Raw genomic sequence first — 211693 nt, 5'->3', positions numbered from 1 at the left:
TCTTTAGAATTTCTCATGTATGGATGTACTTGTAAACAATGTATTGTCTAGTTTTGCATGCTTTTGAATCATACTGTATACAATCTGTGGACTTGCTTTTTAATGCAATATTATTTTTACAGGATTCACCCATGTCAGTGTAGTGCAGGCAATTTCATAATATTCAGTTGTGTAAATGTATCAATATTCATTTGCCCACTATCCCTACTGATGGACACTTGAGATGTTCACAGTTGTTTTTGTCTTTGTTTTTTGTGTTTTGCTATTACAAAGAGTGCTGATATCCTTGTACACCTCTCCTGCTATCCATGTACAAAAGTTTCTCTGGGCTACATACCTTAGAGTGAAATTCATATGTGTACCTGTGTATCTTTACCAAAGGATGCCAAACTATTTCCAATGTTAGTATCATCAACAATGAGTAAGAGTTTCTGTTGCTGTGCATCCTTACAACATTTGGTATGTGCTGTGGTCTAAATGTTGTGTCTCCCCAGAATTCATATGTTGACATCCTAACATTTCTAAAGGTGAAGGTATTAGTTGGAGGATGCCTTTAGGAAGTGGTACCCTCATAAAGGGATTAGTGCCTTATAAAAGAGGCTCCAGAGAGCTCCCTAGTACCTCCTACCATGTGAGGACACAGCAAGAAGGTGCTGATTATGAACTAGGAAACGGCCTTTCTGAATGCGACCACGCTGGCACCTTAATCTTGGACATCCTAGACCCCAAACTGTTAGCAATAAATTTCTGTTGTTTATAAGCTGCCCAGTTAGTGATATTTTGTTTTGGCTGCCCAAACATACTAAGACAAAATGAAAATTAAAAAAAATTTTTTTTTGCCACCCAGGCAGATGTAAGATGGTTCTCACTGGGGTTTTATTTTGCATTTTTCTGGTTTTTGGTGAGACGGAAGCATTTTATTTATTTATTGTCTATTTATATTTTCTCTCATGAGAAATGGCTATCTGTATTTTTGCTCATTTTTCCACTGGGTTCTCTTTTTCTAACTGTCTATAGGAGTTATTTATATATTCTGGATGTGAATCCTTTGTCAGTCATATGTATGACAAATGTTTTCAGTTTATGGCTTATCTTTTCATACTTTATTATCTACTGATGTATAAGAGTTCTTAATTTTATTGTAACTGCATGAATCAATCTTTCCCTCTGTGGTCTGTATTTTTTCATGTTTGCATAAGGAATCCTCCCCTATTCTAAAGTCTGAAATAGTAAAAGCCAGCACTTACTGAGTTCTTTCTACATTTCAGTATTCATTATCTCCCTTTTACAGATGATGATGAGGCACAGAGAAATTAGGCAACTTGATCAAGGTCACACAGCAGAGAAGTAGCAGAGTCAGGATTTGGACCCAGTCAGTCTGCCTTTTAGCATCGGCACTTTCACAACGGCTCAGATTGCCAGTGTAGAGATCATCTCGTTAGTCTAAAAGATTTAAAGTTTTGCCTTTCTCATTAAAGTGCCTAATCTGAAGTTGGCTCTTGTATATAAAGTGAAATACTTGAATTAATCTGTATCCTAATAACTACCTTAGCCTCTTAGACACTCATCATTAGTGAAACTAGTGTTGACTGATTCATGCTAAAGATTAACTAAAAAAAAAAAAAAAGTTTTTTGTGGATGCTGTGAGTGAGAGAGCCCAAGCAAGGTGGGCAAAATGTAACCCTGCTCTCTAAATTCACAGTGAAGTACAGCTTCAATGATGTAGCAGCAAAATAGAATTTCTTGAATTAACTGAGGAAGAATTCCTTGAGTTAACAGACCTCCACCATTTCAGTGCTGAGGACAGGAGGTTGATCAAAGGCTTTTGGCATCCTGTCAAGTGAACAGGGTATCTCCTGACGAAACCCCGCAAGTGGCAGAGGCCATTACAAAGCCCTGAACAGCCCCCAGCAACTCCTACACTGCTGGGACCGAGATAGCTCACACAGCATTCCTGCCGCCTTCGTGTGAACTGTGTGGAAAAGAACCCTGGTCATGAATTCTTTGTTTCAGCCGCCCCCACCTGCTAGAACAGCCACAGGAACTGCGGTGGCATCTTGGAATCCGGAGAAGAGCACATCACAGCCTGTGCATCATATCTATTCTGCACCAAGTGCCATGTTCCTCCAAAATTAGAGGCTTTTAAACAAATGCAAAGAAATGGAAAATGATTTTTTTTAATTAAAAAATAAAATGGGAATGATTTGAGTGTAGCAGAATATAGGGACCAATGCATAAAGGGTCTCATGAGCCTAGCTTAAGAAGTGTGAACTTTATTGTGTTCATGGGGGAAGTTTGGAAGAATTTTAAACAGGAAAGTAACATGATCCATTTATTATTTTGCTTTTTAGAGACTGTATGACTAGGTACAATCTGGCTAATAGAAAACAATATACTTAAGAGTGGTTGCGCCAGGCTCTGCAGGTGCCCTCCCACCCAATCCCAGCTCTTCCTTTCTGAAAAAATGTGCCCCCCTCTCTGAAGGCTGGAAATGCCCAAGAATCACTTTCCCAGCCTCCCTTTCAGGTAGAACATGGACATGTGACCCAGTCCTAGATAACAGGACCTGGGGGGGGAAGGCTGCTGGGGAGATCCTGGAAAAGGTTTTTCTCTTTAATGAGAGGATGCATAAGAAGAAATACCTTCCTTTTTTTCCAAATGTGGTCATGTTTTCATGTAATGCCTGGTGTCACTATCATGAAAACAGACAAGACCAATAATACATCAGGGACAGCAGAGCAGAAAGATGGAAGTGATAACATCATAGAACCATGGGGAGCCACATTCCCTCCAGAAATAACAGATGCTTATTGTTTAATCCACTTTTATTTGGAATCCTGTTACTTGTACTCTAAAGCATCTCAACTGAAAGAAGCATTAATAAAGTCATGAATACAAAATAATCTGATGTTATAGAAAATATGTAAAATAGCCACTTTTTCCTCCAGATATTTATTTGAAATAAATGATCCTTTTCAAATTGAGAATAGTTACAATATTAACAGTTCACTGAACATACTGGGAGCTCAAGCAAGAATATACAACTTCCGCAATGATGTCTTGTCATTTCTCTACCTGAAATGATTTTTTTCTCATTTCTTTCATTTGCATATTTTCCCTAAGAAACAATGAAACCTTTCTCCCTGTTCGCCACCAGGCAGGAATTCTCTTTTCTTAAAGGTCTCCCTTTCATGAAGTACTGGCAGTCAAAGCATATTATATAAGAGGAATCTCAGCACTATGTAAACAAAAGAATTACAAGTTCTGGTGCCTCAGGCAACAATATAGAATCATAGAATTCTCAAGGTGAGAGATACATTACAGCTCATTTGTAGTAACATAGTAGAAATTGAATACAGATAAAAACCAGAACATTTGGTTAGAGTACATTAAGCCCTTTAACAACAATTATCTCCTTTCTAAATTTTTATATCCAGTAGTTGGCAACTTTTCAGCAATTCCTTCTGGTTACATCTGAAGGAAACTCCATCCAGTCCCAAATACACATTGGGGTCCTCCAGCTACTACTGCCTTCCTTCATTCCAGGAATATTCTTAAGGGTCTATCAAGCGTTGACATGTTGACACTGACACTTAATTATCTAATTCTTATTCTCACTTTCCTCACAAGATTTTCGGGAACTCGTGGCTTTTCCAAATGCAAACAATCTAAAAAATATAGTGAGAAACACTACATATGATAGCTGTAATTGCCAGCAACAGATGGGATGAAAGTAGATGCTTTGGTTTAGCCAGTGTCTCCTTTCTCTCCCATTCACTTCCACAAATATTGACTAAACACCCTCTGGGGCTGGAAGGGTCCTCGGAGACATCTCGTTCTAGCCCTAACAGGTGCGGACACCCGCGCACCGACTGGCGCGGTGACCTGCGCGGGGGCAGCCTGGTCGGTGAGGACGCGGTGCACCGAGGCCCAGGGAGGCGGGGCGAGCGGGACAGCCGCGGGAGGCCGCGGGCCGGCGGCTCCACGCGGGCACCTGGCGCTGGAGGAGGGGGCGGCGCCGCGCGGGGCAGGGCGGGGAGGCGGGCGCGCACCTGCCGCCGCGCGGGGGCGGGAGCCAGGTGGCCTCGGTGCCCGCCTCGTCGGGCACCCTGCAGGAAGTGGCTCCGGCGCGGCCCAGGCGCGGCCTCGGCGGGGCGCGCCTCCTCCCGGGGCGTCGCGGGCCAGCCGGAGCCGGAGCCCGAGCGCCGGGAACGGACCTCATGGCCGCGCGGGCGCCCGAGGGTCCGGGGGACACCGATTCTGCCGCCCTGGACGAGCTGTCGCGGAACTTCACGTACGGGGCGCTTGGCGTCGGCAACGGCTCCCTGTCGGGCGCGTGGTACCGCAGGAACCAGGTAAGGGCGGCCGCACCTCCGCCCGGCGGCGGGCACGGCGGGCCCGCGGCGCCTCCCGCTCCTCGGCCGCCCCCCTGCCCACTGCCCGGGTGGGAATTGCTGACCAGTCTGCACACTTTGACTTAACTACCCCTGATTTGGGAGAGCTGGAGAACCCCAGGTTTTCCTCCCCTGGGCGGCAGTGCCGGCCTCTCCTGGGCCTGGGTGGCACCCGTCTGCGGTTCTGATCCCTGCGAGGTCGTTCTTGGGCCTCTTGGTCCCAACAATTCCGACTCTGCAGCCTGAATCCACCTTGTCCCGGAAGGATTCTGGGAGTGTGGGGTTATCGCCTCTCCCTATACTCCCTCCCCGCGGATAATTTTACAGTTAAAAAAAAAAAAGGGACACCGAGATCTCAGAAGCAGGGAACTCAGTAAGAGCAACTAAATGTCACTCGACCCAGACGCTCCGCCCACGCACGTGTGTGCCCCCCAAAGCCTCCTCTCAGCTCTTCGTTCCCGCACACTGGTCTTCTCAGGCTGCAGCTGCAGCAGCCCCTCCTTGGGAAGACATAGCCTGACCTCAGTGACAGTTATGCTGGAAATACACATTCAGCAAGAATGATAAAAGGGGCCTGGAGCTGCCCATTTATTTTTGGCTTCATTTTGAGATCAGAAAAAGGGCTCTGGCTAGCCCTTCCTCTATCCACGTTTATATTCTTTCAAGTGGGGTCAAGTGATCTTGATATGGTGAATTTCAGGCTTCTTCCTTTTTTCATAAGTGTGTTTTACTCTGCTCTTGTTCTTTAAGAAATCCATGGGTCTTATTTTATGACAATATAATTATAAAATATTTGTTGCAGTTGATCTAAATCTTGGCTTCTAACCGATAAAGGCCTAGAATCCGTTTATGCCTGAAAAATGTTTTGAATGTTAATTTCTAAAATGTTAAAATTTTGCTTTAAAAATTTTAACATAAGATCGTTCATTTATATAAAGACAAAATAAGCATGTTCACCATAGTTTTCAGCAGAGGATATTGTTTTAAGTCTATTTTAGCGCAAAACATATTAAAACAGGAAAAATGAGGGTACTCAGAACTTCTTGATCACTGTGTGTAACTTACTCCATTTATCCTTCCTCTTACCCACAGGAGTTACAAAGAAAAGAATTGCTTTTCATGATGGAAAGTTCTTTGAGTGTATCTGTTGTACTATGCTGCTGATGCTAGTCTATGCTATAAGCCTGTTATGATATGTTTGTTTCAGAAGCACTCCTGATAAATGTTTAAAAATGAATTTTTCTCTTTTGGTAAAGAAATTAGAGAGTTAGTAGATGTGACCTACCATGGTCCAAAAACGGTGAAAACATTGTTTTCACAGTAGAAACTTATGAAGTCATTAGTTTTCTTTAATGTTTCCTGGAATTCAAGATTGTCTTGGCTCTCTGACACCGAATCACATGACATAAATGTGAGGACTTTGTTTGCAAGGCTCAAGTTGCCTTTGACAGTATATATTTGTACAGGTTAGAAAGGGTGTATCCACAATATGCTAATTTAAATTACTCAGCTGACATGTAAACTATAGCTGATTTGAGGGAAGACTGTAACTACTTTTCCCATTATTTTGCAAATGTAGGCCATCTTATAAGACCATAGTGTTTTATCCTTTCAGTAATTACATTTGTTTCAAGCAAAAGTAAAAAGTAATATTTTAAATTCATTGAGCAAACATTTCATTGAGTGCTCCTAGCACCAGCCAGGCCAGTAAAAATAATGGAGTCTAATTTTTCTTTTCTTTTTTGACACTAACTGAAAATAGCTGACTGAAAATATGGGTGGCTCTAGAAAAACAAAGTGTGATGTGTAAGTTTAGGACTCCCACACTCAAAATTAGCTTTGGTTGCTAGATAGCCAGGGTTTAATAATTTATCACAGCTGAAATATTTGGCTTGTGACTGTTCACTTATGGCCCAGCTCTCTGTATCTTTCCAAGTGATAACCATCAGATCTGATAAACTAAGCTTACTCATAGAAAAAGACCAACGCCCCTGAAACACTTTGATGTAGTAGATGAATATTTCACAGTGACCTCTTAGAATCAATATTATCTAAGGCAAAGATGTGAGTGCTTCTGGAGGAGGAGACCTCAAAGCAAGTAGAAAGTAGTAGTAGTTCAGTGGGGAAAGTGAAGCCATTGCCCCTTTAGGGTCACTCAGAAATCTGCCTATAAAAGTATAAATGCAATGGTGTTCTGCAAAGGTCTTTATGTTCGATCCACAAGTTTTCAGTGTAAAAGGATAATGTTTCTAAGATGGTTATTGAGCTCCCTGCTTTGTACAAAGCACTGTGATAATATTCAACATAGTCTTCAGACCCAGACTCTCCCTCCAGGAGTTACTAGGTGCTTGGGGAACTGAGCCATGCAGGTAACTCCAAAACAAGGCAGAAGGTTTTAAGTGTCATGTGAGAGATACAGTCTTGTGGAAGTTCAGAGCAAGGTGACTTTTAGCAGGGGCCATCAGGAGGTTTGTGGAGAGGTTGTACTTGAGCTGGACCCTTAAAAATGGACAGTTTCACTGATGGGAGTACACAGGTGAAAGGCATCCCAAGAAAGTGAAGTCTGGAGACTGAGGATGGCCCACAACACCTGGGCAGGTGCCCTTCTGAATTTTGTACCTAGAGTTGAAGTCAGTGGCCATTCTGGGTGTGATGGAAGATGGAGAGTGTAAGGTGGAAATACACTTTGGATCTTAAATACAGTCATGAATTGCCTTGAAGGATTGGTTCGGAAGTTTGGAGTTTATCTTGGAGACAATGGGAGCCATTGAAGGTTTTTCCAGCAGGGAGTATGAGCATCAAAGCAAACTAAATAAAAGAAATTTAAACTGGGGTTAGCAGGATGCAGAGTCCTCAAACTAGCCAGCCATGGATGAAATCCAGCCCACAGATGTGTCTTGCTTGACCTGCAGAGAGGTTTAAAAAATATTTAATACATTGTCAACATTTAAAAGCAAGCAGATCATGTATAAAGTTTCAAGTTGTCCTGATCTCCAGAAATGTTAGAAATTCTAGCAACACGCTGCCTTCTTTCTCACATGATAACTGTGAACTAGAGTTCACTGTTTAGAACAGCTGTGCTCCCCATTTAAGGCCCTCTCTTTGCTCACTTCTCTTTTACCTACTGGCTCCTGTAGGTTCTTAATTTGCAACCAGTGTTAGAGGCTGTTGTCTAGTCCCTGCTGTTAACTAGCTGAACGTACTCAAATAAATCACCCTGAGCATTACCCTTACTGGTAAAATCAGAGTTGGAACCGATCTTCAGGCTCCCTCTTGCTATCTGTTTGAACAAATAAATGCCAAACCAGCAAGGTTGTAGAGGGAATGGACAGGAAAGGATGAATGTGGGAAATATTCTGAAAGAGAAGTTTAGTTGCTGGTCCTTTAAATTTATATATTTTGCCAAATATCCAAATTCACATGGATATTGTCAAAAAGGTTTATTCTACATAAGGTGAAATGAAAATTCTGAACTTTTTATGCCCTTTCTTTGAACTTTTGATTCTCAATGGCTTGAATTTTTAAAGTCAACATATTTAAAGGAAAATTGATACAACTTGGCGGGAGAAGAGACAAAGCAAAGAGACTGACATTTGTTATGCATTTACTATGTGACACTTTATAGCTATTATCTCATTGGAGTTCCCCAACAACCTCGTAAGGTACATATTATCCTCACTGTTCATGGAAGGAAACGTATTAAATAACTTGCCCCAAGAGTTTACAGCAAGCAGGTTTAATGAAAAAGCTATTTTTATTCCATGCCTATTGCTTAGAAACTAAGGCTTGAAAAGCATGTGATGGTAAAAGTAAATGTGAAGGGGGAAATGAATATGACTTGTCTCATTGTATTAAAGAAATAGCACATTGAATATTACATTGCCCTTTTATTGATTTTGCTTTGCAGCTACCTGTGTCTTTTCTGCTGGTAGCTGCATCTGACTGTCTTTTTTTTTTTTTTTTTTTCTGACTGTCTTTTAAAGAAAGAAAAGTGCCAAAGCTTACAAATAACCAAAGGGGCAGGTAGAGGTGGCTGTCCTTTCCAAGAAAAATTCCTTTTTTGTTTTGTTTATACTTCTTATTGTTTTTTCTGCCTTCCTTACATATCCAACTTGGCATTTCCCTTTATAAGATTTTCTGTGAGGTATATGAATAAGGCAGCAAGAAGGAAGGAAGAAAACAGGAGTCTTAGTGCTCCTGTGAATTTGGTAGACCAAATGCATTTAAATGTACCTGATAGCCTCTTCATGGCTTGATTCATACTAACTAGTTGCAAAATTTTATTGATGCAATCTACAAAATTCAGACTATGGGAAATTTTGCCATTTACTGTCCAGACATATTCACATTCCAGAACACTTCCTAACTGCAGTAATTTTCTAATTGGAACCCTTGTATCTTGAAATACTAAGGCAAGGATTCTTCCCATGTCTTCTGCCACTTTCCGGACTTTTGAGTTGAGGAGATGGGTGTGTAACACTGGGAATAGCTGAGAGAAGTATTTGGTGGCAGTAGTGGAATCACATCTCCAGACCCTGACTGTAGTTTAACCAGCCGGCAGGATCAGCACTCCAGCCTGGGAAGCCTCATGCACTGTTAATGTTAAGACTTCCATATCATTTATTTTAGCTTGGGTTTGTTTGTTTGTTTTTTATTTTTGTTTTTGGTTTTTGCTGAAGTTCCAATATTCCTGTATTCAGTTTATACCTTTTATAACCCTCCCCCACCACCGTGACATATTTTACATAAAGCCAAAGCTCTTCACCCAGTTTATCCTGGGCCACCAGAGTGTCCTGATTGCCTAGGAGCTGGCAGACAACACTTTACTTTACCTCCATAAAGCTCTCAGCATGTGCAGACTGTACATTGGCCTCACCTTGACACTTCCCCTTGGTCATTCCCAATATGGTGTCCTGTTATCTTTGGCACATGTCAGGTGGTGTGAACTGATCCCGTATGTAAATACAGGCTAACATATATTTAGTCATGAGCTCCACACATCACCAAAGCTTGTGTTTGTCCTGTTGTGACCCCTTTAGAGACCCACCTTGACTTTGTCAAGTCCCATGAGATCTGCCTAAAATGAACATCATGCTGCCTGCCTGGAGCCTCAGCACTGCTTTCCTGAATCACACACCTCACCTTCTTTGCCCCTCTCAAATTGTTTCCTTCTTTTAGTATCTTGGACCACTGGCCTTTAGGTTGCAGTAAGAGTCTGTCTGTCTTGCTTTTGAACTTGACTTCCCTACCAAGAATGCTTTGTAAGTTAAGAGGCTTTAGTTTGCAAGTTGCACATAAACCTAGTATTAATTGGTTTAAGTAATAAAGGATATTAATCATTTGGATGACATAAAAGGCCATAAGAACCCTGGGCTCACCGAAGCCTGGACCAAGAGGCTCCGACAACACGGTAAACACTGTGTCTGGCTCTTCTCTACAGCTTTTGTTCTTCAGGGTCGTTGGTTCCACTTGTAGCAAGCTCACCCCGTACCCCCTCTAGTTTACATTCTCCCTTTCTCTTCCAGAAGGAAAAGCTGGAATTTCTCAACCAATGAAAAAAATGCACATTTGTCTGACTGGATGAAGTTAGTCCATGTCCTTCCCCCTACTGGTCACCAAGTCACTGAACTTGGTGCCCTGAAGAGCATGGGCACCCTTGGGGAGGCTAGATGAAAGAGGGGTTCTGTAGCCCCAAACGGGGGATACTGGGTGGCCCTGCTAGCAGTGCCCACCCGGAGGGCCTGAGTCCTCCTCCTGTGGGTTATTGTCTTCTTGGGCAGCTCTCGAGCTAACGCCCCTCCCAGCTCACCTAGGACCTTCTCTGCTTGTGTTCTGCCTCAGTTGATCAACATCTGAAAAGTAGCCTCCTATTTAGCCTGCCTGGTGATTGTGGGTAGAACCTGATCTGTAATCTCCTTAAAAACTTAGATTATAGGATCAATTTCTGAAATATTTTTTATCATCTCTAAGCAGTGACTTATTTCTAAATTCTAGACTTATCCTCCACCCCCCAAAAAAGAAATTCTAGAGAGGCCTCTTGTCTTTTCCTACTGATGGACGAGCCGAAGGCAATCAGCTGGCAAAGGCAGTGTCCCTCGCTTCATCTCTGTCTTGCCTCTGCCTGCGTAGCGATTTCTATTAATAACCACCTCCCCAGTAGGTAGGAATCTCCTAAAAGTTCAGTGGATTTAGGTGAAATAGGTGTGTGTGAGTGCGATGCCGCATGGAGTTGTGGAAGCCATGTCACCCTTGCCAATATCCCATTAAAGTCTGAGGTGGATCCTGTGAGTTCTGGGGGATCTTTATTTCTCCCTCAGCCTCTGGACTTGAAGAGCGCTCATTGTTCCAGGCTGTCTGGGAGGTCGCCGCACAGTGTTCCCTGCTGTCACAGCCCACATTAAGCTCGGTCAGTAATCAACAGTGGGGGCCCGAAATGCAGGCAATGTTTCACTCAGTTAAAGCCACATACAGCTCTTCTCAACAGGGCAGTGTTATCAAAGCAATCAGAAGCATGAACTGGGTCCTCCTAAAGAAGCTATGTGTATGTGTTATACATTGTGTGTGTGGAGCCGGGAGACGGGCATGTGGAGAAAGAGACAGAATGCCTTAGAAGTACTTGAAAAGCAGCATTTAAAGGACTGGTGTGAAGTCACCTCTGCTTCTACTATCTGATGGACTGTTTACATTAAGCTTCCCCGACTAACATAGTACAGTTACATAATTGTAAATAGGAGAGCCAAAGCAGAAGAGGAAATACTGTATCTTTGGATATGGCTGCCTGAGTCACAGCAGTGGGGAAATGTGTGGTTCTTTGTTAGCAAGGTATAAGCAGACCTCATGTCATAGGCAGCTGTCACAGCCATAAAGCAGAGAATAATTGTGAGTTACATGTTGAGTGTTTTACAGTCTTTTGAGCTACACTTGCAGACCCACATCACAATCACCATCGATGTGACCTGTGGGTGCCATATGTTGGTTGGCCATGAGGTATGTTGGGACCTGGCTTTTGGACCAGTGGGATGTGAGAATTTTCTCAGGAATGGGGGGCGTGACAATAGAGGAAATTACCTTAGCCATAAGCACTGCCCTTTAGAGACAATGAAGAGTGCAAGTCACAGTGCCCAAGAGGTATAGTAAATTTGGACTTGGTTCCTGCTTTAATGTCAGGAAGATCTGGTGGGTGGCAAGGGCCACAGGGGTCTCTGGCAGAGGTCTATCAGTACATGGCAATGTCATTATCCCTCCCCCATATTGAGGCAGTGGCTGGGGCCTGACATAAACTTCAGCCTCCAGGGGTATGGAGCTGGTAGAATACAGCAGGAGGAGTTCAAGGTAGATGTTCCTCTCAAAAGGGACGTGTCCTCCAGAAACCCAGGCAGGCATAGGAGAGAGTTGTAACTAAGAGAGCTCACAATGTTCCAGCTTTTGGGTAGGAAGCCCCTTCTAAACCCTGGGCTGGTCCCAGAAAAGGCAGACTATAGTCCTGCTTCTTTGGAAACAAGGATTACAGATATTTTTAAATTATTATTATGAATATGTTCTTGCAAAATTTGATAGTTTATAGAGCCTATATTGGTGTGGGTGTATACATCAGTATTCTTGGTGTGCAGCATGTCTGTCCTTGTTTCAGAGATTCGCTTTCCAGTATTATATGGAGTTGATTTGTTTGTAAAGGAACCAAGTTTAAGACTTCTTAACTGATAGCTCACCTTTCTTGACTAGTGTTGCTCTCCTTTTAACAAAGTATTAAAAGCCCCGAAGGATGTGTTATTCACATATTATTTTCCCCATAAACCTCTTCTGCCAAAACTTATCTCAAAAGCAAAAAAGATGGTAGCTTCTTAGCAAGATTAGTAAGGCTTATCCTTGATGGAGTTCAGTTTTTAAAAGTAACGAATGTACAATTATATAAGTAAATGTGTCCCTGAGTAAAAGACAAAATGTAATAGTTCTCAATTGTATGGGAAGACAGTATGTTGGGTTTTTCAGCCCAGGTTTTAAGGTTGATTAAAAATGGGCATGGAACAGCTTGTAGACTAACAGCGATACACTGTGCTGTGTAACCCTGATCTTTTTCTGTTGGCTTTAAATCACCAGAGTTGGATCCAGTGTCACGGGATTTTCTCAGTATAGACAGGCAATCACTTTAGAGCATACAGTAACCAAGGCAATACATTAATAATCTGTTTCCTACTGAAAAATTTTCTTTTTTACATATAGGGTTATAGTTTTAACAGTTTGAGTTAGTATTGCAGACAACTCAATTATCTACAAGAGCAAAGGAGTTTAGTGTGATAAGAATAGTTCAACCCATTCAGTAACCTAAAAGCACTGCATATTACAGGCTGTCTCCAACATTTGCTGCTGTGAAGATGAATATTGTTTCTTTATGGCTCTGTTATAATTAACTGTCATTGTTGCCCTTTCTACTTTCTGACTGCTGAGGAAGTCTCCTACTAGGTTTTCCTGTTCCCTGTTCATGCTTCCTGCCAGTCCACCCTTCACACCACAGCCAGGACAAATCTTTGGAAAGTCAAGTCCAGACCTATTCCTCCCTAGTCCAGAATCTGTTGTGTCCTAGCACTGCACACAGACCCTGCCTGCCTCTCCAGCCCAGCTGTACTGGCACATCCTGTTCAGGGCCCTTCAGGGCATCCTGTTTACTGCAGCTGTGATTACATCTTGAGATCAGGAGATTATCTTGGCGTATCTGAATGGATCCTAAATGTCATCGCATGTGTCTTTATATAAAAGGGAGGTACAGGGAGGTTTCACACAAGAGGAGCAAATGGTATGGCCCCAAAGACAGAGATTAGAATGATGTAGCCAAAAACCAAAGGATATGCCAGCAGCCACCAGGAACTGGGAGAGGCTAGGAACGGATTGTCCACTTGAGCCTCCAGAGGGAGTGAGGCCCTAGCATCTTGATTTCAGCCCAGTGAAATTGCTTTAGGGCTTCTGGCCTCCAGAACTGTGAGAGAGTAAATTTTTGTTGCTTAAAGCTGCTCAGTTTGTGGTAATTTGTTACAGCACCCACAGGACGCTAACATACTCTCCAAACTGGGCAGATTTGCACTCTGTCCCTTCTGTTCCATGGGTTCTATAGAATATACTTCTATTACAGATTTGGTAGCTAGTGGTCTTTCTGCTGTTGGTTGCTTTTTCTACTTCTGAGCTTCTAGATGGTACCTTGCCTCCTCAGTTCCTGACATAGGACTGCATGTTGCTGAATAGATACCAAATGGATGCATGGTTGAATGAATAGAATCAGATGGGAGCATCCTCAAATTGTCTATCTTCCGTATCCACCACCTTCTCTACAGTCACTTTCATTTCATTTCCTTTTCTTCCACGCTGTTTTTCCCAAGCTGTGTCTGCATGTGGTTTTAAGTTGTGCAATGGTTTTGTTTTTCTCCTTAATGTCTTTTCTTGGTTCATCCACCTTCTTTTTTATTTCTTGTTTTTATTTCTTTTCTTGTTATCACCTCCTCTTTTAACTCTTTTTCAATGAACCCATATTCTTTAATTTCATTGAGTCTCTAAAGTATTTTTTTAACTTCTTTGTTTGAGAGTTTCCCTCTAGAAAATTAAGAAACCTAGTATAATAAACACCGTATGTCCTTCACCTGGAGATTCAGTGATTGTTAACATTGTGAAACATTTGTTCTCTCTCTCTCACTCTCTGCTTTTTATTTTACCTTGTAATATACCTTTGAAAATAGATTGCACAAATTAGGAGTCTTCACCCCTCAATATTTAAGATTGTATCACTAAGAACTGGGAAGTCTTCCTGTTCCTTCTTAATGTTCAGAAGGTGAGATATATGTCTACCTGTTTACTAGGGGCAAATGCAAAACAACCCCTGTTCAGTCCTAAGAGTTTCCTGTGGGATGGAGTGACCTGATTGCCTGTTGCTCATCAGACATATGATCTCCTTGCATATCCAGGCTCTTGAGGTCATTCCTGCAGTGATTAGTTGACCTTAATTACTCAATCGGTGGCATTTCTGATACTAGAAACCAAATCTCACATTTCCATGTTCAGGCCTATTTTATGCCTAGAAAATGAGATAGTATTATTCTGATTTTGAGTTGAATGTGACTATTACAGTTCAAAACTAGCTCTGAATCCTTGGTTCTTTTGAACTATGTACTAGCTCCACTGGGGTCTGATTCTGAATTTATGTTTGAAGGAAGAGCCAGGAATATGTTTGAGTTTAAAGCCAGACTACAACAGATTATTACCAATTCCACACACTCCTGTTACCGTATCCCATCTTCATCTGGCCAAAGAGTCCCACCCATGGATTATAGGTCAGTAACTTTATGAGAAATATCTAAAGACCATTCTGGCACAAAAAGTAGGATTCAAAGATTGTTATTCCAAATATAACAAAAACATCCTTAGTACTTATAAGTGCTGATACTTTGAGCCTTATTCTAGATAAATTGTTTGTGGTGCCTCCACAATCTATTTGCCAATACATCCTGGAAAAGCCAGAAATTAAGCTATGGAGGTGACAAGACTGAGCATTACAAAAATTAAGGGCATCTTTTTATGTTCTGGCCTGTACTTTTAACTGCATTATTAAGCTGTGGATCAACTTTCCTCGTAATTATTATCTTTATTTTATTTGCACTGAGAAGAAGAAACAGATTCTGCTCATTTTAAAATTGTGGTAAATTGACATTGACTAGCCAAAAGGCTACCTATTGCAGCCTAAGAAGAAATAGTGATTCGGACATGAGCTGGGTGCCTTGGGGCCAAAATGTGCCTGTTTGTAGCTGTGTGCCAAAATGTGTACAAAATGTGCTAAAATGTAGTTGTGTGACGCTGTACAAGTCATTTTCCTTCTCTGCCCTCTGTTCTTTTTCCTGACAGTCTCCACATCAGCAGAGAGGGCAGCAAAAAAGGGTGGGGAGAGAAGAGGTGCTCTAAACTTCCACTAATTCTAAAATGCTAGAAAGCAGAGAACACTCTGAATGAAGTAGTGATGTAAACAAGACATCTTTAATTTAAATGGCAAGTTTATAAGGGCCTGCTTACTGTATGCAATGATACTTTTGATTGCAGATGAGGATTTTTGTAGTCATTAAAGCACATTTACCACATGTAAATGCTTTGTGTTTAAAATTTTTTTTAACAGTTTCATTGAAATATAATGTACATGCCAATTAGTTCACTTACTTAAAGTGTACAGTTCACTGGTTTTTATTTTATTCACAGTTAGACAACTATCACCACAATCAATTTTAGAACATTTTCATCACCTCCAAAAGAAGACCCCAATCCCAAACCTCTCCTTCTTCCTAGCCCTAAACAGCTACTAATATGCTTTCTGTCTCTATAGATTTGCCTATTCTGGACCTTTCATATAAATGGAATCATATGATATATTGTCTTTTGGGACTAAATTCTTTTACTCAACATAAACTTTTCAAGGCTCATCTAGGTTATAGCATATCAGTGCTTCACTCCATTTTATTGCTGAGTAATATTCCTTTGTATGAATATACTACATTTCATTTATTCATTACTTGATGGACATTTGAGTCATTTCTACTTTTGGATATTACGAATAATACTGCGATAGACACTTGTTTACAAGCTTTTGTGTGGACTAGATTTTCATCTGTCTTGGATGTATACCTAGGAGTGAAATTGCTGAGTCAAATGGAAATCCCATGCTTAACTTTTTGCAGAACTGCCAGGTTGTTTTCCAAAGTGATTGCACCACTTTATATTTCCATCAGCAGTATATAAAGGTTCTGATTTACCTACATCCTTGCTAACATTTGTTATTATCTGAATTTTTGATTATAGCCATATGGTGTGAAGTAGGATCTCACTGTGGTTTTGATTTGCATTCCCTGATGACTAATGATGTTGAATATGTCTTCATGTGCTTATTAACCTTTTGTCTTCTTTGGAGAAATATCTATTCAAATTCTTTGCCCATTATTAATTGGGTTTTTTGTCTTTTTATTACTGAGTTATAGGTGATCTCTATATATCCTAGATACAAGTCCCTTATCAGATAAATGATTTCCAAATCTTTTCTCCCATTTTATGGTTGTCTTTTTCACTTTCTTGATAGTGTCCTTTGAAACTCAAAAGTTTTTATATTGATGAGTGAAGCTTTTTTTCTTTTGTTGCTTATGCTTTTGGTGTTTTATCTGTAAGAATCCATGGCCAAATCCAAGATCTCAAAGATTTACCCCTATGTTTTCTTCTGAGAACTTAGTTTGGCTCTTAAATTTAGGTCTTTGATTTTGAGTTGTCATGTGAGGTCAGCAGCTGTGCCATTTTATATCCTTACCAGCAATGCATAAGCGTTCCAATTTCTTCCACATCTTTACCAACACTTGTTTTCTGTAATTTTAATTATAGCCAGTAATCTAATGGGTGTGAAGTGGTAGCTCATTGTGGTGTTGCTTTGCATTTCCCCAAAGATTAGTGCTGTTGAGTATCTTTTCATATGCCTATTGACCATTGGAGAAATGTCTTTTTAAGTCCTTGGCCCATTCTTTTAATTGGGTTTATTTTGTTGTTGTCGAGTTGTAGGAGTTCTTTATATATTCTGGATATCAATCTTCATCAGATCTATGATTTGCAAATATTTTGTCCCATTGTGTGGGTTGCCTTTTTACTCTGTTAGGAGTATCCTTTGATGCACAAGAGATTTTGATCTTGATGAAGTACAGTTTTTCTATTTTTTTCTTTGGTTGCCTGTGCTTTGGTGTCATATCCAATAAATCATTTCCAAATCCTACTTACCAATTTCTAAACACTCAGCCTGGTGGAATTTAAACTACTCAGCAAATGATTTAAGGAATTTTGAAGTAACTTATTTCTATTCAACAATGTACTTTTACAATTATGGAATATCTCCATAATTATCCATTCAATCCCAAAGTTCTTCTGAATCTTTATTTTCCTGATTACTTGCAAATGCTCTCGATTGTAAATTGAAGGCATGGAAATAACACATTGTATTATGATACAATTGTTCCTCATGAGGAAGAGTGATCAAAATTACTGCCAAGTGCCTTTATTAGGAAAAGAAAATTCTTAACTGATTAAAGACTATGGATATTATGTATCAACTTAAATGGGTTTTCAACTTTTCTGCTTCATTTTTAAAAAATACTGAATTTCACTTCAGCTCATAAAATAAAGTTCTGAAACTTCAAAGACATTTTGCATTCTGGAATGGGTTCCTTGTGGTTGTAACGTTCATTTGAAATTCAAATAACTCCTTGGAATTTGAAGCTAGCTAGAAGTTCGTGTACTGTGGAGGAAGAGAGGGAAAGATCCCTTATATCATTGCTAATTTTTTACTGCTAGAAGCTGTTACACCTTTATACCTAGATAGATAGAAACACCAAGTGCATCTTTTGAAGTCATCAAATAATGCATGCGCTATCTATAGTAAACATCTTGGGCAATGTGTAAAGACATATTTTTTAACCTCAGTAGTTCTTACTTTAAGCCATTATGTATTTTTTCAAGCAAATATTTTTCAAACCCTTAATTTTGCATAGTAGCTATGTAGAAGACCCAATAGAAGCCTAAGACATGGCTCTCTTCCCTCAGAGAATTTGCCATCTATTTATAGCTTGATAATACATATGACAATATAAGAGAAGAAATAAGGGATGTTCGCCATTTAGAGTCTGAGAAAGTAGAGAGAGGCTACGGTGGTCTGAGAAGCCTCAAGGAGGTGGACTCAACAGGCCAGGAGAGTGAGGTATCATTGGAATGGGCTGAGGAAAGGAGCGGCTATGCCTTGATGAGAGGAATGGCGTGAGCGAAGTATGGCATCTGGCTGGAGAATGTCCTGTGCCAGGTACGGGAAGTACAGTAAGTGTGCCATGGACAACTGGATGGTCAGGATGAGGACAGATTAGGGGGAGTTTCGTATTTGATGTAGTTGACTGCAGAGAGAGATAGTGGGTTCTTGACCATGGGATGGTGGGAAAATCTAGTCTGTCTCCAATGGAGATATAGAAGTTTGAAGTAAAGGAATTTCCAGAAATACCGTATCTAACATGCCCTTGCCTACTGAGGCCAGGGAACTGAAATAACTTGTTCAAGGTCACCCATTAGGAAATAGTAGATCTGAATCTCAGATTCATCCTTCAACTCCAAGGCCAATGATCTTTCTTTCAAACCACAGCCCTCCAAAGTATATTAACAGAAAGGAAAGAAGGACAACACATGGAAAAAAATTATATAGTCTATACTTGAGGCATTGAACACCCCAGTTAAAGGTTTTGCTGAGGAAAATGATAGAAAAAATAAATAAGAAATGTCTTAATGGGGAAAAGTCAGAAACTAATAACTATTTTCTTTATTTTAGCAAATAGGTAAATATCTAGAGAATTCAGTACAGGGACTAGTTCTAAAAAATAATATTTCACTAAAGTGAAAAACTAATCTTAATTCCGAAAGTCATATTCAAAATGACCCTGGTGCTAAGTAAGTATTTGCCAAATGAATGAATGTATTAACTTAAATTTTTTGGCTGTTTTTTTCCCCAATAAATTTCAAGTGCTATTTAAAGGACCATTTAAAGATAAGATTTTATTTTATAGATTCACCTTTTTGGAGTTTTGCTGGCCATTTTAGGAAACTTGGTAATCAGCATTTCCCTAAATATTCAGGTAAGAAGAAGCTTATTTTTCTGACTCTAATCTGAGCCAGGGACATATTACAACTTTAATGGACCTCAAACACTTTTGCCTTCTTGTGCTCCTTCCTCCATAAAAAATTCTATTTTATAACTTCATTGATATAAAGACAAATATAATCCAGGCTGGATTACATTCATTTTTTTCTTCTTCTCATTTTAAAAGAAATTAAATGTTTTTGTGGTATTGTATACCCTAGGCAAGGTGCTTAGATGACATATGAAATTGTACCATACTTAGAAAGATGTTCATAATCCTGGCATAAGCCAAGTCTTTTTGTTAATATTTTGGTTTCTTCTAGTACTTTTATTATTTTCTTTACAATTTTTTTTAAGGTAATCTAGAATTGTACGTACTTCTTATAAGGAAATAAGTTCAGTTATCATAAAATCAGTTGGGAGATGGGGCTTTACTTAATAATGGCCACTTTTCAGAAATTCTGTTTCAAATACAAAGAAATACTCAACCCAGATATAAGGAAGAATCCTCCCACCCCAAAGCCTCTGCATTCTGCCCTGCTGTATTTATTGTGGTAGCCATTTGACTCATACACTTGAATCCCTTCTCAAAAGGTTTTTCCTTAGCAATTTATTATCTTTATTTCATGAATATTTATTTTGGCATCTGGACTTTTTTGACATTGTGAAAGAAGTGTTTTTACATAGTGAACTGAAAAGTCACTCAACCCCTTAACATACACCTCATCTTTAGACAGAAATAATGATACTTATTTTACAGAGTTGTTATGAGAATCAAGCAACATTCATATGTGAGAAGGCCCTTTAAACTATAAAATGCTGGTTTATACTGTACTGTATACTATAAAATATCAGTGTGAGTCACTTCTGCTGTTAAGTTTGGAACAAACAGAAAACCATAATAATTGCTGTGTAATAATCTGCAAATAAATTTAAAGGCCATGATGTAAATTTATAGGACCCCAAAATTTCAAGGCAAGTTTTAATTGGGTGGAAATGTTTCCTTATTTATATTCTCATTTACTTCCAGAAATATTCTCATCTGCGTCTCGTCCACCAAGAGCACCAGAGGCCATTCTTCAGGAGTGTGTTGTGGTGGGGTGGGATCCTACTGATGGCTGTAGGAGAGACTGGAAACTTTGCAGCCTATGGATTTGCCCCCATTACTCTCATCGCTCCATTAAGCTGTATGTCTGTTACAGGTAAGCCATTTTTCTGTGTTTTCACAAACAGAAATGTTAAGAGAGGAGACTAATTGGTGGAAAACATACAACTTAAACAGCATATTCACAAAAGAAGAAAGTCTATTTGCTGTTTTCTTAGCGTGTTAGCATGGAACAACCATACGACTAATTTCAGTTGTATCCACATCAGACTGCCATATTAACCATGAAAAGATTTGCATTTTTAGCTGTAACATTTATGTTTAAAAGTCTGATTCTTAATAAATTAACAGTAACAGCAATATTATCCCATATTTTTAAATCATTAATGAATTATCTAAAAGCATTGGTAACACAATGTTATATTTTATTTATATGTTAAACTGACTTTACATGTAGTTAGAATCTTTGATGCCTGATCTTAACTTCATAGTTTAGCTTCTCTTTTACATTAAGTTAAATTTTGGTGATTCTACATTACTATAAGCATATGTAATTTTATAGTAATGTCACAATTATCCTACTCTCAAAATTTATATGATTTACTAAATACGTTTAGAGAAAAGAATACCAGATGTTGCTAAACACTAAAAAAAAGAAAGATCACTGCTGAAAAGGAGAACAAGTTCTCTAAGCCTTGTTAAAAATCAATAAAATCTTTTTAGTTTTACTCTTTATCTGCTGCTATGGAAACAGCATGTCTCTAAATTTCTGTGAATTTGAAACCTTCACTGAAGTAGAAACAAGTTGATGATTATTGTCTAATAACAACTAGATCAAGCATAACGTGCTCACATATTCCAATTTTAATATTTTTCCTAAAATATTGTATGATGTTCTAAAAAAATAGTTTAAACTAAAATAATATATATTCAAAGAAATTTTCATTTTATTTTGAAAGTAGTTTCCCCATCTTAATCATTTAAAATATTTTATTTAAAATACTTTTATGATGTATGATACTAGAATATTTAGCAAAGAACACTTTTTTAGCTTTCTTAAAAATTGTCCATTAAAATCACCAGGCTGTTACTACCCTGAGTAGGCACACAATTAGTGTAATCATTTACCATTTTTAACATTCTAATAAAATAAGCAATTTGAGTATATCTTATCTTGTATTTACTATACATACCACATATATGGACATTCTGGATTTTTTTTCTCTCAAAATCTGAACAGATAAAAGATTCAGTTAGATTGTCAAGTTGGGATCTCTGTAGGCCCCAGTTGTTCTGAAAATATTGTATTTTTCTTCATAATGACTGTATATTTAGAGCTGATCTTTAGTTCTATTTCTTACTCTATTTTATGCTCAGTTTTCATGAAATAGTCAAAGGAAAAAGTGTGCAGGCCTATTGAACAGTCCCTGGGAAGGTTGAGTGCCCCACATCACACTGAAATTCTCCGTTTATCTTGAGTCACCCAGTCCTGGGAAACCTTTTTTGGGGGGGAACAAGAAAAAGAGAGCAACTCTAGCTCAAAGAAAGGGGGTTAATGGCTGAATTTATCGTAAAGATCAGAGCTTTCACAGAAATGAAGTACAGCCAGGCCCCCATGGGACCTGACATGAGAATTTGAGAGCTGCCAGAGATGAAGGGCAGCCGCGGTTCCCTCTGGCCCTTCAGCGCAGCTGACTGTGAAGCTGCTCATCTTAGCATGACTTTCCTGAAGCACTCATTAATAATGGGGGACTTAAGCTTTCCCACCTTGCCCTCAGACAGAATCCTGTCCTCCCAAGTGCCCTGTGGGACCAGTCCACCCACCTTCGAATTCTGAGCCCCCTGCCTTGACAGATGGGCCTTTCTTAATGCTGTAGGTCATTTTTCTTTGTGTGCTCTTTGCCCCAATTAATGTTTCAACTTCAGAACATTTTTAGCAGCCTCCCTCTCTGCCCATTTAAAGTGATTCCAAGAAGTAAACTTATAGCCTCAAGTGCAAACTGTTTCCTACTTTACAACCTTTGCAAACAGAAATATATGCTTATAAATAATATTCCCACAGCACTCCTGAGCTGAATGTACCTAAAATGTTGCATAGGTTACTGCAAAGTGTGGTGGGTACAGGACCACTGGTGATTGAGGGTTTTCCCCAAAACAAACCCCTGTCACCCTGAGATTCTTTGTAACGATTCTAGAAACTCTAGACAACTTGAAGCAAAATAGAAAGTATTTTTAAAACAGCTTTATCATAAGGCAGAAGAGTGCCCACCAGTTTCTATGCTAGAACATTTTCCCTCCTATTATTAATTGGGAGCCTCAAGAAAGAAATCAAACCTCCCTTTGAATTAAAAAAAAAAGATAATGTGTGTTGCAGTGTGTGGGAGATTGCATATTTTTCTCTGATTTTTCATCTGTCTTTTGCTGCTTTCAAAATTAAAAAAGAGAGATAAAGAAAAATTAAAATCCCTAACAGTTTTTTAAAAAGTTGGAGCTCTTAAGTCCAAATGAAGGGTGCTTTCTTCCATCTTCCCCCCTCTCTGAGGTGGTCTGGTTTATACCAACACACTGTGTACCTTTTTCCCTTTCTGGAAGTAAGGAGATACTGTGTGGGTGCTCATGTGTTCTAGCCCCACTACCATGACTGCTAATATGTCAGACCTGTTCTGTTTTGTCTTAAATAATCAAAATTCCTTCTTCCTTTGTAACCTCAATTGAAGAGATTTTTTTTAGAACTGGTATATAAGAAACTCTATGGCAAGTATTATGGATATCTCAGTTTACACTCTACGCACACTCCTGCCTCGAACCATCTTCCTGTCTATCCTTTGTTTGCCTATCTCTCTGTGTCCTGCTGCTGCTCACTGACATGCTCACCTAGATGCAGGGTTTCTCAAATGCTGGTTTTACTGGTGGTTTCAAAGGTGTTCTAAGAATAATCTCTAATCAAACAAGTTTCTGAACTCTTGGATTTAAAATGTTACATAGGTGTCATTAGTGTAGGACTTCCCGGGGCCCTGGCCTGGGCACACTGCACACTGTTAATCTTCCAGAGGCAAATGTAGTAGGCCAGGTTTCCTAAACCTACTGACTACAAAGTGTTTTTATATGAAGCATCTCAAGGGACAACAGTTCTGCAGAAAACCCTCTAGGGAATTCTTAAGACAATGTTTACAAGCATCTTAGAAACACAGACACGATAGAAAACTCACCCTAGGATATGATGATAGGATGGTGGGGAATGCTTGGTGCATAGGTGAATCTGAATGCCCAGGCCTGGGTCCAGCTTTTGGAGAGAGCATGTCAGAGCCCTTGTATCCTGTGTCACCTTGTACTTTTACCCTACTTCTCTCACTGAAGGTCTTTCTCACTGAGGAATAGGTCCAAAAGCTAATTCTGACTAATATGGTAGTGATACTGGCAGTGTGGTTAATTCTAAATGTTGACTTGTGTTTGTTTCCATTAATTAAGAAATTTCATCTAGATCCTAGGCTGGATACCATCCCAATTATATGGGGTAGTAGAAAGGTCACAGCGAAAGCTCTAGGCCCACACTGCCAGGGTTCAAATCTCAGTTCTGGCACTGGAAAACTGTGACCTCAGGCAAGTTGTTTAAATGGGTTTATGCCCAGATCCCTAATCTGCAACGTGGGGATAAAAATAGTTCTTACCCAGAAGTTGTCCTGGGAAGAACAGAGCAAACAGGAATACCTAAGAACAGTGCTGGACACACAGCATGGCGTTTGACACAGTAACCACTCTAGCCGTTGTCACTGTGATTTATTATTATTGCATAGAAACAGTGTACATTATTCTTATTGAAGAGTTTACTCCCATGCCCCAAAAGATGGCTGGTGCTTAAATTCTTTAAAATGGATGAACCAATTCAAGAAATGCTTTCTATTCTTGCCGTGAGGTGGTTAATTTTCAGGGAGCCGAAAAGTAGGATCCTCACAGCTCCTTTGTTCAGCCACTAAGCAGCAGTTACCCCTTGACTCCTCCACACATTCCCTACCAAAACATGTTGAAAAAAATCAGAATTTCCAAATAACCCACCAAGATGAAATACTTTTAAAACACAGACATGGAAGTTTGTCAGAGGAAAAGTACAGCAATCTACACAAAAGATATGTGTGCAGCTTTCTGTCTTCTTGCTCTGGCTCCATAGCACTTTTGTTCACTTGTTCATTAACTTTGGAGGGGCTGAAGAGCAGATTTCTCTTAGGTCTAACTGCAGTTTGAGAATGTGCTTTCTGAGAAACTCATTATTATACCAGAAATGTAGTTAAGAGTAAGTTGGATACTCTGTGGAATTTGTAATAAAATTTTACAAATTTTTCTACTCCTTCCTGTCCCACGTAAACCTCTTAAGCAACCTATGTGGGCCCTCCTCGTGTCTATGTGATGCTTTTTTGTGAATTAGAAAAAGGCTGCCTTTCGCATGATACGTTATTTCTGTTTGTCTGCAAATTATTGTAATACAATGATTTTATTAGTGCAGGACCCTCTGGTGCCATCTGTCAGAAGGTTGTCCTGAGAAATATACAAACTGACAAGATCTGAGATGTAGGCTGTGCTGCCTCAGATGTATCTTTGTGCCTTGCACAACCTGCTAGGTATGCACAGCAGCCCTGACCCAACATTTCCCCTTCAGCAACTTGCCTCAACTGAGATCCCAGAGGCTAGTGGCTGTGTGTCTGGTTGCTTTCTGTCTTCTCTCTCCAGGAGACTGTGGTATAGGGAAATCACACAGTACAACCGTATAGAATTGGTTTGCATTTGAATTTTGGTAAAACAAGGATAGGATGTTCTAGGATGTTCTGTTCCAGAGTGTTGGAAGAGAACCTTGCTTGAAAGATTTCAATTCCGGATGAAGCACAATGGTTAAACATTCTATATTTCCTTGCAAGGAACTCATGAATATTCAGTCAAATAAATACTTGAAGGTTTATAAGCCTGTCCTTTAAGGGTTGAGTCAGATCATTTATGTATCTACAAAATGTGACTTTACATTTAATATTTTCCTTTTTCTGTTCACCCCCATGACTGTGGTCTATGCTACACCTAAGCAGTGAGAGAGAATTAAAAAATAATGAGTTATTGCAATCCAAGGAGGTGAAGCCACATAAGAATTATGGAGATTCATGGTAGACCTTTTCAATGTAAAATTAACTTGCCTAAGGGATGGCAAGGGAGTGGGATATGAAGGGAGATTGTTTCAGGGGCAGGGAGTGGGGGAGAAATAGAACAGGATGGAAGCACATTTTTCAGTTCTGTGCCTCTGAGTATGTTGATTAAAAGTAATTGGAAAGCATTCAGAGAATATATCACCTTTTTCCATAGTTAAATTCAGGAGTACTTTAGAAATAGTTAAAGATGAGAAACTAATATTAAATGAGCATCTTCTCTCCCAGTACTATATGAGACACATAAATTTACTATTTTACTTAATTATTGCCCAGATGAATAAAAGTGAATAATAAGTAAATTAAACTTGAGATGAATTCTGAGATCAAAGACTTGGAATTTTATATGGAATGATGAAATTAATAGCAACAAGGTCTCTTGGCCCTGGAGTACTTTCCTAAGAGAAGAAGTCACCCCATTACTGAACTAGTTTGGATTAAGGTTGGAGAACTAATTGCACTGAGACAATGAGAAGAGAATGAGACATCTGACTGATAAGTCTTTTCCATTTCTAATTTTTCCCAACATGCTGGCTTTTGCTCAAATTGAAATTCATGATGTGAAATATATGTTGTTTCATGTATTCCTATTGTGCTGTTATGAAGCTGTAAGCCGAAATGTGTCTGTAATCCATTAGACGATGGTCATAGTGTAGCCAGAAAGCTTTGATGAGGCCTTTTGGAATTTCCAAGAAGTCATCTCAAGCAGAAACTTTGGTCTCCAAAATTTTTATTAGAAACAAATGAAAGGACACCTAAACAGACCAATGAGCAAGTGACCTGTAGTGTCACACAAACCTGGATGCCGCAGATTCTCAGTACCTTAGAGCCCTGTGCTTAGTGCCAGCCTGCAGGAAATCACTGGCGCTCAGAACCTCCGGGGCTGCCTGTAATAGTGGTGCTCCACACAGGCATTTATTTTAATGCTGTAAATATGCAGAAAATATCCCTTTTCTCGGTGGCTTGCTGAGTTGTCTGGTGAGCACATTTTTGCCCTGAAACCAGCCTAAATAAGTTCTCATTTTCTGTCTGCTCATGCACTCTCAGCTGAAAGCATTCCTAAGGCCTAGAAACTTTATTTGAAACATCTTTCCTATCCATCCTTATATTTTGAGAATACTACTAAGTGTTCCTGGAGAATGGTAATGATGAAGTAATGTGCTATTAAATTTATAATACAGAATTAACCTTGTCAGTGATAGTATTTTTACTTCTTGGGAGCCTTTTAAAGTTTAATCACTAATGTGTGTCAAGAAAAATGTAGGAAAGAAAGAATTATTGTTCTGAATCCAGGTAAATTTCCTCATTTGAAATTATAAAAATGACCTATTAACAGTTTCTTCATTATCTTCAGTAAATCACAACAGCAATTTTTTTTATTAACCTGAATTACTTGGCACTTTCATTCCTGCCAATATGGATAGTAGGACAACTTTTCTCTTTATAAAGGTACATTTTTCAAACTGTTACATCCTCAGATTCTCAAATCCTTACTCCATGGAGCACATTGTAACTGACATATTTTTTCCTCACAATTCTGTAACTAAAGGAAAATGATAATTATGGAGGCATCGGGCCCTCTGTACAGTTAGCATTGATTGAGCCTGTGAGCATGCTCAGTGTTTCATGTGTCTGAAGCTTGCTTGTGACTGACATGAAAGTGCTTTTGTGGTTTGCTTTTAAATAGTGCAATAAAGTTGCCATTATAAGTGGTCAGAACCCACAAGCCAGATGTTTACCTGTGAGGACCTGTTTGTGGCAGTATTATTTAAATATGTTCTTTTCATGTCATGGGTTATTCTTTATAAAAGAGTTCCTTTACTACTTTGTCTTCTACTTTCCTATATTATAAACAGATAGCCTACCTTTTCTTCAAATCATAAAAGTCAAAAATTAAATTGGGAAAAAAAATACACTGAATGTCCAGGAAATGAAAATTGATGAAATTTTCATTTGTAGACTAGATTAGAGTTCACAAACAGGTGTCCTATAGACCAGATCTGGCCGTTTGCTCTGTTTTGTTTGGCTCAAACAATATTTTTAAAGAATGTAAATTAACTTCCCATGTTTAAAAATTGTAGCATGACACACAAAACCTGGATTTTTGTCTTAAAGAGTGAGATTTGGTAGCACTGGACTTGCACTTGGATTATGGGTGCCATTTTTCACTGATCTGTGTATTCCAATCACCACAGTCCCACTGCCCCTCATAGTTATAGCCCTCCGCCCTCATCACAGCAGCCCAACACCCTCACCACCACAGCCCATCACCTCTTATTGCCCAGCCCACATCCTCACTTTTTTTTCATCTTTAGAGGCTCTTTAGGCATTTGAATTTGTGACCTGTGGATCAGAGTTTCTTTTCTTTGACTTAGATAAGAATATTACATCCAAAATCACATTTGAGTGAAGTGTAAATTAATTATTTTAACTTTGGGGTAAATTTGTCTTTTAAGAAATTCTCACAATTATATGAAAAAGAATAAGTACCTAGGAGTAAATTTAACCAAGGGAGTAGAAGACCTGTACAATGGAAACCATAATACACTGATGAAAGAAATTGAAGGAGATACAAATAAATGGAAAGATATTCCATGCTTATGAATTGGAAGAATTAATACTGTTATAATATTCTTACCAAGCAATCTACAGGTTCAGTGCATATTCTTACCAAGCAATCTACAGGTTCAGTGCAATTCCTATCAAAATTCCAATGGCATTTTTCAAATAAATAGAACAATTAATAGTAAAATTTGTATAGAATCACAAAAAACCCTAAACAGCTAAAGCAATCTTGAGAAAAAACAGAGCCAGAGGCATCATGCTCCCATCATTTCAAGCCATGTTATAAAGCTATAATAATTAAAACATTGTGGTGTTGACATAAGAACAGATACATAGATGAATAGATCAGAATAGTGAACCCAGAAATAAACCCATGCATATATGGTCAATTGATTTATGACAAAGGAGCCAAGAATACATGATGAGGAAAGATAGTCTCTTCAATAAATGATGTTGGAAAAACTGGACAGCAACATGCAAACTAATGAAATTTGACCACTTACACCATACACAAACATTAACTCAAAATGTGTTCATACTTGAATGAAAGACCTGAAACCCTAGAAGAAACAAGCTTCTTCACATAGGTCTTGACTATTATTCTTTGGATTTGGCATCAAAAGCAAAGTAAACAAAAGCAAAAATAAACATGTGGGACTATGTCAAACTAAAGAACTTCTGCACAGCAAAAGAAACAATCTGAAAGATGGAAACAAAATGAAAAGGCAACCTATTGAATATGAGAAAATATTTGCACACATGGATCTGATAAGGGGTTAATATACAAGGTAATTAAAGAACTCATACAACTCAGTAGCAAAAAAACAGTAATAATAAAATAAAATAACAATCCACATTACAAAATAGGCAGAGGATCTGAATAGACATTTTTCCGAAGAAGACATACAGGTGGCCAGCAGTTACACGACTAGATGCTCAACATCACTAATCATTAAAACTACAATGAGATATCACCTCACACCTAGAATGGCTATTATTAAGAAGACAAAAGATAACAAGTATTAGTGAAGATGTGGCAAAAATGGAGGGAACCCTTGTGCATTATTGGTGGGAGTGTAAATTGGTACAGCCTATATAGAAACCACTATAGTGGTTCCTCAAAAGGAATAGAACTACCATATGATCCAGCAATTCTACTTCTGGGTATTTATCCAAAGAAAATAAATATACTTACGCCAAAAGATACGTGCTATCCCATATTCATTGCAGCATTATTTACAATGACCAGGACACAGAAACAACCTCAGTGTGCATCGATGGATGAATGGATATATTGTTATTCAACCATAGAAAAGAATGAAGTCATGCCATTTGTGACAATATGAATGGCCCTTGAAGACATCATGCCAAATGAAATAAGTCAGACAAAGACAAACACTGTATGATCTCACTTATATGTGGAGTCTAAAAAACAAGCAAACAAAAGACCAAACTCATAGATGCAGAAAAGAGGTGGGAGGTAGGGGATGGATGAATTGGGTAAATAGGGCCAAAAGGTACAAATTTCCAGTTATAGAATAAATAAGTCATGGAGATGTAACATACAGCATGGTGACTATAGTTAATAATACTATATTGCATATTTGAAAGTTAATAAGAAAGTAAATCTTAAAAGTTCTCATCACAAGAAAAACATACAGTGACAGATGTGATTATTTTGCAATATAAACAAATATCACATTACTTGTACACCTGAAATTAATATAATGTATGTCAACTTATACCTCAATTTAAAAAAAAAGAAATGGTTATAAAAAGGTTAAAAAAAGGGGTAATTGTGAACAATATCATTTTAAAATAGCCATACTACAACATATTTAAATAGCTATTGAACTCAACTGTGCTATTAAACCTTCGGTAAAAAAATCATTATTTGGGAGGAAAGAGAGTTTAAGTAAAAAGTGTACATACATTTTAATGTTCCAAAATAAAAAAGAATTTTCATTTACCTATCATTCTTCAAACACAAAAATCTAAACTCACATGTAAACATCTACCCTTGAGTTTGATTGTTAACATATAGAAATTTGATGCTTAACTTTTTATTTACTAATCCCCATTAGTAGCTATTATAGAAGAAAATCCAAATCAAGTTGTGTAATCTTTCTGAATTCTCATGTACTAGATTAATCTGTAGTTGATTTTTTCTTTAACTTGTGACCTGCTATGGATCTTAGAGCATAAACTCGACCGCATGACTAAGAGGCTCTTCCGTAATGACAGCCAGGCCTTGACCCAGTCTGAGTAATATCAGAGAGGAGGCGACTGGAGGACAAACTTGAAGTTTATTTCTAAGAAAATCAGGGAATATTCAGAAGCTCAATACCGGGTCACATACCTACCCATAGGACTGGGACCCTCCATCACTTCTGAACTCGGTTCAGCTACAGCCACCAGACCCGTGCTGGACAGTAGTCTATTTGCATCTGGAGATCCAGGTCAGAACGACCATGTGTAAGTTTCCTTAGGTCAGCCTCGGAAATCTCCATCCTGGTTGCTAACCTGAGTGACACTCAGTGGCCAGAAAGAGAATAGATGACTCACTCAGCAGTCCGTAATAATTGTTGCTGAGAGTCTGCCTGGCCATAAAGCAGTAGAACTTCAAGGCCAAGGGAATATATTGATGAACTGCCCCATGGGGACACTATTTTGTACCAGAGCAGACAGTAGAATATTTTTTTGTCCCTTCCCCTTACAGATACTATTCCTGCTTTGTTTTATTTTTGACTCCTATATAACCTCTGTTTGGCATACTTCATATGTTATCTTTCACCCATTTTTTTTTAAAAAAGCATTATGGCCATTGTAGTCCAGTGTCTGGCTCTGGAGCCACTGTGTGACACTGTGTAATGAGTGGTATCCCCATTTCTGGGAGCACTCTTTGTGTAGAGCAGTGCTGGGGAACACTGTGTAGGCTCCCATGAAGGCCAGAATGGAAAAGCATGCATGAACCTCTGCCTGAATATGCCCCAAGTCAAAAATGTGCACTAAGCTAACATGAGTGCTGATATAAATGCTCAGTAGTGACTATAGTCTAATCATACCTTGTACAAATCTGCTAATTTACCAAGTGTATTTTGTTTCAATGCTTTTAAAACTATTGATTTTAAATATTGAAATGCTGTGTTTTTGAATATTAGATTTTACTACTGGAATAAAAGTGTAATCATTTTTCCCTTTTTGAAAGTGTTCATTAGGCAATGGTGGTTGCTATAGCAACAACTAGACAGGGTTGAGTTTGACAGATCTCTGATTACAAATATGTATGGGAGCACTTCAGCTTATTTATTTTTTTCTCATTTAAAAAATTTACTACTTACTCAGAAGTCATATTATTAGCTGTTGCTCGGATACTGTCTTTTTGCTCAGCACAACTCTCCTTTTAACCATGTTTTGCAAGATAAATGAGTCACAAGTAAATGTTTCTTAATAGAATGTTCTTTTTTATTACTTTCTATGCAGATAAATAAAACCAAAAATCTTCATATTTTATCTAAAAATGTAGAAAATCTCATGTTCTCGTAAAACAAAAAAATCAGTATGAAAGTGCATTAGACAAATTCTTTCAGAAAGTAAAAGTATATTTATGTTTTGTAAAACTCTGATAACTATTTAATAGCATTGATATAATTTGATATATCATGTAGTATATTTTATGTTTATTGTTAACAGTTGTATCCTTTTTTGCTTTCAGCAATGAAATTATTCCTACATAACATTTTTCCCTCTTCTGAAAGTGAAATTATTTATGAAACTCTGGATTAGTAACAAGAAGAGAAGGAAAATGATGCCTTTCTGCCTTCAAGGGAAGCAGTGGAGTGTGTGTATTAGAAAGAGCTCTGGACTGGGGATAAGGAAGTGTGGGTGCTGTTTCCAACTCTGCTGAAATGTAAATGTTTATTAGATGAATAAGCAACCTCTTTTTATTTCAGTTTCTCAAATATTAAGTTTAGGACCTGCAGTAGATTATCTTTAGTCTCTTACTAGCTGTAAAGTTCCTCATTCCATGTAAGCAATGTCTCCTTTCTTACTGGAATCCTTGACTACCAAATGGCCAACTCAAGGGTCCTAATGGAATGCATTTGGTAAGTGTTAGTATAGTGATATTTTACCTACTTTTTATTGCTAATCTATCTCCCTCAGCTTGGAAACATTCCTTACCTAATTACACAGGAAGTCAGTGTTGGGGTAGGAGTGGAGGTCTGAGTTTTTATACCTTTTCTAATGCTCTAACATGTGAAATTAGTTTCCCTGTGTTATTTTGGTCCAAATATGAAAGATAAATTTTTCATATATTTTTATATTTCTCCTCAACTCAGTTCTTAATGTAATGAGCTATGTATTTATACATTAGTTTATCTACAGAAAATATTGCTTAAATGTTTTAAAATCATGCCACCCAATTAAACTCATGCTTGGTGGACATTTAGCACGCTTCGTTTATTCTGTGTGAAACCTCCATTCCTATAAATAACCTGCCCAGAAAAAGTTTGCAAGAACATAGCTCAATTTGAATGAGAGAGAGCTAGGCTGAGAAAAAGATGGAGAAAACAGAGGAGGACATCAGCTTATCTTGAATAAGGGTTTCTGGCATGGATTTGTCATTTTGTTTATATCAATTGCCAGAACACCAGATATAGCTATATTCAAGTTTAATTGATTTAATGGGATATTATATGGACTCATTAAAATAATATCTATGAAGAATTTTTAATGACATGGCAAATTGTACTCTGGTAACCGAGCAAACTAAAAGAAGAAATTTTTCATTAGCGTTTGATTTCAACTAAAGGGAAATAAACACAGGAACATATTAACTGAGGTTTTGCTAGATGTGAAGATTATTTTTATGAAGCTTTTTCTTTCCTGGATATTTACTTTAAAAAACAAACGTAAAAACCCAGCTAATAATTTTGGTTAAAAATTTAAAGTACACATTATGTTGTGTTTTGTTTTTGTTTTTTGTATTATTGCAAGCTGGGATTTCCCCATGCCTGTAGCCATAGAGGAATGGCTCTGTAAGATTACAATGCACAGATTCAGAGATTCAACATTCCCTGCACTTCTGAGGCCATAGCAGCAGGCCAAAGCTCATTTGTGAGGTTGAGAGTTCAGTAGCATCAGTAGTGGGAAAGGGGGTCTGAAACATCACGAGAGGCAGCAAATGCAGGGCAGAGATCCCACAACATTCTTTTATTTGTGTGCTACGTACACACTGGAGATCTTAATAGACATATCTCAGAGTAAAACGAACTGACGGTCTTTTGGGGAGGACACGCAAATACATCTTAAGCTGAATGAAAAAGATATATTGGGGGTAATCACACATCACAAATAAAAGGGGGAAATCATGCAAAGGGTGAAGTGGTCAGCTTGGTCTGGGGGAATCCGGAAGTGCTGTGTGAGTGCTCGTGCTTGGCAGGATAGAGGCAGAATTACAGAGGGAAGAGCACGCATGATAGTGCTTGAGCATGAAACGCGGTGGTGTTCTGGGAATTACATCATTTTAGTAACTTGGGCACTGAATATAAAAGGGATCAAGTACAAACGTAGTGAGCAGAGTGGCAGGAGGGAAGTCATGGCTTTTTGAGTATCTTGCTCAGTAGCTTGACCTTTGTCCTGTAATGACAGAAGCCATTAAGTGGTTTTAAAGCTGTGAATTTACATTAGATTTGCATTTTTAAAACATGACTCTGGTAATGGTTTAGGGAAGGGAGAGAGAAACAGGAGGTCTGACGGAAGTGAAGCTGTCCCGAGCTGGGGCAGGGACTAGGAATGAAGAGGAGAGCGGGGGACTGGAGAGTCACACCAAGACATGGCAAACCCAGGACCCTGCTGGGTGGGTGGTGGGAGGGAGGGGGCCTGGGAGGAGTCCTGGGGTCCCAGCGCTCGGCCGCGGGGTCCTGGGAGTTGGGATTATAGGAGGGGAAGATGGGAAATGATGACTTCCAGTTTGGCATATACTTAAAGTTAAGGCTTCTTTCTTTCCATCTCTCCTTTCCTCTTCCTTCCCTTCTGTCTCTTTCTGCCTTTCCAGCCATTACTGCTCTTCCTTCCTTCCTCCCTTCTTTCCTTCCTTTCTTTTCATTCATTTAGCCATGTACAAACGTAGTGAGCTTTAATAAACCCTCACTGTACACAGGCACACTGTATCCCAGTCACTATTCTAGGTCCATTGTAAACCAGGCCAATTTCTAGGTATCCTTAACTATGATGGGGAAAAAAGTTGTTTTTACTGCTACAACTGCTAGATGTCTCTGGCTAGGACACAGCTAGTTAGGCATAGTACCAAAACTGCTTAACTCTTTCAAATGGCATTGCATAGTGTGTTTTTACATTGGAAACACCACTAATGGTCATTTTCTTTCTAGGTAGTGCCATTATTTCTGTTGTGTTTCTGAAAGAAAATTTGAGAGCCTCAGATTTGCTAGGTAAGTCATTATTTAATTCATGCAAGTGTAGCACTGATGGATCAGGAAATAAATAATAATATCCATTAAAAATATGTGCTTTAAAAACTGGGAACAAATTTCCACAATGGATATAATCTCACTAAGAGGTGAATGTTATTCTGTCTTGGAGTTGCCATTTACTCTTTCACATGAAATACCTCCGTTTTCATTGTGCCCACTACCCATGCTATTGACCAAATTGCTGTTTTACAGAATATTATTACCATAAAATAATAGTAATACATAACTAAGTGTTAAGAAATGTCTATGAGAATAATAAAATCCGAGAAAACATCTGTTACCTAAGAGACTATTCCACTTCAAAGGAGGTGTTTGTTGATTGTTACATGAAAGTACTCCATAAAACTGAAAACCACGCAAAAAAATTAGATGTACCAATTAGCTACCTATTTTGTATTTAGCTCTTTCCAAAAGTAACATAGAACATTGTTCTTCAAAATTTTATTTAGAAACATAGCTGTTAGTGGGAAATAACAGTAGTCTTCCTGGCTGTAAGAAAGATTTCTGCTCTATAGCAAAGCCATCATATATTATCTTCTGCCTCTTGTTGGAAGTATCACTGGTGGAAAGAATTATAGATATTCATATTTTCTTCCTTGAAAAAATCCTGTCTGAATTGCTGCTGACATATGATAATGAATATGATACTTTGGGCACTTTAAGTAATGTCGACTTACTTCCAAGGAGCTCACATGTATTTAAAAAATGTGAGCTTTAAATGTGACACCAGCTTTGGTATGTTGAGCATTTGTTTTCCCTGATGGCGTTTCCCTTGAGCCTCATGTCTTAAAAGTGTTTTCACTTTTTTGTTTTCCTCCTTAGTTTGATTCTACTAATGGAGTTTTTAGTCAACTTTGTCAAATTTTTCATGCTTAAAATGTTTTTACAAATACATTCATATGTGAATTTTGCTTTTCAAATACATTATTTTTCTATACTCTCTTTTAATATATTATGGCTTATGGACTTATTTGGGAGAGTTGTATGGAATCAGAAGTAAGAAACAGCAATGCCTGAGTTTTATTAATTAAAAAAAGTAGGCCCTATGTTATTTTCCTCATTTATTAAATGTCTCAAAGAAAAATTTTATTTAATATATGTCATCTTTTGTAGTTAATTGTTGATTAATGCTTAAATTAACCTAAGGCACTTAATGACATAATACAGATGGCTATAAAGGGAGACTTACTAATTATCGTGAACGTAAGTGGTAAAATGATGATTAAATTCTATTTAAGAATTCTTGCCCTTAAATAATAAGCTGGTGATAAAATGTACACATAAACAAGTTTTTTAAAAAGCAGAATATAGTATCATAATGCCTTGAGCCTTTAGTTTAGAACAGGGTTTCTCAACCTCAGCTCTGCTGACATTTGAGGCCGGATAATTCATCATCAAGGGGCTGTCCTGAGCTATAGGGTGACTGGCAGCCTCCCTCTGGGCCTATACCCCTTGGATGCCAGTAGCACCCTCTGCCCCAGTCATGAGAACCAAAAGTAACTTTGAACATTGCCAAATGGCCTTTGGAGGACAAAATTGCCCCCAGTTGAGAACCACTAGTTTAAAATAAAGAAAGATTACTCCAGCTAGGAAGCTCAGAAAGAATTTTTTCCAACAGAGATAACATTTGAATCAGTCCTGATGACTGGATGGCCCAGGTAGGGGCCACATCCAAGCACTTGGAGCAGGGCACTCAGAGGGAGTAACACGAGAAGCGTTAACAAAGGTGCCAAAGGGAAGATAAGTTTGTATTTAATACTGTACTACAACTGCTGCCAATAAGGAAAAAAATAATTGAAAGTCGTAACTATGGAAAGGGAAGAAATAGAAGTATTAGTACGTGAAGATGATTTAATTATATACTTAGAAAACCCAAGATCAACTAAACATTGCTAAAGGCAATAAACTAACTCAACATCAAAGGATATACATTAAACTCAGGCTTATGAGTTCTAATATTGATTCAGTGTCTGCTATCAGTTGTGTGGCCACATAATATTACTTAACTTCTCTAAGCCTCAGTTTGCTGACAAATAAAGGAGACTGTTGTTAAGATCAAATTGGATAATTCATATAAGCACTTTGAGAACTGTAAAGCCCTGTTAATATACTATGTCATCATTTCTATGATCATCTTCACTCCTGAGAGGAAACACTAAAAATGTAACATAAGGAGTAGAAACCACACACACATACACACATACCAAAAAAGCAAATAGAATAAACCCTCTCTTAATTTTTGATTCTTTACTAACTTCTCTTATTTTAATAACCAGCTACCATTTATTAAATATTTACTATTTCCAGGCACTATGTTTTACATGAACTATCTCCTTTAAATGTAGGAGCAGTCCATGTACAGAACTGGTACATAGAGAGGTGCCAAAGGAAAGATAAGTTTGTATTTAATACTGGCAATATCTTGCCCAAGGCCATATAACTAGTAAGTGATGACCCAGTTTTCTAATAGTGGCAGCCTGATATAACTAGTGTAATGGCTGAGGGTGTCTCTAGTGTCAGAGATGGTGTGCAAAGTTCCTTAATCTCTTTAAGCCTCAATTTCCTCATTTTTAAACTGAAGAGAGTATTATCTACCTCATAGGATTAAATGAGTTCATGGATGTAAAACTCTTAGAACAGTACCTAGCACATAATAAGCTCTCAGGAATGTTAGCAATCATTACAGCTACTACTACAGCACTCACCTCTGCTGGTTCATCAGAGGAAACCTTGATGCAGATATATTTGTGAATTACGTTCATCTAGGTAACGTTTCCCATAATTCTGTTCAGGTATTTTTGCCTTCCTATCTTCATGCTTTCAGAGTAGGCTATATAACTCTTGTCACATTTGTTTAAAACTGTAGTTAAAAGTGATCAATTCATTTTAATCCAGTATTGCAGGAATAAGAAAGGATTTAGTTGCCTATTCTATACCCATGCCTCCAACAGCAATATTACATGATTATCATTATCTGAGATGTAACAACCCACTTCGCACATACAGAAGGACATTTTCCCAACCTCACTCAAAATAATATGTTAAGTTACATGTATTTTCTTTGGGCCTGTATGCTATTGCTTTGAGAAATTTGACTCTTTCTGTTGAAAACTAAAAATGCATTCTTTTTTCCTTCACGGGGACTAAAACAAAACAGGGACAAGAGTAGTTAGTGGTGTTTTTAAAAAAAGATTAATATACAGGCATGGTAAAAATTAAATTGTCAAAATTTGCAAAAGAAAATCATTTATTTTTCCTTCCTTCAAGCAAATGAAAGTTTGTTTTTCATGATGGAACAAATGAAGATTTTGGGGCCATGTGGAAACAAGCTGAACTAATTTATTACCAAATGTTGCTCTGTGGCTATGAAGCTTTTCACCACTAGCCGCAAAAAATGACCTCACAAAAGCTATGTCTGAAAGAAATCGCCAACTATTATTAACTCAATGACAGGTTTTGGACTGTGCTCTGATTCTTAGTGGATTAATAACTTTAAATTATTTTAATGATTATTTTTTCCTTTAAAAAAAAGCACCAGATTTCTCTCCCCTTCAATCAGCCAAAAACTATAGTATTTTCCTCTCTCTACTCCCTTAGTCATCAAAAGTACTGAATCCAATAGTCTGTGAGATCCTGGTTGATTTAAGCCCAGCTAGTGTTATCATAAAAATAAAAATTACAGTCAATTAATCAAAACTCTCCAGATACCAGTAACTTGGTTACTTCAAGACACTTATAAATGGATTCCCCAGATAGAGTCAAGGGATTACTAGTGAGATGAAGACCATCTCCTTCCTTCCTTCTCCCACACCAGAGGTCAGCCTAGTCTCAGACCGGTACCCAGAATACTAACCTAACCCAACAAACCATCAGGTCCCATTGTGGGGGTAGACTGGCTATTTTGGTTTCAAAGCTGCGTCAAGAATGGAAGACTTTCTGAGAGTAGGTCTAGGACTATTTGGATTAACTACCTTATTGAGACTTTCCAATTTAGGGCTCCTTCAGGATTTAGCTGCTGTTAAACCTGAGGAATCTGGAGAGACTGTACAGGGGAAGGCATCCCAAATGGTTTGGTGTTAAGAAGTCCAGTTAGTTATGTGACTCCTGATATCCCACAAAAGCAATAGCTGAACCCCCACTGATCAGGAGACATGCTGCAGGGACCAAGAGAATCAGACAGCAATCTTGGTTGGAGTAGGTTAGCTGAGTATTAAAAACTCTGAAGGCCACAAGAAGTCAGGTCAGGCCAGATTCTAGAAGTTAGACAACAGGCAGTTGACACTAGGCAGCATCTGCGGAGAGTGGGGATAAAGTTAAAGGAGATTTCATGCTTTACTTAAAGGGAAGGGTGGGCTGGGAAACAGGATGTCATTTGAGGAAAAATTATACAGGCAGATGTTAGAATCCAAGGCTTGCATAGGTAGGGAGCACAGCAGGTTAGAGATGGCAGTGAACAGAAGCATCAGGAATCTGATTCTAGGTTCTCTCCCTCTGGCCACTTTTATACTTCACTGTCAGTCCACAAGATCAATAGGAGACTTTTGCAACAGAATCACCTGTAGCCTCCTGACAGGCTGCAGTCTCACAGATGGATCCAGTTAAATGTCAGGCATTTACTAAAGTATAAAATATTCCTCAAAATACTTCTTTGGGATGATATGAATGGTCAAATATGTTCAGAAAAAATTGCAACCAGATCCTCCTCTAGGAGATTCACAGTGGGCACTAACACAATGAGGATCTGACGGATCTTCCGGTAAAAGGCCTTTTAAGTTTGTTTAACTCACCTCTTCCCAAATAGATTTGACAAAGCCATTTTTGATGGCAGCTGTCTTATGAAACTGGTTCCAGAGAACACCAGTTTGGAGACATTCTTCTAAAGGAACCTCAGGGCCAGTTGGGAACCCCAGAGACCACTGCCAAAAAGATTTAGTTCCTTCCATTCTGGTAGGGAGGCTGCACCCAGCCTCATGTTGTGTTCTCTATAGCTCCTGGGGTGCCACTCTCTAAGGCTACACTGTGAATGACAGCCCTGAGTTGTCCATTTATCAGTCCTGGTCCTTTATGCATTCAAGAGGTGGGAGAGTGTAATGATTAAGAATATAGACTACCTAGGTTCCAATCCAAGCTCCCCACTTAGTTGGAAAATCCCAGACAGTTTTTCCCTCTGTGACTCAATTTCCTCACATGCCAAATGTGGACAGTAGTAGTTTAATAGTATACAATATTATATGTTATGCATATTATATACTATTATAATATACATGATAGTATAGTTATTTTTCACAGGTTTGTTGTAAGGATTAAGTTATATATAAAATATTTAGAATTGTGCTTATAAGGATTAGCTATGACTCTTAACAGCTATCATCATCACATTGGAATATGATGGTGATCATAGTGTAACTCATGTAATCCATACTTGTTTATGAAATCAGTAGTTTTATGAACATAACTTTAAAAGAAATGCTTACTCTCCCTTGGCTTATGCCCTCATAGTATCCCTAGTCCGACAACTATAAAGAGCAGGGATGAGCTTGTTTACCTGTTTTGCACACAGGACAAGTGTATAGGAAAGGATTTTATTGCTATTTATGTATTGTATGAAGCTAAATCTCCAGCTCCCACCAGAGCATTGTGGATTTCTAAGTGACTTGACTTGTATTTGATGAGAAGTGTCTTTGCTGCAAGTCTGGGTGTGAGGGTGGTGAATAGAACCACCTCCCTGCATTGTGGGTGGTGTCCAGCAGTCAGTCACTGCCCCCCACCTGCAGCTTGCCCACAGCTGCCTGACTGCTCCACCACTGGTCTCTTCTAATAACCAGGTCTTGGTGCTTTTGCCCCAGGTGCCTGAGATTAGTGGTAGGAAGCAACGTGAAAGCAACATGATCCTGCTTGTGTTTTCTTCTCTGTTTTCTGTTAGTCGTTTCCTTTCTCCTGCCTTCTTTTAAGACCAGTGGGGAAAAGTTTTCACTGGTCTTAATCGGAAGATGCCTGCCAATTCTTTCCTGATCAGCCCCTCCATGCTCAAATTGGATTATTATTCCCTTAGGGACAGTCCCAGTGACAGTTCCTGATCATCCCTGGACTATAATAGTAAAGATACAATTTTGAATTCTTTCTTAAGCTTGTCTCAGACAGCCGCTGACTCTCAGCAGTCAGCACCTGTGGTGGGTCCTCTGTCACATCAGGCCTCTGGTGAGCTTTTCAACATGCACGGCTCACCAGACTGGCCTCCCGCAGAGCCCGGCTCCTGCAGTCTAGCAGGTAGGTAAGATAACTTATAACCAGAGATGAAGACTACGTCACAGAGGGATAAGTTACTTGCCTGAGCTCTTCCAGCTGGCAAGTAGCAGTGACGTCTGAGTTCCATGGGGGCTGCTGCAGCTTGGCTTAGACTTCCAGGACCCAAGTCTTGATCTGAAATTCAGTCATTTCCACAGGCAGAGAGCAACTCAGATGTCGCTTCCCCTCCTCTACTGCCTTACACTTCCAGATTCCTCCTTTGGGCAAATGGGCCCACAGAAGGTAAACCAGCAAGGTTTCTAATGCAGAAACTCTGTCTTTCAAAAGGAGTATTTGTGGTTTAACTGAACTAAAACAGCCAGAAGTGACATCTCATGCCACTTTTAGAAAAAGGTGGGATATAAATAAATTTTAAGGAAACTTATTTAAGGAACTGCTAATGACTATCTTCAGCACTCTTAAACACTTATTAAAAAGGTGCACACTTTATAAAGGAGAGAGTAAATCATAGAGAAATATAAAGGACACCAATAAACAAGCATATCTCAGGTAGCAGCCATCTAGAACTGCCTTGGTGATGGTTGGAGGTAGCTAAAATTAAGATTACTAAGGAGAAATAATGTGTGACCTACTGAGCTGCTGCGGGGCTACCTATTAACTCATAGTGATGTAAGGCTTGGATGAAATGACACATGTGATAAACTACTTGGGAAGTATAATTGCAAAAATATCAGTCGTTTTATTCATTTTTAAGGAGTTTTGAAATGCAGTGAAGATCTCCATTGGTAGAAATGGGCACAGTATGCAAATGTGTCAGCAGATAGGGAACAGGGACTATAATGGAAAGTTCAGTTAAATAACACCACCTCCATATAATGGAAATCAAGGCAGACTTAAAAAGAATGATGCTGCATTTCTGTACTGGTGTGAAGTGTTCTTCAAGATGTTCTGCTAAGTAGGAAAAAAAGCACAGTACAGAAGTGTGTATAATATGCTATCATTTATGTAAAACCAAAACTCATATACTCTCATAGACACACACATATGTGAAACATCTCTAAGAAACACAAGAACTAACAGCAGTGGTTCACTTTGAAGAGGGGGACTAGTAGGCCATAATGGTGTGAGAGAGATTTAACTTTTCCCTGATTACCCTTGTGCATCTTTTGAATTTTTTACCATTTACCTGTGTTACACATTCAATACTAAACTTAAAAAAAGATATTTAATTGACACTAGATACAGCTAGATAAAATAAATTACTGGCAGAGGTACTCAATATAAAAAGTAATTTGGATTTTCACAAAAGAAAGTTTGAACTATCTGAGACTTTTAAGTTGTATTTAAAACATTTATCTACTTTACCAAGTTTAGAAAACTTTTATTTTTAAACCCCTTTCTCCTAGGAATCTAATATTGAACAATTAACATACAACATTTTTTTTTTTTTGCAAAGGAAGGACAAGGCTGACTGATAATTTTCCCCAAGTTGTTATATACAGTTTTCATTATTTTTCTTGTATTACAATGCTTAATAAAGTATAGTGTTTTTCATTTTAAAAATTCTCATTAGAAATAACTTTTAAAATTGTATATATAATTTCTGCCTTCATAAGGTAATACAGAATAAATTGGTACATTAGAGAAAGCTCATGTTATAGCTTTTACAATACCTTGAATACTCAGCTATTGTCTAGCATGTGAAAAACCAAATGTTGTTTGTTCTCAGAAACTAGAGTTTAAAACTCTAAATCATTTGGTTAAGAAGAACAGGAAATTGGTGTCTGCAGATTGTGATATTTTATAGACAGCAAATCGGCTCAGGTTGGAGTCAGTGCTCACTGTAAGTTATATCACAGCAATGCTGACCTCAGTTGAATTATGTTTTCTAGTATGCTATCTGGAAAATGCTACATGTATCAGTTTTTCTCAGGCTGCTAATTATTAGTAAATAAGCAGTTTTTAGTGTTATTTGGAAGGGCAAGGCCTCCCTTCTCCCCTCCTTCTGTGGCTACTCCTCCCATACACATTGCTTTCCTTCATTATTTTAAGTGATGTTAAAGTGATGGCAGTCACATGTTCCCTACATAGGTTTATTATATGGTATTTTACTAAACTATCTCTGAAATTCAAGATTCTAAATTGCATTAAATAAATCTTACAGCAAAGTCAGTGTTCACTTTCATTATTTCTGCTAAAGGGACTCCATTAAATCGTAATAATTAAGATTCTCCTTTACCAAGGTTCAAAGTGTAAAATCACCCAGGTGTGTGTGTAAAGGCTCCAAAGATGAGTAAGTGCAGAAGAGATCATCAGACGACGGACCTCCCCACTCTGATGGATCTAGATCCATCTTGCACTTCCTGGTCCACGTGGAAACAAACAGCCAGCTTGGATGTGTTTTCATGTCTCCTTACGCATTTATTCTGATCTTCCCCATCTTTGGGGAGAGCTTCTCCTAAGGGTTTGGAATTCATCTGGAACAGCTGACAAAAATTAGAAGTTACGTCCTCCCCATCCATTCTGTAGCCCGTATCACCCTTTAAAGGCAGTGCTATCAAGGGACTGCATGATGCTATCTAGGGATGGTTTGATGAATTGTATTTTAATAGGGAGGGACTCTTGGCACTTTTACAAGTAATGTTCAATCTGTAGATAATGTTTGCATCAACAAAAAAGACTTAAATGTCCGTTTTCAACTTGGCTTGTCTTTCCAATTTCATTTTAAGGCATGACATTGGCATTTGCAGGAACATATTTATTGGTGAACTTTGCTCCAAATATAACTCAGTCTATCTCTGCAAGAACAGTACAGTATTACTTTGTTGGCTGGCAGTTCCTCATCTATGTGGTAAGAATTCTAAAAATTTCACTATTTCAAGAAGTATATTTTCTATATGACTGGCACATGTAGATGTTAGCGAACTAATATAATATCTTCCTCTGAGCATTAATATCTCACTAAAATATAAGTATATTTAACTAATACCAAAGTATTTGAAACACTAAATCAGCAAAAGAAGCTCTCCCATTTCCCAGGTATCCTGTCTTTGGTGGTGACCTGTCACTGGAACAATTTCTACACATTTAATCTGACAAATTCCAAAACATGTTTTATGGACAACTCAAAGTAAAAATAAACAAAACAAAAAACAAGTAAGTCCCCCAAAGCCCCTCTCTTCCCTGGTCAAAAGGAAATGCCTGCTATTAAAACAGGTAAGTTAGTGTGATCCTACTTTATACAACTGTCATTTAAAGTGTGGCAATGGCATGTGCAGGGACATGTTTATTGGTGAACTGTGCTCTAAGTGTAACTCAGGATATTAGAGCAGGAACTTCACAGTATTACATTACTGTCTGGCAGTCCCTAGACTATGTGACATATAACTCTGGCCACAGGAACACAGATGTTTGCAGTTTCCTCTATAGTCTTCCACTCTCTTCCTTTCTCTTACTCAACAAAGAAACTTTGGATTCTCTGTTAGAAAAACAGCTTTTTATATATTACACACCCTTTAATAAACTATCCTGTTTCTTTTTTACACACCACCAAAAAGTTATTCTCTTCCAATTTCTCAGCTCCTATACTCCTATCATTCATTATACTTGGGTAGCTCCCTCTCCATGAACTGCCAAATGGAATTACATTTTTTGGTTCTACTGCTGCTTAAACTTTGTGCTTATGTATTTTTTTTTTTTTTACATTTTGGCAATTTATTTATTTATTTATATTTATTTTGGTATCATTAATCTACAATTATATGAGGAACATTATGTTTACTAGACTCCCCCATCATCAAGTTCCGCCTCACATACCCCATTACAGTCACTGTCAGCGTAGTAAGATGCTATAGAATCACTACTTGTCTTCTCTGTATTGCATAGCCCTCCCCGTGTCCCTACCTACATTATGTCTACTAATAGTAATGCCCCTTTTTTTCCCCTTATCCCTCCCTTCCCACCCATCCTCCCCAGTCTCTTTCCCTTTGGTAACTGTTAGTCCGTTCTTGGGTTCTGTGTCTGCTGCTGTTTTGTTCCTTCAGTTTTTTTCTTTGTTCTTATACTCCACAGATGAGTGAAATCATTTGATACTTGTCTTTCTCCACATGGCTTATTTCACTGAGCATAATACCCTCTAGCTCCATCCATGTTGTTGCAAATGATAGAATTTGTTTTCTTCTTATGGCTGAATAATATTCCGTTGTGTATATGTACCACATCTTCTTTATCCATTCATCTACCGATGGACACTTAGGTTGCTTCCATTTCTTGACTATTGTAAATAGTGCTGCGATATACATAGGGGTGCACATGTCTTTTTCAAACTGGTCTGCTGCATTCTTAGGGTAAATTTCTAGGAGTGGAATTCCTGGGTCAAATGGTATTTCTATATTGAGTTTTTTGAGGCACTTCCATACTGCCTTCCACAATGGTTGAACTAATTTACATTCCCAGCAGCAGTGTAGAAGGGTTCCCCTTTCTCCACAACCTCGCCAACATTTGCTGTTGTTTGTCTTTTGGATGGTGGCCATCCTTACTGGTGTGAGGTGATATGTCATTGTGGTTTTAATTTGCATTTCTCTGATGATTAGCAATGTGGAGTATCTTTTTATGTGTCTTTTGGCCATCTGAATTTCTTCTTTGAAGAAGTGTCTGTTCAGATCCTGTGCCCATTTTTGAATTGGATTATTTGCTTTTTGTTTGTTGAGGTGTGTGAGCTCTTTATATATTTTGGATGTCAACCCTTTATCGGATCTGTCATTTATGAATATATTCTCCCATACTGTAGGATGCCTATTTGTTCTATTGATGGTGTCCTTTGCTGTATAGATGCTTTTTAGCTTGATATGTCCCACTTGTGCATTTTTGCTTTTGTTTCCCTTGCCCGAGGAGATATTTTCATGAAGAACTCGCTCATGTTTATGTCCAGGAGATTTTTGCCTATGTTTTTTTCTATGAGTTTTCTGTTTTCATGACTTACATTCAGGTCTTTGATCCATTTTGAATTTATTTTTGTGTATGTGATTAGACAGTGATCCAGTTTCATTTTCTTACATGTAGCTGTCCAGTTTTGCCAACACCAGCTGTTGAAGAGGCTGTCATTTCCCCATTGTATGTCCATGACTCCTTTAATGTATATTAATTGACCATATATGTTTGGGTTAGTATCTGGGGTCTCTATTCTGTTCCACTGGTCTGTGGGTCTGTTCTTGTGCCAGTACCAAATTGTCTTGATTACTATGGCTTTGTAGTAGAGCTTGAAGTTGGGAAGCGAGATCCTCCCTGCTTTATTCTTGCTTCTCAGGATTGCTTTGGCTATTCAGGGTCTTCTGTGGTTCCATATGAATTTTTGATCTATTTGTTCCACTTCATTGAAGAATGCTGTTAGTATTTTGATAGGGATAACATTGAATCTGTAGATTGCTTTAGGCAAGATGGCCATTTTGACAAAATTAATTCTTCCTAGCCAAGAGCATGGGATGAGTTTCCATTTGTTCCTGTCCTCTTTAATTTCTCTTAAGTGTGTCTTGTAGTTTTTAGGGTATAGGTCTTTCACTTCCTTGGTTATGTTTATTCCTAGGTATTTTATTCTTTTTGATACAACCATGAATAGAATTGTTTTCCTGATTTCTCTTTCTGCTAGTTCATCGTTAGTGTATAGGAAAGCAACATATTTCTGTGTATTAATTTTGTGTCCTGCAACTTTGCTGAATTCAGATACTAGTTGTAGTAATTTTGGAGTGGAGTCTTTAGGGTTTTTTATTTACAATATCATGTCATCTGCAAATAGTGACAGTTTGATTTCTTCTTTACCAATCTGGATGCCTTGTATTTCTTTGTTTTGTCTGATTGTTGTGACTAGGACCTCCAGTACTATGTTGAGTAACAGTGGGGAGAGTGCGCATCCCTGTCTTGTTCCCCAACTTAGAGGAAAAGCTTTCAGCTTCTCGCTGTTAGGTATGATGTTGTCTGTGGGTTTGTCATATATGGCCTTTATTATGTTGAGATACTTGCCCTCTATACCCATTTTGTTGAGAGTTTTTATCATGAATGGATGTTGAATTTTGTCAAATGTCTTTTCAGCATCTATGGAGATGATCATGTGATTTTTGTCCTTTTTGTTGATGTAGTGGATGATGTTGATGGATTTTCAAATGTTATACCATCCTTGCATCTCTGAGATGAATCTCACTTGATCATGGTGTATGATCCTCTTGATGTATTTTTGAATTTGATTTGCTAATATTTTGTTGAGTATTTTTGCATCTATGTTCATCAGGGGTATTGGCTGCAATTTTCTTTTTTGGTGGGGTCTTTGCCTGGTTTTGGTATTAGGGTGATGTGGACTTCATAGAATGAGTTTGGAAGTATTCCTTCCTCTTCTATTTTTTGGAAAACTTTAAGGAGAATGGGTGTCCTCTATATGTCTGGTAAAATTAAGCGGTGAATCCATATGGCTGGGGGTTTTGTTCTTGGGTAGTTTTTTGATTACTGATTCAATTTTGTTGCTGGTAATTGGTCTGTTTAGATTTTCTGTTTCTTCCTTGGTCAGTCTTGGAAGGTTGTATTTTTCTACAAGTTGTCCATTTCTTCTAGGTTTTATAGCTTGTTAGCATACAGATTTTCATAGTATTCTCTAGTAAATCATTGTATTTCTGTGCTGTCCGTTGTGATTTTTCCTTTCTCATTTCTGATTCTGTTAATGTGTGTAGATTCTCTTTTTCTCTTAATAAGTCTGGCTAGGGGCTTTACTATTTTGTTTAATTTCTCAAAGAACCAGTTCTCGGTTTCATTGATTTTTTCTATTGTTTTATTCTTCTCAATTTTATTTATTTCTTCTCTGATCTTTATTATGTCCCTCCTTCTGCTGACCTTGGGCCTCTTTTGTTCTTCTTTTTCCAGTTTCAATAATTGTGACTTTAGACTATTCATTTGGGATTGTTCTTCCTTCTTTAAATATGCCTGGATTTTTTATTCTTTTTTTGCTATATAGTTTCCTCTTAGAACTGCCTTTGCTGCATCCCACAGAAGTTGCGGCTTTGTGCTGTTGTTGTCATTTGTCTCCATATATTGCTTGATCTCTGTTTTAATTTGGTCATTGATCCATTGATTATTTAGGAGCATGTTGTTAAGCCTCCATGTGTTTGTGAGCCTTTTTGCTTTATTTGTACAATTCATTTCTAGTTTTATACCTTTGTGGTCTGAGAAGTTGGTTGGTAGAATTTCAATCTTTTTGAATTTACTGAGGCTCTGTTTGTGGCCTGGTATGTAGTCTATTCTGGAAAATGTTCCATGTGCACTTGCAAAGAATGTGTATCCTGCTGATTTTGGGTGTAAAGTTCTGTAGATGTCTGTTAGGTCCATCTGTTCTAGTGTGTTGTTCAGTGCCTCTGTGTCCTTACTTATTTTCTGTCTGGTGGATCTGTCCTTTGGAGTGAGTAGTGTGTTGAAGTCTCCTAGAACAAATGCATTGCATTCTATTTCCTCCTTTAATTCTATTAGTATTTGTTTCACATATGTCGGTGCTCCTGTATTAGGTGCATATATGTTTATAATGGTTATATCCTCTTGTTGGACTGAGCCCTTTATCATTATGTAATGTCCTTCTTTATCTTTTGTTACTTTATTTTGAAGTCTGTTTTGTCTGATACTAGTATTGCAACACCTGCTTTTTTCTCTCTGTTGTTTGCATGAAATATCTTTTTCCATCCCTTCACTTTTAGTCTGTGTATGTCTTTGGATTTGAAGTGAGTCTCTTGTAGGCTGCCTATAGATGGGTGTATCCATTCTATTACTCTATGTCTTTTGATTGGTGCATTCATTCCATTTACATTTAGAGTGATTATCAAAAGATATGTACTTATTGCCATTGTAGGTTTTGAATTCTTAGTTACCAAAGGTTCAAGGGAGCTTCTTGACTATCTATCCGTCCAACTTAATTCTCTTATTAAGCTATTATAAACACAATGTGGTGATTCTTTATTTCTCTCCCTTCTTATTCTACCTCTACCATTCTTTATATGTTAGGTGTATTATTCTGTACTCTTTTGTGTTTCGTTTGACTGCTTTTGTGAGTAGTTGATTTTATTTTTGGCCTTTAGTTAGTATTTGGTTGTTCTGCTTTCTTTGGTGTGATTTTATTTTCTCTGGTGACATTTAGCCTTAGGAGTGCTTCCATCTAGAGCATTCCTTTTAAAATATCCTGTAGAGGTGGTTTGTGGGAGGCAAATTTCCTCAACTTTTGCTTCTTTGGGAATTGTTTAGTCCCTCCTTCATATTTAAATGATAATCATGCTGGATACAGTATTCTTGGTTCAAGGCCCTTCTGTTTCATTGCATTAAATATATCATGCCATTCTCCCCTGGCCTGTAAGGTTTCTGTTGAGAAGTTTGATGATAGCCTGATGAGTTTTCGTTTTTAGGTGATCTTTTTTCTCTTTCTGGCTGCCTTTAATACTCTGTCTTTGTCTTTGATCTTTGACATTTTAATTATTATATGTCTTGATATTGTCCTCCTTGGGTGCCTTGTGTTGGGAGATCTGTGGGCTTCCATGGTCTGAGGGACTACTTCCTCTCCCAGTTTGGGGACGTTTTTAGCAATTATTTCTTCAAAGACACTTTCTAACCCTTTTTCTCTCTCTTTTTCTTCTGGTACCCCTATAATGCGTATATTGTTCCATTTGGATGGTCACACAGTTCTCTTAATATTATTTCATTCCTGGAGATCCTTTTATCTCTCTCTGCATCCGCTTCTCTGCGTTCCTGTTCTCTGATTTCTATTCCATTAACAGTCTCTTGCTCCTCATCCAGTCTGCTCTTAAGTCCTTTCAGAGATTGTTTCATTTCTGTAATCTCCCTCCTGAGTTCATCCCTTTAGCTCTTGCATATTTCTCTGCAGGTCCATCAGCATGGTTATGACCTTTATTTTGAATTATTTTTCAGGAAGATTGATTATATCTGTCTCTCCAGGCCCTTTCTCTGGGGTTGTCTGAGTGATTCTTGACTGGACCAGATTCTTCTGCCTTTTCGTGGCGATAGAGGTGGTCGTAGGCAGGTAGTGTGTGTGTCAGCTGGGAGAACAATGTCCCTTCTTGCTTGTTGCCTTGCCCTTCTCCGCTGCCTGTGTCGGTTACCCACATGCCGGGAGCAGCCTCTGGGTTATTCCCCTGAGCTGCTGTGGGCGGGCCAGACCTCGTGGTAGCCCAGAGCCCTGAGGGGAGTGGCAGACGTGCCGTGTGTGTTCTCCTGTGAGAATGGCGCCCCTTTGTGCCTTGCCCTGGCTTCCTCTGTCTGTGCTGGGCAGCTGTGCACCGGCAGCAGCCTCTGGGTCTACCCCAGATAGCTGCATGCTGGGAGGAGACTCTGGGCAGTTGCTGTGGGCGGGGCTGCTGTCCAGCTGCTCCGCTGCTGTGGCAGGGCAGTGCCGGCCGGTGGGGGGAAACAAATGGCAAACTCCTTATCACCTGGAGGGGCTTCAAAGCTGCATTTGCCACCCAGGGGATTAGGGTGCCTGAACGTCCTTAGGAATCCCAGCCTGCTGGGCTGAGTGTGCCAGGACGATTCCATCCAGCTGTGAAGCCCCTGTCCCTTTAAGACTTTCAAAAAGCATCTGCTTTTCTTTTGTCCCAGGGGAGCTGGCTGTGGGGACCCGCTCGCAGTCTCTGTTTCGGATTTTACTTTTCCATTTCTCTAATATTCAGTACACCATGCAATGTGTGTCTGTGCCCCTAGTGCAGATTACTAGGGCTGGATATTTAGCAGTCATGTGCTTCTACTCCCCCCCCCAACTCTGATTCTTTTCCTCCCACCAGTGAGCTGGGGTGGGGTGAGTGCTTGGGTCCCACTGGGTTGCGGCTTTGTATCTTACCTTTTTCATGAGATGCTGAGTTCTTGCAGATGTAGATGTAGCCTGGCTGTTATACTGTATCTTCTGCTCTCTCTGTTAGGTGTAGTTCTATTTGTTGTATTTTCAAAAATATATATGGTTTTGGGAGGAGATTTCTGCCGCCCTACTCATACTGCCATCTTGAGCCTCCTTGTGCTTATGTTTTTTATGTGGAGCATTTTCTCCAGGTCCATCTTCTCCTGGAACCTCCCACTTCCGTGGCTTTCCCAGTTTGTTTTCCTTTTCCCCTCTTTGTCTCTGATTAGTGCACCCCAGGCTCTCAGAGTGTACCTCCTCCTCTCTGCCAGCCACCCTGATCTATCCATGCTGCACACGCTTCCAGGGCTTCTCGGATGATCTCATTGCCCACCTACACCATCATCCTTTAGAAAGAATTCCAAATCCAGGCCTACATCTGCTTCCCATGCCTCTTGTGAGCTACAGATCTATGTTCTCATCTGTCTACTTATTACTCACCCCTGCCTGGGTGTCCCATACGTTCCTCAAATGTAATATTTCAAAACTGAACTCAGTATTTTCTCCCCCGTCTGTTTAGAGGCTCCCCTTGCCCCTGCCCTCTGTCACCTTTTAGGACTGGGCCTCCCGACTCAGATTAGCCTTCCTCAAGTTGGCCACACTTCATGTCTCCCCACTGCCCTGTTGCATCTTCCTACTTGTCCACTCAGCCCAGTCCTTTGCTTGCCGCAGCTTCCACCAATCGAGTCTAAGCACTAAAAGGGCTTGTTGAGTATTTTGTGGAAGTCTACACTTGAAGTCTTACCACCATGTTATTATTCTTTGTCTATAGGCAGAACGAATTCTTCATCTAGTAAGAGAAGGGTCACAGAGTCTGTGACCAAAAAATAAATAGTCTGAGTTGGAACCTTTCTGGGTTAAAGATGCACCAAGGCTTATTTCATGGAGTAAACAGCATTGTTTGATGATGACATTGTAACACCAAAGAAAACATTTTAAAAGGCCAAACTGCTTTTTATTAAACCCTGTATTTCCACAAAAAAATAACTGACATTGTTTGCATTTTGCATTTTTCCAATTCAACTCTTAATTCATTCATTCATTTATTCATGAATTCATTCAACCTATAAGACACTCAGGGTATAAAGAAGAATTCCTGGAGCAGGAATTTTATAGTTGTGGGAGAAATTCATATTTCTGTAAAATAATGAAAATATATTTAAAAGTAAATGTCACTAGAAACTATAAATAATTCCAGGTATTTAAAGCATAAAATAAACCTTTAATAAAATCACATTTGAATAACACTACTGGCAGTAGACTCAAAGGGGAATAGATCCATATTATTTTAGTTTGGAATTTAATCCATTACATGTTGATTAAAGACTCTAAAGACTCTAAAGACTCTAGAAGTTATCAATTATATACTAAGATCTTGAGCTGAAGTTTAGTTTAAGTGGGTTAAACATCTAAGTAATATTTAATTCTTGGATGTGGCAGATTCTGTACTTTTTCTACAAACCATAACTACGATGATCATTATTTCACTAATTAAGATTATTCTTTGAAGTATCATTCACCTAACTCTTTTTGTATTATACCAGGGATAAATGCAGCTAAGAATTACCTTTCAGGAAAGATCAAATAATTAATGAAATGAATAAAAATATTTTAACTCAATGTCTTACATTTCTCAAAAGGTGATTGTAAAATTTTATTACAGACTGTGTCATGCCTTTACCTGTACCAGGTGGATGTCCATTCTACCTTTAAGCTTACATGAAGTGGAAGCCTCAGAAGCAGGGCCAAGAGCCTATCCTCTGAGCTGGTTTTCTTTGGCTTGATGAGGATTTGAGAAGCCTGGTGTCATCCAGCTAGTGAAGAATGAAGTGTCCTCTGCTTACCCACTAAAACAGCCTTTCCAAACCTGTATTTACAGCTGGGTAGTCCCACCTGGTACTTGCCAAAAGGCAAAAAACGAGTGCGTTTTCACCAAGTCCAACTAGCCTGGAGAGATGCTGCATAACACGGTCCCCTCTGAGTAATTCATCATCTCTGTTAGCATGTTCAAAGCTAGAAGCCCTTTAGGAAAGAGGCAGCCTTAATTTTGTTAATCCTGCATGCCCCAGGCTTACTGCCCGTGGGGCCCTCTTCTCGAGGGCCCCCTTGTTGAGTAACTCTTAACACGGTCTGCAGAGCCCACAAGAGGAAATACGGCCTTAAGCCTCAATTACTTCATGTTCTTTGGTAGGCTTGACTGGCCGTTGTACCCACCCAGATTTTCCAACAGACTATTCAGATTGAAACCTCTTTTGTGAACATGGAACCTGCCACAAAATAACCTGCCTGGTGCTCATTTTCTCTCCCCCAGACAAAAAAATTAAATGAGCAGAAGCAGAGGCTGAACCTGTCATTTGATGCAATCCTATACCCAAAGCTGATTATTAAGTCAGCCTTTCTGCAAAGCTGCTTTACAACCCACCACCACGTGTTAAAAACCTGAAGCAAGAAGTCTGTTTTTATAGGACCTCAGTATCCATTGTATGAGGTTCATTTGCTCTGTTGTCTGCATGCAGGTCCGCAGCACTTGCAGTCCTGTATAGGGCAGTATATCTGGAGAGTGTGCAGCGTAGCAGCGTAGGGCACACTTCTGCTGTGGCAGCAGCGGTGCTCACTGAGGAGGCTGAGCCCTGGGTGTGCATGAGCCCTGGCTCCAGTCTGGCCTTTACCAGCACCTCTTCCCTGTACTTTGGCAGATGGTGAAACTAAGGCATTGAAGGTGCAGTACCTTGTCCAGGGTCACATAAAGACTAAGTGGCAGAGCCAGAATTCAAGACCCGTCAGTCCATCTCTGGGCTGCACACTCCAGTTCATTTCACTGCACATCTCTCTATACAGAACTAATAAAAGCTGACCACCAAGGATCAACCTGGCTGGCCTCAGAGAGAAACTTTGCAGAGCTTGTTTCTTTCAGACAAAAAGGTCACATCAGAGACTATCCTTTCAAGAAAGAGTGTGATGAGAGAAGATGAGGTGAACGTGGGCTCAGATTTTAGTCCTGAAAGTGGGGAATCCAGTGGTGAAATTTTATGCCTCTCTTTTTGTCACATCATCCCTGGAACTGCCAATGTACTCACTGAAAACAGGATCATGAGTGCCTTTAAATTTAATCATATTGGAGAACAGAATCAGAAAACCCTGAATTTTCTCAGAATACTCATCCTGAAGACTCTGTTCTTTTGGAAGGACCTGAGGTGCCAGAGCCTGAATTAGTTACCTATGCTTCTATAACAAGTTGTCACAAACTTAGTGGCTTAAAACAATAAAAATTTATATTGTCTTGCAGGTGTGAAGGTCAGAAGTCCAACACAGGTCTCATGGACTAAAACAAGGGATTGGCAGGCCTGTATTCCTGCTAGTGCCTCTGAGGGAGAATCTGTCTCTTTGCCTTTTTCCAGCTTCTAGAGACTGCCAGTGTTCCTTGACTTGGGGCTTTCTCACATTACATCTCTTTCTGACCACAGCTAGGAAGGGTTTCTGCTTTCAGGTCTCATGTGATTATATCACACTTGACTAGTGCAAGAAAATCTCCCCATCTGAAGGTCCATAGCCATAGTCACATCTGCCAGGCTCCTTTGTCATGTAAGTAACGTACGCACAAGCTCCAGAGATTAGAACGCGGACATCTTTGGGGAACCATTATTCTGCCCACCAGAGCTGCGTCACTTAACCCCTCTGACCTTGATCCCCTCATCTGTAAAATGGGGTAGTAATAGTGCCTACCTCCTAGAGGATCAGTGAATTAGTGCAAGTGAAGCGTGCAGGGAGTGCACTATAAGAGCTGTTGTTCTTTCTAATCTCTGAGATGGCAGTCAGCAGAGTGGCCTCTTGCTGGGTCACAGCAAATGGCAGAAATCTTGATACTCTTTAATACTGATATTTTCAGGGAGGGAGAAAAATGTTGCTAGAAGAAAATGAGCATTAATTCATGCTACCTGAATATTTTATTCCTGAGAGCTCCGTGATCTCTTGCTATGGTAACTATAGTCATTCTATGAATGACATGGGAATACATGTTTTATTTATCTGAAGTCACAGAGATGGAATTTGCAGAAAAGCCATATGTGATTTTTAGAACTGATAACTACCCCCATTTTCCCAAAATTAATAATCAGTGTGCTTAATAGATTTAGCTAACATGCCCTGCACACAGTGCAGGAAGAGTTTTCTCTCCAGCAGTGAATACCATGGTCCCAAACACTGCTGTGAGCTGGTTGTTATTTTATCACATGAGAAATAGAAGCCTGTGGTTGAGGGGAGAGAAGCCAAGAGGGATATTTCTGTTAACAATTGATGAGCTGTGTAGAGGTTGGGAAACCCAGTGTTTGGATGGCCCCTTTCCAGGAAACAAAGAGATGGAAGTTCAATAGCTTTTGTAGCATAACGTGATTAAATTAAAGTCCTGGCAAATAAGTCCAAAAGGAAAAGTTAAAACAATTGGTTTAATTTACCAGGGAAAAGAAGAGACTAAGGGATGAGTTACTCTTCTATATTTAATGAGAAAGTTTTTAAGTAAGGAAGATAATGGGTCTCCTGCTTGCTGTGACCACAGAGAGGACTAAAGGAAGAAAAAAACTGACCAGCAAAACCTTGAACTAAAATAATAGAGATTTATGTTGATTTAGAGAGGGCTTGTAAGTAAAATGCAGCCCTGAAAGTAGTGAAGTCCCAAACTCTGGTAATTTTTTTTTATTAAGGTGTCATTGATATACAATCTTATATTCAGGTTTCACATGAGAACATTGTGGTTACTATAGTCCCCCTATTATCAAGTCCCCACAACATACCCCATTACAGTCACTGTCCATCAGCATAGTAAGATGCTATAAAATCACTACTTGTCTTCTCTGTGCTATACTGCCTTCCCCGTGCCACCCCCTATGTTATGTGTGCTAATCATATTGCCCCTTATTCTCCTTCTTCCTCCCTTCCCAACCACCCTCCCCAGTCCCTTTCTCTTTGGTAACTGTTAATCGATTCTTGGGTTCTGTGAGTCAGCTGCTGTTTTGTTCCTTCAGTTTTTGCTTTGTTCTTATGCTCCATAGATGAGGAAAATAATTTAGTGCTTGTCTTTCTCCGCCTGGCTTATTTCACTGAGCATAATACCCTCTAGCTCCATCCATGTTGTTGCAAATGGTAGGATTTGTTTTCTTCTTGTGGCTGAATTATATTCCATTGTGTATATGTACCACTTCTTCTTTATCCATTCATCTACTGATGGACACTTACGTTGCTTCCATTTCTTGGCTATTATAAATAGTGCTGTGATAAACATAGGGGTGCATATGTCTTTTTGAATCAGGTATCTTGTTTTCTTTGGGTAAAGTCCAAGGAGTGGAATTTCTGGGTCAAATGGTATTTCTATTTTTAGTTTTTTGAGGAACCTCCGTACTGCTTTTCACAATGGTTGAACTAATTTACATTCCCACCAGCAGTGTAGGTGGGCTCCCCTTTCTCCACATCCTCGCCAACATTTGTTGTTGTTTGTCTTTTGAATGGTGGCCATCCTAACTGGTGTGAGGTGATATTTCATTGCGGTTTTAATTTGCATTTCTCTGATGATCAGCAATGTGAAATATTTTTTCATTTGCCTATTGACCATTTGAATTTCTTCTTTGGAGAAGTGTCTGTTCAGATCCTCTGCCCGTTTTTTAATCGGGTTATTTGCTTTTTGGTTGTTGAGGCGTGTGAGCTCTTTATATATTTTGGATGTCAACTCCTTATTGGATGTCATTTATGAATATATTCTCCCATTCTGTAGGATGCCTTTTTGTTCTACTAATGGTGTCCTTTGCTGTACAGAAGCTTTTTAGTTTGATATAGTCCCACTTGTTCATTTTTGCTTTTGTTTCCCTTGCCTGAGGAGATATGCCAAACTCTGGTAATTTTTAAGAACAATTAGTGGTGGTATTTTTGCTTGTTTGATGTCAGAAAGGTAAACATTCATATTTATGGTTTCAGTCCAGGGATACCATCTCTTTGAAAGAAGAAATTGCTTTGCTTCAGGTTGTCTTAAGGATTTCAAAAAAGAAAAATATTTTAAAACAAAAAAAAATTTGAGAACTCAATATTAAACTATAGTTTTCTTAAGGGGTAGGAAAATTTTAGGCATTCAGTCAGTATTTATTGAGCATTCAGTTTATTAGACATTAGGTCTGTTTTTTGGCAAGTTGTTCATAATAAATTTGAGATGTAATTTACTCGTTAATTCCATAAATACTTTTTGAATGACTGTGTGCCATACACTAGAGGTAGAATAGGGAATAGGACAGATAAGGTCCCTGTTCCTATAGAAGTGATGTGCTAGTGGAGAAGATAGACAAGAAACACATAAATACATGAACAGGAAATATGCCAGATGATGATAAAATGCTGTACAGTAGGTGATGGAGTGGCTCTGTTATATCATAGTGGTCGGAAAGACCTCTTAGAGGAGGTGACATTTATGTTGAGAGGTGAATGACTAGAAGAAGACATTGTGGAAAGATCAAGGAAAAAACATTCCAGGCAGTGTGAACAATTAGTGCAAAGGCCCAAAGGCAGAAGCAATTTGAGGGCTGGAAAGAACTGTGGGAATGAAAAGGCCGTTTATGGCTAGCACAGGTTGGACGGTCTATGAGGTAGCTGTACAAGATGAGGTCTGAGAAGCTGGCTGAGACTTTGTAATCCAGGAGGGAGTTTGGATTTTATTCTTAATGTAATAGAAAACCATAGGAGGTTTAAGCAAAGGAATGACTGGATCTAATTTATATTTGTAGTATATGTATCATCCTGGATGAATCTCATAGACATAATGCAGTGGGGAAAAAGCAAGTGAAAGCAAGTATGAGTCCACTTATATCAAGTCCAAACATATGCAAAAGTGAATGGCATCATTTGGGGACACATAGAAATGTGATAAACTGTAAAGAAAGTGAATGGTAAACAGAATTCAGTGTAGCGGTTCCTGGGGAGGTTGTAGCAGGAGGGGAGCATACTTGAGGAGGGGAACACAAGAGACTCCAGAAGGAACTGCAGGTTCTTTCTCAGCTTGGGTAACGTGCACATGAGTACTTCTCATATTACTGTAAATTCCTTATATGTATATCTTAGATATTCTCTATGAGTGTAATATTTCTTTACCCAAATTGTGTTTTTACATAAATTCTCTGGCTGCTGAAAGGCTGGATCATAGAGGCAAGAGCGGAATCTGAGATGAATTAGAAGCTATTTTCAGTAGTCAGTGGGAAGTGGCGGGAGGGAGGGAAACAGGGGAAGGGCAGAGACTTTGGCTTGGGCAGCAGGGCACGTGGTGACATAATTTCCGGAGGGGGTGAGGCCCAGGAAGAACAGGTGGAAAAGGTAGGCAATCAGGAGTTAAATGTTGCCCACTCTCACATGATATGGCTATTAAACATGCATGTGGAAATATCTAGGAGATAGTTTGAAAAATGAGACTAGAGTTGCAGAGAGGTTAGGACTGGATATCTAGATGTGGGTGTCACTGGCATGTAGGGGGTGTTAGGGCTCCGCGGTGGGATTGCAGAGGCTCCTAATGCTGCTCTCATATACTTATATCCTTAGGGACTCCATCAACTCTCACACAAGAATTATTGCAAAATCAGAAAGAGAAGTGTGGCATTCTAAAGATTTCGTGTAGAATAATTTAGGCCTTTTTTCATCTTTTTCATTTTTAGATTTTAGAAATACTAGCTTTCTGCATTCTCCTGTATTTTCACAAAAGAAAAGGAATGAAGCACATTGTGATTCTGCTAACCCTGGTGGCACTTCTAGGTAAGGTTGTCCTTTGTTCCCTTAGTCTCTGATCTAGCAGTGGTGAGAAAGGAGGTCTGAAGGAAGTTACTTGAGCATTCTATTCCTTTCTCATTGCTTGTACTTTCAACTGTGATCTATAGAAAGAAACTGAGTCTCAGTTATGCAAATTATACTTTGCATGTCCATCACTCTTATCGACATATGTTTAATTCTTTTAAGAATATTTTAAGGATTTTTACTTCATAATTTTATTTGCTCTGACAATTTGAGGATTTTTTTTAGTAAGTAATTGAAAAAAATATTAAAAGAGGAACAAATGAATGACCAACTGAAACTTTCATAATAGGAATTAGTTATTAAAACCTGTCCTGTTTGCATTGTTTTAAAAAACTTTAAAAAATAGCTACTAAGAAACATAAATGTATGCAGTATGATTTTCTGAAATACAACATTTCTTTCATTCATTGTTTACCCACCTATTTCCTTTTTTCCAGAGGCACCTTATAAGATCCAAAAACTGATGCTTAGATAAGCCTACCTCATATTTTTTCATCTCTCCTACGTCCTCACTTCCTCTCTCTCACACACACATACACACACAACATGCACACACACACTTGTATATTTCTGTACTAGGAGATCTCACTGATCATTTGGGAAATTCCCTTTATAAAAATCTATTTATAATTCTCCCTTTGCCTCTTCTTTGCCTGTAAGATGACCCACACATTGTATGTTATTTGCTATGACTTTGTAGATTATACTTATGCCATTGAAGTGCACTGCAGCCCCTAGATTAATGAGATGCTGGAACTTTCATTTTTTGCATCTCATCAACTAATTATCTCCTATGAATTGGAAGATTTGTATTTGTGATAGGTAACTTACAGAAACAAATGTATACCATATTCAGGCATGCTGTTGATCTAAAGAAGAGAAAAACAGCTTTATATTTGTTTCCTTCTAAGTTACCAGATAAGAAGAACAAAAGCAAACAACTAAGAGAGAAAATGAACATTATATAGGAAAATATTGACAATAAAGAAATTTTAAATAGCAAAGTAAAATAATGGAATTAAGATCATGCATATCAGTTATGGTCATAAATGCAAATGAGGTAAGTTTACCTAGTGAAAAAAAGATTTCCAAATTGAATTTCAGGAAACTTCCCAGTCTGGTTTTGAAAAGATTCTGAAATTGGATTCAGTCAATTTGCTCCAGTTCAGCTCTGTAAGAGTTACTAATATAGCACTATTTTGATTGCCATTGTTGGTTGTGAAATATTTTGACTTCACAATAAATTTTGTGTAAAACAAGGTAACTCAGATTGAAAGTAAAAGAAACCAAGTTCAAATCAAAGCAGAAGCATTAAAAGCAACAAAGAATACTGGATTCCCCTCACCCTTTAGTGTTTAGTTGCTGATCCTGGGAAGACTGAGGGTCGGGAGGAGGAGGCACCGAGGCTTGGAGACACTCAGGAGACTTGGGCAGCAGCTGTATTGAGAACTATGTTAACAGAAATATGAGAGGAGCAGGAGACTGCTCTTAGCCCACAAAAGATAAGTAGACAGAAATATATGTAAAGATAGAGGAACTGAATACTTAATTTTGATCCAGCTGCTCTAATATTGAACTCTAAATCCTGAGAAGAGAGAATAACATCTTCTTTCAAGTGCTTATGTAGCATTTACAAAAGTTGTTCATGTAAATGGCCACAAAAAAATCCTTGATAAATACCAGGAAGCTGAAGAGTACAGACCACATTTTCATATCACAGTGAAATAAAAACAGAAAATAATAACAAAATAGAAACCAGTGAATCCTGAGGTTCTGAGGCTAATAGAACAGTGTGTTCAACTACCAGTCTGTTACGATCCCTTTGGGAAACCTGGCTGTTCAGACCACAAGACCGTAACCACATTGTGTTCTAATTTCATTCAAAGTTTAGGAGGGAATCAAGGTCCCTCAAGAGCTAACTTTACAAACGTAAACCATCAAGTAACACACATCTCTGTAGATACTTAAAATTCCTAGATTAGCTAAAATGTCACCATCATTGTAATCTGAAGAAAATATGTCAAAGGACCAGGTCGAGAGACATTTTATGATGAAGAGAAGCCCAGCTGTAAGGGCCTCGGTTCACACTGGGGGTTGTATTTAGAACTTACCACCTGGTCTCCTCTGTTAATTAGGACTTTTAATGGAAAGAAAATGCCTACTTTGGAAGTGTGTCCTGTTACTCTTTGAGTTAAAATATATTTTCAGTTTTTGGAAAATGGAAGGCCTTTTCTGGTTGCCATCACCTATTTTTTAAAACATACTCTTTATATATATAAAATACTTTCTTAAAAGCTACAAAGACTAAAGCTCAGATATATTATGATGAGGTAGATCAACAGCAATAAAGGTAGTATTTCTCTATCATATTGTATTTGACTTACAAGTATTTTGTTTCTTGTAAAAATTATTTTTCAACTTTCTGTAGGGTTCAGCTGAGTTATGGAATTATATGCATCACCAATTTCAAGGGACATAATATGAAAAGAAAACACTATTTTCTCCCTGTAGAAAATGTTTCCAGAAAATGCTTCATTGCTTTCATATTGACATAACTTTATCAAGTCACTTTTTCTTCATTGCTCCTTGGAACCTATGAAAAATTTGTTCTCATAAGAATAGGTTCTTATTTAGCATAAAAAATAAATAGACATTGCTTATGAAAATCTCAGATTTATGGCTGGCTCTGAGAAATAAATACTCAGCTCTGATCCTGCTTCCTATTAGCATCTTTGTCAAAAAATATTTTTAATGAATCTCCTAGGCATTTACTAAGAAAAGGGCTCATACATAGAGTTAGTACAACTCTTAGTAAACTCACGGAGTGGCTTGCTTTCCACTTTCCAGTCTTCTCATCTATTTGGCTTTAAAATTTTTCAGTATACTTTAATAGTTATTTTACCATTAATGTTACATAGACAATCTGACTTTTCTTATCTCCTTCCTTCATTGTTTCCTCCTTTCCCATCTACTTGTAATTGTACCCTCTGCAGTCTATTTTTTCCTTTCAACATAGAAAATAAGCATCTTGCTCCAAAGATAAAAAGCACACAGGCATACAGCAGCTCTTTAGCTGATTTAAGCAGATTGGAAGTTCAGTACAACCTGAGCAACAGGACTGCCGCTTGGCTAGTATCAAATCCTATCCTGCACCTCTCACAATAGTCCTCCTCCTTAACCCATAATTGGGGCATATACTACTCTACCGTGTAAACTTAAGGTATTTATTTGTAATTCTATCTCAAGTATGTATTTTCTTTGTGTTTTTGTTTTCTTTTTCAGCCTCATTGACTGTTATTTCAGGAAAAGCCGTCTCAGGCATGATCACGTTTTCTGTGACGGATAAAATGCAACTAACTTATCCCATCTTCTATATCATGTTTATCGTCATGATAGCATCTTGTGTTTTCCAAGTCAAGTAAGTTAGCTTCTGCATAATCACTAATCTTTCAACATTCCTGTGCTTCTCTGAGCATTAATCTTTATTGCCTTCAGATGATAATTAAAATTAGATGTAACTGATTTCTAAGGGCGAAGGGTCTACAGCTTATCCTCAGCTAGCATGCCTAGCTTTATCTTTTGCATCCAATTTTTCTAAGCATTTCCCTCACATCTTGTGAGTTCTAAAGTGCGGCCATAATCCAGCTAAGTGCACTTTGATACTTTCCTGATGCTCTTCTGCTTGTAATTAATATCCATCATACGCAGGTTGTCATTAGCAATAAATCAAAGGGGCAGGTCTACATTCAGGATTTCTAAATATAGGAAATACGTGAACCCTTCACCTTCATTTCTTAGCTCATACTCATTAATTGCCCGGGGATGGACAAAACCAGACGTTTGGCCGGGAGGGAAATCCTTTCCCCAGAACTTTGCATCTTAGCCAGAATTTTCTTTGAACCCATGGGATTGCAGAATGATTGTTTTATGTTTCTCTTGGGGCCTCATAGTGGTGACATGGAACATATTTAATTTCTGGTCTTCTCTCCCCCCACTTCCATCTGCTCCAATCACTTCCCCTTCATTCCACACCATGGTTATGCCTTTTCTTCCTAGGCTCTCTTGAGTCAACCAGAAAGTTTTCTGTTTACCCCAAATGCTATAAAAAAGCACCATCTGAGTGCCAGCTAGGAAATCAAAGCCCAAACTCAGGAAGAGAGTAGTTCCTTCCATACGTGCTAGAAGTAAAGGCTAATTGTTACAGGCTGGACACAGGCTGTGTTACCAGAGTATAGAGAATTACTGGAGAAACCCAATGTTTGTCCCTGTTTCATTTATCATTTCCTTGTATGACTGAGTGTGTTTCTGATACCTGAATCTTGCTGTTGTATTTCATCTCTCTTTCTCCTTCTGCACTGATTAGTACTGCTGTAATATCTTCTGGAAGTTAGTGATTAGCATCATCATTTTTAAACCATTCTTTAATGAATTTAAAAGGCAGATACAATTGAAGGTAAACCGCATTCCTATCACCCTTCAGTCCCTGTGTCTTTCACCCTAGAGCTGTGTGAACACACTGCAACTAAAGAACTGGCTGCCCATTAAAACTACCTGAGGAGGTTTATTTGTCCATGTGTACGGACATATATGTATACATGCACATATCTATGCACCTGCATATACACACAAAGGTGCACCTGGGCTCTACTCACAAGAAACCATATTTTGCAGCTGCCTAGAATTTTTTTCAATTGTTTAGAATAGGACCTAAGCATTAGTGCTTTTTTAAAGTGCCCAGGTGATGTCAGTGGAATGCCCTGTTTTAGAAAAAGGTTCTGTGTCTGGCTGGGCAGCACAGTACAGTTGTGTGGCTCTGAATCATGTTGGTGGCCAAAGTAAGAAGCTGAGCTCCCACATGTGCTCTGCAGCTGGTGTACTGAGCATTGTTTTTGAAACGTTAAACATTCCTTTATGTCTCCATCTTCTTTCTTGGCACGTGGCATGTCAATGGATAGCTATACTATTCCCCAGATATGATATTTAACAGATTCTGGGGTCTATCCTAATGAATCAGCCCCAGTGTGATACTGGTCCAGCAGCTTGAATTGCTTCCAACTCAAACTATTGTGGCCTCAGAATATGATTAATTGCTTTTCATTGTTACTGCTGTTGGTTTAAACAGACCATAAAACCTGACATCTGATCTCATACATCAGATGCATATAAGCTATGATGGCTGATTGGAAATGCCCTTTTACCGCACTTCCTTTCCCTTTGTAGTTGTAGCTAAAGAACATGCATTTCTTGATGTTATTGGTAACTTATTGCTGAGCGTCCCAAAAGCCAGAGCTTCAGTAGTGCCTTCTGCTCTAGGTTCCTGAATCAAGCCACGAAACTCTACAATACAACGACGGTGGTGCCAGTGAACCACATATTCTTTACAACCAGTGCCATTATTGCAGGTGAGTTTTGGCTTTCTAAACTTAGGTGATTCTACCTCACACAAAAGCATTCTCTCAGAGTAAATGAGAAAATCAAGGAAACTTTAGGTTATAAGGAACTGTGTAGCCTCCAGCCAGTGTCTGAATTTCTCCCATAACATCCGCTAGGACAAGTATTCTACTCTGTGTGAAGCTCCCCAGTGCTCTCTCTCTCCCGAGACAACTGAGTCCCACTTTGGGTCATGCTGAGTATTTGGAGCACTAGATTTATTAGGAAGTATTTCCTCATATTGGGGCTGAAATTAGCTTCCTATGAATTCAAGACACTCACCTTCATTCTGCTTTCCAGCCTGTTCTCCTTGCCAGCCCTTTTGACGATCAAAGCAGCTAACAGGTCCTCTTGGTCTTGTCTCTGGACAAACACCCACAGTTCCACTAACTTCTCCCTCCCTGCCCTTTGCCACCTTCATCAGAAAGCAGGATCTAAAATTGAAACCAGTGTTCCAGGGAAAGCCAGACACCATTACCTTTGCTATTCTGACCTCTTTTTACTATTGCAGTTCTTTCATATTTACAGACAATTTTTTTTATATATTAGATACAATAGTTTTTAAAAAGAAGTATGAATTTGAAACCTGGTCTAAAACAAAATATAGTAGATTCAGGTATTTCCTTCCCAAGCTTGATATGGTATTCCCTTGTATTGGCTCAAGGATGTATTTTCTACCTTCTTGTATTGGGAGTTTATTTCCCATTGCAAAGTTTATGTATTTTGGAGGTAATTAGGGATTTATCTGTTTCCTAACTGGCACATCTTTTTTATTTCATGGCAAACATTGTGACTGCCAGTGAGCAATTTTTAAAAGTAACTATTGCATTTTCTGTTTTCTGAAATTGAAACTTTTAAAGAGAAAGATTATATCCCAAAGCATGTTTTTTTTTTTTTTAGCACTTTAAGCTTGTTGCCAAAAGAAAGTAAGGAAAGATTGAACATTTGTGTGCCCTAGAATTACTGGAAAGGAAAAAGAACAAGGCCATATAAGAGCTGTAGGCATTGCATACAGCCTAATAGTTAATATTAATGTGCTAAGGACAGGGAGAGTGAGTAGTTCCCCTGAAAAGAAGGTTTTGCAGGAGGACCAACAGGGCTGGATCACAGTGCTCAGCACTGAGTAGTTGATGGTCAGGGAGGCCTGAACTTCCTGAGGATGATAACAGTTCATCTAATGTTACTGAAGTGTGGAACAGAGCTGAAGCTTCTTGACTTACTTCTCTTTGCCTCTATTAAAAAGTATAGCTTAAAATGTGATACCATATTTTGCCTACTAAATTAGTAAAGGTTTTGTTTTGTTCTTTTTATTGCAATAACCATTGTTGACAAGCTGCAGTCCTGCAGGCACTCTCAGGAGTCGGGTGGCATGGTACCACCCTCCCAGAACTGAGTTTCATAGTTTTTATCAAGAACCTCAAAAATGTTTCTACTCTTTGATCCTAGAACTCCATGACAAAAAAGCAAACAACACAATTTTAAAAATGGGCAAAGGACTTGAGTAGACATTTTTCCAAAGATGACATACAAACAGCCAATAAACACATGAAAATCACTTATCATCACTAATCATTACGAAAATGCAAATCAAATCACAAAAGATACCACCTTACACCCATTAGGCTGGCTACATCACTAGGAAACAAACAGAAAATTACAAGTGTTGGTGAAAACATGGAAAAATTGGAACCCTGTGCACTGTTGGTGGGACTGTAAAATGGGATAGCCACTGTGAAAAACATGGTATCAGTTCCTCAAAAAATCAACCATAAATCTGTATGATCTGGCAATTCCACCTCTGGGTCTATGTCCAGAAAACTGAAAGCAGGGACTCAAACTGATGTTTATATGTCTCAGTTCATAGCAGCATTATTCACTATTGCCAAAAGGTAGAAGCAACCCAAATGTCCATTGACAGATGAATAGATAAAGAAAATGTGGTATATCATACAATTAAGTATTATTCAGCCTTAAAAAGGAAGGAAATTCAGACACATGGTACAACATGGGTAAGCCTGGGACATTATGCTAAGGGAAATAAGCCCGTCACAAAGAGATAGCTACTGTATGATTCCACTTACATAAGGTATCTGCAGTAGTCAAACCAAAAGAAAGGGAAGGCAAATGGTGATTTCCTGGGGCTGAGGGTGGAGGAAATGGGGAGTTGTTGTTTAATGGGTATATTTGCAAGATGAGAAGTTCATGAGATTGGTTGCACAACAATGTAACTATACTTACTATAACCGAACTATAAGCTTAAAAATGGTTAGGTTGGTAAATTTTATGTTATATGTATTTTATTACAATTCTAAAGCAAGAAAATGTTTCCATCCTTTAAAACAAATTCCTCTTAAAATGACAACAAAAAATTCTGAAATACTGGGGAAAAAAATGTACAAAAAAGTTTATTACTACTTTACTAAAGCAAAAAAAATTCAGAGTAACTTAAAATGCTCTTAAAAATGCACATTATGGTACATTAGCTTAGAATAACATTAAAACATTAAAATTATTATGAGGAAGTGTGTAATAACATGCAAAAATGCTTCAGAGATGTTCATTCAACAAAGATTCAATAGCATCAGATGTGGCTCCTTTCTATAAGTTTACTCTCCAGGAAAGGAGATGGGCTTCAGACTGAGAAAACCTCCTGAGAAGAGACTGTCTTGTCTATCATGGTATCTGTAGCACAAAAGCTAACATACAGAACTCTCAGCGAATGTTTGTCAACCAGCTAGCAAAGCTACCACCACCCACACAAAAATGTAATTCTAAGTGATGTATAAAAACTCTATGAAGGCTTTGGGACCTCAGACCAAGAAGAAATCATTGAGACCAAGAAATGGAGAAGACAGTCTCCTCAGAGTAAAGGATGTATCCATGTTTTCCTTCACCCAAAAAAGAACAACAGAAGAAAGAAATGGGAGAGGAGACTGGCAATGAGAATGGAGCTGAGGTAGCACATCACTGCTACAGTGTCCTCCAGCGCCTGAGGGAGCGTGTGGCCACACCAGCAGACCACAGGGCCTTGCCAAGAGTAACAGCACGGACAACAGCTGGCCTGAAGTGCACATGCTATGTCAGAAGCCCCAGGGTCCGCCCAGCCTCTCAGGTCAGGCTTACTGACCCCTGGCCTAAAACCGTAGGTGGGACATGTCATGAAAGTTTTGTTTCCTTGCATGTTCCAGTTGGACAAATCCTGGGCTGGATAAGACATTTCTGTTTGTAAAAGTGATGTCAGTTGTGTTGATTTTATAATAATGATACTCCTTTGGGAATCATGTTCTTTTTGGAAATCTATGTTCTTTTTGAAATCATTGAAAATGTAAATATGGCATGCAACTAACATTTTAAACTAAGCTACTGAAGTGCATTTTAAGGGTAACCATACTTAGAAAAAATAATGTATTAACAGAATTTGAAAAACAAGGTGTACCTATTATAAATATTCTTATGCTACAATTAATTTGTCTTCTATTCCTGTTATAGGTATCATATTTTATCAGGAATTCCTTGGAGCAGCTTTTCTCACTGTATTTATCTATCTTTTTGGGTGAGTAACTGTTTCAGAGGTGAAGTATATGAAATCCTGTTACTTTTATGTAGGGCCTTTTGACACTGTACCTGAGGAATAGAAAATTGGAAAATAATATAAGAAACATAAGTTCCCTGAGCTCCTACAATAAATCTATTTTTCAATTTAACACCATACGTGGAACTCAGTGTCTTTGACCTTGTGATTTAGGTATCTCTCTGCAGGTTCTGAACACTGGGGATTTTCAGTTCCAGCCAAAGTCAAGATAAATCCACTGGCCTCTGTAGCTTCTCCACAGCCCTTTCATACTGGATTAGACCCACCCACCTTGCATTAGGGAACCCTTGCATTAGATCTCAGTCAGGGAGCCACAGATGCCTTTGGGATCACCTAGAATAAAAGGCCAAGATCTATTAGCTTTGGGCCTAATAACATCAGATTGGTAGCATCCCTTTTTTATATCTGGGTACCTAGCTTTTTTAACCCTTCCGGAAGATTTGGTGAGCATCATTGCATTTTTGCAAACAGAGAGCAGACCTTTGACAGAATATCTCCAATGTACAGGATCGTCTGTTGGTTCCTAACTGGCTCAGCTGCTGCTTAAGCTGGTGTTCCCCATGCTGATTGTTACGTGAACTTGAGCCTGAGCTGTTTTCGATGTAGAAAAACATCTGTCTTGAAAATTCAATTTCATAAGATAGTTGGGTGAGGCTGAACTTCTGGGGTCTGGAAATTATGACTATTCTTATGGCCAAGGACAACTAAATTTCTTAGAAAAGTAAAGAATAAGTTACTGTTTTGGTTGTGTTGTATGCCAATAATGGACCTGGACATGCGTGGATAGCAAATGAGACCTAGCTTCTACCCAAAGGGTTTAGAGCCTAAATTAGCCTCCAGATGGTAAAAACTTGGGGCAGAGATTTGTTGGAAGCTGCCTAGGTCTTGGTTCTGGGGACAAATATTATTTGCTGCAGCAATTAAGACAAGTTCTAGGCAACTGACCATGAGAAACAGGAAGAACAAAACCAATGAGATTTATGTCATCATGTAGAATATGGAGCTCAGTTATTTAATGCCATGAGCTGTTTCAGTGTTCTTGTGTTCCTTATTAATATTACTCTTACAGGTGTTTTCTGTCATTCCTTGGTGTGTTTTTGGTCACAAGAAGTCGAGAAAAGAAACATCTGCCACAGTCGTACATTGATTTTGGAAATATTCCTGGTAAAACTGTAAATTCTTTAATTTATAATAGAAAATTTGATCCTTAAAAATTAGTAAGGGCTGGTATCCTTTGGGGTATGAAATTAATATACAACATAGTTCTCATCCTTAAAAAATATACATTTAATGAAACCAACGGTGATGTTTTAACTGTAAATGTTAATAATCATTTATTGAATGTCAGTTTTGCACAGAATACTGGGGATATAAGAAAACTGGCCTTGTTTTCTTCATTTGGGTGATGTTGCAAGTTTCCTTTTTGAGCTTCCTTAAGCTGGGAAAGGAGCAGGCAATGCAGACTGCGGGGAGAGCCGGGAGGGAAGCACCTGAGGCCGGCGGGCTAGGCCGCAGGGGCACACGGGTCCTGGGGAGGCCGAGGTGCCCATGCTCTGTGGGCCGGGCGGGACATTCTCCACGGCCACCTGAGCATGAGGAATGTCTTCCCTTCCCACTTCCCTCATTCATCCTGATCTGCTGAACATGCTTTGTCTGTCCAGTTCCCCACTCGCACTGAGAAATAACTCACTTTAGTCATGCAGACATCAGAAGACAACGATATCCAGAACACAGGAAACAGTCTGCCATGTCCTCACCTCCTCTCCTGCCCACCCATGCCCAACAGTCTCAGCTGTGCTAGGGACTTGGCGTGGCCTCTGGGTTTCTAGACAAAACTAGTGGTGTTCTCAAAGATCCCTCCACCATTCTGTTAAGACCGACCCTTTGAAGCAAGACCATTACAACCTTGTCCCCGCAACTGAGTATATGGCCCTCAGAATTCTGTGTTCTCTGTCCCATTTGAACTATCTTACCAGCTAAGAGCGTTCAATTGGCGTTCATGGCAGAGATGTGCATCGTAGGTGACTTGTGTGGTTAGAAGTTCTTTGGTAGGAAATAAAGTTTACTTTTACCTTTAACTCTACTTTTTACCTCACAAAGCCCCATACATAGGATCAATACCAGCTTTAGAAGCCACTGTGAAAGACTATTTTCCTATGTTGTTATATGCAGTAGACTAAGCGTGGAGAAGACAGAGCACTAGGGAGACAGGTCTGTTTGTGGCAGCCTGCCCCGTGCTCATCTCCTAGCTGCTCCTCCCTGGTTTCCATGCCGGCATCATGGGTCCTGGGGGTAGGCAGGTAGTGCTCTCACGTGGACGGCGCACGCTCATGTATGAAGGGCATGGGGTTCCATGGGTCTTTTCTTCCGTGACATTTATCTCTTTTGTTTAGAGGGAGACTGCATAGTATGAGAAAAGGGGAAAAAAACGTGGCCTAGATAGGGGATGAATTATGGAAGAGTTATTCTTGTGCAAGACCTCAAAAGACTTTTTTGTGATTATTATCTACACAGGGAAACAAATGTTGGACAAAATACAACCAGATTCAGATGGCTTATCCTATGGAACTTTGCCTAATGGGAGTGACTCAACAAAGAACCAAAGTGGAGAGAAGAAAGAGGTCTAGAATGCCAGAGGGATGGCTGTTGGCCTGCTACTCGGACCACCTTTGTAAAAGATTGCACGTGTTCAGTTTGTGTCAGCAGCTATTTTACACTGACATGTGCTAGCATTAGTCAGTCCTTTACCCCAACCCCCTTCCTGTGGACAATCAGAGCCTTCTTAGGCTTTGACAGACTAATATTTTTGTGGAATGTAATGTGAAGTGTTCCCTGCACCCTGGACCTCTCCCCAGTGATCGTCTAACCATCTAGGTCTTCATTAGAGCCTGGCAAGCCAAGCAGGAATGTCACACAAAAATGTGCATTCACGATTTGGCTGCAGAACACATAGGCTGCTTTCCCCACACAGCTTATAGTGTCAGTTGCTTTGATTTAAAGAAACACTTCACCCTACAACCCCACTCCTGAACCAAGGGTTTGAGAACATTCATTTTTCCTAAGACATCTTTTATGAGCCTCCCATAAAGATCTCACGTTTCTGTTCCTGAATTAGAATGGTGAATCACCTTTTCTGAGAACTAGCCCTCTAACAACCATATTTTGAAAATTGAGGGTGTCTTTAAAATTAGTACTTGTAAGTGGCAGTCTGTGATGGCGCATACCAAAACTAAAGGCCCTTGGCTAGTGAACTTTGTAAGACTGAGAAAGGAAAAAATTAAGAAGTAGGACCAGTTTTTTAAAATAAAAATATAGAATGATGACATCTTATTCAGCTGTATGGTCCTATTATACATAACTTGAAATTGGAAACTGCATATCCTACTGCCTGGATTTGTTTAGCGCTTATAATTTATCAAGTGGGTTTATATGTTTTAACTCTCAACACAAGTCTCAAAAATTGTGTTTATATTCTTAGTGACATTTTCACTAACACACTATTTCTTCTCCAAGTCATTATCTCAAGCTTTATAAATTCTTTTAAGTAAAAGGATAGTTATAATTAAGAAACTGGATTTCAGCCATTTTCAGTCTATAGACACAGCACCTAGCCAGGTGGTCTCTAGGTCTAGAGGGGAAGGCAGTTGCTCCTGTATCCTGGCTTTTCTGGTGCTATTAGTCACATATGTCTACTAAGACCCATTTGCAGGTAGAGTCCATAATCGTATCTGTTGTTTATGATCTACCTAATATTTCAATGAGAAGAAAAGAACTAACCTTCATTGTAACCAACATCAAATAATAGGTCCTATCCTTAATGACAGTTCAAAACCTTGAGGTCACTTCTGACATGCCAGTCCCATACTGTTACAGCAGCTGTCTTGCATTTGTGTAAGTTGTTTAACTCAGAGGTACTGAGACCAAAGCTGAGCTGCTTCAAGTCTTTCAGCTTCATTCTTTGTCATAATTGCACTTCTGACCGGCCAAACGTGGCCACAAAGGCGAGATTTGAATCCATCACCAATGTATGAATAATAACCTCGAGCCCATGTCTGGTTTTTGAACTCCTGGTAACAATTCTTGCCATTGTGGAAAGTGTCCCCTTAATTCAAATAAAAGTCTTATAATTTATGGCATGTTTTATTGAATTGGTCCAACATGTTGGCACTGGAAGGATCATCTAAGAAATGTGTCTGGTGACTTTTTAAAACTGGTTTCAAAGATTGGGGGCATAATTAGACCAAAGAGTTAATTACTAGAAGTAGGACTACATTTAACAGCACGTGGTTTTGAGCATTGTAGAATTTTGCACAGACACAAGCATAATCCCAATACTTGAGTGGTTGCCAACATTTGCATCTTTTAAAAGTTTTGAGAAATGACACGGACTTATGCATATTTAAGCAATCCAGCAGTGCTTTATAAGTCCATGTAAAATATATTCAGACCTAATTTTACTTTCCAGACTGCTTCTCCAAAGAAAGGTGAACAGGCGGTGTCGTCGTACTGGCTCGTCAGGTTTTCTGAATCACACGGTGCATGAGCACAGCCAAAGCCAGCCCAGTCCTTGACATTATGAGCTGGGGACCCTTAGCCACCACTTGGCTCAGCTGACCATTTGTCTAGACCAGGGATCTGCAGTTTTCCTGTGAAGAAGCAGAGAGTAGATGTTTGGAGTTTGTTGAGCATGCAACATCTGTCCCAACTACCCAGCTCTGTCACTGTGGCATCAGAGCAGCGTAGACAATGTGTAATGGGTGAGCGTGGCTGGGTGTTATTACAGCTTGATTTACAAAAATGGGGCCAGTCTTCTGGCTGTAACTTGCCAAACCCTGATCTAGACTCCTCTGCCCTTCCTGTGCAGTTTCTTTCTTGCTCCTTGGGCATTAGAGAGTTTAAAAAAATGACACTTCATGATTCATGACAAACTAGATACTCCGAGATTGTGGAACCAAGTCTTGATGTTGACATTAGCATCTTGCTGCTTATGTAAGATACAAATGGAAGCAATGAGATCATTTGTGCCCAAGTTTCTCTCTTGTAAAGGCAGTGGTTCTTTTATGAGCATTGTACCAGTTGATAATAGCTTCTGAAATGAGTAGTAGTTAGCTCTCAGGTAGTAGATTAAAGCAGAGGACTTTGCCATCTGGTGGTTTCCAGTTTAAGTGTTTGCTCGCTCTATAATACTTTCATTACCAGAATCATTTGAAAAATAAAATAAACTTCTCAAGCAGTGACTCAGAATGTATTTTTTAACCCCCCATCCCTTTCCCACAAGCCCCTGGAGACTCTCTTGTGTGACAGAGAAGGACAGACTTCATAGATCAGTGAGATTTCAGCACTGTTGAGTGCTGGTGATAATGTGCAAGCGTGGCTCCACAAGCACCGGTGCAGTGGTGGACGTGACTCAAAGAGCAAAGACACCGGGCCAAGCTCCTGAAGCCAAGAGCCCTCTTCAGGCTCCTTATCTCCTGGTGTGCAGCTCAGCCACGAATGGTGACTGGACCTGCTCAGTCACACCAAAGGCTGCCTCATGCTTGCTAATTTAATAGGGATATTATGGACACAAATATAGCAGTTACTAACATGAACCTTCCCAACATCATTCCAGACTTCACTGGAATTCTGTGGCTGGTGATAGAGGCGATCCTAAAACTGGGCAATGCAAACCTAATGCATGTGTCTGGCACCAGTGACTAAGAGTGCTTTAGTGAGGTTGCTAGATAAACACCACACATTTTGAACTTTTAGAACCAGATCTCAGGATTGAACCCCACATGATTGTGGGGAATTGAGAAGCTGCTTCTAATCATCAGACTCATCAACAGTCTGGCTCTAATTATGGCCATCTTGAAGTAAAAAAATAAAATTCTACACATGCACAGTTTCCATGCAAATATGGGCTATTAAGCATAGTGTTTTAGCAGTTGTGGTAAACGCAGGGAAGAGCCTTCCCACCCAGGAATTCTTGAGTCTGTCCCCTTTCTCACCAGCCTCAGGGTACCACACAACATGCTATCCTGTGCCAGGAGAGCAGATCAGTTACAGGAGCTGTGTCCCATCCAAGGAAACATTTTTGGCTAGAACGGGAGGAAACTCCTTCCATGTCAGTCTTTATTGAGAGTCCCAACCGCAATGTAAAAGAGGAATATCAACCCCAATATCAAATAAGTGTGGTGTTGCCGGGTGGACCCAGCTGGGCCAGATGCTGCCAACAGTTGCACAGAGTTCCAGGCAAGATGCAAGGTGGTCTCCATGTTCCAGAAAAGAATCTTCTTCCCAGGGAGCTGGCAAGTGCATAACCGAGGAGCACCAGCCCATCCATTCCTGATGGGACCAGCACACAGGGACCAAAGCCACTTTGCACATTGGAGCTGCTGCTCTCCAGATGCAAGCTAACCCTTCCAGCATGCATGCACCCCACTTTGGGAGCCTTTTCCTTCATGGTTCTAATTTGAAAAACAACCTCAGCAATTTTCTGAGGCTTGAGCTCTAGTCCTTCTGTTCAAAGCACCTCAACTAAACCTGAACACTAAACACGAACAAGGAAATGAATCAGCTCAAGAACTCTTGATCCAGGGACTTGAAGCTTGAGTTGTTTGCCCAATTACTGCTAACCCAATTACCAAGTGCCTCAAACTTGGCAAATATTAATTCACTCAAACATAATTGATCACATACTATTTTTCAGTGTTTAAAGTTATTAGGAAGATAAAAATGAATTAGACATGAAGACCAGCTCTTCAGGAATTTACTTTCTAGTCAGATAAACAACAGCTTTCATTTCTTGAGCGATTTCTTCATGTGTGCCAGGCACTGTGCTAAACCTTTTATTTGTGCTACTCATTTAATCCTTATAATTTCTCTATCAAGAGGTCATTATCCCTATTTTACAGATTGAAAAACCAGGGCAAGAGTTAGGCGAGGATGGGGGCTGAGGCAAGAGAGGGACATGGGGCATGAAATTGAGGGAAGTTCCTGAAATCTCACTCACAGGGAGGCGAGAGGGCCTCCCCCACACTTGCAGGGCTCCAAGAATAAGTGGCTTCTTAAATGGTGTGCCCTACACATGCCACTGCATCCTGGCCCTGACAAAAAGAGTAAAGTGATTAGACCAGTGCAATTCAGCTGGCAAGTGGCAGAGCCAAGATCTGAACCCAGGACATCTGACTCTGCAACCCACACTCTCACCACTCATACCAAACTGTCCACCTTATACAAAAGGACATGAAAAGTGCCTTAAGAGGCTTGAATAAAGGACATGGGTGCCCAGAGGGCAGAGAGGTCACTTTTGGCAAGGGGACAGTCTTCAAGGGAATTGGAGATTATAATGGTTTAAATAATGCCCCCTCAAGAAGATATGTCTACCTCGTAACCCCAGAAACTATTGACTGTGGCCTTACCTAGACACAGGGTCTTTGCAGATATAATTAAGCATCTTGGGAGGATATCCTGGATTACCCTATCCAATAACAAGCATCCTCATAAGAAATAGAAGAAGAAAAGACACACACAGAGGAGAAAGCCACCCGAAGCTGGAGACAGAGACTGGAGCCATGAAGCCCCAAGCCCAGGAGAGCCTGCAGTCGCCAGACTGGGAGAGACCCAGTGAGGTTCTCCCCAGAGCCCGCAGAGGGAGCGCAACCCTGCTGGTCCCCGTTTCAGACTTCTGGCCTCTAGTACTGAGAGGGAATAAACTTTTTGTTGTTTTAAGTCACCACATTGGTGGTACTCTGTGGCAGCAGCCCAAGAACTAGACTAATACAGGTATTGAGATGGTCTCTGCAGCACATGTAGAATCTGGACATCAAAGGAGGTCCAAGAACAAGAGAAGCTGAGTAGCTCAGAGGAAACTTGGTAAACATCTGTAATGTGGGGTCACATGAAGAGGAAGCCAGCTGATAGGACGGGAAAGGTAGGTTAGAAGGCACAGAGGGGACAGCTCTGATACAGACACAAGGCTTTGGGCTTGGCTTGAGAGATAGCTGATGGCATTAACTTCACTTCTGGGGGTGTAGGGTGGGCCTAAGGACATAATCAATAACTCACCTGTCAAAATTTAATGACAGCCCCCCTGTACCTTTCTTAGTCATTCACTACCGATATTAGATGGCATAATAAACATTCAAGAAATAATGATTGAATTCCAGTTTTGCATTTGTGGCACATCACATCCTACCAGAGGTGACTGAATGCAGCCAGACCATAGGCTGGACAGTGTCCTCAGAGGCAGCGGCCAGAAAAGCTGTGCCCAGAGGAGCATGTGCTGGGACAGCCAGAGCCTCTATCTCCAGAACCTTCCGGGAGACATGGAGAGAATCAAGGTGCCGGGAATGGAAGCTGAAGCAGGAAGCCTTCCTGGAGAGACCTGAAGGTAAGAGGGTCAGCTAAGAACCAGGAGCAAGCCACAGTCAGCACTGAATTGAAGTTATAGGGAAGAAGGAACCATGAGTGTAGAAGAGCTAAGAGCCAGATCTGTTGGCAGAGGAAGGGGAAGTAAGCAGATAAGCAGAGACTCGCAGGGCTGGGCAGCAGAGCTGAGGCCTGGGCCTGCCTCGGGGAGGCCAGGCGTGGGAAGCTCGCCGCCCTGAGGGCCATGCTTCCATTAGTAGCCCTGCTCCTGCAGCTGGCTGGAGGGACTGTCATTCCTGGGCACCGAAAGAGCTCTCTGAGTTTCCAGAAGGCATCAGTCAGACGGGGCCACTAGCACATAAGGGGAAAGGATGACCATCTGAGAAATGCTTCATGAAAGCCAGGAGGATGTCTCACCACTAGTCAGATTCTAGTGCAGAACTAGAGGCCGTGACTGATGGGATAGTCTTCAGGTAGGAGGCGGAAGAAGGGGACCAAGAAAATGACCACAAGTCCTTGGTAGATCCTAGGCTTGATCTTAATGACCATCAGAACCCTGTTCTTGTTAAAGGCTTCATACCTGATATGCGGTCATTTAAGGACAGCAGTGGCATCTCCTGAGTGAGGGGTGGGGAGATGGGTGCCTCAGGGAGCAGCATGGTGTGATGCCACCTTAATGTGGACAGAAACATCAGCCACCCCCGTTACACAGACGAGAAAACACCGTGGAGCTCAACAGCAAGCAAACATCTGATTTTCTACACTTAAAACACCTTATTCCTTGACTCTGTCCACCACAGAGGCAGATCTGAGCAGGTAGGCCTTACGGTAGCACCAGAGAAATGAGCGGGGTTGGGGTGGAAGAAGGCTTCTCCACCCCACCCCAAGCTCCAGCCGCACCCCTAGGCCATGCTAGGAATTGCTAGTGCCGGGTTTGCTCTGCCTCCGGGAGCAGTTTGAGCATCTTTAGGGACCTTGTATGCTCAGCCACCTTCCCCCTCTGGCTTGGAGGGCACCTGGGAGACTGATGTGGGGTCCTGAGCGGGAGGCCCCCCGGTCAGCTGCTGACGGGAAAGCAGGCTCCTGTGGAGAGGACAGAAATCCATCACCTGAGGCACAGGCACTCTTCTCACTTGCCGTCCCACGGGCTTCTCTCTAAAGCAAACCACCTGCTTCCTGCCCGGTGAGACCCGAGCCTTCCAAGGTCTCTTCAAAGAAGAAATGTGTCCAAACCACCACTGAAGAAAGACCGCCTTGGCACTGCCTCCACTTATGTTTGTTGTTCACTAAGGAGTTTTGTGGAATCCAGACTCATTTTCCACTGAAACAAGGGAAAGTAAAGACAGCACCAAATAAAAATAGATTCCTGGCATTTCCTGTTTACTCAGCACTGCAGCTGTCTGCCCGGGCCAGGGGCTTCTCTGGACATCTGAACAGCAAGCCCCTCCGGAGACCCAGAGGAGGGTGTGGTTTTTTTCTTCCATGTTTTGTTTCCTTTTCTTTTGCTGCAGGTAGGTTTCTTTTAAAGGTCTGCTGCGCTAATCCCCATGTCTCCTTTCTCTAGTCCTGTTTAGAGGGAGATAGATTGCTTGGTGCTTATCTGCTCCTGGTCACCCTGTTTTCCCATTTGTAAATCAGAGCTTGTTATTTCCAGTCTGCTGGGCCTTAGAGGGAAGATGTAGGAGGGAAGGGTAGGTGACACAACATAAAAAGACTGTGGAAAGAGGGGGCCTGAGGCCTGGCACACCATATTCTCCTTCAGAATAAAGCTCAGGAAAGAGCAGAGTCAGTAACAGTGGCAGAAGGTGGCGAGACAGGAAAATCTTACCTACACGGACTGAGCAGGCCTGACAGCACGTTTGTGACTCAGGTCCTTTCTTAAAAATCACGAGGATGTCAAACATGTGGGGAAAAGGTCTGCCTGGTGAGCCAGCTGTTCCTGGGTGGGCTGGGGGGTGACAGGTCCTCGCTACAAATTGGTATTTGGCCCCTTCATGCAGACCCACGAGCTGCACGTGTGTTTTCCATCCAAAAGCAATGAGAACAGCCTCACTTTCTTGACTGACTTTTGCACCACAACACTAAAGTTAATAATGGAAAAAAACATTCATCCCAGGGCCAGGGACACTTCCCTCAAGCAGAGCACTGAATCTACAATCTATTAACAGAAATTGCTGAGAACCAACCAAAGCCTGTTAACTGGTTTTTATGAATGATTGAAACTGCAAAGCAGATTTATTTAATTTCCATAATTTAAAAATTGACAGTTACATAAATATCTACCTAAAACCATCAGGATGAAAACCATCCTGTTCTTGAGAGGAAAAGTGAAATGAAGTTATAAAGCCAAACCATCATGCTACTATCGCGGACTGCTAGGGGCTGAATTGAGTCCCCCCCAGAATATGTGTTGAAATCCTAATCCTACTCCCTCAGAATGTGACTTTATTTGTCAATGAGGTCTTTACAGAGGTAATCAAGTTAAAAGTGAGGTCATTTGGGTGGGCCCTCATCCAGTATGCCCGGTGTCCTCATGCAGACAGGAAATTGCCACACACAGACGCACAGAGGGAAGACAGCCATGAGCAGGCCGAGGAGAACCCGAGGCCACCAAACGCGAGGTGCGGGCAGGAACAGTTTCTCCTTACTGCCCTCTGCCAGCACCGTGATCTTGGACTTCTAGACTCCGGAACTGTGTGGCAACGCAGTTCTGTTTTTATGCTGCCCAGTTGTGGTACTTGGTTATAGGAGAGCTAGAGAACTAACACAGGGACTTCTGTCTCCTTGGGCCCCCAGCCAGTGACACCCATGCTGTCTGGGAACCTCCATGGCATGAGCCTTGCTGGGAAGCATAACACCCCAGATTTCCACTCAGCTAGAAAGGCAGCCCTCCCTGTCCCCAACCCCTGGAAGTTGATGCCTGCTCCCTGACACTGCGTCTGGAGTATGGGGCAGTTTGAAATTTATCCTTTGCCACCAGCAGTGGTGGCATCCAACACCCAGTTATAACGGCGACAGCAACACCACCCAGCCTTTGCCAGAAGCCTGATCCCAGTCATAGGTCCGGCCACATGGCTTCACTTGGTTCCTGCCCCTTTTCTAAGCCTAACATTACATACAGTCCTCCCACTGATCCTGTGAGCCTCTCAGCAAACAACAAGTCCACGGGAGCTGAGCATGGCCTTGACACCTGACTGGCATCCCCAAACCCAGTGGACCACTGCCCGCCCCCACTCCCCGGACATCTTACTCTTGCTGTGCCCAAAGGCAGCCATTGCCTTCCTCCTCTCCTCTGTTCTCCACCCCTGACATCAAAGGACTTCTTTTGGTGGCACCCCTGTTCTCTGCTGCCCACCATGGGCCTCAGGGCCATCTCCAACTCCCCTCTTTGGCTGATGGCCAGTCAGGTCACATACAACCCTGTTCCCCAGCATCCCACCCACACTTCCACCTTTTCCCAGACCACCAGTACTGCCCTCGTTTCAGACAGTCCATTAGAGGTCTTCCATTCATCCCATATGGAATACCACCCCAGCTTCCCCACTAGTTTGCCCGCTGTCTCTGCTCCTCAGACTCCCATGCATGCTACGGGCCGAGGCTGCACAGTGCAAATGGGTAGAGCAAGGCCTGTTCTGTCCTACCTTCCCCACCTCCATGTTTCTCACAGGCTGCAGCTCCTGCCCTAATCGCCCTCCCAGCCCTGCTCCTGATTCGTATATATCCATTCTTCGAAGCCCATCTCTAACACTTGAAGATTTTTATAATTTATCAGCCAGATGTGTTCCTTCCCTCCGTAGAATTCTTTCTACATTGTTTTGGGTGCAACTCAGGTTATTCCACTTGGAGTTACAGTCATCTATGTTCTCATCTGATTCCGGTATTCCTGTTTGTGAAATAGGATTTACCCTGGACTAGTCTCCTCCTGACTGCCACCACCTTCATCTCCCACTGTATTATCGCTACAGCCATCTAAGTGGTCAGAATAGAAAAGCCCAAGTCCAAAGACTTTATGTGATGTGAGGTCCACACCCCCTCTGCCTTTAAGTCCCTCCCCTATCACCAGCTCTCACCCCCCTCCAGACTGCCTCCTCCCTGTTCCTCGAGCACACCATGCACTTGTCTCAGGGCCTTTGTACATGCAGTTCTCTCTGCCATTCTAATTCCTGAACTTCTCTAAGTCTTTGCTCAAAGGTGATCTTCTCAAAGGTGCCTACTCTGACCACCTTATTTAATATCATAACACCTCACCTCCACTTAGCAGTCTTAGTTCCTGTTAACACTTTCTCTCTTCCTCTTTCTTCCCATAGAATGGCTCAACTCCTAAAATACTGCAACATTTTTATATGTATTATGTTTATTGCCCATTTCTGCCTCTCCACCCCCACCTGCCACATGTGGGCTCCCCAAGAACAGGGATCTTTGTCTATTATGTTCACTCATGTATCCTACATGTGTGGTATGTGGTAGGTGCTCAGTTAGTATTTGTTATGTAAATGAATCTCTGTATTCTGCATTCACACAGCTATGACAGTCACTAGGTTCCCAAATAATGCTACTTTTCTTTCAAGCCTAACTGCCTGGTTGCTTGGCTGCTCTTCCCAGTGCTGCCATGGAAACCAACAGCCCAGGGACAGGTTGCTTCTCATCAAGTCAGGCAACATGTATCACCTCCCACTGATCACACAGTGTGTGCCCATGCCCTCCACATCCTGGGGACAGGATGCCATGGCCAGTCAGCTGGAAGTATCCAGGATGCAAATGGCTCTAGGACGAGCACCCCTTCCCGCTCAGGCTGCCTCAGGATTTCCCCAGAAGGCTCCCAGGAGGATTCGCCCTGACTGACGTATGCCCACGCGCACCACACATTCTGTTCTCAGGAGGTTCTCAAATCCAAAAGTTACCATTGCCTCCCCAGGCATCATTTCTTTTCTACCCCCAATAAAAGCCGGTCTTTACGGAGCACTTACTATGGATGAGGCACTTGACATGTATTATCTCCCACCACCCCAGCACTGCCAAGTAACTGGTCTTATTCCCTGTCACATGCATGGTGCTCCATGTCCCTTCCCTAAGCTGTTTTCAAGCTAGGCTCTTGCCTAATCAGTGAGAGGAGCTGAGGCTCAGGAGACTAATCAGTGTGCCTTAAGTCACAGAGCAAGTCTGTGGCAGGAGGACTGGAATTCAGGCACCAAAGTGTGCCACCTTTGTGCATGCTGCCTGCTCTCACCCCCGCCGTTCTCTGCACTCCTCTGCTGCGACTGTCTGAGACCCTGTGGCTGCACAAGTGGGGCCAAGGACAAGTGATGGGGGACAGAAATCATTGCAGAAGCCTGGGAGTGTGTACATCGCACACACATGCACATGCACAGCTGGACAATGTGGCCCAGGGAATGTTGTATCATCACAGAAGATTTCTGAAGGTGGCTGAGCTCTCTCTGGAGGTCTTTAAAAAAAAAAAAACAAATAAAAGATAATTCCTTCTCCCTGGAATGACGTAGGTGTGGTCATGCCTAAAAGCAGAGATTAGATGACCCCTAAATGGTCCTGTTTAGCTTTATGACTACGATGAGCCATTACTGGACAGGCGACTCACTGCTGGGAGCATTATTAAATCTGTTTTTAATAACGTCACCAGCCCAGAACCAAACCCTGACTCGCTGCTGCAATAAAGGTTCATCCTTGCTGGAGAGAGAGTGCCGGGACACAGGGCGGAGGTGGGAGCTGGACGGTCTGTTTGTTCTCCAGGATGGGGCTTTGTGAGTCATAGACCCACTCGGGGAGAAGAGGGATCAAAGATTATCTCAGATGAGGCCTAAGGCAGGAAAGAAGGAAACGATAGCGAGGAGACCATGTCAGAGCAGCAAGGGTAAGAGCCTAGCTTGAAAACAGCTTAGGGAAGGGACATGGAGCACCATGCACGTGCATGTATGATGTGCACGCCACAAGCACACAAAGAGACTGAGATCACCAGACAGAATTTGTCTTCGGCTACATGCAGAAGTGACCAAGTGCCTATGATGTGACCCAGATAGTAAATATTAATGAAAGTCCACATGGGCAAGACTCTGGTAGGTGCTGCAGAAATGATAAGGGCCTCCAGAGAACAGACCCAGTAGCCCGCTTCCAAGAGCTGCAAACCAGCCATGGGGCCACAAGATATACTGAGAGGAGGAAGGAATGGACAGGATCTCAGAGGCAGTAATGCCAGTGGTCGAGTGTAAGCATCCCAGAGCACTTGTGTCCATCCAGCTGGTGCAGGCCCCTCAATACCACTGGTGGTGTCGGCACAGCACTCCGTCAACTCTCACCCCTGCCAGAATCCAGATCTTTTGTATCAAAACAGTAGGATGGAGTTCATGTTGGTCAAGAGAGTGACAAGACAGAGTAGGGGGAGGTGGTGGTTTCTGGGTGTGAGGGCTCAGACAGCTGAGAGCCACACCCCAGGGGGGCTGCTTGGTGGAGAGCATAAGTTGCATGGGGCCCATGGCATGTGACTTGTGCATGAGTTGCCAAAGGTGTCTGAGGCCAGGGGACATGGCCTCCTTCCTGGCCCAGCACCGACCCTGAACTCCACCTCCTGCTGGGGAGCTGGAGTGGCTGTCTTGTTGCTCCCATGAGGGGCTCCCCCAAGGGCATGTCCGGGTTTGGAGCAGGGGAGTACCTGTGCACCTGCGCCCTGTACTGATACACCCGGGCCCCTTGGGGGAATGGCTGAAGGCCCTGTGTGAGCAGATGGGGGCTCAGACTTTAGATTCTTGCCTCCGTCTTTGGGGAATGCCTTGGGGAAAGGAGACAGGAGGAAACGCAGGCAGCATGTGTTCTTCAATAAAAGGCTCTGGTGCTCAGGACCCCACCAGGGCTCCCCAGCTCACTGAGAGTAAAAGCCAGGGTGCTCAGTGTGACCCCTTTCTTAGTGATCTCTGCCCCCACACACTGCTCCAGCCACATGGGCTTCTTGCTGCCCCTTAATATCCGGGTGCCCCCACCTCAGGGCCTCTGCGCTGACAGCCCCCCGCCTTTGCCTCCTCCAGGCCTTAGCTGTCACCAGCTCAGAAGGCCTTCCTGACTCACTGACACTGCAGCCACCTCCCAACACTTGTTCTGCCCCGGCTTTTGTTTTCTTCACAGCACTTCCTGCTCTCAAATATTCAACTGAATACATTTTATTATTTTGCTTATCATCTACCTCCCCAACCAAAACGTAAGCTCCCTGAGGGCAGGGGTTCTTGTGTGGCTTGCTCCTGTGTTTACCATAGCACCCAGCAGCTGGTGCTTACATGTTTGCTGCTGAATGGTTGAGGAGTGAACGAGCCAGCGGGAGAAAGGGAGAAAAGGCACCCAGTGCCTGTTCCCAAGGTCCTTGCTGTCTGGTTGAGTAGCTCCTTTTGCTTAGAACTTAGGAGCAACATGAGCCATTTCTCTTATATGGTGTTTTAAAATGTCTTAGCATGTGCAGTGGTCCCCCCGATCCCAAGCAGAAATCCTCTCTCAGCCCTTTTTGCCAAAACAGACACGGCCCATGGCTGACACTCTGAAGGGACTCAGAGGAAAATCATCTGTTGCTCTGTGGGCCTCACCCAAACCTGCCGCCCTGGGGGCGGAGGCAGATGCTGAAAGCAAGCAGAGGTGGTGAACTGGCAGCACTGAGCCCAGGGGCAGGCACTGAGGAATGCTGGTGACACCGAGGCGTGGGCAGTGCTGAGCAACCCCAAGGCTGCGGAAGGTGAGGGGCAGGCAGGGGAGCAGCAGCATGGAGTGCGTGTGGCAGCAAGATGGTTTAAAAGTGCCCCTAGAGCATGCTGCGCCGGCCTTACTCCAGGAGTAAGCAGTTAAATTCTAGGAAGGGTCTTAATGTCTAAAATTCTTCCAGTTGGGTCCTGTCTGCATTAGTTAGCTAGTGCTGCATAACAAATCACCCCAAAACTTAGAGGCTTAAACACCCAAAACCACTGATAATCTCATCATTTTGGTGGGTCAGGAATTCTGGAGCAGTTTGGCTGGGCATTTCTGGCTTAGGGTCTGTAATGAGGCTGCAGGTGGATACCAAATAAGTCTGCAGTCGTTTGAAGACTTGGCTGGGCTAGAGGATGTGCTTCCAATGTAACTCATATGCTTGACTGGCAAGTTGGTGCTGTCTCTCGACCTGGGGCCTCTGCGCCTGCCCGTGTGAGCCTCTCCGTAGGACTGCTTGAGTCTCTTGGGGCAGAGCAGCTGGTTGCCTCCAGAGCAAATGATCCAAGGACCAAGGCAGAAGTCACAACGCCTATTTGATCTAGTCTTGGAAGTCACCTCCCATCACTTCTACCATAGTCTGCTCATCGCACAGGCCAGGCCTGCCTCAGCGTGAGGGGGCTGCACAGGGTGTGAATACACAGAGGCAAAATTCACCAGAGCTCTCTTGAAAGCCAGTTACCACATTGCCTTTTGTGACATCAAGTCATTGCCCACAGTCGGGGTGCAAGGGCCTCTGGGAATAGCAGCAACAAAACCTTGCGAACCTAATTCTTACCTTACTGGAATGGACTTCATTTGATCCCTTCCAACCAGGTTTATTTTCCCCCAGGCATGAGAGAAAGCTTAAGAGGAGGCTAAGAGACATGCCAGAGAATGGGGGAGGGGAAGGAGGCAGGAAGGGAAGCGAGACCCAAGGGGAGCAGGGAGAAGCTGAGCAAGGGTCTTCTCCCTCCATGCCCAAGGCTCCACGGCTCACCATTCACGTCTGGAACAGTGGTTCCAACAACGTGCTAGGGGCCCAGCAGTGACCTCCCATCCCAAGTTTACAATTTCATGTGGTCTACACTCCCAGGGGGAAGTTTCCTTGGTCCACAGGAACAGAGAGGAAGAAATGCTGGGGAGGCCAGGCGGGCTTCACAGAGGAGCCACCGCTCCACACACCGATGGGGTGAGCTTCCCTAGTCCTTGTGCAGTGGGACAAACAGGCAGAAAGGGGCTGAGCACCTCATTCAGGGTCACTGCATGTGAGGGTGCAGCCAGGTCTTCTGACCCCCAGCGCCCAGACAGCACAGCCACAGACTGCCGTGTGCCACAGCTGCCTGGCTGTCACCAAGGAGGGGAGGCCGGGACGGTGGGGCCGGCAGATGGCTGGGAGCACAAGGAACCCCCCCTGCCATTCACCAGCATGAAGCCCAGGAGCAACCACAGGCTGGTGGCTTTCTATCTTGTCACCTCCTTAACCAGGGAGAGAAACCTCAGTGGTGTCCTCACCAGCTCCATGCAGGCAAGCAGCCCTCTCTGGGAACAGCCTCCCAATGGCCAGCACCGGCCTCTTGGCCTGACGTTTCCGCTCGTTCCTCTTACCATGAGAGTTGTTAGCAGTGACTGCACCGTACTTGCCCGTTTGTGACTGGTTTCTTTCACTTACATAATGCCTTTGAGGTTCATCCATGGCGCCGCTGGTATCAGAATATCTTTTATAAAGCTGAATAATGACCCATTCGTTGTTTGTCTATACCACGTTTTGGTAACCCACTCATCCACAGATGGACACGTGGGTTGCTTCCACCTTTCAGTTATTGTGAATAATGCTGCTATGAACATGGATGTACAAATACCGGTTCACATTGCTGTTTTCAGTTCTTTTGCATATATACCAGAGGTGGAATCACTGGATCAAATGGTAATGTTATTTTTACTTTTTTGAGGAACCATCATACTATTCTCTGTTATAGTTACTCTGTAGCGGCTATTAACAATATATTACTCAGTGAAGAGAAGCCATCCTGGGAAGCTCCATCGCACATTTCAGGGTGCTCTCACACTGCCTCCGTGTCTGGGCCGAACCCCGACAGACAGCCTTCACCTGCTCATACTCAGTGTTGCTGGCACACATAACCTTTCCAAACTGTTCTCATTTCACAGGAGAAAATCCTCAGTTGAACTGAAGAAGGGGACTCGCCAAGGGCAGTAGAGTAAAGTGTCAGGCCCCGGAGACCTGAGCCCCAGCTACAGGCTTCTCACCTGCCCCTGCGCGGCATGGGTCCAAGCCTGGGTTCAGACTGGGGCTGTGCTGCTGTGTCAGCCAGATCGTGTTACTTAAACTCCCTTTGTAGAGAATGGGTCTAATGAGACTGACCTGGGGAATTAAGGTTTAGGTTAGGTGACTGATTTAGTCTGCCCTGGCTGCCCTAACAAAATACCACAGGCTGCATGGCTTCAACAACACAAATCTATTTCTCATAGTTCTGGAGGTGGAGGTCCAAGATCAGGATGTCAGTACAGCAGGTTTCATTCTGAGGTCTGTTCTCTTGGCTTGTAGCAGGCTGTCATCTCACGATGTACCCACATAAGCTTTTCCTTGTGCAAGCATGGAGAAAGACTGCACTCTTCTGCTGTGTCTTCCGAGGAGGGCACTGACCTCCTCACACAGGCCCCACCTCTGCACCATCACACCTGGGGCTAGGGCTGCAGCAGGAATTTGCAGGACCCCACATACATTCAGTGCATGATGGCAGCTCACACCAAGCAGTCTCATGTGCCAGGTACAACACTAATGGCTTTACTGTTCTCGCCCTCTCTCAGCACACACGGGGCTGGAGGGCTCTGTGGCTGACAGCACAGGCTCAGAAACCAACTGCCTGACATATGGTGGACACCCAGCCAATACTTGCCATTGTCTGTTCCACTTCACAAATAAGGAAACTGAGCCTAAAGAAGTCAAGAAACTTGCCAGAGGGTGACCTGGGAAGTAGCCCCGGGCTCCCTGACTCCCAGCTCCACACAGAAGGCTCCTGGTGTCTCTCTTGGCACAAGGCAAACACTCAGGGAGCAGCCATGATGGCTGCTGGTGACGATCACGTTTCCTTCCAGTTCAGGCAGCTTCCCAGGGTGCTGAAGGCACACCCCACAGGGACGAGCCCCTGCCCCTGAGACCATGCCCACCTCTCCAAGCTGTTGTCTTGGTCTCCAGTCCTTCTCCATTCTTGTCAGCTATAGCCCAGCTGCAAGATGCAACTTCCTAAACCATCCAGGTGCTGCCGCGGGGGCTGCTGATGGCCAAGGGAAGTCAAGGCGGCAGCACTCGGAGTGGCCAGGCACGGCTCCAGCCCCCCTTCCCAGCCTCCCGGTGGGCCTTTGCTTTGCAGCACCTCGCAGTGCTAGGAAGACCTCCTGTGTGCCCTTCTAGGTCAGAGCGCTAAGGCATACCCACGTTCCAGGCCTGGTCTGAAGACCGCTCCCCAACACACATGCATGGGTGAGCACACCCTCCACAGGACCTCCCACCTTCCTTGTTGTCTTAGTTACTAAGGCTGTGTGTTATCTCTCTTGCCAAACTGCAAGCTCCCTGCAGGCAGAAACCAAGAGAACATCGTGTTCTAAGCCCCCAGAGAAGTGCCAAGGCCCAGCAGTCACTCCGGGAATGTTTATCAAGCTAGACTGAGTTGTTGGAGTGAAATCCAAAGCTCCCAGGGAATCTCATTTTCGCCAGAAAAGCCCAAGTGAAAGAATGTCTTTGTTTCCCAGGCATCATTACAGGCCTCCCCTGAGGGGAGAAGGAGATCAGTCAACACTGAGAGCTTAAAACCTTTTCTTTTTCCTTTTAAGGCATGTTTATTGTTATAATTGGCCCAAATATTTTAATTCCACAAAGACATGTCACCTACAGTCTCTGTAATGTCAAAATGTCATCGGGTAACCTCCCTGAAGTTGGTCTAACTTCCGCGTCAGCCATCAACACCCACATGGAGGGCGCAGCACAAAGCTGCCTGAGGCGGTACTGTAGTCACTCCCTTCCTGCCTCTCCTGTTTCTATATATATGCAAAATATAAGAAATACAACAATTGTCCTTGGTGCTCAAGATAAATCTTGCAAAGACTATGTCTTGCTGCTCCCACTGTAAACAGCCCTAGAACGGCTTGTCTCCAGAACTATTATCCTTAAAAATAGAGAACATTATCATCTTTCTGTGTCATCATTGCTTCTGCCTGCTGCTCTTCAGGTTTTTTCCCAAAACACTTTTTTTTTCAGTCCTAAGCATAATGCTTTACTAAATAATGGTGGGGAAAAAACTACATTAAGAAATGCAGCCCTTTTAACTTTTCAACATACAGATTATCTTACACATGCACTTTCTTTTCCTTGTATGTTTTGGACACATGCTGTTCTGCCGGCTCCCTGTGTCTATATAGGTTGTTTCATATTTAGTGTGTGTGTTGGAGCATGCGTAGGTGTGTTTACTCATGTATATGCATCTGAACGTGGACATGTGTGTATGTAAGTGTGCATGTGGTTTTGTGGCAGGGTTCAATAGTGCTCACCAAATATGCATGTGCTCCTAAGGTGTTTCAGCAGCCCCCTTGCCTTCATATTGGGGCAACATGGATAGTTTGGGCCAATGAATTGAGCAAAGTGACTTCTGGGCAGGGCCACCCATGTGCCCATGTAGTGGCAGCTGTAGGGACTGAATATTTGAGTCCCCACAAAATTTGTATGTTGAGGCCTTACCCCTCAATGTGATGGTATTTGGAGGTGGAGACTTTGGGAGGTGATCAGGCTTAGATGAGGTCATGAGGGTGAGTTTCCATGCTGGGATTAGTGTCCTTAAAAGAAGAGAAAGAGACCAGCAGGCTCTCCCTCTTTGTCTCTTTCTCTCTGCCATGTGAGGACATCGTGAGAAGGTAGCACTCTGCATACTGGGAAGAGGGCCCTCACCTGGAACTGGATCTGTTGACACTTAATCTTGCTTTTCCTATCTTCCAGAACTGTGAGAAATAAATGTCTATGGTATAAGCCAGCCAGGCTGTGGCACTTTGTCACAGCAGCCTGAGCAGACAAAAATAGAGGTCTTGGAGAGATGTACTCTAGGTAAAGTGGCTTCATTGTGGATGAAGTCTGTCCAACTCATATCAGACTGTGATGTGAGACTAACTGCTTAGTGCATTAAACTGTTAAGATTTCAGGGTTTATCTGTTGCTGCAAATAGCATTGTCTTATCTATCAAACAGTGCTGACAGTACCAGGTGCACAGGGATGTTTCCATTGAATTAGGTAGTAAGTGTTTAAAAATCTGGTGCATTCTCTCTCAAGCAACTCAGTTAATTGAATAAGTGCCTAACGAGCATGTTCCACTTGCTGAGCCCTGTACCGGGTGCTGGCGATCCTAGCCCAGGGACCCTGCCCTCAGGGGTATTTCAGTTTAGCAGCGTAGGCACATGAATAGATTACTACTGGACATGGTAAATGCCCAATTACAGGAGGCACACAACACAGGAGGGAGCAGCTATTCTGGAGGATTCAGAAAAAGCGATGCTGAGGGAGACTGAGCCGCATTTTGAGGAGGAGCTAGAGCGTGCAGGTCAGAGAGGCTAGCGTCTGCCTTGCAGGAGGCGATAGATGCGGGATGCCTGGTTACAAGTGATGGGTTGTGCAAGTGCGGAGGGCCTTTACTGATCTTTAGAGCATTCATCTAAGCCCTGGGATCTCAGATAACACTTTCTATTGGGGATGTCGCACTCCCAGTGAGCAGCCAGGGATGAGTGAGGGTCTGGAAAAGCACTAAGTTTCCATTTGGTTGTGGTAAAGAAAATACAAGTTTTAGCATTTTTTTAAGAAAACGAAAAATTGTCCTGCTTTCTTCCTATTCATTGTGAAGAGTGCGATGGTGTCCACATCTGCCTCCCTAGGTGGACTGTGAGCTCCCAGGGGCCAGCGCGGTCCTGCAGGCCCCTGGGTTCGCCAAGCATAGCCTGCTCTGCCGCGAGAGCTCCGGAAACGCCTGTTGAATCGGAAGGAACGTAAAGCCCGCCCAATTCCCGGCGGCACTGAACACCAAAACTGAGTGCCCCTCCAGGGGTGGCTTTCCTGAGCCTCCGCAAAAGGCCAAGCACAGCAGTCCCGGGACTAACTGAGGCCCCTCTCGCGGCGACTCCGGCAGCGCCTGTGGCGGTCCATGGCGCCACCCCGCGGCCATTCCTGGGAACTGCACCTTCTCAGACGGCGCGGGGAGCCGCCTCTCTCCTGTCTTGATCATCCTCTCATGCCCACAGTTTGGAGGAAAACAGAGATCCAGAGCTGGTCATCCTCATTCCGCCTCCTTCCCCTTATGAATCCTCTGAGATTGGACAGGCACTGCCTTGACCAGGGTTATTTTGGCCATGATACCTTAAACCCCTGTTTGCCAAGGGACCGTTAATGGGAGGTCACTGTGAGAACCCAGAAGGCATGTAAGAGACAAGGGGGCAGAGATGGGGCGTGCAGACCCTTACCAAAAAGCATGCTGATTAAGGACATTGACAGATACAGGTTGGATCCTGTCTTGCCAGTGGGTTTCAGCCATGGGCAAGTTTACTCTTGATTTGGTGAGACTGAAATATGACAATGCAATGTTCTTGGGGTGAAAGGGTTTATAACCCAACTTTATTCCCATGGTGGCAGGTCAAGCACTAGAATCCCATCCACCTCAGAGCGAGTTTGCGTGCATCAAGCAGGTCTCTATGCCGGTGCTGCCACCACTCCAGCCTCTGCTCTCCTGCAGCCATGCAGCCCAGAACACTGGGTGGAGCTCTTTATATAGTCAATAACAACGTATTGCCCACACATGTGCAGTGAGCAAGCCAACCAGGGTCAGGTGAGAATTCGGGCCACAGGAACTTCCATTTTCTCTACAGATCCCAGCTAGCTCTGGGACCCTTGCCTCACTGAACAGATTTCCCTCTCTACAAAATGACTACAACAGATAACTCATAGAACTGCCATGATGATTAAAGAACATAATCCATATAAAGTAAGCTAAGGCTCTGTGAGTGGTATGAATCAAGTGCTCAACAAATAAAAATACAAACCATTTGTGGTTCTATTGCTCCCTTTGAGTCTCACTTCAAGATAGAGAGGTAGACATTATTTCCATTTTATTGACAAGAACACCGAGGGTCAGATCACTTCAGTGGCTAGCATTAGGTCTTCCAGCCAGGAAGGGGCAGGACTTGAAGGAAGCCTTTGACTTGCCAGCATTCCTGGCAGCTCCTTGAAAGCACATGCAGAGGGGAGAACTGCTGAAGAAAAGCTGGAAAGACCAAAAGAGAGGAAGAGGAGAAGCAGAATTCCAACTCAGCAGACCAATCAGCTCTCTCCCTTTGCAGTTTTAGACTGTCTAAAAAATGTTTTGTACAGTTAGTCCTGAGAAGCACCTGGCCCTGTGGGGAGACCTGGGTTCTGGTCCCAGCTCTGCTACAAAGCAGCTGTGTGACGGAGTGGGCTTGCACATGTGACTTTCCCTCTCTGGGGCTGTTTTCCACTGGCAGGCAAAATGAGGGAAGGGGTCGGACAAAACGCCTGTCTGCTCAGAGCCTTGCAGCTCCCACCCAATCAATCCCTTAACATTCTGTGCCTTCCAGATGCTTGTGGAGAAGCTGCTCCCACTCTCCCTGTGGTGTCCACGGACAGGGTGTCACCATTTGCCCTCAGAGACCTCCGGGTGGGAGGAAGAAAGGACAACACAACTCTGGCCTGGGGGTGACAGATGGAAAGAATAACTCTTGATTCAATCATAGGAACAGGAGATTAACATTAATCCTTGTTGGGACTGAATAACTATGCCCAAAGAGGCCCACGCGAGCGGCCGGGAGCAGAGGGCTGAGCAATGCCGGCTGGGGAGCAAGGCCCACTGATTTATTGGCAAGATTAAAAGAATTAAATGAACAGAGTCTCCAAAGACCAAAGCGGGCAGAGCAGGAGAGGCAACTGCTTCCCGACGACCTCTTCAGGCTCAGAAAGAGGATGCTAGCGGCATACCCACTCCTTTCTGGGTGGAGGGGTGGCTGTGTGTGTATTTTATTGTTTTTCTTTTGGCTGATGTTTTAAACATGAGCAGGCCAATTGGGAGACATAATCAGACGCCTTTCAGAAACGCCTAACGATGGCAAGATGAATGGTTTGGGTGGTGCTTGGTGCTTGAGTCGTAAATAATAGCAACATATCAGAACAAAATTAAAGAGAGAAAAAAACAAATGAAATAAATCTACTGGGATCCCAGGGCCATCTTAGGAAAACATCAGATGAGAAAGACTTGATTCCCACGCCAGAGGAAGAGCCAAATCCTCTTCACATGGCATCAAGGCAACACCCTGTTGACTCTGAACTGCTTAAGGACAAGTCCATGCCTGATTCGGGATTCTATCTGGCCCTTCTGGAGCCCAGCACAGAGCACCAGCCCCATGTCTAACGGCCCGGATGGCTGAGGACGGGAGGGAGTCCAGCGTGGCATGCTGTTATGAACTCAGACTTGAAGTCAGCTGACTGGGGCCCAAACCCCAATCTGTGTCTTTCTAGCAAATTACTGAACCTCTCTAAACTTCAATTTCCTCATCTGTAAAATGGAGAGAAAAATTAAAAAGTGGTTATAAATATTAAATGAAATACTGCACATAAATCTTTATGTATAGTGAGTGTTCAGTATTCCCTCTTTACTAATGACTGAATGAAGTAACTAAAAACCCATTCCACAGTCCAAACTAGTTAGAAATTTCTGCCATGCCTCAGGGTGATACAGACTGAGCACCACTGGTGACTGTGATAAAGAAGGTGTCATGCTGGGGTTTGGGGGCCCCTAACCATCCCTGCTCCTGGCTTGCCTCTGGGGTCACTTCGCTCCCTCTTCCCACTCTGCATCCCCCTTCAGACTTGTGCCCACAGATTCAGACTGGGAGCATGGCAAACACCCAGCCCACAGCCACCCTCACCTATGACCTCTGGGGAGGGTCAGAGCCCTCAGTTTGTGTTAATGTTAGCCCAGGAAAAACAAAACCCCAAATCCCAACTCTCATTGACCCCACGCTGAAGGCCAGCTTCCCCTTGGCCCCCACTCCCATCCTTGTGGAGGTACCGCCACAACACCATCCCCAGTTTGATCACCTGAATGAATGACATGCTTTCTGGGGAGCCAAGCTCTGCTCTTGGTAAGAAGCAATTCCTACCTTCTCTCCATTCTTTGCCAAAGGGAGAACTCTACAGGCCACAGACAGGCAGAAAACTATTAATGACACATAAAGGAATTTATGGGACGAGCTATTTCGGCTTCAAACGAGAGCCCAAGCAAGCTCCAGAAGGTTGTTCTAAGGCCATTGGTCTCTGGTTTGGAGACTCCAGCTGCCTGGCAGCCTCAGCCCGGCGGGGGTGCCCTGGGGACTTCGGCCTTCATCCCCTCAGCTTGCAATGCTCTGAGCTCCTGGAGCCAGTTAGCTCAAACCTGCTCAGCTCTTCTCCTCTCATGGAGGGGGGGTGGGGGGGTGGCGGTGGATGCTGCCACAGACACCCCAGGCAAGGCTCCCAGGCCAAAGGATTGGAGTTGCTTTCTCAAGGGCCCCTCCGCCTTGTGTGGGCTTGATGTAGGTGGACAGGAACGGCTAGGGGCTATCCGAGATGCCTGAGGAGACCAAATGCCGAGGGCACTTTGACCCCTGAGGTCAGAGCTTCGGGCTCCATCTCTCAACAGCTGTTCCAGGGAGTCAGGCCCTGACATCTCAGACACATGCATCCAGTGCTGAATAGCTGAGGGGCTGTGACAAAACACAACCCCAGGCGCCACCACAGCATCCCCAGCGCAGGAGGCTGTGGGAGCCTGCAGAGCCCAGGAGAGTCCCACAGTTACTTAAAGGGACATCTATTAGATGTTGGAAGAAAAACAACTTCCTGATCAGAATATTCAACAACCAGAAAGTAGGCCTTACTATTAAACAAACCAACCAACCTTAGGCCCCCCTAATTCATACCACTCAAAAAGGGTGACATTCACATTTGTGAAAAGTCAGTGGCAAAAATATCAGAATCTTAGAAGTGGAAAAACACAAAAGATGCCTACCCCAGTGATTCTCAAGCATGATCCCCAAAAATGACCTGTTGGAATTACACATGGAGCGATGTAAAAACAATATATTTCAGGGCCACACTCAGATGCACAGAACTTTGTTTTTAGCAACCCCTCCAAATGCTTCCCATGATAAGCAGGTTCAGAAACCACTGACAACCCACTGCTCCCACAACTTCCCTGTGGGTATGAATCCCCTAGTGCCTGTGTTCAAGGGCAGACCTGTTTCACGTCTGGGATGTGGCCTGAGATGCTGCATTTCTAATGCTGATGCTGCTGGTCTCAGGACCACGTTTTACATAGTGACCAATCCCCACCCCCCAACCTTTTACTAAGGAAACAGATAAACTGGACTACAGGCATGGGGGAGGCCGAGAGAGGAACTGCTAAAATGGGAGAGGAAAAATCATGTGGTGGTGAGCAGAAGGGAAGCTGGAAGCCAGCTGGGCAAGGTTGGCAGGAAAGCCAGCCCAGAGCCAGCAGATCACTGGGTTCTTTTCTTACCAGACAATAGTCTTGGGATTTATTTCCTAATGACTGTTGCAGGCATAGAATGGGAAATAATTCAGAACTGCGCCAGGCAGTGCTGGCAAAAGGGAGAAAGGCTCTTGGCACAGATCCCCTGTGTGATTTGCAGTGGCTGGACCATAACTGCTCCCCACTTTGGCAAGTTCAATTTCAGAGTCTACATGCCAACTGCTGGTACTTATTCCAGAGTGTCAGCAAGCACCCTTGACACTTCCTGCCATGCACCCCCACCCCACCCTGACATATATACCCCTTGGTTCTTCAAAAGTTGCAATTGCAAGTAGTCACCCTGTCTCCTGAGGGCTCAGTGCTAGACATCTTTTACCCTGGCCCACATTCCCTCAGCATACTTTTTTGTTCAGCCTTTGCTGCAGCAACCTACTGGGAACAGGTATAGCCCAGCAATACCTTGCCATAGCTACACCTCTTGTTTCTACCTTTGGGGCTTTTTGCTGGCCTTCCATGGGATGCCCACGGAACAGACTCAGCCATTCTGGCACCTGTGCAAACCAGGAGGTACAAGGGAATGAACACTCCCCAGGGCAACCTTTGACCAATAGGACTGAGAGCTGGTAAATAAAGTCCTTCTTCGGGGTCTCATGTGGATAATTCAGAGGTGCACCCCCTATACAGGTAACCAGCTGAAAAATGCAAGCTTGGATCAGCTTCCACTCTTTCCTCAGTTGACTCTGCTGTCTCCACAGTCCTGTTCCCCTTAGGTCACTCCCTAAAATAAACTACCTGCAGGTAAGCCATCCCAGGCTCAGCTTTGAGGAAAACCAAGCTCACACATGGCTCAAGCAGTAGCGGCTAAATCCTGAAGAGCAAGGGAGGAGGAGGCTGGAGGCTTCAGACAGGGCACACGGCGACCCAGAACCCCTGAGACGCCCAGGAGAGCCAGCAGCCCTGCCTGAGGCTCACGCAGCCGTGCAGGATGATTCTGAGAACAAACTGTCCTGCCCTAAAACATAATTTAAGGTCCTCTGTGAAATGTGGGAAACAAGAGAAGGAAAGCTAAAGAAAGACATGAGACTTGTTTAGATTGGGGAAGAAAAAACAAAAAGGTTAGTAACTGTCTTCTGAAAATGAAAGGCCTGGTTCTCAATGTTAGCTGAGTTAAGTAAGGAGCCAGGGAAGATGGGCTTTAGCTGGGGCTGATGGGGAAGTTTGCCCGTCAGTATTACCATGGGAGATGGCATCTGCTTATAAAGTAATGAGCTCCCCATCATTTGGGGCATTCAGCTCATGATGGGGGGCAAGTCTATTGTGGATGAGATTCATTTTTAGATAGGAATATTGAAAGTTGTTTCTTCTCTAGGTTCCTCTTTAAAAACTCATGGAGCCTCTTTACACTAGGATTTTAACAGTATGGGCCAGCCCCAAAGAGAATATTAATTGATCTGTAGCCTCATAAACTCCCCTCTTCCAAAGACACACTACATGACTGAACTGTATTTTGGTTCTGATGTTCCTGAGCAGGCTGTTTTCTCATGAGGTCTTGGCACCATCTAGTGGCTCATGAATCCATTACAATATATGCACATGATAAGATAGTTACTATACATTTTAATTCACCGTTGCATATCAACATCAATTCAGCAAAAACATAAACACAAGGTATGAGTTTAGGATTGGGCTAGAAACTGGGGTGCAACAGTAATCAAATAAGGCATGGTTTCCCCTTCGTGAGGCTCATACCTAATGAAGTGGACAATAAACAAGTAGGTAACAAAAGAATTACTATATACATTGTGATATCATTGAGAAATAAACCCCTTGTGTGATAGAAAATAATGTAGGCAGGAGGAGACCTCTCTGAGAAACATAAACTCAAGCTCAGAAGGATAGGATGAGAAGGGACAGGGGTGCAGAAAGTGTGGGGAAGGAGGGGCGAGAACATTCCATGAAGGCAGAGCACGCGCCTAGTCACTCGAGTCATGGAGGAGCCAAGAACTTGGCTCTTCAAGGAACCAAAAGACCAGCGTGCTCAATGCAGAGTGAGGCTGAAACTGGAGAGAAGGAACTAGGAGAGTTCCATGTTTGTAAACAATTCCTTAAGTGAAAGCACACAGATGGGCAGGGTAAGTTCTTACTTTGTGTTACCCAGGATGGCACATGGGTCAATTTTACTTTTATGAAAGGTGGGGAGGGAAAATGTCATTACATGAACTTGGCTATTTGTTCAGATCCAGCAGGACCCTAACCAGGGGCATCAATGACAGCCATGTGCCCTGCTCAAGACAGCCTACATCCACTCACACCCTGCATGGCTCCCCACTACGGGTAAGTTTCTGTGTCCTTGCCCAGCTATGTTGGAACCTCATATTAAGTCTGGAAAAGTGGTTCTCTACCCTGGCTGCAAGTCACTTCTGGGAGCTCTTAAGAATCCCAATGTCCAGGCCAAACTCCTCACCAGTTAAATCCGTACCGCTGGGGGTGGGAGCTGGGCACCCAGGTTTGGAAACCTCCTCAGGTACATCCAACCTGCAGCCAAGGCCGAGAGCAGCTGATCTGAAAGGAAACTCACGGGGAGAAAACAAAACAGTAGAAGACCTCATTTTGGACTCCAAGGTAGTGGTGATTATGTAATAATGAGCCAGGCTGTTTTCTTTTATAAGAACAGGCCTTTTCCCCAGGTAGATGCCCCCTCTCAGGGCCACCCAGCTCTCACCACTGTGTTGTCATTAAGTCCCCATGTGGCTGCTTCACAATGCAGTCAACAGACCTTGGGAGTTGGGCCTGCTAAAGGCACAGGAGTTTAAGGTTTCCAAAGCCTCGTTACCAACACATTTTCCTGAAGTGCAGGGGATTCAAGTAGCCCGATCTCCTAAAGCTGCAGTCCTCAGCCCAAGTCACAGATGAGAATGGCTTGGGAGCCTTTAAGAAAATACTGATGCTAGGGCCCAGTCCCAGATTCCTTTCTGGGAGGAGATTAGGGTTATCAGGTAATTCTAACGTGCAGCCAGGATTGAAAGCCACTGCTGTCAACAAGCCAGCAACTGTGGTCCTCCTGTTCCGGGAAAGCCTGTAGTGACCAGAACCGCTGAGCGGCTGGGGTTGCTGCTCCGAGGGACCTGCAATTGCTAGTCTTTCTTATCTTCTATTATTTACCAAGCAGCTCTGTCCTGACCATGGTTCAGACTACTGTGGAGTCCCTGCAGCCATCAACTGCCCACCTCACTTCCACTGTCTGTATAAAAGAACTCACCCTAGGGCTGTAGCTGCCAAGACAGCAGCATTACTTCGAGCACATGATGGGACAGTTACCTACTAGCTGCCTATTTCCAGTAAAAGGAGTAGGAACATTGGGGTTCCTGCTAATCAAGCTCCATTAGAAACTGACAAATGCACTTTAGCTGCAAATGTACTACAGGGTTTTTATATGAGCAATTAACTAACACTATTCACATCTCAAAGCTAGGAGGGTACAAGCCAGAAAGGTAACAGCAGTTATGCTGGGTGGTAAAAATGCAGGTGATACAAATTTTGTTGTTGTTGTTCTCATCTGCATTTGCTAAGTTTTCTACAGTGAATATGAATTATTAATATAAGTATGATTTGAGTCATATAAAAAAGAGCATAATTACATAGAAAGAAACAATTCTGTTTCATACACAACTCAGGTGTGAAGCTGGCTCCCAGGTGTGAAGTTCACAACTCTCCTTTTTAGAACACTTCCTGACTTGGTGAACTCTGAAGGCCTGCACCTAGACAAAAGGGCAGGGGCCCTAACATACTTATTTAGGAACTCTGCAGCTGTGGTCAAGGGCAGGCACCTTGTAGGATCAAAATAAACAGCTTCATTCATTCATTGCTATAGAGAATAAGACCATTTCTATCAGTCCTGTTCATAACGGAAATGGATTATTTACTGCATGTGTGCAGACTCTGGTACAGTGTTTTGCCAAGTGTATTCCATGAAACTAGTGTTCTCCAGACAATAGGTATGGAACAAAACAAAAGTGGGGGAGGGGTCATAAAAGAGATTTCCATCCCGCAGGTATGTGCAGAGCCTTGACTACACTCATTCACTATGAATCTGCATAGAAGGATAGAGTATATGGCTTTCCCCAAATCTATTTAGGCATGGGACACTTCTCTCAAAAATAAACGGTGCTCCAGGAATACAGTTTGGGAAGTCAAGTCTATCCTTTCCCCACATACTTCTTTGACCTCCTTCCACAAAGCAGAGCAATCATGCCCTAGCCCCTGTAATGAGGAGGGGCAGTGGGCCCCAGGCAGGGTGCTGAACAGAGAAAGGTCAGGTGACTCACAGCACACTCAGACTTCTGTCATCAAGCGAGCAGAGCCACAGAGGAAGTGTCTTAGAGCCCAGAAAACAAATGAGGAGTGGTCCAATAAATACTCGTAATTGAACATCAGGTGACATTTTAATTTATTCTGAGTACAGACACCATTAAGTTACACTATTTGTTGCAGTCTCATTTGGGTTGGACACAAATGCGTTCCAAGGCATGGTGAGAGAAGAAACATCAGGGGTTTCATTGGCTGCTGTATTGTAACATGTGCTCTATCCCACCTCAAAGCATCATCTCCAAAGGCATTTACCACCCAAGGAGAGAAAAGTCAGTGCATCTACAAGGAATAACACCTAACTGTACATTTACATTTTTTCTGAAAATCCCACTCAAGCTCTGCTACAAGTTTATGGTGGGAAAATAAGGGACTGAGTGAGATATACACAGCAACTCAAAGGTAATGAGCACCTCTTCCTCTGTGAGTGAAAAAAGGCAATGATGATGCCACCCTTTCTATGGAGAGGATGAGACCTCTTTCACACCCCCGACGAGCCGGCCTTCATGTTTAAAAGCAGCTGGTCATTCACATCATCACCTTGCAGAGGTAAGCAATGCACTGTGCAGCTGCATCCCCCAAAGCATGTTCTTAAAACACTGGCCCTACAGAGTGCTCCTTGAAATAGAGCTTTGGAATCAAAAAGATTTAGGAAATACTGTAGGGTATTATCCACTTCCTGGGGATTAACAATGCACATTATCACGTGGAAGGTTCTAGAAGTCCTTTAAAAAGAAACGCTTCAATGTCTAACCCACAGTATCCCAAATCAATCTGACCTCAGAATCTTGTTTTTTTTTTTTTTTTGATAACACGTTTCATGAAACATCTTTTGAGAAATGCTCCTCTACGGCTTTGAGAAATTCTTTACAGAAACAAAAAGCAGAGAAAAATTAACTCCTAGGATCACATATTGGTCAACAGCAAAGAGGATAAGGGGTCAGTACAAATCAGGCCCCCTTCCTAATTCTATCCCAACATTCTTGCCATAAACCAAGCCTGCCTGGAAACAGGCAGCAATAAATTTTCCATGATTTTCTTCTTTATGCTGTAAAGTGTTAGGCATGCTGATTACAGTACAGAATTGAACGTGGCCCAGACAGGGGCCCATATTTCATGTACAGAGGCCAGATGTTTGTAGTCTTCCTCTTGTGTAACAAATCATTAAACAACCATTGTTGCTTGTCACATGACTACAAGGTTTTTCAAATATACTCGACAGCTCTTTGTTACTAATAAAAAAGGGGATGAGCAAATGTAGGGCTTTGAGTTATTTTCAGAAAGACTTATAAAGATCAAGGAAAGAGATCAAAATATAAAAGCTTTTGGCAATATATGCCAAATAATTTTGAAGCATTACAGCAAGGACAGGGAAAGATAGAATATTACTGGAATGATATAAAAATTTCATCATTTGCATAATACATAATGCTTTTTTATTCCTGTTTCCAAGGAATTTCACATGATATTTCGAAACAGAAGGCAGCAAAAAAACAAAAACCCCCAATGGTGGGGATCGGCAAACAGTTATTACCTCTACTCTGCAAGAGTGTAAAGTGGCTTTTATACCTCCACAGTAATCCTTGCAAACCGATATTGCAGAGAGGCAGGAGGCCGCAGCAATACCAGGCCTCTCTCTGTGGCTGGCTGGCTGGACAGCATATCCAGCAAACCTGTCAAACTAACAAACCCCAGGGCTTCTCCACAGCCAACAGCCATGGAAAAATCTCCCTGTGTGACAAAGCCAAGGAGAGCTCTGGAGCAGTGAGAAGTCACAACGGGGAGAGGGCCTGCCCATAAGCCGAGGGTCAGAGCGCAGTGCCTGGCTGCAGAATCCCCCCTTGCCAGGCCCTCAGATGCAGCATGTCCTCGCATCTGCCTCTTCTCTATTTTCTTCTTTTCTTTCTCTTTCTGTATCTTGCTTCTGAATGGGTCACTGTGCTTGGCTTCCTTAGGTCCACAATAGAGCCGATCCTGACTGAGCTGGAGGAAGTCCTCCTTGGCTGGGACACAGATCATGGTGTGTGGCTCAGGGCTGCCCTTCCTGAGCAGGGACAAGCTGACCCATACCAGGGCCCTGGGAAAGCAGTTCAAAATGGACAGACAGGCCTCTCTGGTCAGTTCTTGCTGCCTTCTAGCTGGAGCTCGCCGGGCTGCCCAGCTGTCCCCAGCACTGGGCCCACACCAGGCTGACAGTTGTTTCAGTGATTTTCTACTCCTACATGAGGTTGAAACACTTTTAAGGATATTTTGTTCAAGGAGAAAATATGTAGTTAGAAGAATGGGCATCACTAGAGCTAATCTGATTTTTTTATACTCTGTAGCAAAGGACCAAACCTGTGATTTTTAAGAAATTAGAAATATATATTAAGACATTTTCATAATGACATATTTCTTTTTATGTATCTACTATTCTGAGACTGAAGGAATAAAGGCTTAAGAAGTTGAAATCAGAGAAAAATAAGACAGTGGAATAGAATCTAAGGCTGTCCTCACAGTGAGAGGATTAAAAAGGAGCTGATATTTCGATGAGAAAAGAAACTCTAAGGGACAGAAATGTGAAAAGGAAAATAGAAGGATATGAAATGATGAGGTTACTGTAAAGAAAACAAGTATAAGGCAAGGGGATGAGCACTTTTTATAAATCAGAGCACAGAATAAAGGGTAGCTGATAAGCAAAATCTAATAGTCTGCTGCAGCATTGAGAGAAGAACACATTTGACACAGCGCCTCTATGACATGATGACATCACAAAGAATGAGTACCTGATCAGCCACAAATTCAGATCATTCGAAAGGAACTATAAGAAATCTGATTCAGTGACTTAAAAGCGAAGACTAATAGTTTGCAGAGTTATTCCCTCAGATCACACTGGAGAGGGCATTGCTCTGTGAGCAGGCAAAAGGCAACACTCATAGAAGACAACTGCCTTAGTTTATGTCTACTGATGACAATATTTTAAATAATTTTCATCAATATCATGCCCCAAATCAAATGTGATTTAGCCACTTCCCTGGGCCCTCTATGATATACTGAGATTTTTCCTTTCAGAAAGTCCATAAATTCACTTGGGCTTTTGCATGATGGAATGATGACGTTTACATCCTGTAGCCTGGGCAAGATTAAACAGCAATCCAAAATGTACCCAAAATGGTGTGTACTTACCTAAGAACGCAGAGGAGCCTCCCAGCAGTATCCTGGCCCGTTATCCACTCTGCAGCCTGGGCTGGACACCCTGTGTCCATCATTACTCCTTCGGGCTCACTGGAGTCACTTAGGGACGTACCCACTTCATCAGACCACCGATGAGTGTTTTCAGGCGTGGACGCACAGGGCACCTCAACTCGCTTCAAGTCACCCTCCTCACCACTCGGAGAGGAAGCTACAGATGATTCCTCTTGGGCCCGAACTCTCGATTCCCAGTCTCGAGTTAACTGCTCCCAGGGAGAGCAGAAAGGGGCCAGAGTGCCAAACTTAACATAGTTGGGCCGTTTTGCAGGAGGGCGTCTAATGAAAATCAAAGAGGAGAACGAATTTTGAACAATTAGTATTGGACAATTAAAATTATGGCCATTGTACAACATTTCTAGTTAAAAAACAAACATACAAAAAAATTACCCAAGAACTAACTCTATGGGCCAAGCTTTTCTATTTTCCTTAGTTTTTATTTTAATAGATAACGCATCCAATAAAGTAGCCCCATGGAGCCACAGCACAGCCCCAGGAGTGTCCTTTCTGAAAGACTGCAAGTAAATGGTGCCCCTGGAGTTGTATGAAGATGTGTCTGAGCCTTTACAACATTTAAGTTCAAAAGGTGCAAAAAGAATGACAAAATTTCCCTCTCACTCTTCACCTGTGGTGACTCAGCTGCCATCCAGAGAGACAGTACATTACCAGTTTCTTAATAGATCCTTCCAGAGACATTTTATGTACATATACCAGCATATATGGACTTCTTTCTTTCCTTTTTTGCCCATTTTACATAAATGGTGGCACACCAGATCCAGTACTTTCTGCGTAACTTAATTTTTTTCACTTAACAAAGTATCTTGAAGATCTTTTTATATTAACATATCAAGAGATCCCTCTTTCTTTTGTAAAAGGCTGTATATCTTATTCCACTGTATGATTATACCGTCCTTTATTTAAATAGTCTTCTATTGCTGGACATTTTGGTTATTTTCAAGCTTTGGTGCTATAAACAAAGCTACAGCAAATGATCTTAAACATGCTGCACAAGCCCAAGTGTATCCACAGGATGAATTCCTGGGTGTGGACCTGCTAAGCAGAGTATCAGCATTTTGCAATTTTATGAGAGATTTCCAAACTGCCTCCCACAAGGGTAATACTAACTGACCTTTCCAGCAATGTGTGTATGAATGAGGGAGAACCTTTGACAACTATCATTAGAACTACGACAAGCTAGTGAGAACTAGGGCCTGCTCTGGTATTTCTTGACCCCAAAAGTTAGGGAGCAGCCTGGCTGTTGGCCATCCCAGACTGGAGGAGTCTCAGGGAACCCCAGACCGTGTCATCACACATGTCTCCTCTGGCACGTGCCCAGGCAGTCCTTCCCCCATTTGCTTCTTACTGTGTGTGGTGCCCTAGACCCCAAATGGAAATGACCCTTTACACTCATTCAGGGGTTCAATTTCAGCCTATATTCTGGAGACTGAACAAATGTGATCTGATCTCCTATGAGGGGCAGCTGGTAGAAAACACTTCCAGGGTACCTGCCTCATCCAGACACCTTCAAGAGGAAATAAAGGAGCAATTTATGAAAAAGAACAACAAAATGGTAAAAAACAAAGAAAACAGCAAAACTTAAGAATATCCCATCTCACTAGTAAACAAACAAACAAAAATTTTAAACCATCAGATGCCATTTTTTCATCTCTCAGTTTTGTCAATATTAAGAGACTGGCAGTATCCTGTGTTACTGAGAGTGAGGGAATACAGACCTCTCATATCTCCTGGTGAAATACTAAATTAGTACAAACAGCCATCTGCCAACAGTACATCAAATCCTGGAAGTGTGCTTCTTCTTTTTTTTAAGCAGAAATCTTATGGGATTAAGTCTATACTTTCTCCTACAGCTGCTCTCAAGTGGTGGCTGTTTCTGTTCACAAAGCATGGACCTCGGGGTGTGCACGTGTCCCCCCAGTGCCCCCAGATCATTTTTCTTCTCCTTCCTCTTCCCAGACCCAGCTCCCTTGAAGCACACACCACCAGTAAACCATGGCTTCTCCCTCCTCGGCCAAGTCCTCTAGCCACTTCCCACACACCCCAGTTCACCCGCCACACTGCCTTCCCCTCCATTCTAACCCTTGTCATCATTCTCAGTGGCTTCAGCACCTACATATAGCATCCTTCTAATACCCTGGGCTGCCTCATTTCACATCTCTCATGTTTCAACCCACCCCAACAACCCACTCTCCGGGTCACAGCTTAGTTTGGTGTTACACCTGCTCCAGCTTAAAAATATCAATTTCAAATATCCTACACTCAGAGTGATGCCTCCTATTTTCTGAGCTCATTACATCTCCCCTGCAACAATTCCTCAACCACTGGTACTTACTATTCATTTGCTCTACCACATCCTCACTGCTCCCACTGTTCTTACATCTCTCCCCTAGAAGCTTCGATTCTAAGGTTCTTAATGAGAGTCACTCCTGCCACCTGGCAAAGAGAATCACATATACTGCCAACTCCTTCTACCTGGCAAAGCCCATTCTGGTTACATTCAACCCTCCACCTACCCTATGCCAGCACCTGATTGGCAGAACATAGCTGGGCAAGCACACACAACAGTCCTGATTAAGGACTTACTATAAACCAAAAGTTCAGGGGACACTTAGATTTCTGACAAATCTCTCACATTCTCCCATCAATTCTACCTTCCACTCTCTCCGAAAACTGTTTACACTGACTCCTCTCTCCTCAAATCTCCACAGCCTCTCTCCCCTTCTTATTCCTAGCTGATAACCTTGCCTCTTTTTTCCCTAAGACAGTCACAATCAGGAGGGTACTACCTAATCTCTCTGCCAGAGTCTATCCTGCCTAAATCTATGTTCGCATTTCAGGGGCAGCTTTCCAGCCTATTAAAATGAGAGGACTGAGCCTAATCCTACTGGATGACAACCCCTCCCCTTGTGCCCTGGATGCCATCCCCTCTTCCAGACTCAAGGGCTTTGCTCTTGGCATTTTAGCCTCCCTCCCTTCTCCTACATCCTTCCCACCAGCCTGCAAACCTGTGCTTCCATCAAGAATATAAGCTCCATGAAGGCAGGAACAGACTGCCTGCCTTCACCTGCTCCAGCCCATGCCTTGAGAAGGTGTTTGACACATACAAGGTTCTAAACAAACATGTTAAATGAATGAACAAATCAGACAAATATGTAAAGATGTGGAAATCTGTTCAAAGAAGCATAGAGCAAAAAAATCACAAATAACCTAAGGAATCACTGATAAATATATAGCACAGCCATACTGCAGTCTTATGCCACTTAGTCAGTTCTATTTTGAACAAGGGTTGGCAAACTATAAATGAGCCAAGCCTGGACTCGCTGTCTGTTTTCATATGACCCATGAGCTGTTTTTTTTATATTTTTCATGTCTCTTTTTACATTAAAATGGTTTTTTACATTTTTAAGTGGTTAGAAAAAAAATATTTTGTGGCACATGAAAAATACATGATATTCAAATTTGAGTGTCTATAAATAGAGACTGGAACACAGCCATGCTCATTCATTTATGTATCATCTGCGGCTGCTTTGAATTATTACAGGGGAGAGGTAATGAGCTCAGAAAATAGGAGGCATCACTCTGTGTAGCATGTTTCACAATGACAGAGCTGAATAGTTACCATGAAAACCAAAGGGCCTACAAAGCCAAAAATATTTATCATCTAGCCCTTTACAGAAAACATTCACCAGGAGGACCTGAATAGACGTTTTCCTAAAGAAAACACACAGATGAAAAGATGTTCATGACACATGAGCTACAGACACATCAAAAGTTGCTCAACATCACTAACCAGAGAAATGCAAATCCAAACCACAGTGAGATCTCACCTCACAGTCAGAATAGTTAGTATCAAAAAGACAAGAAATAGCAAGTGTTGGCAAGGACATGGAGAAATCGGAACCCTCCTACACTGTTGGTGGGAATGTAAATTGGTGCAGTCACTATGGAAAACAGTGTGGAGGTTCCTCAAAAAATTAAAAATAGAAATACCATACAACCCAGTAATTCCATTTCTTGCAATTTACCTGAAGAAAACAAAATCACTAATTCAAAAAGACATATGCACCCCTATAGGTACCACAGCATTATTTATAATAACCAAGATATGGAAGCAATCCAAGCATCCACAGACAGATGAATGGATAAACAAGATGTAATACATTTATATAATGGAATATTACTCAGCCATAAATAAGAATGAAATCTTGCCATTTGCAACAGCATGGATGGACCTAGAGGGTCAGACACAGTAAAACAAATATCACATGATTTCACTTATATGTGGAATCTAAGAAAATAATAATAATAAACAAACCAAAAAAAGGCTCATAAACATGGAGAACAAACTGGTAGTTGCCATGGGAGAGGGGAACGGGGGAGATGGATAGAATAGGTGAAGGGAATAAAGAGGGACAAACTTCCATTTATAAAATAAATAAGTCACAAGGATGAAAAGTATAGCATAAGAAATACAATCAATAATACTGTAATATCTTTGTATGGTGACAGATGGTGACTACATTTCCTGTGAAGAGTATATTGTAATGTATATAATTGTCAAATCACTTTGCTGTATACCTGAAACCAATAGAATATTGTATATCAACTATACTTCAATTAAAAAAATAAAGTTTGCCAAACTTGGTTTATAGTCACAGTATTGATATGGGAAAAGAATTCATAACATAGTGTTAAATGAAAGGCAGATTTCAAAATAGTACATAAAATTTAATCATTTTTTGAGAAAAATTTTGTCTATGAAAAATATGTATGCATAACAAAGTCTCACAGGTGAGATTAAATATTATGGTCTGTTATTTTTTAATGAGCCCATAGAAGACCCTCAGCTATGTGGTATGGGAAGCACAAGAAGACACAACACAAGGCCACTGCCCTTGAAGAGCTTGAAGCCAATGATCCGGAAATGTACCCCATTCACTCTCTCCCTCATTCATCCATCATTCAACAGTGTAAAAGCCAGACACTACCTGTCTTTGTGGTGCCACAGTGAACAGGAAAGCACAATGGTGGAGCCCACAGTCAAGTAACTATAACATTCAATTATCCATTCACTCAACAAATAAAGTCATTATGGCTCACTGTGTGCCAGGCATTGGCTAGATATTGCAGATGCCACAATGAACAAGACAGTGTCTTTGCTCCAGGGAGCCTACAGTTTAGTAGGAAATGCAGGCCCCCAGTGTGAGCACATACTTCACAGTATTAAGGAAGTAGTGCTTCTCACTGGCCACTTGTCCAATGAAACAAGAGAAGAAAAAAAGTCTAGATAGATAGCAAAATGTAAAAACAATGCTTATCTCTCTGGATAGAAGGAATAGAGTTTTTTATACATTACTATAGTTTCATGAAAATTTCATAAGTATATATTACCTCTATAACCAGTTATAAAAAATCAGAATTTCCATTTTGAGGGGCAGGGATTAATAGTGGAATTCTCTTAACAAACATCTGAAACTCATGACCACAGCTGAGGTGTATACCATTAGCAATGTAAGCAAATAACCAAGACAAGGGTTTTTAACTTGGATGAGCTATAAAAGCCAGATATAGGACAATAATATAAGTCTCCTGATTTAATTATGTCTCAGTAATTCTGAACTCAGGAACAGTCTATGACAACTCCACATTACAACATAAGAGTTACCAGAGCTGAGGGGGTGGAGCCAAGATGGCGGCGTGAGTAGAGCAGTGGATGGAAATCTCCTCCCAAAAACACATAGAGCTATGAAAATATAACAAAGAAAAATCTTCCTAAAATAGAGACCACAGGACACAGGACAACATCCAGACCACATCCACACCTGCAAGAACCCAGCGCCTTGCGAAGGGGGTAAGATACAAGCCCCGGCCCGGCGGGACCCGAGCGCCCCTCCCCCGGCTCCCGGCGGGTGGAAAGAAACTGGAGCGATTTTTTTTTTTTTTTGGCGAGTGCTTTTTGGAAGACTTAAAGGGACAGGGACCCCATTGCTAGGGAGGCAGGGTGGCGGGACCGGTGAGCGGGTGCCTGGGACCGGCGCCTGAGGACAAAGAATATCCCGCGTTTTTCCCTGCGGGACCAGTGGGCAGTTGCCTGAGACCAGCACTTGAGGACGGAGGAAATCGAGCGTTTTTCCCCTTTTTTTTCTCTTTTTGGCGAGTGCTTTTCGGAAGCCTTAAAGGGACAGGGACCCCAGTGCTAGGGAGGCAGGGCGGCAGGACTGGTGAGCAGGTGCCTGGGACCGGCGCCTGAGGACAAAGAATATCCCGCATTTTTCCCTGCGGGACCGGTGGGCGGGTGCCTGACACCGGCACCTGAGGACGGAGGAAATCGCACGTTTCCTCCCGCCGTTTTTTTTTTTTTTTTCTCTTTTTGGCGAGTGCTTCTTGGAAGCCTTAAAGGGACAGGGACCCTGGTGCTAGGGAGGCAGAGCAGCAGGACCAGTGAGCGGGTGCCTGAGACCGGCGCCTGAGGACAAAGAATATCGCGCGTTTTTCCCTGTGGGACCGGTGGGCGGGTGCCTGAGACCGGCACCTGAGGACGGAGGAAATCGTGCGTTTTTCCCCTTTTTTTTCCTCTTTTTGGCAAGTGCTTTTTGGAAGCCTTAAAGGGATAGGGACCTCAGTGCTAGGGAGGCAGGGCGGCGGGACTGGTGAGGGGGTGCCTGGGACCAGCGCCTGAGGACAAAGAATATCGCGCATTTTTCCATGCGGGACCGGTGGGTGGGTGCTTTTTGGAAGCCTTGAAGGGACAGGGACCCTGGTGCTAGGGAGGCAGGGCAGGAGGACCAGTGAGCGGGTGCCTGGGACCGGTGCCTGAGGACAAAAAAAAAATCGTGTGTTTTTTCCTTTTTTTTTTTTTTCTTGTTCCCTCTCTCATTGTTGCTGTTGTTGTTTTGGTTTGGAGAGTGCTTTCTGGAAGTCTTAAAGGGGCAGGTCACTTAGACCAGAGGCAGGGAATCTGGGGATCTCTGGGCACTCTAACCCCCTGGGCAGCAGGGAGCACAGAGGCCCCTTACGGAGATAAATAGCCTCCCGGCCACTCCCCCTCCAACAGAGCTCCACCATTTTGGAGGAGCAGCCCCAGCCAGGCAACCCCCACAGCAACAGCGGAGATAAACCCCATAGCAACCGGGCAGGAAGCAGAAGCCCTGTCTGCACACAGCTGCCCAGCACAAGCCACTAGAGGTCGATATTCTCCCAGGAGAGGAAGGCCACAAACCAACAAGAAGGGAAGCTCTTCTAGCAGTCACTTGTACCAGCTCTGCAAACTATCTCTATCACCATGAAAAGACAAAACTACAGGCAGACAAAGATCACAGAGACAACACCTGAGAAGGAGATAGACCTAACCAGTCCTCCTGAAAAAGAATTCAAAATAAAAATCATGAACATGCTGACAGAGATGCAGAGAAAAATGCAAGAGCAATGGGAAGAAGTCTGGAGGGAGATCACAGGTGTCAGGAAGGAGATCAGAGAAGTGAAACAATCCCTGGAAGGATTTATAAGCAGAATGGATAAGATGCAAGAGGCCATTGAAGGAATAGAAGCCAGAGAACAGGAACGTATAGAAGCTGACATAGAGAGAGATAAAAGGATCTCAAGGAATGAAACAACACTAAGAGAAATATGTGACCAAGCCAAAAGGAATAATATTCGTATTATAGGGATACCAGAAGAAGAAGAAAGAGGAAAAGGGATAGAAAGTCTCTTTGAAGAAATAATTGCTGAAAACTTCCCCAAACTGGGGGAGGAAATAATCGAACAGACCATGGAATTACACAGAACCCCCAACAGAAAGGATCCAAAGAGGACAACACCAAGACACATAGTAATTAAAATGGCAAGGATCAAGGACAAGGAAAGAGTTTTAAAGGCAGCTACAGAGAAAAAGGTCACCTATAAAGGAAAACCCATCAGGCTAACATGAGACTTCTCGACACAAACCCTACAGGCCAGAAGAGAATGGCATGATATACTTAATGCAATAAAACAGAAGGGCCTTGAACCAAGGATACTATATCCAGCACGACTATCATTTAAATATGATGGCAGAATTAAACAATTCCCAGACAAGCAAAAGCTGAGGGAATTTGCTTCCCACAAACCACCTCTACAGGGCATCCTACAGGGACTGCTCTAGATGGGAGCACCCCTAAAAAGAGCACAGAACAAAACACACAACATATGAAGAATGGAGGAGGAGGAATAAGAAGGGAGAGGAGAAAAGAATCTCCAGACAGTGTATATAACAGCTCAATAAGCGAGCTAAGTTAGGCAGTAAGATACTAAAGAAGCTAACCTTGAACCTTTGGTAACCACGAATCTAAAGCCTGCAATGACAATAAGTACATACCTCTCAATAGTCACCCTAAATGTAAATGGACTTAATGCACCAATCAAAAGACACAGAGTAATAGAATGGATAAAAAAGCAAGACCCATCTATATGCTGCTTACAAGAAACTCACCTTAAACCCAAAGATAAGCATAGACTAAAAGTCAAGGGATGGAAAAACATATTTCAGGCAAACAACAGTGAGAAGAAAGCAGGGGTTGCAGTACTAATATCAGACAAAATAGACTTCAAAACAAAGAAAGTAACAAGAGATAAAGAAGGATACTACATAATGATAAAGGGCTCAGTCCAGCAAGAGGATATAACCATTCTAAATATATATGCACCCAATACAGGAGCACCAGCATATGTGAAGCAAATACTAACAGAACTAAAGAGGGAAATAGACTGCAATGCATTCATTTTAGGAGACTTCAACACACCACTCACCCGAAGGATAGATCCACCAGGCAGAAAATAAGTAAGGACACACAGGCACTGAACAACACACTAGAACAGATGGACCTAATAGACATCTATAGAACTCTACATCCAAAAGCAACAGGATATACATTCTTCTCAAGTGCACATGGAACATTCTCCAGAATAGACCACATACTAGCTCACAAAAAGAGCCTCAGTAAACTCCAAAATATTGAAATTCTACCAACCAATTTTTCAGACAACAAAGGTATAAAAGTAGAAATAAATTGTACAAAGAAAACAAAAAGGCTCACAAACACATGGAGGCTTAACAACATGCTACTAAATAATCAATGGATCAATGAACAAATCAAAATAGAGATCAAGGAATATATAGAAACAAATGACAACAACAACACTAAGCCCCAACTTCTGTGGGATGCAGCGAAAGCAGTCTTAAGAGGAAAGTATATAGCAATCCAGGCACACTTGAAGAAGGAAGAACAATCCCAAATGAATAGTCTAACATCACAATTATTGAAACTGGAAAAAAGAAGAACAAATGAGGCCTAAAGTCAGCAGAAGGAGGGACATAATAAAGATCAGAGAAGAAATAAACAAAATCGAGAAGAATAAAACAATAGCAAAAATCAACGAAACCAAGAGCTGGTTCTTTGAGACAATAAACAAAATAGATAAGCCTCTAGCCCAACTTATTAAGAGAAAAAGAGAATCAACACAAATCAACATAATCAGAAATGAGAATGGAAAAATCACGACAGACTCCACAGAAATACAAAGAATTATTAAAGACTACTATGAAAACCTATATGCCAACAAGCTGGAAAACCTAGAAGAAATGGACAACTTCCTAGAAAAATACAACCTCCCAAGACTGACCAAGGAAGAAACACAAAAGTTAAACAAACCAATTACGAGCAAAGAAATTGAAACGGTAATCAAAAAACTACCCAAGAACAAAACCCCGGGGCCGGACGGATTTACCTCGGAATTTTATCAGACACACAGAGAAGACATAATACCCATTCTCCTTAAAGTGTTCCAAAAAATAGAAGAAGAGGGAATACTCCCAAACTCATTCTATGAAGCCAACATCACCCTAATACCAAAACCAGGCAAAGACCCCACCAAAAAAGAAAATTACAGACCAATATCCCTGATGAATGTAGATGCAAAAATACTCAATAAAATATTAGCAAACAGAATTCAACAGTATATCAAAAGGATCATACACCATGACCAAGTGGGGTTTATCCCAGGGATGCAAGGATGGTACAACATTCGAAAATCCATCAACATCATCCACCACATCAACAAAAAGAAAGACAAAAACCACATGATCATCTCCATAGATGCTGAAAAAGCATTTGACAAAATTCAACATCCATTCATGATAAAAACTCTCAGCAAAATGGGAATAGAGGGCAAGTACCTCAACATAATAAAGGCCATATATGATAAACCCACAGCCAGCATTATACTGAACAGTGAGAAGCTGAAAGCATTTCCTCTGAGATCGGGAACCAGACAGGGATGCCCACTCTCCCCACTGTTACTTAACATAGTACTGGAGGTCCTAGCCACGGCAATCAGACAAAACAAAGAAATACAAGGAATCCAGATTGGTAAAGAAGAAGTTAAACTGTCACTATTTGCAGATGATATGACACTGTACATAAAAAACCCTAAAGACTCCACTCCAAAACTACTAGAACTGATATCGAATACAGCAAAGTTGCAGGATACAAAATTAACACACAGAAATATGTAGCTTTCCTATACACTAACAATGAATCAATAGAAAGAGAAATCAGGAAAACAATTCCATTCACCATTGCATCAAAAAGAATAAAATACCTAGGAATAAACCTAACCAAAGAAGTGAAAGACTTATACTCTGAAAACTACAAGTCACTCTTAAGAGAAATTAAAGGGGACACTAATAAATGGAAGCTCATCCCATGCTCATGGCTAGGAAGAATTAATATTGTCAAAATGGCCATCCTGCCCAAAGCAATACACATATTTGATGCAATCCCTCTCAAATTACCAGCAACATTCTTCAATGAATTGGAACAAATAATTCAAAAATTCATATGGAAACACCAAAGACCCTGAATAGCCAAAGCAATCCTGAAAAAGAAGAATAAAGTAGGGGGGATCTCACTCCCCAACTTCAAGCTCTACTACAAAGCCATAGTAATCAAGACAATTTGGTAGTGGCACAAGAACAGAGCCACAGACCAGTGGAACAGATTAGAGACCCCAGAAATTAACCCAAACATATATGGTCAATTAATATTTGATAAAGGAGCCATGGACATACAATGGCAAAATGACAGTCTCTTCAACAGATGGTGCTGGCAAAACTGGACAGCTACATGTAGGAGAATGAAACTGGACCATTGTCTAACCCCATATACAAAGGTAAACTCAAAATGGATCAAAGACCTGAATGTAAGTCATGAAACCATTAAACTCTTGGAAAAAAACATAGGCAAAAACCTCTTAGACATAAACATGAGTGACCTCTTCTTGGACATATCTCCCCAGGCAAGGAAAACAACAGCAAAAATGAGCAAGTGGGACTACATTAAGCTGAAAAGCTTCTGTACAGCGAAAGACACCATCAATAGAACAGAAAGGAACCCTACAGTATGGGAGAATATATTTGAAAATGACAGATCCGATAAAGGCTTGACGTCCAGAATATATAAAGAGCTCACATGCCTCAACAAACAAAAAACAAATAACCCAATTAAAAAATGGGCAGAGGAACTGAACAGACAGTTCTCTAAAAAAGAAATACAGATGGCCAACAGACACATGAAAAGATGCTCCACATCGCTAATTACAGAGAAATGCAAATTAAAACTACAATGAGGTATCACCTCACACCAGTAAAGATAGCTGCCATCCAAAAGACAAACAACAACAAATGTTGGCGAGGCTGTGGAGAAAGGGGAACCCTCCTACACTGCTGGTGGGAATGTAAATTAGTTCAACTATTGTGGAAAGCAGTATGGAGGTTCGTCAAAATGCTCAAAACAGACCTACCATTTGACCCAGGAATTCCACTCCTAGGAATTTACCCTAAGAACGCAGCAATCAAGTTTGAGAAAGACAGATGCACCCCTATGTTTATCGCAGCACTATTTACAATAGCCAAGAATTGGAAGCAACCTAAATGTCCATGGGTAGATGAATGGATAAAGAAGATGTGGTACATATACACAATGGAATACTACTCAGCCATAAGAAGTGGAAAAATCCAACCATTTGCAGCAACATGGATGGAGCTGGAGAGTATTATGCTCAGTGAAATAAGCCAAGCGGAGAAAGAGAAATACCAAATGATTTCACTCATCTGAGGAGTATAGGAACAAAGGAAAAACTGAAGGAACAAAACAGCAGCAGAATTACAGAACCCAAAAATGGACTAACAGGTACCAAAGGGAAAGGAACTGGGGAGGATGGGTGGGCAGGGAGGGATAAGAGCGGGGGAAGAAGAAGGGGGGTATTAAGATTAGCATGCATCGGGGGGAGGGAGAAAGGGGAGGGTGGGCTGCACAACACAGAGAGGACAAGTAGTGACTCTACAACATTTTGCTAAGCTGATGGACAGTAACTGTAATGTGGTTGTTAGGGGGGACCTGATATAGGGGAGAGCATAGTAAACGTAGTATTCTTCATGTAAGTGTAGATTAAAAATTAAAAAAAAAAAAAAAAGAAAGAAAGAAAGAAAGAAAAGGGGGATTACTCCTTGATAGGATAAAACTATTGGTAAATCAAAGATCAACGCATGCTTTAAATATCCTTAATGTTGATCACTTAAAGGGTGTCAGATGATCAGCTATGGAGGTACTCTTTTCTGATAATATTCCTTTCTCTTAATTTAAAAAAAAAAAAAAAAAAAAAAGCAGTTACTGTGTGCTGACCTCCAATGAGTTCTGCACAGTGGTATAGAGGGCATGTCAAAGTGTGGGCAAAGGGTCTGTTTGTTTCTATGCAGAAGATCAAGGCCTAGCTTGGATACCCAGAAAATGAACTAAGATACGATATGAGGAGGAGCTTCCGGCATCAGCACTCTCTGGAGGACTCGTGCCGGGGGATGATCATCAAAAAGCGTCCACAGGGATCCAGACGATGCTGCGGTTGTGGCTGCATCCAGCCCACCATCTCCTGGACTTGCCATAGGAATGAGGAGGGAGATGTCTAGGCTGGCATGTGCATACAGTGAGACAACGAATTTGACCGGATCTGTACTGTTGGAATTCAACCAGGAGTTGGGAGGGGTGCAAGTTGTAGCACTCCAAAATCTTATGACTATAGACTATCTACAGTTAAAAGAACATATAGGATGTGAACAGATCCCAGAAATGGGCTGCTTTAATTTGTCTGATTTCTCTGAGACTGTTCAAGTACATTTGGACAATATCCATCATATCATAGACAAATTTTCACAAATGCCTAGGGTGCCTAAATGGTTTTCTTGGCTTCACTGGAGATGGATGGTAATTATAGATTTGCTTTGTTTATGTCACCGTATTCCTATTATGTTAATATGTGTGTGCAAATTAGTTAGTAGTTTAAAACCTATACATACTTAAGGTACTCTACAAGAAGATATGTCAATGAAATAATCAATCCTCCCATGTTTCCTTCCATATGCTACATCTGTAGCTTTTCTTCTTTCTTCCTAATTACAACCCTTAAATAGAATTCGTGCCTCATATCGAATTTACCGAGTATCATAATTCCTCCAGGTGGTAAAGATACCTCGAGACAAGTGCTGGGCATAGAAGCCACAGGGCATAAATCTGCAAAGAAGTAAAAAGCTAACCTTTGCAAACAATATGGCTTCTCTCTCACTTACCAACTTTACATTTCCCTGTATGGCCCCGGAAGATGACTGGTTAGCCAGAGACAGGTAAGATTCCTCAAGGGAGGAACAACCTAAGACAGGCACAGTCGCAGGGGGGCCATCAGGTGAGAATTTGGGGATCAATAGAGGTGAGGCTCAGAACCTCACCCCCCTGCTTTGAGAGAAATCTTCTGCATCCATGGATGTCTTGCTGCCCTTGTCTAGCCTGGATTAATACTTAGTCCATAGGCACACACCTGATCATCTGATCATCTACATTTGCCCTCTTACAGCACTAAACTATGTTTTCTACCTTTATCTTGCATCTACCTACCACTTCAGCATTTTATTAAAAATAAAAATAATAATAATAATAATAGGAGAAATGTGGGATCAACATATAAATCAAGTACAAAAATCAAATGAATATTCATATTTGACCTGATTGTTTATAGGTCATAATGCGTGATCAAAACCAAAAGTTTCTGTGATGAATGCCCTTGTACTGTTCACCATGTAAGAATTTATTCACTATGTAAGAATTCGTTCACCATGTAAGAACTTGTTCGTTATGCTTCAGAAGATTGGAGACTGACGAGAATTAGACTTGAGATGGATTAATGATTGTACATTGAGCATTGACCCCCTATACTGAATTTTATTGTTGTTAACAACCATTTGATCAATAAATATGAGATGCCCTCTCAAAAAAAAAAAAAAAAAAAAAAGAGTTACCAGAGCCACTGCAAACATCAGCAGCCAATGTGAACAGGCACTTTTCTTGCTCCCAAGACATTATCAAATTAGAGGAGCCAGTTTCTTACCTTTTGTACTTTTCAAGAAGATCCTTAGCTTGCTCTTCAGCAAACAATATCCCAGCTTGGCAGTCTGGGAAATCACCTGGGATATAAGGTGACCTTTTATACTGAGAATGCAATATAGCCTCTTTCAATCCTCCAACTCTTGCACCTCGATAAATCTAAAAGACATGTCAAAAAGATCCTGTCAATACAAATGAAACTCCTTAACTGCTTGCATGGGGAAAATGGGAAACAACCTATATGCCCATCAAAAAGAGAATGGATAAACACATTGTGTGATAATCCTACAATGAGTTTATACAATAGTAAAAATGAATGAATTAGAGTTTTATCAATCAATGTGGGAAAATCTCAATGGTCAGTGAACACAGTAAGTTGCAAAAGCACATATACACTGAGCTATAGAAAGTTTAAAAAAGTCAAATAGTTATTTTATTTGGAGATATAAGCATACTTTATAAAGCTATAATAATATGCATGGTTGGTAAACACCAAAAACAAAAATAGTGATTCTTTTAGAAGGAGGAAGGGAAATGGAATTAGAGAGGGATACATGGAGTGCTTCCAATAAATCTGTTGAGTTTATTTCTTAAGGGAATAATGGATGAAGAGTACACAGGCATTCATTGTATCAGTATCTACACATTCCATATGCTTGAAACATTTCATAATTTAAAACTTAGAATTATTTAAAAAATATTCCCACTCCTAAATGATGACCTGAATGTCCCTTGCCCTAGGCATATTTGCCACAATGAAAACCTGCATGAATCTAATAGTTTCACATGTCCTTTATACTCTCTAGCTCAAAGCAATATTTAAACTAATCAACCTCCCCTACACACACACGTAATAGATTTTAATAGAAATTTTAACTGCAGTTAATAAGAATATATGATCAGCACTTAAAAAGCAAAATATGTATTCTAGATTTCTAAAAACTAGAAAATTATAAAAATCGCATTGAAACTAACAAATTTCTTCAAGTTAATAAAAAACCAACATGTTGTTGTTATAACTATTCAAAAATCAGGCCACTTTTAAAACCTCAAAATTTCATAATATGTCAACACAGCTCATTAATGAAAACCTGGCTACAGGGAGTTTATGAAATATCATGTATCAGGATTACAGCTCTGAGAGCAGAAAAACAGCATTCAATTTCTAAGTTACACAAAGTCTAGAACATTTTTAGCACTTGGTATTTATTAGGAATGTATTTTAGGTGTTGCAACTCTTAGAATCAAAAAGTAACTTACAAATGGAATCCAGAAAGCCATGCCCCAGCCCTTTGGAAGCAGGACATCCCAGCCACTTCCCCAGCCTTGTCGGTCATCACCAGTCACTTTTCCTGGCTGTTGAATCAAAAGTATAGGTATCTTGGACTCATGGGGACCTAAAACAAGTTGTGACCCAGGCACCAGCAATTCACTTCTCTTCCAGTTTAAATCCTAAAGTGGAAGAAAATAATTCAAGACAAATAACCTAGTCTTCTGGGAAATTCTACTGGGACTCATTATAAGCAGCTTTAGAAAATTAAATGACATTTTAAAAAGCAAGGAAAACAGTGTTCTCAATAAATATACGTGAGCCATTTTTAAGAACATGGTATTCTTCCTACGATGATTTTCCTCAATACAGATGCTTTGGTAGAAAACACCAAATTATCTTGAATTGGGCTAGAATATCCTAGATGATTCAGTTATCAAATAATATACATTCATTCTGTTAATCTCTTACATTTTAATGTATGCCCCTACATTTATTTTGGTTAAGATGTATTGTCATGAAGTAAAAAAGGTACAAACAATTAAGAACTCAAGGAAGGCCAAGTGGGAAAATATTCTGGCTCTTGAGAAAATTTCTTACCAGTCTTAAGGATTGAAAATAGAAGATACTATAAATTATTTGTTAAGTGGACCATAGGAGGTGCACAATAACATCCTTTCAGATTTCCTTGCTAGCTGTAGAGGGGTAAATGAGTAGAAGGCAGGCCTCACACTCAACTGAGAAAACTGTGAGATGCTGTTTCCAGGCCACGAAGTCCAACTACGGCCTCGTGGTGCTCCTGCACCCATGACCAAGTCCTGGGTCTCCTATTACCTTTGGTCAAGTTTCCACTGCCATCCACATGCTGGTAATTCCAAAGTATCCATCTCTTTAGCCCTGACTTTTCTCCCTGGGTTGGAAGCCTATGGCTGGGACATCTGCTCCTGGGATGTCCTAAGGCCCCTCAAACTCAGTTTACCTGAGACTGAGCTCACAATCCCCTGTACTCACTCTCCCCCTCATTCCCCATGGGGCTGAATGATGCAACAACTCTCACAGTTTGTTATTCATTCACTCAAATATTTACAGTTCACTGATTGACTCATTCACTCAAATATTTGCTGAGCACCTGTTACATGCCAAATACTTTTCTAGAATCTCAGAATACAGCAGTGAGAAGTCAGGCCTGGTTCTGACTCTCTTTTAGCTGTGCCCCTAAGCCCAAACTAGACCATTAGGAGCTAATCTTCAAATTTCCTCCTTTCTCACTTACCGTCTTCCAATCAACCACTCAGTCTTGTCAGTTTTGTATTCCAGGAATATGTTTTCAACCTAGCCCTCCTCCCCCATTCCAGGCACACTGCCACAGCTCAGGCCCCCGTCACAACCTGAATAATGGACTATTTCCGGGGTCTCTTTTAAGGCTATCCAACCGCAAGTCATCTTTCCAGCTCTTCTGCCCCATCCCCATCCCCATCTAACCTCCACCCCGCTCTCAGAGCGTGTGTCTGCTCACGTCACGGCTCTGCTTAAAACAAATGTCACCCAACATCTTCAGTCCAGATCCTTAAAATGCTTCAAGGTCATTTATGTTCTGTCCCCTTTTCATCTCTTCAGTTTCATCTCCTGCCCTGCCCTTGACTCCAAGCTGCTGATCCACTTGGAGGCTCCTGAGCACATAACCCTGGCTTTGGCCTAGCCTCTGAAACAGGCTGTTCTCACTTTCAGCAATCCTTCCTCCACTGCAGCCTTGGCTCCTGGCTGGTGGCCCCAAGAAGTCTGCTTAATTCTAACCAGTCAGCTCAAATACCAGCTCCTCCATCTAGGAAGCTTTCCCCAGTTTCCCTAGTCTAGGCTCTGTACCCTGTTTTGAGACCACTAAAAGTACCCTGTACTTTTTTGGCCATATCCTAGTCATCCACCCCATCATCTAATACAATACCTGGCCCTGGAAGGAGCTGGATCATTGTGAAATTAAAGACAAAGAACATTTAAGGGGGAAAAAAACAATAAAAGAAAAGCATGTATTTAAATCATGATTATCACTTCAAGAAAAAGTCTTTGTATTAACTTTTTCTAGAGATTATTCTTCTCTAGGAACAGAAAATCATAGTATGTATTGTAAGTAAGAGAACAGTAAATTGTTTGAAAATAAAAAGAAGTCTGTGATATCCTATCAATTATGTGAAATAACTTTTGTGGTCTCTACAGGGATGAATTTCCATGGTTCTTCATGACTTTACCAATAATCCTCACATCATTAGTTACCTGATCTGAGATTTTATTCTCTGTGACACTCTTACAGATAGCCCGGTTCCAAATAAAGCTATGTGTACACTCCGCAGGCACGCCCTCCAGAAGCAGCTGTCTAACTTTCTCAGTATCTAAGAGGGAAAAGAAATAGCCTTCAAACCACATACTTTAGATCAATGAAGTCAAACTCAAAATGTTGCTAGTTGATCTTCTGTTACAAGGAAATACTTCATAGGCACTTACTTAACTTCTCTAGAAAAACTTACTTGGTTAGAAATAAGTTATTCTTATAGTTGGTTACCTAATCTGTGAAATAGCAAAGGATCCTCAACTCATTTCTTGACATTTGTTTTTAGTGTAGAAGATGTAAACACCACATTAAATTGCCTCTAAATAACTGCCTAATTCCACAATTAAGATAATTAAATTCCAGGAATCATCACACAGGCAAAAATTTCTTGGTAACATGCAATGATAGCACCAGCCATGTTTTCACTATCAGCTTCAGAGTTGTTTATACAATTCCTGGTCCAGTGGTGGTGAGCCAGCAGATATCATCCTTTTATTTCAAGCCCTATTATTTCAAGTCTCTAAGAACTCTTCTTTTATTGGCTTCAATATTTACTCCTTTCTGTAAAACATATTTTTGTATTCCTTTAAAATGAGCATATTCTCCATGAAATATATTGTTTCATCCCTTTAAATAAGCCACACCATGACAAAAAGGACTCTGGTGGGAAAAGAGGAACTTTATCAGTTATAAACATAAATTGATAGAAAAGACTACCTACATACAGTCATGTAAACACTAGGGGGAAAAAATCTTCCAAATCTTATTTTGTTGGACTAAAGAATTAAACTTTTTAAAAAGTCAGACTAATTTCTGAGTTTTGGCTAAGGTTGTCAAAGTGCCAACAGAGAAAGGTCACTCAAAAGCACATACCTGCATGGATCTGATGACCGGAAAAAAAATTTAAGTTGGAAGCGACTGGGTCAAAATGTGACAGATTTCAAGGGAGAACAAAGACAGAGAATATTAAATTGATAAAAAGATCTGAGATAAAACTACTGAAAGTAGCAACTGCTTCCAGTACATTGCTCTTCCTCAGGGAGAAAATAACCACCAGCCCCTCACGTAACAGTGCTGTGTGCTTCCGAAGTTCACATAGCCTGTCTAGAAGCAAACAAGCTCCAGTTCAAACAGCCTCTGCCTACTCAGAATACTTTCTTGTGGAGTGCTGCCAGAGATCTGAGTGACAGAATTGGGACTGTACTCAGACTTGGCTGCAGACAAAAGAGATGGCTGACACTTAGGATGCAGAGCTACAGGAAAGTGGACCTCATCTTCAAATATTCTAAAAAATAATAAGAAATAAATAGATGAAAGAAAGTAAATGGTACATCCAGACAATGGAATACTATGAAGGACCTAAAAAAATAGAGTTTTCAAGCTATGAAAAGACATAAGAAAACATAAATGTGTATTACTAAATGAAAGAAGCTAATCTGAAGAATCTACAGACTATATGACTTCAACTGTGTGACAATGCAGAAAAGGCAAATTCAGAGAGAGATGAGTAGCATCTTTTCAGGGTATGAAAAGTATTCTTACTTTTGAATTATGATACTATAATGGTGGATACATGTTGTTATAAATTTGTCAAAACCCATAGAATGTGCAACATAAAGAGTGAACCCTAATGTAAACTGTGGTCTTTGGGTGATAATGACGTGTCAAGGTAGGCTCTTGGATGGTGATAAATGTACCACTCTAGTGCAGGCTGTTGACAGCGGAGGAGACTGAGAATACTTGGGGGCAGGGGTACATGGGAGCTTTCTGTACTTTCCATTCAATTTTGCTGTGAACCTAAAACTGTTCTTAAATGTGAATCTATTTAAAACAAAGCACAGTATGTCTGAAGGCAAAGGAGAAGGCCCTTTTAGGTCAATATTTGTCAGTAGTGAGAGAAAAAGAATATTACCAGTTGAGTCAGCATGCACTTCAGTGTGCCCAGCATGACTATCAATTCTGAATATAATTCTAGTCTTTCCTCCAGGACTCATATAAAGCAGATTCTTTCATACCCACACAAAAGCCTTCTAACTGACGAAATAATTCCAGAATTGTGGCTTAAAGGTTGAAGGAAATAGCTTGTCTTCTCCTTTCTTGAATGTATTTGAAGAGGACCAGCTTTTAAACTAAAACTTTAAGTTTTCCTTGGAGAAGCAAAGGAAATGAATAAAAGGCTTTCTCATTTGGTGATCAAATAAGTCAGTTACAGTGTCCAAATTCACTCTATTTTAAGTTAAAGCAGCCCAGATGAAGTTTCGAGGCTTTTTCTCTCCCAAGAGCAGAAAGAGAGCAGCCGTGGCTAAATGACTGGTAACTGGACATTTCTGAAAGTTGGCTGCAGACCAGTGCCCTCAAAGTACTTGCAAAAGCTGTGAAAAGTTAAGAGATAATTTCTCACCTCTCATTCTAAAGGCAACAAGACTTTTTCTGTGTTTTGGGTACACACTACCAAGGTATGAAAAGAGAAAGATTAAAACGAGCCCATGAGCACAATGTAAGTGCAGTATTTTCTAAAGCAAATTCATCTCTGGAAGACAAAGACTAGTTAGAGTATCCTGTCAAATCAGCAGACACTAAGGAGAACAAATACAAAAGTAACAGTGCAACAGAAATTATATTTCAAAATCTCACCCAGTAAACCAATTACTTACATAGTGAAATGCTATTAATGAAGTTGAAAAGATTTGCAAAAACACATTATTAATGTTTAATTCAAATTCAAGGACCAAAGATCAAGCAAACTTTTCCAAAGCCCCTGAAAACATGCATCATCCTTTCAGGTTCTCCCTTGAAAAAAAAAAAAGTTTCTTTCTCTGTGCCGTGTTGCTGTCAATACTTCCAACACTCAAATGTGTAACTGTTTTCCCCAGAGTGAGCAATTCTTTGACCCCAGCTGGGTGTCCTACAATTTAACTCAATTCTGACACTATCTACCTGAAGACAGCATCAGATCCCACACGTAAGGATTCAGTCCTGCAAGGCTGCTCACACTTTAGATGTCAAATCAAAGTCTCAGACTCCCTTATTCTGACCAGCTGGCTGTACATTGGTTTCACATACAACCCCCTCCTCCAGGTTGATACTTTGCTAGAATGGCTCTCAGTACTCAGGAAAATAGTTTACTCTCTACATTACTGTGTTGTGTTTTTTTTTTTAATAACCAGATGGAAGAGATGCACAGGAAAAGGTGTGGGGAAAGGGATCTGGAACTTCCCTGCCCTCTCTGGGCACTCCACCCTCCCAGTGCTTCCATGCACTGAGCAAGACTCTCTGGAATCCATTGTTGAAGGCTTTTATGGAGGCTACAACAAAGTATGGGTGATTGAGTAAATCACTGGCCATCCACAATTAGACTTGTCCTCCAGCTTCTCTCCCTTTCCCAGAAGTTGGGGGGAAGGTGGAGGGCTGAAAGTTCCACCCTCTGACCACATGGTTGGTTCCCTGGCACTCAGCCCACCCTACTTAGAGACTTTCCAAGAATCGCCTCATTAATATAAACTAAGGTGTGGTTCAGAGGGGCCTGTTATGAACAGCAAAAGATGCTTCTTTCATCTTTAAGGCTCTTACCACTTAGGAAATTATGAGGGTTTTAGGAGCCAAGAGCCAAGAAAGGTACATTTGGACAAATATCAGCATATATATTCCTTATTGTATCATAGTATCACAGTCATATACCTTCTCTTTTCAGAGCCAATTCCCAGTACACATAAAAAGATGAAGCTTTTGTTATCCAAATCAGTCAAACCTTTCTTTACGGTTTAAGTAACACCAGGGACGTTCTGCTTTGTCAAGGTCAAAACAGGTAGAGAATGCCTTCAGATATAGTACTTCAGAAAATTAAGTTTTAGATCATCATGACAGAGATTCTTTCAAAGATTAACCATCTATTAACTAATCCAGCTAATCAAGTCCATTATGAACTTTAGTTCTGAATTGTCATTGTCACCATGATTGTATGTTAACTTTGTTAGTAATGCTGATATAATACTAACTCCTTGAAAAGTTACTTCTTTATGTAATTCACATGCCAATACTTCTTCAAAGAAATTACTCAGAACAGGTTTAAATGTAATACCACAGTAACTAACAAGGAGGTAAGCTTTTATAGAAATTAAATCAAGTTCTTCAAAATAGACTTTAATTTTCCTTAAACTGATTCATGTTAAGATAAAAGCTTTAGAGAGGACTTAAATACACAATGGCTTCATTCCAAAAAAGGATCTGAGGCCTCCAGAGAAGCAGAGTTCAACTATAGCTTTAGGACAATTAAGATAGTCAGCACTGAATGGTGTAGCAGACACTGCAACTTTTATGGCTGCATCAAACCATACTGCCATTATAAAAAGAAAAGAGGCAACAACTCACTGATTAAAGTTTCAGGCTCCATAATTAACTTGCCTATATACCTTCAAACTCCTCTCTCATCCAGTCTATCTTTCATGTGAAGTTCTGACAGAGTAATTCATTGCCCCCTTAATAAGTGATCTAACCACTTGTGGAGGTAAAAAAACAATTCTGAAGTTGTTACTACATACACCTTTATTTTTCCTCCAAAAATTCAAAAGCTACTTTTAATGATTCTTCAAATTAATCATGTTTAAATAACTCATAAATACAATGAGATATTACCACAATTGTTGTAAATCCCAGATTAGACTAAAATTTTAGCTAGCCCCTACCCTCCTTCCTAACGACAAGGAGGACAAATAACTCCCATAGGCCACTCTACTAAGTCTAAGCCAACACATCTTACCCTTCAGCACTTGGGATGGCCTTGCCAGGATTCGAACCTGGATCATCTGTATGGTAAGACAGAGGCTTCCAATGAGCACAAGACCAGCTGTGGGTGCCGATCCCTTCCTCACAATTAGAATTCTAAAATGCCAGGCATTTTCAGAGAACCCAGTTTGCAGAGAGACATGTTCTACTACATAATAAAGAACTCAGGGGAAAAAATGATCATAAGGATCAGGCTACATGTTTCACAGGTAAAACATACTTCCACATACATCATCTAATTCCACATCCTTTGATCCTAATCACCTTGAAAGGTAGCAGGTAAAGGCTGCCCTAATTTTTTTTTTTTTTTTGAGAGGGCATCTCTCATATTTATTGATCATATGGTTGTTAACAACAATAAAATTCTGTATAGAGGACTCAATGCACAATCATTAATCAACCCAAGCCTAATTCTCAACAGTCTCCAATCTTCTGAAGCATAATGAACAAGTTCTTAGATGGTGAACAAGTTCTTACATAGTGAATAAGTTCTTACATGGTGAACAGTGCAAGGGCAGTCATCACAGAAACTGTCGGTTTTGATCACACATCATGAACTATGAACAATCAGTTCAATTATGATTATTCATTTGATTTTTATACTTGATTTATATGTGAATCCCACATTTCTCCCTTATTTTTATTGTTATTATTATTATTATTATTTTTAATAAAATGCTGAAGTGGTAGGTAGATGCAAGATAAAGGTAGAAAACATAGTTTAGTGCTGTAAGAGGGCAAATGTAGATGATCAGGTCTGTGCTTATAGACTAAGTATTGATCCAAGCTAGATAAGGGCAACAAAACATCCACGGATGCAGAAGATTTCTCTCAAAACAGGGGGGGTGATGTTCTAAGTCTCACCTGGTTGATCCCCAATTTCTCACCTGATGGCCCCCCTGTGACTGTGCCTGTCTTAGGTTGTTCCTCCCTTGAGGAATCTTAACCATCTCTGGCTAACCAGTCATCTTCTGGGGCCATACAGGGAAATGTAAAGTTGAAGGCTGCCCTAATTTTTACAGATGAGGTGTCACAGTCTCTGCTCAATACAGTAAGGAAACCCAGGAGTGTTTCAACAACTTTACCTTGCCATTTTTCTGGATTGGGCAAAACTCTGGACCTCTTTTGAGGCAAATTTATTCGAGGATCCCCAACTGTCAGTCCCAGAATAGTACCTGCTGGAATTTCTGCTGGAGACGTTATTCCTTTAACAAAACAAAACAAAACAAAACACCCAGGATTAAAGAAAGTCATTCATGATATATACACATTTTCTTGTATTTTCAAATTTTCCTAATGGAGCTTTCTGCTTGGGCTAATTATTTAAAAACATGTGTTCCCCTTTTTTTACAAAAAACATTAAATTAACATAACAGGTAAGTTTACAATATAAACATGCATGTTTCTATCAATGGTAACCACAGTAGGTTTATGCCCAAATGCAATCATGTGAAGCTAAGAACAGATTTTAGTTTAGTACCTGGTATGTGCACTACTGATCTATAATATCAGAAAGCCAGTTATTTGTAATACTAAAGTCTCATTTGTTTGTTGTTTCATAAACAAAGTCAAATATGTTCCCTTTATTCATGGGTTCAGGCTCCTCTCTCATTTGCTTTCGGCTGTAGTCTAAGTTACAAGGTGATACCACACATAGGTAGCCCAACTGCAAAGTGCTCTTTAACCCCCTTCCCCCTCTCCCTTCTTCCCGCGCACAACCCCGTGTTCCATCTGTATACCTCCCAACAGTTCAAAAATGGCTTCTTGTCTGTGATGAAGAGAAACACTCCCAGGATTTTTACAGGTTTCAATCCACCAATGGTGAGGTGTCTTATCTGTGTCCTCTCCCTCCTGAAAAATAACAACTCCTGTTCACCAGACAAATAATTAGTCAGACATAATGATTCTGCTATGGCTGTGACAGCGTCCCCCACCCTGACATTTTCGGTATGTGGGAATGAACATTTTACGGGGGGAGCCAAGGAAATTGTCACTATATTTAACACAGTAAATTACTACTCTTGTTATTAGAAGCAAGGACACAATATCACACTTCTCTTGAGATTTCACATACTAAGAAAACCACCTGTAGTTCTCTAGCAGACTACCTCCCTAAGCTGCCTCACACACCTTGGGGGATCAGAAAAGGAGAGAAAAATGATAAAAATGTGGAAACCTAAAGGATAAGGAAGATTTAGCAAGCAAGTAGGAGTGGAGGCAGAATGTTCACGGTGGAAAAAAAAGCAGATGCAAAGGCTCTAAAAGCAATGAGATCTGACATATTCTAGAACCTGAAAGAAGGCCAGCGGGTCTGAAGTGCAGAGAGGGAGGCAAGCGGAGACCAGAGAGGCAGGAAAGTACACAGGGCTTTGGAGTTTATCTTAAATACAATAAGGAGCTATTTAAAAAAAGCTTTTCATCAGGAAGCAACATGATGTAAATAAATTGTTACAAGATAACTGTTTCCTGCATGGAGAATGGAGTGCAAGGCGGGAACAACAGAGGAAAGTTAAGAAGCTGCTTCAGTATTCAGGCTAGAGACGACTGAGATTCAGGCTGGTGTGGAAGCAACACAGAGAGGCAGACTTTGTTTTTTAAAATCTCTCTCTTATTCTAAAAGCTCGGAATCTTTTCAGATCTATCATCGTATTTAACCATGTCAATCTATGAGAGGCACAAGCAACTGCACAGTTAATTGCACTAATACAGGAAAACAAATTGACTTTGAACCTGGTGTATCTGACTCCTAATCTAGTTTCCACTCTCTAGACCTGCATTGCCAATGTGGTAGCTGTAGCCACGGAGAGCTACCTAAATTTATTTTTAGCTAATTAAAGTGTAGCCACGGAGAGCTACCTAAATTTATTTTTAGCTAATTAAAGTTAAAAGGTACAGATTCAGTGCCTCAGTCACACTAACCATATTTCAAGTGCTCAATAGCTACATGTGGCTGGCTAGTAGCTACCACCTGGACGGCACAAAGGAACATCATCCTCGCAGAAAGTTGTGTTGATCAAGGCTGCACTAGACACTCTGCCCTCACCGTTTTAGGGATCACAGACCCTTGAAACTAGCCCCTGCATCACACAAGTACAAACAAAAAAACTGGCCTATACTTTCAGGGATTTTTTGGGTCTCTCTGTTACCCACTTATGGAGCAGAACTTAAGACCCATTCACAAAAATCACAAACTGCAAAGGTAGTCTTGTTTAAGCAGAAACAAGTCAACCTACTTATCACATTCACTTATATCTATTCTTTAGAAGTGAAACATAACAAAGTCTTTGATAATAAGCATAAGGAGAGAAATAAACATTCATAGGCCAAGGCCCAAAACGGTAACAAATTATATGTTAGTCTTCACAAATTGGATAAGAAGGACATAACTAAATAAAACATGACAGTCACATTTACTCTTACGGTATGGACACAAGCAGCTTTGAGCGCCTCAGTGAGGATGGAGTGGGAAAGTGGACCTATCAGCCGGAACCTGTTCATCTCCATTGTCAAATCACTGAAAGAGAGACAGGGTCTCAAAATGGAAATTTCCATCATATACAATTTCTGTGCCTTGTAAAAATAGAGCCAATTCTTCACAGAAAAGATTCAGTGGGTTCAGAGCAAATTCAACTAATACCTGACTATTATGCCTGTGGTTGCAGAGATCCAATTATATGGTTGATGTGAATCTCTAGTTCCATCACCTATAACTTTTTTGATTGGTTTAGTATTTTCTCCATCAGCTTCCCATTTTCTTTTCTTGCCCATTTTCTCATCAGGCAGTTCAGTTTGGCTTTTTTCTTGGGATGGTATCAGAAGGGGGTCAGGGATGCAGACAGTTGATTTGATGGGTTCCATACACTGGCACACTGTTTTTATTTCCTCTAAAATATCCTAAGGATATATTTAAACATTTTACTTTAGCATTTTGAAATTTAAATACATTACAAAGTTTAAGATGGTTTAATTTTTGTTTTTTTCTCTCTTTAAAAATTTACATTTTTACCCCTTCACAAATTAAACTAAATTGATCATCATCAAAGAGCTTTTTTGACTCTTCTGAGCATACTAGATGGCACTTGGAACAAAAAAAATAACTCCTAAATGCTAAAGATTAATGAAAACAACATGACTACTCTGAACAAATTTTTAAAAAAAGTTTAAAGAGAAAATTTACAGTCGAGAACAGTGAATATACTGAGAAGCTAAGTAAAGGCAATATTAAAAATCATAAGAATTACTCAAACAGCTTCTCATTATCAAATAGGCTCTAACAAACACCTAGACATCAATGAACCAATTCAAATATGGTAGAAGCATATTCTAACAAATGCCACACTTAAAGCCATTTGCATAATGAGACTGGTTTTCATATCTACTTCTACTCATGGCTTACTGAAAAATGAGGTCAAGGTTTGCTTTATTTAATATTCACATAACTTGCCTCCCTATATTCAGATACCTAGCTTTCAGCCAAACATCAATACTATTTGAATTTCCCTAGCATTGATTTCCAACAGTAGTGAAGGATGCAGTAACAGAGTGATGGGGAAATACTCTCAAGGATTATACCCATTTAAGAGTTGGATGAAGCCAGATCCACAGCTGCCTGCTCTTGGAAGTGTTGCCAGGGGTCCTCTCAGCCTTCCAAATAAATGTAACAGGCCCCAGCATTTCTCTGGGATACTTATTTGCCCGGTAAAGAACGAGACTGCCTTGGCGCTTTCCAGACAAGCAGTGCACTGCTGCGAAAGTCAGTCCTGACATAAACAAAAACAGATTTCCATGATTTCAAGTGTAGAGACTGCAGTACCATTTCCTGAGAGCCCTACTGTCATCTCCTGTCCATTTCCAAATGGGATGGGGTTTTGGTTCTGATCACTGCCTAGATCAAAGCTCAGCACAATAAGTTCTCAAGAAACATTTATTGAACAAATGTTCTAATAAGTTTAGAGTTTCTTCCTGACTAAATTTACTCCACCAGAATGTTTGTCTCACTTTACACTTGACAAAGTTAGAAATGATTTAAAACCACCCCACCTTTCCTTATATTAACATACTCACATGAATTGTCTCGCACATTTTTATATATGTTTAAATTCCAAAATGCTTACAGCAAACACTTGCTCATTAAATGAATAGATATTCAAAGGCTGAAACAGGACTCGGTTGTGAAACAAGTTTACCTGTGTCTATGCTACACATTGGAGAAAGTGCCTTTAGTATTTCTTCCTCTTTGCCTTTCAACTCCAAACAACAGTAGTAGGAAAAATCCTGTGCAAAGAGGGAGACACAGATACTTAAGAATTTACAAGGGGAACTATTTCAAGAAGCCAAAAGCCACATGAGAAAAACTTCTAGAAGTCCAAGACACACAACAAATCTACTCTCAGCTGTCAGAGGCCAGATGAACCCCACACAAATTTGTACAACTGGGTGACAACAGAGAGTAATGGTTAACAGCCTGGAACTCTGGAGTCAGACTACCTGGGTTCAAATTTACTCACTGGTTGTATGACCGTGGATAAATCACCTAATGTCTTTGTACCTCAGTTTCCCCATCTGTAAAATGGAAATAATGATAACTACTTACTTTGTAGTGTTGCTGCAAGGATTAAATGTATAAAAATTGGACCTGGCATAAAATATCCAAAAATATTTGTTATTTTTAGTACTTAAGGCTGATTAAATGTAAAGAAAGTATCTGATAACCTTGGCAAAAATTCTGCCCCATGCCCCAAATAAGAAGTAACTCCTATGTCTGTCTTAAAGTTTGAGAGATGGTGGGGTACAGTGGAAAAAGCACGGGCCAGGGGAATTAGCTGCCCAGTGCAACACAGACCACCAACAAGCTGTGTGACCCTGGGCAAGTCACTTTACTATCTGTATCCCAGTTTCTTCAGTGTAAAAATAATTTTACTAGAATCTGTGATTTTTGCTGCTGAGTCTTCAAATCAAAAGCTCTCATCCATTAGGATGGTTACTATCAAAGAAACTGAAAATAACAAGTGTTGGTGAGAATGTGGAGAAATTGGAACCCATGCACACTGCTGATGGGAATGTAAAACAGTGTAGCCTCTATGGAAAACAGTATGGGTGATCCTACTAAATGAATCAAAGCTGAATGAATCTTGAACATACTAACAAGACCCTGTATGATCTAGTTCCTACTTATTTCTCCATAACTAATCTCACCCTAAGGTTAGCCTTCCCAACTCTTCCATTTTCTCATCTCTTACAGCTCAGCTCAAGCATCACTTCTGTGAGAAAGCGTTCCTGTTCCTCTGTTCTGAATGGTCATAGTACTGTATACTATTCCCTTCCGATCGTATATTTGGGTAATTATTTGATTAAATATCAGTCTTCCCCAGTACCTTTAGGCAGCTTCATTTCCAGCATCTAACAAAGTATCTCATGCTCAGCAGTCATTTTTAAAATGAATCATCTCAAAGGTAGGGCTGCGGCATACCACGAACTATTCTAAATGTCTATATCAGGAAGGGTTTAAACAAGAATAAACAGAAGACCAGTCAGAAAAGCACACCTGGAGGAGGCAATGGTTTGTCATGGCTCGGTAGCAGGCTCTGTGGCTCTTGACTGTCGGCCTCTCCCCAAGGCAGTAGCCCCACTTCTTGACCATGTGAAATCGTTTGGCATGCCAGATGTGAGTTTCTAACCAGATGTTCTTCTTTTGTCTACGGTTAAATTCTAGCATCCGGTTTATGTGACATCTTCGAGCTTTGTGGCATTTATTTTTTGAATGTTCTTTTTTCTGATGTACTGCTTTCTCTGCCTGTAGTTTCAAGAGAGGCAGATCTTAGTTTGCAACCATCTCAAAACAAAGTTAAATGTTAGGAATTCAAACAATTAACCTCAGATTAAGTGGAGTGTACCTTATAAAAACCAATAATTTGCTTAACTTGGTGATTTCTCAATGAAAATAGAGAAGGGAAGCAATAAAAATAATGAAGATTTTAGAGATAAGCAAACCTAAGGAGCACAGTTCTACCACTGACTAGCTGGGCAAGCTTCCTGGACTTGAAGATTACTATATTTATAAAATGTTCAACACAGTAACACAAACTTAGTACAGCTATTAATATTATAGAGCAAAATAGAATAAATCAAATGCTAGCTTTTTGTTGTTTATACTGTTTTTTAACCTTTAAGATTGTAACTAAAACACAAAACTTAGGCCCAAAAGTATAAAAGTGAGGAAAGCCTACACATTTCATATTAGTTAGATACTAACAGACAAATGCTAAATGCTATTACTGGGAAATAGACTTCACATTAAATCTGGAAAGTACAAAATTCCTCTTCAGTTTACCGTCTTACTCTCTTCCTTAGCCCAACACGTTTTATGGAAAAAACTCTTTTCCATTAGTTTGGGGCACCTTAAGGATAAGGACTTTATCTTGATGAACTCTAGCCCCACCACCTGTATAATAAAGGGACACATAAGGCACTCAATAAAGAAATTTTGAATCAATTAGTAAAGACATGGGTAGCTTAGATTATCTTAGAATGTCCAAGCCAAGAATTGTGGTAAAGCCCAAAACTGTAGGCTTGAGCAAAAATTAAATCCAAGTTCAGAGTTTCAACATTGAAAATGTCAAAAGACAAATACTAGGCATTGATGTTGCCTTTTTTTTTTTAAACTTCCAAACTTAAGCTGGCAAACCCACAAGATGCAGAGCTCACACTGCTTATCAGATAAGGTCAGAAGGTTACTTCAAATCTGCAGGGGAACATCAACTACATACCACTGTTAAAGAAAGGGGCTCCAAATGCTGTATTTAAAAGCTATAATAGCCAATTGCCTGCTAGTCGGCAGGGGCTGGGGGTAGTGACAATGATAAATATAAAAAACATGCAAAAGGATCGTCCCTATGTTTTGGTTTTCATTTAATAAATTCTATTAGGTTAATACTTCCCAATTTCTTTTAGGAACTACTTACTTAAACATCTTACACTAAATGAAACTCCTACCTCTTTCTGGGCCATCTCCTGTAACCGCCTAGGAAGGCGTTTGACATTGTGGCTCATGGCTCTTCGCCTCATGTGCCGTGGCAGAGTCTGGAAAACCAGTGAGTTAGAAGACTTCTGGGTCACCGCTTTCAACATAGCACTGATTTCAGCAGCTCGGGCTTGAGCAAAAGTGGAAGCTGTCAAAGGAAACAGCACCATCATTAAAAGCAAGTCTTAAATTAATATTTCTTCCAGCAGATATCAAAAGGAAGACAGATTTAAGGTATAAGAGTTAACAAATTCACCTACAACACCAACCCCCTATTAGATCAATACTCACAATGGTTATTCTGTGTTATAAGACTGTGAAACTATTCCAATTTTTTTAGAATTCCAAACTATTCCAAAACTTTTACTTTTCCAATTTTTCTACAAGGATTCAGTGTTACTTTTCTAATCAGAAAAAAGTCTAAAAACAAGTTTACAAAGAATTTTTTAAAACAGAGGGCTACATGCAATACATATACATGCAATATAATTGCAACCATTTTTAAATTCAATAATCACATGTGAAAACAAAGAAAAGGCAAAATTTTAACAAAGCTTTTTAAAAAAAATCCAAGGATTTTTTTTCCTTAATATTTTCTTTTTCCAAATATGTGACCATAACTACTATTAATTTTCTCTATTGAAAAACAGACCATTCTGGGAGAAGAGTAAAAAAAGTGCTAAGGAAATTTAAGTAAATTGTTTCAAGAAGGCATAGAGACCAAAAAGCACACCTAAGGTGAGTACTGGAATACAGGGTTCTGTGATTGGGGGTGAAGGGAGTGGCGGGAGATGAGGCCTGACAAGCGCCTGGAGACAGGTAGTTAAAGGTGTTGTTTGCCCTCAGAATGTGTTATATTTGGTTTCATCTTTGGAGAATACCATGCTGAGGAGCGAAAATGACATTTTATATTTTAAAAAGGGGAACAGGGAGGGCAAAGATTTTAAGACAAAGAGGAACAGTTCACAAATAAGAAGTTATAAGAAGACAGGTGAAAGAAGGGGAGAGAAACTGAAGAGATAGCAGTCAGGCCCAAGCAATCTCTTGCCAATGTTCAGGCTCGAGAGGAGAAGGGCCCAGAGTGGAAGGAGGGAGGAGAGAGACAGGAGGCAGGGCTCAGAGCGTTACAAATCTGGCTGAGTTAGAAACAAAGAGATCATGGTATAATCACAGTTCACTTCTGTACAAATACCTACCAGTTAAATATTTGGGAATCTCCTGAGAAGTGCCTTCGGCACCTGCTTTCCATCCCCCCCTTTTTTTAAACATTACTTTGGAGGAAGACTGCTCATTCACATTGGGTTCAGGTGGTGAATGGTGGGTCAATTTGCTTTGCCATTGTCGTGAAGTTCCAGAAAGACGCTCTAGTATATTTTCAAAAAGAAAACAAAATGAAAAGTGTCACTCTTATCAGGGTTAAGGATTACAGTGGAGAACAACATTTGTTGGGTGGTAACACTGATCATATTTTCAATCCTACACCCACCCCTAATATGACTATTACCATCGCCCCTTGAAAGAGGAGGGATCTCGGGCAGGCAGGTGAATTAACTTGCCCAGAGTGATAGAGCAAGTAGGCAGCATGCTAGTAATCATGTCAGTATGATACATAAAAGATATCTGGGTATAATTGACTGAACTTTTCTCCACATAAATAGTGCAACAAGATTTTTAAATATAAGCTCCCTTAAGTACTATAATCCACAGGATTTTATACATTCAGTCTTTTATCATGTCTCTGGCAAACTTAAGCTGGGAATGTATGCTCAACTGAAGAAAGAAATAAAAGCAAAGTCTCTATACAAATGTCTGGGCATTCAGACCATTCTAAGACAATACCAAATCCCTGACTATGACTGTAGGGTGAGATCGGTAGAGAATTTTATGGTGTTCCAGCTTATTGCCACTATAGTGTTAATTATTAAGCCCCTATAGTCATGAAACATGTTAATGAAGTTTGTCGTTGTGAGGTTTTAATAAGATAATATGTGTTAAGGCTTATCACATGGTATGGTAGGTATCAATTGGTGGGTCTGAATCTAGACCTTATGAATATGAATCTAAAACTTACTTAATCAGACCTAATGCACACTATTCTTTACAGTGTTCCCAAAAAGTTCTTGGTCACCTGAATGCTGTCTTTCCAAATTGACATTTTCCTATTCTGCCCAATTATCTCCATCATACCACTTTATAAGGTTCTAAAATCAGCAACCCAGTAAAATGCAGATAAGATAAATGCACTGTATTTCCTTCATGAAATACAGAAATGTAAATAGTAATAGCTGTTAAGATAGAGATAGAACAAATCAGCTCTAAATACATACAGCCAATTCTCGATATTCCCTGTGTTTGTATTCAGTAAGTTACAGTAAACACTGAATTAGCAAATAGTGAACGACTGAATTCATACACATATATACACGTTTCACATATATGAAATACATATACGTAAGTCATATATATATATATATATATATATATATATATATATATATATATATATATAGTCACACCTCACTCAGATTATAATCTGAAATTGTAAAAGCAACTCATCCTGGTAGATTCTGTTTCCTTTACTTTACCAAGAGAAAATGAGGTTCAGAGTGTTCAGCGATCTGCCTGCACTGTGCAGCTGGCCCACAACTGGAATCCCCAGTCAGAGCGGGGGCTTTTTGCGCTGTGCTGTACCACCTACTAAGTCTCCACCCTCTGGTCATCTCCACACGAAAGCTGAAACCAGAAGGCAGCTGGGAGCCTCGGCTAAGAACAACCACATGAGGCAACTATTTTTTCCCCATTCTTCACGTGTTCATGAATGACCACCAAGTGCCATGAGTATTAATTTTGGGGTTACAAATAAACTTGAGCAACTAGGTGAATTTACAAATACAAAATGTGTGAATATTAAGGTCAACTGTATTAGTTTTTAATTCAGGTTATCCACTATTTAATTAATGACTCCCAAAAAGAAATGACAAAAACAATTTGATCCAAATGGGAGTACAGAAAGTACTTACCTTGCTTTTGAGCTTGGAAAGGTTTTCTCCCTTCATTATGGTGCTTTATGCCTCTATCAGCCACAAAGCCAGAGGATAAAGTCACATTGGTGGGTTGGTTTCTCATTTTCTTAGCATGTTTTCTTTCTTTTGCATTAGACATTTCTGGAAAGAAAGTAATAAATTCAGTACAAGGAAAGGGAACTTCCATTCAAAAATAAAAATTAATGCAATAAATAAATACTCATGTGACTCAAAATTTGATTCTTCAATATAATGAATTTTCATTTATAAAAGGTAGGTTGATATCAAAGTATTATCATGATATTGATCGTCAGCAGGGATTCCTAACCAGGGGTGTCTAGGGGAGCTATGAATGATACTGACACCAAAAAAACATGATTTAATAGAAAAAGTTATTCTACTGTTGGAAGCGTCCATATTAGCACATTCTAGCTTGCACCATCAAATAATTAAATCACATTCCAATGCTGACACTGCAGAAAGTCTGTTTAAAGAATGAAAATGAGGTATAAGATCCTTATGCCATGAGAAAAAAATAAATCAGCTAAATCATTTAATCTAAATTTAAAGTGAAAGAAGAGGCCACCTGAAGCAATGAAATACAGAACACACTACTCCAAAATAACCTCTACAGAAACAGAATATAAATCACTGATGTTTTCATTTTTCCTGTTGAGATGAGACCAGCTGTGCCTTTAATTTGTAACAGCAAAAAGATTTCAATGTGAAGTAAGAAGGATGAAGGATAAAAACCTGGTAGAGCCTAATGGATTTACTCAGGAGAGTTCAACTTTCAAACTCAACATCTGCCTTTTTTTTTCCTGAATAGTTTGAAATGTCTGTTTTCTGTTTTGAAGTGAAATTCATTAATAACCTAACCTACTAGACACATCACTTTTACCAATACATGCCCTGTAATATGTGACCTAACTGTAAGGTAAAGGAGAACTAAAAATTAATTTTAATAAAGTAACAATATATTTCCCATATGTAAATATTTCACCACAACTGTACTAGATGACATTATGGAATAGATATTTTGAACAAGGAGATAATCACAACACACAGGCATTAGCACAATCCATAAAGCTGGAGAAAGCTTCCATGCGATATCATTAACTCTTTCCTTGCTGACTGTAGGGAAATCAGGTATATCCTGCATGAAGGAGGGGACATTAAGAGGTAAGGAAGCTCAAAGTAGCAGAACCAAGCTGTTCTCAAAGCATTTCAAGAGTTTAATACTAGTCTTTATCTGTACCTATACACAGAATTACCACGAATGCAACAGCTACAAAGACAAGGTGATATAGGTGTTTTACACTAATGCCTCAAGGCAAGGTAGCAATACTACTGTGACATAATTTTCCAAATGAGTAAACACTCCTTGTAAACTACCAAAAAAAAAAAAGTACAATTTTGACTTAATTTATTGCACTCCTGGAAAATTCAGTGTACTTTAAAACCATGCAAGCAATACTTTGTGCTTTTATGTAGAACAGCTAAGTACTAGGCTACTCTGGGATTTTTGCAGCTACAGAATGCCTAACATCCCCGGTCCCTGCCCAATAAATGCCAGTGGTGTTACAACAATCATTATGCCAACCAAAAACAAACTTCCAAGCTGCCCATCAGGATTTACACCACTCCCCCTTAATGCCACCAAGTTAACTACCATTCGTTCACTTACCTCCTATCCAAAGCAAGACTTAACACAAAGTTAAGAGTAACCCATGTGGTGTAGTGTTTAAGAGTTAGAAAGACCTAGATCCAACTACTCTTCCTTAACACTTTTTAGTGGTATAAGCTTAGGAAAATTACTTTCCTTCTTGGAGTCTCTCTCCTCCTCCATAAATGGGAATAATCGCAAGGTTGCTGTGAGAATTAAGTAAGATAATGTACATAACATACAGCATGGGGCTGTGCATAAATGAATAGCTTAGTTAATGCAGGTATTACTCTTAAGTAATGAAACAACAGAGATTTATGTCATTTCATTTTCTCACTCCATTCTGCTTTCACCTAAGTGAAAGACAACCATACCTATACCCAAAACATTTTTCACATTAAAAAATACGGAGAAGTAAATGGAGTTCTGCAGAACCAGTTGGATAGTGAAGAACATGGATCAGATCAGTCTGCATTAAGAACTGCTCAAAGCTATTTTACTAAACAATGTGGTCCACCTCCTATTACCTGCTTGAATCAGAACTTACCCAGCAAGACAGAACACTACCTGGGAACTCTGGCTCTGCTCAGGACTATAGTGGGCCAGGAGGGCTGGGACTCAAGACTGGGATAACCTTTGGAAGCCCCACCTGAGCGTAGGTTCCAAACTAAAAAAGTAGCAGATTGATCTAGCAGTGGTCCTCAAACAATTCAAACAGCAGAAAAGAATAAATATAGAACACATGCTTATGACACCTAAGGATTTAGTCTAAAATAGCTGCCAGAAAGAATCTTAACTCTTGACATTCAAGTGAATTTTACAACTATTTCTAGTATTCATAGTTTGTGTTGGTTTTCATATTCATTCAGTCAAAATTTGAATGAGCACTAAATATGTGCTAGGCCTTATAAAAGTGTTTTCCTTCAAATCTCCAAATAAATTGGACATGTCATGTTTTCTCATAGAACTTAGTATCCCTGGTTGACCAGAAGCACCCCTTGGTATAGCCAACTCCAGTTTGAAAACCTGGTAATTAATTAATCAGATGATCTCAGATTCCTTCCAGATCTAAAAAGTTGGGGATTCAAACTTGAAATGAAATCTGTCCTAATACAAGTATCATTTCAAAGGGAAATATTTTCTTTTTAATTTTTTATTAAGGCATGATTGATATACTCTTATAAAGGTTTCACATGAAAAAACAATGTGGTTACTACATTTATCCATATTATCAAGTCCCCACCCATACCCCAATGCAGTCACTGTCCATCAGTGAAGCAAGATGCCACAGAGTCACTATGTGCCTTCTCTGTGCTGCACTGTTTTCCCCGTGATCCCCCACACCATATGTACTAAACATAATACCCCTCAGTCCCCCTTCTCCCTCCCTCCTCACACGCCCTCCCATACCCCTCCCCTTTGGTAACCACTAGTTTATTCTTGGAGTCTCTGAGTCTGCTGCGTTTTGTTCCTTAGGTTTGGCTTCATTGTTATACTCCACATATGAGTGAAATCATTTGGCACTTGTCTTTCTCCACCTGGCTTATTTCACTGAGCATAATCCATGTTGCTGCAAATGGTAGGATTTGTTTCTTTCTTATGGCTGAATAATATTCCATTATGTACATGGACCACCTCTTCTTTATCCATTCACCTACTGATGGACACTTAGGTTGCTTCCATATCTTGGCTACTGTAAAAAGTGCTGCGATAAACATAGGGGTGCATATGTCTTTTTGAATCTGAGAAACTGTATTCTTTGGGTAAATTCCAAGGAGTGGGATTCCCAGGTCAAATGATATTTCTATTTTTAGTTTTTTGAGGAACCTCCATATTGCTTTCCACAATGGTTGAACTAGCTTACATTGCCACCAGTAGTGTATCAAAGGGAAATATTTTATACAGTTAAATGATTTGTAATGCTCTGAGAGCTCCTTATTTAAATAATCATTTGGTGAATTATTTTATAAATAAAAAGCATCTTCTAATCATCATGTTTAATAAAATTTAACAAGCATTTGGGTACCTACTATGTGCATAATAAGTTTCAGGCTGTGTGTATACATACCAAAGTAGTAAAAGGGTTCCTTAAAGAATTTGGTAGTCCTCGGCAGCTAATGATTACTGAGAACTGTGTGCCAGGTACTATTCTACCTGCCCTACTAATTTAATTCTCACAATTCTATGAGAGAGGTACTAGTGCTATCCTCATTGTATAAATGAAGAGACTGAAGCACAGAGAAGGAACATGAGCAGCCCAAGGCCACTAACCTTGTGATTATGTTGGGATTCAAACCAGGCAGTCTGGTTCTATTCACTATTTTTAAAACACAAAACAATTAGAGACTAAAACCACATATAATGAAGACTAAGTTTTCCACTATAACACAATAGGAAACTGGAAAAGGGAAAGAAAAAGTGTGAATTGGCAGGAAAAGTCAAGGGAAAAATAGGATTTCAGTTAGTTGGAATTTGGATGGGGAAGAAAGAGTATTCAGGAATCTACTGTGTAAATTCAGGAATGACAATTCTGGACGAGAATAGGAAGAGAGAGCAGAAGAGGACAAAACTGAGTAGGCAAGGGGAAAGAGGCACTGAGAGGTCTTTTATTCCAAGCTAAAGCCTAAACCAGTGAAAAGGTTCTGAAGGTTCTTCAGCAGGAAACAGGAAAGCCAAACCTTAGGAAAGCAGTATGTGGTACAAAATGAGGGAAAATAAAGAGGAATTTCTTATATCACGTTTTAGAAGCAGGATAGGACAGTGATCTTACCTATCTTTTTCACTGTTGCATCTCCACACCTAGCAGAGTGCCCTGCTCAAAGCAGGGGTTCACATATTTGCTAAATGTAAACGTGCACGAGTAAATGAAGGAGTGAAGCGTGCCTGTAACGTATTTATTAACAGAATAAGAAATATACAGCTAAGTACCAACCCTTCTGACACAGCATGACTGAATATTCACCTAGAGACCAGCCCTGGGACCCTTGTCGGACCAGGATCTTATCTTCCTTTCTGAAATTAGATCCCAGCCATTAGGCTCCGTTCAGATCAAAGGGGAACTCATAGAGACCTTGTTAAGCTGGAAGAGCACTTAAGAAAGAGAACAAGAGAGAAGCGGGAAGGTGGGCAAGGCTCAGATCTCAGGGTGGTCACCTGAATGACTCATCTGATTCCTTTACGGTGTCACGAGAGGTGGTGCAAAGCGCAGTCCCAGGGCCGCCTCCGCCCCGCAGGGCAAAGAGGAGAAATAATAGGCGTAGGGGGCTCGAGCACAGGGCCCGGAGGAGGTGCAGGGTCTGGAGAGGGCCCCGGGCGCAGAGAGCAAGGAAGAGGTCAGTGAGGTCTGAGAGACAGAGGACGTGACGGGGAGCCGGACCAGCACGCGGGCACCGGGAGGGGGCCACCACACACACTCCCCCACAGACTTGTGGACCCTGGAGGACACCAGTCCCTACCGACCTACCTGCCAGGCGCTCTGGGGGAGGAACCCAGGGTTCCCTGGATCAGAATGACAAGGCTCTGTGACAGACCCCTGCGAGGCGACGGGCGCTGCGAGAGAGCTGGAAGGCGCATGCGCCAATGGGGCCGCGGCCTCCACGTGGCCCGGAGCCGCGCAGAGACCACAACTCCCAGAATGCCGAGCGAATTCGCCCCGGCCCGCACTTGAACGCAGGGACTCGCCGCCAGGCTGGTTTAGTCGGGTGGGAGACCAGCACGGTCAGTGTACGGGGCTCTTTTCTAGGAGCGGCAGTAGAAAAAAAGGGTTTGCCATGTCGTCTCTGATCAGAAAGGTGATCAGCACTGCGAAAGCCCCAGCTGCTATTGGTCCCTACAGGTAAAAGGGAATGTGGGTGCGCAGACAGGACTCCGGAGGTGTGTGAGTTCGGGAGTTCGGTCCCTGGAGGCCAGACGGGTCAGAGCTGGGGCGATCCTCGAGGTTCCTCCTGTCCAACCTCGTGAGCATGCTGAACCGGGCAAAAGGGTCAACGCGCCCGCAGATCCTCAGCAAGCTCCCGGCTGGGAACCGGAGACCTGGAGCTGCCTCGCTTGGCCACCAGCCAAACAGGAAAGCTCCTCCGGTTAGAATTCTGTGTTTTGTTTCTGTATTTTTTTTTTTTTTTTTGGTAACTGGCTTATCGAGATGTAATTCACATACTCATAAAGTTCACCCTTTAACATGTACCCTTAAGTGATTTCTTTTTGCTACACTCACAAAATAGTGCAACCATCACTATATATAATTTAAGACATACATTTTAACCACCTCAAAAAGAAACCCTATACCTGCCAGCAGTCCCTCCCCATTTTCTTTCCCCAGCCCTTGGCAACCACTAATCTACTTTCGGTTTCTATGGATCTGCCTGTTCTGGACATTTCCTATAAATGTAATCCTTTGTGACTGACTTCTTTCACATAGCATAATGTTGTTTAACCCTCCTTTAAATCAAAAGAGTAAAACCTATCAACAGATGTGTGTGTCCTTCTCGCAAAAGCTGAGTTCTTTTTGCAGAAATGCTTAGCAAATCTAAGATTGCCCCTGACATGCTCTAGCTAAATATATGTATACTGGCTAGAAAGTCTACACTGTTTACATTTATTTCCTCTTGTCAAAGGACTGTTAATATAAATAGGTTAATTCCTTTTTTACAAAGGTTTATTTTCTTAACACATCACAACTTTAAAATGACCTGATCTTATCCTGTGCATTCTTGTAGACTTTTTTTCCTAATAAAATTTTTGTTATTTTTAATTTTTCACTAAAGTATCTCCTGTAACCCTTTTTCCGTTTTTCCTCTTTAAAATATAGTTTTATAGTATCTGTTTACTGTTAGAAGAATGACAGCTGGAAAACTTATGCAACTGAAACATTTGAAGTAAAACAGACATGTATTACCTATTATGCCAAGCACTGCAGGGGATACAAAAATGTACAAGAAGCAATGTGTGATAGATATTCACACATCTAAGGGAAAGAGCATTTTAATTTAGTGCATGCTCTATGGCAGACACAATGAGACAACTCCTTCTCTAAGTCCCATCCCCATTTTGCAAGAACACTGAAGCCCAAAGTGAACTTGTCCAAGGTCAGACGGTCTGTAAGTGACAGAACTTGATGTGCACAAGTCCTAGCTCCTTCCTCAATACCACACTGCCATGAGAAGTAGCACTCTTATGTGGCAGAACAGTAGTTGTTATAGTAGGGCTAGAAATAAAATGGAATGGGAGTGAGGCGGCATGTGGGGCGGACAAAAGAGGGGAAAGAAAGTTGAAGTGAACTTGGGACAGAGGAAGAAAAAGGTTTAGGAAGTCTCCTTGTGAGAGGTAGTCCTGGAGTTGGATCTTGAAGGTTGGGTTGGCCATTTATAGTACTATTGTAAGGTTTGATTTTTAGGATAGCTGTTAAGGACTCAAAAAGAAGTCATGGGGTAAAGCACATTCCAGATAGAGGGAATGACTTGAGTCACTGAGGTCAAAGAATACATAGAATAAAGATTTTTGGAGGAAGTTTTAGTAATCCCAGTACTTCTGCCCTATTTTTTTCATTGCCAAATCTGTGTACCAGCTATATTATTATTTACTAGCCACTATTCTTTGAGATGGCCCACTTTATTTAACAAACTTCAAAAGGAAAGTTTACAACAGTACTCTTAAACAGAAAGCAAGCCAATAGAAAGTAACAGTAAAAAAAAACTCAGTTAAATAAAAAATGTTATTAAATTCTACCTAGATCCTGCAGTTGGCTCAGAACCCAAGGCCTGCTCTGTGTTAAAAGTGATGTTTAACTTGTTTTCTAAAAATGATATTCTCCTTTTGTACTCAGACGATTCAAGTCATAACTGCTAACATGTATGGATGCTTACTGAGCACTGGGCACTGTTCTTCCTAAGTGGTTTATATTGCAGAGTTCCTGTTTTTCAGATGAAAAAACTGATGTGCACATGGTTAAATAATTTACCCACTAAGTAGTGGTGCAACAGAATTTGAATGTAGGCAGCAAACTCCGGAGCTCAGTCGCAATCATTTCATTTGCTGCCCCTGCCCAGAAGAATTGAAAGAGAACTGAAAGGGAAATCATTTCCTTACTGTGATTCATGTTTGTGTATGACCCACACTTTGGGAAACATTCGTTAGGAGTTGGACTTTGAATTTGTTTTACCTCTTGGTAAAAATTAGCTTTTACCAAGGTCCAGATTGTGATGGTTTCCAGTGCTAAGAGCCATCAAATGTTTTTGAAGAGGAAGTGACTTGATCAGCTCTCTTTAAGAAGAGAATTCCATACTAATTTGGAGAAAGAGACGTTAAGAATAATTAAGAGGATATTACAATAAAAGTAAAACCAGTGATTTTTTTCCTCCTGATTCCTCTCCCCTAATCACAGAGTGGTTTTACTTCAGAACCAAAGCAAATCTTACAGAAACAAAAACAAAGTAATTATAGAGCCTGGTGCAACACCTTCCTTGAGTGTGTACTTTGTTCAAGAAAGAAGGTATGACAGTAATACCCCTGGTTGTCTTGGAAGAGAGGGTCAACTATCTGTATAAAGCTGCAAGCAAAAAAAAGGAGGATCATATGAATATGCCAGTATGACAAAAGAAAAGCCATCAGCCGGCATCATTGTGTGCATTCTCCAGGACATTCTGCCTCTAGTGCTTTTCTGTACCGAAGGAACCTTGAGAGATGTCCGCAGCGCATTGCTATCACATTGCTTTTGGTTTTGCTAGCACACCAGCCAAAGAGTCCTAACATTTTGAAGTGATAGTCCATGTGGCATAGATTATGATAGCATTATCACTAGGATGCTTTTGAAAGTGTTATTACCCTTTGTCATGGAAGTAGAACACTTTTATGTTTTTGGAGTCTAATAACTTGTCTATGGATAGTAGGGTTCTTATGCTCAGGGAGGATCCAGTTATTTTTGTGAACAGTCTCTTTACTAATGTGTGAGAGAGCCCTCATAGCTAGAATAGTTTCAGAGGTCCAGGGCTTAGTTTTGATTTTCTAAGAATTAAGGAGTTTTTTTTTATTGCCATGAAGGTTTTGACTAGTGATAATGCATATGAGCTTTAACTATGTTTCACATATGGGGAGAGTTAAAGGTACTTTGCAAGGGACCTAGGGTAACCTAATTCTACACAGGACAGTTAAAAGAAATGTTAGACTGTAATGGAGTATTGGGGGGGACTTGATGGGGGAAGCAACATAATGTTGCTCGTGTAATTGTAGATTAATGATATCAAAAAAAGGTAAAAATAGGAAAAAAAAATTAGGAACAGCATTAGCTGGTGATACTATTCAAGCTGAGAAAAGCTTACACTTTAACAATCTCAGTAGTGATCTTTGTGGGCCAGAGAGCCAGGTAGTTGACAAGAATTCCCAGACTTTCTAAATCCTGTTACCCAGTTTAAATCTACCTCTTCAGCTCTCCAAAGCCCCCACTATAAGCCAGTAGGTCTTGCAAAAATGATCCTCGGTTGACAGCCAGAGCTGTTTAAGCTACTAAGTGGTTAGTGAGCAGGATGTCAACAGAAGCTACCTGTGCCCCTTGAATGCGATGGATCCCCAGGCCCCGCACAGCTAGGAACACAGTTAGGCAGTGCCCCACCCTTCCAGAAGTTCACAGTTTGGCATACCCCAGGTGATAAGATCAGAGCATTACCAGCTACAATATGAGGTAAGAGTCCGTGCATTGTGTAAGAAAAGTTCCACTGGAAGAACTCGGGGGTTCAGAAGGAAAAAAGTTTCAATCACTTGTTCAGGGTAAATGAGTGTGTGTGTGTGTGTGTGTGTGTGTGTGTGATGGTTTTCAGTGTAGTTTTGTTTACAATAGCAAAGTATTAGAATCAGTGATGACTACTAGTTAAAGTATACCCAACAATGAAATACTCTTCAACTGTTTAAAGAATGAGGAAGCAGTCTACATAGAGTTAGGTACAAACTGTGATACACTGTGTGTGTGAAAAAAAGTGCAGAGGAGTGGTTAATATACCATATGTGGTGTGAAGGTGGGGGAGCGGGAGGGAACATATACCCATTTTTCTTCATGTATGCATGAAACAACTTTGGAAGACTGTATAAAGAAGAGCACTGGTTATCTGTAGGGGCTGGGAACTGAGCAGGTGGAAGTTAAGGACAGAGGGGAGGCCTTTCACTGTTAAGAGGGCTCTTGACATTGCAATTTTTTGTTTTACAGCTTCATCGAGTGTAAGTTACATATGAAATTCACCAATTTTTAAATGAGAGTTCCATGAGTTTTGGTAAATGTATAGCATCATGCATCTACTACCACAATCAAGTTTCAGAACATTTCCATCATCCCCCAAATTCCCTCATACCTATCTGTGGTCATTCCCTACATCTACCCCTCACCCCAGGCACCCACTAACCTACTTTCTGCTGCTATTCTTTTGTCTTTTCTAGAATTTTATATAAGTGGCATCAAATAATTTGTAGTCTTTAGTTGGATCTATCAATGGGTGTTCTTTTAAATTTATTTTTTTTTGCTGTCATAAATAATGCTGTTCTGAACATTCATGTAAAGTGTTTAGACATGTGTTTTCATTTCTTTTGCATAGTTCTCTAGGAAAGAAATCACCGACTTGTAGGTTAAGTATATGTTTAAATTTTTAAGAAACTGTTGAACTATTTTCCAAAGTTTCTACTATTTTGAATTCCCACCAGTGATGTGTAAGGGTTCCAGTTGCTCCATATTCCTCACCAGTACTTGTTATTATCAGTGATGTCTTATTGACAGTAGTGGTATCTAATTATGGTTTTAGTTTGCATTTCTCTAATGACTAATAACGTTAACGTTCAGCATCTTTCTTATACTCTTCGCATGTCTACTGTTATGAAGTATCTCTTCAAATCACTTGCCCATTTTTTATTGGGTTGTTTGTCCTCCTATTATTGAGTTATAAGCATTCTATATATATTCTGGGTACAAGTCCATTTTTAGATACTTGTTTTGCAAATATTTTCTCCCAACCTATGACTTGTGCTTTTATTTTCTTAATAAAATTTTAACTTTTAATGAAATCATTAAAATTAAAAAATTACCAATTTTTTAATTTTACATTTTGTTCTTTGTGTCCTAGCAAAGAAATCTTTTAGCATTGAATTTTTTATTTTATATTTTTATTTTATATATAACTGGATTTCTGTTCATTGCAGTCAAGCTGTATTAGTCGACAGGACCGTTTACATTTCAGGACAGCTAGGCATGGACCCCTCAAATGGACAGCTTGTGCCTGGAGGGGTGGCAGAAGAAGCTAAACAAGTAAGTCATTTTCCAATTTAAAGCTCCCTTTTCTACTGCTTTTTAATATTAGGAAATATTAAGAATCCACATGCCTGATTTGTTTTATAGAGATTACCAGGTAACTGCTTTTTAAGTTCCTCACTGATTTAAGGCAGTTTTATATCAGTAGAAAGTTGAGAATTTGCTGAATCATTTAACAACCAAAAAAAAAATTCCTCCTTCCAAGGTGACTTTAAACCTGAATTATTGCATATTAGCTAAATTTGCTGTGCTGTCATTTCACAATATATACATATATCAAATTATCATGTTAAATAACTAGAACAAATTTAATATTATATGTCAGTTGTATCTCAGTAAAACCAGGGTTGGGGAAACCCCTAAACTACTGAAATCAGATGACATCTTGCCATTTCCACATGGATTGAGAAATTTTCTTAGTTTTTTAAAATAAGAATGGGAAATAACAATTCTAACCTAATAAATAGAATCAAATTATAATTTAATGCATTCAGTGAGTCATTTTTAATATCTAAAATTAGGAAAATATTAATCCATGAAGAGCTAGTTAAATTAACTAGGCCAGAGCCATACAACTAAATTAGTTTGGTAAGATCTCCACGGTAAATTGAGACATGATAAAAAGCCAAGGTGCAGAGCAGCATGCACAGTCTGCTGCCCTTTCTGTGTGTGGAAGGGCATTTGTGCCTGTAGAAGCACTGACTGTCTCTGGAAGGAGATACAGGCAACTGGAAACAGTGATCACCTCTGATGAAGGGAACTGGGGAGATAGGAAGAGTGGGAGACATCTTTTCACTGCAGATGCTTTAAGCTTTTGAGTTTCTTGCCATATCCATGTAGTACCTATTTAGAAGATTGTTTTTGAAAAAACAAAGATATCTCCAAATATTACAGTGTGACCAGTAGAGAGGAAGAAAGAACTGAAAAAACAGTAAGTCAAGGATGAAAGGGTGAACAACTTGTTCTTCCAAAGGCCAAAGTTCTAAATTTAGACATGATTTACTAAATTGTAATTTTTTGAGAGAAGGAAAGAAGAACTATTTAAAATCAAATATTGCTTTAAAAGAAAACATGTTTTAAGGCTTACTAGCATTGTTACCCTCAAAGTGATGCAGAGTTAGGAATGCCAGAAATGATTTCTGTTTCAGCTTAGTGATGTCAGCTGAGAACGTCACACGTTTTAAAGGCCCTGAGGAAAAGACTTCAATATTTTAACTCACAAAAGGAGACATCTTCTTAATTGTATTTCAGAAAGATTCATTCCTTTAGAAGAAAGCCAAGAAGCAGTTCACTTGTGTACAGGTGGTCTAGAAAGAGAATTTCTAAGACAGGGAAAAATTTTCTGCAACATAAGCTATATAAGGAGGTATTAATAAAAGATGATTAATCGAACTGAATTAAAGGTTTACTGGAACATCAATGCCTTATGCCTTTCTTGCCTCGGTTCATAGGCTCTTACAAACATGGGTGAAATTCTGAAAGCTGCAGGCTGTGACTTCACTAGTGGTGAGCAACTTCATATTACCTCACATTTCTATTTGGTAGTGTTTTGGTCATTTTGAAGAACACGGCATCCAGCAATATGACATGCCATATCTTTGTTGCTTTTTAAAGTAATTGTAATTTCAGTCCCATTTTAATCAAGATAGTCACAGAACCATATGCTGTTTTCTAAGTAATGCTTTGGATCAGACCAAATAGCTAAACCTAATGGCAGTGTGTGTATCTTCTAGTGGTAAAAACAACTGTTTTGCTGGCTGACATAAATGACTTCAATACAGTCAATGAAATCTACAAACACTGTAAGTGATTTGGCTTTATTCCTATTTTCTGTTTTAAAGAGAAGTGAATTTGTTGACCTTAATGAGTCTCCATTATGACCTAAAAGTAATAGGAGGTGCTAAAGAATTGGTTATAGATCCTGTCCTAAAAGAAGTAATAGTCTGTTTGGAAATATACAGTATGCCTCATGGGAAAAAAAAAAAAAAGCCCTTCTAATTATTTCTTTAAACACGTATTTATTATTGTTACCATATAGTCTAGTGACTGGCTCTCTCAGGATCATTAGCTGGTTCATTACTTAATTTTACTTTTTCACTTAATACAGTTTTATGCCTTGGTTTCCTCATATGCAAATGAGGATAAAACCTTACAGGGTTGTTGGACTGTTTAGATGAGTTAATACAACCTGTAAACACATTAGAACAAATGCTGGCATGTCGTAAGTGCTCAGTAAAAGTTGTCTGTTATTAACATTGTTGTCCAATGGGGAAAACGAGTGGTGAGATGAGACAAAGGTATAATAACATGGAAAAGCTTCATAACCTATTCTGTCCTGAAGAAATGCCTAGAGTGCACCAAAGTTAGCAGTGAAAGTACTTGCCAGAAATGGCTGGAGATGGGCAGCTGTTTCCTATTAACAAGATTATTTTGTAAGTATTCCTTTACAAACAAAACCCCATTCATGTCAAACGAGAGCAACATGTCAGAGTATGTGTGTAACTATTTTCATTTTTTCCCAGAAAGCTAAGATGCTTTAAAAAGTTTTAAATATCAGGAATCATATGGCAAAATATTTTATCAAACAAATATGCATGGGAGCTTTTTTTCAGTGTTGCTTATATATAAGAACAAATCTATGACAAATCTGTGAAGGACGTACCAGATTACTGATTATGCAGTGCTGAGTAGCAATATGGTATCTGAAAATTAAACAAAATTCTTTTAAATTTAGATTTCAAGAGTAGTTTTCCTGCAAGAGCTGCTTACCAGGTTGCTTCTTTGCCCAAAGTAAGTACCGTTTAAACTGACTGTCTTGCCAGAAGGTTTCAGCCCAAGGCAAATTCACCCTTGATTTGGGAGACTGAAAAATGACAATTGAACGTCCTTGGGGTGAAAGGGTTTATACCCAACTTTATTCCCACAGTGGCAGGTCAAGTGCAAGAATCCCGTCTGCCTCAGAGCAAGTCTGCATGTAGCAAGCAGGTCTCTGCATCTGGGCCTCTCCGTCCCTGCAGCCATCTCAGTCTCTGTCCTCAGTGCTGCCACCACTCCAGCCTCTGCTCTCCTGCAGCCATGCAGTCCAGAGTCCTGGGCGGTGCTCTTTATATAGAGTCAATAATAATGTATTGCCCACACGTGTGCAGTGAGCAAGCTGACCAGGGTCAGGTGAGAATCCTGGCCATAGGAACTTCCATTTTCTCTGCAATGACCAATGTATCAAAATTTTTAACTTCTCTGTTGTTTTCTGAATACAACAAACTAACACTGTAGCGGGAAATTTTTTAAAGGAAAATAGTCAGTGCTACTAAGTTCTAGGAACTTAAAGTCTAAAAGGAAACAACCAATATTACATGCATGGGGAAAAAATTAAGGAATTTTTCAAATATTTGTCTTAAAAATTAAGGAAACTAAAAATTAAGGCTACACATGAACATGAACACAACAGAAACAGAGCACTTCAATTGTAAGAAAAAGTGAAATAGCTGCTGTATTGTTTTGATGTTACTTAACTATAAACTGAGCCAGGTTTGTGAGTTCTGCAGTAAAAATTTCACTTGGTTAGTGTATAATACCAAATCTAGACTTTTCATTGGAAAAAATAATCTCAAAACCAGTGGCTCACATATTTTTCACCATTCTTATTTTGGTCTTCTAACCTAACTACAAGCTCTTTCTGTGCCCCTTAGCAACACAACTTTCCTATTTTGACTTCCACTTGTAATTTTCCTCTAAAGTATCTTATGTGACTGGCATTTTTATTGCTTTAATTGGTTGTTACTTGGAATGGCCAATATCATCAAACTTATTAAGGTATTGGGTATAGTAGAAGCAGTCCTGAACTTGAAGTCACAAGATGTGGGCTTGAACCTCTGCTATTGAGCTTTGTGTCCTGGGCAGGTTAAATAACCTCTCTGACTTCAGCATATCATTCTCTGAATTGAGAGATCACCTGTCTAATAGAGCCACTGGGAGAGTCACATGAGCTAATGTGTATGAACGTGTTTCTCATGGTAACCTGGTCTGTCACAGGTTCTTAGTGACTATTTTTCCCCTCCTTTCCTTCTTTGTAAAACAATGCTAAAAGCTCTGTAGTTCTGTTAGGTGGATGTGCTTTGAGTAGGTATTATGGCTCACTCTTAATTTGTAAAAAATAATCTAAACATTGCTTCATTATTTGCCTTACAGGGAGGCCGTGTGGAGATTGAAGCTGTGGCCATCCAAGGACCTCTCACAACAGCATCACTATAAGTGTTATTTATATAACACATAATTATAATACTTATTTCTGGAATTTTAATAATGTTTTTAAGTTAACATCTGATCTTTACAATTGATTTTGAAAAGTGTAAGATTGACTAAAGTACCTGAAGCTATTATGGAAATACCATATATTAAGGGGAATTGAACATGAATTGAGGATTAGATGATGAATCCAGTTACTGATGTTATGTGCACTCATATTCCTGGATGTGGGAAAAGAAATGTGCATTACAGTTTCCCAAATAAATAAATGGAAACGGAAATAACATGTAGGAAAGATGAGTCAGTATTGCTGAGAAATAATAAAGCACACATTTAATTCATTAAATCCTATTAATTGAATGATGTGAAATATTTAGTTCTCATGTCAGATATATGATTCTGCTTCTACTTAAGTAAAGTTAAAGTATTTAACTTTGAGTAGTAAAGGGAATTAAAGGAGAAAATGGACCAAAATTTTATATAGATAATATTTTTCTAATGGAAATAAACATGCAGATTTTCCTTGGTGTGATTCTGTTCACTTATTTTTAGCAGCTTAATTTACACATTAAAGCATATTACTTAATTAAAGGCAGGAAGAACCAGGGTGTTAAAACTCCCAACTGTTTTTTTTTCTCAGAGCTTATTTCTGACTTTGTACATTTTACATTATTGTATTCAGGGTGTGTATAACCATTTTGTGTTTGTTCTTTAAAGTCTTCTAATGTTTTTAGACCATTACTAAGTGAATACCTGGTTGTTATAGAACAAATCCCAGCACAGAATTACACAGATGAAACAGTAGAAGTCCTTTCATTCACTCTGCAGTCCACTTACCTCCCCAAAGGGAACTGCTGCTAAAAGTTTTGAGCAGATAGTTTTCTGTTCATTACAAACGTATCATCTGGTTTGGTTTTGGCTTGTTTACATACATGGAACATTACTGCGTATATTATTCTACAGATTGCTTTCTTCTGTCTTGAGGATCCTCTGTATAAATACATCAAAATTTACCTCATCTTTAAAACTGTTGCAGAGTGTTCCTATGTGCGCATATGCCTTCAGTGGTTTAACCATTCCTGCCCACAATTCTATGTTTTCAAAATTATCAAAGCAATGCTGCCATAACCATCTTACATCCATGTATTTGTTTCAAGCTATTTTAGGAATGTTTTGCTAACTTGAACAGCTCAGTCAACCAAGTGGTAGTCTTAGAGGCAGTTAAGAACAGCAGCTATAAACCACAAAAGACCCTGAATAGCCAAAGCAATCCTGAGAAGGAAGAATAAAGCAGTGAGGAGGATCACACTTCCCAACTTCAAGATGTACTACAAAGCCACAGTAATCAAGACAATTTGGTACTGGCACAAGAACAGACCCACAGACCAGTGGAACAGAATAGAGAGTCCAGATATTAATCCAAATATATATGGTCAACTAATAAACGATAAAGGAGCCATGGACAGCCAATGGAGAAAAGACAGCCTCTTCAGCATCTGGTGTTGGCAAAACTGGACAGCTACATGTAAGAGAATGAAACTGGATGATTGTCTAACACCATACACAAAAGTAAATTGAAATGGATCAATGACCTCAATGTAAGTTATGAAACCATAAAACTCTTAGAAAAAAACATTGGCAAAAATCTCTTGGACATAAACATGAGCAACTTCTTCATGAACATATCTCCCCGTGCAAGGAAAACAAAAGCAAAAATGAACAAGTGGGACTATATCAAGCTGAAAAGCTTCTGTACAGCAAAGGACATCATCAATAGAACAAAAAGGCATCCTACACTATTGGAGAATATATTGATAAATGACAGATCCGATAAAGGATTGACATCCAAAATATATAAAGAGCTCACACCTCAACAAACAAAAAGCAAGTAATCCAATTAAAAACTCGGCACAGGATCTGAACAGACACTTCTCCAACAAAGAAATTCAGATGGCCAACAGACACATGAAAAGATGCTCCACATCGCTAGTTATCAGAGAAATGCAAATTAAAACCACAATGAGATCACCTCACACCAGTTAGGATGGCCACCATCCAAAAGACAAACAACAACAAATGTTGGCGAGGTTGTGGAGAAAGGGGAACCCTCCTACACTGCTGGCGGGAATGTAAATTAGTTCAACCATTGTGGAAAGCAGTATGGAGGTTCCTCAAAATGCTCAAAATAGACATGCCATTTGACCCAGGAATTCCACTTCTAGGAATTTACCCTAAGAATGTAGCAGCCCAGTTTGAAAAAGACAGATGCACCCCTATGTTTATCGCAGTACTATTTACAATAGCCAAGATATTGAAGCAACCTAAGTGTCCATCAGTAGATGAATGGATAAAGAAGATGTGGTACATATACACAATGGAATATTATTCAGCCATAAGAAGTAAACAAATCCTACAATTTGCAACAACATGGATGGAGCTAGAGGGTATTATGCTCAGTGAAATAAGCCAGGCGGAGAAAGACAAGTACCAAATGATTTCACTCATATGTGGAGTATAAGAACAAAGGAAAACTGAAGAAACAAAACAGCAGCAGAATCACAGAACCCAAGAATGGACTAACAGTTACCACAGGGAAAGTCACTGGGGAGGATGAGTGGGAAGGGAGGGATAAGGGCAGGGAAAAAGAAAAAGGGCATTACAATTAGCATGTATAGTGTGGGGTGCGGTTACAGGGAGGGCTGTGCAACACAGAGAATACAGGTGGTGATTATACAGCATCTTGCTACGCTCATGGACAGTGACTGTAGTGGGTATGTGGGGGGAACTTGGTGATGGGGAAAGCGTGGTAAACATAGTGTTCTTTATGTAATTGTAGATTAATGATATCAAGAAAAAAAAGAAAAATTGGTGTGAATAAAAAATAAAAAACTGAAGAAACAAGACAGCAATAGACTCACAGAACCCAAGAATGGACTAACAGTTACTAAAGGGAAAGGAACTGGGGAGGATGGGTGGGAAGGGAGGGATAAGGGGGAAAAGGGGAGGGGGCATTACTATTAGCAGACATAATGTATGGGGTGAGGCATGGGGAGGGCTGTACAACACAGAGAAGACAAGTAGTGATTCTATAGTATCTTACTATGCTGATGGACAGTGACTGCAATGGGGTATGTGGGCAGGACTTGGTGATGGGGGAAGTCTTGTAAACAATGTTGCTCATGCAATTGTAGATTAATGATACCAAAAAAAAAAAGAATAACAAAAAAATGTTACACTCTTAGATAGTAAGGAAGTTAACTTTGAACTTTGGTAACCATGAATCTAAAGTCTGCAATGGCAATAAGTATACACACCTATCGATAATCACTCTAAATGTAAATGGACTGAATGCACCAATCAAAAGACATAGTCACTGAATGAATAAAAAAAACAAGACCCGTCTATATGCTGCCTACAAGAGACTCACTTTAAACCCAAAGACATAAACAGACTAAAAGTGAAGGGATGGAAAAAGATATTTCATGCAACTAATATAAAAAAGGAGGAGTTGCAGTACTTGTATCAGACAAAATAGACTTCAAAACAAAGTCACAAGAGACAAAGAAGGACACTACATAATTATAAAGGGGTCAATCCAACAAGAAGATATAACCATTATAAATATCTATGCCCCCAACAGAGGAGCACCTACATATGTGAAAAAAATACTAACAGTAAAAGGGGAAATAGAATGCAATGCATTCATTCTATGAGACCTCAGCACTCCACTCACTCTGAAGGACAGATCAACCAGACAGAAAATAAGTAAGGACACAGAGGCACTAAACAACACATTGGAACAGATGGACCTAACAGACACATCTACAGAACTCTACCCCCAAAAGCAGCAGAATACACATTCTTCTCAAGTGCACATGGAACATGTTCAATAGATTATATATTATGCCACAAAAAGAGCCTCAGTAAACTTAAAAAGATTGAAATTCTACCAACCAGCTTCTCAGAACACAAAGGTATGAAAGTAGAAATAAATTAACGCAAATAAAATGAAAAATCCCACAAACACATGAAGGCTTCACAACATGCTCCTAAATAACCAGTAGATCAATGACCAACTAAAAACATATCAAGCACTATATGCAGACAAATGACAACAATAATTCAACACCGCAAAATCTGTGGGACACAGCCAAAGCTGTGCTAAGAGAAAAGTATATTGCAATACAGGCCTACCTCAGGAAAGAAGAACAATCAAATATAAGCAGTCTAAACTCACAATTAATGAAACTAGAAAAAGAAGAACAAATTAGGCCCAAAGTCAGTAGAAGGAGGGACATAATAAAGATTAAAGCAGAAATAAATAAAATTGAAAAGAATAAAACAATAGAAAGAATCAATGAAAGCAAGAGTTGGTTCTTCGAGAAAATAGAACTTATCAAGAAAAAAAGAGTCTACATACGTAAACATAATCAGAAATAAGAAAGGAAAAATCACTATGGATACCACAGAAATACAAAGAATTATTAGAGAATACTATGAAAAATTATATGCTAACAAACTGGATAACCTAGAAGAAATGGACAACTTTCTAGAAAAATACAACCTTCCAAGGCTGACCAAGGAAGAAATAGAAAATCTGAACAGACCAATTACCAGCAACAAAATTGAATTGGTAATAAAAAAAACTACCTAAGAACAAAACCTCTGAACCAGATGGCTTCATCACTGAATTTTATCAAACATTTAGTGAAGACCTAATACCGATTCTCCTTAAAGTTGTCCAAAAAATAGAAGAGGAGTGAATACTTCAAAACTCATTCTATGAGGCCAGCTTTACTCTAATACCAAAACCAGACAAAGACACCACAAAAAAAGAAAATTACAGACCAATATCCCTGATGAACATAGATGTAAAAATACTCAACAAAAGATTAGCAAACCCAACTCAAAAATACATAAAAAAGATCATTCATCATGATCAAGTAGGATTTATTCCAGGCATGCAAGGATGGTACAACATTCGAAAATCTATCAACATCATCCACCACATCAACAAAAAGAAAGACAAAAACCACATGATCATCTCCATAGACGCTGAAAAAGCATTTGACAAAATTCAACATCCATTCATGATAAAAACTCTCAACAAAATGGGTATAAAGGGCAAGGACCTCAACTTAATAAAGGGCACATGTGACAAACCCACAGCCAACATTATACTTAACAGCGAGAAGCTGAAAGCATTTAAGATCGGGAACAAGACAAGGATGCCCACTCTCCCACTTCTATTCAACATAGTAGTGGAGGTCCTAGCCATGGCAATTAGACAACACAAAGAAATAAAAGGCATCCACATTGGCAAAGAAGAACTTAAACTGTCCCTGTTTGCAGATGACATGATATTGTACATAAAAAACCCTAAAGGGAGGCGGAGCCAGGATGGCGGCGTGAGTAGAGCAGTGGAAATCTCCTCCCAAAAACACATAGAGCTATGAAAATATAACAAAGAAAAATCTTCCTAAAATAGAGACCACAGGACACAGGACAACATCCAGACCACATCCACACCTGCAAGAACCCAGCGCCTTGCGAAGGGGGTAAGATACAAGCCCCAGCCCGGCGGGACCCGAGCGCCCCTCCCCCGGCTCCCAGCGGGTGGAAAGAAACCGGAGCGATTTTTTTTTTTTGGCGAGTGCTTTTTGGAAGCCTTAAAGGGACGGGCCCCCGTTGCTAGGGAGGCAGGGTGGCGGGACCGGTGAGCAGGTGCCTGGGACCGGCGCCTGAGGACAAAAAATATCCCGCGTTTCTCCCTGCAGGAACGGTGGGCGGGTGCCTGAGACTGGCACTTGAGGACAGAGGAAATCGCGCATTTTTCCCCTTTTTTTTTTCTCTTTTTGGTGAGCGCTTTTTGGAAGCCTTAAAGGGACAGGGACCCCGGTGCTAGGGAGGCAGGGCGGCGGGACTGGTGAGCAGGTGCCTGGGACCGGCGCCTGAGGACAAAGAATATCCCACGTTTTTCCCTGCGGGACCGGTGGGCGGGTGCCTGAGACCGGCACGTGAGGACGGAGGAAATCGCGCGTTTTTCTCCTTTTTTTCTCTCTTTTTGGCAAGTGCTTTTTGGAAGCCTTAAAGGGACAGGGACCCCGGTGCTAGGGAGGCAGGGTGGCGGGACTGGTGAGCAGGTGCCTGGGACCAGTGTCTGAGAACAAAGAATATCGAGCATTCTTTCCCTGTGGGACCAGTGGGTGGGTGCTTTTTGGAAGTCTTGAAAGGACAGGGACCCTGGAGCTAGGGAGACAGGGCAGCAGGACCAGTGAGCGGGTGCCTGGGACCGGCACCTGAGGACAAAAAAAAAAATTGCGTGTTTTTTCCTTTTTTTTTCTTTCTGTTCCCTCTCTCACTGTTGCTGTTGTTGTTTTGGTTTGGAGAGTGCTTTTTGGAAGTCTTAAAGGGGCAGGACAGGTCACTTAGACCAGAGGCAGGGAATCTGGGGATCTCTGGGCACTCTAACCCCCTGGGCAGCAGGGAGCACAGAGGCCCCTTACGGAGATAAATAGCCTCCCAGCCGCTCCCCCTCCAATGGGGCTCCACCATTTTGGAGGAACAGCCCAAGCCAGGCCAAGCCCACAGCAACAGCGGAGATAAGCCCCATAGCAACTGGGCAGGAAGCAGAAGCCCTGTCTGCGCACAGCTGCCCAGCACAAGCCACTAGAGGTCGCTATTCTCCCAGGAGAAGGCCACAAACCAACAAGAAGGGAAGCTCTTCCAGCGGTCACTTGTACCAGCTCTGCAAGCTATCTCTATCACCATGAAAAGGCAAAACTACAGGCAGACAAAGATCACAGAGACAACACCTGAGAGGGAGACAGACCTAACTAGTCCTCCTGAAAAAGAATTCAAAATAAAAATCATGAACATGCTGACAGAGATGCAGAGAAAAATGCAAGAGCAATGGGATGAGATGCAGAGAAAAATGCAAGAGCAGTGGGATGAGATGCAGAGAAAAATGCAAGAGCAGTGGGATGAAGTCCGGAAGGAGATCACAGATGTCAGGAAGGAGATCACAGAAGTGAAACAATCCCTGGAAGGATTTATAAGCAGAATGGATAAGATGCAAGAGGCCATTGAAGGAATAGAAGCCAGAGAACAGGAACGTATAGAAGCTGACATACAGAGAGATAAAAGGATCTCCAGGAATGAAACAACACTAAGAGAAATATGTGACCAAGCCAAAGGGAATAATATTCGTATTATAGGGATACCAGAAGAAGAAGAAAGAGGAAAAGGGATAGAAAGTCTCTTTGAGGAAATAATTGCTGAAAACTTCCCCAAACTGGGGGAGGAAATAATCGAACAGACCATGGAATTACACAGAACTCCCAACAGAAAGGATCCAAGGAGGACAACACCAAGACACATAGTAATTAAAATGGCAAGGATCAAGGACAAGGAAAGAGTTTTAAAGGCAGCTAGAGAGAAAAAGGTCACCTATAAAGGAAAACCCATCAGGCTAACATCAGACTTCTCGACACAAACCCTACAGGCCAGAAGAGAATGGCATGATATACTTAATGCAGTGAAACAGAAGGGCCTTGAACCAAGGATACTGTATCCAGCACGACTATCATTTAAATATGATGGCGGGATTAAACAATTCCCAGACAAGCAAAAGCTGAGGGAATTTGCTTCCCACAAACCACCTCTATAGGGCATCCTACAGGGACTGCTCTAGATGGGAGCACCCCTAAAAAGAGCACAGAACAAAACACACAACATGTGAAGAATGGAGGAGGAGGAATAAGAAGGGAGAGAAGAAAAGAATCTACAGACAGTGTATATAACAGCTCAATAAGCGAGCTAAGTTAGGCAGTAAGATACTAAAGAAGCTAACCTTGAACCTTTGGTAACCACGAATCTAAAGCCTGCAATGGCAATAAGTACATATCTCTCAATAGTCACCCTAAATGTAAATGGACTTAATGCACCAATCAAAAGACATAGAGTAATAGAATGGATAAAAAAGCAAGACCCATCTATATGCTGCTTACAAGAAACTCACCTTAAACCCAAAGATAAGCATAGACTAAAAGTCAAGGGATGGAAAAACATATTTCAGGCAAACAACAGTGAGAAGAAAGCAGGGGTTGCAGTACTAATATCAGACAAAATAGACTTCAAAACAAAGAAAGTAACAAGAGATAAAGAAGGATACTACATAATGATAAAGGGCTCAGTCCAACAAGAGGATATAACCATTCTAAATATATATGCACCCAATACAGGAGCACCAGCATATGTGAAGCAAATACTAACAGAACTAAAGAGGGAAATAGACTGCAATGCATTCATTGTAGGAGACTTCAACACACCACTCACCCCAAAGGATAGATCCACCAGGCAGAAAATAAGTAAAGACACACAGGCACTGAACAACACACTAGAACAGATGGACCTAATAGACATCTATAGAACTCTACATCCAAAAGCAACAGGATATACATTCTTCTCAAGTGCACATGGAACATTCTCCAGAATAGACCACATACTAGCTCACAAAAAGAGCCTCAGTAAATTCCAAAATATTGAAATTCTACCAACCAATTTTTCAGACCACAAAGGTATGAAAGTAGAAATAAATTCTTCAAAGAAAACAAAAAGGCTCACAAACACATGGACGCTTAACAACATGCTACTAAATAATCAATGGATCAATGAACAAATCAAAATAGAGATCAAGGAATATATAGAAACAAATGACAACAACAACACTAAGCCCCAACTTCTGTGGGATGCAGCGAAAGCAGTCTTAAGAGGAAAGTATATAGCAATCCAGGCACACTTGAAGAAGGAAGAACAATCCCAAATGAATAGTCTAACATCACAATTATTAAAACTGGAAAAAGAAGAACAAATGAGGCCTAAAGTCAGCAGAAGGAGGGACATAATAAAGATCAGAGAAGAAATAAACAAAATTGAGAAGAATAAAACAATAGCAAAAATCAACGAAACCAAGAGCTGGTTCTTTGAGAAAATAAACAAAATAGATAAGCCTCTAGCCCAACTTATTAAGAGAAAAAGAGAGTCAACACAAATCAACATAATCAGAAATGAGAATGGAAAAATCACGACAGACTCCACAGAAATACAAAGAATTATTAAAGACTACTATGAAAACCTATATGCCAACAAGCTGGAAAACCTAGAAGAAATGGACAACTTCCTAGAAAAATACAACCTCCCGAGACTGACCAAAGAAGAAACACAAAAGTTAAACAAACCAATTACGAGCAAAGAAATTGAAACAGTAATCAAAAAACTACCCAAGAACAAAACCCCGGGGACGGACGGATTTACCTTGGAATTTTATCAGACACACAGAGAAGACATAATACCTACCCATTCTCCTTAAAGTGTTCCACAAAATAGAAGAAGAGGGAATACTCCCAAACTCATTCTATGAGGCCAACATCACCCTAATACCAAAACCAGGCAAAGACCCCACCAAAAAAGAAAATTACAGACCAATATCCCTGATGAATGTAGATGCAAAAATACTCAATAAAATATTAGCAAACAGAATTCAACAGTATATCAAAAGGATCATACACCATGACCAAGTGGGATTCATCCCAGGGATGCAAGGATGGTACAACATTCGAAAATCCATCAACATCATCCACCACATCAACAAAAAGAAAGACAAAAACCACATGATCATCTTCATAGATGCTGAAAAAGCATTTGACAAAATTCAACATCCATTCATGATAAAAACTCTCAGCAAAATGGGAATAGAGGGCAAGTACCTCAACATAATAAAGGCCATATATGATAAACCCACAGCCAGCATTATACTGAACAGCTAGAAGCTGAAAGCATTTTCTCTGAGATCGGGAACCAGACAGGGATGCCCACTATCCCCACTGTTATTCAACATAGTACTGGAGGTCCTAGCCACGGCAATCAGACAAAACAAAGAAATACAAGGAATCCAGATTGGTAAAGAAGAAGTTAAACTGTCACTATTTGCAGATGATATGATACTGTACATAAAAAACCCTAAAGACTCCACTCCAAAACTACTAGAACTGATATCAGAATACAGCAAAGTTGCAGGATACAAAATTAACACACAGAAATCTGTAGCTTTCCTATACACTAACAACGAATCAATAGAAAAAGAAATCAGGAAAACAATTCCATTCACCATTGCATCAAAAAGAATAAAATACCTAGGAATAAACCTAACCAAAGAAGTGAAAGACTTATACTCTGAAAACTACAAGTCACTCTTAAGAGAAATTAAAGGGGACACTAATAAATGGAAACTCATCCCATGCTCATGGCTAGGAAGAATTAATATCGTCAAAATGGCCATCCTGCCCAAAGCAATATACAGATTTGATGCAATCCCTCTCAAATTACCAGCAACATTCTTCAATGAATTGGAACAAATAATTCAAAAATTCATATGGAAACACCAAAGACCCCGAATAGCCAAAGCAATCCTGAAAAAGAAGAATAAAGTAGGGGGGATCTCACTCCCCAACTTCAAGCTCTACTACAAAGCCATAGTAATCAAGACAGTTTGGTACTGGCACAAGAACAGAGCCACAGACCAGTAGAACAGATTAGAGACCCCAGAAATTAACCCAAACATATATGGTCAATTAATATTTGATAAAGGAGCCATGGACATACAATGGCAAAATGACAGTCTCTTCAACAGATGGTGCTGGCAAAACTGGACAGCTACATGTAGGAGAATGAAACTGGACCATTGTCTAACCCCATATACAAAGGTAAACTCAAAATGGATCAAAGACCTGAATGTAAGTCATGAAACCATTAAACTCTTGGAAAAAAACATAGGCAAAAACCTCTTAAGACATAAACATGAGTGACCTCTTCTTGAACATATCTCCCCGGGCAAGGAAAACAACAGCAAAAATGAGCAAGTGGGACTACATTAAGCTGAAAAGCTTCTGTACAGCGAAAGACACCATCAATAGAACAAAAAGGAACCCTACAATATGGGAGAATATATTTGAAAATGACAGATCCGATAAAGGCTTGACGTCCAGAATATATAAAGAGCTCACACGCCTCAACAAACAAAAAGCAAATAACCCAATTAAAAAATGGGCAGAGGAACTGAACAGACAGTTCTCTAAAAAAGAAATACAGATGGCCAACAGACACATGAAAAGATGCTCCACATCGCTAATTATCAGAGAAATGCAAATTAAAACTACAATGAGGTATCACTTCACACCAGTAAGGATAGCTGCCATCCAAAAGACAAACAACAACAAATGTTGGCAAGGCTGTGGAGAAAGGGGAACCCTCCTACACTGCTGGTGGGAATGTAAATTAGTTCAACCATTGTGGAAAGCAGTATGGAGGTTCATCAAAATGCTCAAAACAGACCTACCATTTGACCCAGGAATTCCACTCCTAGGAATTTACCCTAAGAACGCAGCAATCAAGTTTGAGAAAGACAGATGCACCCCTATGTTTATCGCAGCACTATTTACAATAGCCAAGAATTGGAAGCAACCTAAATGTCCATGGGTAGATGAATGGATAAAGAAGATGTGGTACATATACCCAATGGAATACTACTCAGCCATAAGAAGTGGAAAAATCCAACCATTTGCAGCAACATGGATGGAGCTGGAGAGTATTATGCTCAGTGAAATAAGCCAAGCGGAGAAAGAGAAATACCAAATGATTTCACTCATCTGAGGAGTATAGGAACAAAGGAAAAACTGAAGGAACAAAACAGCAGCGGAATTACAGAACCCAAAAATGGACTAACAGGTACCAAAGGGAAAGGAACTGGGGAGGATGGGTGTGCAGGGAGGGATGGGGGGGAAGAAGAAGGGGGTATTAAGATTAGCATGCATGGGGGGAGGGAGAAAGGGGAGGGTGGGCTGCACAACACAGAAAGGACAAGTAGTGACTCTACAACATTTTGCTAAGCTGATGGACAGTAACCGTAATGTGATTGTTAGGGGAGACCTGATATAGGGGAGAGCATAGTAAACATAGTATTCTTCATGTAAGTGTAGATTAAAAATTAAAAAAAAAAAAGAAAGAAAGAAAGAAAAGGGGGATTACTCCTTGATAGGATAAAACTATTGGTAAATCAAAGATCAGCGCATGCTTTAAATATCCTTAATGTTAATCACTTAAAGGGTGTCAGATGATCAGCTATGGAGGTACTCTTTTCTGATAATATTCCTTTCTCTTAATAATAAAAAAAAAAAAAGCAGTTACTGTGTGCTGACCACCAATGAGTTCTGCACAGTGGTATAGAGGGCATGTCAAAGTGTGGGCAAAGGGTCTGTTTGTTTCTATGCAGAAGATCAAGGCCTAGCTTGGATACCCAGAAAATGAACTAAGATACGATATGAGGAGGAGCTTCCGGCATCAGCACTCTCTGGAGGACTTGTGCCGGGGGATGATCATCAAAAAGCCTCCACAGGGATCCGGACAATGCTGCGGTTGTGGCTGCATCCAGCCCACCATCTCCTGGACTTGCCATAGGAATGAGGAGGGAGATGTCTAGGCTGGCATGTGCATACAGTGAGACAACGAATTTGACCGGATCTGTACTGTTGGAATTCAACCAGGAGTTGGGAGGGGTGCAAGTTGTAGCACTCCAAAATCTTATGACTATAGACTATCTACGGTTAAAAGAACATATGGGATGTGAACAGATCCCAGAAATGGGCTGCTTTAATTTGTCTGATTTCTCTCAGACTGTTCAAGTACAGTTGGACAATATCCATCATATCATAGACAAATTTTCACAAATGCCTAGGGTGCCTAAATGGTTTTCTTGGCTTCACTGGAGATGGATGGTAATTATAGATTTGCTTTGTTTATGTCACTGTATTTCTATTATGTTAATATGTGTGTGCAAATTAGTTAGTAGTTTAAAACCTATACATACTTAAGGTACTCTACAAGAAGATATGTCAAAGAAATAATCAATCCTCCCATGTTTCCTTCATATGCTACATCTATAGCTTTTCTTCTTCCTTCCTAATTACAACCCTTAAATAGAATTCGTGCCTCATATCGAATTTACCGAGTATCATAATTCCTCCAGGTGGTAAAGATACCTCAAGACAAGTGCTGGGCATAGAAGCCACAGGGCATAAATCTGCAAAGAAGTAAAAAGCTAACCTTTGCAAACAATATGGCTTCTCTCTCACTTACCAACTTTACATTTCCCTGTATGGCCCCGGAAGATGACTGGTTAGCCAGAGACAGGTAAGATTCCTCAAGGGAGGAACAACCTAAGACAGGCACAGTCGCAGGGGGGCCATCAGGTGAGAATTTGGGGATCAACAGAGGTGAGGCTCAGAACCTCACCCCCCTGCTTTGAGAGAAATCTTCTGCATCCGTGGATGTCTTGCTGCCCTTGTCTAGCCTGGATTAATACTTAGTCCATAGGCACACACCTGATCATCTGATCATCTACATTTGCCCTCTTACAGCACTAAACTATGTTTTCTACCTTTATCTTGCATCTACCTACCACTTCAGCATTTTATTAAAAATAAAAATAATAATAATAATAGGAGGAATGTGGGATCAACATATAAATCAAGTACAAAAATCAAACGAATATTCATATTTGACCTGATTGTTTATAGGTCATAATGCGTGATCAAAACCGAAAGTTTCTGTGATGAATTCCCTTGTACTGTTCACCATGTAAGAATTTATTCACTATGTAAGAATTCGTTCACCATGTAAGAACTTGTTCGTTATGCTTCAGAAGATTGGAGACTGACGAGAATTAGGCTTGAGATGGATTAATGATTGTACATTGAGTGTTGACCCCCCTATACTGAATTTTATTGTTGTTAACAACCACTTGCTCAATAAATATGAGAGATGCCCTCTCAAAAAAAAAAAAAAAACCCTAAAGAATCCACTCCAAAACTACTAGATCTAATATCTGAATTCAGCAAAGTAGCAGGATACAAAATTAATACACAGAAATCTGTGGCATTCCTATACACTAATGATGAACCAGCAGAAGGAGAAATCAGGAAAACAACTCCATTCACAATTGCATCAAAAAGAATAAAATACCTAGGAATAAACCTAACCAAAGAAGTGAAAGACCTATACGCTGAAAATTACAAGACACTCATGAGAGAAATTAAAGAAGACACCAATAAATGGAAACACATACTGTGCTCATGGATAGGAAGAATTAATATTGTCAAAATGGCCATCTTGCCTAAAGCAATCTATAGATTCAATGTAATTCCTATCAGAATACCAACAGCATGCTTCAATGAACTAGAGAAAATCATCCTAAATTTCATATGGAACCACAAAAGACCCTGAATAGCCAAAGCAATCCTGAGAAGGAAGAATAAGCAGGGGGAACTATGCTCTTTGACTTCAAGCTCTACTACAAAGCCACAGTAATCAAGACAATTTGGTACTGGCACAAGAACAGATCCATAGACCAATGGAATAGACTGGAGAGACCTGATATAAACCCAACCATATATTGTCAATTAATATATGATAAAGGAGCCATGGACATACAAAAGGGAAATGACAGCCTCTTCAACAGCTGTGTTGGCAAAACTGGACAGCTACATGCAAGATAATGAAACTGGATTATTGTTGAACCCCATACACAAAAGTAAACTTGAAATGGATTGAAGACTTGAATGTAAGTTATGAAACCATAAAACTCTTAGAAGACAACATAGGCTAACATCTGAATATAAGCATGAGCAACTTTTTTCTGAACACATCTCCTCGAGAAAGGGAAACAAAAGCAAAAATGAACTCATGGGACTACATCAAACTAAGAAGTGTCTGTACGGCAAAGGACACCATCAACAGAACAAAAAGGCATCCTACAGTATGGGAGAATATATTTGTAGATGACATATCTGACAAGGGGTTAACATCCAAAATACATAAAGAACTTAACACACCTAAACACCCAAAAAGCAAATAACCCAATTAACAAATGGGCAGAGGATATGAAGAGACAGTTCTCCAAAGAAGAAATTCACATGGCCAACAGATATATGAAAAAATGCTCCACATCACTAATCATCAGGGAAATGCAAATTAAAACCACAATGAGATATCTCCTCACACCAGTAAGGATGGCCAGCATTGAAAAGACTAAGAACAACAAATGCTGGCGAGGATGCCGGGAAATGCAAACCCTCCTACACTGCTGGTGGGAATGTAAGCTAGTTCAACCATTGTGGAAAGCAATATGGAGGTTCCTAAAAAAACTAAAAATAGAAATACCATTTGACCCGGGAATCCCACTCCTTGGAATTTACCCAAAGAATACAACTTCTCAGATTCAAAAAGACATATGCACCCCTATGTTTATCACAGCACTTTTTACAATAGCCAAGATATGGAAGCAACTTAAGTGTCCATCAGTAGATGAATGGATAAAGAAGAGGTGGTACATATACACAATGGATACTCTTCAGCCGTAAGAAGAAAACAAATCCTACCATTTGCAACAACATGGATGGAGCTGGAGGACATTATGCTCAGTGAAATAAGCCAGGCGGAGAAAGACAAATGCCAAATGATTTACCTCATTTGTGGAGTATAACAATGAAGCAAAACTGAAGGAACAAAATGGCAGCAGACTCAGAGACTCCAAGAATGAACTAGTGGTTACCAAGGGCAGGGGTGTGGGAGGGCAGGTGGGGAGGGAGGGAGAAGGGGATTGAGGGGTATTATGTTTAGTACACATGCTGTGGGGGATCACGGGGAGAACAGTATAGCACAGAGAAGGCAAATAGTGAATCTGTGGCATCTTACTACACTGATGGACAGTGCCTGCATTGGGGTATGGGTGGGGACTTGATAATATGAGTAAATGTAGTAACCACATTGTTTTTTCATGTGAACCTTCATAAGAGTGTATATCAATCATACCTTAATAAAAAATAAATTAAAAAGTCTATCCTCCCTACCTTCCTTCTTTCCTACCTTCCTTTTTTTCTTCCTTCCACAAAATATTTAATAAGCCAAGATATTGTCATGAATGCTGTGAATTCCGCAATAATTAGCCAACACTTGTTGCCCTCAGGGAACTGCTAATGTACAAACAATAAACAAAACAAGTAAATTATCTATTAGGGAAATTCATAGTGATAGAAAATAGAGATTACAAGGGGTGGGGGAACAGTGAGCAGTGAGACGTTATTGCTTAGTGGGTACACAGTTTCTGCTGGGAGTGATGAAAGTTCTGGAAATAAGGGTGATGGTTGCATGGCACTTTGAATGTATTTAATGCCACTAAATTGTATAGTTAAAAATAATTAAAATGGTAAACTTTGTTATATACATTTTACCACAGTTTTTTCAAGTGCAAACACCATAAAATATTCAGTTATATTGTTAAGAGCTTTAGGGAAAAAGAAAACAAGGAGAGCTGGAGAGTATTGAGAATTATAAGATTAACAAGGTCAGTGAGAAGGCAAGGCCTCATTGAGGGGACACTGGGGTTCAAAATGCTTATTAAAACTGAGTTTTTTTCTGTAGAGGTCATGGTTTTTATCACTCGATTTGCTAATATGGTATAAAATACAACTAATTAATTTTTTGTAATGTAGAACCAACTTCTCATTCCTAGAACAAATTCAACTTGGTCAATATATGTTTATATAGATGCATACACAGATGTATTTATAACGTATGTGTTTTACACCCTCAAATTCAGAGTGACACGTTTTTGTTTGGGATCTTTACATTTATGTTCATCTATAAGACTGCCTTTTTTTCTTCTATAAAAGGGCTTATGGTCGTAAATGTCCAGCCCTGAATGTTTGATAGAGTTTACCTATAAAAATGGGCCTGGTGTTTTCTTTGGGGAAAATTTTTTAAACTACTGATTCAATTCTTTCATATTGACAGAAATATTCAGAATTTCTAGGTTTTTCTTCAGTCAGTTTTGGTTATTTACATTGTAGAATATGCACAGTTCATCTAAATTTGAACCCTTGTAGCCATCTTTTTAATCTCTTGTATCTGTATTCAAGTATACCTTCTTCATCGAACATGATTTACTTGGGTCTTTTAAAAAAATCACTCTTGCCCATCAGTTTTATTAATTTTCTTAACCATATTTTGACTTCATTGATCCTTTCTATTACATCTGTCTTCTCTTTATCATTAATTTCTGCTCTTATATTTAATATTTTCTCCAGCTCATAAGATACCTCCTTCTACTTTTAATATTAAGATTCCTATTTGCAAGTGACAGAAACCCAACTCAAACTAGGACAGGTGGGAAAGAAGGAATTTATAGGCTCATGTAACAGAGAAGTCCAGAGTGGATGAGTACATTAGGCATGAGTTCTAGAAATCTGGCTCCAGCTATCTCTCAAGGGAAGGTGCAGCAGGCTGGGGACAGATACTCCACCAAGTTACTAAGCCAACAGAAAGACATCATTTCCTGATTGTCTTCAGTGGAGCTTCTCAGAGATCCTCTGATTGGTGCAGCTCAGTTAGGGGCCCATTCCTAGACTAGTCACTCTAGCCAGTACTCTGGCCAGACTGGATCTAAGGGGCACAACTATAAATAGATCAGAACTTGAAATTCAAACCCTAGAATGAAAGAGCTGGAAATAAAATGCTGGTACCCAAATTAGGTTACTTAGTGGCTGGGTGGGATTTTCAGTCTTCTTTCCACACTGAAGGAGAATCAGTAGATTTTGTTAAATGTGAAAAGGAACATTTACTGCATGTTAGCCTTCCACACACAGAAATAGCAATCTCTTTAAGTATGTTATCATTAAATAAATGATCATGCAATATCTAAAGAGTCACCCATATTTCCCTGCTGTTGTCATATTCTGTACCTTTGATGGGAGTGTTTGATTTAAAGAATGCTCTTCTTTTGGAAGGACACAATGAGTCAAAAGTAATTTTACATATTTCTCTAATAAAATACAAGTTAAAAAAAAACAAGAAAAGCTTTAAACACTTTATTTCTAATAACATTTATTCAATCAAAATAGTAAATATTAAACCAGCAATACAAAATAATTTTATAAAAATTCTGGCCTTATTTTCCCCTACAACTTATTGTATTTAGTTCTGAGGAAAATATGATTGTATAAGAATAAAGAGAGTGTGTCATCATCAAATATTTAAGGAGAACCAAATTTGTACCAGGCCGGTAGGGCAATTTTCCTGCCCTTTAAAGATTTTCTCCAACATTTGATCAGCAATTAAAAAGTATTCAAATTGATTCCAAATAAAATATTTGGTTTCATCATTTGTTTCCTAAGATATCAAAAATTATTTATCATAAATTGTGGTCATCAAAGTGTTTACATAAGCATCTAGTTACTCTCTCTATAGCACTAGTCAATATTTACTAATACAGCAAGTGTTATTGGAACATTATAACCTATTCAATAGATTCCAGAAGTGCTGTGCTCGTGGTTCAATAGACTTAAAATTCTATTAGTAGTTGTGCTTTAGCTAACTTATTATTGCAACACTTATAACAATAATCCCATGTTAATAAAATTAACATGATTTTTGACTTACTGAGTTATGTGTAATATTTAGATTTCATCGTCTAAAGTCAGCGTTTTCTGAAGTTCCTACCATGAACATGTATTCATTTTATACTAAGAAGAAAGTACTATTTTAATAACAAAGGAATCCTTCCTTGCAATTAGTACCTAAATAGTCATGTGCCATATTGAAGCACTTATACAAAAGAAAGCAGTGTTATTTTTACCAAAAAAACTTTTTAACAATGATACAGAAAAATTGAAGCAAATCCACACTGACTCACTAAACAACTACTAGTTGAAAGCAACCATTACTTTGTCCTCTCACTGAACTGCTGTGAGTGTGATAAAGGTTGGAAAAGCCACCTTCGGGCCTTATGACTTCCTTGTGAGGTGCTGGGGCTGAAACTCCCTCCCAACTCAAAGGCACTCTGCACCAGTACAGCTGTCAGGGAAGCTGCTTCTCTTGTCATTGAGTGCGTTTTTTTTAAGTGTTTGCAATCAGGGTTGCATATATCAATTCAATGTAATACACATTACTTTTTTCATAAATTTACACGATAACCTGAATGATGTTCTGCCATATTTACTCCTATTTTATCAAGAAAAATTGAAAACTACCTATATTCTATAAGAAAAATAGGAAGGCAGATTTCAAACCAAAATTAGCATCCCTAAGTGGTTTCTCAGAACTCTTTTTCTGGAAACTGGTGTAGGCTTGCAGATCTCTGTCCCCAATAATGGGTAGGAGTAGCATGTTTATTCATGTTCATATAGCACATTATTAAACTGAAAGGGTAATTTAGAGTAATATAATATAGACTGGCCCTTCTTCCACCTTCAAAAGTTATTAAAGCTTGGCTTTGATGTCTGGAGATGTTTTTCATTAGGCACAGAAATAATTATATGGTTGTTAGCTTACAATATCTCAAATATTCCCCAGGAAATTTGCTGAGTGGTATTACTGAAGTAAAGCTCCAAAGGCCTCCAATTTGACTCTCCTTGAATTAGTACACCAGGGAATTCCCTAATTTTTCTTGGTAGTAACAGGAACTAAAAAGAGAAATTCCATAGCTGTCAGATGCTCTACAGATTAAATTGTTTCTGTTTTTGCAATTAAAACCTTGAGATTATAACCAAATGCTTGTTAACTTTGTAAGCTCTGGGAGGAGAGGAGCTGACAAACTTGTGAGCAAATGCTTTTGACTTTTAGACACAGCCATGCCTTGCTATTTGGTGTAGGGAGATAGAAAAGGATCATTTTCCTTTTACCTTACATATGCGTCTGTGCTACATGAATGGCTTTATGACGTTCCTGTTGCTGGCCTTTGTAAAACAATTTAGAATTTATAATTGTCACCAAGTTGCCTTTAGAAGAATGAGATGCTTGTAATGTTACGTGCTCTAACAAGCTAGTGTATTTTCCAAAAGAGCACAGATACAAGACCTACTAGAGGTACTTGACCATGACCATCCAACACTCTGGTTAGTTCAATACGGAAAAAACATTTTTCTTTAAAAATCATTTTTAATTCAAGGCTAAGGATGGAATAAAGCATTTGTTAAGAGTGATCTGGGTATTTTGACTGCTCAAAAGCTACTAGCTATGCTAGGAGCTCTTACTCTTTAAAGTCTAAATGCAAAAAGCAATGAGGTCATAGGCTAACCATGCACCCCTATCCTGTGGGTCACCCAGGAGGCTGGGTACAGAGCACTTCTGGCCAAGAGTTTTGGAGTCAGGTCCTGGCATCTCGATTTGCAACTGGCACCCTCTGTTGGTAAATGCAATACAAAGGATAACACCAAGTAAAACACCTCACCTAAATGTAAAATCAAGAGCTGACTCAAAATGGCACATGGAAAATGTGCAGCCTTTCATTGTGAAAATGCCTAATCATGCAACAGCACCAGAGTCTGCATTCCTTTGACAAGGATTTTGTTAGCATATACCATGATAAACAAGGATCTATGGTGGTGGACAGACCGAGGGTAAGAGGATAATTAGATGACATACTTTCCAAGGTTCCTACCAGCTTTAAATTCTGTGATAGGAAAGAAATATGAGGTATAGTTTGCCCCACTGTTGTTCTTATTCCATCATAATTATAACTGTGTGACTTTATTATGAGTTTTCTAAAATTTGCTAACTCCTTTCTCTATCCACCTAAAGGTTTATACTTTCTTTTTAGAGTCTCATTTTCTATTCTGAATGGATCCATTGCCACAAGGAAGTAAACACCCTCACACTCTTGAATTATCATATGCCCTAGTTGTTACTGGCTCTGCCTATTGTAGTTTTAAATGTATAACTATTCTAAGTAGCTAAGAAACCTGTTTACAGCTTAGCAGTTCTACAGAACAATGTAATAAAGAACATGATAACCACACTCCTTGTATAAACAGGTAGATGTTGAAAGATAAGATCTGTAATCACAAGTCTCACTACATTTCTGTCTTCTCTCTTAAATCACGCTGCATCTATTCACCCATCTATCACCACACCTTCTATGAGGCCGCTGAAAGATCCACAACTTCTCCTGTTTCTTCTTCTTTTGTTTCAGCGCCTTCACTAACTTTCTCATTCTCCATCTCTGTTTCAACCTTTTCTCCTGTCTCACCTGGAAAAGTAACCAAAGGAGATATTAAGAGACACTCACTTAGCATTAACAATAAAAGGACCCTCACAGCTTATTTCCAATTTCAGACCTTAGCTCTAAACAGTAAGTTTCTCTTATGATGTCAAGAAAGGCGATTGCCCTGCTTCTCTCAGATCCTCTGAATGGCTGATGTCACTTAACATCACCAAGTCTTAACATTTTCTTATATAAAAAATCAGGGTGCAGAATTATCTAGGACACATCACAGAAAGTTCCATTTATATCTAAATCAAAAGGAAGTCTAGGGGTGCTCAGAGACCTATCTTGTTTGGCCATTATGCTGTTGAAAGAAAACAACTGTTAAGGACTCGGTTAGGGAGATTCAAGATGACGGTGTGAAAGGTGAGGCAGAGAACTCCTCCCCAAACTACAAACAGTATGAAAATATGGTTAGTTAATACAACTAACCCGAAAACAGCAAAAGCAAACAGGCTGAACCAGACGGCACACAGACCTCACAAACAGAGGAGACCTCATGAAACGGGGTAATGTACGAAGGCCTTAATCCAGTGGGACCCAGGCCCTTCCCCCACCCCAGCTCACCAGTGGGAAGAAGAGAAACGGAGCCGGGAGGGGGTGGAGGCCCAGAATTGCTGAACACCCGGCCCAGGAGATGTGCTTTGGGAGAAGAAACCTAAATTGTGTGGCGCTCTGGACGATGGGGAGCTTGGACTGCTGGAGTGCTTGAGAGACAAGATTCCAGCCGTTTGTGGAGAACGGGGGATCCACAACCAGCTGCTCTGGGACAAAGGAAAGGCAGGCAGTCTGAGAGGCTTCCTAGCAGCGAGAGGGCTGCTGAAGGGGCAGGGTTTGCACGGAGCTTGCTGCACAGGGTAGGGGAAAGCTGGACAAGGTTGTCTGGGCACGTTCCGCCTAGCCAGTTGGGAACTTTGAGGAGCTTCAAGTGCCCCATCCCCCTGGCTGGGTACGCAGCTCAGAGGCCCCCCACTGTGACAGGCAGCCTGCTGAGCCTTCCTCCTGGCCTGATAGGACTTGCTTGCAAACCGGCAGTAACTGTGCTGGCATCAGGCCAGCCAGTTGGAGGCCTGGCCTACAACAGCTAGAGACACCAAGCACAGAAGCTTACACCTGTGTGCTCGGCCCACTGGCTCTGACACTGGAGACAGGCACGGCAGATGGGAATCAGGAAACAGATCTGTCCTCCCCCCAGGCACCAGCTCTGCTCCCCTACAACCCCCAACCTCACTCAGCTGGGAACAAGAGGACATGACAAAGAAATACAAAACGTCAAAAGAACCTGGTTCAGGTTCAGACCAAAATCTCACAAACCCCAGAAAACCGACCAAATGAAACTGAACTCACCAATCTTCCTGAAAGAGAGTTCAATATAAAAATCATAAACATGCTTATGGAGGTACAGAAAAAGATTCAAGAACTCAAGAATGAATTTAAAATGGAGATTCAATCATTAAGAAATTCCATATCTGAAATGAAACATACAATGGAGGGATTTAAAAGCAGACTAGATGTAGTGGAAGAGATGGTAAATGTAACAGAAATTAGAGAAGAGGAATACAAAGAAACTGAGGCACAGAGAGAAAAAAGAAGCTCTAAGAATTAAAGGATATTTAGAAAACTGTGTGACCAATCCAGATGGAACAATATTTGCATTATAGGGGTATCAGAAGAAAAAGAGAGAGAAAAAGAGATAGAAAGTGTCATTGAGGAGGTAATTGCTGAAAACTTCCCCAAACTGGGGAAGGAGATAGTCTTTCAGGCCATGGAGGTGCACAGATCTCCCAACACAAGGGACTCAAGGAAGACAACATCAAGACATATAATACTTAAAATGGCAAAGATCAAGGATAAAGACAGAGAGACTTCTGAAAGCAGCTAGAGAGAGAAAAAAGATCACATCCAAAGAAAAACCTACCAGGCTATCACCAGATTTCACAACAGAAACCTTACAGGTCAGAAGGGAGTGGCATGATATATTTAATGCAATGAAAAAGAAGGGCCTTGAACCAAGAATACTCTACCTGGCAAGGTTATCATTTAAATTTGAAGGAGGGATTAAACAATTTTCAGATAAGCAAAAGTAGAGACAATTTACCTCCCACAAACCACCTCTACAGGGCATTGTGGAGGGACTGCTATAGATGGATGTGTTCATAAGGTTAAATAGCTGTCACCAGAGGAAATAAAAAGGTATAGACAAAGATTACAGAATATGATACCAAACACATAAAGAATATAGGAGGAAAAAAAAAGAACCTTTAGATTGTGTTTGTAATAGCATACTAAGTGAGTTAAATTAGACTGTTAGATAGTAAGACAATTACCCTTGAGCCTTTGGTAACCATGAATCTAAAGCCTGCAATGAAAATAAGTACATGCCTATCGATAATCACCCTAAATGTAAATGGTCTGCATGCACCAATCAAAAGACATACAGTCACTGAATGGATAAAGAAACAAGACCCATTTATATGCTGCCTACAGAGACTTACTTCAAACCCAAAGACATACATAGGCTGAATGTAAAGGGATGGAAAAAGATACTTCATGCAACAAATAGGGAGAAAAAAAGCAGCAGTTTCAGTACTTGTATCAGACAAAATAGACTTCAAGACAAAGAAAATAATAAGAGACAAAGAAGGACATTACATAATGATAAAAGGGTCAGTCCAACAAGAGGATATAACTATTATAATTACCTATGCACTCAACACAGGATCACCTATATATGTAACACAAATACTATCAGAATTAAAGGGGGAAATAGAATGCAATGCATTCATTTTAGGAGACTTCAACACACTACTCACTTCAAAGGACAGATGCACCAGACAGAAAATAAGTAAAGAGACAGAGGCACTGAACAAAGTATTAGAAGAGATGGACCTAATGAACATCTACAGAATACTCCATCCAAAAGCAACAGGATACACATTCTTCTCAAGTGCACATGGTGCATTCTGCAGAATAGATCATATATTATGCCACAAAAAGAGCCTCAGTAAATTCAAACAGATTGAAATTGTACCAACCAGCTTCTCAGATCACAAAGGTATGAAACTAGAAATAAATTACACAAAGAAAATGAAAAAGCCCACAAAGACATGGAGGCTTAATAACAAGCTCCTAAATAATCAATGGATCAATGACCAACTAAAAACAGAGCTCAAGCAATATATGGAGACAAATGACAACAATAATTCATTAGGGCTAAATCTGTGGGATGCAGCAAAGGCCGTGCTAAGAGGGAAATATATTGCAATACAGACCTACCTCAGGAAAGAAGAACAATCCCAAATGAATAGTCTAAACTCACAATTAATGAAACTAGAAAAGGAAGAACAAATAAGGCCAAAAGTCAGTAGAAGGATGGACATAAAATAAAGATTAAAGCAGAAATAAATAAAATTGAGAAAAGTAAAACAACAGAAAGAATCAAAGAAAGCAAGAGCTGGTTCTTTGAGAAAATAAACAAAATAGATAAAGCCCTAGCCAGACTTATCAAGAAAAAGAGAGAGTCTACACACATAAACAGAATCAGAAATGAGAAAGGAAAAATCACTATAGACACCACAGAAATACAAAGAATTATGAGAGAATATTATGAAAAGTTATATGGTAACAAACTGGATAACCTAGAAGAAATGGATAACTTTCTAGAAAAATACAACCTTGCAAGGTTGACACAGGAAGAAACAAAAAATCTGAACAGACCACTTACCAGCAAAGAAATTGAATTGGCAATAAAAAAACTACCTAAGAACAAAACTCCTGGACCAGATGGTTTCACTCCTGAATTTTATCAAACATTTAGTGAAGACCTAGTACCTATCCTCCTTAGTTTTCCAAAAAGTAGAACAGGGGTCTATGAGGCCCCTCATATTCATTCTATGAGGCCAGCATCACTCTTAATACCAAAACCAGACAAAGACACCACAAAAAAAGAAAATTAAAAAAAAAAAGAAAATTACAGACCAATATCCCTGATGAACATAGATGCAAAAATACTCAACAAAAGATTAGCAAACCGAATTCAAAAATACATCAAGAAAATAATCCATCATGATCAACTGGAATTCATCCCAGGGATGCAAGGATGGTACAACATTCAAAAATCCATCAACATCATCCACCACATCAGCAAAAAGAAGGACAAAAAAACCACATGATCATCTCCATAGATGCTGAAAAAGCATTTGACAAAATTCAACATCCATTCATAATAAAAACTCTCAACAAAATGGGTATAGAGGGCAAGGACCTCAACATAATAAAGGCCATATATGACAAACTCACAGCGAACATTACACTTAACAGCGAGAAGCTGGAAGCTTTTCCTTTAAGATTGGGAACAAGACAAGGATGCCCACTCTCCCTCTTGTATTCAACATAGTTCAGGAGGTCCTAGACATGGCAATCAGACAACATAAAGAAATAAAAAGCATCCAGATTGGCAAGGAAGAAGTCAAACTGTCCCTGTTTGCAGATGACATGATATTGCACATGAAAAACCCTAAAGAATCCACTCCAAAACTACTAGATCTAATATCTGAATTCAGCAAAGTTGCAGAACACAAAATTAACACACAGAAATCTGTTGCATTCTTATACACTAATGATGAACCAGCAGAAAGAGAAATCAGGAAAACAACTCCATTCACAATTGCATCAAAAAGAATAAAATACCTAGGAATAAACCTAACCAAAGAAGTGAAAGACCTATACACTGAAAACTACAAGACACTCATGAGAGAAATTAAAGAAGACACCAATAAATGGAAACACATCCTGTGCTCATGGATAGGAAGAATTAATATTGTCAAAATGGCCATCCTGCCTAAAGCAATCTACAGATTCAATGTAATCCCTATCAAAATACTAACAGCATTCTTCAATGAAATAGAGCAAATAGTTCTAAAATTCATATGGAACCACAAAAGACCCCGAATAGCCAAAGCAATCCTGAGAAGAAAGAATATAAAGCAGGGGGAATTACACTCTCTGACTTCAAGCTCTACTACAAAGCCACAGTAATCAAGACAATTTGGTACTGGCACAAAAACAGACCCACAGACCAATGGAAGAGAGAAGAGAGCCCAGATATAAACCCAAGCATATATGGTCAATTAATATATGATAAAGAAGCCATGGACATACAATGGGGAAATGACAGCCTCTTCAACAGCTGGTGTTGGCAAAAGTGGACACCTACATGTAAGAGAATGAAACTGGATCACTGTCCAACCCCATATACAAAAGTAAACTCAAAATGGATCAAAGACCTGAATGTAAGTCATGAAACCATAAAACTCTTAGAAAAAAACATAGGCAAAAATCTCATGGACATAAACATGAGCAACTTCTTCATGAACATATCTCCCTGGGCAAGGGAAACAAAAGCAAAAATGAACAAGTGGGACTATGTCAAACTAAAAAGCTTCTGTACAGCAAATGACACCATCAGTAGAACAAAAAGACATCCTACAGTATTGGAGAATATATTCATAAATGACATATATGATAAGGCATTGACATCCAAATTATATAAAGAGCTCATGCACCTCAACAAACAAAAAGCAAATAAGCCAATTAAAAAATGGGCAGAGCAGCTGAACAGACAGTTACCCAAGAAGAAATTCATATGGCCAACAGGCACATGAAAAGATGCTCCACATTGTTAATCATCAGAGAAATGCAAATTAAAACCACAATGAGATATCACCTCATACCAGTTAGGATGGCCACCATCCAAAAGACAAACAACAAATGTTGGCAAGGCTGTGGAGAAATGAGAACCCTCCTACACTGCTGGTGGGAATGTAAATTAGTTCAACCATTGCGGAAAGCAGTATGGAGGTTCCTCAAAAAACTCAAAATAGAAATACCATTTGACCCAGGAATTCCACTTTTAGGAATTTACCCTAAGAATGCAGCAGCCCAGTTTAAAAAAGACAGATGCACCCCTATGTTTGTCACAGCACTATTTACAATAGCCAAGATATTGAAGCAACCTAAGTGTCCATCGGTAGATGAATGGATAAAGAAGATGTGGTACATATACACAATGGAATATTATTCAGCCATAAGAAGAAAACAAATCCTACCATTTGCAACAACATGGATGAAGCTAGAGGTTATTATGCTCAGTGAAATATGCCAGGTGGAGAAAGACAAGTATCAATGATTTCACTCATCTGTGGAGCATAAGAACAAAGCAAAACTGAAGGAACAAAACAGCAGCAGGCTCACAGAACCCAAGAATGGACTAACAGTTATCAAAGAGAAAGGAATTGGGGAGGATGGGTGGGAAGGGAGTGATAAGGGGGAAAAAGAGTTCATTACAATTAGCATGTATAATGTAGGGTGGGGGACACGGGGAAGGCAGTATAACACAGAGAAGACAAGTAGTGATTCTATTGCATCTTACTACGCTGACGGACAGTGACTGTAAAGGGGTATGTGGTGGGGACTTGATAATAGGGGGAGTCTAGTAACCATTATGTTCATGTAATTGTACATAATGATAACAAAAGAAAAAAAAAGAAAAACAACTGTTGAACATTTAAAGATTGCAAACATTTAAAAGTCTGGACGTTGGACATGCAAATCTGTTTGCCTAAGATGTCAGTTGGGCAACATTGGACCCATGCTCATGGGTGGAACTACAAAGCAGCTGCCTCGTCTGACAAGACTGTGCTCTTGGTGCTAACCATAGTCCCCCGAGGCACATGATGTCCCATGTGCTCCTGACTTCCATTACCGTCATTATCCTAGGCCCTAAAAGACTTGAGTTTGCCAACCCTGACCTAACAAATACATGCTTTCACTTGCTTCTCCCATGTTATCCCTGGGACACCTTTATACACCTTCATTAAAGCATGGATCTCAATAGACTGTGGTAATTTGTTTAAATTCTGCCTTCTTCCCATTGGACTGTGAGTCCCTTGAGAACAAGGACTATCTCTTACTCCATCTGCACCCCATGCCCTGGCATATGATTAGGCCCTCAAAAACTGCTGCATTCATATATGAAAGAATTAAGAAACCAATGGATAAATGCTTCATTTAATTATACTGCAGCGTGAGGCTAAAATTTACCAAAATGTAAATCATGCCCCAAAAGAAATGCTATTTTTTTAAAATTATAACTCCAATAAAGAACAGTATAGATGTCACTTGTTTTATGCTGGTAAAGTACATTTAAAAAAACACCATATGCCAAGACATAATACATTTCCTCTAATCTTCTCATGAAAATAAGAAGACTATAGGAGGACAAGAGCAGACTGACAATAATTCTCTAAGGGTAAGACTGGCAAAAATGACAAGTACACTCCCTTGTTTGTGCACTGTTGCACAGCAAGTCAGTTCCTCCACTCACCATGTATTCATCTGTACTCTGGATCCTCATACCATATATGGCCTGACTGAGAATGAACATGGAAGAATTCAGAAATTTTCACACATTACCTTCAGTATTCGATTCTATTCAACAATGAAACTCTAGGTTTAAAATGTGGGCACAGACTATGCTTTAGGAAATTTTTGCTGGAAAGCCAAATGCCTGTAATCCAGGTATGGAAGCCACTTTGGTTTGGATCAAATGAACTTCAACCACTTGAAGCAGATATTTCAGTGGCTGTGTGTCAGTCAGCCCCTAACCCCCACAGCTGACCTCCTTTGATGTACAACTAAACATCCTGAATCTTTGGCTGCATAATTCTTACCTTCAATGTGTTGGTCCTCTTCATTGGTATGAATACTCCTGACCATTCCCATGTTTGCCCCTGTTTCTAGAATTCCTGCTGGATGCTGCATGGTTCCAATGACTCCTTGAGGTTCAATCTGCTCCATGTTTCCTGGGCCTTCAGGGGTTTTATAGATTGAATCATTTTTTGCAGCTATTTCCACAAGCTGACATCTGTCCCATACTTCGGGTGTTTCATTCTCTTTGGGAACTGTTTGCAGAAGTTGAGACTGCTCATCTTCCCCCAGTGTTTCTTGAAGTTGCTGCTCTTCAGCTGTTTCCACAAACTGACTTCCTTCCAATATTTCTGGAGACTCATCTTCCTTGGGAACTGTTTCTGTCAGTTGAGGCTGCTCACTCCTTCCCACTGCTTCTTGAGGTTGTAGCTCTCCAGCTGCTTCCAGAGGGGCAATTTCCTCAGCCGTTCCCAGAGGTTTCATCTCCCTGACAGTTTGTGCAGTCTCAGGACCTTCCACTGCTCCAGGAGAGTCCCTCTGTCCTGCTGTCCTCAAAGGCTGACACTTGGCATTTATTCCTAAAGGTTCAGTCTCAGCATTGCCTTTTAAAGGCTGAGTCTCTGTCACTGCTTCCACGTCTTTCTGCTTTTCTCCTGCTCCTGGAGCATCATCTTTGCCACCTGGCTGAGGCAGCCCAGACTCCTTGGGCCCCTCTAGAGGCTGTGTCTTCTCTGTGGATTCTGGTGACTCTGCAGCATCCTTTTCCAGGAGCTGTTCATGGAGGGATTTAACACCATTAGCTGTTGACACCTCTGAACTCTTGAGTCTCTCTAATGGAGGAAGGCTTTCCTTTCGTATCTTGCCATGAAAAGTAGGTTCTTTTCCCAGTGTGCATGGTTTGGGTTGGGCAAAGCAGGACTCACTTTCTTCTGTGGTTGAAAAAGACATGTTTGAAGTTACTTTTTGATCATTCATTTGAAAAAGAAAAAGAAATAAGAGAATACAAATGATTGGATAGTTTCTATATCTTGAGAAAGTATATGGTTATCGAGAAGTAGTTTTAGTAGTTCAAGACAGTCCCAGGGACCACTGATCCTAAAGCAAAATGGCCTTCATGAAAGGAAAAGGCCTATGACAGAGAAGCCCCACTAGGTAAAGACTAAGATGGCTGGGAAGGAAAGTGGCAGGGACAGTTCAGCCTGAGTTCCATTTCTTTGGTGAGGGAGCAGCGGGAAGAGAAATCTAGAGAAAGTTGGGAAACTTGTGTTTTATTTCTGGCTTCTCCTCCACCTGTGTGACCTTGGGAACTTAGCTCCCAATAATCTTGTCTGTAAAATGGCAGTGAATCTCCTTCCCACCTACCTCAGAGTTACACGGGGCACCACATTACATTAAACAAGGAACACAAAAGTGCTCTGGACACCTTACAATAACTTGGTAACATGTTCATACCCTTAGGCCCAGTAATCCTACTTGTGGAAATTTATCCTAAAAGCATAAATGTCAGGAAAATGCTTTTGGGAAAAGTATATCATCCCAGTATTCCTTCTAATAATCAAAATAACAACTTAAAAGTCTAATAATTTGGGGAAAAGATAAATATTCCACTGGGTGGAACAGTATTGTGCCATGAAAAAGGTGATTATGAAGCCCATATGCTACCATAACACAAGAATTATGATGTAAGTTAAAATATCAGTACTCACAGTTGAGTTAATCAAATGAAATAATCCATATAAAGTGTATGTTAGAACAGCGTCTGCTGTGTAAGTCGAGGCTCAATAAGTTAGCTATCAATTTTATATATAATTACAGCAACGTTTATCATTGGTAGAGAGGGAGGGAAGAAGGGGGAAAAACAAATCACAATAGAGGGGGAAATACAGCAAGAAAATAAACCAGTGTGTTAAAAAGGGGCCTCTAGGTGATATCCATCCTCTTCTTTTTTTCCCAATTATTGTTTTTCTTTTTTCTTGAACCTTTTTTCCCTAAGTCACCCTCCAACAGTTATATATGCATACAGTTTAAAGAGCTGTTTGCTTATTTAATGTAAGGTAAGATACACAACTAATACTCAGGTCTTCTCTCTCATTTCCTCTTCCCTAACAGCAAATATTTTAATTCTTTTAGCTGTTTTGAAGGGATACTTTTTTCTGTATCTCTAGGTGAATGGCTACTTTTTGATTTTTCAATTTGGGTATCTCAACTTACCCAGTGGAAAATGAAGACTTAGTTCTTTTCCTCCCATCTCTATTACGTCTGACCCTCTCCCACTACACACCCACATTTCCTTTCAATTCAGTATTTATATATTAATAATTATTTAAAATAGTAATCATGTTGTAATTTGGGTTATATCAATAGTCAGTTATATGTACATATAATAAATATGTCTGCTAGGAAGAAGTGAGCCATATGGGAAGCTATTACTTTGTCAACAATTTTTTGTTTTCCCTTGAATTAATAATTGCATTATTCGGTTCCTTACTTCATGAATTATCATTAATTCAACTCACTGCTAATTGTTTCCCTTCTTAAGAGATAATAGTCATACCAAATTGTTTCCCACCCTGCCTCTGGGGCTGGGTCTGAATCCCTTGGTGGAGAGGAATTAGAGCCAGAGGCTGGGAAGCAGCAAATTTTAGAAGGACTCTGTGAGCCCTGGCGGGGGGCCACATGACAGAATTGGAAGGAGGGCTATCCTTCACCTCCCCTTCCAGCCTCACCATGAATGAAGTTCTCAAATTAACAGCACATAAGGCAACTTAACAAAAGTCTCAGGTCTATAAAGAAATTCGTTATGACAGGGCAATTCATTTAGATATCACACAAAGGATGCTCTGGTGATGGCTGTCTTAGAAAATTAACCAGGAAATGTGTTAATGTACTAATCACAGATGTCTGCCAAATTATATTTTCTGGTACAACAGTTATTACAGTGATTAGTACTGCCAGTTAAATGAGATGAACGGTTTACATCCAGCTGTGCCAGCCGTGGGTGTATTCTAAAGGCATCATCCTTCCAGAGCAGAAAGCTGTGGGGAAAAAAATGTGTCAACACACTCAAAACAAAGTCATTCCATTTTTAAAATATATTATGCTATTAGTCTGTAAGTCAATTTTCCCCCCAAAGCCAAAACTTTTCTGAAAAGTTGTTTATCCACAAATAGTATCATAAGAGTCCAAGACAGCTATCAATTTTTGCCATAACTAAACACTTATGCCATGACCACAGTACCAATTTTCACTTTTATGTACTTTTTCTCTAATCTTACTGGTATACTTGATATAGGGAAATGTCCTTCATTCATGGTGAGGCTGTAGTTTCATAAAACAAACTGAAAGATAGTCAATCAAGCTGAGAAATATTGAAAAAGAATGTCACTGTTTCTAATATTTTTCTAGAATAGGCCAAAGGAGATAAAACATCTTTAAAATTCTCGTACAGAAAAATAGAGAACATGCTAGAAATGACATATTCACTTTGTAATTTATATTGATTAACTGCACTCTGCCTAGATGTTGAAATGAATATATTTTGGAAGTCATAGCTGTTTTTTTTTATTTTGGTATCATTAATCTACAATTACATGAAGGACATTATGTTTACTAGGCTCCCCCCTTTACCAAGTCCCCCCAACATCGCCATTCACAGTCACTGTCCATCAACATAGTAAGATGCTGTAAAATCACAACTTGTCACCAAGTTCACAGTCACTGTCCTTCAACATAGTAAGATGCTGTAGAATCACTACTTGTCTTCTCTGTATTGTACAGCCCTCCCGTGCCCCCCCAACACTATACATGTTAATCGTAATGCCCCTTTTCTTTTCTTCCCCCTTATTCCTCCCTTCCCACCCATCCTCTCCAGTCCCTTTCCCTTTGGTAACTATTAGTCCATTCTTGGGTTCTGTGCTTCTGCTGCTGTTTTTTTCCTTCAGTTTTCTTTTGTTCTTATACTCCACGTATGAGTGAGATCATTTGGTACTTGCCTTTCTCTGCCTGGCTTATTTCACTGACCATAATACCCTCCAGCTCCATCCATGTTGTTGTGAATGGTAGGATTTGTTTTTTTCTTAGGGCTGCGTAATATTCCATTGTGTATATGTAACACCTCTTCTTTATCCATTCAGCTACTGATGGACATTTAGGTTGCTTCCATATCTTGGCTATTGTAAACAGTGCAGCGATAAACATAGGGGTGCATCTGTCTTTTTCAAACTGGAGTGCTGCATTCTTAGGGTAAATTCCTAGAAGTGGAATTCCTGGGTGAAATGGTATGTCTATTTTGAGCATTTTGAGGAACCTCCATACTGCTTTCCATAATGGTTGAACTAATTTAAATTCCCACCAGCAGTGTAGGAGGGTTCCCCTTTCTCCACAACCTCGCCAACATTTGTTGTTGTTTGTCTTTTGATAGTAGCCATCCTCACTGGTGTGAGATGATATCTCATTGTGGTTTTAATTTGCATTTCTCTGATGACAAGCGATGTGGAGCATCTTTTCATGTGTCTGTTGGCCATCTGAATTTCTTCTTTAGACAACTGTCTATTCAGCTCCTCTGCCCATTTTTTAATTGAATTATTTGCTTTTTGTTTGTTGAGGTGTGTGAGCTCTTTATATATTTTAGATGTCAACCCTTTATCGGATCTGTCATTTTCAAATATATTCTCCCATACTGTAGGATACCTTTTTGTTCTATTGATGGTGTCCTTTGCTGTACAGAAGCTTTTCAGCTTGATATAGTCCCATTTGTTCATTTGTGCATTTGTTTCCCTTGCCCGGGGAGATATGTTCAAGAAGAGGTCACTCATGTTTATGTCTAAGAGATTTTTGCCTATGTTTTTTTTCCAAGAGTTATATGGTTTCATGACTTATGTTCAAGTCTTTGATCCATTTTGAATTTACTTTTGTGTGTGGGGTTAGACAGTGATCCAGTTTCATTCTCTTACATGTACATGTCCAGTTTTGCAAGCACCATCTGTTGAAGAGACTGTCATTTCCCCATTGTATGTCCATGGCCCCTTAATCGAATATTAGTTGACCATATATGTTTGGGTTAATGTTTGGAGCCTCTATTCTGTTCCATTGGTCTGTGCTCTGTTCTTGTGCCAGTACCAAATTGTCTTGATTACTGTGGCTTTGTAGTAGAGCTTGAAGTTGGGGAGCGAGATCGCCCCCACTTTATTCTTCCTTCTCAGTATTACTTTTGCTATTCGGGGTCTTTGGTGTTTCCATATGAATTTTTGAACTATTTGTTCCAGTTCATTGAAGAAAGCTGTTGGTAATTTGATAGGGATTGCATCAAATCTGTATATAGCTTTGGGCAGGATGGCCATTTTGATGATATTAATTCTTCCTAGCCAAGAGCATGGGATGAGTTTACATTTGTTAGTGACTTCTTTAATTTCTCTTAAGAGTGTCAAATAGTTTTCAGGGTATAGGTCTTTCACTTCCTTGGTTAGGTTTATTCCTAGGTATTTTATTCTTTTTGATGCTATTGTGAATGGAATTGTTTTCCTGACTTCTTTTTCTATTAGTTTATTGTTAGTGTATAGGAAAGCCACAGATATCTGTGTGTTAATTTTGTATCCTGCAACTTTGCTGAATTCCAATACTAGCTCTAGTAGTTTCGGAGTGGAGTCTTTAGGGTTTTTTATGGACAATATCATGTTATCTGCAAATAGTGACACTTTAACTTCTTCTTTACCAATCTGGATTCCTTGTATTTCTTTGTTTTGTCTAATTGCCATGGCTAGGACCTCCAGTACTATGTTGAATAACAGTGGGGATAGTGGGCATCCCTGTCTTGTTCCTGATCACAGAGGAAAAGCTTTCAGGTTTTAGCTGTTCAGTATGATGTTGGCTGTGGGTTTATCATATATGGCCTTTATTATGTTGAGGTACTTGCCCTCTATACCGATTTTGTTGAGAGTTTTTATCATGAATGGATGTTGAATTTTATTGAATGCTTTTTCAGCATTTATGGAGATGATCATGTGGTTTTTGTCTTTCTTTTTGTTGATGTGATGGATGATGTTGATGGATTTTCAAATGTTGTACCATCCTTGCATCGCTGGGATGAATCCCACTTGGTCATGGTGTACGATCCTTTTGATGTATTTTTGAATTCGGTTTGCTAATATTTTGTTGAGTATTTTTGCATCTACATTCATCAGGGATATTGGTCTGTAGTTTTCTTTTTTGGTGAGGTCTTTGCCTGGTTTTGGTATTAGGGTGATGTTGGCTTCATAGAATGAGTTTGGGAGTATTCCCTCCTCTTCTCTTTTTTGGAAAACTTTAAGGAGAATGGGTATTATGTCTTCTCTGTATGTCTGATAAAATTCCGAGGTAAATCCATCTGGCCCGGGGGTTTTGTTCTTTGGTAGTTTTTTTATTACTGCTTCAATTTCATTGCTGGTAATTGGTCTGTGTGGATTTTCTGTTTCTTTCTGGGTCAGTCTTGGAAGGTTGTATTTTTCTAGGAAGTTGTCCATTTCTCCTAGGTTTCCCAGCTTGTTAGCATATAGGTTTTCATAGTACTCTCTAATAATTCTTTGTATTTTTTACTTTCTCGTTTCTGATTCTGTTGATTTGTGTTGACTCTCTTTTTCTCTTAATAAGTTGGGCTAGAGGCTTATCTATTTTGTTTATTTTCTCAAAGAACCAGCTCTTGGTTTCATTGATTTTTGCTATTGTTTTATTCTTCTCAATTTTATTTATTTCTTCTCTGATCTTTATTATGTCCCTCCTTCTGCTGACCTTAGGCCTCATTTGTTCTTCTTTTTCCAATTTTGATAATTGTGACATTAGTCCATTCATTTGGGATTGCTCTTCCTTCTTTAAATATGCCTGGATTGGTATATACTTACCTCTTAAGACTGCTTTTGCTGTATCCCACAGAAGTTGAGGCTTTGTGTTGTTGTTGTCATTTGTTTCCATATATTGCTGGATCTCCATTTTGATTTGGTCATTGATCCATTGATTATTTAGGAGCGTTTTGTTAAGTCTCCATGTGTTTGTGAGCCTTTTTGCTTTCTTTGTACAGTTTATTTCTAGTTTTATGCCTTTGTGGTCTGAAAAGTTGGTTGGTAGGATTTCAATCTTTTGGAATTTACTGAAGCTCTTTTTGTGGCCTACTATGTGGTCTATTCTGGAGAATGTTCCATATGCACTTGAGAAGAATGTGTATCCTGTTGCTTTTGGATGTAGAGTTCTGTAGATGTCTATTAGGTCCATGTGTTCTAGTGTGTTGTTCAGTGCCTCTGTGTCCTTACTTATTTTCTGTCTGGTGGATCTGTCCTTTGGAGTGAGTGGTGTGTTGAAGTCTCCCAGAATGAATTCATTGCATTCTATTTCCTCCTTTAGTTTTGTTAGTATTTGTTTCAGATATGTTGGTGCTCCTGTATTGGGTGCATATATATTTATAATGGTTATATCCTCTTGTTGGACTGAGCCCTTTATCATTATGTAATGTCCTTCTTTATCTTTTGTTACTTTCTTTATTTTGAAGTCTGTTTTGTCTGATACTAGTATTGCAACACCTGCTTTTTTCTCTCTTGTTTGCATGAAATATCTTTTTCCATCCCTTGACTTTAAGTCTGTGCATGTCTTTGAATTTGAGGTGAGTCTCTTGTAAGCAGCAAATGGATGGATCTTGCTTTTTTATCCATTCTATTACTCTGTGTCTTTTGATTGGTGCATTCAGTCCATTTACATTTAGGGTGATTATTGAAAGGTATGTTCTTATTGCCATTGCAGGCTTTAGATTTGTGGTTACCAAAGGTTCAGGATTAGCATCTTTACTGTCTGATGATTCTTTATTTCTCTCCTTTCTTATTACTCCTCCTCCCTTCTTCATATGTTGGGTGTTTTGTTCTGTGCTCTTTTTAGGAGTGCTCCCATCTAGAGCAGTCCCTGTAAGAAGCCCTGTAGAGGTGGTTTGTGGGAGGCAAATTCCCTCAACTTTTGCTTGTCTGGGAATTGTTTAATCCCTCCTTCATATTTAAATGATAATCATGCTGGATACAGTAGTCTTGGCTAGAGGTCCTTCTGTTTCATTGCATTAAGTATATCATTCCATTCTCTTCTGGCCTGTAGGGTTTCTGTTGAGATGTCTGATGATAGCCTGATGGGTTTTCCTTTGTAGGTGACCTTTTTTTCTCTCTGGCTGCCTTTAATACTTTGTCCTTGTCTTTGATCTTTGCCATTTTAATTATTATGTGTCTTGGTGTTGCCCTCCTTGGATCCCTTGTCATGGGAGTTCTGTGTACCTCTGTGGTCTGAGAGGCCATTTCCTCCCCTAGTTTGGGGAAGTTTTCAGCAATTATTTCTTCAAAGACACTTTCTATCTCTTTTTCTCTCTCTTCTTTTTCTGGTACCCCTATAATGCGGATATTGTTCCGTTTCAATTGGTCACTTAGCTCTCTTAGAATTCTTTCATTCCTGGAGATCCTTTTATCTCTCTTTGCATCAGCTTCTCTGTGTTCCTGTTCTCTGTTTTCTAGTCCATTAATGGTCTCTTGCATCTCGTCCATTCTGTTTTGAAGTCCTTCCAGAGCTTGTTTTATTTCTGTATTCTCCTTCCTTAGTTCTTGCATATTTCTCTGCAAGTCCATCAGCATGGTTATGACTTTTGTTTTGAATTCTTTTTCAGGAAGACTGGTTAAATCTATCTCCCCAGGTTCCTTCTCAGGGGAAGATGCAGCAGATGCCAAAGCTGTCTGGGTTAGTCTTGTCTGGATCAAATTTTTTTTGCCTTTTCATGTTGATAGGTGCAGTGGAGTGCTATTGACACGTCTATCAGCTTTCCACTTGGCTCCCGGCCTTTCTTTACTGGGACAACTGTGTCCCCTAGTGGCTTGTGTTGGGCAATTGCATGTAGACTGGGTCTTTGTATCTTGCCCAGTTGGTATGGAGGAAGCTCCCTTGCTGAGGGCGTGGCCAGCCTCAGGCTGGTAATCTGCTATGGCAGGGCCCCAGAGGGGTAATGGATGGGGGGCTGTTTGGTTGTTTACCTCTGTGAGGGGTCTCAGAGCTGTTGCCCAGGGGGTTAGTGCACCCGGAGTTCCCTGGAATTTCCAGCTGCTGGACTGTGACCTGGGATGTTTCCGTCCAGCTGTGGCATCCCTGTCCCTTTAAGACTTTCAAAAAGCACTCCCTTTTCTTTGTCACAGGGGCATCGGCTTCGGGACCCACTCAGAGGTTTTGCTGTCCTGTTTCCCTAGTTTCCAGCCCTCCACACATGCACTTTGTCTGTGCTCTGGTGCAGATGGCTGGGGCTGGGTGTTTAGCAGTCCTGGGCTCCCTCTCCTCCCCGCTCCGACTCCTCTCCTCCCACTGGGAGCTAGGGTGAGGGGCGCTTTAGTCCCACTGGGCCGGGGCTTGTATCTTACCCCTTCCACCAGGCACTGGGCTCTCGCAGGTGTGGATGTAGTCTGGCTGTTGTCCTGTGTCTTCTGGTCTCTCTTTTAGGATTAGTTGTATTTGTTGTATTTTCAAAAATACATATGTTTTTGGGAGGAGATTCCCACTGTCCTACTCATGCCGCCATCTTGGCTCCTCCTCCGGAAGTCATAGCTTTTAACTAGTAGCCCAAAAGTTCTTTTTCCTATGTGATAGAAGATATAAGGGAGAACAGAGATCATATGACCTTCAAAATGACCTATAATGTAGTGGGTTTGAATCCTGGTTCCTCCATTTATCAGCCTTATTGTGCCTCTTAGTGACTCAGTTTCACCTCCTGTAAACTGGGGACACTGTGAGTAGAATTGCTGTGAGACCTGGCAAGCACTAGCACAGTGATGGCACCTGCTAGGTGACAGTCAGTCATCTGTCACTAGTATTACATTTCACTTGCTGGCCCTGGCAGGGAAGGGGTTATGGTGGACAAACAGAAAACTAGGTATTTCATTCATTCTAATACTGGTACTTTTCTCTATTTCCTATTCAGAAAAGATGAAAGATCAGAGTAAACAAATGAAAAGGCTGGAAAATGAATGGTTGTTTCAGATCATCTCTCAGAGAACACAACAATACAGTCTACAGTCATCATGAAAACTTCCTTTCAGGCACAGATTCTTTTGTCTTTCAGAATGTTTTTGTCCCTGGATACTGAGAGAAGTACAATTTGGATTCATTTGACCTCCTTCCTCTTCAATTGGGACAGGACATTCCAGGCTGCCTTGATGTTGGGTGTGAATCCTGATTCCACCATTTAACTGAGCATCTGGACAAGTCCCTGACCTCTCTCAACCTTTAATAGTTTCTTATCTATAAAATGAGAATATATGTTTGCCTTTCAGGCTATTTAGGAGAATTTAGTGAGGTGACAGCATGCATAGTTATCCAACAGGGTGTGTGACACAGAAGGTGCTCAGCGAACATGTGCACACAGCTATGCAGGTTTCTCAGGGCACAGGGGTGTCCTGCTGAAGGGGCAATGGAGAGCTGAGCTCCAGCCTGCGTGCACCAGCAAGGCTGCCTATGTCAGGGGTGGGGAAGGCATTCCTATTTTTCTAAATTCTCAAAGGTCCTTTGTGGCCTACTAGGGGCCCTATCAATAAATTATAGCTAACATGGCAACAGAAAGAATGAACTGCAACATTGAAGGACTTGGATAAACAGTCCCCTAAATACAAGATGACAGTGTTGGCCTATAAAATTGTGTTGTTACCATAAGTTTTAAAAATGATTATTGACAGATAATGGAATAGTATTCATAACGTCAGCCATGATTTGTCTAGCATTAAGAAAGGCCACTAATAGCTTTTATATAAATAAATATGTTTCATTCTGTTTGTTAGCCTTGATTTGATTTATTCATTGATTTTGAGTATTCATCAGTGCCTACTATATGCCAGCTCTGCGCTGACCACAGGGAATATAGCAGTTAACCAGGAAGATCTGGTCCCTGCTATCCTAGATTACTGTCTGCAAGGAAATTCAAATAAAAGATACTTCCCTAAGGGTAACTAGGTACCTGTGCATTACCTCTTACCCAAGAATCTCCACAGGCTCTGTCCACACCGTCTTGTGGATCTCCAAAAAACCTCCTCAAGGAGGAAGGTACCACATTCTTTCTTCCAGCACTCTTAACATGGCATGTAGTAAGATCTTTTGTCCACCAACAGGAGACATTCTATGCCAAATCTCTATTATTATGTAATAAACACGGTGCACAGATGCATATCCTAAGTTTTAAAGATGTGTCTGTTTTCTGAACCCTACATTTTATCAAATCATACACTGTGCTGGGCCTAATCCTTTGGTGCTCATTATCTCTCTTGACTCTGTGTAAGCTGACCCAAGCACAAATTTGTTGTGACAGCTGAACTAACAGAACCATTGTGGTTGGCACCATTGTGGTAAGCACACAAAGAAATTAAATACTAGGCAACATTACAAAAGGGATTAGAACTAGAGCTACATACTTGAAATTCACATTATGGTGGAAGCTTTTCAATTCAGTTCATTAGCTTAATCAGAAATGAAAAGTTTCTATGAAGCAAGGAGAAAAACTTAAGGTTGATATTTTCTATTCCATGGTAATGACATATCAAACATCCCAAAGATCTCACTGGCCTGTCTACTGGGTTTTCTAACAGAATCAATGGAAAGGGAGGGTCCCCAAAGAAATAGAAATGCCATCATTTCTAGGCTTTTGTAGATTTTTAGCTTTGGGAACCAAGATGCAGCATGAGTCAGCTCCAAGGGATGAGTTCTTGAGCACCCACCATAATTGGGTTTGCATGAGGCTTCAATGAAGTAATGTACATAAAGTGCTTAACTCAGTGATTGTGCATGAAAAGTGCTTAATAAAAATAACACTAAAAAAATTCCCATGGTTTTCTTCTAAAAAAAAACCCAAACCCTTCTCATTTTCTTTCTTTGCTTTCTCCTCAATTCCATCCTATCACTTATTCAACAAATATTTGTGGAGTTCCCAGTGGTGTTATTCTAGACATTTCTGCTTCAAATATTGATCCTCAAGAGTGCATTCTATCAGTTGGTCAATGTCAACTGGGCATTTATTTTGAAGAGAGGTGAACTTAACCAATATCCCATGTAAACAAGTACAACCCTCAACCAAAAAAAACCAGACAAACCATTTTTCTTTTTAAATAGAACTACTTGAATTTACATATCTATGATTAATTTTGAGCAGCACAAAATAAAAGTGACAAAGTTTGAAGGTAAATCTAATGTTGAAATTTAGCTATAGAGTTTTGGAACAACTGATGAGTACACTCGGAGACACAAGGGCTTCTGCCTAGGGGGAAGGCTGGCATTTAAGAGCTACAAAGACAGTCATCAAGCCATGACAAACAGATAGGATTTTCCAGTTTCATTTTCTTTGATTTCTTTTAGACTCCCATGAGATAAACTTTTATTTCAGAAAAGCTATTGCATAAAACATCACTTTTGAAATTACCAACAGTATTTACCACTAAGAAAGACAATTGCATTAATTAATGGTCATTACTGGCACATGGAGACCGAACATTTGGATATAAAATCCAAGGCATCTCAATGAACAAGGAAGAGGAAAAACAAAAGGAAGATTAAGAATCTGGTAAATACAAATTGTGATACTTCAACAACCCACCATGCTTCTCTAGGAAGAGTGGCTAACATTTATTGAGGCACTTTGCCTAGAGCTTTGTGTGGATTATCTCATTCAATCTTCCTAACAACTCCATGTGCAGTGGCACACAGAGAGCATATTTATGCAGCACACTGGGCCAGATGGAGGAAGCTGCACCTGGGAGGGCATGGCTGTCCAGAACATGACAGCTGCCCTGAAGGCTGGGAGAAATGCCAGCACACTGTAACCCATTCCACAGGCTGGGAAGCTCTGATACATACAACACAGGGACAAATATACATCTGTCACCAGAGATTGGGGCAGCATTAGCTAAGCAAGGCTCAGAAAATAGTAATGACAGATGACTGAGGGTGGTCTGCAAAGTGTGGAAGGTTCTCATCCTGCTTTAAGAGACGAAGGTTTTAAAGACAAGATGCTGGAGAGAGCAGAAAGGGTCTTTACTGAGTGTTCAGACAAATATATTACAGGCCTGAGAAAGGTCCCCAAATGGTAAAATCCACAATTAATCAATAGACCAAAACAAACAAATAAACAAACCTGATTTGATGGTACGTCCTCATGACTAGGGGAAGGAAGTAGATGGTAAGGACTTTTTAGTGGAGGAGTCAGGTCAATCACAGAGAGGGAGAGGCCTGGTAGGGGGCAGGGTGTGGGCATGAGGGATCTGGAATAATGCAAAGAAGCCAGGAAAGGCTGTGGGCTCAGGCCGTACAGAAGGCTGGTGGAGCAGCCTCTTGAACATGAGTCAGTTCAAACTTTGGCCTCCTGAGGTCAAGTTCATTTTATATCTGTCTTAGATTATGTTAACTGATGGCATTTTGATGCCCACTTAGAATCATCCTCTCATGGCCACGGAGTATAATACATATAAATAAGTGTGACTTTGGTGACTGAGATAGGGCAGGAATGTCATTTTGCTGTCTACTGATGCTTCATGATATTCTTACAACTTGACTTTCCTACTTAATGTGCATTTGGGCACTTCACTTATCTAAGCTAGCCCAATATGAGGTGTTCATTTCGAAGCAAGTTAAAGCCATACAGATTTGAATGCCAAGACATGTCCAGTATGAATAAAGGACATATTATTATTGGGTCTTGGGGTCTTTGTCTTATTAGAGAACCTAGGCTAGAGAAGCCAAAGGGATGCTGAGCCTGTAGCCTGAGAAAAAAGGGTTATTCCTCTTAGGTGTGGGGCTACATCCACCCAGTTACCAGAGCCCAGCGTACTTACCCTGGGCACTCCAGAGCCCCTGGGATTCTTCCATGGGAAAAAGTGGTTTAATCTGCACTTACAATGCTGGTTGCCCTTCTTTACTCTGCCTGTTTCCAATGCCTGCCCCTTGTTTCTGAGCACACTAGCATTGCCTGGCTTATTTCATCTACCTCCATAAAACACAATCCCATGGAGCTTTACCTGTCAAAACCAACATGGGGTGTTTTTTTTTAATCTTTATCCTTTAAAGGGCAAAACCTCTGACACCCTTGAATATAGACAAAAGAATGAACTTTAGAGCCTGATGACAATTCCCAAGGAGGGATCACAGAATGTGAACAGCAGTAACTGCCCTGGGACCATAAAGCTTTTGAGGTCATAAGATACTTTCCAAACATTAACACTCATTTGGGGAGCCATATTCTGGTATTTTGATTTTTTAAAAAAATCATTACCTAGAATGACCTACACTTATACACAACAGGATTTGAAGCCTGGATAAGTCTGATGCTTTTTATCAGTTTTGGTGAGCCTTTGAGTAACCCCCATGAGTATTAGGTTTTTATTTTAAACTTGATGTTGTAAAACATTAACAGAGAAGTGAAACTGTACACATAAGCTGGGACATGTGGCAACTTTACAGAAGCAGATTTAACAGATTACAATAAAGCTTTGTTTTGCTGTGTTGACCTTTTCTTGTATGACTAGGAGACCCTCATCACAAGCCAACACTCTCTTCCCAAGCCCACCTTGGCCAATGTTACCTTCCAGTTTCTGTTATTCCCTGGTCTTGATTCCTACATTCCCTCTGTTTCTCTAAGTATTACTCTCATCCCCCTGGATCCCTGCTTCTATCAGTCCATTCACTCTCCCATCCATCCACTCAACAGATATGGGTGCATTTTTCCTATGTGCAAGGTCACATAATGAGTTCTGGCAGAACCAAGACTAGACCCCAGATGCAAGTGGAGTTTGTGAAAAGAGCAGGTGCTTCAGAGTCACACATACTGGGCTTGAGCTCCAGCCCCAACACTTATGAGCTCTGTTACCTTGGGCAAGTTATTTATTCTCTCTAAGCTGCAGTTTTCTATCTACATTTGGTGATACTAAAGTTTGCATTATAAGGCTCTTGTAAGGATTATATAAGAGACAGACCAAAGTACCTGGAACCAAGTGGGTACTCCAACCTCATCTGCTGACTTCTGCTCCATTCCCAAGTTGTGATTCAGCTGTGCTAAAGCTGGCAAGCCTTCGTTTTTAGAAAAAAAGTCATTGTATTGTTGAGGAGAATGTGCACTGGCACAACTCTTAAGGAAGGCTTTTAGGCAGTTATCTCACAAAACTATAAATGCACATACGCTTTGACCTTAATGCTTCTTCTGGGAAACTGTCCTACAGTTATGTTTGTACATGCTGAAAATGATGTATGTGTAAAGGAATTCACTGCAGCCCTGTTTGCAACAGGAAAAGATTGGAAACAAATCAAATGTCCCTCAATAGGGGACTGGTTAAATAAATCACATAATGGATTATTAAGCAAAGGTAAACAAAAAGAAAGAAGTTCTTTATATATCAACATGGAAAGCTCTCCATATTGTTAGGTAAAAAAGGCAAGGTAAAGAATAGTGGGTATAATATACTTCATAAATAAAGATGGGAGATGGAAATAATATTTGCAATATATAAAGAAACTTCGGAAGAATGTGCAAAAAAACCCCAGACTAATAAAAGTATTTACCCATGGGTATGACTGGATCTAAGCAGGTGGTGGGCATGGAGTGAGAGGTATACTTTTCACTGCATGCATTTTTCAATGTTTTCAAATTTTAAACTATGCACGAGGTTCTTAATAGTTCATTTTATCAGCTGTATGTAATTACCTGGCCTACCACAAAAGCTTACCAAGCATTCTCTGTGTGCCAGGCTTTAAAGGGGACACAAATACATTTAAGACTTGGTCCAGAGACTTCTAGCATTTAAAAGAAAGAAATGCCATATATAACATCTGCATGTAAGAGAAGCCTACGAAAGTGAATTGTAATGTTAATGTTTGTTCTTCAGTTACACACACACAAAACGTCTACTTAGGACTGAAATGTCACTATGTGAAAATATTGATTGAAGACTGAAGGTACTCCCACAGCACAAAGAACAATTCACATTACAGGGTGAAATTCAAGCCTCATCCTACTGCCTAGGCAGCATGGACTCCAAGCAGCCAGGGAGAGTTGAAGTTAGAAAAATTATTACAGCTGTCAGTGGAAATGTACACATTAACCCAGCAATGAGTTTGTCAATAATTACACATCTACTTATTTTGTCCATGTTGGTGCTTACCCTGTACAATCTCAGGAAGAAGCCTGCCAGAAATAGATGGCATTTGTAGTAGGAAAGAGTGGAGCAATAATAAACATGTAAGCAGGGGGCTAGCAGCACTGGAAGAAAGGTTCAGATGCAAAGACCTCAAGACTTCAGGTGCATTAAAGTTTGTGAAGTCAACAAAACCTTTGTGTACAGACTCTATCAGATTCTCAGGACAATGAAAAGAACAGAATTTTAGAACAGAATTGCCCTAATGTTTAGAACTTGCTTCTACACACAAAGGAAATTTCAAACTCAATCTGTTTAATTGTCCTTTTGGAAAGAAAAGCCTCTTTCCTCACACATTTCAAGGCATTCAGTAAAAATCCATGTGCAATTACCACGTATCAGGCCCTGTCCTACTCTTTGAGTAACGCTGGATAATTATTTACAACCAAAAGCCAATCTCCACCTCTGTTCTCGTCCCTCCACACCTCTTGCCCTAGCCAGCCATCTTGAGAGGTGAGGGAAAGGAAGGTGATCCATGTGATCAGTAGAATGGATTTTCCTACTCAGCCTAACTGGCTGCCTAACCAAGGAGCTATTACATGATTTAAGTTTAAACCCAGAAAGTAAGTACCTTCATATTTTAATGCTACAGGATTTTAGAGTTATAAGATATCTTAGAGATAATCCAGTCTAGCCCATTATTTTACCATTCTTTTATTAGCTAATACTGTACCATGTACAATAGTTACAGAAAAGCCAGTTACAGAAAATTCAGTTAAGTGAAACTGTCAACACAATCTAGTCTCTAGGCTAGTAGCATCAACCCATTGGGTTCAAAAGTTGATATTGTGAATTTAAAAGAATCTCTTACGATATGATGATTATGTATTATCTCTATGGAAGGCAGAGGAAGTTTCTGTACATCCATGTATGCTGTTTAAATGTTAAATGTTCTCCAAATATTCTTAGTTTAAATTTGGAAGCAAATATAAGCCTTATACTTTGCTGATTCTTATTTAGGAATAAATAAATATCTTATTTGTTATATGTTACATATATCAATAAATTTATTTATTACACATATACTATTTGTGTAATATGTATACATTTTTTATTTAGTGATTATAATAAATTCTCAATTATAATTGTACTATCTGTGAAATGGGGGCAATAATACTTGATCATAGCATTGTTAAAAGGATTAAATGAAGCAATTCATTCAACAATTATGTGTCAAGCATTGTTAGGCATATGGATACACATGCAGAACATTTAAAAAACTTGGACTATTTTTATCTAAAAGCACATACACACAGGTTCAGAACTGTATACAGCATTTAAAGAAGTTTGAGCTGCAGAAACAGGAATGAATTATTTATTGAGCCTTCAAGATCATGGAGTTGAAATGCTGATGAACATACAACAGTATCTAATTACAAGAGAGTATTGTCTGATGGAAGATTAGAAAGAAAATACACATGTTGATTGATTCAATCTGTGCCTTGAGCAATTTATGCACCGTATTAATTTCCTATGCACTAAAACTGGTTGTCAGGCATTTTAACATTTCTTTCAAAACAAAGTCCCTGAAAACTTAGAACAGCAATGAAACATCAATAAAAAAAAAAGGGTGTACTCATGTGGATGGTTATTAATATTGGTGATAAAAAATTTTTTAAAACAAAGATACTCACTATTTTCTGAGAGGATTAAAAACCCATTTCACCTATTGGATATGTTTAACCTTCCCCAACAGTATCATTCCCTGCAATATGTTTTTATCAGTTTAAAAAATCTATAATGATGATTTAGAGCTCTTGTGTTTAAGCCAGGATGCTACTTCTAGGATGTCCAGGAGTATGGCAGGTAAGAGAAGCCAGAATAATATGGTGTATCTACCCAACACATCAGTTTTCTTGGTTTTTCATGTTGAAATCAACAAGGGTCTATCATGGAACAGAATGCAAAATCCACCTGATTTCATAAAATAAAACATGAAACACCCAACAAATTGTTCCTCACTGGCCTCTTGAGAGCCTGTTAGGGAACAAAGGCTCTTGTCTCTTTAGGAGAAAGATTTCCAAGTGTGGTACATTAAGAATGGATCTTTCTGTCAATTCACATAGTTGTCAGTGAATTGTGTCAAGGGGTTTGGAATCACTTTTATATATGGCTTTAATTATTTTGCTGCTTTTTGCTATCTACTGAAGTTAAAAATAAATTATCATACACCAGGAAAATAAAACAGTTACATTCTGACTAGGACACAGTGTTTGAGCTTTGAAACAGCATTCATGAAAATAACCTGTGCTCTCTACTACAAAATCAGAGAGGAAGACATTTCTGTGTTACTGAAGTAACACAAGGGGCAAAAAGAAGACCTGTGAAAAGGAATTAACTAGAGAATAAAATTTCCCCTAAAGTAGGCCTTGAACAAGACAGTACACTAACTGGAAGGAATTTGTTTAAGCTTCAGAGCTTTGCCCCAAATACTAGTCATTCAAAATTTAAGAAGTGAGTGGGCTCTAAAGCCTGGCCATTCTCTAGTTAATCAATCTGCTTTTATTCTTTTCAGAGCACTTATGACTGTCAGAAAGTATCCTGATCATTTGTTTAACTTGTTTATTGTCTGCCTCTTCCATCTCCAACTCCCAAAAGTAGGGTCACTTGTATTTCCAGTATCCAGTCAGCACCTGACTATTTTATAGTAGACGCTGAAAATATACCTGCTGAATTTCTTTGTAAGATTCTTTGTAAGATTACAGAAGCGTATTTGTCAATAAATATTTAGGCTAAGGATAGGGGAAAGTGTACCTGACTTCTTTGAAAGTGCAAGGAACCTATTTGATGGAGTGAATGCCCATCTGTAGTCTCCCCATCTTTACCATCTCCGACACTGAAACGCTGCCCGGAGGGCAAGGCGGAGAAGGTTTTGATAGAAAATGGGTATCACGTCTCTCCTTGCGACCAGAAACTAAAGGTTCTCAGTGAATTTGCAGCTTTATATAATCTGGAATTTCAAACCTTTAGGAGAAAATAGCACCTATTATGACAGGAAGTGACTCATCTGTTTCAGAGAACGCCGCGGCTGACCGCGTTCGGGCTTTAACGCCAGCTCGCCGAGATCGCACTAGAGGTCTGGGGCGGCCAGTGCCCGGCTCTCGGCGGGAGAGCGCACCGGCCCTCGGCTCCGCGGTCACCGCAGTAGAGGCGAGGTTTCGGACGGTGGGAGTTGCGCTGCGCTCAGGGTTCAATCCCATCCTCAGGGAGGAGCCCGCCTCCCGCCGGGAGGGGCGGACGCCAGTCGCGCCTTTCGGACCCCCAGGGCGCCAGCCGACCCGAATCCCGAGTCCCGGACGAGGGTGGGGCCGGGTCCCCTGCTCACCGCTGCGGAGCCTGCTGCTGTGGCTGGCCTTATGGAGGGCGCTGCTGGAGCAGCCCATCGCGGGCCGGACGGCGGCCGTGCGGGCGAGCGCAGCCACCTGTCCCAGTCCCGCGCAGGCGTCGGTCCGGGAGCCCGAAGCTCGCGCACAGCGCACCCACCGCGCCGAAGGTCTCCAGCTGCCTGCCGGGCCCCAGCGGGACCAGAGCGCAGGCGCACGGCGGAGCCGGTTGGGGGTGCGCCCCTGGGAAGCCCCGCGGAGGTGGAGGAGCCAGCCAGCCGAGAGCAAGAAAGCAGAGGGGCACAGGTGCAGGGGCTCCGGTGGGCACAAGGTGGGGAGTGTGGCAAAGGAGGGGAGGAAAAAGGCCTCTGAGGCAAGGATAGGGCGATGTCGAGGATGATCCTGAAAGGCTGGGAGGGCTCCTCTGAATCATCACTAAATAGCTTCAGGGAGAGGAGGAGGCGATTGTGGCCCAGTGGCTATTGATTGGTAGACGAGATTTACTATGACAATCTTTTTCTCACATAACTTAAGTACAGTTACCACACGGAAGTTTAATATTGTTATACTATTTAATCCACCCTCATACTCAACTTTGGTCCATTGTCCAGTCCTGGACCCACATTGCATTCGGTTGCCATGCCAGTCTTTAGTTTGTTTTAAAATGTAGTTCCTTTAGACTTTGTCTTTCATGACCTTAAAGTTTTTTGGGGTTTTTTTGTTATCATTAATCTACAGTTACATGAAGAACACTATGTTTACTAGTGTCCCCCCTTCACCAAGTCCCCCCCACAAACCCCATTACAGTCACTGTCCATCAGCATAGTAAGAAGTTGTAGAATCACTACTTGTCTTCTCTGTGTTGCACAGCCCTCCCCATGCCCCCACCCCATATTATACATGCTAATCGTTAATACACCCTTTCTTTTACCCCCACCTTTATCCCTCCCTTCCCTCCCATCCTCCCCAGTCCCTTTCATTTGGTAACTGTTAATCCATTCTTGGGTTCTGTGATTCTGCCTCTGTTTTGTTCCTTCAGTTTTTCTTTGTTCTTATACTCCACATATGAGTGAAATCATTTGGTCTTTGTCTTTCTCCACCTGGCTTATTTCACTGAGCATTATACCCTCTAGCTCCATCCATGTTGTTGCAAATGGTAGGATTTGTTTTCTTCTTATGGCTGAATAATATTCCATTGTGTATATGTACCACATCTTATTTTTTTTAAATTTTATTTTGGTATCATTACTCTACAATTACATGAAGGACATTATGTTCACTAGGCTCCCCCCCTCACCAAGTCCCCCCCACATACCCGTTCACAGTCACTGTCCATCAACATAATAAGGTGCTGTAAAATCACTACTTGTCTTCTCTGTGTTGCACAGCCCTCCCCGTGCCCGCCCACACACTATACATGTTAATGGTGATGCCCCCTTACGTTTTTCCCGCCCTTATCCCTCCCTTCCCACCCATCCTCCCCAGTCCCTTTCCCTTTGGTAACTGTTAGTCCATTCTTGGGTTTTGTGCTTCTGCTGCTGTTTTGTTCCTTCAGTTTTCTTTTGTTCTTATACTCCACATATGAGTGAAATCATTTGGTACTTGTCTTTCTCCACCTGGCTTATTTCACTGAGCATAATGCCCTCTAGCTCCATCCATGTTGTTGCAAATGTAGGATCTGTTTTTTTCTTATAGTTGAGTAATATTCCATTGTGTATATGTACCACATCTTCTTTATCCAATCATCTACTGATGGATATTTAGGTTGCTTCCATATCTTGGCTATTGTAAATAGTGCAGCGATAAACATAGGGGTGCATCTGTCTTTTTCAAACTGGAGTGCTGCATTCTTAGGGTAAATTCCTAGAAGTGGAATTCCTGGGTCAAATGGCATGTCTATTTTGAGCATTTTGAGGAACCTCCATACTGCTTTCCATAATGGTTGAACTAATTTACATTCCCACCAGCAGTGTAGGAGGGCTCCCCTTTCTCCACAACCTCGCCAACATTTGTTGTTGTTTGTCTTTTGGATGGTGGCCATCCTTACTGGTGTGAGATGATATCTCATTGTGATTTTAATTTGCATTTCTCCAATAACTAGCAATGTAGAGCACCTTTTCATGTGTCTGTTAGCCACCTGAATTTCTTCTTTGGAGAACTGTCTGTTCAGCTCCTCTGCCCACCTTTTAATTGAATTATTTGCTTTTTGTTTATTGAGGTGCATGAGCTCTTTATATATTTTGGATGTCAACCCTTTATCGGGTCTGTCATTTATAAATATATTCTACCATACTGTAGGGTATCTTTTTGTTCTATTGATAGTGTCCTTTGCTGTACAGAAGCTTTTCAGCTTGATGTAGTCCACTTGTTCATTTTTGCTTTTGTTTCCCTTGCCAGGGGAGATATGTTCATGAAGAAGTCACTCAAGGTCATGTCCATGAGATTTTTGCCTATGTTTTTTTCTAAGAGTTTCATGGTTTCATGACTTACATTCAGGTCTTTGATCCATTTCGAATTTACTTTTGTGTATGGGATAAGACAGTGATCCAGTTTTATTCTCTTACATGTAGCTGTCCAGTTTTGCAAGCACCGTCTGTTGAAGAGACTTTCATTTCCCCATTCTATGTCCATAGCTCCTTTATCATATATTAATTGACCATATATGTTTAGGTTAATGTCTGGAGTCTCTAATATGTTCCACTGGTCTGTGGCTCTGTTCTTGTGCCAGTACCAAATTGTCTTGATTACTGTGTCTTTGTAGTAGAACTTGAAGTTGGGGAGCGAGATCACCCCCACTTTTTCTTCCTTCTCAGTATTACTTTGGCTATTTGGGGTCTTTGGTGTTTCCATATGAATTTTTGAACTATTTGTTCCAGTTTGTTGAAGAATGCTGTTGGTAATTTGATAGGGATTGTATCAAATCTGTATATTGCTTTGGGCAGGATGGCCATTTTGATGATATTAATTCTTCCTAACCAAGCATGGGATGAATTTCCATTTGTTAGTGTCCTCTTTAATTTCTCTTAAGAGTGTCTTATAGTTTTCAAGGTATAGGTCTTTCACTTCCTTGGTTAGGTTTATTCCTAGGTAGTTTATTCTTTTTGATGCTATTGTGAATGGAATTGTTTTCCTGATTTCTCTTTCTATTGGTTCATTGTTAGTGTGTAGGAAAGCCACAGATTTCTGTGTGTTAATTTTGTATCCTGCAACTTTGCTGTATTGTGATATCAGTTCTAGTAGTTTTGGAGTGGAGTCTCTAGGGTTTTTTCTGTACAATATCATATAATCTGCAAACAGGGACAGTTTGACTTCTTTACCAATCTGGATTCCTTGTATTTCTTTGTTTTGTCTAATTGCTGTGGCAGGACCTCCAGTACTATGTTAAATAACAGTGGGAAGAGTGGGCATCCCTGTCTTGTTCCCTATCTCAGAGGAAAAGCTTTCAGCTTCTTGCCATTCAGAATGAAGTTATCTGTGAGTTTATCATATATGGCTGTTATTATGTTGAGGTACTTGCCCTCTATGCCCATTTTGTTGAGAGTTTTTATCATGAATGGATGTTGAATTTTGTTGAATGCTTTTTCAGCATCTATGGAGATGACCATGTGGTTTTTGTCCTTCTTTTTGTTGATGTGGTGGGTGATGTTGATGGATTTTCAAATGTTGTACCATCCTTGCATCCCTGGGATGAATCCCACTTGGTCATGGTGTATGATCCTCTTGATGTAGTTTTGAATTCGGTTTGCTAATATTTTATTGAGTATTTTTGCATCTACGTTCATCAGGGATATTGGTCTGTAGTTTTCTGTTTTGGTGGGTCTTTGCCTGGTTTTGGTATTAGGGTGATGTTGGCTTCATAGAATGAGTTTGTGAGTATTCCCTCCTCTTCTATTTTTTGGAAAACTTTCAGGAGAATGGGTATTATGTCTTCCCTGTATGTCTGATAAAATTCCGAGGTAAATCCATCTGGCCCGGGGGTTTTGTTCTTGGGTAGTTTTTTTATTAACACTTCAATTTCTTTGCTCGTAATTGGTTTGTTTAAATTTTGTGTTTCTTCCTTGGTCAGTCTTGGAAGGTTGTATTTTTCTAGGAAGTTGTCCATGTCTTCTAGGTTTTCCAGCTTCTTAGCATATAGGTTTTCATAGTAGTCTCTAATAATTCTTTGTATTTCTGTGGGGTCTGTCATGATTTTTCCTTCCACATTTCTGATTCTGTTGATTTGTGTTGCTTCTCTCTTTCTCTTAATAAGTTTGGCTAGAGGCTTATCTATTTTGTTTATTTTCTCGAAGAACCAGCTCTTGGTTTCATTGATTTTTTTCTATTGTTTTACTCTTCTCAAATTTATTTATTTCTTCTCTAATCTTTATTATGTCCCTCCTTCTGCTGACTTTAGGCCTCATTTGTTCTTCTTTTTCCAATTTTGATAATTGTGACATTAGACTATTCATTTGGGATTGTTCTTCCTTCTTTAAGTATGCCTGGATCGCTATATACTTTCTTCTTAAGACTGATTTTGCTGCATCCCACAGAAGTTGGGGCTTTGTGTTGTTGTTGTCATTTGTTTCCATATATTACATGATCTCTATTTTAATTTGGTCATTGATCCATTGATTATTTAGGAGCATGTTGTTAAGCCTCCATGTGTTTGTTGGCCATTTTGCTTTCTTTGTACAGTTTAGTTCTAGTTTTATACCTCTGTTTGAGTAGTTGGTTGGTAGAATTTTGATCTTTTTGAATTTACTGAGGCTCTTTTTGTGGCCTAGTATGTGGTCTATTCTGGAGAATGTTCCATGTGCACTTGAGAAGAATGTGTATCCTGTTGCTTTTGGATGTAGGGTACTATAGATGTCTATTAGGTCTGTCTGTTCTAGTGTGTTGTTCACAGCCTCTGTGTCCTTACTTATTTTCTGTCTGGTAGATCTATCCTTTGAAGTGGCGTGTTGAAGTCTCCTAAAATGAATGCATTTCATTCTATTTCCTCCTTTAATTCTGTTAGTATTTGTTTCACATATGCTGGTGCTCCTGTGTTGGGCGCATATATGTTTATAATGATTATATCCTCTTGTTGGACTGAGCCCTTTATTAATTATGTAATGTCCTTCTTTATCTCTTGTACTTTCTTTGTTTTGAAGTCTATTTTGTCTGATACTGGTACTGCAACACCTGCTTTTTTCTCCCTGTTGTTTGCATGAAATATCTTTTTCCATCCCTTGACTTTTAGTCTGTACATATCTTTGGGTTTGAGGTGAGTCTTTTGTAAGCAGCATATAGATGGTTCTTGCATTTTTATCCATTCTATTACTCTGTGTCTTTTGATTGGTGCATTCAGTCCACTTCCATTTAGGGTGATTATTGAAAGATATGTACTTATTGCCATTGCAGGCTTTAGATTTGTGGTTACCAAAGGTTCATGGTTAGCTTCTTTATTTCTCTTCCTTCTTATTCCTCCTCCTCCTTACTTTATATGTTGGTTGTTTTATTTTGTGCTCTTTTGTGTTTCCTTTAACTGCTTTTGTGGGTAGTCGATTTTAATTTTTGCCTGTAGTTAGTATTTGGTTGGTCTGCTTTCTTTTCTGTGATTTCATTTTCTCTGGTGACATCTATTTAGTCTTAGGAGTGCTCCCTTCTAGAGCTGTACCTCTAAAATACCCTGTAGAGTTGGTTTATGGGAGGCAAATTCCCTCAACTTTTGCTTGTCTGGGAATTGTTTAATCCCTCCTTCATATTTAAATGATAATTGTGCTGGATACAGTATTCTTGGTTCAAGGCCCTCCTGTTTCATTGCATTAAATATACCATGCCCTTCTATTCTGGCCTATAAGGTTTCTGTTGAGAAGTCTGATGATATCCTGATGGGTTTTCCTTTGTAGGTGACCTTTTTCCTCTCTCTAGCTGCCTTTAAACCTCTGTCGTTGTCCTTGATCTTTGCCATTTTTATTATTATGTCTTGGTTTTGTCCTCCTCGGGTCCCTTGTGTTGGGAGTTCTGTGTACTTCCGTGGTCCGAGCAATTATTTCCTCCCATAGTTTGGGGAAATTTTCAGCCATTATTTCTTCAAATACACTTTCTATCCCTTTTTCTCTCTATTCCTCTTCTGGTACCCCTATAATGTGAATATTGTTCCTTTTGGATTGGTCACACAGTTCTCTTAATATTGTTTCATTCCTGGAGATCATTTTATCTCTCTCTGCGTCAGCTTTTCTGTGTTCCTGTTCTCTGATATCTATTCCATTAATGGCCTCTTGCACCTCATCCAGTCTGCTCTTAAGTCCTTCCAGAGATTGTTTCATTTCTGTAATCTCCTTCTGGACTTCATCCATTAGCTCTTGCATATTTCTCTGAAGATCCATCAGCATGGTTATGATCTTTATTTTGAATTTTCAGGAAGATTGGTTAGGTCTCTCTCCTCCTCAGGGGTTGACTCTGTGATTTTGGTCTGGATCAAATTCTTCTGCCTTTTCATGGCTATAGAGGTAGCTGTGGGGAGCTGTCGTGTGTGTCGGCTGGGAGAATGTCCCTTCTTGCTAGTTGTGTTCTCTCCTGGGAGAACAGAGACCCCTAGTGGTTTGTGCTGGGCAGCTGTGCGCAGACGGGGTGTCTGATTCTTGCCCGGCCGCTGTGGAAGAAGCTCTGCCCGGTTGCTGTGGGCGTAGCCACTGCTGCTATGGCAGAGTCACGCTGGAGGGGGAATGGGCAGGAGGCTGTTTATCACTGTGAGGGGTCTCTGAGCTGCACTGCTACCCAGGGGGTTGGGGCACACAGTGTTCCCTGGGATTCCCAGTTACTGGGCTGATTGTGCCAGGGTGCTTCTGTCCAGCTGTGAGGCCCCTGTCCCTTTAAGACTTTCAAAAAAACACTCGCTTTTCTTTTGTCCCAGGGCACTGGCTGCAGGGACCTGCTCACAGGTCTTACTATCCTGTTTCCCTCGTATCCAGCACACCACACACTGTGTGTCTGTGCTCTCAGTGCAGATGGCTAGGGCTGGATATTTAGCAGTCCTGCACTCCCTCTCCCTCCCTGCTCTGACTCCTCTCCTTCTGATGGGAGCTGGGATGAGGGGCACTTGGGTCCCACCGAGCCATGGCTTGTATCTTACCCCCTTCACGAGGTGCTGGGTTCTCACAGGTGTTGATGTAGTCTGGCTGTTGTCCTGTGTCTTCTGGTCTCTCTTCTAGGAATAGTTGTATTTTCAAAAATATGTATGGTTTTGGGAGGAGATTTCCTCTGCTCTACTCATGCCACCATCTTGGCTCTGCCCTCTTGACCTTAACGTTTTTTAAGAGAACAGACCACTTATTTTGTAGAACATTTCTCTATTTGGATTTGTCTGATGTTTCTCATGAATGTTTTCAGGCAATACAGCTTTGGTTGGAATGTAACCTTGTCTGTGTATTCCTAGCAAGACTCACTGAGTTGTCAGTTTGTTCTATTATTGGTGATATGTGATCAATTAGTTATGGTACTGTCTGCCACATTTCTCCACTGAAAAGGTACTATTTTAATTATAATTTACAGAAAGACTTTAAGTAAAATGTCCTATATCTCATTAAACTTTTATCTGCTACTTTTAGTATACATTAATATTACACAGTGTATATAATATATATGCATAATGTTTACATATATATTACATACATTATGTATGTATATAAGTATTATAAATTTAGTATGCATTTAATATACTTTAATATCTTACTATGATTGTTATCCAATGGTGATTTTCTAATTACATTATTTCTTCTACATTTGTTAGTTGGCATTCAGCTACAAAGGAGCATTTTCCCTTTCCTCCATTTATTATTCATTTATTTATAGCAGTAAACACTCATGAATTCTTACATTATTGAGTGGGTTATGTTACCATCTGTATTGGTCTTTTAAGATTACCATAACAAAATTATCACAGACTAGGTGACTTATTTCCTCAGAGCTCTGAAGCTAGAAATCTGAGCTCAAAGTGTTAGGGTTGGTTTCTTCTGAAGACCTCTACTTTGTTGGTAGATGGCAGTGTTCTCCATATATCTTCCACATGTGTTCCAGCCATACATGTGTTTCCTAATCTCTTCTTAAAAGGATACCAATCATATTGGATAAGGGCCCACATATATAGCCTCATTTTGCCTTAATTACCTCTTTAAAAAGGCCCTATTTCTAAATATAGCCATATCATTAGGTACTGAGGGTAGGACATCAAGATAAGAATTGGGTGGGACAACACAATTCAACCCCTAACACCATCATTATTTATTCTGATGCCCAAATTGCCTAAAATTTGGTGTTATATTTCCCTAAGTGGGTCATGGGGTACACAGCTGTGGTCTTTATCATCACTCCCTCCTGATTCTTTCACACCTTTTTCTCTTTCTTCTTCTCCCTCCTGCAATGCAGGCCTAACAAAGCCTTTGCTATGCAGAATCAGTTCACAAATCTTTTTCCAGTGTGGAGGAGACTGGGTAGCTTTGAGGAAGTATACTTCATAACATTACAAATAGGTACTGTGATTCTTCTGCTAACCTACCTGGAGTTACTGTGTCCCATGGAAAGAGAAGTACTTTGAAAGTGGCTAATGGTTTGGCTGGGTTCCAGATCATGGATGTAGAAAGAGTAAGATTACAGAATTGGTGCAAGGAAGTTTAGGGGAGAGGAATGTGAATTGAACTTTCAGAATAGACCTAGATTTGGGGAATATTTATGCCTTATATCAATGCTATCAAAAGGCCCTGTATTACTTGGACATCCATAATATACCATAAATTGGGTTGTTTAAACCCCATGTCTCTTCAGCACTATTCATTGGTGGACAGTTTCATAAGATATGACACATCCATGAAGGCACTACATACAGTATTGTCTTATCAAATAACTCACTTTATTATGAGACAAGTAATAGGCTAATTTGTATATGATTTGCTGGTCTTTTCATATACCTCACCAAACCTACAGAATGATGGAATGGCACATTGAACATTCAGTTATAGCACCAGCCAAGATAAAACACCTTTGAAGGTGGGGGTGCTGTTCTGTGGTTGTGGCAGAGTATGCTCTGAACCAGTCACTAATAAATGGTGCTGATTCCCCCATGACCAGGGTACACACATCTTGCTCTCTAGGCTTGTTCATTTGGTGAACTACAAAATAAATTCCTTTTCTGTTTAATTGAGCTATTTAATTTCTGTTGCTTACAACAGAAGTATCTAGACTAATATACAAACATCTACCTCCCCTCTTCTTGCCACTCTCTTTAGCAATTACCTGTCCTGCCTCATTCCTTTAGGCTTATCTCAATAATGCCTGCTCAGAACTGGTACTGTGATTTTAAAGGCTGATAGTACCATACTGTGTTATAGCTTGGAAGGCACAGTTCATAAATCTTTTCACCTCTAAGGCCTCCTTTTACCATTTTTCAACATACCCATATTTTGATGTCACAAACTTACATGTATTATCTATTTCCCCATTTAGTAATAAGTGACATTTTCTGATCAGCAGAGCATGCAGTGTTAACAGCATTAAGGTTTGGTTAAAAGCAAAAAACACTGATGTCTTTGCCTGTGCATTATAGTGTTACTAAGGGTGAAAGTATACGGTAGGTTCTTCAAATTATTTAAAATATGTAAAATGTCATACTTTTGTGGACACACAAAAACTGACTCTAAGAGATATATAACCCAAAACCAACCTTTATAGAGACCACTCTTCTGTCCAAAAGTGTCACTTCTCCACAGTAAAATAGTGAGCAAAATACTCTGGGTTCTTTTTATTCAAGAGTATTTTTTTTAAAAAAAGCTTCCTTGGGTTTAAAAAATAGTTTAAAAAAATAGGAGACTCTAGAAATTTACCCTAAGAATGCAGCACTCCAGTTTGAAAAAGACAGATGCACCCTTATGTTTATCGCAGCACTATTTATAATAGCCAATAAATGGAAGCAACCTAAGTGTCTATCAGTAGATGAATGGATAAAGAAGATGTGGTACATATACACAATGGAATATTATTCAGCCATAAGAAGAAAACAAATCCTACAATTTGCAACAACAAGGATGGAGCTAGAGCATATTATGCTCAGTAAAATAAGCCAGGCAGAGAAAGACAAGTACCAGATGATTTCACTCATCTGTGGAGTATAAGAACAAAGAAAAAAATGAAGGAACAAAACAGCAGCAGAATCACAGAACCCAAGAATGGACTAACAGTTACCAAAGGGAAAGAGACTGGAGAGGATGGGTGGGAAGGGAGGGATAAGGGGGATTGGGGGGGAAGAACAGGGGCATTATAATGTATAATGTATAATGGGGGGAGGGCACAGGGAGGGCTGTGCAACACAGAGAAGACAAGTAATGATTCTACAGCATTTTACCAGGCTGATGGACAGTGACTGTAATGGGGTTTGTTGGGGGGACTTGGTGATGGGGGAAGTCTAGTAAACATAATGTTCCTCATGTAATTGTAGATTAGTGATACCAAAATAAAAAAAATATAGGAGAGAGTATTTCTCTGGCCTGTTTTTAATCCATTGCAGCCTGGAACATTCCCAGTCTCAACAGAAAGGGATATAGAAGAAATATATCGGTTATTTATTATCATGAAGGCAGAAAGGAAGGAGAAGCATAGGTAGCATTCATTTCTTTTTGCCCTTTAAATGTTTGGAATTCTTGTACTGTGTGTGTATGTTTAGTTAGTTGGAAGGGCACCAACATTTCATTGAGTTTACAGGACCTTTTCACTTGGATTCACTGTCCCTCCCTCTCCTCACCATATGTCTGAGTATGTTTAATGTCCAGAGTAACTTCAGAATGTGAAGGCTGAGTCAGATAAATGAGTTCCAAGTTACTAATGGCTCACTTCCTAATCTGGACACTGAGTAAGTAATAGTTGATGGTAATGAATATGACAGTTTTAACTGCTTAACAATAAGGAGATGGGCCAGTGTACTGGACCAATGAATATCAGATGAGCTTGTTAGCATTCCCTCTGAAAGAGGGAATGCAGCCTATCACTTTTAATTCTCATAACAAGTAAAAGCCAGACTAACAATAAATGCATGTGCCTACAGAATTCTCAGAAACTTGGAGCAGTGATTTTGGTGAATAAAAACCAAAGGAGAGCCTTGTGTTAATTCTGTCCTATCACACTACTGTTGGTGTTCTTTCAAAATCACTCTGAAATGCTACAGACTAGCTTCCAGAAAAAATAAAATAACGTCTTGATGGCAAAGTCCTTTCTCAAAGCCTACACACTTTCTGACTTTTTAGTATGAAGATTTTCAAAGTCACCAAAAGTTGAATCAAAGAGAACCTATGTATCTTCCACTTTAAAGTGAGCAATTATTAACACTTTGCTGCATTTTCTCTACCTACTTGCTTATCTACATTTATTTTAGGAATTTAAAAATAAGTTGCAGGTAAGCACTATTTACAATAGCCAAGAAATGGAAGCAACCTACGTGTCCATCAGTAGATGAATGAATAAAGATGATGTGGTACATATACACAATGGAATATTATTCAGCCATAAGAAGAAAACAAATCCTACAATTTGCAACAACATGGATGGAGGTAGATACTATGCTCAGTAAAATAAGCCAGGTGGATAAAGACAAGTATTAAATGATTTCACTCATCTGTGGAGTATAAGAACAAAGAAAAAACTGAAGGAACAAAACAGTAGCAGAATCACAGAACCCAAGAATGGACTAACAGTTACCAAAGGGAAAGGGACTGAGGAGGATGGGTGGGAAGGTAGGGATAAGGGGGAAAAAGGGGCATTACGATTAGCACACATAATGAAGTGGGGGTGAGGGGGACACAGGAAAGGCAGTATATATAGAGAAGACAAGTAATGATTCTATAGCATCTTACTTCACTGATGGACAGTGATTGTAATGGGGTATGTTGGGGCGGACTTGATAACAGGGGGAGTCTAGTAACCATAATGTTGTTCAAGTAATTGTACATTAACGATATCAAAAATAATAAGTTGCAGGTATCATGACATTTCATCTATAAATATGCCAACATACATCTCTTGGAATAAGGATATGACTAAAGTAACTTTTCAATAATAGTAATACTAATCTTCTAAAACAAGGGTCAGCAAACTATGGCATTCAGGCCAAATCCTGCCAGCTACCTGATTTCAAAAATTATAAATTAAGTTTTTACTGGAACACAGCCATAGCTATGCCCATTCATTTACTTACTGTCTGGCTGCTTTTGTGCTACAACAGCAGAGTTGACTAGTTGCCACAGAGACCATATGGCCTAAAAGGCCTAAAATACTTACTATTTGGCTCTCTAAAAAGCTTGCCAACTCCTGCTTTAATAAATACAAGTGTGGAAAAATTTACAAAATCATGAGCCAGAAGATTTGACTATCATTTTTGTATGGCAAGTGTTCCTTCCCCTAGTGTATATAGGTTTGGTGATGTTGCAAATTTTAGTTGTAGGCAGGTGACTGTGGTGGGGAGGTTGGAGTGGTAGTAGTGATTGAGAAAGAGAACTAATAGCTACAGCACACTTACTCATACAGGGCCCTGTGCCTGGTGCTTTTTACACCATTATGTTTATTATGATCCT

At 40.4% G+C, this 211693-nt stretch overlaps 3 protein-coding genes across 19 annotated transcripts; 2 read left to right on the top strand and 1 right to left on the bottom strand.

Moving 5' to 3' along the window:
* The first annotated feature begins 4084 nt into the window (after nucleotides 1-4084).
* Nucleotides 4085-71545, top strand: NIPAL2 (NIPA like domain containing 2). Of its 14 annotated transcripts, XM_073229863.1 has the most exons (12): nucleotides 4085-4355; nucleotides 18992-19060; nucleotides 20096-20267; nucleotides 34311-34370; nucleotides 43388-43509; nucleotides 58257-58353; nucleotides 61675-61810; nucleotides 63706-63794; nucleotides 66726-66934; nucleotides 67312-67375; nucleotides 68484-68578; nucleotides 69929-71545. In XM_073229863.1, exons 1-12 carry the CDS (start codon nucleotides 4221-4223, stop codon nucleotides 70142-70144), a joined length of 1464 nt encoding a protein of 487 aa, XP_073085964.1. In that variant the 5' UTR covers nucleotides 4085-4220; the 3' UTR covers nucleotides 70145-71545. The 14 variants fall into 14 exon arrangements, with proteins under 14 accessions (XP_073085964.1, XP_073085966.1, XP_073085965.1 ...); XM_073229865.1 differs by lacking the exon at nucleotides 18992-19060; XM_073229864.1 differs by lacking the exon at nucleotides 34311-34370.
* Nucleotides 71546-71924: 379 nt separating this feature from the next.
* On the bottom strand, nucleotides 71925-199532 carry POP1 (POP1 homolog, ribonuclease P/MRP subunit). 4 transcript variants are annotated; one of them, XM_073229861.1, is made up of 17 exons: nucleotides 199121-199532; nucleotides 179626-180531; nucleotides 135551-135694; nucleotides 133727-133894; nucleotides 132503-132678; nucleotides 131055-131303; nucleotides 129697-129784; nucleotides 129083-129270; nucleotides 128148-128404; nucleotides 127931-128024; nucleotides 126250-126361; nucleotides 125596-125715; nucleotides 119674-119789; nucleotides 117396-117587; nucleotides 116140-116294; nucleotides 101593-101934; nucleotides 71925-72060 (listed from the first exon to the last, which is right to left on the bottom strand). In XM_073229861.1, exons 1-17 carry the CDS (start codon nucleotides 199176-199178, stop codon nucleotides 72021-72023), a joined length of 3405 nt encoding a protein of 1134 aa, XP_073085962.1. In that variant the 5' UTR covers nucleotides 199179-199532; the 3' UTR covers nucleotides 71925-72020. The 4 variants fall into 4 exon arrangements, with proteins under 4 accessions (XP_073085962.1, XP_073085960.1, XP_036851722.2 ...); XM_073229859.1 differs by lacking the exon at nucleotides 71925-72060 and adding an exon at nucleotides 98498-100645; XM_036995827.2 differs by lacking the exons at nucleotides 71925-72060; nucleotides 179626-180531; nucleotides 199121-199532 and adding exons at nucleotides 98498-100645; nucleotides 140683-140783.
* Nucleotides 140848-151271, top strand: RIDA (reactive intermediate imine deaminase A). Its single transcript, XM_073229875.1, has 6 exons — nucleotides 140848-141054; nucleotides 146391-146496; nucleotides 147951-148005; nucleotides 148233-148301; nucleotides 149234-149289; nucleotides 150688-151271. Exons 1-6 carry the CDS (start codon nucleotides 140990-140992, stop codon nucleotides 150748-150750), a joined length of 414 nt encoding a protein of 137 aa, XP_073085976.1. The 5' UTR covers nucleotides 140848-140989; the 3' UTR covers nucleotides 150751-151271.
* Nucleotides 199533-211693: the final 12161 nt, after the last annotated feature.

This window comes from Manis javanica, chromosome 2 (assembly GCF_040802235.1).
Source record: "Manis javanica isolate MJ-LG chromosome 2, MJ_LKY, whole genome shotgun sequence".
NCBI lineage: Eukaryota > Metazoa > Chordata > Mammalia > Pholidota > Manidae > Manis > Manis javanica.
The sequence above is the reverse complement of the archived record's forward strand: the minus strand, read 5'-3'. Positions and strand labels throughout refer to the sequence as shown.

What these genes read in the sequence shown, in the direction of transcription:
- NIPAL2 (XM_073229863.1), top strand. Translation starts at nt 4,221, where the DNA reads ATGGCCGCGCGGGCGCCCGAGGGTCCGGGGGACACCGATTCTGCCGCC. An exon ending in GCATTTCCCTAAATATTCAG is followed by an intron (nt 19,061 to 20,095) that starts GTAAGAAGAAGC and finishes ATTTACTTCCAG; the next exon opens with AAATATTCTCATCTGCGTCT. An exon ending in GGGTCCGCCCAGCCTCTCAG is followed by an intron (nt 66,935 to 67,311) that starts GTCAGGCTTACT and finishes TTCCTGTTATAG; the next exon opens with GTATCATATTTTATCAGGAA.
- RIDA (XM_073229875.1), top strand. Translation starts at nt 140,990, where the DNA reads ATGTCGTCTCTGATCAGAAAGGTGATCAGCACTGCGAAAGCCCCAGCT. An exon ending in CAATGAAATCTACAAACACT is followed by an intron (nt 148,302 to 149,233) that starts GTAAGTGATTTG and finishes TTTTAAATTTAG; the next exon opens with ATTTCAAGAGTAGTTTTCCT. An exon ending in AGGTTGCTTCTTTGCCCAAA is followed by an intron (nt 149,290 to 150,687) that starts GTAAGTACCGTT and finishes TTTGCCTTACAG; the next exon opens with GGAGGCCGTGTGGAGATTGA.
- POP1 (XM_073229859.1), bottom strand. Translation starts at nt 199,178, where the DNA reads ATGGGCTGCTCCAGCAGCGCCCTCCATAAGGCCAGCCACAGCAGCAGG. An exon ending in TTTCCAAGCTCAAAAGCAAG is followed by an intron (nt 133,895 to 135,550) that starts GTAAGTACTTTC and finishes AAAATATACTAG; the next exon opens with AGCGTCTTTCTGGAACTTCA. An exon ending in CTTCTTGAAAAGTACAAAAG is followed by an intron (nt 101,935 to 116,139) that starts GTAAGAAACTGG and finishes GATTTTCATTAG; the next exon opens with ACGCCCTCCTGCAAAACGGC.